Source organism: Lissotriton vulgaris, chromosome 5 (assembly GCF_964263255.1).
Source record: "Lissotriton vulgaris chromosome 5, aLisVul1.2, whole genome shotgun sequence".
NCBI lineage: Eukaryota > Metazoa > Chordata > Amphibia > Caudata > Salamandridae > Lissotriton > Lissotriton vulgaris.
This window is the reverse complement of record NC_141693.1, coordinates 1,574,958,197-1,575,238,545: the sequence shown is the minus strand read 5'-3', so window position 1 is coordinate 1,575,238,545 and position 280,349 is coordinate 1,574,958,197. Positions and strand designations below refer to the sequence as shown.

The 280,349-nt window shown below is 45.8% G+C and overlaps 1 protein-coding gene across 2 annotated transcripts; it reads left to right on the top strand.

Moving 5' to 3' along the window:
* Positions 1-134,698: 134,698 nt before the first annotated feature.
* On the top strand, positions 134,699-267,182 carry HAUS4 (HAUS augmin like complex subunit 4). Of its 2 annotated transcripts, XM_086923663.1 has the most exons (10): positions 134,699-134,869; positions 145,004-145,079; positions 151,116-151,255; positions 154,247-154,396; positions 155,204-155,344; positions 165,882-165,978; positions 166,093-166,238; positions 185,778-185,908; positions 227,707-227,775; positions 265,698-267,182. In XM_086923663.1, the coding sequence occupies exons 2-10, from the start codon at positions 145,037-145,039 to the stop codon at positions 265,879-265,881; spliced, it is 1,101 nt and encodes a 366-aa protein (XP_086779789.1). In that variant the 5' UTR covers positions 134,699-134,869; positions 145,004-145,036; the 3' UTR covers positions 265,882-267,182. The 2 variants fall into 2 exon arrangements, with proteins under 2 accessions (XP_086779789.1, XP_086779790.1); XM_086923664.1 differs by lacking the exon at positions 151,116-151,255 and having other exon boundaries at positions 134,740-134,869.
* The last annotated feature ends 13,167 nt before the right edge of the window (positions 267,183-280,349 follow it).

Sequence of the window (280,349 nt, the reverse complement as noted above, 5' to 3'; positions counted from 1 at the left end):
GCCCATTGTATTTCACGGAATTCTTTGGTGGAACTAGATCAATTTATTGATGAACAGGGGGAGGCGCTAGGGGGCGAACAGCGGGATGGCTGCCTAATACGACAGCTCCGCCGGACGGACCTCATCCCAGCGTTTATTACCGCTTCAGGGACTGCAAGATGCGGTAAAAAGGTTGTGACAGCTGTCGGAATATCGTGTGAGGCCAAAGCTGTGCGAATGCGAGGTGGCGGAGGTCGATATGCCGAGAAATTGACCGTTGAGCATCTGAAAGTGCTGCGGCTGGGGATCACCAAAATGGCCCCCATGTGTTGATATCGGGACGGCTGCGGGATCCAGGTAGGAAAGCGCAGCGGACAAAGTGGCAACGCTCACCCACTATCGGTGTGTCACAGGCCAACAAATGACTTTGGAGAAGGCGAACTGCGGCACTGGGAAGCTGTGGGGAGACAAACTGCCCGCTGGCTAGTGAGGCGCCATAGCGGACTTAAAATGGCGGCCACCATGATCGGTTGCGAGGCAGATCGCGCTTAAGCAGATAGCGGCCCCAGACTTTATAGAGACACCGCCGCAGCATCACCCATCCAGGAGCACAGAGTGGTACTTAATTCAACGGCCGATTACTAAGCTTATAAATGGGTATTGTTTCTCGCGGAGGCGATACTGCAAAAACACATGGCCAGCAGCATCAGCGCACATGAGTGGGGGAGACTGAGAGGTGGTGCAAATGATAGATCGCATTTCTGACAGAAACCCTATAGCGCTTCTAGCACTCATGAACCATAGGCAGAATTGCGCACAACTACAGTAACGTACGCAGATGACTGCAGGGTCGCAATAACAGTGCATATGGTAGCGAGGGCATCGGCCACCACGAAATCTGCCTACATAAACAGCGAATGGCAAATGCGGATAACGGCTGGAAATGGGAAGTGCTTGATTCCGGACACTAATCCGTAACGCAGCTAGTGATTGTGGTACAGAGGAGGCGCGCTCCTATGCACATGGCATTGCGCTTACCACAGCGACTACTGCCCTGATCGACAGCAAATAAATGACAGGCTGATACGCACTCTCCTCCTAAAGAACGTTAAAACTGTGTGCATATGCTGTAGACCCAACACAAATCAATCAACCTGTATTGTAGTCGGGGCACAACTGAAGCTAACAAAAGTGCAGACCTGAGTCACACTACAAGAGAATACTCCCTAACGATGGGGAAACCAGATAAACAACAGCCAAAATTAACATTCGAAGCGCGCAGACCGAATCGCAGTAATAAAGCACACTCTGATACTGAGACAGAGGGTGAAACGGAATCGGCCAGCACCATGGAAACCATTCTGAAAGCGATACAGGCCAATCTGCAAGATATAAATGGTAAACTGGATCATCTCACATGCAGGGTGGACAATATGGCGGCCAATTTAGACAAACAGGAAGAACGCCTGGATGCTTGTGAAGCCCACATATCGGCGGTGGAGGAATAGGCACACACCTCGACTGACAAATGTGCAGGAATGGAAAAAGTGCTGGAGGTGATCAAAGCTAGGGCGGAAGATTTGGAGGCCAGATCACGCCACAACAATGTGCGCATAGCTGGTGTGCCAGAAACAACGAACACAGGACGGATGGAGACCTATGTGGAGGAACTGTGCAAAGCAACATTCGGGGACGAGCACTTCATAGTCGAGCAAGCACATAGATCACTGGCTCCAAGACCTCCACCAGGAGCAACTCCTAGGCCAATAGTGGCTCGTATACTAAATTATCGCAACCGGGACAGTATACTAAGGATAGCACGGGAGAAAAAAACAAATCACATACCAGGGAAATAAACTGGAGTTCTACCCAGACTAAACTATGGCCGTGCAACAGGCGAGAAAAGAGTACACCACTGTCAAGGCGAAATTGAGAAATATGCAGATAGAATATGCCATGTTATATCAAGAATACGCCATGTTATATCCGGCGCGCCTGAAGATAGCATGGGAAGGTAAATCCTCCATCTGTTCCACACCCAAGGCTGCTCATGATTTCCTTAAAAAGATTGGCAGTAAACACAAAGAACAGAAACGCGCTTCACAACAACAAGACTCAGACTTATCTGCTGCGTAACATGGAAGATGACGAATATGCTGAAGAAAGCGCAGTATACGAATTACATGAACTGCACAATATGGATGCCACAAACTGTATAGGTGGTAAGTGTGATATAATAAGGTGACACGTGATACTGTACTTCAGGACCTTACGAACGTTGTTGTCAACTCACAATGCAATACCAGGAACAGTATTGAGTGTATAGCATAGATTGGGGAACAGTTATGTAGGTCTGGCGGGAAGGAGGACGATACCCCCAGGTATGGGGGGTTTCCAAGTTGGGAATTGGTTCAGTTCACAGGACCTGACCACTTGAGATGCATTGCTGACGCCCACTGGCATTGTAATAACACACATGGGACTTCTGCATTGAGATATTGTTGGCTGTCCAGGAGTTGGGCAAAGATACACATGACATTATGGGGCGCAGGCTTAAACCACTGGGGATGGCTAACTCACATGACATGACAGGAAAAACACATCTAAAACTGATAACCTGGAACATAAGGGGATTTGCGAACCCAAAGAAGGTTAGACAGCTGTTTGCCTGCCTAGACAGATGGCAAGTAGACATAGCGCAATTGCAGGAAACTCACATTAATCCCTCTACGAAGTGTACAATAGGCGGACGATGGGCTGAGGCTGGATATCACTCTGCCTACTCTACCTATTTGCGGGGAGTCACGATTTTAATAAAGAAGGGTACTAACTTCACCAGAGAACGGCTGGTGGTAGACACTAAAGGCAGATACCTCATTTTCATAGGGAAATTCAGAGGGCAAAGGGTCACACTTATCAATACATACGGCCCCAACGTTGATGCACCAGAGTTCTTCCAGGAAGTGTGGCAACATCTTCATGAGACACATGATAGCATTTTCCTTTGGGGCGGTGACTTGAACCTCACACTGAATGATCATTTAGACAGAACGGGGCCAACTCAGGAACCGCATAGAAAAACAAGAACAAAAGTATTAGACATCCTCACTGATATGAATTTGCATGATGTATGGAGAACAAATAACCCAACCTCTAAAGAAGCGACACACTCCTCAGCTGCCTATGGCAGCTGGTCCCGTATCGACTACTGGATTGGGTCGGACACAATTTTACACTGGACCGAAGCCATCAAACACATACCTAAGACCCTCTCTGATCATAACCCTATACTGTTAACCCTCCGCATCCCACATTACACACCACCACCTTACAGCGATGATTCAATGCCAAAGCCCTTACTGACCCGGTATATGCAGACACCATAGCCAAGGCAATCATCGACTACTTCCAGCTCAATGCGCCCTCCACACTGGATCCAAGTCTACTTTGGGAGGCCTTTAAAGCCACCTTAAGGGGAGTATGCATCAGCACGAACACTGGGATACTCGGAGACATTTGAGGTCAACGGGCTGCGAAACACAGCTGAAAACACTTGAACAACGCTATGACTGCACACTAAACCAAACTGTCCTGGGGGAATTGAGGCAAGTCTTGTCTGAATACCAATCTTTTGCAAATGACGAGCTCAAATATGTTAATAAATGCTATATAGCTAGGACTTATGGAGAAGGTGGAAGAGCGGGAAGAGTCTTGGCGGCTAAAATCTGTGAGGGTCGAAGTTCCCAAAAAGTGTTGCAAATTCGGAAAGAGAACGGTACTGTATGCTCGGATGCAACAGGTATATTGGAGGGCTTTGTTCAAACACATGGCACACTGTATAAGTCGCAACCCACTGCATCACCGACGGAAGTACTGGGATATCTAGAAGATGTTGCCATAGCGTGGCTCTCTGATACACAAAGGGCATATCTAGCACTACCCATAACAGTAGAAGAAGTCACAGAGGTCATAAAAACATTACCCAATGGCAAAGCCCCAGGCCCCGACAGGTTCTCGGGGAATTCTACAAAACCTATGTAGACCTAATTGCCCCACACCTAGTCGAAATGTATGGTGATGCATTTGAGAAAGCAGAGCTGCCGTCGACACTGAGGGAAGCAGTGGTGATAGCTCTACTGAAACCTGCTAAGGATCCGGAATTCTGCGATTCATACAGACCTTTGTCTTTAATAAACGTTGATTCTAAAATTTTAGCCAAACTATTAGCATGCAGGCTGCAGCCTCTTATGACCAACTTAGCACTTCCGGATCAATCAGGATTCATATCAACTAGAGCCACTACGCATAACACTAGGACACTGTTTGCTCTATCCCACTATCTCATACCAAACACTAAGGCAGTAGCGGTCATGTTAGATGCCACTAAGGCCTTTGACTTTATTGAATGGTCCTATCTACTAACGGTACTTCAGAGAATGGGGTTCCCTCCCATGTTTATCCAGTGGGTGAGATTGCTCTACACTCGACCAACAGCTAAAATCAAAATTAACGGTTATATCTCTGACCGATCAATATAGAACGGGGGACAAGACAAGAGTGCCTGTTGTCTCCTCTACTATTCGCCCTGGTACTTGAGCCCCTAGCGTTCAAAGTGAGAAAAAATCACCATCATTCTGTCCTACAATTCCCTAACGGACCACTGCATATATCACTATATGTGGATGATATGCTGCTATATGTACGAGACTCCGAACAACACCTGGACCACTTCTTCGTGAATGTATTACATTTGGCAGACACTCAGGACTCCAGATCAATTAGTCAAAATCATCTATTCTCCCACTGACAGACACCACACTTCCACATGTCACAGAATTTCCCCTCAAATGGCAAGTAGAACCTATCAAATATTTAAGGCTGTGGTATCATAGGGACCCTGAAATTATTATACGAACGAATTATGGAAGAGCATTATCCTCTCTCGATGACAAAATCAATAGGTGGATGCAATTACCACTTTCACTTGCAGACAGGATAGCTATCGTAAAGATGGTGGTCCTCCCTAAACTCCTCTATCTTTTTAACAATATACCGATACCACCGCCCAGAGAAATATTCAAAAATATAACAACTGCTGTACGGAGGTTAATTTGGGCAGGCAAACAGGCGTGTGTAGAACTGCGTACATTAACTCTACCATATGTAAAAGGCGGAATGGGTGTCCCTGATTTTTATCTCTACTAACTTTGTGCTCAGGCACAATACGCCTCGTACTGGTACCATCCAATACCATACCTGACACACACGGCAGTGGAGGAGGGTGATGCCCTCCCCATCCCATTAACATCAATTATAACACACAACAGACCTCCACTGCACGCTAAAGATATCAACACAATCGACGCCACAAACAAAGCCTGGCAAAAGCTAGGACAATTGGCCGATAAATTGCCGCTGTATGCACTGGCCCTACTGCTGAGTCACCATCCTGAGTTATCCGTTACCAACGAAAAAGTAGGCATGAACCTACTACACCAAGTGGGGATGGACAACATGGGGGATTTATACAAGGATCGAGTGTTCAAGACGACGCAGGATCTGACTTATATTACCAACCAAACGCTGCTGTTTCAATTTACGTATCACAGACTTCAGGGGGCAATGAAGAAAGCATACCCTAGTTTTCCGGATGAACCACTGCAGCTAGACACACCACAACTAATTATATCTTCACCGAATACCAAGCACTTAGTATCCTGACTATACACCACAGCACAGAATGAGTTGAAAATCACGACAGATAGGGCACGGGAAAGGTGGGACAAAGCCCTTGATAATGTTCTCACAGAGGAAGACTGGCGGACCGCCTGCACCCTGACTCCAATGCTCACACCAAATGGGAATCTTCGAATCATTCACTTTAAGTACTTACACCAGACATATTATACACCTGTGAAACTATTTAAGTATGGCTTACGAGCCGATACAGGCTGTAAACGATGTGGAGTTGAGCAGGCAGACTTCATCCACCTTGCGTGGGCTTGTCCGTGAATACAGGCTTACTGGGTGGAAGTCACATCTTTACTGACGGAAATGGTAGGTGCTGATATTGTATGTGATGCCAAAACCTGCTTGCTGGGCATAATAAGAAATGTACGGGCAATGAAACGTAAATTCTGTCTTGTAGCCCTCTTGCTTGCCAAACGTAGAGTCTCTCTGTGTTGGGAGGGCAAAATAGCACCAACCCGAAAACAATGGATTCGAGACATGGCCTACTGCCGAGACACACTGCTTCCTTAGAGGAGGAGTTACCAGCGAGATCCCGCCCCAAAAACTACTGGAACTATCTCACATCTTATTTGAATGTACAATCAACTGATTAAGAATGCTATGAATGTCCTGTGTTCCTATGATATGTTTACTGATCACTGTAATGCACAAGCTCCTAATGTATTGCGTATCATATAATGGGTTGATGAATGCAGTAGTGTAAAGGTCCAAAATGCTTTTCTCCTTTTTTATTCTGTTTTAAATGTCTGAAAATCCAATAAACAGAATTAAAAAATTGTTTTATTGATGAACAGACCATTTCCATGCCATTAGCCTCAGTTTACCATTTCCATGAATGCCTCACTGACAGGGTGGGTCCAGTTGCCAGGGATTACCACATAGGGTAAATGGACAGCCGCACAAGCCTTCCAGCACACCGATGTGTTGGAATTGGCAGCTGTAGCACTACCACTCAGTGTTACAATAGGTACTTCACAACAAAGTAGTGATGGTATGCAAAGAAAACTTGACAACCATGTTCTACATGCTTACTGTTCCTTCACAAATAACACTTAGTTCAAGCTTTAAGGACTAGACCCACAGATCCTAATGAGGTGAATTTGTCTCACTTTATATATAAAGCTGCATTCAAAAGATTGAAAAACACGACAAATAAAGATAATTGGGAGCAATTAGTACATGGAAAAACCGATAGAAAGAGGGTCCAAGGGGAAATTATAAGACCAGACACAGATACGTCCCCCAGAAAAAGACAGTATGAAAAACAATGAGTAACTGCGGGTCTAAACAAACTATCTGTGAAACAATGTCTGACATACAACTCAATCCTAGATGTGATTGTAAATCATGAGAAATGTGATTCAAGCACAAAATACTTCCATGCTATGAAAGTACCCATCAGTTATCGTACGGTGCCGCCCTTGTCATCATCTGGGCCTCCTCACACCAAGGAGAGCATTCTTGCAGCCACTTAGGAACTTTAGAGTGGATGCCCCAGTGTGTTGAGGATCTAGGGAAGGTGACCATGTACTGAGAACTACAAAGCAGTGGTTTGCCGCTATGACAAGTGCTCTGCAATTCAGCCTGAGGAGAACCCTCTTTGCAGGCGGCTCTTTTTAGTACAGCCCTCAACATCTTAATATATATGACATGAAGAATTATGGATTCCTTATCTAGAAGATTGAATAAAGTTGGGTCCACTGTCTCTGGCTATCTGATGGCTTAATCCCGAAGCGAGAAGGAATCAATCTATATTCAAAGATTGTCTTTCTTTTGATAAAGATCTCCGTATGCCCTGGCTTGAATATCTTCATAAAACATTAGCAAGGTTAGGGCGGTCCTCTTTGTTTGATAATTCATCTTTAATCTGTATGAAAGACAAAAAAGTGTATTTACCTACTTTTTATGGAGAACAGGTGCACTTCCAAGGAAAACCAGAATTTAAAAAGGTTACTGTAAAGGCCTTTGCCCATCTAAAAACTTGCATTGGCAATGAATCTTATTTACATTTGACACATGGGAAAGGCTACTGCTGTTTCCATTTAGGGCAGGTACCAACAGATATTTGCTTTGTTTTCCCCTGGGCCATCACGATGAATTATCTGCTCATACAGGTCTGTGTAATGAGGAGTCCAACCTGTCGTTATTGGATTTTATTGTTTCCTGCAGATTTTATGCTATTTATACAAAAATGTTTTTAATTCCACTTTGAAAGACATCTTTTTGTACAATGGGGAGTAGCGCTTAGATTCCTACAGTTATTAAATGATGAGGAAGTGTGTTTCAGGGAGGGGCTTTCTTAAAATCATCAGTTCACTCAAGAAAGACGGGGCATATTATCAAGAAGGGGCGTTACATTATCGCCGCTTTTATCGGCAGGAAACTCCCGATAAAGCGGCGATAATGGGCTTGATAATATGCTCTATGAATTCCAATCGAAGCCCATGTTAGATGTAAAGACATCTAACATGGGCTTCGATTGGAATTCCATAGAGCATATTATCAAGCCCATTATCGCCGCTTTATCGGGAGTTTCCTGCCGATAAAAGCGGCGATAATGTAAGGCCCTTTCTTGATAATATGCCCCCAGGTTCCTTAGGTAATTGCTAATATCTGATCTGTTTATAATGTATTATTATATACTGATGTATTTACTTTTTGTTTAATTAGAAATTTCTAACTTTTATTTGTTCTTTTATGAGTGTCTCTGTCACACGAATAAAGATTGATTTGATTAATTAAGGGAATGGAGTTGTTACCGGACATCCATCCTCAGACAGCGGAGAAGACAATTGTATCATGCATTAAGTTGGTTCCAAGTGCACTTTAAAAAAAAATTCTTCTACAAGAATGTTTGGCAAGTTAATGGTGTCAAGCGGGCTGGCCTGAGAGCATACAGTGGTGTTGTCACCCAGTGTCTACCACCATATTCTTTGGTGGTGGAACTAGATCAATTTATTGATGAAAAGACCATTTCCATGGCCACAGTTTATCATCTCCATGAATGCACTACTAACAGTCAGGCCCACATGCCAGGAACACATCACATAGGATAAATGGACGCCCAATTAAGCCTGCCAGCACTAGCACTTAGTTTTACAATAGGTGCTTTACATCAAAGTAGTGTTGTATGCAAAGAAAACGTGCTAACCATATACTACATTCAGAAGAAAGGAGGCAAGGACCACCTTGTCCAAGATGATGCAACAATTTTGGCATAGACTCACTGTCCTCAGGGATACCTTCGGCCTCAACAACTGCCAGGGGTGGACAACAATGCTGCAGACCTTTTGATCACAAATCCTCAGGAAACCCATGAGTGGGAGATCAACACCAGTGTTCTCCACAAGTAATTTCTATGGTGCAGGACACCAGACGTAGCTATGTTCACAACCAACATAAACAAAAATATCAAAATTACACAAGAGGTAACTCTGTCCTTGTTTCGTAGGCCCGCCATTTTTAAAATGATATCCCTCCCTCGTCTCCTATATCAGCTACAAAATCAACACTATCCTATAAAACCTACATGGTTCCGCCAACTGAATGCAATTCTAGCCCGCTTCCTTTGGGGGGTGATACTGCACAGGTAGCTCTAAGGACCTGTTTTCAGTCTACCTACACAGGCGGCGTGGCCACCCCAGATGTCCAGGCATATTATATGGCCTCCCATTTGCTCGTTCTCAATGATTGGTTGCACTGTGACCGGCGAGACCCGGCATATGCGGTTGAGCGGTGGCTGTTGGGAGACAACGCCCTCCACATGGTCCTCTATTCAGCGACAGTACTTTGTGAACTTCCACCTGCTACATCCACGATTTTTAAGATTTGGAAGGCAGCGCTCCTTCAGATGGGCTGGTGGGGAAAACCTACGAGGGAGAATCCACTATTGAACTGTGTAATAATGGCCAACTACTGCAGCTAACACACTTGTCTGGGTTCCGGGTATGGGAGGCTATTTGGATTGACACAGTGATGACAGTTGTGCGTGGATTCACCCATAAATCCTTTTCTGATCTACAAAAGACTACGACATGCCCCGTACGCAATTTTATAGTTATCTCCAATTTAGACATGCCATTACCCCATACTTGTCCCACTTGACAGATATTCCCGAATTTAACCCCATTGAAGCAAAGGCATGGGTGACCTAGGAGATCACAAGATTACTAAAATATATTGCTCACTTATTAGTAACACCTCAACCACGCTGACTAAAACTAAAGAGACAGGGCAGGCGGATCTGGGTCCCCTAGAGGAAGATGATTGGGTGTAGGCTCCAGAGTCCCCATGCAGTGCAGCCATTGCGACTCGCTTGCGCCTCATTCTGTTCAAATACCTGCATAGAGCCTACTATACCAGACATAGACTATGGCGTGCTGGACTTATCGCATCCCCGCTTTGCCTGCACTGCAAATCCCTAGAGGGTACCTTCCTTCATACTGTGCGGTCATGCCCTGTAGCATCTAAGTTCTGGAGGGGAGTGTTTACATGCATGTCAGAGATCTTAGGTTGGACCATAGCCCCCTCACCGAGACCTGCTCTATTACATATTACGGAAGATGTAGGTGGGAATATGTACAAGCGTCGCCTCTTATTCTTGGGCCTTACGTTAGCCAAACGGGATATTGCCCGGGACTGGAAAGATGAATCCCCACCGACACTTAGGGTAGGGAAGAAAGGTCTGGATTTCTACATGGGCTTGGAGCCCCAGTCTTTGAGGCAAGGGACTGCCCCGTAAACATTAGAAAATCGGGAAAAGATTGGCCGATTACAGAGGCCTATACCTAGAACCTCCTCCCCCCCCTCCACCCCCCCCCCCCCTTCTGATGCTGAAGAACCACCACTGTGATACTCATTGATTGGCGAATATGTTGTATTTGTACTTTCCTTGAATGTGGATGACCGAACCTTTTTCAATATCTGAGGTCATTATGTTTCCTGATAAACTGGCAATGTGGCACGAATGTCCTTTTGTTATTTATTTCTTCTTTTCCCGATATTCCTTTCCTTCTTTCTCCTGTCTTCTCATGTTCTTCCTTTTTGTGGCTACTAATCTTTCATGCGATATATTCTTTTTTAAATCAATCCGCCACTATTGTTCAAAATGTTGCTCCATATCTTTGTTATCACTGCTGTATATACAAAGTGCCCTTTGACACTCCAATGCTGTTTTGGATGTCAACAATAAAATATGTTGTAAACATTTTTTTTACACAAGAGGTAGCTGCAGCTCCCGCTAGTTTGGAATGCTTTGTGAAATAGAATGATCACCATGGTTCTAGTTTTTTTCGGCGATGTCAATACACCGTTTTAAAAGTTATCACATGAGGCAGGCCTGCTTAGCCGAGAAGGGTGACAAATCTTACATTTGACCCACAGTCATCTAGTCTTGCCATGTGGCACCTGGGATCTTAGAATTTGTTTACTTCCAACTTCCTGCAGAAGTTGAGAAAGCTAGACATCAAATGAGCAGAGCATGTTATGCCGCAAATAGAAATGCTTTGCAAACGAGAACTGCTATTTTATATCAACAAGCTGCAAGCATCAGCCCGAGATTTCATTGAGCAACTACTGGCATTAGCAAAAGCGACCTGTGTACATCCATATGTGTGCATTTGGCCACAATTACAGTTAGCTTCCAAAACAAACAACATTTGTCTATGTCTAAAATAGCAGTCATAAAGGCATTGATGGGGGTAATTTACCCAAGACCACTTCCATTACATTTTTTAGATGTAACCATGATACCTAATCATCTAATGGTGGCACCTTTTCAATCACGACATTCATGTACAACTTACCACATGACATGGAAAGTGGTATTCTTAGTGGCAAAATTATTGCGTTGTGAGCTTTGTTAGTGAAAGGACTATGGGGCATATTACCAACAACTAGCGATAGTTATAGCTATGTTGGCTTAGCGGCAATATTTTTATCGCCGAGCTGCGGCGATTTTTATCGCTTAGGAACCTTGCTATTATCAAGGTTTATCTCCTAAGTGATAAAAATCGGCCGAAATGCATGAATATCGCTGAAAAGTCAGCGATATTTATGCATTACCGAGCTAATGCTCTTAGCCATGTTATCCACCTACCATTGGATAACATGGCTAAGAACTGCTCAGGGGCAGGTGTTAGCTTTTGGAGATATTCGCGCTTAGTGCGAATATCTCCAAAAGTTGGCAATAGGAGATAGCGATGTTAGCGACTGTTTCCAGTCGCTAACATCTTGGCACGCCCACTTTGCATGTCATTAGTGATAAATATCACTGACATGCAAAGCGGGGCCCAAGATGGTCGCTATCTCCTACTAGCTGTCGCTAACTGGTGTTAGCGACAGCTAGGTAATAGGGAGATAATTTTATCTCTGCTTTCTTGGCTTTTAAAGCCAAAAAAGCAGAGATAAACCCCCTTGATAATATGCCCCTATATTATTTTCAAGTCCAGCAAGACAGGGTAGTTCTATGTACATACCCATGTTTTCTACCAAGTTTTATATCTATCAGTCCATCGGCCTACCAGCTTTTTTCACAAATGAACAAGGAGTGACAGAAAGGTCCTTGCCTGCACGTCATGTAAGGAGAGCTCTGTGTACTATACTGACCTAAACCTATCAAAGAGTCTTAACAGCTATTTGTTGGATCTGCACAGCCACCTCAGGGTAAAGCGCTTTAAGAAAAATAGGATATACAACAGCAAATTAACACTTCACGGCGTGCCGATTGAAAGTTACAGTTGTAAGAAATGTACCATAATGGTATTCTTTAGGAATATTACGTTAGCTCACGTACGTACGGCCGCTACAAGGTCATCTATCTACAATTTCACACAACAGTACTACGTGGCTCTACAGAGCAGTAGTGTAAGCAAATGCCTCTTTTTGTACGGTCACCCCCAAGTTTTTCGACTGATGCTGCTGGTTTTTCGAATGAGAGTGCAGTGAGGCCTACTAATCAGACCTCATTTCCAGTGCCCTGATGAAAAGTGTATAGCCAATTGGCTGTTCCCCAATTGGAAATGGCTAACTTACTTGTAAGTCCCTAGTATATAGTACCTTGGTACCCAGGGCATGTAAGTTGGAGGGGTGTCCCTGGGCCTACAGCACTGGTTGTGCAACCCTGGAGGGTCCCCAAGTAAAATGAGTCCCCCAGTCTGCCACTGCAGACTGGTAGAGCAGCCGTGCACTGTTAACCCGACTATGCCATTGAAACCAATGGCCCAATCAGCGAGCATGGGATTACATGCTGACCCACAGCTGTGCTAACTCATGAACAGTGCGACGAAAGTTTACACTCCAAGGTATCATAAAACTTGTTACATTAAGCTCGACTTGTATCTCAAGACGAAATTAATGTAACTTGTTGCAGTATGCACCTTTGGCAAAGTTAAAAACTCACTGCCTTTAAAACTTCTGTGCCTTCCTGGCCACACATGGAACCTGCTCCTCGAGACAGTGTTCTGCCCTGGCAATGAGTTCCACGAAGAAGAACAATGTTACCTCCCTCCTACAGGAAGCCACTTAGGTGGTAGCCCTGAGATAGCCACACCTACAAGGTTGGCTAGGGAGGTCTGAACACCTGTAGAGGGGTCTCGCCATCTTGGAGTAGGCACAGTAAGCGGTCACCCGGTGGAAAGAAACTTGGTAGTCCATTGGCTACTAACCGCATCTTGCTCTGAGGGCATCTTCTGAGTATGAGTAGGACACCTGGCACCTAGACTTCAGATCTCAATTGACTTGAAAGAAGGTCCAAAGAATGACTGCCCTGCTGCACCAGAGAACAGCTAAGAGAGGCTGCACCATCGAAGACTGCACCTGGTGGCTAGTGAAGAGATGGACTGTGCCTGCCATGTCCTGCTCCAGAGCCCAAACAATCCACGAGAACTCCAAGGGCCAGCCGGCTGGCCTCCTATTTGCATCACAGGGACACAACAGCTAAAGAAGCCTTCTGGAGAAAGTTGGTAGCCCAAAGTCTTAAAGCCACTACCACCGCCGTCGTCATGCAGCACCAAGAAACAGGGCCTGATGCAGAGAGTTGTACCCAAGTTCGTTGAGCTCGGTGTTCTGTTGGAGAGTTGCTGGGAGCCTAAAAAGGCGAGTTATCAACTCAGGAAGGATTGGTTTGGGACTGCGACATCGGGGGACAGGTAATCCAGTGACAAAAGGACTTCGGCCAGACTGGAGAGGACTTTGTAGCACGTTGACCTTACAACCAGGACCCCCTAACCATCTTCGTGGACCGAAGAACTCCTGCAGGAAGACCCCGCTGACCATGTTGCATTCATAGTATACTTAGAGCATCTTAAGCATCCGTCATCCCTTACATCAGGACCACTCCATAGGAATCCATTGCATAGGATTCCCCCAGGTGGCAAAGAGGATCTCAGCATTTTCCAGGCGCACTGGTAAGTAGCGTTGTGCTCCTCTGCGTAGGCTCCATCCCGCCCCAGAACTGATGCCGGAGCCGCATATAGCCGTGAACTGAGTGCTCACATCAGTTCCTTTCTTTGCATGGTTTCCAACATGGAGCCAGAAGGTGCTCCCTCATTTTCTGTCATTTGCCAGAACCTATTTTTACCAAACTTTTAACTTTCATAGTGTGCAGGATTCAAACCGTGTAAAGACAGCCATAAGTTGATGTTGATGATGGACTTACACCAAGTATGTCTCTGGTATCTAGGCTCCACACATGACTGAAAGTCATGCAAAGACTGCACCAGGATAAACCTGAAGGCCATCCAGGACCAAGAGGCCAAGCTCCACATTGTATTGTATTGTAATAGCATTGATATAGTGCTTACTACCCCTGACGAGGTGTCAGAGCGTTTTTCGGCGAATAGCACCCTACTCTGGCACTCATAAAGGATTAGTGGTGAATTAGTATAGTGAAAATATGAAAGTAATTTGAGCTGTGGATATGTTAGCCAGTTATTTGGATTGAGAAGGATAGTGGAGGAATGGTAGAGGGGAAAAGGTTTGCATTTATATAGCGCTTACTACCCTTGATGAGGTTTTGAAGTGCTTTGTCGTCGAGTAGCACGCTACTACGTAATCCATAAAGGATTAGTGGGGAATTAGAATAGTGAAAATATGAAAGTAATTTGAGTGGTGGATATGTTAGGCAGTTATGTGGATTGAGAAGGATAGTGGAGGGAAAGAAAGAAGTGCAAAAGGTTTGCAACATTACTGAACTTCACCCTAAAGCATGTGCCAGTCTCGCTCGAAGTCAAGGATGCTCTCTCTCGAGCGAGTGGGAGAGATCCTCTTTCCACTCCAAGTCATCAGGTAAGTCAGTGTCTAAGAAAAAGTAAAAGAAGTCGAAATTCGACTCCCCTGCTTCCTGCCAAGAGAAGTCTTTGGGTGTCTCCCAATCTCAGTTTGGTCCCCCTGGGTCCGATATCCTCGCAGTTCCTCCTGCGTTGACCCTGGTGTTGACTGTACTGATGCCAGAGAAAGACCCAGTTGTTCTCCTGGAAGAGAATCCACTATGATCTTAATCTAACTTTTGCCCATTTCAACCTTAGAGACAACCCACATGGCCTCATTTGGACTTGATGCTATACTACCACTACCATCACATTACTCTGATCCAGAACCACACAATAAGGGCAATGAGAGGCAGCGGCGTGGTAGTGTTTCAAAGCTCTTTGAAGTGGAAAATTGTTTTCTAGTTCTACAAGATGCCAGTAGCTAGACATGTCCCTGACATTGGCGTAAGCTCTTCCACAGAGGAATCAGTGTCCTTTGCTATGCTCATTGGGAGGGCTGCCGAAGTCCTCAACCTCCAAATGTCATCTGTGAAGCTGAAAATAAATATCCTTACAGAGGTCTTCCAGTCTGGCAGACCTGTTTAGAGCCGCTCAGCCCATTCAATGAAGCCCTAACAGATTCCTAAATGGGCACTTGGGCAAAACATGGATCTTGCCTGGCTGTGGTCAGGCAAATTGGTAGGTGCACAGGCCGGCTCTGGGTGAAACAACTTTTCTCTTACAGCACCCTATTTCCGGGAGTCTTGTGGTGCAAGCTACGGGGAGCAAGCTGAACCCTAATTCTTTCCTGACCCTCCCGATGGAGAATCTAAACAGATGTAGACTTTTGAGAAAAAAAAATTCTCGTCTGCCTGCCTAGCCTCGGGACAGTCAAATTTAGTTGCATCTTTGGCCACTACTCACACATTATGGGACATGATTAATAAGATCTTGCCAGCTTTCCCAGGTAAGTGTTTTGCCAGTTTGACAAAAATCATACAGAATGGTTAGAACGATCAGGGCTGGACATTACAGATTGCCTGTGTCGGGCAGTCGGTTCCAGTGTGGTGATTCCGCGCCATGCATAGATAAGATCCACAGGCTTTTTGAGTGATGTCCAAACGTCACTGATGGACCTGCCATTTGATGGCACCCACCTCATTGGGGGCAAAGCGGATTTGGCCCTGGATAGTTTCAAAGAAAGTAGAGATACAGCGCACTCCCTTGACCTTTCAGCACCTATGCAGCAGTATCCCCAAATGTATGGTCCACTTCCATGCTTTGGAAGGGGCATCCAGGAAAGGCAGGGCCAAAACGCGCCTCCACAACAGCAGACCTTGCAGTCCTTTCAGGGTAGAAGTCGAGGATCCACCTGACAACGTTCAAGCGCTCTGGAGCAACACACTGCCCAGGCCCCACCCCTTAACTACTGCTTTGAAACCCCTTTAATTTGCCCTCGGCTGCACATTGTTGCCTGGTCGAAGGCAGGAGGAGTTTTTAGTTATACAGGTGGCAAATCATTAAATTGGACAGATGGGTGCTTCAATTTGCCCAGGATGGATACGCCCTACCTTTCCTATCTTCCCTCAGAGGCCAACTACACCACAGCGACTTCCAGTGAACCACTTATCTATTCTATAGAAGAAGGTCCAGACTCTCTTGGACAAGGCAGCCATCAAGAGAGCGTGTCTGCATCAGAAATAGGGACTGGATGCTACTCTGCCCTCTGAAGGTTTTTCTCAAAAGGACAAGTTCAAGATGCTCTGCTGATCCAAATTCTGTCTTCCCTAGTTCCAGGTGACTGGTGATGTTGGATTCGCAGGATGTGTGTTTCCACATTCCCATTCTGCAGTTTGACAGCCGTTACCTGTGGTTGAGTGGGACACAAACAATTTCATTTCTCAGTGCCCCCCTTCTGCCTCATTAGTGCCAGATTGGCTGTTAAAGGCGGACTCGCCTCAGTCATTCGTGGACCAACTTCAGACTACAGAAAACCTCCTGAGAGCTTTGGCATTCTTGATCGATGTGCAGCAGTCACTCCTCCCTCCTTCACAGAGGCTCCCATTTATTGGAGCCATTCTGGATAAAGTGCAGTTTTTAGCCTTCCCCCCACTTCAATGAGTCCACTGCATTTGGGCTGTGATCTCAGTGTTTCAAATGCTGCCCTGGGTCTTTTTGAGAGTGGCTCTGACATTTCTTGGCCTTTTGGTCCCCTCATCCATGTAGGCTCTGCAGTGGGATGTGAGTCTCAGTCGGCTGAGCTCCAGACGAACCTGTTGGATTTCACCCACGTGTCAGAGAAGATTGCAAAAGATCTGCAGTGTTGGTTGCTAGACCACAATTGGATCAGTGGTAGAACTTCTTCCCTACCCCACCCAGAGGTGACAGTTGTGTCTGACCCATCGGTGCGAGGTTGGGAAGGCCACCTGGCAGAGGTGTGGATCAGAGGGCTTGATTGCCACTAAAAGTATTTCTTCTGTCTATTATGGGGGCAAAGGTGGATGTCCTCATGGACAACACTACGCCATGTGGTTCCGAATGAGCACAGCAGGGTGGGGCCGTGCCTCTGGAACTAGCTCAGTCATCAGGGCATTCCCCTGGCCGTACACCACCAATAGTAATCTTTAAATGCCAGGGCAGAAGAACTCAGCCGACATTACCGAGCAGAGCGCGAATGGCATTTACATTCAGAGGCGGCACAAAGTGTCTTCCTGCAATGGATCTTTTTGCCACAGCTTAGAAGACGCAGTGTCGAAGCTCTTGCGTGTTGAAGTTTCCAAATCGCTTCTTCCTTGGACATGCCTTCCACATGGAGTGGAGCTCGGGACTTCTGAATCAAAAGTTGTGATGCTGTTTAACAATAGACAGCCCATCATCTTTTCGGTGTTTGTTGCTCCACCTCATCCATCCCAGAAGGAATAGAGACTATATTGCTTGAATCCCAAAAGAGCCTTAAGGTTTTATGTTACTCATTCTAAAGACCACCAGGTGGATAACCAGCTCTTTTTGGGGCTGGCAGGATCAACAAAGGATAAAGCCGTGCAGAAAAGAACCATCTCTAATGGATAGTTCTCTGCAGAAAGATTTGCTATGCACTGTCTAAGTAACAGCCTGCAAGGGGCTTGAAGGCTCATTCCACCAGGTTCAAGGCTGTCACCATGTCATTGGCCCATAGAGTCCCTGATTCACGAGGTGAGTAATCTGCGGTTAGAGTATTCACCCGAAAAGGTGTTACCGAAATTAAGTAACTTGTTTATCTATACAGTTTTAACAAATGTATTTACTACATCATTTAATACCTTCCACCAGCTCCGCATTAGAGATGGGTATTGATTTAAAGTCTATAACCAACATGTGATCTATAACAGCATATACCGCAAACGAAAAATGTTACATTCCTGTAGCAGTGAGGTTGCAGGGTGTAGTTTTGTACATTCACATGTGGCCCTCCTGTCTCCACAGGCACAGGAAAATAGTAGAAGAATTACTTCCTTTGAAAACAGAACATGCACAAATACAGAGACACATATTCCAAAGCAGGAAAATACATAATCTAAGGTGGAGTCTGTTGTAGGTAGTGTGTGCTCAATGGGGCATATTATCAAGGAAGTGTGTGCTCAATAGGGCATATTATCAAGGAACGGCGTTAAAATTATCGCCGCTTTAGCGGCAGGAAACTGCCGCTAAAGCGGCTATAATGGGCTTGATAATATGCCCTTGAGAATTCCCATAGAAGCCCATGTTCTGGTGTTAACATGGGCTTCTACTGGAATTCTCTACGGCATATTATCAAGCCCATTATCGCAGTTTTAGCCGCAGTCTCCTGCCGCTAAAGCGGCAATAATTTTAACGACGTTCCTTGATAATATGCCCCTCTGTTCCCTTATGTGGCAGAATCGCCTGGCCACTTTTCTACTTGTTCTGGCCCGGCAAATGGGTCGTAGGACTCTGGCTTTTGTTCTCTGGCAGTAAAGCAGATGCGCCTGGTGTCAGGCACATGTACAACACTCCGTTCTAAAGCTCAATACTTAAATGGCCCAAAAAAGCGCAGAGGGCATTCTCTTTTCATTACAACTTACCTAATCCTCTCTTCATTTCTTTGGGCTTCTGGATGCATACTTTTGTTTGCTGCCATGCTGGTGTTTTAACTCTGAATGGGTTTTGTGACTGTGGTGAGATTATATTTACCAATGCAAGATGTCTCCTTCCATTGAGGATTACTAAAACTAGCCAAGCCATCATGGCTGCCTTGCTTCTTTGGTCTAGAGAGACATGAGCATTCTGAACAGAAACAACTTGAACAGCACCAAGGTATTATCTATAGAGCACAAATCTGTGTTTTGAGGTGGATACAGATGCAGTTGAATTATGAATGAGCTGCGATACATGGATAATACAGCATAGAATAATAATCTGGGATATTTCGTGTATGAGTATGTAGCCTATATGGTCCATTTCAGCAGCTCATCACTGGCTTAGCTGATGACATTTGGATCTTATAAATGTGAACTCTTACAAAGAGGATTGAGTAAAAACAAATTTCTCTTTCAGCAGATATTAATTCCTCCCACTCTGAAACTCAAAAATAATAAAACATATTGACATAGCCTTTCATACTGTGAACTGGTACCTGTAAGGATAAATCAGTAGGTGGATACAAAGATGGATTTAGTCAATGAGTGGATGGATGAGTTAGTGTTTGGATGTGAATGGATGGTACCGAAATTGATCAATTAGTGCATGGGAATGCTTACTTAGCTGCCCACTAATTCATCCATCGTGTTACCCATCCCTGCATTCATCCATCTGTCTGCTCATCCAGCCACATGCACCCAGCCAATGCTTTTTTCAACCACTCAGACATCAATAGCCCTATTTCCACAGACTCAACCAGTTATGCACTGACTTCCCCATCCAGTCAACCACACGCACTTAATCAATAAATCGACACTTGCCCTCTGCCCTTCTTCTATGATCTATGTTTAGCGTCTTCCCCAGCCCTGGAGCATGCATATTAATTACGTCAAGGGGAGATGTGGTTAAGCATGACTTTATACACTCACAAACTGCGCATAACATCATACTTCCCATTAACCACACCCTAAAACCTCCCTGCATGTTGCATATTTCCTGTTCAGAGTGCGCCCAGAACCACAAGGGTCTAAGGGCACGATGTAGGTCGGTCGGTAACGGCCGAAAATCGGTATTTTCGGCTGTTACCGATCGGTAAATAGGTGAATGGTATGTAGGGGGCATTATTTTACTGAATCTGTAAAATTACGGATTCGGTAATTTTACCGATTCGGTAAAATAAAAATCGGTAAATTTACCGATTCTGAGCCACCCATATGTAGGTGGGACTCTTCAGAGTCCCAGGAGCCTTAACGAATCGGTATTTTACCATCAAATCCAATTTGATGGTAAAATACCGATTCCGGTGTGCATGCACATGTGTGCATACACACCTATGCCATGTGACAGGCAGACCTGCCCTTAGGGCATGTATGCCTGCCACATGGCACCCGAGCCTGTTTTGGGGGTGCCAGAGGATGTCAAAGTGACACCCCCTGCACCCTTGTGAAAATCGGTATTTACCGATTCAGTAAATACCGAATCGGTAATGCCCATTCATTCCTATGGGCTTCAAAGCCCATAGGAATGAATGGGCATTACCGATTCGGTATTTACCGAATCGGTGAATACTGAAATCATCCGATTCGGTATTCCAGCACATCTGGAATACCTACATGTCGACACCATAGATTTACCGATTTTCAATTACCGAATCGGTAAAATTCGGTAATTTAAAATCGGTAAATCTATTTCACCTACATCTGGCCCCTAGTGCACATACTATCAATATGCTACACTACAGAAGTGGCCCCAGTATAACAGAAGTGGCCCAAGAACTTGGTACAATCCTTCAAATGTGGCCTCCAGATCTGGGGACAATATTTCACTGAGGTCTCCATGACTAGACGCAATGTGGCCGCCATAAGTGTACACAGCACTCTAACTAAGCCATTCAGAAATTGACACTAAAATTAGTAGCAATACATTGGATGAAGTCTAGAGAACTCAACATAATTAAGCATCCAGAATCAAAAATAATGCTTAATATGTGGCCTTCAGTTCAGAACTAGAAAATACGCGGAGGCCAGAGGTGAATGTCAGACCAGGACACAGCAGGATAACAGAGCCCGCTAAAACTATACACAGTAGTTCCAATGAAGCCTCTGGAACTGGGGACAACACATAAGTTGTTTCTCCAAAAAGTAAGACTACCAATGAGTATGCTATACAGTGGCCATACATTTTGTAGCACTTGTATCTTTGCACCATGCTCTCTTCTTGCTTTTCCGTTATATATGTACATGATATTTGTATGGAGGGCTGCCGCAGAGTCAAAAAGTCAAAGGAGAGGTAGCTGGATTCTGGGAATAGAAGTGGACGTGCATTGTGCTGTGGTGTTCTTTGAAGAGGTGCGCCTTTAACTTGCTCCTAGCAGTGCTGCAGCACTCCAGATGCATACAGGGATATTGTTCCAGATCCTGGGTGCATAGATGGAAACGGCTCCCTTTCTTGGTTTTGTCTTGATTACAATTCTTGATCTGATGGTGTTCTGTGGCAAGAACCACCAGTGATGGTGAGTTTGTCTGCAGGGTAAGCAGGGAGGCTGGTCGTGGTGGCTTTGTAACTGGTGCATCTCGGTTTGAAGATGGTGCAGGCCTGTAAGACGAGTTGTCCGTGTGTTCTTGTCATAAATGTCTGCTGGATATGTGTGATTCAATATGGGAATTCAAATATTCTGAAACACACAGGAATGTTGCACTGCTGTCTGCTGCTACATGTGCTTTACACGTTCTGTCTGTGAGGCAATATTGCACTGCTGATTCCCATGCTGTTCCCTACTGTTAGGACTAGTTCCTGACAGTGATGTAAGTGTAGTGTTTGTGAGAGGGCGAGAATGTTACCCTGCTGTCGCCCATACTGTAGTGTTTTGCTCCTGTGTCTGAATCTTGACTTCTGCTACCCCTCTGGTACCAGTCGATGTCTTAATGAAGCTTGAGAAAAATTTTACCATTTGAAAACCAAAACATTGGGCTTTGTCCGTTTTACTTATGTTTAAAAAAAGAATTTGTAGAGGTAATCTGCTCTAGATTTACACACCATGTATTATTGTGCCATCTAGTGGTTGGTTTAGTAGTTGTTTATTGTAAAACAAAAAAGTGACTATTACTCATGATGATGTCCACCATACGTGCGCAATACCCTTTAAGTATTTGTCCTCCATTTTGGGTTTGGGTGTTTATACATGAATTGCAACTGAAAATTATTTTGTAGGATTTTACCGGAGAAGATTACCACTACCTCAAAAGGGAGATTTCTGCAGTGGTCGAACTGCATTAAAAAACAAGCATTGGCATCGCAAATAGGTCTCGCCTTTGGGACCTTATAAGTGTTTATCCATGCAGCACATACTCCCCACTCACAACACATAGCACACTGGGACCAGTAGGGCCAATCTTGTAAGAAGAAAAGTGAACAGATAAGACCTATTCTTGTTGGTTACAAATAACAGAACTGGAAGAAGCAAATCACCAGACATGGGTCAACTTAAAATTTAAGGAGTCTTCAGAATGAGAAAAAACTGTCTAAAACTGTCAACAACCACATACGCTAATTGCCCTGTTGGTGCTAGTGTGGTGCAGTGAGGGGCAAAGATGCTCGAAGTGTGGATAAATAGCCATTGTAGTGTCAATAGATGAAGGTTCTCAGGCTAATCCAGGCTATCATATCCCTACAGAAGCCCTAGCTCTTTTTCAGCTGACTCCATACATGTATGCAGCACAGTATTGCGCTACCCTGGGGGAGATATCATGCACAGCCTCAAAAGACAGCGTGGGTCATTCTGATGAACACACATGGCACTAGTGTGTGGGCGTTAGTTTGGAAATATTTAACATCTCCGGGGTGGGAGCGTGGGCCGTATTGCAGGACTGCTCTTCTCAGTGAAGGAGGAAGTCTCCCTCATGGGAGCTAGTAGGCAGTGGCTCATTAATGGCTGTATTATCCTTCTCGGATTTCAGCATTGGCTCATTATGCGTTATGAACAGTAAAAGTTAATACTCCATGAAATATTAAGTGCCAGTATTTAAAAAAATAAAATAAATGCTACACATGTCTTTTTTACTCCAACATGTGTACGAATCGGAAATATAATAAAAACAGCCCACACAGAGCACAACACAAACAACTGTCTCTTGGTGTCTGATTATTTGGTGGTATTATCAAACTTGGAGGTGCAATGTTGGGATCCTAACATGCAACTTAAAATTATAGGCACCTCTACATTGGGCGTTTAATGAACTGAGCTATAATATTAGCATTCAAGAGAGAATTAAAACTACAAATGTGTATTATTGCTTAGTATTTTATTACCTTTGTGCTGGAAATAACAATCTAGCGATTTAATATCTTGGGGGAAAGGGTGATACAGCGCCATTAAAAAAATACAAATACTCATAAAATGGGTCTCAAAATATATAATATTATAATATATATAATATATATATATAAATATATAAAGAAACCAAAAAAGTTTCATAACTTTTTGTATTGTAGCAGTTTTAAATACGACACCAGCCGATAAAGTTGGCCCCATGGATGCAGCAAAGCAATGTATAGCCGTTTAATGAAGCCCTTAAGTGGTCAAGGAAAGTACCCTGTAGCCATGCCGCTTAAGCAATCTAGAAAAAAGCAGTGCATACGTGTTTTAGAAAACACTACTAGTTTGTTTATGTGTACTTCACTACAGAAATGCCACGAAACTTAGGTCGAGCATTGCTGCATAAAGTCAACTCTATATTGTTATATATAAAAAATAGCAAACATAACTATAGGAAAGCTGCACAAAAACTGGCTGCAAACTATTGTGTGATAAATTCATCATATACCACAATTGAATATCAGACATACTAGTGTATGGTGAGCAAAAATATACCATTGGCAGTCACCGTTTCTCGCAAAGGAGAAGAAGCAGGTACTGCTGTTTGAGGGGATTGTCGGATCTGCCAATCTAAACCACAATGTGACCTTGGTCACTAGTAGTAAGCTAGAGCAATGTATAGATGTTCAATTACATTCCCTCAAAGCACTAGATTGTGCAGGGGGAATAAATCAAGCTAGGGCATGAGGGACCCTAAACAGGCAGGTCGCGCTTCGCAGCTGGACTGTTCATAGCACCTTCACTCTTGTGAAGACGGCAGACTAGGTCACATGCCAAAACCTTCGAGCATTGTAGCGCTACTCAACATTATTTTTCACCCTCCCTCTGGTTTGACTGGTTCTAAAACCGGTCCATAGTCTAGTTCTGTGGCAGCTAGTAATTCATAAACAACATCAGAAGTTTTTTTATATAAGTAGAAGGTAACAAGAAAAAAATTCTTACTCCAAGAGTTTTGGTGGTGGGAGAGGGAGATGATGGGGGCGAGTCAGACTAAGACTTCTGGTTGCGGGTGTACTCTTTGATGCGAGAGTATAAAGATGACATGGTCACTTCAAGAACAGGGGCAACAACAGCGAGCAGGTCATGCCGCGTGGTGTCCTCAAATAGTAGTGTGTGGGTGCCCTGGTGATCTTTATGCAACAGGATCTGACTCACTATTTTAACATTCATTTTCGATCTTCAGGGGTTGGAAGGTGATGTGACTTGGTGCAAGTATGTTCTACCATTTAATCTGCATGGACGGGCTGTGGTAGGTAGAAAGCAGCGTGTAATGAGCGGAATGATTGTTTTGTTTTTTTTAAAACCTTTATTGTAGCATTCAATAAAAATACAAGCATGGGCCTACAACCGCAGGGGCCGGCTGCTAAACAAATTAAGACCGTCTATATCACAGTACGACACAGCTCATCAGCCGACAACCCAGAGGTCCGGTTGCGACTCAGGATAAAACTTGTATTAGAATGCACTAACTGAGACCCAGGATGAGACAGAGGTTCCATTTTATATTATTTAAGAAAGGATCAGGTGCCATACAATCAAACAGAAGAATACGGGGGACAGGGCAAGAGACAGGATATACACATATTAACCACTATAAGGGAACATTGGCGCCAAAGCATATGGATCGGTGCAAACAACAATACAATATAGATTCAATGTTGAGCGCCAGTTCACAGGGCCTGCCCACCCGGGAATCAGGATATCATAGAAGCATAAGCACTAAATATACGTACACGATAAGAATCCGAATGAATCGTCAGCTATACTGATCCTTTAAGGAAGAGAAAGGGAAGGAAGAAAAAGGCCATAGAAATAAAAAAAGGCAAAATAAAAAACCCTTACCAGCCCCCCACCCTGCACCCCTGCAAATGGCTACAGCCTAACCCCATTAGCAGCATGCCATTCGCCCCTGATAACTAAAACCCTAAAAGTCGGAAAAAGAATGGAGGAGGGTTTATCCGTTTGGGCTCCCGGCCCCTTTAGTAACCCCCGCAAGAAACAGACACTCCCTATCATTAAAAGACCAAAGTATGACAATACTTATAGAAGAAGTTAGGGGGCACCGTGATACACCGCCCAGCCTCTTAGATCAAACAGTTGCAGGTCAAACACCCGTAAAAGTCACTCCAACCTGTCCTGACCCGGTTGATCTTAACCTTGGCCCTTCCGAACCAGCACACAAATCCCCCCCAGCGAGACCCAAAGGCACACAAAGGAGTAATAAAGGAGAAGGGAGTCATCAAAAATCAATCTATGGCACTCATAGGCAATGAGTCCACAAAAACTTCAGACGCCGGAGAACTCTTCCGCCTAGATGGACAGTCCCAATGTAACTTGCCCAGGAGTCGTAAAGTCACCAAGAAAGGAGAAGACGACCACAAAATGACTGGAAAGTCACAAACAACAGTTTCCGGGAGGGGAACGCCTTTTGGTACCTCCAAAGTCGATAGTGGTGGAAGGTTCGGCAATAAACTGACAACCTCGGGAACACCGTCCTCCGGGGCACCATCCAATGGTTTCGATACTTGCTTCTTCACGGGGTTCTCGCACGGAGTCAAAATGGCCACGGTTTGAATGGCTGCAGATTGCTGTTCCAACAGTAAGGCTGGGTCCGGTTCCACTAGGAGCATCTCAGATAGGCGCGTGTCCAATTTGCTCAACAAGACATCCACATGTGAATGAAACGCCCACATTTCTGCCAGTATTGACCTCAGCGATGGCTCAAGCACCGTTCGATCTATAGTCTCATGCCCAACACCAATCACAATCACCTACCCGGGTGAATTTGGCATCCTCGGGGGGGGGGTGGTGGCAAACAGGATCCCGAACGTGCAAATGCGGAGGGAGACTAGTCTTTATTCGCAGCCACGGTCAACCCGGTTAAGGCGGCAGGCCAGAGACCCCGACCCACCGAACTCCGTCGGGCCTAGTACCGGGTCCGCGGGACGGGGACCCCCACCCGCAGCCAACAGCAAGCAGAATCACTCCTCCATCGATGCTGAGCAATAGAAACGATCGCCGCCAAATTCGGGCTTAAACAAAGCCTCCACTCCGATTGACCGGGCCCAGCCTGGGTCTCCCGGCCGATGTTGTTGAACTGCAGCCCGGCTGTGAAAGTACTCGAGGCCCCGGCTTCACCGCTGGAGTAGGCCACGATCTTCAACTCGATGGAACTTCGTCAAACCAGCCGATAAAAGTTTCCGGATTTCACCATTGGAGTGCGGAACAGTTCATGCACACAGGGGCTAGGCGTAAAATCAGGATAATGTACAGGATATTGTGGCGGGATACGGAGGTCGTCGGAGCCGGGAGCCTAAGCAGCCATTTTGTTTGCTGTCGTAGCTCCTCCCCCCTGTATGATTTATTTATGCAATGTTTGAACGTGCTCTTGACCTGCAGAATTCGGATGTGTGTAAAGACAGCTGTATGTTTATTTATGTTGCAAACCTCAGAGCGTTTTCCTGATCTGCCAAGGGTGTATGGCGCTGCAGCGCCGTGACTTACTGTATCAATGCGATGTGCTTGCTTTCATTCAGAAAAGGCTGGCGCCCAGGTTGCAGCAAGGAGATTATTACATGTGCTTCATGAATGTAGGTGTGAATGGATGTACACGTTGGCGGTCTGCATATGTGCGGATTGTGCACAAGGTGGCATGCATGCAGCAGTTCCACTCAGTTTATGCTGGTTCTGGGTCAAGAGCCTTGCAGCCTGGAGTGCTGTATGCAAGCACTGCATATCTGTAGGAGACACACTGCACGCATTAAAAATATACAGGGGCTAAACATGTGCGGGCTGTGCACAAGGTAGAGTGGCAGCTTTACTCAGTTTATAGTTGTTGTGGACTGGCCGGGGTGCAGCCTGGAATACTGTTTTTACGCTGCGCGATGCAGACTGGTGCAGTGACTCACTGAACATGCTTTCCATGCTCTGGATCTGCTTCTTGCTGAACTTCTTGAACTCTGTGTATGGGTTGAAGCCCGCAAACTCGGCTGCTGCTGCTCGCCTAACCCCTCTTTCAGGTCGTTCCAACGCTGCAACTTAGCGCTGAGCTCCGATCCAATGTTAGGGGCGGGCACCCTGTACTGTCACTCCGACTCTGGTTCTCTGCCATCCCGAGTCCCGGAGACTCTCCGCCACCTTCCTCCACCTTCGGCCTCCGGTACAGCTCGAAAGCCAGCTCATCAGTAGCCTTGGCTAAATGCCGAGGATTAACACTTGTTGCTGTCGATGACACCTGTAGCTCACGCATTGAGCCAAACACGGAAACAACTGGCAGCCAGCCCGAACTGTAAATAACAGGAAAGGACCGTGTGACGTAAGACGCCACGCGCTGATGTCACTCGCCCAGTCTGCAGTGGTCTGTTGCATTACAAAATATGATTTTAAAGTAAAATAACGACATCGCAGAACTTACAAAAAAAAACGCAAACGGCTTAAGCATTTGCAAAGCCGAATAAAAAAAATAAATACAGCATTTTGGGCATGCACCTTCATTAGTTCGTACGTATCGGCACAAGCCCCGAGCCGCAATAAACTTATGACGATTATTATTAGTTTATCGCCACACAATAGTAAATGCCCAACCCACATTACAGTACATCACAGTAATGCTAATCAAGCCACGCCAGAGAAATGAAAGGCGCGTCAGGCATTCTTTAAGATAAACGCGGTAATATAAGAAAAAAGTACTTAGCGGCTAATTAAGAGACACTGTCTCCCGCGCAAGTAAAAGAGCCAATCCCGGTGGGCGTGGCCAAAAGAGGACATGGTGGCAACCAGGAGGGACTAAAAAACCTCCTGTGCAATTATCACACTATGTTCTGCATAATCCATGACGCTAAATGACACGCACCAATCAAAAATGCAGGCAGAGCGGTGACACGACTTCTGGAACCGTGTTAATTCCAAGAAGCCCTCGCATGGCGAGAGCAGGCATGCACGCTGCTACCGCCAGGCAAGACCTAAAAAGTATGGTAACTGTGTTGCTGTGTACAAAGTGGGCGGGGTGAGTGAGCGTAGGGGTGGGATCAAAGGCCAGGCTGGAAAAACAAACTACTCTGTAACTTTTGTCAGTCTTTCATCTTCAGGTAACTACATATAAAATAATTCAGTTTTTGAGAAATAGCAAATTAAATAAGGCAGCGGAGAAAGGGAGACAACTGCAGTTGTTCTTGGAATTCTTATAGCGATCTATATTTGTAAATGCGATATACAACAATAGTTATGTCAGCACTATCATTAATACATACGGTTGTAACCATTAAAAGGGCGTGCACATACGTGCTTGTGCAAAAAGTGATCGGCGCTAGTGACACGTGGAAAGGTGGAAAATCATCAAAATAAACCAAGCATGAAAGAATTTTCAAAAGAAGATGGTTACAGAAAAATATATTTTAACAAGATGCCTACAAAATATTTACTATAATCTTTTTATGTATGCAACCATCAGAGCACCAAACAATGTGCTGATTGGTCAACGGCGTTTCGACCCATAAGACTTTAGGTCGTCATCAGGACTGGGTTACAATTCGTTTGATGAGTGCTGTGTTTGGTAGGTTGCCACACTTGGGTGGTCAGGAAAGGAGGAGCAGGTGGGGTAATTTGTCCTTGAGATGGGGATGAAGTAGTCGTATATGTGAGGAGAGATGAATCGTGGCATCGTTGAGGCCAAGGGAGAAGAGATCCAGAGAAGGGGAAGTGGTAGCATCGTGGAGGCCTCAGGAGAAGCATTACAGTGCCTGTTGGTTCAGCATCTGATCGTCCAATTCAGTGGGTCTACTGAGCTGTGAGAAAAACAGACCGGAGTTCTGTTTAAGCTGTCGGTCACAGGATGCTGAAATCCAAAGGTTTCAGTTAGCCAGCGTGAGTCTGCCATCAGAAGGGCCCGTGCACGGGTCCCGGCGGTAAAATCAATCGACGGGACCCGTACACTTTGGGCCCATCTGACCACAGACTCACACTGGCTACCTAAACCGCTAGATTTCGGCATCCTTTGACTGACAGCTTAAACAGAGCTCCGGTCTGTTTTTCTTACAGCTCAGTGGACCATTGAATTGAGCGTCGTGATTGGCTTGGACGCTGGGACGCAGGGCCGGACTGGGAACGAAAACCGGCCCTGGCGAAGTGCTCGGCCAGCCGCCCCCCCCGCCCTTCCCCCCCTGGAGGGGGAATGTTGCGGGGTGACCGAGCTCTGTGCCAGGGCCACTTTTCGGCCGATTTTGTTACAGAGCCGATTTTGCAGCTATGCTGCTAAAACGGCCCTGTAACAAAATCGCCCCCCAGGGGCCCCAAACCGGCCCCAACCTTTGCAACGATCCGGGGGATTGCCCGGTGCCTGCAACGGCCAGTCCGGGCCTGCTGGGACGCCGACCACACAGGCGTCTATGAGGAGGCCATTTTTCCATGCAGGCTGCATGCAGCCTACATGGAGAAAACACATGACTAGTTTGGTCGGCCCTGGGTTCGACCAAACAGTCAGTGCCCACAACAGTGGGCACGCTACTCCTCCTCTGCCTTGCAGCAGGACAGCACACCCGCCCGCCCCCAACCAAACCCTTCTACTTTCTCGTAATGCGAGAAGCAGAAACATAAAATGGTCGTTTTACCATTTTATGTCTCTGTTTCTCGCTCTGCGAGAAAGCAGTGGGGCAACGCCCCTCCGCCCACGTGGAGGAGCCTGCCTTGTGACAGCACTTCAGGACATATAATATAAAACACAGACAAAAGCAGATCATTGGTACACGTGTATATAAACTTTTGTAACAGAGAGGTAACTGCGGAAAAGTAACGACAGAGAAAATAGAAAAGGCCCCCAAAGAAGATATAACGGTGCAAAAGATAATAAAAATAAAACAAGGCAACAAGTGAAAACACACTAAATCTGCAACACACTATCAAACGGTGTGAAAAGCAATGAGATGTTAAAATTTTAACAAATATATGAAGAACTCAGCATATCTGTATTTTGGTTCCAAACAATGTAATATTGCAAGCTTACAAAAACGTTTGGTTGTTTTGTCTGATGAGACGCAAAGAATACTGAGGGGAAAAGTGTGGATCACAAAGTTAGATTTCCTGGTTGAGCACACCATACAAGCAGGCCAACTATGTCAAAACGTAGGGAAACAGAATTCACATACACATTTTTTATGACACAACTTCCTGAGAAATTATGGACATTTGTAGCAGTACACTTATATGGTCCAGTGAAGTCAGGCGGCTATTTATGTGTTGTTATTGATGAATATTCTCGGTTCCCTGTTTTGCTAAGCAGTTGTCTTCAATTTCTGCTGCACTGGACCTTCCAGTTTTTTATGACTGAGGGATAACAACAACAATGCACTTAAACAATGGGCCACCATATAATGGTGCTATTTTTGTTCCCTGCTTAGAAATAAGTCATAGGAAGATGTCTCCATTGTGGCTCAGGCAAATGGGATTTTAGAAAGGTTCATTGCCTTAATCAAAAGAACTATTCAGAAAGCTGAGCTATTGCCAGTGACATCACATCAAGCTATCTGTCAAATGTTATGTGGTTACTGAGCAACTCCACATTCCACTGGTGAGAAAGCTCCGTCAGAGCTGATGTTTGCGAGGATAATTAATAGTAAACTGCCCCATATCACAAAAAGTAGTTTATCCGAACATGAAAGCATCTAACAAATGAAATAAAATAAAAAATAAAAACGTTATTGTGTAGTTAGTTAAAACCATTACAATTTTAGCATAAAATGCGAAAAATATGATAGTATACTTATTTACGCTTTAAGTTGCGTGGCTTTAGGTATCTGAGTGCGTGCACTGTGCCATTTGGGATACATCCAGACAGGGGTTTGATGTACAAAGTGTTGAGTGTATTTGTCCTTTTTTCAAAAATACGATGTTAAACATATTACGTTGGAAAAACGAAGATGACGCATTAATTTACAAAATGTGCAGAGTGTTCGCTAGCCTCGTTTACGTTGTTTATACGGTAACTTGTTCAATTTGGACTGCCCCTGGGCAAATATTTAATGTGCAAAAAATGCCTTTTCCCTTTTAAAAGCAACCCTGCTAAAACTAATTTAATTTTCAAGCACGAATCTTAAAATAAAACAACGTGTCTACAATCAGTAGAAAAAACAACTATGTGCAAGTGCATACCAAGAGTCCACTGTCCTCCATTCACATTATTTAGAAGCCGGTACTGTGTAATTTGTGACTGCCGCAAGATTGAAAATGATATGCGGGAGTACAAGGTCGTGTAACAATCATAAAGTTGGGAACAGAACATAATTGCATCTGTCGTGGTGGAGTTGGATCTTTGTTCAAGATGTGCTAGATGTCCGCTGTCCTCTTTTCCAGTAATGATGGGATTGTACTTTGCGAGATGGAGTGGGGCGGCCTCAAGACTTGGGTCTGAAGTCAGTCAAATGAGTTTGATGTGGTCTTTAACAGTTTGATGACTTGTTGCAAGAAGTTTGTTGTCCTGCCTGCAAGCTGTAGCGACTGGCTGTTTAGTAATGCTATTACAGCAGGGCAACATGATCGTATCCAAGAGAACGGAGGGATGGAAGTAAAAGGTGTGGTCTCCATGTACTCACAGCTGGGCAGATGCACAGGAGATGTAAAACGGACTCTTCCGCCTGTTCGCAGAGACGGCACAGACTGGTCGGACATTTTTGTCTCCATATCGGGACTTGAGCATTTGAGGAAAAAGCTCCCAGTTAAATCAAGAGCCGTAAGTGCTGTATTGTTGGTGATATGTGAAGTACAAGGTGCAGCCGCAGCGACTGGACCCCATACGAGGATAAAACCATCTATCCATGTTTCTTCTTTGCAAGCATTGCTTTGTCCAGTTGCCAGGCTTTGTGCTTAGCATCAGTATTTACATTGTTTTTAATACTGGGAAGCTGTTGTTTGTGTCCCATACTTCATGCATGTTTAGGGAGGTTAACACTAGCTCAAGCACGGTGGGCCAGTCTTTCTTGCTTTTGGGCTGGTTCTTTAGTTCTGTCCAGCAGAGACCTAACTAGGATTCTTCTTGGGCTGCTCTCAGCTTCCAGCACAGTATGAGTATTGCTGGTGACCTTACCGGAATTGGTTGAGTAATCCGAATTCCAATCGAACCTGCGCCTGGGATGTGAATTGCGGAATCCGAAAAATGTGTGTGAAGAGGCAAGATTGTTGTAAATTCAAAAGATTTGCGTCTTTGCCTTTGAATAATTCAGAGCCATAAGTAAGCGTAGGAAGAAACGTTTGAGGGGTCACTTTGGACTTCTTTCAGTCTGGTGTCTTGAGGTGAAGATGTTAAATAAGCTAGGGGCTAGCACACGCCCATTTTTGTAAGGCTCTATGCATAGGATTCTTCGCGGTCTCCATTTCCTAACTTTACCTGTACCCAAGTGGCTGATTACAGGTTTATTATGGCTTTTAGTAGGGTTGGCGAGATGACCCATTTGTCCATCTTTGTCATAGGAGCTCTATCGGTATCATGTTGAATGCTGCTTTCGGGTCCACGAAACAACTGTACAATTTGGTGGACTTTTGTTTCACTTTTTCAATAAGAAGGTTCAAGGCAAAGAGGTTGGTCATTGTGCTTGTGCCTGGTCTGAAGCCTGTTTGTGAAATTGAGAGGATCTTGTTGGAAGTGACCCAATCTTCAAGATCTGCGAGAATGTTCAAGGCGTACACTTCTACATCAATGACCGCAATTAATCTGTAGTTTGCCGGGTCTGATCTGCTACCAGTTTTGAATATCGGGTGTAGTATGCTGCCTTTCCTTGATGCTGTTATGCTGTTTGATTGAAACGCCTGGTTAAATAGCGAAGTAAAGAAATCGGCACAAGGGAGTTGGTCAGATTTAAATAGTGCGTTTGGTAAGCCCAGGGCTCCGCTAGACCTGAGTTGGTTTAGGACTTTCTCGACATGGCTTGTTTGAATCAAATTTCCTTCAGACAGGTTTTCTAAAGGTTTGGTTTTCGATTGGTTCAGAGCTTGATGACGTACGTCCGCTGTTGAGTATTTGTTGGTGTTGTTCAAGTGACCTATCCAATCGACCTCAGGAATGTTTGCATTGTGATGATGAAAAGAGCCATTTGAAATACTATTTATTCCTGCTCAAAACTTCTTGTTGTTTGATTTGCTTGTTTGTAACAGCTTTACCCAGATATCTGTTTGGTGTAATTTCTTTTCTGTTCATACTGCCTTTTTATATTGACGCCTTAACTGGTTGAGTTGAAGATTCACGTTTTTGCCGGTTATTAATGCATTTCTCTGAAGTCTTCTTATCTCCCTCTGGAGAATCCTTTTTAGGTTGAGCCTAGAGTAGTAAGGGGTTTTCAGAGTACTACCAAAGGCTTTTGCTGGCCTCCAGCTTGCGTGCTCGCGCGCAGCCGCCATGTGGGTAATTAACTTTCGCGCATGAGTTCGCGCTATATATAACTGAAAGCCCGCAGCCCTCCCTTTACACTCACCATTCACCCCTCCCCTTGCATTTTATTCCTACCCTTCCCTACCCTTCCCTCTCCTTCTTTGTCTTTCTCCCCACACCCCGGATACCCTCCAGGTATTCGAGGGACGGGAAACCAGGCGCCCCTCCGCCCCACCCTACCCCCCTTCTCTCTGCGCGAACAGGCAGCACTGATTTTGCTTTCGTTCCACACAGCACACAGTTGTCACTTGTGCGTGTTTCCTGCCTGTCTTTCAAAACTGCGGTAACTAGCGCAGTATAGTGTAACCTATATGTTTCGTGCATGCGTGCTTGTCCTGTGTTTCTTGTTTCACCCGTGTGCCGCCCTGTATTTGCTGCTCATCTCTGTAGTGTCGCGCATTAGTTGTTGCACGTCACGCCGCGACGTGACGTGCGGGCGGCCATATTTGTGGCTGCGCGCGCATCTCGCTTGAGAGGCGCGAAAGCCGACTGAGAGAGAGATCGGCTCAGCGCTCTTTAGGGCAATAAGTTAAATAAATAGAGTTACGATAACACTCGGCTGCAGAGTCTTTATTGAGCGGAACCACAACGTTACAATGGTGACGAGGACGGGATCCTGAACCCCTGCACCCTGGAAAATAAATATATAACATACACCGAGGGAGACAGCAGTATACCGGTGAACCCACATCCAAAGCGGGATACAGGACAGCAAGGCCAAGCAGCCAAGAGAAGCACGCAGTCGAGGAGGGGCAAACCAGCCACCACTTGAGGTACCTTACCCTAAAGAGCGCGGCAGAGCCCAAACAGAACCCGGAGGGAAGACAACCACGTAGGGGGAAAGAAAGGACCCAGGCGTAGTCAGGAGTGAGTGCGCCGAATCCACACGGCCAACCTAAATAAAGGAATCCGCGCTGGCTACCATAAAAGAGGGCAAGGGGGCTGACACAGATAAGCCCCAGTTACAAGCTGGAAAACAAGAGCCAGATAGCACCCCAGGTAGTCCCAGAAGCCAAGGGAGCACACTGCCCACGGGCAAAGTTGAGAAGATGAGCGCGCAAGCGGGATATACAATGGCGCCAGTTCAATTCCTGCCCAAACCAGGGGAACCACTTATGAAGTGGGAAGATTGGAGGGAATATATAGACAACTTCATAGAAGTCCCAGAAGACGAAAATGAGGAACAATTTAACCCCAAGAGGAAAAAGCGCATCCTACTACTCAACTTAGGCCCGGAAGGACTCAGAATTTACAAGAGTCTAGTACCCAAACCAAGAGGAAGCACAGACGACGATGTGTATGCCCATGCCATTGATGACTTGAACGAACACTACCGGCCGGCAGTGTGTGTATCTGTCGACAGATTTAATTTCCAACAAAGGAAACAACGACCAGGAGAGTCGATAGAGGAGTACGTGGCGGCCCTGAAGAAACTGGCGACTACATGCAAATATGACGCATGGGAAGATGAGTTCATCAACGATCAAATAGTGATGCACACTACTAGCACAAATGTACAGGACAAGCTGTGGGCCAGTGGGGAAACCCCGCTGAAGGAGGTGATGGTCATTGTCAAAAGGGCAGAACTGGCACGCAGGTGCGCTGACGCTACAAAGAAGGAAACAACACCCAGTCCCATGGTGAACAAAGTGGATGATGAGGAGCCTCGCAGAGACTACAAATACAAAAGTTCCTCCTCAAAAGGACCAAATAAATGGCAAGGCAACCCAGGACCACCAGGGAAGCAAGTGGGGAACAACAAGAAAGCGTGCTACAGATGCGGAAGCTGGTCCCACAAAGCACACAACAGGAAATGCCCAGCATTCCGGGCCAAATGTATGTACTGTGGTATAATAGGTCACTACGAGAAGGTGTGCCGGAAAAAATCTTCCAAGAGCATGGTGAAATACATTGACCAGGGTCATGAAGACTAAGAGGGAAGTACAGAGGAAGAAGTAGTCACTGTACTGTGTATATACGACCAGGTGTTGAGTGTGGATGGCAAAAGGACAACCAAGCCAGTATTAGAAATGACGATCGGCGGAATACCAATAAGCGTAGTGGCAGACACCGGCTCTCCCTACACCATCGTCCAGAGAGCGGTGTGGAATGAAATTTTCAGGCCACACTTAGGCCGAGAACTGGAGAAATTGGGCATATGACCAGTCACATGCAATGGAGACCGCATACCGATGGCCGGATTCCGTCCCTTAAAATTCGAGTTCAGAGGCAGATCCGCATTTTGCAAGCTGTACATATCAGAGAAAGGACCGTCAGTATTGGGATGGCTGGATCAAGGCGACCTGGGTATCAAACTGGATCCAGGTGGGAAGGAGCAGATACTTCTCACAGAACCTGAAGCATGGCCAGACCTGGTCAGGTGGAAAGAAGAATACCCCAAAGTATTCGGAGGCACAGTGGGGAGGCTGGAGAAATTCCTTCACAAAATAGTACTGAGGGATGGAGCTGTACCAGTTGCCCACAAAGTAAGAAATGTGCCGCTAGCGGTGAGAGATGCTGTCCAAGAAGAATTACAGGACTTGGAAAAAAAAGGAATTATCGAACCCATCACATGTGCAGAGTGGCTCGCACCATTAGTGGTGGTCATGAAGCCCAGTGGAAAGGTCAGGTTATGTGTTGACCTGAGGGAGTTGAACAAGAATATCGTGGTGGAGAAGTTCCCTTTACCAAGAATCGAAGAAATGTTGGCAAAAACCAGGGGTGTCAAGTGGTACTCCACCATCGACTTGACCTCGGCCTACCATCAAATCGTCTTGCACCCTGACAGCAGGAAATTATCATCATTCATCACCCCATTTGGATGCTATCAGTTCTGCCGCATGCCGTTCGGACTGGCCTCAGCGGCTGCAGTATTTCAGAAACTAATGCACCAGTTGTGTAGGAATATGGACGGCATCCAGTACTTCCAGGACGACATCCTGGTAATGGGGCGAGACAAAATGGATCACAACTCTAAGCTCAACAAGGTGCTGAAGACCCTGGAGGTCAAGGGCCTCACAGCAGAATTTGCCAAGTGCCGACTGGGCATGGAGTCAGTAACCTACCTAGGCCACGAGATAGGGGTGCAAGGGATAACGCCGAAAACAGAAAACGTAAAAGCTATTTATGAGGCACCGCCACCCACCAACAAGGAGGAGGTCAGGTCATTTTTGGGCATGGCGGAATATTACAGTAAATTTGTGATGCACTTCGCCTCAAAGACACACCACATGAGGATGCTAACAAGGGAGAGCACTGCGTTCCAGTGGACAGAAGAGGCTCAGAGCGAATTTGAAACCATCAAGAAGGACGTTGCAGGAGCTGTGCCACTCCAGGGATATGACCCCCAGGGCATAACGGTGCTCACAATTGACGCCAGCGACAAGGGGCTGGGTGCAGTACTCATGCAAGATTGGGGACAAGGGAAAATGGAGACAATCAGCTTTGCATCCCGAACATTGAGCGATACTGAAAAGAAATACAGTGTGATTGAAAAAGAGATGCTGGCCGTCGTGTGGGCAATGACGAGGTTCAGGCAATTCCTATGGGGCACTTGTTTCCAGCTGAAGACAGATCACAAGCCCTTACTGAAGGTGTTAACATCCAGCGGACATGCCAGTGCCACGCTCAGGATCTCGAAGATGACCTTGAAATTGCTTGAATTCAGATACGACGTAGAGTACATTCCAGGAAATCGGAACAGAGTAGCAGACTACCTAAGCAGAGCGGCGGCCATGGAGCCAGGAGATGAAGACCAAGCAGGAAAGGAGGAGATGGTAGCACTCACAGAGGACCAAGAGAGAGTCATCTGCAATCAGGAGTGGAGAGATGCATACGAAGAAGACCACACCATACAGGAAGTGAAGTTATACATTGTCAAGGGTTGGCCGGACAAAAGACAAACAAACGAGAACCTTAAACCATACTATGAAGTCAGGGAAGAGTTGTCGTTAGATGACCGAGGTGTATTCATGTACAGAGGAGACAAAGTCGTCCCCCCAAAAGGCATCATTCCCACACTTCTGGATATATTACATGAAGGCCATCTGGGTATAGGAAAAATGAAATTAAGGACCAAGTAAAATTACTGGTGGCCAGGTATGGACCTACGGGCGGAGAGACATGTCAGAGATTGTCCACAGTGCCAGGGAGCAGACAAGACGCTCAAACCCTTGCGTCCAGCATTGGGGAAATTCGACCCTCCACAGAATCCATGGGAAGAATTGTCGATAGACATTTTGGGCCCGATTCTCGACGGCCAAGGTATCCAAAAGTACGTATGCGTCCTTATAGACAGATACTCAAAATGGCCAGAGGTAAAAGTAGAGGAGACAATGGATGCTGAGAACATTTTAAAGTTTCTGTCGGACACTTTCGTGAGAGAGCGCATCCCCAAGTCCATCCTGAGTGATAATGGCCCCCAATTCACTTCTGATAAATGGAACAGCTTCATGCAGAGGAATGGCATCCTTACCAAACGCACGTTGATCTACCATCCGGCCGGTAATGGCCTGGTGGAACGATTCAATAGAGTAGTGATGGGAGCAGTGCAGGCAGCGATCTCCAGCAACAAGGACTGGGAAAAAGAAATATGGCACATGGTGCGGGCGTACAGAATTACCCCCACTGGAACTGGGTACAGCCCCTTTCAGATACTGAGAGGTCGTGAACCATTCACTCATGACAACCACGTATGGAAGGAAAAAACCATAACGAGTGAGTGGTCCCTGCAGTGGTACAAGCCAACCTGGAAAGGGCACAGACCATATATGCCAACCACTACAACAAACGCAGGAATGTGAAAAGTACAGAACTGGAAAAAGGGGAGTGGGTGCGAGTAAAGTTGGCAACGTTGCAGAGGAAGGGGGACAGCAAGTACAGTAAACCGATACAGGTTAAGGAGGTGTATGACAGAGCGGCCTTGCTGAGTGATGGTAACGTGTGGTCCCAAGACCGCATGGCCAGATGCAACAAAGTCTTACGATGGCATCAAGGGGGAGCAGAATTGGAAGACATGGAGGAACCCAATGAGGAGCAGGGACAACCTGACGCAGAGTTGCAGGAGAGGAGAGGCGAGCAGCACGAGGAGAGAAACCCTGACAGCAACCAAGAAACTGCTATAGAAATGCAAGTAAGGAGAACTGATGGAAGCGCGGTGGCGCTGAGAGAGGGAAGGACAGGCGCAGAGACCCAGGATAGAGGGACGCCGTCCACCCCAGCAAGGGTAACCCGGAGGGGAAGAACCGTGGTGAGACCTGCAAGGTTTCGATACTGTGATATGGACAGCGGACTGTAAGTTATATGTTCTATGTTTGGAAAAAAGGGAGATATGTAGTGTCGCGCACTAGTTGTTGCACGTCAAGGCGCGACGTGACGTGCGGGCGGCCATATTTGTGGCTGCGCGCGCATCTCGCTTGAGAGGCACGAAAGCCGACTGAGAGAGAGATCGGCTCGGCGCTCTTTAGGGCAATAAGTTAAATAAATAGAGTTACGATAACACTGGGCTGCAGAGTCTTTATTGAGTGGAACCACAACGTTACAATCTCTGGGGAAGTGGGTGTGTTGTGGTGGTGTGTGTTTCTCATGTCTACGCCACCCGTGCGTAGGACTACCAGTTGACTTAATGTCATCCTGATATAACTTTCCCAGTTCGGGGATTTACTTTCACTAATCATTGTATTTAGAGGTGGTAGCTCAGCTGAACTGTGTATGTTTGTTGTTTGTTGCGAACTTGAACCAAAGGTATTCTTGAGTACTCCTAGTTCTAACTGCGCGCGCCCCAGTCATTACTTGTGATATGCATAACTACGCCTCCCCCCCATACTATGAGACAGGATAAATAAACTTCAGCAAAGAAATCTCAATAGCATGAAAGGGGCTCGCATTATCCTGACATGCCAGGCCTCGTGTGGAAGGCAAGAGTGATAAAGAAAAGTGAGGGCTGTGTAGTACGCATGCGCACTACTGGAAGGCTCCAGGCGGCGCCCCAGTGTCCCTACCGTTGGGAAAATGTTGGTTAGGTCTGAGTGACACAGCTTGTGCCAATAAATTGTGCTGCGCCACTGGCGTAGACTGTGGAGACGGTGTATATTTAGTCACTCACATTACCGTGTCTTGCATGTGTCTACTGCCGTTGCCCGCCAACACCTCAGGCTAGTAATGACTGGGATGAGGACAATTAGGGCTAGGAGCGATGCAAATTCCAGGAAATAATCGTGGCATACACTCCCTTGTCTTGGTGAGGAGTACCCAAGCTAAAACAACCTTCAACTTTGAGAAAATGAAAAGAACAACACCACTTACTGCAGCACTCAGTGGATTTAGTATAAATAAGAAACATATTCCATGACAGTATTGAAGTGAGAACCCCTGCACCAAAGTTCCTTCCATCATGTTCAAAACCATTCACAGCTAGATTCATGAAGCATTTTTGCGGGCGCAAACGGTGCGAATCGCAGAATTCGGCTGTTTGCGCCCGCAAAAATGGCATATGGAATTCATCAATGGGTCATGAACTCGCAATTTGAAAAATCGCAAAAAATTGTGATTTTTCAAATTGCGATCGCATTTAAGGAATCTCAATTTGAGATTCCTTAAATGCTATTCATGAACCATTAATAAATTGCGATTTCGTTATTTTTAGCCGCTATTTACCGCGAAGTCTGACTTCGTGGTAAATAGTGAAAACTGAGAAAAATGCACTTTTGTGCATTTTTCTCAGTTGTATGTTACACACACACATGTCCTTTGGACATGTGTGTGCTCAACATAAGTCTAAATGCATTCCTATGGGCCTTTAGGCCCATAGGAATTAATGGGGAGTTATTCCTTATTTGCGATTAGCAATTTGCTAATTGCAAATAAGGAATGTGTAGGAATCGCAATTTATTTAGCGATTCCTACATGAATCCCATTTTGCAAGTCCTTAATAGCGATTCCTTAATAATCGCTATTAAAGACTCGCAAAACGGGACTTTGATGAATCTAGGGGTCAGTCTCTAATGACAAACAAAATTGTCTACAGAAGCCCAGGTGGCAACTCTACAAATCAATGCAAGTGACTCCCTGAATCTCTGCCCACGAGTCAGCATCACACACATTAAACAAGTGCTTATGTCATTAAAAAAAAAATATATATATATATATATATATATATATATATTTATATATATATATATATATATTGTCTCTGTGGCAAAGTTGTGCATTGTAATGTACCTAAAAATAACCTGCCTGATACGTACCTGCATTGTAAAGATTACATGATAAAGGTGCCAAGTGGTAAAGACTGCAAGGTAAAGGCACAAGCATTGGCATAGCCAATAGGTCTCGCCTTTGGGACCTTATAAGTGTTTAGCTATCCAGCACAATATCCTTGATGCAACAACATCAACTGTTGCATGGCTAAACACTTATAAAGTCCCAAAGGCGAGACCTATTGGCTATGCCAATGCTTGTTTTCCATGTTAGTGAGTTAGCCGCGCAGATATTTCTTTCTTGGTTCTGTTTTCGTATTGCATTTTGTGTGAGAAGAATTTGGAAATAAGAGTTGTTGTCATGTTTTCTCAAATATGCCATGATACCTGCCGGTTTAAGGCTGGCTCGGTTGCCATCAACTTTTGTATGCAATTTAATAATTTAGGTGTGTTTTGCCTTTCCATGCCAGCCTTTTTAAGTTGAAGGGGGTGGGACTTCCAGCAGATCATTACCTACAGCGGCCCTTGGTGGATGAATGAGGATATCAATGAGCTGAGGACTGTGGTCACTCTCTAATCGGGGGTATTTTGATAACTGATAGTCGTTTGGAATAGCTCCGTATCAACTATTGTATAATCTAAAACGGAGTCAGCGTGCTTTGATATTCTAGTTGGGCTGCTGGTTGATTTTGGGGCAGACGGATGTTTAAAGTGAACATCCCTAAGTTTGATAATAATGAGGCCCAAGATTTACCGTGACGAACAATTCTGCGATGGACAGTTATTGCTGAGGGAATGTTTATCAAATTAGGTTTAAATTGTTGTTTTTCTTGAAATATAATGTAATAAAAACATATTTAAATCACCTGACAGCAAGATGCTGGCGTGCGGGTAAGTAGATTGTAATGATTTTAATAGGGCTATTAGGGACTCAATTTTCTCTGTTTTTTTCCTTTGATGCCAGGTGGATGTACATGTTACAAATGAATAATTAGTCTTTCTTGAATTACGCAATGATTCTCCATTCGGATCTTGAGGTAAGGAGATTTTGATACACTGAATTCAGGTTTCACCTAGCTCAATCGGTTCAGCTTTCCACCGTATATCGGTTGCAAGGTAGATCGATAGCTCACCGGATGCTGTGCCTGATTTTTTTCCCTTGGTGGCTGTTTGATTAAACTCTTTGAAGCCGGTGGTCGATGTTGGTGCAATGGCCCAGGTTTCCTGAAATAACAAGATGTCAAATTTGTCATGGAAGGTTGTGAGGTCGACCTCCTCCATCTTGCTACCGAAGCCATTGAAATTCCAAGAGCAGAGTTTTAGAAAGTTTTTTTCCTGGGGCGTGGGGTTGCTTACTCATGCCTCACTCTTCTGGGTTGCGGCACCGCTAGCTGTCATGATGGAAACTTGTCTTTTTTGGCTGACGGCTCCAGATGCTTCAATCAATCAATCAATCAATCAATCAATCAAGGCATTTATAGAGCGCACTACTTACCCGGAGGGTCTCAAGGCGCTTGGGGGGGTGGGGGGGGGGCGCTACTGCTCGAACAGCCAGGTCTTGAGTTTCTTCCTGAAGGAGAGGTGGTCTTGGGTCAGGCGAAGGTCGGGAGGGAGGGTGTTCCAGGTCTTGGCGGCCAGGTAGGAGAAGGACCTTCCTCCTGTTGTCGCTCTTCGGATGCGGGGGACGGCGGCGAGGGCGTGGTAGGTCGATCGGAGGTGGCGTTTGGGAGCGTAGAAGTTGAGGCGGTTGTTGAGGTAGCTCGGGCCTTGGTCGTGTAGAGCTTTGTGTGCGTGGGTGAGGAGGCGGAAGGTGACTCTCTTGTTGACGGGGAGCCAGTGCAGGTCTCTCAGATGTCCGGAGATGTGGCTGCTTCGGGGGATGTCGAGGATGAGTCTGGCTGAGGCGTTCTGGATCCGCTGGAGTCTCTTCTGGAGCTTGGCGGTGGTTCCGGCGTAGAGGGGTGATGCGTAAGTTGGACAGGCTCTCCAGGGCACTGTCAGCAGGAGTTACCCACTAGCAGTATTCGTTCTGGCATTTGCTGTTGGGCCTAAGGGGCCTGGGTACCGTTCTGTTTCCCCTATTTTGATTTCGATACCCCATCTTAAGAAGAGATCCCTGTGCCGCCAGACTAATTTTTGGGTTGCTTCAGGTTACCACAGTAACTTCTTTTCCTTTGGCTTCTGTGTCCGGTTTGAATTTTACGCTATCAATATGATTTGTATTAAGAAACTTTAATGTTTCGAGGGAGCTAGCTAGTTTTGATATTGACCTACGGTTAAGTATGTCCTTGCGTCCTCTCGAGTTATAATGAGGGATCAGTTCTGTTACCAATGGCCCTCGTTGTGATGTCCATGCTTTGTTTCTTAGATGCCTGTCTGCGCCGTGAAGGTGTGGGCTAGCAGAGTTTCCATTCAGTTTATTTTCTTCTGTGCAAGGTTTTGTTTCAAATGAGTTTTGGGGCGCAGTAATTACTGACCGCTCTGCTATTTTTGCCTGGCTTTCAGTTTGCTCACTGGGTGTTGTACTCGGCGCTGTGTTTGAGTTGACAGATTGTGTTCTTGTGGCCGTACGTCATCCCTGCCTTTTCTATTATGTGGGTTTGACTGTTTTGGAAAATATTGGAATATGGTAGGATGTTCTGTTCGAGGATTGTTTGATGCATTTCCATAATCTGTCTGACCTAATTCTATGGAATGTGCTGTGGTGATTAGAGAGGGGGTATCTTTGAAGCCACTGGCCATGAGGGTTGTTGAGGCTGAATGGACTGAGTACTTTCCATAACGTTCTCTTTGTAATTTGCGTTCGAACATGTTTTTATGGGGGTTCATGGTGGATTTTTTCCCAATGAAAGCATATATGAAATGTATAGTCTTGCAAATCGGAAGATAAAATAATATGCTGATTCCCATTGTAATGCAAGATATGCAGATAAAAGAATATGCTGATTCCCATTGTAATGCAAGATATGCAGATAAAAGAATATGCTGATTCCCATTGTAATGCAAGAAATTCAGATAAAATAATATGCTGATTCCCATTGTAATGCAAGATATGCAGATAAAAGAATATGCTGATTCCCATTGTAATGCAAGATATGCAGATAAAAGAATATGCTGATTCCCATTGTAATGCAAGAAATTCAGATAAAATAATATGCTGATTCCCATTGTAATGCAAGAGATGCACACATCAGACCCGGAGACTGAGTGCTAGTGAAGCAGCCACAATTAAGAAAAACAGATGTCTCTTTCAATAGTTCTCCCTGGCTGCAAGTTACTTAAGTTAAAGGTACAATATCTGCCACAAAGTGAGGAACAATTGTGCCAAGGAATATATCTTGTTTCAAGTGTAAAAAGGAAGTGAGTGACTCACCATAATTGAGCTCCCACAAGTATGAAGATGAAGAGAAAGAACCTGCTGAAAGGAATTGTAAGGTGACTGAGTGTATCCACAGCAATGGGAATGGTCAAAACCTTGTTGGTGATAAGAATGCATTAAGTGCAAAAACACTGACCTACAAGAATTATAACAAAACACAGTCCTCATTTATGAGGTTTTGATATAGGGCAAGAATCTTGCTGCGCTGCCCTACGTCAAAACTAAAGGACAGGAATGCGCCGTATCTGTGTGATATGGCGCATTCCTGTCCTTTTCGCCGGCGCTCAATGGTCTGCCCTGCGCCACTGCCTGCGTTGCCTGCGTTGTGGGGCTGATTGATTTTGTGCAGAAAGGGGCACCTTCCTGCACAAAATCAATCACAAGAGGCTTGTTCCTCTTTCTATGTGTCTGCAGCGGCGGGCCATGGTGATGAGCATCACGTCAGCAGTAGGGAGGAGTGGGAGGCACTTATTACAGTGCATGTTGGTTTAGCCGGCTGTCTTAGGCCAGGCAAACAGACATTCACACTTAGGTTTCTCCAACCCAGCTGTGTTGTACAATCGGGTTGGAGAAAAGCTACAGGGTCCCTGTACCTGAGCGAGCAGTACACCGACCCACTCAGGCCAATCCAGACGCTGCTCTCATGTTAGATATATATTGAGAGCAGCATCTGGATTGGGTGGGGAACCTGTGCAGTAAAGCCCATCCACTTCCGGGACAAGAGTAGCAACGGCGCGGCCCGCGGCGGGAGTGGAGTGGCAGATTAGTCTTTTTATTTTATTTTTAAAGCCTAACCCCAAGCCCTCCCTCCTCTTGCCCTACCACTTTACTGTAACATCATCCACTACTGAAGCTGACTGGTTCTTTCCCACTTGCCTGGTCTCGCGTGCACCAGCCAGTCTACAGATGGTGCAGGAACACACAGGCTGGTCATGCTCAGATGGCAAGGCCCAGCACTGGCCTCACTCTCCAGTGAATGCTGCTCAGTTCATGCTGCGGTTTTGTCTTTGGGTGAAGCAGCACAGGTCACACCACAACTTCTTTTCTGGCACAGCAGCTCAATTCACACCACCAAAGATCACAGTCGGACCAGGTTCTAGCAATTTTTGGTCACATTACACGGTTCCTGTCAGAAACTGCAGGGGGAGAAACTGCTACTCGGCAAAATTGGGGCAATCATATCACACGTCATAGTTTTCTTGCTCTAGTAGACCCCACTACACCAGGGTCACACTTCACCTCACTCCCCCTGGACAATTACTCTTTCTGCAGGAACGACACGCTCCTCCCTCCCCTAGGAGACAGGCAGGCTGGCCTCTAGATTCTTCAGGACAGGTGACCAGCTCTTACAGCAGGGGTGAGGGCTGTCCCTTCCCCTCTGAGAAGCTGCCTGTCAGGCAGACACCAGCTCTAGCGGTACAGTAGTCTTCTACATACTCTGTGCAGCACTCCCTTCCTTACTCATAGAGTTCTTGGAACTGAAACAACATGTGGGCCAGTCTTCTATTGTTTTACTGCAAAAGCAGACGGGGATGTTGATCCACTGTCTGCACTTTCAGAACAAGTTTGAGGTATTTCAGTTGTCCTTCATTGGCAGCTCTACAGACACAGCTTTTGTACCTTTGTGTGGATAGTTGTGTACAGCCTTGAGCACTGACAACAGAGCTACAAAGACGTGTGAGGTTTCTGCACCAGTCTATTATCAGCTAAACTGTAGAGTGTGAATACAAAAGGTTGGGGCTCATCTAAGGAGTCCCCTTGGCGCGTAGCCTAGTCACTAAGATTAGGTGGGGGGCTTCAGATTTTCCAACAATCACGCTGGCACATAATGTTGAAATACATTATAGACAAGCAGGATGCATGAGAAGGCCTTTAATGGCATTTGAAAGGGAGAAGAATACAAATTAGTGAGGGGACTAGGGCAAGGGAGAGATTGTGTGTGTACTTTGTCTGTGTGTATCTAAAGATCCTTGGGGAAATTCAACAGACACCTCCACATATCCGACTGGAAGCACCTGTATCCAAATATTTACCAGAAAATACATTTACTAGTGAAGTGTTACACCCCAAACACAGCCCCATAAACTACGCCCCTGAGTCGCCTTAATCTTGCACATAAGAGTCTGGAACCCCACATTTCACCCCTTCCATCGACAAAACGGCAGTGCTTCAGGAAGATATTCGGAAGCTCCTTGCTCAGCAAAAGGTTTAATGTGTTTTAAAGGAGCTTTTTCTCAGAACTTAATCACACAAGGAGATCCAGTGATCTATCACATGGTTCACCAGAGGAAGCGCCAGTAGCACGTAGTACAACGCGAGGAGGCAGGGCCGCAGGAGCCGCACGAGAGGCGCAGGAGCAGCGGAGCCGCGGGAGCTCCAATCCACCTGAGCGTTTGCCCAGTTTTGTTTTGTTTTTCGGCTCAAGGTACCCTAACGCCACCGGCGGCCATGCACACAGAACCCTAGTTGTGTTCTACCACGAGCCCCTGGCCAGAAGGAGCACATTTGATTTTACCCGCAAGTGCGGCCGCCGCTGAGAGCGTGCCCCAGGTAGTCGTGGAGGTAGCCCGGTAATTTCGGATTGAGGCCTGCGTCTGCCTGTTGAGTCCCATTCCCCCTGGATTACGTTATTGCTGCCGCTGCCACCCCCCTCCTCCACTCCATTCAGCCTGCACCAGCTGCCTTTCCTGGCTAACCTCCATCACCACACTCACGTCCTCCCTCACCACTAGGAAACCTGCCCTCCAGCTCAGGGGGCCCATCCGGACTGATGCCCCACCCAAGGGGCTGAGGGGTCTTGGCAACGCTAAGAGAAAGTTTAAACTAGCGGTTCCAGTGCATAAAGACACGGGACCCAGGACCTGCACCAGGCGCTGCAAGGTCTCAGGAGGTCGAGGTAGGTGACTACAGCGCATAAGACGCCGATCTTGCACCCAGCTGTACTCCGAAAAGGGATGGAGGGCGGCAGCATTAAGATCTACCCCGACACTGGCTTTGTTGCCCCCATTTGACCCTCCTCGCACTGTTATCTCACTTTGCCAGCGCCAGGACTATCCCACTGCTGAATCAATAACGTTGGCAGTCACTATAACTCAGACGGCCCACAATCTAGACGGCCCAGCTGGAAGAACCCAAAGGAGCCTGAGGAAGGGAAAGGAAGTACAAACTCCGTACAAGCTCCATCAGGTAGGAGGTTATTTTATTCAGTCTAGTCACAGCAGCTCCCCGGCAGCAACTGCCGTAGATAGAACACACTCAGTTCCACGCAGGGAACGTTGGAGCGAGGATTCTACAGAAACCGAATCCCAACACACCTCCCTCTCTTCACAAAAGAAAAAAATGATCGGAGAAGCAATAGAAAAGAGAAAGGAATAAAGATGGTGAGAACGAGACAATTGAGAAGAGAAAGAAAGAAAGAAGGTGAGAACGAGAATGAAATGAAATAGAGACAAGAACAAAAAAAAGGAAGATTATAACATCTTATAATCACGAAATTTCACAGGAACAGATTTCAACCTGGAAGATGCACTCCTCAGGGGAGTGTGATCAGAATGAATAACACCTTCCCTCTCGTGAACATTAGAGGGCACAACAACAGGAGGAAAATGTGCACCCAATCTTTTGTTTACCACTACAACAATAGGTTTGGGAATGAAGGAGATGGTATATTTGTTCCAAACTCTTCCGTCCATTAACACCACCACGTGGTCTTCTACAACAGACACTCTTTTAGGAGACGAGAACCGAGACTCTCCCTTGTGAAGAAATCCCGGTTTCTTGATTCTCACCCAATCACCCACCTTAACATACAGAGAATGACGCACGGCAGGCCTGGTATCATATCTCGATTGGACAGCAGCCCTGACATCAATTACGACAGATAGTTTTTTGGTATCAACTACTCTTCTGGACATCCATTCCTTATTCAGTTTAGAGCTAGCCACCCTTCCCCGAAGTAAGGTGAAAGGAGCAACACCAGTACTGACATGAGGAGCGGTTCTCACAGCCCACAACATATTACAGACAGCCCTGCGCCAATGCAACCCATTTACTAAGGCAAGTTGCAGGTGTTCCTTGACAACACGGTTGAACCGCTCAACTAACCCATTGCTGCGGGGGTGATAAAGGGACGTAAAAATGTGTTTAATCTCCGCCTCCTTGAGAAAGTTCTGCATTTCAATTGAAGTTAACTGAGTACCATTGTCCGATACTAACTCCTCTGGAAAACCCTCCCTGAGGAAAATATCTTGAAAAAAATTAATGACAGAAGAGGAGTTGACATTATCTACAAATCTAACTTCAGGCCATTTGGACATGTAATCGACCAGAACGAGAGCATATTTAGGAGAACTACCAATGAGTCCAAACGGACCAGCAATATCAAAAGCCAGTTTAGTCCAGGGTGTATTCTTCACAACAATTGGTTCAATGGGAGAAGGTTGAGTCACTTGAGACTTATCACTTGTGACACACGCACAACAATCCCGTACAAACTTTTCAACATCCTTGTCCAAAGCCGACCACCAAAAATCTTGCCTCGCTCTGCGCTTCATAGCACGGATGCCAGGATGACCTTCATGAGCCAAATTCAAAATTCTACTGCGAATAGAAGAGGGAACCACTAGCAAACATCCTCTACGTAACACACCCTCCACTACGGACAATTAGTCCTTAACTCTTTTGTAAGGCATCAAATCAGAAGGACAATCCTTATCGCTGGGCCACACATTGGTTAAGAAGTAAATGGCCTACATAACAACAACATCCTCAGACGTACTGTCCAACCACTCACGTTCAGAAAGAGCATAACCCACAGTGTCTTCCAAAGAGCATACAGCACAGACAATTTATAAATCATCATGTTCTGAAACAACATTCTCAACTGAGAAACCACAAGAACCCACGAAGATGACAAGAATACCACAAAACGCAGTAACCACGTGAGGAGACAGCAGGGGCAGGGCAGTACCGGACAAGTCAGCTGAAAACAGGATCACCGAACACAGGATACCATGGATGGGGAGGCCGAAGACTGGAGCTAATCGTCGCCAGTGAAAGGAAGTACAAACTCCATACAAGCTCTGTCAGGTAGGAGGGTATTTTATTCAGTCCAGTCACAGCAGCTCCCCGGCAGCAACTGCCATAGATAGAACACACTCTGTTCCACATAGGGAACGTTGGAGCGAGGATTCTACAGAAATCGAATTCCAACAGGAAGGTAGCAGCAGCCTCCAGAAGATAACAACTGCACTTTAGCATGATCCTTTAATAAGGCTAAAACATGGTCAAAAAGAGATGTCCAGCTAGAAGCCCGGCCAAAAAGAGGCTGCTGGACCACAAGAATGGGAGCCTGGCGGCAGCTGAAGGGGGCCTGAAAGTCTCCAACTAGAACATCCAGGTATCAATGAAGCACAGCCACTAATTCAACCTGCGATGGCACCTGGAGCGGAACCCGGACTGGCAGTTGATAGCCCTCAGAGAAAAATCCTATCAAAGGAAGGACCATCCGTTACACTCTTGCTCCTACTGCTCCCGCTCCCTCCCCCACAGGGCAAAATCCAATGCTACTTCCAATGAATCTCACAACCAAAGGACCCCAGACTCAACCTCTGGAAAGGCGCTAAGGCAACTACACCAAGATGCTCTCTCGAGCCCCAATTAGGACAGCTACACTGAGCCCAGAACTGTGTAAGTCCACGAGGGGCAACCTAAGGAGATCAGACTCCCATCTTACACTCCATCAAGATTGTGACCCATACAGATTGGCTGCAAAAAATATCCACATCATAACAACAGTGCAGGTACACACAGGACACTCAGCACGGGGAACTGATACCCAGGCAAACTCTTTAGCCACTCCAGAGACACAATCTCCACAAAGGGATCAAATCCGACGGAGCACATTGGATACTGAACAGGGGCCCTTAACAGAAGAATTCTTATCAGCTCTCGAAGCCCAAATAGACGCACAAATAGAACCATCCCTGACCCAAACAACTCTAATCATGTGAGTTACAAACACTCACTTTCACTCGCTGCTTCAGTTTTATGAAAGTGGCAGCGGTCAAGCTAGCCCGGTAAGCTCAGCAACTTCCAATTAGGAGGATCACTCATTTTATAAACAGGATATAATGGCAAAAGCTCTACTCTGGCAGTCACAAAAAATGGAGCTCCAGATTGACCTTATTCAGTCGATAGCAACCAGCCTTGTGGTCCTAGGAAACAGGCTAACTATGATGGATCACAAAATTGATCAGTCAGAAGTGGGCCAATTATGTTCCTCCACTCAACTAATGGATAAACTGACCTCACCACCAGAAATCCTGTAGGCTTTACTAGACAACGTAAAGAAGTGCTGCTCACCTACGAGCACTCAAAAGGATAACTCAGCCATGGCAACTAGTACCACAGTACCTCATTCGGTAACTCCTTGCCACAGTGAAAGCTTGGCTGAAATCGTCCACGATAATGCAACTGCAAGCCCTCACATAAAACCACAGTTACCAGGGAGCTCCACTCAACAAGCCCCTAATTCTCTCTCCCCTAAAGAACCCCCTCTCTCTAGAATTGCACCAAAAAAAAAGAAACTAAAAAAACTTTCCTAAAAAAAGTGCTTACAAGACAGGCATCTGGGGACAACAGGCCTAGGTTTCCGAACAAAACCATCCAAACAACAAGAAAAGCCAGTCAAACTTTTTCCAATCTTCAACAAGAACCTAAAACCAGGCCACAACCACAATAATAATAACTTTGTGGCACAGGATAGAGGGACCTGCAACCAGAAAATGCAGCAGTTTGTCAAACCAGGAGACAGATAGAGCACCCAAAGTACATCAAACATGAATAAACCAGATCACTTGACCTCACAGATCACAGAACTTACTTGACTTGCCGTTGCCCCCCCCACCCCCCGGAAACAACGGTCACGCTAGGACCTATGGGAGTCAAGCCAATCCCGCACCAGCCCAGTGCAGGAGACATAATAACCAGCCGGAACAAAGACTATCACCCTAGCTGCGACAGTGCACCGCCAAGTCCAACCCATGGCCTCCAGTCATCCCTCTAGTGCAGAAATACCTACCCCATCAAACAGTGCACACACCAGCATCACCCCGCCTTACACTTCCGCCGGCACATCAGCGACGCCTATTCAAGCCAAATTGTCACGGGGAAGCCAAAAGAATAGCATGGTTGAAAGCAAGAGAGATAAAGAACAGGTGCAGGATAATCTGACATAGGAGGGCACAATCATCTGGGATACTACTAGAACCATCTTACAGGGCCCTGCACCCACGAATGAACAAACATCCAGTCCACCCCAACCCAGCAAACCTTCAGCTGAGAAATGGGCCATATGGGAGCACAGTTGTAGCCCCGCACTATAAACACGGGAGGATCAGCTATAATCAAGCTTCCAGGACCTCCGCATGTAGGGACCCTAAGCAAGCAGGTCCAACAGTAAATGCAAGCCCAGTACTCCCATTCCAGCAACCAAGAGAACCTACATATCGCTGCCCCAAAGGTGATGGGCAAAAGATGGCAGAAAACCCCTCGTCCGGCCTAATATTCATCCCCTACCATGCAGCCAGTGGGCCTGCGGATATCTTGAATAGAGGGAACCTTCTAAGATTATTTCAACACATTTCATCTTTGACCCATCTATCCATAGCTCAACTCCAATTGGTAAAATTCACCCATATCCCTGGAACAAGGGTCCCCGAATCCAGTTACCAACTAGGACTCAATATGAATCAGAGATGACATCCTCAAAGAGGCTCCTATTTTTTAAGAATGGGGCATTGAGCTACAGCCCTCGGCCACGGAAATATCCCCACATCCCAATTGATGCTCTCAAAACACCACCCAGAGGAAGCACACTGAAGGGAGCTTGGGGTGCCTCCCACAACTGGCTAGTAAGTTCATCTGTGGCATCTAACCCCCTGATAGTACACGGTGGCAAGAAGGATCAGACCATCAGCTGGCAACCCGCAGCCCTGATCATTAAGGGGGGGGAACGTCGTTTACGACGCAACTTTTAGCACGCAGTGCTATTACAACGCGGTTTTTAAATCGCATTCTATTACAACGCATGACTCTGGGGGGCGCTCAAGGATAGGGAATACTTTTAATTTACTTTCCAACCCCTTCCCTAATGTCAACGGGGACTGGTGTTGGAATAGTAAATTAAAATATTCACTATCCAACACCTCTTTCTGTTATGCGTTGTAAAAGAATGCGTTATAAAAACCGCGTTGTTACAGCATGCGTGCTAAAAGCATGCGTTGTAACAACATACATCCTAAAGGGGGCACCCAAACTCAACTAATAGGTGCAGCAACTTCCACCATGCCATCTAGCACAACAGAATTATTTTCGTTGTTAATTACTCAACCCCCTCAGGCTGGCAAACTGGCATCAACGCTACGCTCTAAACAGGGTCAAGACTTTTTAAATAGGAATTACATCATTTGCCTTTAGGAGACGTGGTCACTAACCCCCACAGCAATATACGGGTTCTATGAAGCCTTTCAACCGGCAACGCAAACAAGCCTATGCAGGCGACCTTCGAGGACCTCTCGATCCTCGTAAAGCAATCAGCCACAGTATCGATCTCCTCACACGCTCATTCTAAAAGCTGCATCCATTGAAGGCCTACAATGCGGCCTTCAATGGATACACTCCTTTTCCCTGCTCCTCATTAACCGCTATTTGAACACCCGCAAAAACAAAAAACACACGCTATGGGGTCCTTCTGCTCCATCATAAAAGCAACCATTGAATCTTATCCTACACATGAAATTGTGTTGGCAGGGGACTTTAATACTAAATACCTGGGTCACTACCAACACAACATGTAAATGAGTCGCAAACAAGACCAATTCAACAACCTACTCACTACATATGGCCTAAAATCAGCAGCCCAGTTTCCGAAGAACATTCTCATAATTGATTACATCTTTATATCAAGCAGTTTAACAAATTGTCTCTAGAGTTTGGACACAGTGACCCGGACAGAAAGCGCCCTAAATCCACTGGTCATAAACCTGCACTTACACCATCAGATAGCTGACACTGGCCAGGAGCTAGGCTACTCTGCAGGAGATTCATTAAAGACCCTGCTAAGGTGAATCAAGTGGCAGCCTTATCACTCACTGAAGGTAGCCAAATGGCTCGATAAAAAGAGACACCAGCTACAGAACCAACCGGGGACATTCTCCTAACTAACTGGGACCTTATGAACAGAAATCTGGCAGCATCACTCTAGGATCACAGGGGTCACCCAGTGCGAAATCAACAGTTACCTAGTCTCCTAAACAAACCTCTCTTGCAACGGAGTATCAACCTCACGCAGAAGAACTTGAGGAAGAAAACCCGCCTGCTCAAACTTTACCCAACATCAGGGAATCTGTTGGCTGTAAAGGAAGTACAGAAAGCCCACAAAACCGTCTGGGCCTTGAAACAAGCACAACAAGAGGAGGAATGGATACAAATCTTTAGTATGCTCAAGGAAGGATCACTAGCCCGATTCTGACAGTATGTGAACACTCTGCAATCCCTTGGGCATCCAAGGACAAATGTAGTCCCAGCATCAGTGTGGGAGAACCACGTGAGGAACCAGTTCTTTGCACACAACCCTATAGTTATCACGGCCTGTGCCACATCGAAAACAGAAGATCCACAAGCACTGATTGCACCTACGGAAAATGCAAAACTAATGAAAACGATGAAGGCAAACGGGGCGCCGGGCCCAAACTGGCACCCTGCCGGGATCTTTCAATCCTCTCCAGAGGGCTGGGCAGTGCTATTAACCCTGCTATTCAACATCACCTATATATTGGGCAAGACATCTGAATCTTGGAGAGGCTCAATATTATGCCCGATCCACAAAAAAGGAGACCTACAAAATCCAAGCAACCAGCGCCTAAAAGCTCTGTTAGATCTGGAAGCAAAGGCATATTCCCGAATCCTACTGGAAAAATTGGAATCTTGGGCTGAAGAAAATGATTTGTTGCCTTTTTTCAAACAGGTTTTCATGGAGGATCTGCTACAACTGACAACATAATGGCCTTTTATGCCCTTTGCCATTGAGCTACCCAGCTGACTCAACCTCCACTCTTCTGCTGCTTCGTCGATCAAACCGCAGCCTTCGATAGAGTTGACAGAACAACCCTCTGGAGGAGACTAGCATATTGGGGCATTCCATCTTTGCTCCTAACTGCAGTAAAATCCCTCTACTCGGAAACCTGGGTATGGGTGAAAACAGGCCCTACTTCTCTCTCAGCCAAAATCAGTACGCCCGAGGGTTTGAAACAAGGTTGCGTGCTCGCCCCCCTACTCTTCAACCTGTATACAGCGGACCTGTGAAAAGCTCTCTCCAACATCTATCTGGCCCCTCCCCGACTAGGCCACCAACCTCTACACATTCTTTAGTACACGGGTGACATTCTCATCATGGATCACACTAAAGTGGGCTCGGAACGTGCCTTGACCAGCCTACACGAGTACAGTACAATTAACCACCTCATCATCAATTCAGACAAAACCAAGATCCTTGTACTTGGATGGCAAAAGCACAAAAAACAAACCCCATGCACCATAGGCTTCAGGACAATCAACGCAATGCAGAAATACAAGTATCTGGAGGTTTGGTTCACAGAATCCGCTCAACCCTCCGTGCACAAAAAAGAACTGCCCAAGAAATTGACGGCCACAATCTATGGTATAATAAAACTTAACAACAAGCTAAAAAGTTCGTCAGCTGAGAGTATTAGAAAAGTCACCGAAGCTTCCCTTCTCCCAGCACTCTCCTACCAGCACTCTCTTATAGGCATCACACGATCCCCGGCGCCTGCTCAGAAATTCTGGAGTGGGCTCAGTGCGTGGGCTACAAAAAATCTTTCAGCTCCCAAAACATCTCTCTACTGCGAGACTCAGGCTGGAGCTCGGACTGGTCAAACAAACACCAACCCTCGAGGCTGACTTCCTAAAATATTACATTCAAATTTTGAAATCCCTGATTCTTTAAAACGGAGCCTCAGAGACACATTTGACATAACTGGCTCCGAGTGGAACACGCAGCTCAAGAAAGCCCTGCTCTTCACTGAAATAAATAAACCAGCACTCGCTCTGCCTTGCATCTCATATGCTACTTGGAAAAATCTCATCAGCAAACAAGTTCAATCAGACTCATTCTCGCAAGACCAGGCAACATTAAATACTTTACATTTCTTGTCTCCACTGAACTCCTCATATTTGGTAATCAAACCACAGCCGTACCTTCTCGCCTCGTTGAACCCAAAATTAGAAGAGAGATCATGAACATGCGCCTGTTAGCACTGCCAATAACGGATTTCAGCCGGGCCTGGGCAAACCAAACTACTGAAGGAGCATGTTGACTCTGTGACTTCAAACAAAAATCATGGCTACACCTTCTGTGCTGTTGTCCGGCCTTAGTAAATGAAAGGAGAATCCTACTTAGGGAACTATACCCAAGAGAAAAAGCAAGCACTTGCCTTGAGGCCTCAGCAATATGTTTCACTCAAAAGGAACCCCACATCTTGGCTCGTTGTGGTAGATTTGTACAATCCATCAGGGACGCTCTCCAGCCCCGCATTGGTCCTAGTCCTCGCCCTTGCAAAATCCAAAAGCTGATCCTGGATTACTTTAAAAAAAAGAAATACCCTGAAAAGGATGCAGGTCCAGCCATAGGTGCAGCAATTGAGACCAGAGACTTCCAACCATTTAACTCAAACAGCGTCTGTGCTGAATTGGCATAAAATCACTTATAGCACAAGCACCTTCCAAGAGAACTAGTACCCATGAGGAGAATGGAACTTAAACAAGATCTGGAAAATCGAAGAACCAGATGGTTGACGCTGCCTCATGGGTCCGGTTGCTGTGAAATAAGTGAGAAAATTGCCCCAAATCATATGCTGGCTCCAACCAATTGCACTTTATCAGAACCTTTAACTTTCACAAACTATGGTTCCTTTTTAATTGTTATTTTATTGTAATACAATGCCTTTAATTAACTTATGCAAATACATTTCAACTTTCAACTTTCTTCCTCCCTCACTTCAGTGTCTGTAAAAATAGCCTCACCTTCATCTTGTGCAGCACGACAGGCTTGGGGTATCCAGAATGGATCCCTCAAGCCTCCATTACTCTGGTTCACTTACTGACACCATGCATCGTCACACTCATAAAACATCCTCACACGCTATTGGGATGTTAGCGCTAGGATCTCGGTAAGTGCATAGAAGCAGAACTTTACACGAGTAAGCCAGGAGGCCTCCAGTCCAGGGACACAGATAAAAGGTTTGGTCACAACTGTGGATTCACAAAATATGATACGCTGCTGTGTCACTCTATATGCTAAACAAATTACAGGGATGATATCCCACGGTCAATTCAAGTAGATCCGTGGTGCTCCTAATACGGCCCGCGGGCCGTCAGCGGCCCAGCAGGACTACCTTTGGAGCTCCATACCTTGCAGGTAATGTACCCATGGCCCCCCAGAGGAGAGATAAAGAGTGGAGAGAGAGAGTGGCGAAAGAGAGAGTGCAGAGAGAGAAAGTGGAGAGAAAGAGAGTGGAGAGAGAGAAAGAGAGTGGGGAGAGAGAGAGTGGAGAGAGAGTGTGGAGATAGAGATATTTGATATTTGATATTTATTGATTTTTATATAGCGCAACTATCGCTCCGGAAGGAGCATCTTGGCGCTGAGCAATCAGAAGAAACCAAATTGATGGAAATGGGAATCATATGGCTGCGAGGACCAAAGAGTCGGGTCGAAGGAAGATCCAAGTCTTCAGAAGTTTTCTGAAAAGGGTTTCTGAAGGGGCGTGCCTGAGGTTGGGGGGAAGGCCGTTCCAAGCCTTAGCCGCCAGGAGTGAAAAGCTTTTTCCACCTTTCGTTTTGAGCTTAAACCTGGGTATGGTAACCAGATTGGCTCCTGATGACCTCAGGCAGCGTGATGGAGTGTACTGAGGGAAGCGCTTGACAAGATAGGAGGGGCCTGTGTTCTTAGTGGTTTTAAAGACAGTAGCGAGAAGTTTAAAAAGGATCCTTTTGTGGAGGGGCAGCCAATGGAGGGTGTTAAGGGCCGCCGAGGCCGAGGACCTTCTCGGGAGTCCGAGAACGAGCCTGGCCGCCGCGTGCTGGACGCTCTGTAGCTTCTTAAGGGTGGACTTTTTTATACCTGCCAGAAGACCATTGCAATAATCGAGTCTGGACAGGATCAAAGCCACGGCCACTGATTTCCTAGCGGAAATAGGGAGAAAGTCGAAGAATTTCTTTAGCTGTCTAATGAGGTTAAAGCAGCACCCTGCAGTAATGCGTGCATGGTCGTCAAAACTGAGGGACGAGTCGAATTGGACACCCAGATTGCGGGCCGATGAGACTGCACTGGGAGGTGCCTCAGAGTGTTGGGGCCACCAATCGTTTGGAGAGAAAATGGTGTCTTTACCTACGGGTATAATCTCAGTTTTGGCGCTGTTACACTTGAGGTGGTTATTATTGAGCCATGCAAAGACTTGGGAAAGGCAATTCTGGAACCTAAGAGCGGCATCGGGGAGTTTTTTGTCTAAGGTGACGACAAGTTGTGTGTCGTCAGCGTAAGATGTTACAAGGATGCCATGAGATTCAATCAGGGTAAGCAGGGGGGCCATGTAAATATTGAAGAAAAGTGGGCTCAGAATGGACCCCTGGGGCACACCTGATAGAATGGTTCTTTCGCTGGAGAGAAAGGGGCCAAGTGAGACTGTTTGTGATCTATTAGACAGAAATGAAGATATCCATTTCAGAGCGGTATCCGACACACCAATTTCGCGCATTCTGTGGATGAGAATTGCATGAGAGATAGTATCAAATGCTGCGGTTAAGTCGAGCAGGATGAGAACTGCGTGTTTCCCCTCATCCTGCAGGAACTTGATGGTGTCGGATAACTCGATCAGAGCAGTTTCAGTAGAATGGCCGGAGCGGAAACCGGATTGCTGAGGATGGAGAATATGGTTGTTTTCCACGAAGGCTTTAAGCTCAGCATGTACTATTTGTTCGGTAATTTTGCCTAATGCTGGCAGTAAGGAGATAGGGCGCATATTAGAAAGGTCTGTCGGGGGTTTATTATGCTTTTTCATTAGAGGCTTTACGATGGCTTTCTTCCATTCAGCCGGAACAGTGCCTGAGCTGAGGGATTGATTGATGATGGAATTAATAAGAGGGTTGACGGCCTCAATGAGAATATGTAGGATAGCCGGGGGACAGGAGTCAGTAGGGGCTCCCGAGCGGCAGGTCATGATGGCCTTCTGGGATTGAAGCAAGGATACTGGTGAAAAACTGCAAAATGAAAGTGAGCTAGTGTTGTGGAGTAAGGGAGGGGTGGCAGGGGGAGGAAAATCCTTGTGGATGTTATTAATTTTGTCAACAAAGAAATCAGCGATTTGGTTACAAAGAGTTTGGGATGGGGGGATTTCCAGAGCCAGGGCTTTGGGGTGGGTGAAGGACTTAACAATATTGAAGATGGTGTGTTGTTTTTGATTGGCTGTTTCTATAGCTGTGGTGAAAAACTCTTTTTTGGCTTTCTTTATGTGTGACAGATATAGTTTCCTCTGCCGAATGTATAGGGTTTTGGAGGTGGGGTCGTATGTTTTCCTCCACTCTCTTTCAAGGACCCTACACGTACGATGGCTATCGGTGAGGGCCTGAGTATACCACGGGGCATTGGGCTTCCTTTTATGGGAGATTGGTTTTTGGTTGGTTGAGTTGGACTTATCCAGAACCAATTTGTTGATCCAGATGTGGAAGTTTTTGGAATCTTGCGATACATCTCCTACAATAGTGGGGGGATGGATAGGGAGCTGAGGATGAGACTTAATGGACTCAGCTACTTTCTTCCAATTTATCGCAAAGGTTGAGGGGGAATTCTTACAGAATGGGTGGGGAGAGGGTTTTGCCTTGATAGTAAAGGGTATAAAGTGATGGTCAGTCCAAATTTGTGGGATTGGGGGGGATACAGTTATAGTGGCCGAATTGGTACAGATGCCATCTAATGTGTGTCCGGCCAAGTGCGTGGGGGGCACGACCAGTTGAGAAAGACCAAAAATATCAAGGGATTGTTGAAAGGTTAAGGTGTGAGGGTCTGCGCGGGATTCCAAATGGAGATTGAAATCACCGAGGAGAGTAAAGCTGGGGTAATGAGTCAGGTGAGATCCAAGGGTGTCATCCAGGGAGTCCAGAAAAGGCGTGGCATTTCCGGGGGGGCGATACACAAGTACACCCGTAAGAGAGGTGGAGGAGTTAATGTGAATCACAAAGCCTAAGCTCTCACAGTCCTTGAGTGAGGTCAGTTCAAATGTATGGAATCTGACATCTTTTCTGATGATAATAGCTAACCCACCTCCCCTGCCGACTGGTCTGTCTCGTCTGAGGATCGTGAAATCAGGGGGAAGGGTAGTAGCCAGATCAGGATTAGACGAGTCATTTAGCCAAGACTCAGTGATAAACAGTGCGTCTAGGTTATGGGAAAGTACGAGGTCATGGATATCTTGTCCATGACAAGCTAAGGATCTGGCGTTGATGAGTCCACAACGAAAGGTAATCGGCTTATGTGGCGGTGGAGGGGAAGGGTGTGGGGTGGTGCCAGTAGGTCCCAAGGATGACCATCTGCAAAAGCGGCATGAAAATGGTCCCCAGAGGTGAGCAATGGGACGGTGATCATTGCAGCTATGGCTTGATGTTGGCGGGCGCATAGCGAGTAGCGTGTTAGAGTCGTACCTGAGAACAGGGTTGCATTGGGCAGCATGGCCCGCGCCCGGCGCCGTCCTGGCGCGGACGGGCGCAGACGGGCTTGGCTTAGGCGCGGCTTCGGCGCGTGTCCGGCGCGCCCGCTGCGCCAGCCCGCTGCGCCGTCTGGTTGCTATGCACATTATATACGGAGATAGGAGGGTGGGAGTAGGGCGCGACTAGAGCGCTCTCCCCGACTCCTCACTCAAGATGGCGCCCACCGCCGCCGAGAATCGGCTGAGGAGCGGTAGGGTGAGTTTAAAAGCAGAGGATAGGTGTTTAGGGTGTCAGAGTACCTGGACAATCAATTCCCCTTAATGTTTGAGCCCCCAGAGTAAAATCCAAGCAATTTTAAAAACGGGTAAAAAGCGCTAAAAATGCGCTAATCACGAAGCTATTAAACAGTAAAATTCCTAATTAGACATTCATATAAAACAACAGATGCTCGCAGCCCCAGTTCCCTCGCTAGGGAGAGCTTCTGTAGGGTGAAGAGCGCTGCACGAGTTCCACTCAAATACACCAGGAGGGCGGGAGTAGGGCGCGACTAGAGCGCTCTCCCCGACTCCTCACTCAAGATGGCGCCCACCGCCGCCGAGAATCGGCTGAGGAGCGGTAGGGTGAGTTTAAAAGCAGAGGATAGGTGTTTAGGGTGTCAGAGTACCTGGACAATCAATTCCCCTTAATGTTTGAGCCCCCAGAGTAAAATCCAAGCAATTTTAAAAACGGGTAAAAAGCGCTAAAAATGCGCTAATCACGAAGCTATTAAACAGTAAAATTCCTAATTAGACATTCATATAAAACAACAGATGCTCGCAGCCCCAGTTCCCTCGCTAGGGAGAGCTTCTGTAGGGCGAAGAGCGCTGCACGAGTTCCACTCAAATACACCAGGAGGGCGGGAGTAGGGCGCGACTAGAGCGCTCTCCCCGACTCCTCACTCAAGATGGCGCCCACCGCCGCCGAGAATCGGCTGAGGAGCGGTAGGGTGAGTTTAAAAGCAGAGGATAGGTGTTTAGGGTGTCAGAGTACCTGGACAATCAATTCCCCTTAATGTTTGAGCCCCCAGAGTAAAATCCAAGCAATTTTAAAAACGGGTAAAAAGCGCTAAAAATGCGCTAATCACGAAGCTATTAAACAGTAAAATTCCTAATTAGACATTCATATAAAACAACAGATGCTCGCAGCCCCAGTTCCCTCGCTAGGGAGAGCTTCTGTAGACAGTGACAGAGAGACAGTGGAGAGAGAGAGTGGGGAGAGAGTAGAGAGAGACTGGCTGACTGAGATACTGACTGACTGAGAGACTGCCTGACTAAGAGACTGACCGAGAGAGAGAGAGACTGACTGAGAGAGAAAGAGACTGACTGAGAGAGAGAGACAGAGAGAGAGAGACTGACAGAGAGAGACTGATTGACAGAAAGAGAGAGACGAAGAGAGAGAGAGAGACTGACTGGCTGACTGAGAGAGAGTGACTGACTGACAGAGCTGACTGACAGAGAGACTGACTGACGGACAGAAAGACTGACTGGCTGACTGAGAGACTGACAGAGAGAGAGAGAGACTGACTGCCTGACAGAGAGACAGACAGACTGACTGACAGAGAGACTGACTGGCTGAATGACAGAGAGAGAGATTGACTGACTGAGGGAGAGAGAGACTGAGAGAGAGAGACTGACTGACTGACAGAGAGACTGGCAGAGAAACTGACTGACTGACAGAGAGACTGACTGGCTGACTTAGAGAGACTGAGAGACTGACTGAGAGAGAGTGAGACTGACTGACTGACTGAATGACAGAGAGCGAGAGACTGACTGACAGAGAGAGAGAGAGACAGGGAGAGAGAGATTGACTGACTGAGATACTGACTGACTGAGAGATTGACTGACTAAAAGAGAGAGAGACTGACAGAGAGAGAGACTGACTGAGAGAGAGACTGACCGAGAGAGAGACTGACTGAGAGAGAGAGAGAGAGAGAGAGAGACTGACTGGCTAAGAGAGAGAGACTGGCAGAGAGAAAGAGACTGGCTGGGAGAGAGAGAGAGAGAGAGAGAGAGAGACTGACAGAGTGGGAGAGAGACTGACTGACAGAAAGAGAGAGACCGAGTGAGAGAGAGACTGACTGACTGACAGAGCTGCCTGAGAGAGACTGACTGAGAGACAGACTGACTAAGAGAGTGACTGAGAGACTGACTGAGAGAGAGACTGACTGACCGACTGAGAGGGTGAAGACTGACTGAGAGAGAGAATGACAGAGAGACAAAGAGAGACTGACTGACTGACTGAGGGAGAGAGAGAGACTGCCAGAGAGAGAGAGAGACTGACTGACTGAGAAAGAATGACTAGGAGAGAGACTGACTGACAGAAAGAGAGAGACTGCCTGAGAGAGAAACTGACTGACCGAGAGAGACGGACTGACCGAGAGAGACTGACTGACTTAGAGAGAGACTGAATGACTGAGACTGACAGGGAGAGACTGACAGAGAGGGAGACTGACAGAGAGAGAGAGACTGACAGAGAGAGAGAGAGAGAGACTGACAGAGAGAGAGAGACTGACAGAGAGAGAGACTGACAAAGAGAGAGAGACTGACAGTGAGAGAAACTGACTGAGAGAGAGGCTGATAGAGAGAGAGAGAGACTGACTGACTGACAGAGGGACTGACTGGCAGAGAGACTGACTGAGAGAGAGGGAGACTGACTGACTGACAGAGAGACTGACTGAATGACAGAGAGAGACTGACTGACTGAGGGAGAGAGAGACTGACTGACTGAGGGAGAGAGAGACTGACTGAGGGAGAGAGAGACTGACTGACTGAGGGAGAGAGAGACTGACTGCCTGAGAGAGAGAGAGACTGACTGACTGAAAGAGTGAGATACTGACTGAGTGAGAGACTGACTGACTAAAGGAGAGATAAACTGAGGGAGAGAGAGACTGACCGAGAGAGAGACTGACTGAGAGAGTCAAGTCAAGTCAAGTCAGAGAATTTATATAGCGCACTACATACCCAGAGGGTCTCAAGGCGCTAAGGAGGGGGGGGGGGGATTACTTGTCAAATATCCACGTTTTAAGTTGCTTTCTGAAAGCTAGGTGGTTCTGGGTAAGGCGAAGGTGAGTGGGGAGTGAGTTCCATGTTTTAGCAGCCAGGTAGGAGAAGGATCTGCCTCCCATGGTGGTCTTGTTGATGCGAGGTATAGTGGCGAGGGCTTGGTTGGAGGAGCGTAGTTGGCGGGAGGGGGTGTAGAAGGACAGTCTTGAATTGAGGCATTCTGGTCCGATGTCGTAGAGTGATTTGTGTGCGTGGGTTAGCAGTCGGAAAGTGATTCTCTTATTGACGGGTAGCCAGTGGAGGTCTTTCAGGTGACCAGAGATGTGTTCGTTGAGTGGGATGTCTAATATGATTCTGGCTGAGGCGTTTTGGATTCGTTGGAGTTTCTTTTGAAGTTTAGCGGTAGTGCCTGCGTAGAGGGTGTTTCCGTAGTCCAGTCGGCTCGTGATCAGAGCATGGGTGACTGTTTTCCTGGTTTCGGTGGGGATCCAGCGAAATGTTTTTTTGAGCATGCGAAGAATGTTGAAGCAGGATGAGGATACGGCGCTGACTTGTCTGTTCATTGAAAGTGAAGAATCCAGGATAACGCCTAGGTTCCGTGCGTGGTCTGTCGGGATGGGTGCTTTTCCAAGGGCTTCCGGCCACCAAGAGTCGTCCCATGCAGAGGGGGATGTACCTAGGATGAGGACTTCTGTTTTATCTGAGTTCAGTTTCAGACGGCTGTGTTTCATCCATTCAGCAACTTCTTTCATTCCTTCGTGTAGGTTAGGTTTGGCGGTGTTGGGGTCTTTGGTGAGAGAAAGGATCAGTTGAGTGTCATCCGCGTAAGAGATGATGTTGAGGTTGTGTTGGCGGGCGATGGTCGCGAGGGGGCTCATGTATACGTTGAAGAGGGTGGGGCTGAGAGAGGATCCTTGTGGTACGCCACAGATGACTTTGGTGGCCTCGGACTTGAATGGTGGAAGGCGGACTCTCTGGGTTCTTCCGGTGAGGAACGAGGTGATCCATTCAAGTGCTTTTCCATGTATTCCGATGTTGCTGAGGCATTGTAAAAGGGTGCTGTGGCAGACTGTGTCGAATGCTGCAGAGAGGTCGAGGAGGATGAGGGCGACTGTGTCTCCATTGTCCAGTAGAGTTCGAATGTCGTCTGTTGCTGCGATGAGGGCGGTTTCAGTGCTGTGTTTTGCTCGGAAGCCAGATTGTGAGGAGTCGAGGGATTTGTTGGCTTCGAGAAAAGCGGCGAGCTGGTTGTTGACCGCTTTCTCGATAACTTTGGCCGGGAATGGAAGGAGCGAGATGGGGCGGTAATTTTTGAGTTCGGTGGGGTCCGCTGTGGGTTTTTTCAGAAGGGCAGTGAGTCCAGCGTGTTTCCAGTTTTCCGGAAAGGTGGCGGAGTTGAAGGAGCAGTTGATGACGTCTCGGAGGTGCGGTGCTATGACGGAGTCTGCTTTGTTGAAGATGTGGTGAGGGCATGGGTCTGTGGGGGATCCTGAGTGGATGGAGTTCATCAGGCGGATGGTGTCCTCAGTGGAGATTGGGTTCCAGTCGTTAAGGGTGTTCGCGGGGGGAGAGTGTTCAGCATGTGGTTGGGTGGGTTGGGCTCCAGGTTGGTTGTCGAAGCTGTTGTGGATGTCTGCAATCTTGTTGTGGAAGAATGAGGCTAGGGAGTCGCAGAGGGCTTGAGAGGGGGTGATGTCGTTGGAGTTGGCCGAGGGATTGGAAAACTCCTTGACGATGTTGAAAAGTTCCTTGCTGTTGTGGGCGTTGTTGTCAAGTCGATCCTTGAATGCTGTTTTCTTGGCCTTTCGGATTAGTTGGTGGTGAGTGCGGGTGGCGGTTTTGAAGGCGTCCTTGGTGCTGGTGGTTGGGTCTTTTTTCCACGCTTTTTCAAGGGTGCGGCAGAGTTTCTTGGACTTCTTAAGATCATCGTTGAACCACGAGGCCTTCTTGTTGCCAGGTTTGCTTTGACGTTTTTTCAGTGGTGCTAAGGTGTCGGCGGTGTTGGATAACCATAGGGTGAAGTTGGCGGCGGCTAGGTTTGGGTCCGAGGAGTGGGCTGGGGTGTTTAGAAGGAGCGATGAGGAGATCTGGTCGGTGGTGATTTTGTTCCAGTTTCTTTGCAGAGTTGGTTGGAGGTGGTTGGTGGGTTTGGGCTTGTTGTAGGTGAAGTGAACGCAGCTGTGGTCAGTCCAGAGCAGATCCGTAGTGTGGCTGAAGGAGACATGATTGCTGGAGGTGAAGATGGGGTCGAGTGTGTGACCTGCGATGTGGGTGGGGGAAGTGACCAGTTGTTTAAGTCCGAGGTTGGCGAGGTTGTCCAGGAGGGTGGTGGTGTTGCGGTCGTTGATCTTTTCAAGGTGAAAGTTGAGGTCTCCCAGAAGGATGTATTCTTTGGAGGGGAGCGCGTGTGGAGTGATGAAGTCCGTGATGTCTTCACTGAATTTTGCGCGGGGTCCAGGTGGTCTGTAGAGGAGGGTGCCTCTGAGTGTGGTTTTGGGGTCGATGTGGATCTGGAAGTGAAGGTGTTCGGAGTTGGCGAGGTTGGCGTCAGAGCTGGTTGAGATGCGGATTGATTTCTTATGGACGATGGCGATTCCTCCTCCTGTGTGGTTGGTACGGTCTTTGCGAGTGATCTTATAGTCTTCAGGGATGGCAATGGTGATGTCTGGTGCGGAGGAAGAATTCATCCATGTTTCCGTTAGGAAGGCGATGTCTGGAGAAGTGGTGTCTAGTAGATTCCATAGGTCAATGGCGTGCCTGTGGACTGATCGGGTGTTGAGAAGGATGCATTGTAGGTGGTTGGGGTCGGGAGTCAGTGGTGTGGTCGTAGCGGAGATGTTGTCGTTGCCGCAGAATTTGCAGGAGTAGCAGGAGAAAGGTCCATGGGTTTGTCCAGGGGCGGCTTGGACGCAGTTGGGGGCGCGACCGGGGTTAAGGGCTAGGAGGGTGGCGGCATCGTAGGTAATGCGGGGGGGCTGGGCAGCGCGAGGGGCAGGGGGTCTGGTGCTGGGCGCGGTCCAGGCGCGGACGGGCGTAGACGGGCTTACCTTTGGCGCACCTTCGGCGTGTACGTAGCGCGTGGACGCTGCGCGTGGGGGCATTGGCCATAAATGGATGGTGGAGGGGGAGGGGCGAGGGCGTCTCAGCTGGGAGGCGGGGCGGGCACACGAGGACAACAACAACAGTCAAGATGGAGGCGGAGGGGGGAGCACAGCGGAGCGCTACAGTTATACGCGCAAAACAATCACCAAACAGTGTAAAACAATGTAAAACAAGCAAAGAGGCAGGCAGCAGGCAAATGTAGCCGGCAGAGGCACAGGCAAAGCAGCGCTACGATATCAGAACCAGCAGGGGACGCTGGGAGCGACCACTCGGCTCGAGGAGAGGAGTGAGTCACAGCGCGCTGAGGTGGAGAAGCGCTCTTTAAGGATAGTGGGAGGGCGTCTCAGCTGGGAGGCGGGGCGGGCACACGAGGACAACAACAACAGTCAAGATGGAGGCGGAGGGGGGAGCACAGCGGAGCGCTACAGTTATACGCGCAAAACAATCACCAAACAGTGTAAAACAATGTAAAACAAGCAAAGAGGCAGGCAGCAGGCAAATGTAGCCGGCAGAGGCACAGGCAAAGCAGCGCTACGATACCAGAACCAGCAGGGGACGCTGGGAGCGACCACTCGGCTCGAGGAGAGGAGTGAGTCACAGCGCGCTGAGGTGGAGAAGCGCTCTTTAAGGATAGTGGGAGGGCGTCTCAGCTGGGAGGCGGGGCGGGCACACGAGGACAACAACAACAGTCAAGATGGAGGCGGAGGGGGGAGCACAGCGGAGCGCTACAGTTATACGCGCAAAACAATCACCAAACAGTGTAAAACAATGTAAAACAAGCAAAGAGGCAGGCAGCAGGCAAATGTAGCCGGCAGAGGCACAGGCAAAGCAGCGCTACGATACCAGAACCAGCAGGGTACGCTGGGAGCGACCACTCGGCTCGAGGAGAGGAGTGAGGGAATAAGGGAAAGAGACTGACTAACTAAGAGAAAGAGGCTGACTGGGAGAGAGAGAGGCTGACAGAGTGGGAGAGAGACTGACTGATAGAAAGAGAGAGACCGAGTGAGAGAGAGACTGACTGTCTGACTGAGAGAGACTGACTGACTGACAGAGCTGCCTGAGAGAGACTGACATACAGAGAGAGACTGACTAAGAGAGAGACTGACTCAGAGAGCGACTGAGAGACTGACTAAGAGAGAGAGAGAGACTGACTGACCGACTGAGAGGGTGAAGACTAGCAGAGAGAGAGAGACTGGCTGTCTGACAGAGAGACTGACTGACTGAATGACAGAGTGAGAGAGAGACTGACTGACTGACAGAGAGACTGACTGACTGAATGACAGAGTGAGGGAGAGAGAGATAGAGACTGCCTGAGAGAGAAACTGACTGACCAAGAGAGACTGACTGACTGACTGAGACTGGCAGAGAGAGACTGACTGACTGAGAGAGACTGACAGAGAGAGAGGGAGACTGACAGAGAGAGAGAGACTGACAGAGAGAAAGACTGACTGAGAGAGAGAGAGAGACTGACTGAGAGAGAGAGAGACTGACTACCAGAGAGAGAGCGACTGACTGAGAGAGAGAGACTGACTGACTAGGAGAGAGACTGCAATGGAATTGGGATCAAAGTGAGTATGAAGCTATGCAATGCCTCTTAAGATTGCTATTGTCTGCTAATAAAAATGTAGAGAGAGACTGACTGAGAGAGACTGACTGACAGAGAGAGAGAGAGAGAGACTGACTGACTGACAGAGAGAGAGAGAGAGTGACTGACTGAGAGAGAGACTGACTGTGACTGACTGAGAGAGAGACTGACTGACAGACAGTGAGAGAGACTGACTAACTTACTGAGAGAGAGAGAGAGAGAGAGAGAGAGAGAGAGAGAGAGAGAGAGAGAGAGAGAGAGAGAGAGAGAGACTGTGATGGAATTGGGGTCAAAGTGTGTATGAAGCTATGCAATGCCTCTTAATACATATTTATTAGCAGGCAATAGCAAAATGTGCTCTTTGTAGTTACATCTGCGTTTCAAATACAGCATTGTCGCATTGTCTAATGTTTTGAAACTGGTTTGATTTTTTTTTACTCTAGCCCCGCCCCCCACCCCCACTGACCGCACCCCTCCCAGTGCGGCCCTCAGCCACAAACCACACTGTAATTTGGCCCGAGAGAAAGTTTGTGAGTACCCATGAATTAGATCATACTTGGTGCATCCCTTCATGTCATAGAACAGAACCAGGACTTCACTCAAGGGACAGGCCTAGACCTCTGCGCACATACCAGATTAGTGTGACGCTAGAGCCAAAATCAAAAACCAGGATACCAGATGCATACAGTTGGACACCACAATTGTACATCATGCTGGGGACATTCCAGTCCCAGCCTCTGAGATCAGACTACCAAGAAACCTGCTCCACCAGTCTGGTCCTCAGCTCCACAGGACCATCTGGAATTTCCATCTGCATTCCTACAATTCATTCCAACTTTATGCTTCACTGTGAAATCCAAACCTTGTATTGATTTAGACCATCTCAGCAACTTGGGATTCTCATCCTTCATTGCCATCAAGCACTTGTATGGTTTGTGATCTGTTTGCAGCAGGACACTTATAATCAAACATTCTCGAAGCCAACACGATGGCAAAGCATTTCTTCTCAATGGCTGCTGAGTTCTGTTCTATGATTAGTAACCTATGACTAAGAAAGGTCACCAGACACCCGTGTTTCCCTGTCACTTGGTTGAGTCAGCACTGTTCCAACTTCCTTGTCTAGGACACTCGTTCGTAGTAGGAAGGGTTGACTATATTCAAGGGCCTTGTTGTAAAATGGAATGAAGACTCTGGATCCAGGTAGGTGGCAGATAGGTAGTTTATTGCAGCAGTAAAGAAAGTAACAGGACCGTCGCCCATCTGGCCAAGCAGTAACTGACACAGATTAGAACCAGAGATAGTGTCACAGGGAGAATCATGTAAACAATCTAGAAGGTTGGTACAAGGACAAGCAGGGAAGGGAACAGGTAAGGAAGAAGCCATGTACAACACATCTCCCCCCCTTGGACAATAAAAGAAAAGAAAGAAAAGCATAAGACAAATGAACAGAGAAAACTTTCAATGGACATAATCATTTAAATAAGCAGGTGGATGACGAGAGCGAGGACTCCTTAAGCTCACACTAGAAGAGGAATGAGCAGGAGTAGAAGCGGGGACAGAAATCCCAACTCCATCGTCACACAAAGAAGAGGAAGCATCGCCACCACCCACCTCCCGCCGTACAGCAGGCAAACAAGGCAAACTGGAATCCTCCTGAGGTGATAACATGTAGCCATTGCAACCTTTATCAGAAAGACTGGAAGAACAATCTGAAGGATTTGTTCCATTTTTCTGGTAAAGCGCAACTCTCCTGTAGTTCCATTTAGCACCATTTTCAAGCAATACAAATTGAGGAAAAGCCTTCTTAACACGAAATGGACCACTAAATTTTGAGAGGCCTTTGGCACAACGACCAGGTTTGACTTTGACAAGATCCCCATTGGAGATAGGTAGAGGAAACGAATTTGATGGGGAGGATTGCTTACCATTTTCTCTTAACCAGGCAGGAGTCAACCTTGAAATAGGGCAACGACCCCGCATTAGCTCAAAGGGAGATTTTTCTCCCTGCTTATGGGGCGTTGAGCGATACGCCCAAACTAACTCTTGCACACGCTCGTCAGAAAAACAACCACTCGCAACCGACATCTGAATCACACCTTTCACCAGTCGGTTGACTCTCTCACATAGACCATTGCTCTCAGGGTTGTAAAGACAAGTGCGGTGATGAGATATGCCACATTCACGCACAAAATTAGCCATTTTGGTAGATGTTAGCTGGGTGCCGTTGTCGGTAATTAGAACGGATGGAAAACCCTCATTCAGAAAAACAGACTTAAGGAAGAGAATAGTGGAATCAGTCGTGATCTCCCTCATGAAACGTACAGTCAACCACTTGGAAAAACAATCAATAACAACTACAGCAATGCGTTGATTTGGAGGTAGCTCACTCATAGGACCAATGAAGTCTAAGCATATTGTATGCCAAGGCAAGCTTTTAAAAGAGATATTTCCAATTGAATGAGAACCAACAATTTTTAGACGTTTCTCTCCTTCTTTGCAAAAGGAACATTTGACTACACAGTCAACAGCATCACTATCGATTGAAGGCCACCAGAAATTCTCTTTCACACGCCGCTGAGTGAGGGTTTGGCCCAAATGACCTTCATGAGCCAAACTGAGAAGTTTACTCCTCAAGGAGCTAGGAGGAATAAAACGGTCACCTCTCATTAACACATTTTTCCCAAGAAGGGACAATTCACTCAAAGCTCTAAGAAAAGGTCTGACAGCAGGTTCCAGAGTACTTTCTCTTCTTGCCCCCTTGAGGACAAGATCAACAACGGCCTTTAACTGTATCCAGTGGGTTCGTTGGGGAACGGATCGCTGTTTTTCTTTAATCCTTCTTTTGCTGCAAACGGAAATGGCCAGATGCTCCCATCAACAAGTCGCCAAAATGTTGTAAAATGGAATGAAGACTCTGGATCCAGGTAGGTGGCAGATAGGTAGTTTATTGCAGCAGTAAAGAAAGTAACAGGACCGTCACCCATCTGGCCAAGCAGTAACTGACACAGATTAGAACCAGAGATAGTGTCACAGGGAGAATCATGTAAACAATCTAGAAGGTTGGTACAAGGACAAGCAGGGAAGGGAACAGGTAAGGAAGAAGCCATGTACAACAGGCCTCAAGTTCAGGTACTTGCACAGTGCTATCTTCAGGTCCTCAAATCTTTAATCCATATCACCTTATGCGCTGCTTCTTAGACGTCAAAGCTGTCCGTGGGATAGCTAAAATACCATATTATACCCCAAAGTTCCTGTTGTCACTGGTGATTTATAGTAAAGCTGTAACTTGTGTTTGAGTGGTGGACAACCTTCCACTTCAATAAAGGCTGAATCTTGGTATCCAGCAAGCGGATCATTCTGTTGCCCTAGGCAGTCTTCAGTGGTCTGACCCACCTGGCACTTGGCTGCCTTGATGGTCAGTTTCGCCCGCTGAATCCTGACCTATGTTCCCTCCAGGGTTGCTTTTAGGCGCGTGCACACTCCACTTCCTCAAAGCATCAAGAGTCTTTCATGGACCACGCAGGCCTTTCAAGAAAGCAATAAAGAGCATTTTGCTGTAAGATGCACATCTTTTAGGAGTAGTGTGTTAAAGAAAGATAAAAGATCACAGGTGGGATGAGATCAGTGCCCTGCCCTGTGATGGGAGCAAGTTGATGGTCTCACTTCACTCCATGAGTGCGTGCAGGCCCCAAGCCTTCAAAATGTTAGATTTAAATGTGGAGCATGCAACAATCATCACATAGAAACATGATAAAGGCTTTTCAAGATTCAAAAAAGTATATTTCTTGTAGCTTCACCTTTAGTTCATCAGAATACTTCACTGCACTCAAAGACATTAAAAGTTATAGGTTTTTTAAATTAACTTAGACGCATTCAGGTTTTGCGCTCTGACAACAAATCAAGATGCAAGTCAGATGTCTTGTGCACCCAGTATGTACCCTAGATTCTAATTATACATGGAGCAAAGTTATAGTCTATTAACAACACATAACATGATTATTGTGTAAAGAGTCAGGCTGTGTAAACAAGTGGTTCAGCCCAGGGCCAGAGAATTCAGAAGCTAGTAGGGAAGGGACTTCTTCAGTAAGGGGAAGAAGTTACAGAGAGATGCCTATCAGCAGGGGCTGCAGCCAATCTGACTTGGGGTGGCAGCGGGAGCAGCGCTGGGAAAGAAATATTAAACAAAATTGCTTAAACACTCACCTTTCGCTATTGGCCAGTGCCCTTCTGCTCCCTTGCCATGCTGTGCCTCGCTGCTCCTGGCACTATTATCCCCAGGAGCCCAGGCTCCCAGGCTCCCTACGCAGTCCCAGCCCTTCTCTCATGCAATCACTCCCAGCATGAGAGAAGTGCTGGGATTGGGAGGAGCAGCCAGTTCAACGTTCCAGCGGGGACTGGAAGCCAGCGCCCCTGAGCACTGATGATATCGCACAGGAACAGCCTGGAGATACCAAAGTGCGCATGTCAGTTTGGCCAGCCATGGACGGCCGGCCAAACCGAAATGCGCACGTTCTGTGACCACTACCAATCCCTCCTGCTGCTCACATGGATACATGGCCCACCCCAGATTCGCAGACTAGATGTGAAAAAAAATGACAATAACATAGCGTTATTGTTTTTTAAAAATTTTCTTCTGTGTGCTGGCATTTCACCAGTGGGGCGACACTCCTCTGCCATGGCGGAGAAGCCACCACTGATGCCTATGCCCATGCTTTATGCTGCACAGTGCTCCGTTGTACCTTGCAATAGGGTAATGCATTTCACAAGACCAGTAGTTATGTTTGAGATACATGAGTCATAGGCCAACCATCCTATGCGGCATAGCTGTGTATGCGACTGACCATTGCCATTTCAGGAGCGCCATCCCATCAAAAATATCCTTACTGGTGTTTAGTCAGGTACACAGTCAAAATATTGAGTTGTAAATATCGACCTACCAAAATATCGTGTTTGAAATTTCGAAGGTATAGAATATCGATGTCAAGAACATCGTTGGACAGAATATCGACCCTAAGGTAAGTAATATCGAAATTATTTATATCGATGTAAGTAATATCGATAGCATATATATCGATGTCACTAATTTCGATGACACTAATATCAATATTTGCATGATTTTTTTGTTTTTTATTAAGTATGTGTTATATGTTTTACTTAAGTATTTAAAATAAAAAATATTATATGTGTATTAATTTTATATATTATTTAAGCAAATTATATGTTTTAGTACCGGAGCGGGTTGTGGGTTTATAGGGGAATAGGGTGGGAAGTAATTTAATTATGTTTAATTAATTATTAATTAGTAGGAATTATAAATTAATTTTAATTAATTGCTAATTAATTTTAATTAATTGGAAATTAATTTTAATTAATTGATTAATTGATAAATATGTTCTGTAGCGGGTTGTGGGTTTATAGAGGAATAGGGTGGGAAGTAATTTCATTATGTTTAATTATTTATTAATTAGTTGGAATTATAAATTAATTTGAATTAATTGGTAATTCATTTTAATTAATTGGTTATTAATTTTAATTATTTGGTAAATAATTTTAATGAATATATAAATAGATAAATGTGTTCTGTTGCGGGTAGTGGGTTTATAGGGGAATATGGTGGGTAGTAATTTAAATGTAATTAAGTAATAATGTTTTTAAATTAATTGTTTTGTTAATAATATAATTGATAATTAATTATTAATTGGTAATTAGATATTATAAAATGGTATTTTTTAATATTTATTTTTGGTTAAATATATTTTGATAATCATGTCTTTAATAATTATGTGTAGGTATTGTGTATGGTTTATATTTATTTAATAGTTTATATTTTTATTACTAAAAAAGCTTTTATTTATAAGTATGTTATTTTAACCCCTACGCTATCCAACACTTTCCCTACTGTTGCAGTCTCTAGAGTTGGAATAGTAATTGTTACCCCTACGCTATCCAACACTTTCCCTACTGTTGCACTCTCTGGAGTTGGAATAGTAATTGTTACCCCTACGCTATCCAACACTTTCCCTACTGGTGCACTCTCTGGAGTGGGAATAGTAATTTTTACTCCTACGCTATCCAACGCTTTCCCTACTGTTGCACTCTCTGGAGTGGGAATAGTAGTTTTTATCCCAACGCTATCCAACGCTTTCCCTACTGTTGCACTCTTTGGAGTGGGAATAGTAATTTTTACCCCTACGCTATCCAAAACTTTCCCTACTGTTGCCTTCTCGGGAGTGGGAATAGTAATTTTTACCTCTACGCTATCCAACGCTTTCCCTACTGTTGCACTTTCTGGAGTGGGAATAGTAATTGTTACCCCTATACTATCCAACGCTTTCACTGCTGTTGCAATCTCTGGAGTGGGAATAGTAATTCTTACCCCTACGCTATCCAACGCTTTCCCTACTGTTGCACTCTCTGGAGTGGGAATAGTAATTTTTACCCCTACACTGTCCAAAGCTATCCCTACTGTTGCACTCTCTGGAGTGGGAATAGTAATTTTTACTCCTACGCTATCCAACGCTTTCCCTACTGTTGCACTCTCTGGAGTGGGAATAGTACTTTTTACCCCTACACTATCCAACGCTTTCCCTACTGTTGCACTCTCTGGAGTGGGAATAGTAATTGTTACCCCTACGCTATCCAACGCTTTCCCTACTGTTGCACTCTCTGGAGTTGGAATAGTAATTGTTACCCCTACGCTATCCAACACTTTCCCTGCTGTTGCACTCTCTGGAGTGGGAATAGTAATTTTTACCCGTACGCTATCCAACGCTTTCCCTACTGTTGCACTCTCTGGAGTGGGAATATTATTTTTTACTCCTACGCTATCCAACGCTTTCCCTACTGTTGCACTCTCTGGAGTGGGAATAGTAATTTTTACGCCTAAGCTATCCAACGCTTTCCCTACTGTTGCACTGTCTGGAGTGGGAATATTAATTTTAACCCCTACGCTATCCAAAGCTTTCCCTACTGTTGCACTCTCTGGAGTGAGAATAGTAATTTTTACCCCTACGCTATCCAATGCTTTCCCTACTGTTGCACTCTGTGGAGTGGGAATAGTAATTTTTACTCCTACGCTATCCAACGCTTTCCCCACTGTTGCACTCTCTGGAGTGGGAATAGTAATTTTCACCCCTACGCTATCCACCGCTTTCCCTACTGTTGTACTCTGTGGAGTTGGAATAGTAATTTATACCCCTACGCTATCCAACGCTTTCCCTACTGTTGCAGTCTCTGGAGTGGGAATAGTAATTTTTACTCCTACGCTATCCAACGCTTTCCCTACTGTTGCACTCTCTGGAGTGGGAATAGTAATTTTTACTCCTACGCTATCCAACGCTTTCCCGACTGTTACACTCTCTGGAGTGGGAATAGTAATTTTTACCCCTACGCTATCCAATGCTTTCCCTACTGTTGCACTCTCTGGAGTGGGAATAGTAATTTATACTCCTACGCTATCCAACACTTTCCCTACTGTTGCACTCTTTGGAGTGGGAATAGTAATTGTTACCCCTACACTATCCAACGCTTTCACTGCTGTTGCAATCTCTGGAGTGGGAATAGTAATTCTTACCCCTACGCTATCCAACGCTTTCCCTACTGTTGCATTCTCTGGAGTGGGAATAGTAATTGTTACCCCTACGCTATCCAACGCTTTCCCTACTGTTGCACTCTCTGGAGTTGGAATAGTAATTGTTACCCCTACGCTATCCAACGCTTTCCCTACTGTTGCACTCTCTGGAGTGGGAATAGTACTTTTTACCCCTACGCTATCCAACGCTTTCCCTACTGTTGCACTCTCTGGAGTGGGAATAGTAATTGTTACCCCTACGCTATCCAACGCTTTCCCTACTGTTGCACTCTCTGGAGTTGGAATAGTAATTGTTACCCCTACGCTATCCAACACTTTCCCTGCTGTTGCACTCTCTGGAGTGGGAATAGTAATTTTTACCCGTACGCTATCCAACGCTTTCCCTACTGTTGCACTCTCTGGAGTGGGAATATTATTTTTTACTCCTACGCTATCCAAAACTTTCCCTACTGTTGCACTCTTTGGAGTGGGAATAGTAATTGTTACCCCTACACTATCCAACGCTTTGAATGCTGTTGCAATCTCTGGAGTGGGAATAGTCATTCTTACCCCTACGCTATCCAACGCTTTCCCTACTGTTGCACTCTCTGGAGTGGGAATAGTAATTTTTACCCCTACACTATCCAAAGCTTTCCCTACTGTTGCACTCTCTGGAGTGGGAATAGTAATTTTTACTCCTACGCTATCCAACGCTTTCCCTACTGTTGCACTCTCTGGAGTGGGAATAGTACTTTTTACCCCTACGCTATCCAACGCTTTCCCAACTGTTGCACTCTCTGGAGTGGGAATAATAATTGTTACCCCTACGCTATCCAACACTTTCCCTACTGTTGCACTCTCTGGAGTTGGAATAGTAATTGTTACCCCTACACTATCCAACACTTTCCCTGCTGTTGCACTCTCTGGCGTGAGAATAGTAATTTTTACCCGTACGCTATCCAACGCTTTCCCTACTGTTGCACTCTCTGGAGTGGGAATAGTAATTTTTACGCCTACGCTATCCAACGCTTTCCCTACTGTTGCACTGTCTGGAGTGGGAATATTAATTTTAACCCCTACGCTATCCAAAGCTTTTCCTACTGTTGCACTCTCTGGAGTGGGAATAGTAATTTTTACCTCTACGCTATCCAACGCATTCCCTACTGTTGCACTCGCTGGAGTGGGAATAGTAATTTTTACCCCTACGCTATCCAATGCTTTCCCTACTGTTGCACTCTGTGGAGTGGGAATAGTAATTTTTACTCCTACGCTATCCAACGCTTTCCCCACTGTTGCACTCTCTGGAGTGGGAATAGTAATGTTCACCCCTATGCTATCCAACGCTTTCCCTACTGTTGTACTCTGTGGAGTTGGAATAGTAATTTTTACCCCTACGCTATCCAACGCTTTCCCTACTGTTGCAGTCTCTGGAGTGGGAATAGTAATTTTTACTCCAAGGCTATCCAACGCTTTCCCTACTGTTGCACTCTCTGGAGTGGGAATAATAATTTTTACTCCTACACTATCCAACGCTTTTCCGACTGTTACACTCTCTGGAGTGGGAATAGTAATTTTTACCCCTACGCTATCCAACGCTTTCCCTACTGTTGCACTCTCTGGAGTGGGAATAGTAATTTATACTCCTACGCTATCCAACACTTTCCCTACTGTTGCACTATTTGGAGTGGGAATAGTAATTGTTACCCCTACACTATCCAACGCTTTCACTGCTGTTGCAATCTCTGGAGTGGGAATAGTAATTCTTACCCCTACGCTATCCAACGCTTTCCCTACTGTTGCACTCTCTGGAGTGGGAATAGTAATTTTTACCCCTACACTATCCAAAGCTTTCCCTACTGTTGCACTCTCTGGAGTGGGAATAGTAATTTTTACTCCTACGCTATCCAACACTTTCCCTGCTGTTGCACTCTCTGGAGTGGGAATAGTAATTTTTACCCGTACGCTATCCAACGCTTTCCCTACTGTTGCACTCTCTGGAGTGGGAATATTATTTTTTACTCCTACGCTATCCAACGCTTGCCCTCCTGTTGCACTCTCTGGAGTGGGAATAGTAATTTTTACGCCTACGCTATCCAACGCTTTCCCTACTGTTGCACTCTGTGGAGTGGGAATAGTAATTTTTACTCCTACGCTATCCAACACTTTCCCTACTGTTGCACTCTTTGGAGTGGGAATAGTAATTGTTACCCCTACACTATCCAACGCTTTCACTGCTGTTGCAATCTCTGGAGGGGGAATAGTCATTCTTACCCCTACGCTATCCAACGCTTTCCCTACTGTTGCACTCTCTGGAGTGGGAATAGTAATTTTTACCCCTACACTAGCCAAAGCTTTCCCTACTGTTGCACTCTCTGGAGTGGGAATAGTAATTTTTACTCCTACGCTATCCAACGCTTTCCCTACTGTTGCACTCTCTGGAGTGGGAATAGTACTTTTTACCCCTACGCTATCCAACGCTTTCCCTACTGTTGCACTCTCTGGAGTGGGAATAGTAATTGTTACCCCTACGCTATCCAACACTTTCCCTACTGTTGCACTCTCTGGAGTTGGAATAGTAATTGTTACCCCTACGCTATCCAACACTTTCCCTGCTGTTGCACTCTCTGGAGTGGGAATAGTAATTTTCACCCCTACGCTATCCACCGCTTTCCCTACTGTTGTACTCTCTGGAGTTGGAATAGTAATTTATACCCCTACGCTATCCAACGCTTTCCCTACTGTTGCAGTCTCTGGAGTGGGAATAGTAATATTTACTCCTACGCTATCCAACGCTTTCCCTACTGTTGCACTCTCTGGAGTGGGAATAGTAATTTTTACTCCTACGCTATCCAACGCTTTCCCGACTGTTACACTCTCTGGAGTGGGAATAGTAATTTTTACCCCTACGCTATCCAATGCTTTCCCTACTGTTGCACTCTCTGGAGTGGGAATAGTAACTTATACTCCTACGCTATCCAACACTTTCCCTACTGTTGCACTCTTTGGAGTGGGAATAGTAATTGTTACCCCTACACTATCCAACGCTTTCACTGCTGTTGCAATCTCTGGAGTGGGAATAGTAATTCTTACCCCTACGCTATCCAATGCTTTCCCTACTGTTGCACTCTCTGGAGTGGGAATAGTAATTTTTACCCCTACACCATCCAAAGCTTTCCCTACTGTTGCACTCTCTGGAGTGGAAATAGTAATTTTTACTCCTACGCTATCCAACGCTTTCCCTACTGTTGCACTCTCTGGAGTGGGAATAGTAATTTTTACCCCTACGCTATCCAACGCTTTCCCTACTGTTGCATTCTCTGGAGTGGGAATAGTAATTGTTACCCCTACGCTATCCAACGCTTTTCCTACTGTTGCACTCTCTGGAGTTGGAATAGTAATTGTTACCCCTACGCTATCCAACGCTTTCCCTACTGTTGCACTCTCTGGAGTGGGAATAGTAATTCTTACCCCTACGCTATCCAACGCTTTCCCTACTGTTGCACTCTCTGGAGTGGGAATAGTAATTTTTACCCCTACACTATCCACAGCTTTCCCTACTGTTGCACTCTCTGGAGTGGGAATAGTAATTTTTACTCCTACGCTATCCAACGCTTTCCCGACTGTTACACTCTCTGGAGTGGGAATAGTAATTTTTACCCCTACGCTATCCAATGCTTTCCCTACTGTTGCACTCTCTGGAGTGGGAATAGTATTTTATACTCCTACGCTATCCAACACTTTCCCTACTGTTGCACTCTTTGGAGTGGGAATAGTAATTGTTACCCCTACACTATCCAACGCTTTCACTGCTATTGCAATCTCTGGAGTGGGAATAGTAATTCTTACCCCTACGCTATCCAACGCTTTCCCTACTGTTGCACTCTCTGGAGTGGGAATAGTAATTTTTACCCCTACACTATCCAAAGCTTTCCCTACTGTTGCACTCTCTGGAGTGGGAATAGTAATTTTTACTCCTACGCTATCCAACGCTTTCCCTACTGTTGCACTCTCTGGAGTGGGAATAGTACTTTTTACCCCTACGCTATCCAACGCTTTCCCTACTGTTGCATTCTCTGGAGTGGGAATAGTAATTGTTACCCCTACGCTATCCAACGCTTTCCCTACTGTTGCACTCTCTGGAGTTGGAATAGTAATTGTTACCCCTACGCTATCCAACGCTTTCCCTACTGTTGCACTCTCTGGAGTGGGAATAGTACTTTTTACCCCTACGCTATCCAACGCTTTCCCTACTGTTGCACTCTCTGGAGTGGGAATAGTAATTGTTACCCCTACGCTATCCAACCCTTTCCCTACTGTTGCACTCTCTGGAGTTGGAATAGTAATTGTTACCCCTACGCTATCCAACACTTTCCCTGCTGTTGCACTCTCTGGAGTGGGAATAGTAATTTTTACCCGTACGCTATCCAACGCTTTCCCTACTATTGCACTCTCTGGAGTGAGAATATTATTTTTTACTCCTACGCTATCCAACACTTTCCCTACTGTTGCACTCTTTGGAGTGGGAATAGTAATTGTTACCCCTACACTATCCAACGCTTTCACTGCTGTTGCAATCTCTGGAGTGGGAATAGTCATTCTTACCCCTACGCTATCCAACGCTTTCCCTACTGTTGCACTCTCTGGAGTGGGAATAGTAATTTTTACCCCTACACTATCCAAAGCTTTCCCTTCTGTTGCACTCTCTGGAGTGGGAATAGTAATTTTTACTCCTACGCTATCCAACGCTTTCCCTACTGTTGCACTCTCTGGAGTGGGAATAGTACTTTTTACCCCTACGCTATCCAACGCTTTCCCTACTGTTGCACTCTCTGGAGTGGGAATAGTAATTGTTACCCCTACGCTATCCAACGCTTTCCCTACTGTTGCACTCTCTGGAGTTGGAATAGTAATTTTTACCCCTACGCTATCCAACACTTTCCCTGCTGTTGCACTCTCTGGAGTGAGAATAGTAATTTTTACCCGTACGCTATCCAACGCTTTCCCTACTGTTGCACTCTCTGGAGTGGGAATAGTAATTTTTACGCCTACGCTATCCAACGCTTTCCCTACTGTTGCACTGTCTGGAGTGGGAATATTAATTTTAACCCCTACGCTATCCAAAGCTTTTCCTACTGTTGCACTCTCTGGAGTGGGAATAGTAATTTTTACCTCTACGCTATCCAACGCTTTCCCTACTGTTGCACTCGCTGGAGTGGGAATAGTAATTTTTACTCCAACGCTATCCAACGCTTTCCCTACTGTTGCACTCTCTGGAGTGGGAATAGTAATTTTTACTCCTACGCTATCCAACGCTTTCCCGACTGTTACACTCTCTGGAGTGGGAATAGTAATTTTTACCCCTACCTATCCAACGCTTTCCCTACTGTTGCACTCTCTGGAGTGGGAATAGTAATTTATACTCCTACGCTATCCAACACTTTCCCTACTGTTGCACTCTTTGGAGTGGGAATAGTAATTGTTACCCCTACACTATCCAACGCTTTCACTGCTGTTGCAATCTCTGGAGTGGGAATAGTAATTCTTACCCCTACGCTATCCAACGCTTTCCCTACTGTTGCACTCTCTGGAGTGGGAATAGTAATTTTTACCCCTACACTATCCAAAGCTTTCCCTACTGTTGCACTCTCTGGAGTGGGAATAGTAATTTTTACTCCTACGCTATCCAACACTTTCCCTGCTGTTGCACTCTCTGGAGTGGGAATAGTAATTTTTACCCGTATGCTATCCAACGCTTTCCCTACTGTTGCACTCTCTGGAGTGGGAATATTATTTTTTACTCCTACGCTATCCAACGCTTGCCCTCCTGTTGCACTCTCTGGAGTGGGAATAGTAATTTTTACGCCTACGCTATCCAACGCTTTCCCTACTGTTGCACTCTGTGGAGTGGGAATAGCAATTTTTACTCCTACGCTATCCAACGCTTTCCCCACTGTTGCACTCTCTGGAGTGGGAATAGTAATTTTCACCCCTACGCTATCCACCGCTTTCCCTACTGTTGTACTCTGTGGAGTTGGAATAGTAATTTTTACCCCTACGCTATCCAACGCTTTCCCTACTGTTGCAGTCTCTGGAGTGGGAATAGTAATTTTTACTCCTACGCTATCCAACGCTTTCCCTACTGTTGCACTCTCTGGAGTGGGATTAGTAATTTTTACTCCTACGCTATCCAACGCTTTCCCGACTGTTACACTCTCTGGAGTGGGAATAGTAATTTTTACCCCTACGCTATCCAATGCTTTCCCTACTGTTGCACTCTCTGGAGTGGGAATAGTAATTTATACTCCTACGCTATCCAACACTTTCCCTACTGTTGCACTCTTTGGAGTGGGAATAGTAATTGTTACCCCTACACTATCCAACGCTTTCACTGCTGTTGCAATCTCTGGAGTGGGAATAGTCATTCTTACCCCTACGCTATCCAACGCTTTCCCTACTGTTGCACTCTCTGGAGTGGGAATAGTAATTTTTACCCCTACACTATCCAAAGCTTTCCCTACTGTTGCACTCTCTGGAGTGGGAATAGTAATTTTTACTCCTACGCTATCTAACGCTTTCCCTACTGTTGCACTCTCTGGAGTGGGAATAGTACTTTTTACCCCTACGCTATCCAACGCTTTCCCTACTGTTGCACTCTCTGGAGTGGGAATAGTAATTGTTACCCCTACGCTATCCAACGCTTTCCCTACTGTTGCACTCTCTGGAGTTGGAATAGTAATTGTTACCCCTACGCTATCCAACACTTTCCCTGCTGTTGCACTCTCTGGAGTGGGAATAGTAATTTTTACCCGTACGCTATCCAACGCTTTCCCTACTGTTGCACTCTCTGGAGTGGGAATAGTAATTTTTACGCCTACGCTATCCAACGCTTTCCCTACTGTTGCACTGCCTGGAGTGGGAATATTAATTTTAACCCCTACGCTATCCAAAGTTTTTCCTACTGTTGCACTCTCTGGAGTGGGAATAGTAATTTTTACCTCTACGCTATCCAACGCTTTCCCTACTGTTGCACTCGCTGGAGTGGGAATAGTAATTTTTACCCCTACGCTATCCAATGCTTTCCCTACTGTTGCACTCTGTGGAGTGGGAATAGTAATTTTTACTCCTACGCTATCCAACGCTTTCCCCACTGTTGCACTCTCTGGAGTGGGAATAGTAATTTTCACCCCTATGCTATCCACCGCTTTCCCTACTGTTGTACTCTGTGGAGTTGGAATAGTAATTTTTACCCCTACGCTATCCAACGCTTTCCCTACTGTTGCAGTCTCTGGAGTGGGAATAGTAATTTTTACTCCAACGCTATCCAAAGCTTTCCCTACTGTTGCACTCTCTGGAGTGGGAATAGTAATTTTTACTCCTACGCTATCCAACGCTTTCCCGACTGTTACACTCTCTGGAGTGGGAATAGTAATTTTTACCCCTACGCTATCCAACGCTTTCCCTACTGTTGCACTCTCTGGAGTGGGAATAGTAATTTATACTCCTACGCTATCCAACACTTTCCCTACTGTTGCACTCTTTGGAGTGGGAATAGTAATCATTACCCTTACGCTATCCAACGTTTTAAATATTTAATGTTATAAATATTAAAAGAATATTTAAACATTTATATTTTTTACATTTTATTTATGTTATTGTTTTATGTTTGTAAATGTATTAGTAAATTAGAATATATTTTATTAATTTATAAATTAGTAAAATAATTATTACTACTTATTGTACAGTACATATATATTATATATTTACTGTATATATTTAATGAATGTATTATTATTAAATATGTATTATTTATTAATTTTAAACATTATTAGATACTTTTAACTATGTACATTTTATTTATTAGTGTTATTTACTTTATTTTACATTTATATTTTAAAAGAAAAAAGAACAATATTTTTAACATCGATATTTTTAACATCTATATTATTTTTTTGATATTTTAGTACTTAGATAGGATGTCGATATTCTTGCCCTCGATATTTTTGACTCAATATTCCTGTAGGTCGATATTTAGTAGGTCGATATTCTGTCAGTGATCCCTTTAGTCAGTATGTTGAAAAAGTTTTACAGTTGTATAGCGAATACCACAAACATGATTTTCTCCTTCTTGATCAATGATAAAGGCTGTTATTGAGCAAGGTGTTGGTACTACTTTCATCAGTGCTGTGATAATGGAATCCTGAATTTGCATATTTGTCTTGAATGTATTTGTATAGCAGCGCATGGTGCCATACTATAGCTTTCAGCGGTACAAAAGGGGGTAGTAATGGACGGAGCATCTGAACCAATCAAACACTGATGTGTGGCAGGGTATGCTCAGACGTGAGTCCCTTGCTCACTTTGCCACTGGATTCAAGCAAACCGGGCTGAAGACGGCTGGAATGCCAGAAACCGGTCCTCGGAAGCTTTTTTCCGGTCCAGGGAAGGCATGGCTTGGCAGTTCGGGCTGGACTGTTCCCATGAGGCACAGGGTCAGACTGATTTGCATATAGCCATGTCTGAACTGGGGTGGCAGAGTGGGCTAAAGAACGGTAATGGATTAAACCCAGATCCTTTGACTGGGTGTGAGTGTTTGATTGGTTCAGATGCTCCGTCCATTACCACCCCCTTTTGTATGCTATAGGTTTCAGGCACTGTAAGGAACAAATACAGATTGTCAGACAATAAACCATTCTACGTTTGGGGTAAAAGAACACAACAGCCATGGATTATTTGTATTTATCAAAGTTTGTTTAGTGTTAACAAGGCCACATCAGTCTTAGGTGTGCTGTGCAATGGATCCAGGTGATGAATCAACATTATTGTTCTGAAAACCACACCATTACCACTGTTTTAAAAGAGCGTTGTGGACATCACTTGACCAGAAATGCACTGTCTGGAAAATGTAAGTTATAGAGTTTTGAGACCAACACACTTATAATGCAGAAAGTCAATGGCAGCTAGAGTCCTTTTTATGACAGGTATTTTATTTTCTGTTTAGACAGTAATTCTTGGGAATGACCTGGGATGCAGCACTGTAAATGAGAATCAGCAGTGATTGTTTTTCGCAGTCAGAAAGTAGAATTTGCCCATGGTCAAACAGTTGGATAAAGAAAGGGAGCACTGTTTGCTCCCTAGAGCAATACTCAATAAGTTAGGGTCCAGTATTCATCATACACTTACTATAAGCCTTTAGTCTGATTCTAAGTGCTTCTAACGACGAAAATGGGAGCAGTAAAACATACAAATAATAATTGGCCAAGAGCACACAATTTACCAAATTGAGGAGGTTAGGATTAAAAGCTATGGCACACATTCAAGCTTGCCCACAAACCCACAGTTGAAATGTGAAATGATATCGTATACTTGGAGGCCAAATATATAATTTCAAAACTACTACACAACCATAATATTGTAGGGCAAAATATCGAGGACTAAAATACTAAAATATTGGGACGATACATGAATATTAGTAACTATAGACCTATTATTCTGAACTCCACTTCTGCATACCCTGAAATAAATATTTATATATGTATATGATGTGTACATTTTGACATGCACCTGCGGCCTTAGGTATGTGGGAAGTACCAAGCTGCTGGTGCATGTCCGAATTCTGCAGCACCTACGAGCCATCGTGAATAATGACACTACTTATCCGGTGGCTCGCTATTTCAAACAGATGCATGACAACAATCTAAACTGTTTGAAATATTTTGTGGTGGCCGCGGTCCCTAAGTTACGAAGAGGTGGTGATAGGGAAAGGAAACTAAGGCAGATGGAGTCGCGAATGATTCTGGAGTTAGATAGTAAGTTCCCTAATGGATTAAATAGTACTGAAGACTTACATTATTTTTTTTATAAGACCACATTCCATTATACAAGATGAGTGTGTTAAAAGATCTGTGTGGCATGGTTCCCAAATGACAGTGAACTGACATTTTTACAATATAGAGATAGGATTATAATAACCAAGAACTTGACAGTTGTTTTTGAAGTAGAGAATCCCAAATTCCAGCTGGGACCGCGCTACATTTGTACATATATATATATATATATATATATATATATATATATATATATATATATATATATTAACTGAAAAAACCATAGATTTCACACCAGTTATAGTTAGGTGGAAATTTTACTCGCATAAAACCGTTGAAATTCCCACGTTATAGTTAGTTGGACTCTCTATAACTTGCGCGTGCAATGCACTGCTGATGACGTCACATATTACATCACTCATGATGACATGGTCAGTGTCATCACTCATGACATCACTGATGACATCTCAAATGACATCACTGATGACAACATCTTTGTGACAAAGTGGCAGACCTCCTATCAGCATAAAATAACCTTTGACACACACATTCAAAAATAGAAACTAACATTTTCTTAAAAAAGGAGAAACCAATACCAATTACAACAACTTATTAGGTAATTCCAACATCTACATACACATTCACTCATTCACCAACAGTTCTATATAGTCACTCATGCATGTACTTACTCATCATATGTACTCATACACCTATACATCCTGTTACACACTAATACTCATCCATATAGTTACTCACACACAAATTCACACATGCAAATAAACTATCAAAAAACCATTTACTTGATTATACTGCTATATACACACCACTACACATACTTCTACAGAAATGGAAACATATTTACTCTCTTAAACAATCAATTATAAAAACACATACTCACTAACTCACCCATACACACAATCATCCACCCATACAGTCTTGCACACATGCTGTCTTCAAAATACATACAAATAGTGAGTCACTCAATCATGCATCTGTGCTCTAAGTAATATCCCCCACCGAACAATACAGACACTGATACTGATACTCAAAAAAACAACTAATAACCCATATACACACTCATGTAGCTACTCACCAACCCATGCAGCCACTTATACACAAAGTGAGACACAGATACAGATATTTAAATATTTAAACATTACTCGCTAATATATGTATTCACTAAGATACATTTAATAAGTCAGTTAACCAATTTTACACAAAAAACATCCCTTTAGACATTTATTTACCCATGTATTCTTTCCATCAACCTTTAGATATATATATATATAAAAAATATTTATTTTTCAGAAAGATACACATTCACTGGATGATGTCATCAGTGATGTCATTTGAGATGTCAATCAGTATTGTCATGAGTGATGTCACTGTCCATGTCATGAGTGATGTAATATGTGACGTCATCAGCAGTGCATTGCACGCGCAAGTTATAGTTAGTCCAACTAACTATAACGTGGGAATTTCAATGGTTTTATGTGAGTAAAATTTCCACCTAACTATAACTGGCGTGAAACCTATGGTTTTTTCAGTGAATTTCATAGGTTTTTTAAATGCTAATTCCTAACTATAACTGGTGTGAAACTTATGGTTTTTTCAGTGAATATATATATATATATATATATATATATATATATATATATATATATATATATATATATATATATATATATATATATATATATATATATATATATATATATATATATAACATTTCTATGGCAAAATAAAACCCCTCATTTTGTTCCTTTTCAAATTAAATGTATTAAGTGTTACCATTTTATTCCATTCAAGATGACTTCAGGTGTGCCATACTTTTGTCATAATTAAGACTGTTAGCGTTCTAGTTGTTCTTTAGAACACTCTGGGACATTCTGTCATTGGACTATAGTTGGGCTACATCTGGCTGATAATTGGGCTTCATTTGGGCTCTTTTGTCTCTGGTGGCCATCTTGGGAGACTGCATATCAGATTTTTTAATGAAATATAAGAGGATTTGAGAAGTCACTCAAAATATGCCCTAATTTTTCTTTCTTCTGCACTAATCATAATTTCTATGGCAAATGAACCCCCTCATTTTGTTCCTTTGCAAATTAAATGTTTTAAGTGTTAACACTTTATTCCAATCAAGATGACTTCAGGTGTGCCATACTTTTGTCATAAGTAAGACTGTTAGCGCTCTAGTTGTTCTTCAGAACACTCTGGGACATTCTGTCATTGGGCTATAGTTGGGCTACATCTGGCTGATATTTGGGCTACATTTGGGATTTTGTCTCTGGTGGCCATCTTTGGGCTACATTGGGCTACATTGGGCTACATTTGGGCTCTAACATATATATAGCCCAATGCAGCCCAATATATATTTTTTCAAAGTTCATTTTCGTAAAAACCACTGGAGCACATATCTTGAGACATAGCAAAGGCACATCGGGCTACCAGTCCCTACAATTTTGCCTAGTTTGGTGGAAATCCATTCAGCCGTTCGGGCTAAAAGTGAGGTCAACCCCCCTATGGAAATTAACATGGGGAAAACACGTTTTGGGACCCCCCTTTTATCTCGGCCCCCGCTTAACGAATCCCCCCAAACTTTCAAAGAAGGACCGGAGCTCCGCGAGGCAAATTTGAGTAAATTTTCAGGCAGATTCGTCAACCGGTGCCAAAGTTATTTTGAGATTTTGCATTGAAAAACATCCTAACTATAACTACCTACTGGTGACCGCCAGTAGGTAATATATATAAATAAATTTTTTAGGTATGGCTTTTATGATGGTATTTTGTATTGAGGATTTAGCACTTGCACTTTAAGTGGCCTATTTGGCCAGATTTAGCAATTTGGCACATCTAGCACTTTACAGTTGTATTGCATACTTTGCACAGCACATAGCACTTTATCAATAGGCAATTTTACACAGGAGGTAACAATTCTCTAATGTACGTCTTAATTTATGATCAAATCTGCGATGCACATTGGCATAATTTGCACAGTTAGAAAAAACATCATGTTTACAAGGAGCAACGAATTGTATACAAATGAGTTGACTATACGAATAAGCATTGGGCAGGAAGAATGGATTTAACCGTATCGCACAGTCAGCAACAATGTTATATTAATTAGGTTTGGGTAGCTGTATTCATATACTTTTAATGTTCTACGGAGCATCATGCAGAAATCAAGGATTATATTATTGCACTAATAATGATTTTTTTATAGATGCATTAAGTTATGTGGGTGAATCAGTGCGTAAAAGCAACGCACAATGAAATATATTTATATATGAATATATTTTGATTTTAAACCACATACAGACTAAGCCAAGGAAATAGGACATTTGTGAACAATTGTTTGTTAAAAAATGATATGTTGCCAATTGAAAAATGGTTGTGCCATCACAATGTGCAAAGTGAGTAAATGCAAGTAATGTGAAAAAATGAAAAAAGAACAAAAAGAAAACAGACCAATTGAGTATACATCAGTGCTAGTATGTCTTTTATGTTCACCTACCACGAGGGGGAAAGCACAGCAGATTTAAACATGGCGAATGGCTTCCTTTGTAACGAGATCAAGGAGCAAATAAATAAAAATACCTTTATGCCAAAGATTCCTGTGGTTCGTGGATTCTCTGCTCGCCCGTCGTTGATGTGGAGGTGCGGAGAAACTGAGTTTGTTCATAGATATATATATATATATATATATATATTGCTATGTTTCTTCTCACCCCATGTACATTGGCTGAAGTCACGGCACAGCAACAGGTAAGTTTGTAAAAGTTTTTACTTTATTCACACACCATGTGCAAAGTTTTAGCATGCATCAAAAAACGGACGGCCTACGCGTTTCGGCTACTCCTAGCCTTCCACTGGACCATAGAGTCCCTGTGGTCTAGACGTTCTTTAAAGTGCTCAGTGTTAGTACCCTCTTCCCTTTCCATAGTCATCTAGACCATCAGCCTTACACAGTATTACTGCCTAGTATAGTCAGCTATTTTCACTTCTTGTTTCACTTTAACATCACAGTAAAGTACTCTAAATGTTCAAAGAAACTGAAAGCAAAGTTAGCGAAAGTCAGAGAAGTGCAGCAGTCATGATGAAATGGCCAAAGCGGGTGAGGCAAAAAATACCATGTATGATAGGTCCCAATCACTCCTCCAGATCAGAAAGGGTTGAGGTGATTCCAGGGCCAGCTTTAGTGCTGATAGTGCCACAATCTTTTTGGTGTCCCCAATAACGGACTTCCTTTGAAGATTCTCTCACCACTACCCTCCAACAGTGCCCCTCATCATCTCTCCCTAGTCGTGAGGGGGTGACACCATGGGGGTCGATTCCGATCCGGTGAAAAGCGCTCCGAATCGTCGTACGGAGCGTTTTTCCTCCGTACGAATCGTACCCGTAAACGTCCCATACGTACGACGAAGTACGATTCGTACGAGGAGCCGTACTCCGTACGAGTCGTACAAGACACCGTACGACTCGTATCCCCGTACGATTCGCCCTCGGAAGCCGCTGTACGCGACTTCTTTACGGTTTGCGGCTGCTCTTTCCGACCGGGCAAGTATGATTCGTGTTGGGTACTCTCTGTACAACCCTTTTTCTACAGGAGCTGAAAACTGCCGTAAAAGCAGAGTTCGCCCCGAAACAGGTACAGAACGCCCCCCCCCCCCCCGGGTGCGGCGCGTTCCCCCCATGATCGCAGGGGTACGGCGCGTACCCCTGCGATCATGGGGGGTACGCGCCGTACACCCAGCGTACATGGGGTACGCACCGTACCCCATGTACGGTGGGTGTATGTGGCGTACCCCATGTTCGCTGGGTGGACGGCGAGTACCCCCCATGATCGCAGGGGTACGCACCGTACCCCTGCGATCATGGGGAGTACGCGCCATACGGTGTGTATGTGATTGTGCGCTTTTCCGTACGAATCGCCCTTACCTGACGTGGACCGTACGACTCGCGTCCTGATACCCTGGTCCGGATCGTACTCGCCGGGTCGTACGGTGTGCGTACGAGTCGTACGGAGACGGCTACGGATGCGATTCGCACGGACGGAAATTTTACCGGATCGGAATTGACCCCCAACCGCACTGGGTGACACCAACCCTAGTGCCGCCACTGCAAAGATCTATCCTTCATTTCACTATGCAGCAAGTCATAAAGCTAATCTGAGTGAATGTGCTTCAGGGCATGCAGTTCCCTTTTCCAAATGGCCATGGCGAATAGGTTAAGGGCAACATGGCCCTCTTGGAGGCTTTCACCCACAGTCAGTATACTCACTATCATGGGTGCTGCTGGTACAAGATCTTTCACCTGACATTCTGTCTTCTAATAGCCTCAACAAATAATCACTTTGGGCTTGGAAGAACCTTCCTGCCCACACGTGAGCCACCCCTACCCCATTACCAAATGGCAGCTCCAGGAAGACTAATCAGCAGCTCCTTGGTAAGCAAAAGGCCTAATTTAATTTTGAAAAGAGCCTTGTCTCTTCTGCTCCCACTTCAGTATCTGAGTCTCATCCCTCCAGCTTCAGGAATATCAACAAATCACTTCCACTGTATAGGAAATTAACTGCACCTTCATCTCGTGCACAAAGTCGGGCTTTTGATATCATGGACTAAGTTAATGTAATCCTGAGACATAGAATCTGGTGGACTGTAAGGAACGTCATGCACACTAAATGGAGGTGGTGCCTTCTGGGTAACAATCTGTCCTGTGAGACATACAGAAGTACTTGTTAATAGACTCCAAACCCTCTTTCACAGTAAGGATGTGGCTTCACGACCAGAGCTGCCAACTTTGGAACTGGTGAACCAGGATTGAATCATGTGATTCTGGGCAAATCACTTTAGCTCCCTGTGCCCAAAAAATAATCTGACCTTGTGTAATGTCCCTACAATGTCCATGGGCTGCGTATGCGCTAAACTGCAAAAAAGAAACCCTGAAATTAGACACTCTCAAAAATATGCAGTAAGGATATATCTTTACAATTGTTAACAGTTACTATCAAGTTGAATAAAAGGAAGATTTGAACACTATCAGTAGTTCAGCATGTCATTGCAAGTGTCTTCCAACCCCTCGCTTATTGTCTCTAGCAAATCTACTTTAGTCCGAAAAATTAGCTAGCAAGAAATATTAGATGACCTCGCACTTGCATATCTTAATGGAACGATGAAGATATTGTTTTACACAATTAGAGTTGTTACCTCTTCCATGGCTCCCTGCAGTTTTAGCAAACGCCGAAATGGATGTTTGGCTTTCTCAGGGCTCAGGAAGACTTTCTCAAAGAAATTGTCCTCAATCTCGAAGAAGACAGCTTCTGCGCCAAACCTCGATCTCTCAAGACTTGCTAATGTATGGTTCTTCAGCAGCAGACAAAGGAATGTTTTCTATCTGCTCGATGGATAGAAGATAGTAAATGCTTCTTTCTTGGAGATCGCTGTTGGTCAAGATGTCAGATCACCCAGGAGAAAGAGAGATGTTTCATTTATGAGCTGCCATGGCACCTTACGCATTTTAAGTATTTGCATTACCCAGTTTAATTGTATTAATGGTCACATTTGGTTCTTCCCGTGTTGTAAAATATTCTAATCTTCTTTTAAAAGACTTTGTGGCAAAAGAAGTGAAGGTGAAAATTGTGTATATGTCTTTGAAAATAGTTTGAAAACCATTGTCAATAACTTCAGAGGTAGTATACATTATTTCGAATGTATGACACAACATAAGCTTTTACAACGCATACCATTACAACGCATTTTTTACAACGCAAGTACCATTACAACGAAAGTTAAAACAACGCATAACATTACAACGCAAAGTAATTTAAATATAAAAGTACCATTACAACGAAAAATAATACAACGCATACCATTACAACGCAATTTATTTATTTAAAAAAAATAATTTTGTAAAATACCTCCTGGGATGGGATGCAGGGAAAATAGGGGTTTTTGGTGGGGAAGTGTATACAAATGTGGTAAGGAACTGAACATATATATTTTTTTTTAAAGTGCACTTTAACAAAATTAATACTCAGGTATTAAAATAAATACTCGAATATTACACATGTAAAAACAGTATTAATAACAAAATAATATAGTAAAAAAAGCTCCTGGGACGGTATGCAGAGGAAATAGGGGGTTTAGGTGGGGAAGTGTACTAAAATGCGGAGATAATCTAAATACATATTATTACAAAAACGAGCATGTTAACAAAATTACTACTCGAGTATTTAAAAAAATACTTGAGTATTACAATTTTAACAAACAATATTAAAAAATATACCAAAACATTTTTCATTATATATTATTTATAAAGCAACATAAATTAATCACATTCAGGGAACTAATCCGAAAAACAATTACTACGACATAAAGGTAGCCGCCATCTTAAAAACAAAGGAAAAATCAAGTCCTACAACAATTTTCATGACCCGAACACCAAGCCACAGAAAACAAAATGGAGGACTAAACGCAATTCAAATAATAAAACACTCACTTTGAAAGATAACATTTAAAATATAAGTCCTCACAGAAAACTAATCAGAAAAATAAACATATTAAAACGGTTCTATTTTCAAAATTTATGGCGACACCCACAAAAACGTATAAATACAGCTCAGACACCATTTTGAAACCAGTAGTTAATTCACTACCAAAGAGAGCAGACGGATTTTCCTGACACTCCTCCGTTTTTCAATCAGCAACAAGTCGACTAAAACAGTACATCAACTCTGATGAAATCAAGTAAGTATAAGTCATAGCTAATAAATAAATAGCATATAAGTGATTGGATAGTGTAGAGGTTAAAATTACTATTCTAGCTCCAGTGGGGATTTAATAGTAGGGTAAGTGTAGGATAGTGTAGGGGTTAAAATTACTATTCTAACTCCAGGGAGGTGTTGAAGGAGGGTAAGTGTTGGATAGTGTTGAGGATAAAATTGCTATTCTAACTCCAGGGAGGTGTAGCAGTAGGGTAAGTGTTGGATAGTGTAGGGGTAAAAAATTACTATTCTAACTCCAGGGAGGTGTAGCAGTAGGGTAAGTGTAGGATAGTGTAGGGGTAAACATTACTATTCTAACTCCAGGGAGGTGTAGCAGTAGGGTAAGTGTTGGATAGAGTAGGGGTACAAATTACTATTTTAACTCCAGGGAGGTGTGGCAGTAGGGTAAGTGTAGGATAGTGTAGGGGTACAAATTACTATTCTAACTCCAGGGAGGTGTAGCAGTAGGGTAAGTGTTGGATAGAGTAGGGGTTAAAATTACTATTCTAACTCAAGGGAGGTGTAGCAGTAGGGTAAGTGTAGGATAGTGTAGGGGTAAAAATTACTATTCTAACTCCAGGGAGGTGTAGCAGTAGGGTAAGTGTTAGATAGTGTTGTGGTCAAAATTACTATTCTAACTTCAGGGGGGTGTAGCAGTAGAGTACGTGTTGGATAGTATAGAGGTTACAATTACTATTCTAACTCCAGTGAGGGTGTAATAGTAGGGTAAGTGTAGGATAGTGTAGGGGTTAAAATTACTATTCTAACTCCAGGGAGGTGTTGAAGGAGGGTAAGTGTTGGATAGAGTAGGGATAACAATTACTATTCTAACTCCAGGGATGTGTAGCAGTAGGGTAAGTGTAGGATAGTGTAGGGGTAAAAATTACTATTCTAACTCCAGGGAGGTGTAGCAGTAGGGTAAGTGTAGAATAGTGTAGGGGTACAAATTACTATTCTAACTCAAAGGAGGTGTTGAAGTAGGGTAAGTGTTAGATAGTGTAGTGGTAAAAATGTCTATTCTAACTCCAGGGGAGCAGTAGGGTAAGTGTTGGATAGTGTAGAGGTTAAAATTACTATTCTAACTCCAGAGAGGTGTAGCAGTAGGGTAAGTGTTGGATAGTGTAGGGGTTAAAATTACTATTCTAACTCCAGGGAGGTGTTGAAGTAGGATAGGTATTGGATAGTGTAGGTGTAAAAATTACTATTCTAACTCCAGGGAGGTGTTGAAGTAAGGTAAGTATTGGATAGTGTAGGGGTTACAATTACTATCCTAACTCCAGTGGGGGTGTAATAGCAGGGTAAGTGTAGGATAGTGTAGGGGATACAATTACTATTCTAACTCCAGGGAGGTGTAGCAGTATGGTAAGTGTTGGAGAGTGTAGGGGTAAACATTACTATTCTAACACCAGGGAGGTGTTGAAATAGGGTAAGTGTTGGATAGTGTTGAGGTTAAAATTACTATTCTAACTCCAGGGATGTGTAGCAGTAGGGTAAGTGTAGGATAGTGTAGGGGTTAAAATTACTATTCTAACTCCAGGGAGGTGTAGCAGTAGGGTAAGTGTTGGATAGAGTAGGGGTTAAAATTACTATTCTAACTCCAGTGAGGTGTAGCAGTAGGGAAAGTGTTGGCTAGTGAAGGGGTTAAAATTACTATTCTAACTCCAGGGAGGTGTAGCAGTAGGGTAAGTGTTGGATAGTGTAGGGGTAAAAATTACTATTCTAACTCCAGGGAGGTGTAGCCGTAGGGAAAGTGTTGGATAGTGAAGGTGTTAAAATTACTATTCTAACTCCAGGGAGGTGTAGCAGTAGGGTAAGTGTTGGATAGTGTAGGGGTAAAAATTACTATTCTAACTCCAGGGAGGTGTAGCCGTAGGGTAAGTGTTGGATAGTGTAGGGGTAAAATTGACTATTCTAACTCCATGGAGGTAAAGCAGTAGGATAAGTGTTGGATGATGTAGGTGTAAAAATTACTATTCTAACTCCAGGGGGTGTTGAAGTAGTGTAAGCGTTGGATGACCGCTGAGCCTGGGGGGTGACCGCTGAGCCTGCTTCAGGCGAGGTCACCCCCCACGCATCACCGCTGTTGCCGCTGCCTGACTTCTGTTCTGCCTGCCACGAGCAACCCAGCCGCCGCTGAGCCGCCCGATCGCCACAGTCTTTTCCCGCCGCTGCCTCCCTGCGGCCCCGCCCCGACAGCCCATTCGCCGCCCGCCACCCAGCTGACCCGCCCTCCCGGTTACCTTCTTAAGGGGACCGCACTGAGCCTGCTGGAGTGACCGCTGAGCCTGCTTCAGGCGAGGTCACCCCCCACGCATCACCGCTGTTGCCGCTGCCTTACTTCTGTTTTGCCTGCCACGAGCGACCCAGCTGCCGCTGAGCTGCCCGATCGCCACAGTCTTTTCCCGCCGCTGCCTCCCTGCGGCCCCGCCCCCGACAGCCCATTCGCCACCCCGCTCCCGCCACCCAGCTGACCCGCCCTCCCGGATACCTTCTTATGACGCCCACGCGCAGCGTTGACGCGCAGGGGGCCCGCCGATTGTGCGCCCAAGGCGCGCCAAAGGTAAGCCCGTCTGCGCCCGTCCGCGCCTGGACCGCGCCGAGTGCCAGGACCCCTGGTCCTCGCCGATGCAAGACAACCCAACAGACCTACTACGCCACCGCCCTCAACGCACTCAATGCTGGCCGGAACCCCGCCTGCTGCCGGGCCACCCCGAAACGCATCCACGGACCCTTCACCTGCAAAACCTGCAAGTTCACCTGCCTCCGAACCTGCACCGCACCCGCCAAGCCAGACACCAGCAGCAACCACCTCAAGTGTATCCTGCTCAACACCCGCTCCGTCCACAGACACGCCGTGGAACTCTGGAACCTCTTCGACACACATCACCAGACATCGCCTTCCTCACGGAAACATGGATGAACGTCTCCTCAGCCACCGACATCGCCATCCCGGACGGGTACAAGATCATCAGGAGGGACCGCATCAACCAGACCGGAGGAGGCATCGCCATCGTCCACAAGAGCACCATCCGCATCTCGACCGATTCCAATGACACCTTCGCCACCGCGGAGCACCTCCACTTCCAATTACACACCGACCCAAAGACAACCCTCAGAGGCACCCTAGTCTACAGACCCCCGGGACCACGCACCCAATTCAGCGAAGACATCACGGACTTCATCAGCCTGCACGCCCTCCCCTCCACCGACTACATCCTCCTAGGGGACCTCAACTTCCACCTGGAGAACAACAAGGACCACAACACTGCCGCCCTGCTAGAAAACCTCGCCAACCTCGGACTCAAGCAACTGGTCAACACCCCCACCCACTACGCCGGCCACACGCTTGATCCCGTCTTCTCTTCCAGCAAGCACATCACCTTCAGCCACGCCACCGGACTCCACTGGACCGACCACAGCTGCGTCCACTTCAGCTTCAGAAGAACCCCGACCCACCACCACCCGCAACAGGTTCCTCACAGGAGCTGGAGCAAGATCACCGCCGACCAGCTCACCACCTCCCTTAGCCAGTCCCCACCCACCAGCACATCGGACCCCAACGAAGCAGCCCGCAACTTCACGCAGTGGCTGACGGCCTGCGCCGACGACCTCGCACCACTGAAGAACCCTCCCAGCAAACCCAGAAGCAAGAAGGCCTCCTGGTTCACCAGCGAACTCAAGGACTCCAAGAAGAACTGCTGCACCCTCGAGAAAGCCTGGCTCCTCGACCAGACCCCAGACAACATGACCGCCCTCAAACAAGCCACCCGCAAGCACCACCAGCTCATCCGCATCACCAAGAAGAAATCACTGAAGGAACGACTGGACAACAACGCCCACGACAGCAAGGAACTCTTCAGCATCATCAAGGAGTTCTCCAACACCTGCACCGGCAACAACGACATCAATCCTTCACAAGATCTCTGCGACTCTCTCGCCTCATTCTTCCACAGCAAGATCGCCGACATCCACAACAGCTTTGGCACACCATCCACGCACCCAACCGCCGAACCAACGCCCCCCACCGCCACCCTCCGCACCTGGACCACAGTGACCACTGAAGACACAGCCCGCACGATGAACACCATCCACTCCGGATCTCCGACCGACCCCTGCCCCCACCACATCTTCAACAAGGCCGACTCCATCATCGCACCCCAACTCCAGAACATCATCAACACCTCCTTCAACACCGCCACCTTCCCGGAGAGCTGGAAGCATGCTGAGCTCAGCGCCCTACTAAAGAAACCAACAGTGGACCCCACCGACCTCAAGAACTTCCGCCCCATCTCGCTCCTTCCTTTTCCTGCGAAAGTCATCGAGAAGATCGTCAACAGACAGCTGACCGCCTTCCTCGAGACGAACGGATTCCTCGACCCCTCGCAATCCGGTTTCAGAGCCAACCACAACACCGAGACCGCACTGATCGCAGCCACCGATGACATCCGAGCCCTGCTCGACAACGGGGAAACAGCGGCACTCATCCTTTGGGACCTCTCCGCAGCGTTCGACACGGTCTGCCACCGCACCCTAATCCAACGCCTCAGCAACATCGGCATCCAAGAGAAGGCACTGGAGTGGATCATCTCGTTCCTCGCCGGAAGAACACAGAGGGTTCGCCTCCCCCCGTTTCGATCCGAGGCCACCGAAGTCATCTGTGGCATACCACAAGGATCATCACTCAGCCCCACCCTCTTCAACGTCTACATGAAACCACTTGCAGCCATCGCATGCCAACACAACCTCAACATCATCTCCTATGCCGACGACACCCAGCTGATCCTCTCCCTCACCAGGGACCCCGACACCGCCAGAACCAGCCTACACGAAGGGATGAAGGACGTCGCCGAGTGGATGAAGAGCAGCCGCCTGAAACTGAACTCGGACAAGACGGAAGTCCTCATCCTGGGACCATCGCCCTCCACCTGGGATGACTCCTGGTGGCCTCCCGCCCTAGGCACCGCTCCCAAACCAACAGACCACGCACGCAACCTGGGCTTCATCCTGGACTCTTCCCTCTCGATGACCAGACAAGTCAACCCCGTCTCCTCATCGTGCTTCAACACCCTACGCATGCTCCGCAAGATCTTCCGATGAATCCCGACCGAAACCAGGAAGACGGTCACCCAGGCACTCATCACCAACCGACTGGACTATGGCAACTCCCTCTACGCCGGAACCACAGCCAAGCTACAGAGGAGACTCCAACGCATCCAGAACGCCTCCGCCCGACTCATCCTGAACATCCCCCGACGCAGCCACATCTCCGGTCACCTGAGGGACCTGCACTGGCTCCCCATCATCAAGAGGATCACGTTCAGGCTCCTCACCCACGCACACAAGGCTCTCCATGACCTGGGCCCCAAGTACCTCAACGACCGACTGACCTTCCACACGCCCACCCGCCAGCTACGACCTACTAGCCTCGCCCTCGCCGCCGTACCACGCATCCGAAGAGCCACCGCCGGAGGCAGATCCTTCTCCTACCTGGCGGCCAAGACATGGAACTCCCTCCCCACCCACCTTCGACTGACCCAGGACCATCTCGCCTTCAGGAGACAACTCAAGACCTGGCTGTTCGAGCAGTAGCGGACCCCAAGCGCCTTGAGACCCTCCCGGGTGAGTAGCGCGCTATACAAGTTTTATGATTGATTGATTGATTGATTGATAGTGTAGGGGTTAACATTACTAATCTATCTACAGGGAGGTGTAGCAGTAGGGTAAGTGTTTGATAGTGTAGGGGTTAAAATTACTATTCTAACTCCAGGAAGGTGTAGCGGTAGGGTAAGTGTTGGATAAATAAAAAACATATTTTGATAATCATTTTTTTTTCCTTTTCAGATAATGTCAGCAGATAATACTGCCAGATACATCAAATCTAACAAAGGAAACAGACTATTAAAACATGCTGGATATATATATTGTAAGGAGAGAATAACTGAACCTAGAAGACATTGGAGGTGCGTGCAATATTACTCAAGCCATTGCAAAGGCAGAGCGGTTACCTTAGGTGACAGAGTTATCAAAACATCAGACCATAACCACTCTACCTCTGCAATGGACATTGAAGTTAGAGAAACAATAAACGAAATGAAGGATATTGCAAGCACCTCCAATGACACTTCTGCTTCAATTTTAAGGGAGGTTGCTCAGCATGTCCCTAGTCATGTAGCTAGCAGTATGCCAATAATACCTAATCTGAGAAGAAGAATTCAAAGAAAAAACAGGCAAGTAACCCACAGAGAACTACTCCACAAACCTATTCCGATATTCACGTTCCTCCTGAACTCTCTGTTTCTTTTTCTAATGAACCTTTCCTCCTGCATGATAACCAAACCCCTCTTAAACGTATACTTATCTTCAGTACACCCCGCAACCTTGTTAAATTAGAGAATAGTGAAATATGGATGATGGATGGGACATTTAAAAGCACGGCCCATCCATTCATTCAAATTTACACTATTCATGCTGAAATTAACAACAATGTAGTCCCCTTAGTGTACAGTTTGCTACCTGACAAACAATCCACAACCTACACTGAACTTTTAACAGTGATTAAAAACAAAACATAAACAAAAGTCCTAGGAAAATAATTATTGATTTTGAATTTGCAATGATAAATTTTATTACCAAAACTTACAGATACCCAAATTCAGGGATGTTTTTTCCATTTTTCCCAGGCATTTTGGCGTAAATTACAAAAAACATCCCTAGTTGTGGATTATTCTTCGGATAGCAAACTGCAATTTGAATTAAAAAAACTAACAGCTCTTTGTTTTGTTCTTCCTGAAAGTGTAGACGAGTACTACACTGCAATTACAGAATCAGAATTTGCACCCTTACTAAATTATTTTGAGGACACATGGATTGGGCATCTAAGCAGGTCGGGTCGCAGGAGGAAACCACGTTTCCATGTGGAGTGGTGGAACTGCTACACAAGCTGCTTAGAAGGAGAAGCAAAGACAAACAATGCCATAGAGGGATGGCATAGCTCCTTCAATCATACAATTGGTAAACCTCACCCAAACTTCTATCATTTTTTGGAAACTTTGAACAACGAGCAAAGTTTCCAAGAAATGAGAATCTCACAAGCATTAACTGGTAGTCTAAATCCACGCATCTCTAAAAAATCAAAAGAAATGTGTGTGGCTTTAGACTACCTAGATAATGTTGCTCACATACTACATTATTAATACAAACATTAACATTACTTTCCTGTTTTGCCCTAAATTCATAAAATATTTCAATTTAATTCCCATTTTTTCAAAAACTTTTTTATCAAAATTTAAAAGTCGGGTCACCTTACCTTAGATGTCTTCTTTCTTCTTCTTTTTTTCTTGATAAATCCCAAACAAATCCATTTTTTGTGGTAATCCATCAACATATCTACTCAAGTGCAAGAAAAAGGAAATCTATTTTTTTTTCTTTTTAAATATTCTTTTCCCAAAATGTCCAAATTCTAAAAAACCATTCAGCAAAGACGGAAATCCACTCAAAGGGGCCCATTAGGCCTGGCGGGTGCAATCCGCCCGACATCCGCAAGTGAATTCCCCCCGCCATATTAGTATGGCGGGGGGACCGTGGCGGACAGTAAGACCGCCCGCCACTTTGGCCTCTCCAGTAGCCTTGCGGCCGGGGCACAAAAGGATTAATATGGTGGCAGTGTCTAATAGACACCGCCAGCCATATTACGATGGGCCAATTCAGATGCCTTTCCGCTGCGGCGATGCCGCCACGGAAAGGCATGCGGCCTTCACTCTGGGGGCCCCCTGCGGCCCCCAGAGTGAAAGAGGGGTGGGGGTGCACACGGGGGTACCCCCAACATTTGCATACATGAAGCAGTAAGCACCGCGCGGTGCCTGCCGCTTCGTGTATGCAAATGAATGCATGCATTTCTGACATTGTGGAGGGCGGTGCAGTGAGCACCGCCCACCACAATGTTAGAAATGATGGAGGCGCCCGCCACATGCTAACGTCATTATACATTAAAGTTATTAAAATCATTTTTTAAATTTAATATATACATATGTAATTATTTGAAAATATTTTTTAAAAATGTACAAAATAAAACTTTATTTTATTGAAAATATAATCAAACATGCTTTACATACTTATATTTATTATTATATGTTTATACACCTTCTAAAATTAATGTTATCTTTTTAATATTAGTATAAAAATATACTTACCTCTCTACTTGTTCTGTTTGCTTCTGATCTGTCCCGCATCGATCTTCAAATGACATTGAAAATTGGTTCCGCGTCCAACATACAACCTGCTATGAAAATAAATAAAGGACAAATCTTTTCATTGAATTCAATGGTAAAGCGTGAGAAAAAACTTTGAGTATGTAATAAATGATTATTAGACAAAACTATTCCTTGTAAAATATTTTTTTTTAAATCTATTAATCTTAAAATTGTTAATTATATTTTTTAAATAATGTTTATAAATATTTTGTAATATATTAAAATTTAGACATTAATTCTATTAATAATAAGTATATAACTATTTTTTTAAGAGAATTAATTTTCAATACTTTTAAAATTATTTTTTTTTTAAATAATAAAAATATTAAAGATACAGTTCAATTTTTTAATCACTTCCCCACCCAAAACCCCAATTTTCCATACATTCCGTCCCAGGATGTATTTTACAAAATAAATTTAAAATTAAAAATATTTCTTGTTTATTAATTTATTAATAAATAAATACTACTACTTTTTATTTTACGAGTTTTTTTATTATTAAATTAAAAATTAATTACTAAAAAAATACTACTGAGTATTTATTTTGAGTTTTTAAAAAAAATATTTTTTAAATTAGTATATTTTATTAGAAACAAACTAAAAGTTTCTTTACAAATTTTAAAATACTTCCCCACCCAAAACCCCTATTTTCACTGCATCCCGTCCCCGTAGGTATTCTACAAAATAAAATAAAAAAATTAAAATATTTCTTGAGTATTAATTAAAAAATAAATAAATACTACTACTATTTTTATAGAGTATTTTATATTACTATTTTTTAAAAATAATTACTAAATAAATACTCCTATTATTTTTTTAAGTGTATTTTTTTAAAATATTTTTTTAATAAGTATATTTTAATATAAACAACTAAACGTTTCTTTTACAATATTATTACACTTCCCCGCCCGAAACCCCTATTTCACAGCATCCCATCCCAGGAGATTTTTTTCATTTTTTAAAAAAAATAATTAAAAATTATTAAATTAAAAAAATATATATATCAATAATTATTAGTAATTTAAAATGTAATAAAAGTATTCATATTATATAAAAAAATAATTAGAAAAAAATACTTAGGTTGTAATGGCATGCGATGTAATAGCACCTGCGTTGTAATGGCACGTGTTGTAATGGCATGCTTTGTAATGGATCCTGCGTTGTAAAAGTTTTGTTGTAATGGTTGTGCGTTGTTATTGTTGCGTTGTGATGGCTGTTCCCCATTATTTCTCTATCAGTTTATCTGATTCTTCCTGCAGCTTCTCTTTCAGAGTATACTTGCTCTTCTTTTATGATAGCATAGATTACGGCAGACACAACTTTTTTGTATTTTTCACAGGGTGTGTTCCCAGAAAAACATCTCACATATCCATATTCTCACTGAGCTAGGACTTGTTGTTTTCCAGCATTCAAACTAGACTGGAATAGGCATCTTTGTCGTAATTTTTTCTGAACTATAAGTAGCTATAATGCATTTTATAGCTAGGATCTTGATTGTTGGCTAACAGACCAACAGATTTAGACAGAAATCTATGTGTTACATTAGTGCCTGTTGGCCATAACAGTGTACCATCTGAACTAAACAATGTTGAATTGTATGTTCCAATCTACATCATATCAGTTACATCACTGTCAGTGACAAGTTCTTTCCATTTCCAACCTGTAAAATATGTCACATTAGATTTCACAATTGATGCTGTTTTTACTTCTCTGTGAGATACAAAGGTCAAGCAAGTGGTATGCTGAACCTTCTTATTTAAAAATATAGTTTCTCCAGGGGACATACATGCTGTGAACAAGGTACCAATTCCCCGAATTCACCAACATTTTGTTCCTCAAAAAGTCCTCTTAATAATATTTTCCTTTCAATATACGTACCATTGTCCTAAAAGTGAATCAATGATCTATGATTAATAGGTAAACCTGTGCTCAGTAATCAAAATATTTTTCAGTTGTTCGGGCTCTTGAAATAAAACCGATAGATCAGCTTTGTCATTGCTGTTAAAATATGAAAACCTTTCTGAAAATGTTTAGGGGCTGGAAATCAAGGCTGTACAAAAATACTCCTACTGAATATAATATATTTCTCTCATGCATCTGTTCAATAAATGTAACGGTGTGTATAATGAAGAAAACAAAACAGCTCTTGATGATTCTCTGCGTTGAAATAGAGATAGATCTTCTTTATCCAGTAAAGCAAATGATTCAAGGTAAGCCATTAGTTGCTTACAAATATTTACTTCCCAAGAACTTGAAAAAGGACCTGGAGTGAGAATATCATCAAAATATATTTTTAGAACTTAAGGAATCTGAATAATTTCTGTCAGACCTAAAATCTGACAATGTACCCTTTTTCAAATGCCACTGCAGGACAAAGGATCTGCAAAGAAGATAAAAACAAGGTCTCGTCTACAGCATTGCTTTAGCAATGCTTGCTTGGCGAGATTATAGTAAGGCTTTCAAAAGTCTACCCAAACTGCGGATTAGGTACAGTGCATGTGAGCCAGGCGCGTGCACATCGCCAGCCACATCGCACATCGCACACCATTTGTCTGAGCCTCGGCATCAGACTTCAAAGGAAGCCGCTCCCCCGCCCTCCACCACGCAATGCCGAGAGCTTGTTTTTAACTACAGCTTGAGGCGCGCGCTGCTTGTGGCAACATGCGCGCGCACGCTTGTTACTAAATTTCCCCCAGTAGCTCAAGAAACCCCCGGGACTCTCTCCGCCGGTCACGCAGTCTGTCCGCTTGTTTACCTCGCTGGGTTCCATTTCTACCCTCTGGCGTACCTCGCTGGGTTCCATTTCTACCCCCCAGCGATTTGATTACTTCCCCGCTGTCTCACAAAGCCTCACCCGGGGTCTAAGCCTGTCTGCCCCCGCCTGCTCTCGGTTTGTTGAACTGGAGGGGAGCTCAGCTCCTCCTAACCCGGGATCACGTGGCTGCTTCCAGCCGACTCTCGCCTGCCAGGCCCGGCTCTCCTTCCCACAGCCTTCCGAACCGCGACTGTGTCTGCTGCACACAGGCCTCTCAGGAAGTCCACGAGAGGTGCAGTCAGTTCAGGCCCTGTGCGATACTTCCACAGCTCCGCTGCTGCACCGGACCTCTCGCGCTTGTTTCTTTTGCGCAGCATCAAACACAATGATATAAAGTAAGGCTCGGTTCCCAAAACTATCTGCTGGCACCTGCCAAACTTAAGGCCCAAACCTCTTAACACATTTCCTAGACGGGGTGACATGCACCCCTCTTCTCCTCATCTGTAAATTCAATTGTTGCTAAGCCTCTGTAAGCTCCCAGAGCGTTGCATGGACAGAAATGTGAGACGGCTGCTATATCAGCCCTGCCACAGACCCGGATCTGGCTCAATCTCAGCATTAGCTTAATAGCTTTGGAATTATTCTTCCACAGGAAAACAATTTCATCCCGCACTTAAACAGAAAAGCCTGTTCCTCTGCCCTTCCTCCCTACCATGAAGATCTGTCACTCACTAGTGTTTCTTCCTCCAGCCTCTCGTGAAGATCTATCCCTCAGGTGTTTCTCCCTCATATACTCTCCTGATGAAGTATTAGCCCACCTCCCTCTCGTTTTCCCCTCACACACCTACTCGTGAGGCACTCTCCATGTTTCCTTCCCACAGCCCCTCGTGTCGCTCCCCCGTGTTTCTCTCTCACAGACTCCTAATGAAGTGTTCCTCACCCCTACCTCTCTGTCCTTACCCTTCTTCCTTTACACAGTCCCTCGTGACTCTGTCTCCCCCGTGTTTCTCTCTCACAGACTCTCCTGATGAAGTATTCCTCCCCCCTCTTGTTACCTTCTCACAGCCCTTCGTGAAGTGCTGCCCCCCATGTTCCTCTCTCACAGACTCTCCTGTGAAGTATTCCTCCTCCATTCGTGTTTCCTTCGCACAGCCCCTCGTGAAGCGCTGCCCCGTGTCGCTCTGCCCCATTGTTTCTCTCTCACAGACTTTCCTGATGATGTATTCCTCACCCCCTCCCTGCCCCTGCCGTGTTTCCTTCCCACAGCCCCTCGTAAAGCACCGCCCCCCTCTAAGCCCAGCGCTGCCTTTGAAGTCAGGTCTGTAGCGCCTGATGCCACCTTTGTTGCCAGTTGGAGACCTTGGCAGCGCAAGGCTCAAGAGTTGTAAAATCCGTCCTCTTTGTTGTTTCTCTTAATCATTTTACAATTCAGCACTAAATTCAATTAATTTCGACGAGCCTGGTCGTTTCCTTTCACCTTGTTTAGCTTGAGAGCAGTGCCAATATTTGGTTTGAACAGGCCAAAAAAGCACTCCTCTCCAGAATATGAGACTGTGCCTGCAGCCATCTCACAGCTAATATAGGTGCGGTCCGAAGTTCGCCTGTCGGAGGCCAACCAATCCGGCATGTGCAGTATGCACGCTATGCTTAAGGCAAGCAAGGATAGATTAAACCCAGATCTGTTGACTGGGTGTTGATTGGTTCAGATGCTCCGTTCATCACCATCCCCTTTTGTACCGCTTTGTTCGCCATGGGTTGGCACGGTATGCTCAGACGTGAGTCCCTTGCTCGCTTAGTCACTGGATTCAAGCAAGCCGGGCTGGGGACGGCTGAAGTGCCAGAAACCGGTCCTCGGAGGCTTGTTTCTGGTCCAGGGAAAGCATGGCTTGGCAGTTCGGGCTGGACTGTTCCCATGAGGCACAGGGTCAGGCTGATTTGCATATGACCATGTCTGAGCTGGGGTGGAAGAGTGGGCTAGAGAACGGTGATGGATTAAACCCAGATCTGTTGACTGGGTGTGAGTGTTTGATTGGTTCAGATGCTCCGTTCATCACCACCCCCTTTTGTACCTCTTCGTTCGCCATGGGTTGGCAGGGTATGCTCCGACATGAGTCTTCTGCTCGCTTTGCCACTGGATTCAAGCAAGCCGGGCTGGGGACGGCTGATTTGCCAGAAACCGGTCCTCGGAGGCTTGTTTCCGGTCCAGGGAAGGCATGGCTTGGCAGTTCGGGCTGGACTGTTCCCATGAGGCACAGGGTCAGGCTGATTTGCATATGGCCATGTTTGAGCTGGGGTGGGAGAGTGGGCTAGAAAATGGTGATGGATTAAACCCGGATCTGTTGACTGGATGTGAGTGTTTGATTGGTTCAGATGCTCTGTTCATCACCACCCCCTTTTGTACCGCTTTGTTCACCATGGGTTGGCAGGGTATGCTCAGACGTGAGTCCCTTGTTCGCTTTGCCACTGGATTCAAGCAAGCCGGGCTGGGGACGGCTGAAGTGCCAGAAACCGGTCCTTGGAGGCTTGTTTCCGGTCCAGGGAAGGCATGGCTTGCCAGTTCGGGTTGGACTGTTCCCATGAGGCACAGGGTCAAACTGATTTCCATATGGCCATGTCTGAGCTGGGGTGGCTCACAATTTATTCCATGTTTATAAATATAAATTACATAAATTTGCATCAGTTAACATTCCTTTGTGAATTCATCAAGTGAGATTTGCAATTTTTACCGCATTAGGACCTCGGTTTATCTGATCTAACAAATCAGTGAATGTTTTTTAATTTGTTTGTGTGGTTATGCCTGTACTGGGACTATGTGTAGGGATCACTTCAGTTGTTTTCTTTAATCTGTTCTTCTGGTCGACGTTATCGGGATGTCTAACAGTTGTTTTCAACAATGTGAAATGTAAATATGGTACTTTACTGTTTGGTGACATTGTTATTTTTTATACATTGTAGACCCCCTGGATACTTGGGTTGTTCTATCGGAAGTGGTCCTGAAGAAGGTGGCCTTGAGCCGCCGAAACGCGCGTGGACCAAGTGCGGGGTCTCACATTGATGTTGGAGACCTGGATTCATGATTTTACTTCCTTGTTTCAAATGTTGCGGGAGTGTGTGTAGTTTGAGTGAGAATGTGGAGACTGTTATGAATGTGTGTAAATTTTAGTACTATTTTTAGGTCGAGCGACCTATCTCAATGCCCATGGGCATTGAGAGGGAGCTCGATATATAGCGTCTTAAACAGACTTTACCTAACTGGGCGATTTGGTGCTGTGCCTGTGGCTTTTAGGTCAATGCGCAAGCGCATTGACCTAAAATGCGCGTGCACAACACCAAATCGCCGTCTGTTCCCTCAGCCGCACTCCTCCCACACCTTTGAAGTGAAGCTTATATATATATATATATATATAGATATATATATATATATATATATATATATATATATATCTATATATATATATATATATATAAATCTATATATATATATATATATATATATATATAGATTTATATATATATATATATATATATAGATATATATATATATATATATAAAAAGAGAGAGACAGCCTAGTAATTGCACGAGACACCGGCATCACAACCTGTTTTTTTCTAAAATAAATGTGTATTTCATGACTTATCACTCTCTGATTGATATCTGACAGCCGTTACTAAAGTGGGTGCACGCCTGGTTGCAGCCGTACATACGTTTATCTTTGCTCCGGAAATACACCAGTAAAGCAAAACATTTAAGAACACATTTTGTCTTATACCGATTTGTTTTTTAAAAACAAAACAATGTATGCTGCATTTTTCGTCATCGTACATTTTTGGTGATATGCTTTCATTTCCATCTATTTTGCCAATTTTTCTATGTTGTTTTTCCCTCCACCTAATCTAATGTAACACATTCATACGCTAGTTCTACAATCCTAAAATTAGACAATTCATGTCTATGTCAAAAAAATTGGTGTCTCATGACATTTGATTGTGATCGCCATAAAACAAGGCCGTTTGGAACTGTTGCTACCATCCTTCTTGCCTTTGCAAAGGCTACAAGTACTATTTAATGTATTCTATCCATGACTTGTATGCAGTCACTCTTGACATTAATTGGGAGAGGTTATTTGTATATGTTTGTTATTGTCTATGGACGTTTCATTATTCCCTGAATTTCCAAATTTGCTCCTATCATTATTGTCATAATGGGCATTGAGAGGGAGCTCGATATATAGCGTCTTAAACAGACTTTACCTAACTGGGCGATTTGGTGCTGTGCCCGTGGCTTTTAGGTCAATGCGCAAGCGCATTGACCTAAAATGCGCGTGCACATCACCAAATCGCCGTCTGTTCCCTCAGCCGCACTCCTCCCACACCTTTGAAGTGAAGCTTAGCTTCACTTCAAAGGCCTCTGCTGCTTTCACACCCTCTCCCCGCTCCGCCCCCTCCCCTGCCCGCCGTGTCGCATTTCTCCTCCCCCTCCCCACAGCAATGCCCTCAAGTGTCCGGGAGCCCCGCGTCTGTCATAGTCTTCTTTTAAAGCAAAGGGGCTATTGTTGGGAGACCGACGTCTGCAGACTGTGAGTTTTGCACTATTGTTTGTGTAAAAGACCTCTTCCTACCTAAAAATCGACACAATAATGCATGTCATACTAAACTATAGCACTAAATGCCAGTTTTGCATATCACATCATTACACACGCCCAGGGACACGCACACAATGGTGCAACGCGCTCGCACAGACACATACAGAGAAACACACTCGCACGCATATAGACACACACACTACACACAATAGCACGCACATTCACATTAACGCAGGCACGTGCGAGCACACATACACACGAACATACATGTCATTTTGCAAAGAGACTCCCACAGATGATAAACACCCGCAGGCAGGCATTCACACGGAAACAGTTGCAAACACACAAACACTTCTAAAACAGATGTCCCTTCAACCATTTTCTAACAAAGACTGACAGACACACAGACCTTCCCAGAATAAATGCACGGGAAAACGGACAGACACGCACCAGGACACACCACACAGACGCACACTGTAGGAGTGTAACAATGTCCTACCACTCACGCCTCCAGGGTCACCAGGTCACGTGCATATTACCCACCTGTGTGCCACTGCTGTTATGTCAATAATGCCTAGCTCTGCTGATACAAGGCTTCTAGACAATATACACAACCACCCCATCCACCACCGCATCCACCATCACCACATCCACCGCATCCACCACCACCGCATCCACCTCCACCGCATCCACCACCACATCCACCATCACCACCACATCCACCATCACATCCACCACCACCACATCCACCACCGCATCCACCACCACCACCACCACCACCACCACACCCACCACATTACATCCAACACCACATCCACTACCACCACCACCCCATCCACCACTACCACCACCACCGCATCCACCACCACATCCACCACCACATCCACCATCACCATCACATCCACCATGATATCCACCGCCACATCCACCACCACATCCACCACCATCACATCCACCACCGCCACATCCACCACCACATCCACCACCACTTCCACCATCACCATCACATCCACCATCACATCCACCACCACCACCACCACATCCACCATCACCTCCACATCCACCATGACATCCACCGCCACATCCACCACCACATCCACCACCATCACATCCACCACCGCCACATCCACCACCACATCCACCACCACTTCCACCACCACCGCATCCACCACCACCACATCCACCACCACCACCACTACATCCACCACCACATCCACCACAACCACCACCACCCCATCTACCACCACCACATCCACCACCACCACCGCATCCACCACCACCACCGCATCCACCATCACCACATCCACCGCATCCACCACCACTGCATCGACCACCACATCCACCATCACCACCACATCCACCACCACCACCACATCCACCATCACCTCCACATCCCCCATGACATCCACCGCCACATCCACCACCACCACATCCAACACCACCGCATCCACCACCACCACCACCACACCCACCACCACTACATCCACCACCACATCACCACAACCACCACCCCATCCACCACCACCACCACATCCACCATCACCTCCACATCCCCCATGACATCCACGCCACATCCACCACCATCACATCCACCACCGCCACATCCACCACCACCACCACATCCACCACCACCACCACATCCACCACCAGTTCCACCACCACCGCATCCACCACAACCACCGCATCCACCACCACCACCACCCCCACCACCACTACCCTCACCACCACTACATCCACCACCACAACCACCACCCCATCCACCACTACATCCACCACCACATCCACCACCCCATCCACCACCGCATCCACCACCACCACCGCATCCACCACCACATCCACCGCATCCACCACCACCGCATCCACCACCACACCCACCATCACCACCACATCCACCATCACATCCACCACCACCACCACATCCACCATCACCCCCACAACCACCACCACCACATCCACCATCACCTCCACATCCACCATGACATCCACCACCACCACATCCACCACATCTGCATCCACCACCACCTAATCCACCACCACACCCACCACCACTACATCCACCACCCCATCCACCACAACCACCACCCCATCCACCACCACCACCGCATCCACCATCACCACATCCACCGCATCCACCACCACCGCATCCACCACCACATCCACCATCACCACCACATCCACCACCACCACATCCACCATCACCTCCACATCCCCCATGACATCCACCGCCACATCCACCACCACCACATCCAACACCACCGCATCCACCACCACCACCGCATCCACCACCACCACACCCACCACCACTACATCCACCACCACATCCACCACAACCACCACCCCATCCACCACCACCACCACATCCACCATCACCTCCACATCCCCCATGACATCCACCGCCACATCCACCACCATCACATCCACCACCGCCACATCCACCACCACCACCACATCCACCACCACTTCCACCACCACCGCATCCACCACAACCACCGCATCCACCACCACCACCACCCCCACCACCACTACCCTCACCACCACTACATCCACCACCACAACCACCACCCCATCCACCACTACATCCACCACCACATCTACCACCCCATCCACCACCGCATCCACCACCACCACCGCATCCACCACCACATCCACCGCATCCACCACCACCGCATCCACCACCACATCCACCATCACCACCACATCCACCATCACATCCACCACCACATCCACCATCACCTCCACAACCACCACCACCACCACCACATCCACCATCACCTCCACATCCACCATGACATCCACCACCACCACATCCACCACATCTGCATCCACCACCACCGCATCCACCACCACCACCACACCCACCACCACTACATCCACCACCCCATCCACCACAACCACCACCCCATCCACCACCACCACCGCATCCACCATCACCATATCCACTGCATCCACCACCACCGCATCCACCACCACATCCACCATCACCACCACATCCACCACCACCACATCCACCACCACATCCACCACCACCACATTCACCATCATCTCCACATCCACCATGACATCCACCACATCCACCACCACCGCATCCACCACCACCACCACCACACCCACCACCACTACATCCACCACCACATCCACTACAACCACCACCCCATCCACCACTACCACCACCCCCGCATCCACCACCGCATCCACCACAGCCACCGCATCCACCACATCCACCACCACATCCACCGCATCCACCACCACATCCACCATCGCCACCACATCCACCATCACCACCACATCCAACATCACATCCACCACCACCACCACATCCACCACCACATCCACCATCACCTCCACATCCACCATGACATCCACCGCCACATCCACCACCATCACATCCACCACCGCCACATCCACCACCACTTCCACCACCACCGCATCCACCACCACCACTTCCACCACCACCGCATCCACCACCACCACATCCACCACCACCACCACTACATCCACCACCCCATCCACCACCTCCCCATCCACCACCACTACCACCACCGCATCCACCACCACCACCGCATCCACCATCACCACATCCACCACCACGCATCCACCACCACATCCACCATCACCACCACATCCACCACCACATCCACCATCACCATCACATCCACCATGACATCCACCACCACATCCACCACATCCAACACCACCGCATACATCACCACCACCGCATCCACCACCACCACCACTCCCACCACCACTACATCCACCACCACATCCACCACAACCACCACCCCATCCACCACCACATCCACCATCACCTCCACATCCACCATGACATCCACCGCCACATCCACCACCACATTCAACATCCACCACCACCACATCCACCACATCACCACCACATCCACCACCTCCACCACCACCGCATCCACCACCACCACCACCACTACATCCACCACCGCATCCACCACCACCACCACTACATCCACCACCACATCCACCACAACCACCACCCCATCCACCACCACCACAGCATCCACCACCACCACCGCATCCACCACCACCACCGCATCCACCACCACATCCACCGCATCCACCACCACCGCATCCACCACCACATCCACCATCACCACCACATCCACCATCACATCCACCACCACCACCACATCCACCATCACCTCCACCACCACCACCACATCCACCATCACCTCCACATCCATCATGACATCCACCACCACCACCACATCCACCACATCCACCACCACCGCATCCACCACCACCGCATCCACCACCACCACCACACCCACCACCACTACATCCACCACCACATCCAATACCACCACCACCCCATCCACCGCATCCACCACCACCTCCGCATCCACCACCACCTCCGCATCCACCACATCCACCGCATCCACCACCAGCACATCCACCGCATCCACCACCACATCCACCACCACATCCACCATCACCACCACATCCACCATCACATCCACCATCACACCACGTGCACCATCACATCCACCACCACATCCACCTCCACATCCACCATCACCTCCACATCCACCATGACATCCACCACCACATCCACCACCACATCCACCACCACCACATCCACCACCGCCACATCCACCACCACCACCACATCCACCACCACCCCATCCACCACCACTTCCACCACCACCTCATCCACCACCACCACCACATCCACCACCACTTCCACCACCACCACATCCACCACCACCACATCCACCGCATCCACCACCACATCCACCACCGCATCCACATCCACCACTTCCACTGCATCCACCACTTCCACCGCATCCACCACTTCCACCACCACCACATCCACCACCTCATCCACCACCGCATCCACCACCACCACATCCACCATACCCACCACCATCACTTCCACCACCACATCCACCATCACCTCCACATCCACCATGACATCTACCGCCACATCCACCACCATCACATCCACCACCGCCACATCCACCACCACTTCCACCACCACCGCATCCACCACCACCACTTCCACCACCACCGCATCCACCACCACCACATCCACCACCACTACATCCACCACCCCGTCAACATATGCTCCTGGACTGCTCATTCGTTGATGATTTCCTGTCTGGGGTCAGCATAACTATATCATAAATCTTACATACTAAATGGCCTCCTGCCCTCCCTTCCACTGTCCTAGGCTATCTCCCTTCTCCCCTGAGGTACTCACATACTAGCACAGAAAATTACATCCTCTTAGATATTCTAGTAATAATAAGTCTTAAGTCCATTTTAGCCAAATGGAAGGGCCTCTCTAAATTATCAACTCATACCTGGTGGGCATGGATTCAATTCACCAGAGGTGCAGACAACTCCCTGAACACCTTCTTGCAATCAAATTCAGCAAAGAAGTGGAAAATCTGGTGGGAGGCGCACTTCTCTGCACTCTACACTAGCCCTGTGACCGGCTACAGTGACCATTTAGATAGGTCTGGGATTCTAGAGTTAGAAGGTCCCTCCTGGATCTCTCCTGCCCAAGACCCCCCGCTCGAGTGTTGACTGCGGGGGGGCCTCGGGCATGGGACACCAGATAGATCATAGAGACACCGAGGCGAGGATGGCCCCGAGAAGTGGTGAGAGTATCTCAGCAAAGGAGGTGGAGACTGCAATCATTAGACAACTCCCTAACAAAGCACCAGGCCTCGATAGGGTACCGGGTGACCTTTTCCGTTCTCAGCCAAAGATCTGGGCTCCGTACCTAACCGTATTGTTTAATGCGGTCCTACTGGGGGCAAAGATACCTGACACCTGGGCGGGGGCCTAGATCGTCCGCATTTTCAAGAAGGGTTGCCCTTTGGAGCCGTCAAATTATAGACCAATCAGTCTCTTGGACACTACCCAGAAACTGATGGGCCGGATACTCCTGGATAGAATACTGGGATGGGCGGAGGAGCATGAAGTAATGACTACCCTTCAGGCCGGCTTTAGATCAGGGATCTCGACCATGGACCAACTCTTTAGGCTGCAGGTCTTTTTTTGGAAGACCGTAAGTGTCGAGGGTGGCAGCCTCTACCTGGTCTTCGTAGACCTGCGGGCCGCTTTCGACCCTGTGCTGAGGGAGAGTTTATGGAGGGTCTTAAAAGATCTTGGCCTTCCTCCCTATCTATTGGAGGCCTTGAAGCGGTTTCATGTGGGAACTATGCTCGGTTGAGGTGCGGGAAGAACGGGGAACTATCTGCACGTTTCCCTGTAACTAGAGGCATACGCCAGGGCTGCGCCCTGGCTCCCACGCTCTTTAGTCTCTATATAAATGGCCTGGTGGGGGAACTAGATAGAGTCAGGGATAGCGATGCCCCTTGGTTGGCGTCAGGACAGGTGCCTGCGCTGATGTTCGCAGATGACACCGTATTGTTGTCGCAAACATCAACAGGCATCCAGCGGGTTCTGGACGGTTTTGTCTCATTCTGCGCCTCGCGGGGACTCGAGATTAATTTAGAGAAAACAAAATTTATGATCTTCGGTCCCTCGAAACGCACTCGCCCTAGCCCTACATTAAACGGCACCCCGCTCGATAGGGTGAGAACGTTTGTATACCTGGGGGTCACTTTGACTGAGGACTTTGGTTGGGGTCCTCAGGTAGCCAAATCTACCCTAAAGCTCTCACAGATTCTAGGGGGCATAGGTAAGTTCCAGCGGACAACGCAATTTAAGCCAGTCTCCCCAGCGCTTGAAATCTACAGTGTTCAAGCTAGACCTGCTGTAACTTACGGTGCAGAACTTTGGGGACATTCGAGTACAGCAAGCCTTCTCAGGGTTGAACGGGCCTTTATGAGGAATCTGATTGGTCTACCCCAAAGCACCCCGCTCATATCCTTGAGATTTGACCTAGGTGTGGAGCCCATGTCTGAACTATTAGCGGCCCGATCCCTCCTGTACTGGAGAAGGCGCTGGACAGTACCTGAGCTTGCGGATTACAAAGCTGAGTTTGCTGCTGTCTGGGGGTCGTTAAAGAGTAAGAAAACACCCTGGCTGCTCCACATTAAAACTATTGCCTATCGAATAGGAATGCCCCAAATATGGGATACCCCGGCGGAGAGTTGTCCAGTGGTGTGGAGAACTGTGCTGCTGGCCTCTCTGAGGCACTACAACCTAAGTCTGCTGCACCGTTCGCCAAGTATGGGCAGGTTGTCTTCGGAATTTTTACAGGTAAAACTCGTGCCCAGGAGGGAGGAATTTCTGGACCAAATAGAACCTCCCCCTGCAAGAAAACAGTATACACAATTAAGGCACGGTTGCCTGCCACTTGGGACACTGACCTGCAAATGGGCAGGTCAAGAGGAGGGAATCTGCCCTGTCTGCAACAATATCAAGGAAGACATTGCCCATGTTTTGTTTTTTTGCCCTGCTTACAGCGCAATCAGGAGAGCTTGGCTGGTACCACTATGTAGAAATCTGGGACTAAAATATTGTGCCCAAGCCGTTAGAATTTTAAAATATGATACATCCCCCCTCATTGTGTTCTCGGTCTCCCGATTTTTGTACAGCATGTGGCGCAGAAGGTCCACTTTGATTAATTGTGACTAATTATAATGATGGCCATTTTCGTTTGATAACTGATTGTATAATAATGTTTTAACCGCTGGTTCTTAATTATTTATGTATTTTATTGTATGTACATACTTTGCCTGTGCTTTTATGGTCGTTGAGGACTCATACATATCCGATTACCTCCCACCATAGAGCTGCTTCACCTTTCAACTCACCATTAAACAACTGTAATCCCCCAATACCTATGCTGCCCTATGTACCTGTCCTTACAAAATACCCACACAAACACTAACTACAGCCCTCCCAGAGGCCCAACCTAACCCTTAACCAAACCTCTCCCGATTCCATTTCGACATCTAGCTAGCCCCTCCCTAACCCTCTCTCCTGATACCCTCCACTGTTTCCCCTTCCACTCTATCTCTTATCACTCCCTCAGTTCAAACTCTGTATCTTCCCTCTAGACACTTTTCATTTTATTTTGGGCTTACACTTGACACACACACAGCAGAACCTCCAATAATATTTTGAATATATGCTATACTCTTTTACTCATTTTACTCAGACCATAACTTTGCAAATTGACCCCGCTACACCAGACAATTCTTTTTGTTTTACTATATTGTTTTATTGTTTCATGAAAACATTATAAAACAGTTCTGACATTTTAAAAAAATGTGTGGCATTTTGGTAACTGTAACAGAGACAACGAGTTCAGTCTCTGAAAATGTTTCCCACCAGCGAGATGCTACAAGCAAGTCAACTCAGGTCTCTGGCACCAGGATACCTTCCCATTATATTATTTTGTCATCAGTTTAACTCTTTGGTTTGTACACTGTTGTTATTTGCAAGAGATGTCTTGCCTTTCTGTATCCAACTCTTACCATGGATTCAGTTCTTTCTTAGAAAGCTCAACCAAGAATCATTGCCAGAGTCACTGGGTCTAGCTCTAACCTGCTAATGCATGCAAACAAAGGTCTGCATAAATGCTGTTTGCTTATGATTGCTTATTAAAAGCCAGATAAGTTTGCTTTCCCACTGCGTGTTACTAATGGAAATGATCCAAGTCTGGGTTCAATATAAATGCTGGATATTGAAAAAAGGATATTGGTTGAACGTAACAGTGGGTAAGGTTGTTAGCATCATACTTTTTTAGGTCGAGCCTAGAGCCAGCATGCATGCGTTGCTCTTCGAGACATGTTGTTGTGGAGTATGGACTAGAAGCCCCGCCCACTCTCCGCCCACATTTGTGTTATTGTCCTTCGTAAATGCTGGATTCTGATTCATAGATAGGCTTGTTAGTCTTGTAAGCACTATTTTCTTTATTGAGTTTCTCTTACTTCAGGCAGCACATGGGCGCCCGCTTTCAATCCTTTTTTTCTACCTGGTTGTTCTTTTTTCTGCACCATCGTATGCCCCCCCCACTCCCTGACATTCAGTGCCCCTCCTATGATTTTGACTTCTCGACTCGCTGAAAAGCTTTCTACTCCAGGAGACATTACTGTGATGTTCCCTTCCACCACCATTTATTGTACTGTTTGTGTTGGACCTCACAGCACTCACTATTCAAACTTGTAATCCAATAACTACTTTGGCACTTTATTAAAAAGTTTAAAAAATAAGTACTAGCAGCCTGAAGGCACAGCAACTCCATCTGAGGGTGCTAAATAAACATAGCATTACAATATATTCAATCACATAGGAATATTACCCAACAACCCCACACACCTCTCTTTAGCTTATAACACACAACCCCACACACACAACCCCCACACACATAACACCACACACACACACAACCCCACACACACACAACCCCACACACACACAACCCAAACACACAACCACACACACACAACCGCACACACACAAGCAACCCCCCCACACAACCCCACAACACACAACCCCCCACACAACACCACAACCCCACACACACGCACAACCACAACCCCACACACACACAACCCCATACACCCCCACACACCCCCACACACACAACCCCCCACACACACAACCGCACACAATCCCACACACACAACTCCCCCACACAGACAACCCCCCACACACAACCCCACAAGCAGACAATCCCACACACACAACCCCACAACCCCACACACACAACCCCACACACAACCCCCCCACACACACACAACCCCACACACACAACCACACAACCCCACACACACAACCCCCCCACACAACCACAACCTCACACACACCACAACCCCTCACACCACACAACCCCCCCTCACACACAACCACAACCCCACACACACAAGCCCACACACACACCCCACACACACACACCCACACACACAACCCCCCCACACACAAACACACAACCACACACACGCAAAACCCCACACCCAACCCCACACACACACACAACCCCAGACACACGCAACCCCACATACACACAACCCCACACATACAACCCCACACACACAACCCCACACACACACAACCCCACACACACAACCACACACACACACAACCACACACACACACAACCACACACATACACACACACACACACACACATAACCACTCACACACAACCACACACACAACCACACACACAACCCCACACACACAACCCCCCACACACAACTCCTCACACACACAACCCCACACACACACACACAACCCCACACACACACTCAACCGCACACACAACCACACACCAGGATAACAAAGCATAGCATAGCAACACAAAACATAGTATAGCATAACAAAACATAGCATAACAAAACACAACAAAACATAGCATAACAAAACAAAACACAACATAACAAAACACAACAAACCATAGCATAACAAAACCCACACACACAACCACACACACAACCACACACACAACCCCACACACACAACCCCACACACAACCCCCCACACACAACCCCCCACACACAACTCCCCACACACAACTCCTCACACATACAACCCCACACACACACTCAACCGCACACACAACCACACACCAGGATAACAAAGCATAGCATAGCAAAACAAAACATAGCATAGCATAACAAAACATAGTATAGTATAACAAAACATAGCATAACAAAACACAACAAAACATAGCATAACAAAACAAAACACAACAAACCATAGCATAACAAAACACAACAGAACATAGCATAGCATAACAAAACATAGCATAACAAAACAAAGCATAGCATAACAAAACATAGCATAGCATAACAAAACACAACAAAACATAACATAGCATAACAATACATAGAATAGCATAACAAAACATAGCATAGCATATCATAGCATAGCATAACATAACATAGCATAGCATAACAAACAAAGCATAGCATATCATAACAAAACATAGCATAACAAAGCGTAACAAAACAAAACATAGCATAACAAAGCATAGCTTAACAAAACACAACACAACAGCATAGCATTAAAAAACACAACAAAACATAGCACAACAAAACATAGCATAGCATAACATAGTCTAGCAAAACAAAGCGTAGCAAAACATAGAATAGCATAACAAAACATAGCATAGTATAACAAAACAGCATAGCATAGCATAACAAAACACATCGAAACATAGCATAACAAAACATAGAATAGCAAATTAAAACACAGCATAGCATAACAAACTAAGCATAGCTTAGCATAACAAAACATAGCATAACATAGCATAACCAAAAGGAACCAACTGTGTGTGCCTGTCTCACTTGAAACATAGCATGACAAAACAAAACATATCATAACAAAGCATAGATTAACAAAACACAACACAACAGCATAGCATAATCAAACACAACAAAACATAGCACAACAAAACATATCATAGCATAACATAGCCTAGCAAAACAAAGCATAGCAAAACAAAGAATAGCATAACAAAACATAGCATAGTATAACAAAACATAGCATAGCATAACAAAATAAAGCAAAGCATAGCATAACACAACAAAACATAGCATAGCATAACAAATCATAGCATAGCAGAACGAAACATAGCACAACAAAACATAGAATAGCAAAACAAAACATAGCATAGCATAACAAAGCATAGCATAACAAAACACAAGAAAACATAGCATAACAAAACATAGCATGGCATAACAAAACAAAGCATAGCATGGCATATCATAACAAAACACAACAAAACATAGCATAACAACTATCACATTCACACTATCTATTGCCATCCCTCTATCTATCTATCTATCTATCTATCTATCTATCTATCTATCTATCTATCTATCTATCTATCTATCTATCTATCGCCCTCCCTCTATCTATCGCCCTCCCTCTATCTATGGCCCTCACTCTATCTATCGCCCTCCCTCACTCTATCTATCGCCCTCCCTCTATCTATCTATGGCCCTCCCTCTATCTATCTATCGCCCTCCCTCTATCTATCTATCGCCCTCCCTCTATCTATCACCCTCACTCTATCTATCCATCGCACTCACTCTATCTATCTATCGCATCACCACAGCATCACTCAGCACCACCACAGCATCACTCAGGGGCACCACAACATAACTATGCGCTACAACAGCATCACTGAACGCCACAGCATCACTCGTCGCCACCACAACATCACTCAGCGCCACCACAGCATCAATCTGTGCAACCATTCAACAACAACTGGTTCAAATATGTTCTCTCAATGTTTCAAGCTTTATTACAAATGTCACAAAAAGATGTTAATATTTCACTTCTGTTCTTGGATTTTCGTCACAATAAAATACACTGAACATAATCTTCACAAAAGTTATTTACAAAAGTGTAAGCTATTGCCATTATAAATTACAATAACTTTTATTTAAATATTCATTATTTAAAAAAATTAAAAGCCATTGTTATTTGTAATATCAATACATCTAAGTCACGTAAATACAACACATATTGCATTACAAATGCTAAAGGTGGCATATTTGCGAAAGTTATAACTATTGGCATTGTAAATGACAAAGCTATTAATTTTGCTTTTTTCAAAACCAACACATAAATAAAAAATGTGTCATTTACAATACCAATAGCTCAATCTTTCCTTATGCGAGACCTATTGCATTGCAAATGCTTGTTTCCATAGGTACCATTTACTAGGGGTGCTAAAGTCCTTTCAATTGTGTAACAATTAGACATTTAACTGTTTCCCAGGGCCCGGGTTCTAAAAAAGGTCCCTAAGAGCTGCAGCATTCATTATGTCACCCAAAGGGACCCATACAATAAAAAGCATGCAGCATGCAATTGCAGGATGCGTGAAATGGTGCAAACCTTTTTGAAAACACAACAAGACACACTCTCTGTGTATTATGTCAATGCGCACTACATATACTATATGTAAGTCACCCCGACAGCAGGCCTTAGAGCCCTAAGGCAGGGTCAATTCTATTATATGTGAGGACATATCTGTATGAGCAGATATGCCCCTGTGATGTATGGTTCCATTGCAATGACATTGCAGGTGATCAGGAGCCATCTTAAGCACATGTACTGGGCACTGGTCATTATGAGTTTACCCAGCTACATAATGGCTTAACTGAAAGAAAATAGTGGTGTCAAACTCCTCATCTTAATACATCCACACTGATGCCAGTGTTGGATTTATTAGGACATGCACCCAGAGGGCACCTTAGAGGTTCTCCCTGAAACCTACCAGACATTTAGGGTGCTGGAGGATCGGACTCTTCCAGCCTGCAACCACAGGTGAGTTTCTGACCCCCTGCCTGGGAGAGCACTCTCTCTGAGGTCAGAAACAATGCTTGCCTTGGCAAGAAGTGTTTACACCTCGTTCAGCAGGATGACTAGTGATTTAGCATATCAAGACCAGAGGCTTCATAGCCTCTGCTGTCTTTGATATGCAACCCCGGCTTCCTCCAGACCTGGAGAATGGCAGCCCCTGACCTTGGGCCCATTTGGCACAGGAGCGGGTGAGAAAATTAGCTAGTTAGTAGGTGTGTTGCACTATCAAGCTAGGCACACCCCTAAGGTGGGCCTCCTAAAGTCTACACTGAAAAAGGGTTTTGCCATCTTGTTTTTGGTGAAACTAGGAACTCTGGGTCAGGTTTATGCCCACTCTCCGTAGGAAATGGTAATGAAGGGGCTGTAGTTCCCCAGGGGTAAGTGGCCCATTGGCTGCTACCTTACACTCCCCTTAGCATCCCTAAATCTAGCATTTAGGTAGCCCCTGACACCAGGAACTCAGATTCATCTGCTGGGAACCAAAGGAAGTACAAAGAAGAGCAGTCACTGCGAGAACTGAAGACTTTACCACTACTTGGCGCTAAACCTTGCCTTGCTACTGGAACCTTGACAATTGCACCAACACGACTTGTCCAGAAGCTGTGTATCCACCCAAAGCTGTGGAGTACCATCCAGCAACCACATCAATGTCAACCACCAGGCAGTATCTCTCTTGGGGTGGAGGAGCCACCCCCCCCCCCCCTGCATCTGCAGGCACAGAAAGCATCTACCCAGTACCTCGTTTTGTTGCCATCAGTCCCCGAATTTCTAGGACATCAGCCCTGTCTCTCTGCTGAGTTTTGAGATACAAAACCCTCCAGGAGTCCTGCTGCACCAGTACCCTGACTACCAGGGCACTTTCGCCCACCAAGGCTTGTTTGTGTTCAAAGCGAACACCACCACTGCAAAAACGTACCTGCACATCGAGGTACTTCAGGAGAGATGAGCTCCATACTGAGAGTGGCCCTGCTGTGTTTCTTTTCCCTCCTCTGTAGGTACCCCAAGAACCAGGAAAGCCTTCAACGCTAAGTGGCCTTCCAACCAGCACCTCCACACCCGAGCCCCACAGCCCGAGTACACGACTTCTGCCTGCGTCCCCTTGGCCTAGGAGTCCACACAAGCTGAGGCCCATGTTGGGTTCTGCCGGGCTTGTCCCCAAGTCCCCTTTTGCATACTCTGTTGTTTTGACAGGTCCCTTTAAACTTTACCGCATAGCGCTACCAACACTACCAGCCCCTCTGCACGCGGACACCCCAGAGCTGTGCGACCCAAACTGCTGGTGGTTTCTTAGACCCTGAGCCCTAAGCCCCATAAACCCCAAAGGATACCTTTGACAACCGTTTGCAAGCATACCTATGTAGTACATGTCTTTTCCTCCCATAGGATAACATTACCACTTTCGAGGCTCATGACTCAAATCTGACAGCTGTGATTTTCTACTGTTTTACCTGTAAAAATCTTTAACTTCTGAAGTGCTTACCTGATTCCGAAGAGCTTGGCGTTTAAAATTATATAAAACCCTGTGTTCTTTGTCTAAATTGGTCTCTAGTGTCTTTGTGAGTGTGTGTCCCATTTGTTGACTCTCTGTGCACAACAAATGCTTAACACTACCCTCTGATAAGCCTAAACTGCTTAAACACACTACCACAAATAGAGCAATTGGGATTATTAATTTAAGCCCGGTAAACCAATAAGGCTTGTCTTTTTGCATGATGTGCCTTTACATTGCCACTACCTCATAGAAAGCTAGCTTCCTACACCTCACTAGTATCAATTTACAATTACTCCACTTTGAATTTGGGAACAAAATGTACAGTATGTCTGTGAAAATGTTTCAATTTAAATTGACTACAGACTCATGTTGTGTACAAAGCAAAGAATCAGATGCTGATTGTGTTCAATGAGCATGGAGTTGCCCTCAGATATGTAAATATTGCAGTGGGATATTCAGCCGAATCTCAGAGATGACAGAAATAGTTATTTACCCATCACCTGCGCTTGCGCTACTTGAATGCACTGTACACATACCATGACATGCGCACCTTTTTTATTCATTGCTCTACTACAGCATAGAGAAGGGTTGTCTGAGTTTAGGGGAGGAGCAAATCCCTCACCATTTCAGCATGGCTATCTGATATGTTGTACTGCAACCAGCAACTTGAGAACAATTATTCAACCCCCCCAAACAAGCACACCCAAAGATATCTAGAGCTGCAGCAATCATACCTGAGCAATACTACATTGACTCAAAGACAATACGAATATCGAAGTTTACCATGTTGGATATCGCTTAGAAACTGATGACCCTAACCTCAGCAATGGATCTAACCCCTGGGTCCATACACAATGTCTAAGGAAATTATTTTCTGTAATGGCTAAGGACCTGTGATTAGAGTGCCCCCAGAGTTCAACCCCAAATAAGGCAGTACTCCTTGCCTGACTTTTATAGATCTCCATAACCGGACTAACTGGCTTGTGGAAAGTCTTTCTAAAAAACTTAGCCAGGCCGCCTGTGGTTTGTGTCAATTTGAGGTTGGATTTCTTGATCAGAGCCCCCCATGTCATATTTTCTGTAAGAGTTAAGCCCAAATAGTCAAATACAGAGACCTGGTCCAAAGGAATTCCATTCATATGTGGGTTTGGGCGTGTAGATTTAATGTATTACATTGATGCACATTCCGTTTTTTTCGGCATGGCAGTGCTTATTGTAAGGTTTTCGTGAAAATAAAACGCCTTATTTTAGTTGTTTACATAAGGCACATCTGCCTGTTGCACAAGGGATGTGTACACCGTGCACATTCTAGTACTGTGAAACATGTGTAAGTTTGAAATACGCACAATTTATATTGAGTTTAAACTGTTATATCAATGTTCTTGTTTTCAAAGGCTGGAGATGAGACCCAAACATATATAACTGAATTTTAAGCCAACTCCACCTGCATATTGGCCCTGGGAAGCCTATGCCTTAAAAAGGGAAACTAAATCTACGTGCCCCAGAATACAAATTATTGCCAAAAAATGTCAGGACTCCAGCCAAATTAACAACATATAGTTTGCATTGGTTATACAGACATGCAAATCTTGTTTCAAAGCTTGTTCCATGGAGAGAACTGTTAACGGACTCGCATCATATTTTTTCGGTAGGTGGTCCTTCTGAACCTATGGGTGCCCATTTCAAGGAGATTTTTGGTAATGCTTACTACTTTTTAGGTCTTGTGGCGTTGAACCGCGCGAAGCACGGTCTCGCCAGAGACCTATTGTTAGGGATTCTTCTTTCCAGGAGAGAGGACAGGAGCTTGCCGCGTGCTCGATATTGAGCGGGCCACGCGAACGCGCTCGCTGTGCCCAGCTCCTGTCTCCTCTCCTGGAAAGCTGTACCACACAGCCACACCTCCCCTGTACGCATGCGCACACACAGAGACACACACACAAGCACACCTACACACACACACGCATGCACACACACATACAGAGACCCCTGCCCCCCTACCCCCTGCCGCCGCCGCCTCACACATACATACACACACACACACACACACACACACACACACGCACACACACACGCGCACCCCCCCTACAACTAAGCCCCACTTACCGCCATTGTACAGTTCTGCAGCCTCTGCGGGGCTCTCCCTCGGGCATGGGAGCCCTGCGTCACCAGCACTGCTTGTTTGGCCATGCACTCCGTGGGCGCTTGCGCGGGCTTCCGAAGACCGAAGTCCCGCCCCACGGAAGGTTTCAGTTTCGCTCACGTCTTGTTCTTCAGGTCGTTGAAGGAATCGCTGGGGGCGTGTGGTGAGTACCCTTCATTTTAGACACCTAAAATTACAACCATTGTTGCATAGCTGCCAAGGTCTGAGATTGCCTAGTATTAGTTTAGCCGGGTGTCTGGTGAGTAGCCACAATGCCTGCTCAGTCGATGTCCTGCAGTTCATTTTAGGTGGGAGAAAAATCAGAGATGTCTTCTGAAGTGATCGTGCTTCACTGTAGTCCCTGCCAGAGGGTTTGTCCAGGTAGTGACTTTAGCGTAGTAATATTCAACAGTACTTAACACTGAGGTTTGACTCAGTGTCATCGTCGAACAGTCGGCTGTTGCCGCCGTGTTTGCAGGAGAGGGCTGTGTCGGCACCCTGCAACCTCCAACCCACTTAAGCTCCCGGGTCGCAGGATGCAGTCTTCTCAACCTGGGTCTCACTCTGTCTCTCCACCACCCTCCAGAGCTGTGTAATCCTCCTTTCTTGATGGATCAAGCATAGTGCAGGCACGTCACTGCGCAGGAGCAGGACAAGCCAAGAGAGACCTCCCTGCGGACCACTGCCTCAGATCCCCTGTGATTTCTTGCTCCGAGTAACTTCGGGTCCCTGCAATAGCTCGCTTCTGTAATGCCCATCAGCTACCTCTCATTATAGTCCTCTTCAGCGCAAATTGCATAATATTTTGCTGATATTTTATCGCCAACCGGCATAGCGGCCATCTTGCAGTGGGCAGTCTAGCACCCCAGAGAGAGAAAGAGAGAGAGACCTGTACCCACAAGTAGCCCCCCTCATACCTCTCACACTCCGGTGCAAAGGGCATAGTGCTAAGGAGTCCATGGACTGTCTCCCTGATTGTTTGTATTGCAATATAGAGAGTTGTCTGGCCACTGTCCAGCATTTGTGGAAGACCTGGGATTGTTGGACATAAATAAATCAGAGTTGTTTCACACCTTGGTAAAGAATTAAATTGTTTGCCAAAGTAAAAGTTGTTAAGAACATTACAGATTAGTGGCATTTATCATCTCATTGTGCTAGATCTCTTTTCTGTTCATGAATCTTTGAGCCGGACCCTCTTGCTGAACCATCAGTCCCTAAATGCCCAGATGAGTTGGCTTTGCGTTTTTGTTGATTTCTTGTGGCTGCGATTAGAGCGCAAACCTTTCCTTCTTATTCTCATTAGCAAATGCTTTATTTGCCTCTTTCGAGTTTCAAGGGAGGCTCAGAAATACAGGCACTTTCAGGAGGCGTCAGCCCCGTGCGTGAGGTGCATCATCAGAGCTGTGTAAATAATAACTGCGCCAGCCCCGTGCGTGAGGTGCATCATCAGAACTGTGTAAATAATAACTGCGTCAGCCCCGTGTGTGAGATGCATCATCAGAGCTGTGTGAATAATAACTGCGTCAGCCCCGAACGTGAGGTGCATCATCAGAGCTGTGTGAATAATAACAGCTGTGAGCCCGTGCGTGAGGTGCATCATCAGAGCTGTGTGAATAATAACTGCGTCAGCCCCGTGCGTGAGGTGCATCATCAGAGCTGTGTGAATAATAACTGCGTCAGCCCCGTACGTGAGGTGCATCATCAGAGCTGTGTGAATAATAACTGCGTCACCCCCGTACGTGAGGTGCATCCTCAGAGCTGTGTGAATAATAACAGCTGTGAGCCCGTGCGTGAGGTGCATCATCAGAGCTGTGTGAATAATAACAGCATCAGCCCCGTGCGTGAGGTGCATCATCAGAGCTGTGTGAATAATAACTGCATCAGCCCCGTACGTGAGGTGCATCATCAGAGCTGTGTGAATAATAACAGCTGTGAGCCTGTGCCTGAGGTGCATCATCAGAGCTGTGTGAATAATAACTGCGTCAGCCCCGTACGCGAGGTGCATCATCAGAGCTGTGTGAATAATAACTGCGTCAGCCCCGTACGTGAGGTGCATCATCAGAGCCGTGTGAATAATAACTGTGTCTGCCCCGTGCGTGAGGTGCATCATCAGAACTGTGTAAATAATAACTGTGTCAGCCCCGTGCGTGAGGTGCATCATCAGAGCTGTGTGAATAATAACAGCTGTGAGCCTGTGCGTGAGGTGCATCATCAGAGCTGTGTGAATAATAACTGCGTCAGCCCCATGCGTACGGTGCATCACCAGAGCTGTGTGAATAATAACAGCTGTGAGCCCATGCGTGAGGTGCATCACTTATTTGCCTCTCTTTCGAGTTTCAAGGGAGGCTCAGAAATACAGGCACTTTCAGGAGGCGTCTGCCCCGTGCGTGAAGTGCATCATCAGAGCTGTGTGAATAATAACTGCGTCAGCCCTGTGAGTGAGTTGCATCATCAGAGCTGTGTGAATAATAACAGCTGTGTGGCCGTGCGTGAGGTGCATCATCAGAGCTTTGTGAATAATAACAGTTGTGAGCCCCTGCGTGACGTGCATCATCAGAGCTGTGTGAATAATAACAGCTGTGAGCTCCGTGCCTGAGGTGAATCATCAGAGCTGTGTGAATAATAAACGCTGTGAGCCCCGTGCCTGAGGTGCATCATCAGAGCTGTGTGAATAATAACTGTCAGCAGCGTGCCTGAGGTGAATAATAACTGCGTCAGCCCCGTGCGTGAGTTGCATCATCAGAGCTGTGTGAATAATAACAGCTGTGAGCCCGAGCCTGAGCTGCATCATCAGAGCTGTGTGAATAATAACAGCTGTGAGCCCGTGCCTGAGGTGCATCATCAGAGCTTTCCATATCACACTGGTATGCAATTAAACACATTTTGTCGAGTTACACTCACTCTTGTAATCTCACCGCATCCACATTGCTCACGTCACCCAAATTCCTGCACTCTCTACCACACTGCTTTCAAGAACAGCATACTCTTGCACACACTGTCACTGCTCACCAATTCAAAGTTCGCTAAAAAATGTATGCAACGCATTGTCATACACAATGCCAATAACTCAAATTTTAATGCTGCGAGACCTATTGCATTGTAAATGCTTGTTTTGTTAGCTGGGGGGAGATGGTATTATGTTTGAGAGATTTGATGACAATATCCATTTATTAAAAGGTAGATCAGTACTTGGAGCCCTTTTTGCAAAATAAATTGTCACAAGACCTGATTCATGCGGGAGACTCACGATTTGTAAGCCAAAAATGACATTCCCCTAATTGTTTTTTCAAACTCTTCTACTTTTGTATACATAATCTAGAGGTAACAAGATAGTATCAATGCAGGGCCACTCTGCCTTTCATCTGTCTGAGGGCAAGAGAAAATTGTTTGTGGAAAGATGTTGTCATAAAAAAATTGATGGCTAAGACCTCCAGGCTCATTTAATAATGTACTGTGTTCTGTTTCCATACATGTCAATAGACCATATTTGGGGGCGAGACTCTCAATTTATTAACCAAAAAATGGCTTTATTTCAGCTGTATCCTGGATAACATGTCCTCTGTTTCGATATATCAATGGGGAAAAACATTTCCCTAATGTAATTTTCAAAGTCTCTTACATGCCTACTCTAAAATGTTGTACACATGTGGGATAAACCCAACCCTCGTATCGATTGGATGCGTATCCCAAATTTACACTGAGATCAAACAATGAATTACTTATGTGTGATCGTTTTTTATTTTCCTTTATCTTTATGAAAGCTCCCCAAAAATTTGATCAAATCATGAAAAGGAACACAATGTAGTCATAGCACATTTTCTATACGACAATGCAAAATGGTTATTCAAACCATATCCAATTACTTACACATAACAATAACAATACGACATTTCAAAAGACGATTCAAATCGAAGAACAAACAAGACAGCAAACTTCCTGTTTGTGAGTGTTTTGCCACCCTGAGAAGTTTACCACTTCTGAGAAGGGTGGTAAACTATGAGTGCTTTGCAACCGCAATTGCGGTCGCAAAACACTCTTACATAGCTTGAGGAGTCGCTAATTAGGAAAGGACGCCCTTGGAACGCCCCTTTCTAATAGCGAGTCGCTAATCCTATTTTGCGAGTTGCAAATTGATTTCTGACTCACAATATAGGATTAGTACATGGCAACAGGTTTTTTGCGGGCGCAAACGGGTCTAAACCCCATTTGAATCCGCAAAAAACCTTTGTACATCTGGCCCTTTGTCCTGAATTCTTGGAGGGGGGATATCAGCATGAGACAGTCCCCAACATTTTAATTTTTGCAGTTTTACATAGTGCAAACAAATGCAGAGTTTAGAACTCATGTTTTCGTTTGCACTGTGTTATTAAGCTGCTAAAAATGAAATGCTGATTGCCTATCACCATACATACCAATAGACCTGATTCAAGCACATTGCCTCTGCTTCTATTTAAGTCAGTGGGGAAAATACATTCTCACAACTATTTTTTTTTTATTCTATGTCAGGAAGCAGAGGCGAGGATTATGCATATCCTTTCTCCATTTATTAGACAGCAAGTTAAAAGGTAACAAGAAAAAACAGCCATGAACTACATAGCCCATTAGGCTCAGCGGTAGTCATGGAAACCAGTCCTCCAATCACAGTCCAGGCAAGGGCATATAGGAGATCCCACAACGTAGTCCTTCCTCTTTCTCTATTGCTCCCCCCTCAGTGCATTACAGGGCCCTTCAGAGCTTGAAGGCTTTTCACCTCCGCAGAGGGTTAACTTACTCAGAGTTGATCTCCCTCTCCCTGGAAGCCAGGTCGGAACTCCTTTGGTGGATAGACCACATGGAGGATTCGAATGGGAGAGCGATTTTCGGCTCCCGTCCAGATCTGGTAATCGAGTCGGATGCCAGTCGCCTGGGTTGGGGGGCCAGATGCGGCTCTCTCTCTGTGGGGGGCAGGTGGACGGAGGAGGAGTTGCATCTCCACATCAATTGCCTCGAACTCCTGGCGGGTTCTTTCGCCATTCGTTCATTCACGACAACAAGAGTCTCCTGCTGTGTCCTACTCGGGATGGACAATACGACGGCGGTTCAATACATCAAACGCCTGGGCGGTACTCACTCCAAGATTCTGGCAGACCTTGCCAAGGATTTTTGGAATTATTGCCTTCGACGTCAGATTTCGGTGACGGCGGAGTATCTCCCAGGAGTTCAGAACTGCGTGGCAGATTGGAACTCCAGGCATTTCCAGGATGCCAGCGATTGGAGGCTGGCCTGCGATCTTCTGTCAGGTTGTCGACCTGTGGGGTCTCCCCCTTGTGGGTCTGTTTGCTTCCAGATGGAATTCCCAACTCCCGCGATTCTTCAGTTGGAAGCTGGATCTGGGAGCGGAGGCTGTGGACGCCTTCCATCAGGATTTGTCGGGGTTTCCAGCTTATGCTTTTCCCCATTCCTGTTCATTCAGAGAGTCGCGGCTCAAGTCCGCAGGCAGAAAGCCTCTCTGATCTTGATTACTCCAATCTGGAGAGCTCAGATTTGGTTCCCGTCCCTTCTGGAATTGTCTTGGGACAGGCCTCTTTGGTTGCCGTAGGCTGCACCTATTTCGGGATATGCCCAGGAAGTTTTCTGAAAGTTTTCTCCTGTTCAGATTTTCTCATGCCACTGTGTTCTCTGGATGGGTTACAATAAGTATATATGGTTTTCTCTAGTATATTGATTTCATTTGTGTCTATATACTATGCCCTTATGAGCAATTCCTGGGCATATCCCAAAATAGGTGCAGCCTACTGCAACGGTTTGCAACCATAATTATTGGTGAGTAATTTTGTCACAACCATGGAGCCAAAAAAAACTTCGCAAACATCTGCTCACTTTGGTTAATGTGAAAATTCTTTCTGCATTTTTTGTCTATAAGGAAACTCCACACCAAAGTACAAAACGGTGGCTCCCTCGCACAGTGTATAAGGCCTGTCATCTTAAGAAAAAAGGTACATCAAATCTCCTTTCTTACTAATTAGTGAAAAGAGAAATTACATAGAACAAAGATGAATAAATACATTTTTGTTTCTCCTAAATAGATAATCTTTCTGATATTCCATTGACTCGTGGCCAAACAGATCGTATAAGACTGGGGCAATACTTCCCACTTACATTTATAAGAGTGGATGTTAAGAATGAATTTTAAGGTAAGACATCTTACCCGGGGTCAGTAAAATTAAGTTGTTCTTTCCCAAAAAAAACCCCGAATATAAATTGAAATGGAGGAATGGTAGTCACGTCCCCCAAACACCAGTCTATATATCCACAGAAGAGTGGTAGGGACAGCTTAGTCCCATTTCCAGATGTCCAATTACGAATTTAGTCAATAGAGACCATTCGTTGAAAGCGTGATAGGGTGAGGGGCTTTAGTATGGTTTTGAATCACCAAGTAGCGACACTATATAACATGGGAGTCTCTCATCATACACAGTCGGTATAAATACGGTTGAAAGCGGCATGACCTGTAGAAAATTTGCTGTTTGATTAACAATTAATCCTGCCTTTCATCAAAATGATGTTTTCAATGCTTTTTTATTAAAACTATAGAACTGTACAAGTGCAGGGTGCTAAACAGCCATATGTATAGTAACAATAATGTAGCTTTTTAACTGTAGAACATGTACAAATTAATAAACAGTGGGTAATTATATGTTTTTTAAAATAACCTTTTAGAATCGGTCCTGAAGAAGGTGTCACATAAAGAAAACCGAAACGCCGCGTCGACCTAAATCTTCGATTCTTGATGTTATGTACCCAATTTGTTTTTATTTATATGTATAATATTGTGTGTATTGATATTCATGTTTTTTACCATTGTTTTTAATACCACAACATGTTTTATTTGCATTGAAAGAATAAATTTGTATTTTTTCTACCAGAACGCAATTTGTTTTCACATTAATTTTATTAGAGTCACCCTGTAGTACAAGCATCCTATGTCTTTTTAATTTGTCTTTTGAATATGTTTCCAAAGGGTTTAAGATTGTCTATTTACAAACAAGCATATTAAACAGCAACCGTATATTATTGCCAAATCCAGACTAGACCACCCCAGACCCTCTCACACGCAGATTTGTCCTATTGGACAAATAGGATCTGTGGATCCACAAGCGTGGGACATCCTATATTTTCTATACTTAAATCTTCTGAGGACATGGCTTTGGAAGTTCGACCTCCTGGTGAACGGCAACTTCTTATTGCCCTTAAGAAACCCTTTCGGGTGGTTTCCTCTCCTACCATTGCTAGATGGGTCAAGTGGATTATGTCTGAATCCGAGGTTGATGTCAGAAATTTTGGAGCTCATTCTACAAGAGGAGCTATGGCCTCCAAGGCTGTCCAAGTACTTGGCAGATTGGAGGACATTATGAATGCGGCTGATTGGTCTTCGGAATCAACTTTTAAAAAGTTTGATTTCAAGCCAATTTATGATGCCGCTGCGCTTGTGGTAAGTAAGCTTTGAACTTGCATAATCCTCGATCTGCTTCCTGACATAGAAATGTCCTAGTTATCACATCGAAAGTTTCAATTCTATTAAGGACGCGGAGGCGAGGATTATCCCTCCCTGGCTTCATCTAGCCTCCCGCCCTGGGATTATCTGTATATCGATTGTCTTTTTACGTATCAGGAAAGTATTGTTCTTGTGATTTATTGTGTTTCTGCATCAGATATGTTCTGTTTCGATTAGAGTTTTATTTTGCAGCTTGTGCTTTAAGTACTTTACTGCATTTGTATTTGCTTGACTGGTTGCTTTATTCTTCTGTAATGTTCTCATATAGGAGTTCCTTCTGGATAGGAGATTATTATGTTCTCTTTTATCCTATATTCAGATCAGAAGACGGATTAGACGGTGGTCAACTTAACTTCCTGCAGCATCGAAAGAGGAAGGACTACGTCGTGGGATCTCCTATATGCCCTTGCCTGGACTGTGATTGGTGGACTGGTTTGCATGACTACAGCTGAGCCTCATGGGCTATGTAGTTCATGGCTGTTTTTTCTTGTTACCTTTTAACTTGCTGTCTAATGAATAGAGAAAGGATATGCATAATCCTCGCCTCCGCGTCCTTAATAGAATTGAAACTTTCCTTTGTGATAACTAGGAAATTTCTCCATCTCCCACTTGCATGATCTAAAATGTTGGCATGTATGTAAACCGTTGTTTGCAAGTCCTAAATGTAGCAGAAACAAGCTAAAAATATTTTTTAAATGCCATTTTTCAAATAAAGAATGTGTAGGATTGGGGAGGGTTGAAGGGAAGTGATAAGCCCATTGCAAAACTTCCCAACAGCCCTTAACTTGTCTTACTTATATCTTCCGCCAGTCCGAACTTTATAGCCAATGCCACATTGCATTTTGGATTTTTTGTGTGGCTATTTTACTGTGAGGTCTATTTCTAATATTTATCTCATTACATGGACATAACTGCTTTGTTATGCTCAAAATATGTCGTTCAATGTGTCACTTTTAAGACATTGAAATGTTACAACTAAGCACACCAAAAACATGGAAATGGAAATGTCAAACTCAAAACTTGACAGTAGAGAGAGAGAGAGAGAGAGAGAGAGAGAGAGAGAGAGAGAGAGAGAGAGAGAGAGAGAGAGAGAGAGAGAGAGAGAGAGAGAGAGAGAGAGAGAGAGAGAGAGAGAGAGAGAGAGAGAGAGAGAGAGAGAGAGAGAGAGAGGGTTTTCACGCCCGATGCTGGTGCTGCAAACCAGGGTTCGAGCCTGAAATACGGTGCTCATGTAAAGCGCTCCAATACCTTCGTGTCGAGTTCGCGCTATATAAAATATGCAACATAAAATATATCTATATATATGGATGTCATTCAGGATTGCGATTCAAACTGCGAGTGAGAAGCTCAGTGTCAGCAATAGACAACTCTTATGTAAAGCTATTATACGAATAATGGGATTTGGAAGTGGCGTGCCCGACAGTTTGTCAAAGATTTCGCATTTCCACTCTAAGATGGCCCCCTGTTTGGCCATCTTTCTACGTAGGACTTGCCTCGGGCCCCTTTTCTATTTCCACAATTCACAATTGGCCTATGTGCGCCTAGTACTTTGCCTTCCGCGGCAAATTCGGACCTCTGGAGCTGTTGTGCAGAATCCTCTGAGGCTGTGGAGCAGCGTTACTTTGCAGTGGTTTATGGCCAGCGGAGTGCTGTAAGCGGACCTCGGCGGTATCATACAGTGAACCGGAGGACAGACGCGAGAGGAAGGAGGTGTGGTTAATAGTATAAACAGTTGATGCGTTGGAGCATGCTGTCAGTCAGGAAACAACTTTAGTAACGATAGCTTCGAGATTGGAACCAATCCACAGGGCTATGGAACGATTGACCCCTTGCATTACATACTGTCCTTTGACGTACATGCCAATATAGCCGATTCAAGCGGGCGGCTACCGATTTTTTTTAATGCCAATATGGCTATTTTATTTTAGGTGGCTCCGCCTAAAATTGCCTCTGCTTCAATATACGTCAATGGGAAAAATGCATTCCCCTCATTATAAAAGGAAATTATGTGTAATGCCACTGCCATAACGTATTTGTAGATGCCGCAGGATGACAATGGCGATATGCAAATCAGCTCTGACCCTGTGCCCCATGGGAACAGTCCAGTCCGAACTACAAAAGCCATGTCCTTCCCAGAACGGAATCAAGCATCCGAGGACCGGACCGGTTTCGAGGTAACACCTCTCATCAGCCCGGCTAGCTTGACTCCAGTGGTTCTGGGAAGGACATGGCTTTTGTAGTTCAGACTGGACTGTTCCCATGGGGCACAGGGTCAGAGCTGATTTGCATATCGCCATTGTCTAACCCAGGGTGGTGTGGAGTGCAAAAAAACGATGGATATGGGCCCAGATCCTTGGACTGGGGTGAATGTGTGACATTGATCCACATTCTGTCTATCACCTGTTTTGTTTGCAAATTCCGCCATAAGTGCGCTGGGGATGCTCAGACGTGGGTCCCAGGCACTCCACACCACTGGAGTCAAGCTAGCCGGGCTGATGAGAGGTGTTACCTCGAAACCGGTCTGGTCCTCGGATGCTTGATTCCGTTCTGGGAAGGACATGGATTTTGTAGTTCGGATTGGACTGTTCCCATGGGGCACAGGGTCAGAGCTGATTTGCATATCGCCATTGTCTAACCCAGGGTGGTGTGGAGTGCAAAAAAACGATGGATTTGGGCCCAGATCTTTGGACTGGGGTGAATGTGTGACATTGATCCACATTCGGTCCATCACCTGTTTTGTTTGCAAATTCCGCCATAAGTGCGCTGGGGATGCTCAGACGTGGGTCCCAGGCACTCCACACCACTGGAGTCAAGCTAGCCGGGCTGATGAGAGGTGTTACCTCGAAACCGGTCCGGTCCTCGGATGCTTGATTCCGTTCTGGGAAGGACATGGCTTTTGTAGTTTGGACTGGACTGTTCCCATGGGGCACAGGGTCAGAGCTGATTTGCATATCGCCATTGTCTAACCCAGGGTGGTGTGGAGTGCAAAAAAACGATGGATATGGGCCCAGATCCTTGGACTGGGGTGAATGTGTGACATTGATCCACATTCTGTCCATCACCTGTTTTGTTTGTTTACTCTGAGGGGAACGCATGTACGATATAGTCATTATTGCGTTCATTCGTCAAAACAGATCAATTTCTGTGATCTGGAACTCTCTCGCTGCCTCTAACTATGCCACTGGCTTGCCTTGCTGTGGCAACAGAACAGTTGCAGGAGGGCTTAACACCTCCGTGAATGACGTTATACAGATTAACAAAACAAAGAGGTCTCGGAGATCTCACAGTGGTTGCTAGGTCTAGGCCATTTTCTGTAAATCCATCAGATGTGCACTTAGGCTGCAATCAAACTTTTATATTTAGCATCTCTTGCAACTGTACACATCACGCTGTGCCACTCTAGGGTGGTTAATTGGCGATTTATGCTTGACAATGGGCCCGCTGTAGAGTGAAAATACACGTTTCAAATGCTGCATCAGCCTCAGGCTGTATGATATTCGTGCGATCTCTCAGGGAGGCTAGTGCCTCAGATATAGGCCCATGCTTCGTGCATGCCTTTCCTATCCTATTCCTATCCTGGGTAACAGGCATTGGAGGGCTGGATTGGCTGAAGGGGGCGAAGTTTCCGTGACACTGCCATGATCTGCTAAATAACTAACTCTAGAATTTTGGTGTGGTGTATCGACAAATGTGAATAGGCAAATTGGGTTAGCTTCAGACTTTCTGTGCTCAGCGCCATGAAGATACAGCAAATATTCAGGTAGCCTGATCAAATAGTGTGAGAAGTTAGCCTGGCATATGATGTCACTAATTCTAGTGGCACCTTGCACCAGTCTAAATCGACCATTATTGATGGTGGTTGTAAAGTCAACCTTATAGACAAGCTATCCTAGTGGTAGAATGGACCAGCAGTCCTAGGCTAAGACTCCAAAGAGCACGTGAAGCAAGCTGTTTTACCAATTATAATCCCTTGAATACCAAATAAAAGGACACCACACAAGGTATATATCATATATATATGTATTTATTTCTAACACAACCCCTCTGCACTCTTTATGAGGTCAGAGATCGAAGTACATCACAAGTTACTCAATTAGCATATGATAAGTTGCACAAATACAGTTATGCCCTAGGGGCCTCACAAGCCATATACTAAGTAAGTGGTATAAGAACCACTTCAGAAATAGTGAGTAGGCCTAGGGAATCGCTGGGGCCAGTGACCAGGACGGAACCAGGAAGCAACCAGGAAGGAACCAGGCGATGTCGTTATGATCTCAGGTGAAGAGGTGAAGCTTGTCTCTGCAGCCACGAGGACGAGGAGGCGTCGACGACGACCAGGAGCTGGATTCGAGCTGTCCCACGAAGTATCTAGTTGACTGCGGTGTCGGTATCCGGACTGGACCCAACAAGCCTTGGCAAACGCAATCCACGCAGGAAGTGAAGATTGGCTTAAAGTCAGACCAGCAAGGTCTGGGGAGGTTCTCCTTTGCACGGAAGCTGGAGCAAGCCTGGAGCAACCAGGAAAGCAGTTTAGTTTCAAAAGAAAGTCTTCGGAAGGCTAACTAGCCAGCGGGCTAGCAACCGGGAAGACGCCTCGAGCTGAAATGCAAGAGCAGGCCCCGCGCGGCACTCGTGGAGTGTGGAGGGCTGAGCTTCGGTGCAAATGGTGCTCGGTTCTGGGGCTTCTCATACCCCAAATCACAACTGCGAGGGTACCTCGGGAGTCGAGCAGTTAGCAAAATGCATGATTCCAGGGTGTCCGGTCCCACGTCTCTAGTGTCCGCCTCGGGTCTCAGCTTTGCTGTGGGTGTGGGTCGGAGTCGGAGAAGTCTGAGAGTCCAGTACCTGTGTCGCTGAGTCTTCGGGTTCCGGTGGGACCGTCGACAAAGCAGACCGGCAAGTTACTGGTGGTGCCTGTTTACACAGGGTGGTCGCTCCTTGACCACAAGGAAGATGTCTTCCGTCTTCTAGTCGGTATAGAACGTCAAAGGTCCAAGAGTTCTGTTTCAAAGTTTCATTCCAGGATAGTATAATGTCTGTAGACACAGCTCCTATCTTTATACTGATTTTAGGGGCTGGATTACCTGCTAGGTCCCTCCTATCGGTGGACCTGGGAAGGGGGTGGTTACACCCCTTTCCCTTTGTCCAGTTTCGCGCCAGATCGGGGCTGGAGTGCCCCAGCAACTGGTTTGACCCGGGCTATGCATGGAGCACCTTGTGTGCCCCAGGCAGTGTCTGGAAAAGCATCTTTCCATTCAATCCACCCTGCCCCAATACACTACAGGCTGTCTGGGGAGGTACTACAGGAAACCTATTGTTCAGGCCTCCCTTGCTGGAGTTTCCCCCAGCAGCAGGAGGTCAGACTCGTGTCTGTGGCAGCTGCATCCATTTTGTGATGCTGGGGCTCTGTTTAACTTTAACCGTGTAAAGCAGGAACATACATGTCTTTTCCCTCTAGAAGGGTGGAATGCTACCCCGCCGCCAGAATTGGCAGGGGGGGGGGTAGTATTCCAAAGTGTTTGACACCTTACACAACATGTTTTGATAAAGCCAAACCAAAGTTAGCATTAACCGCGAGGATTATAATGCACTTAAGAGTATATGGTATGGCTATATCATAGAACAGCTATAAGGAGATGGTTCCGAAATCTGCAGAGGCGCTCAGCTCATGCTAGGGCACTCTCTCACATGAAACCAAGCACTCTGCCTCCAGGATTGTCGAGGCCTACCATAGGAGTGACTTATAGGTGCATATGTGTCTATATATAAGGTAGATATAATATATCTAAGTAAGGGGTGATTACACCACCTTACCCAAGCTGAGATATCAGCCTGTGGTGTCAGTTTGGATGGCCAGCCAGGGGTGGCATAATACATGCTGCAGCCCCTGGTGTAACCAACGGAGCCGGCGTACGGGGCAGCGAAGAGGGACTCTCCTGATAGACTCGCAGCAAGGAAGTACGATTATCCCCTACGTTCTCACGGACTCATGGAGTAACAAACTTTGAAAACAGTCAGCTAAATAGCGGTTGTTCTGTAGGTACATTGATATACCTGTTCTTATAGATTTCACTTTTTTAGAATTCAAAAAAGCAGAAATAGAACAAGCACTGGCGTTGCCAATAGGTCTCGCAGTAGGAAAGTTGGAGCTATTACAATTGCAAATAACAATGCCTTTTATTTTTGTTTTCATTTTAAAAACATAAAGGGCTTTGTCATTTACAAAACCAATAGCTCCAACTTTCCTACTGCGAGACCTATTGTGCACTGCACAGTGTAGGTGAAAGTGGCACTGCGTGTGTGTGAGTGGCTTTGAGTGAGTTGCCTTGCGTGGGTGAGTGGCGTTGCGTGGGTGAGTGGCGTTGCGTGGGTGAGTGGCGTTGCGTGTGTGAGTGGCGTTGCGTGTGTGAGTGGGGTTGCGTGGATGAGTGGGGTTGCGTGGGTGAGTGGGGTTGCGTGGGTGAGTGGGGTTGCGTGGGTGAGTTGTGTTGCGTGTGTGAGTGGCGTTGCTTGGGTGAGTGTGGCGTTGCTTGGGTGAGTGTGGCATTGCGTGGGTGATAGTGGGCTTGCGTGGGTGTGAGTGGCGTTACGTGTCTGAAAGTGGTGCTGTGTGGGTGTGAGTGGCTTTGCGTGAGTGAGTAGCGTTGCGTGGGTGAGTGGCGTTGCATGTGTGAGTGGTGTTGCGTGGGTGAGTGGCGTTGCATGTGTGAGTGGCGTTGCATGTGTGAGTGGCGTTGCGTGGATGGGTGGGGTTGCGTGGATGAGTGGGGTTGCGTGGATGAGTGGGGTTGCGTGGATGAGTGGGGTTGCGTGGATTAGTGGGGTTGCGTGTGTGAGTAGTGTTGCTTGGGTGAGTGGCGTTGCGTGGGTGAGTGTGGTGTTGCGTGGATGATAGTGGGCTTGCGTGGGTGTGAGTGGCGTTGCGTGTCTGTAAGTGTTGCTGTGTGGGTGAAAGTGGCACAGAGCCTTTGATGTGGCCTGGCGCAGGAGAAATGCTGCTGCTGCTAATTAAATATAAAAAGTGTTTAGGGACTCACAGCTGCCGAGAGTAACAAGGCAGTGCTGGGGGGGGGGGGGGCTGCGCACCAACTGAAGTGCTCTGGTTGCACGGCCTGCGGCCGGCCGTGTGAAGTGATAAGCCTTTGAAGTACACAGGCATGCTGTGACGGAGGTGTGAGAGGTCTGGCAGGGAACAGATGGCTTGGCTGTGAAGCAGGGGGCGGGGCAGCGCTGGGGAAGCCTGTGGGAGGGTGATTGATGCCTTTGATGTGGGGAGGGAGGAGAGCCTTTTGCGAGCCTGCAGGAGAAATGCTGCCGATGCGCGTGCATGTTTAATCACGTGATTCACGTGAACTTAAAGAAAACCGCGGCTGAAAGCCCGTGGTTTGAAGAGGATTTTGGCCACTTGAATTCTCGTTCCCTCAATGCGCTTGCGCGCATTGTAGGTCACGAGACCTAAAAACGTGAGTAAGGTGGGGATTTGTGTACCCCAGTCCTGAAGAAGATGTTTTTACATCGAAACATGTTGACACACACATAGGAGGTGGCGCACATAAATAGCGCCAACTCCTCTAACTCCTTTTAACAGTACCAGCCCGGGGGCCAATTAAAGTTTTATCTCTACCCCACGAGCCAGGCACTTTTTAATCTCACTCACTATTTAAACCCCACCACTACATTCACTTACACTCTCCCTCACTAACACCACACATAGTCATATCAGTGCTCCCACGTAATCGTCGGTCGCAGCACGCCGCATCCCGTAGAGGGATGCGAGGACCCCGATGATGAAGCATGACACCAAGGGGCCTGTTGGTGTGTGAGAGGTATCCAAAAACAACAAGTGTGTTCCCAACCATAGTAGGGACACCTTTTTCCCACTTCCCTATGAATTCCTCTTGTTCAAAATGTATAACTTAGGGAGAACGAATCCATTGCTAAGGAATTCTCTCTCTCTCCCTCCTTTTGTTGATATTAAGCAGCCCCTGGTAGGCCTTGGATGCAACTATGCCCTGGGTACCTATGGTACACTATACAGGGGCTCACAAAGGTGACCTAATACCCAATCAGGTATGTACCTAAAGTACAGGGAGTCAATTTTATAGGGAGAACAGATAGCCTGGGGCCCTGAATAGCAGGACCCCAGGCCAACTAAGTCGAAAACCAGCAAAACACTAGGCAAAAAGTTGGGGTAACCATATAGTCAGATATCCACCTTCCTACAAATAGTAGTGTACTTATTTACTTCTTTCTGTTATGTTATACATATGGATAGAGTGCACAATCATCACATGGGTATCCTGGCGCTGAGTCGAGCCAGATCAAGGGCCTAGTGGAACTACTTGTAAAGCCAGATCTTCAGCTTCTTGTCGAATTCAAGAAGTCAGAAGGAAGCTCTTATGTGTAGCAGCCGGTCGGTCCACGCTCTAGGAATGATGTAGGAGATGGCTCAACTGCTGGATCTGGTTTTCTGTATGTGTGGAATGTGTGCAAGTAGGAGTCTGGAAGGTTTGTGAAAGCAGATAACATTTTTGGGGTGTTCTGGGCCAGTGTTGTATAGGTCCTTGACATTTTGGGTTAAGAGTTTGATTTGTGTTTGTTGGTCTAGTGGTGCTCCTTCAGGTGTGGTGTTGTGTCAGTGGGGTTTGGGAAGTTGAGATTGAATCTGGCTGCCGAGTTCTGATTATTCTACAGCCTTCTGGTGAGTTTTTTGTTGGTCCCAGCACAAAGGTTGTTCTTGAAGTCCAGCTTGCTTGTGAAGAGTGTCTGCATGATGGTTTTCTGGGTGCTGATTGGGATCCTTCTGAAAAATTTCCACTGCATTTTCAGGGTATGGAAGCATCAGGCAGTGACAGTGTTGACTTGGGGGGTAATGTCAAGTTTGCTGTCGATGACGATCCCAAGTTTCTTGGTGTGGTTGGATATCAGTCCTAGCTCTGTTGGCCACCAGGTAAAGTCCCATGGTGAAGTGCTGTTCCTGAAAATCACAATTGTGGTCATGTCGGTTTCCAGCTTTAGACGGTTGGTCTTCATCATGTGGACGATATCTATTATGCAGGCATTGAACTTGATCTGGGTACTGGACGTCTTGTCTTTGAGATAGTGAATGAGTTGTATGTTGTTGGCGTAGGAGAGGATGTTAATGTGAGAGTAGATGATGCTGCAGAGGGGGATCATGTATGCATTGAAGAGGTTCGTGCTTGGTAAGGATCCGTGCGGAATTCCGCAGATTAGGTCGAAGGTGTCGAAAGTGTATGGTTCCAAGCTGACTGACTGGGTCCTTCCAGTCATTATGGATCAAATCCATCGGAGTGCATAACTTTGGATTCCAATGTTGTGTAGGCGGTGGATGAAGATAGGTGGGAGACCATGTTAAAAGCTGCAGAGAAGCCCAGGAGGATGAGGGTCACTGTGTCTTCTCCATCCAGAGTCATTCGGATGTCATCCATGGCAGCAATAAGGGTAGTTTACGTGCTGCGGTTGGGCCTGAAACCCAGACTGAGTGGTTTTGAGAAGTTGGTGATCTTTGAGGTATTCAGTGAAGAGTCTGTTGATTATTTTCTCGAAGACTTTGACAATGAATGATTTGTAGTTGGCAAGCGTTGAAGGATCAGCAGCGGGTTTCTTCAGCAATGAGAGGGCATTTGCGTTTTCCATGTTTGGAAATGTTACGGAAGAGGCGGAGGCATTCAGAATGGATGGGAGCATGGCGCTGATGGGTTGCACTCCACTGGAGTAGGCATGGTGGGAGGAGTGGCCCGATTGGGCCCCTGAGTGGATGGACTTCATGGTGGTGGCAATTTCTTGTGTGATATGACAGGCATGTCGTTAGCATAGGTTCTTTGGATAAGATCGGGATGCATTTGGCATGGTCTGTCAGGTTCGGTTGAGCTTCTGTCTGGATTGTCTCTCTAGATCTCATTCTCCATTTAAACTCCTGTTATTTGCAGTTGCGTTTCATCAGTCTGACTTTCTCTGTGTACCAACTGGGCTGGGTTCTAGATCTTGTTGTATTGCTGGATTTGAGGGGGCTAGGGAGCCGATGCAGAAGGTGATCAAATTGTTACAGTTCTTGATGGCTTTGAGGAGCCTGCTTCTGTGTTCGTGGATGTTGAGAGTAGTGTTGTAGTCCTTGGCAGTGATGCTGTTCCAGTTTCGGCCGGCTGTTCTGGCAGTGGTGCATATGCGTTAAACTAAGAGGGGGATGCTGACCTTGGCAAGGGAGAAGTCTGCCCAGGAGACTGGTTTAGACTAGTTGACTTCGATGTTTTTGAAGGTGGTGAATAAAAGGGTCCTTGAGGTGTACGGCGCTGTGGATAGCCCTTTATTAGTTTGGTGAGGTCCAGGCTTCCAAGGTCTTCAATGAGTGCTTTTGCGTCCGGGTCAACGTGAGCTTCCAGGTGGAAGTTAAGGTCACAGAGTAGAAAGGAGTTGCGATCATCGAAGGTGTGTGGTGATGGCCAGTTCTGGGGTGGTATCTGTGAAGTTGGTGCCGGAAGTCTGTAGATGAGAGTGCCGCTTATGGCAAAGTTGGCTGTGACATGGAGCTTGAACAACAGGTGTTCCATGTTGGAAAATGAGTTGTCTGTGGAGGAGGTTAGCTGTTGACACTCATGTGAATGATACTGAGTCTTCCTCCGGGCTTGGGGAATCTGTCTTGCCTAATGATCTTAGAGCCAGGGAGCTATGGCTGTGGCAAAGGCAGGTTCTGATGCAGGGTTCAGCCAAGTTTCCATGAGGAAAAGTAGGGCCAGGACATTGTTGTGCAGCAGGTTCGTATCTCGGTGGTGTATTTGGTGAGTGAGCAGGTGTTGAAGACTATGCAAGTGAGTATGGAGTATTGTGTGGGTGATTGCAGGACTGTATTAGAAAGTTGGGTGTCGGCTTCTGTTGGTACGGAGAGTATTGGGTTTGGGTATGTGCAAACTTGCTGGAAGCGCAGAAGAACAAGCAACTTAACATAATTAAACATTTTTTTTCGCCAAGAAATGTGTGTTTCAGAAACTGGTTAATTTGGCATCTTCTCCAGGACTAATGTTTCCTCAGCCCTTATTTTCAATACAATCTATGTCTCTACAAGACATGGTAGATGTAATAAACTACAATAGACCTTCAATATCTGTTATTGTGCAGTGCCTAGTATCTGTGCTGCCTTCTCAGCTAATGAAAATTTGGGCCTCGATTGAGAGGTCTTCATTAAATTGCGATCACTGTGCAAAGTGTTTGCGCAGGGATCATAATTACGAGTTGTATGAGATGTGTCATACCTTCTCAGTACTGGGTGGAGTACATGCTGCACCCTGAGGTTTCCAACCTCAATGAATTTCAATAGGTCAGGCATCTTGGAGTCTAGCAGGGGAATAGGCCCCAGCGTGTTTACATCCAGTCCCTTGGAGTTTGTTCTTTAACAAGCATGATAAATGGTATATATTATAAGTTATGCCTTTCAGAATGGGACATAACATATAAAAGATGGTGCTGTGCTTACCAAAATGTTAATGTCCTGATGTTTACCAGATCGTTTCCCCTGATAAATTCCAGCAGTTTGACCTGCCAAAAAATATGAGGGAAAATCAGAGAATGTAGTCTTTATTGTACACCATGTCCTCCAGGGGCCTTTTCAGTGCTTTCTCTTGTGTCCCCACATGTCAATACATCCTTTAGATTGTAGATTGAGAGGTTTGGAGCTCCAGTTGTTGGAACCATGTTGGAGAATAATGGAGGATGGGATTTAGGTGCAAATTTAAGGCCCTAGAAGAGGGCCAGCATCGGGGAAGGATGCCCGCTAGTTGTCTGTTTAATTTATTTCTCTGTTTTTACTTTCCTTTACCTATTCTACCCTAGATAAAGGCTTTTTGGTACTGAACAGGAGGCAACATGACATCTGCATCTGGGGAGTACTCCAAGATCCTGCAAGAAGGTAAGTACTACAGAACAGTGGGCCTACAGCAAAATGTTAAGCACTGAACAGCATGATTATAGGGCAGTCCATTGTACCTCGAAGTGGATGGCATGGTTTGTAGCCCTCCGTCTGCTGTCCAAAAAATCGGTTTGTTTAGGTATTAATTTTTTCTTTTGACGTTCTTTGTCTCTGTATCTCACTGTCTTTGTCTCTCTCTCGCCCCCTACTGTGCTGATTGCTCATTTGGTGTTCTTTCACTCCCCACCGCTTCTACCCCCTACTATGGGTAACCTAGTTTGCTGTATTTGCTTATCTACCATGGGTTTGGTTGCTTCAGGGTTTGGGTCTCTTTTTCTCTTTCACTGTCATGTACTTTACATTTATTGCCTCATATGGAGAGTCCTTGAATATATCTCAAATTCTACTGGCTTGATCTCTCCTACCCCTAAGAATGATTTACACCAGCGTTTCCCAAACTGGTCCGCGGACCCCAGGGGTCCGTGAGACATTCCCAGGGGGTCCACAGGACTCGAGTGCCTGTCGTCGCAATGAAAAATGAAACGTCCATGCGTCCTCACAGTACACAAGAGCTGTGAATGTTGGCGCAGGGGCGGCGAGACCACAACAATACAATCGGGAGGCGGGGGCAGCGAATGGGCAGTGGGCATTCAGGGGGGTGTTGCCGCAGGGGCACAGCGGCTGAGGAAACTAGTGGAACAGAGGGCAGAAAGGCACATAAAACGAGTGGAACAGAGGGCGGAAGGGCACAAAAAATGAGGGAAAACGAGTGGAACAGAGTGCAGAAAGGCACAAAAAATGAGTGGACCAGAGGGCAGAAGGGCACAAACCACGAGGGAAAAACGAGTTGAACAGAGGGCAGAAAGGCACAAAAAAGAGTGGAACAGAGGGCAGAAAGGCACAAAAAACGAGTGGAACAGAGGGCAGAAAGGCACAAAAAAGAGTGGAACAGAGGGCAGAAAGGCACAAAAAACGAGTGGAACAGAGGGCTGAAGGGCACAAAAAACGAGGGGAAAAAACGAGTGAAATAGAGGGCAGAAAGGCACAAAAAACGAGTGGAACAGAAGGCAAAAGGGGCACAAAAACGAGGGAGAAACAAGTGGCACAAAGGGCAGACGGGCACAAAAATGAGTGGAACAGAGGGCAGAAAAGCACAAAAAATGAGGGAAACGAGTGGAACAAAAGGCAAAAGGGGCACAAAAACGAAGGAAAAACGAGTGGCACAGAGGGAGACGGCACAAAAAGCGAGGGAAAAACAAGTGGACCAGAGGGCAGAAAGGCACAAAAAATGAGTGGACCAGAGGGCAGAAGGGCACAAAAAACGAGTGGAACAGAGGGCAGAAGGGCACAAAAACAAGGGAAAAACGAGTGGAACAGAGGGCAGAAAGGCACAAAAAACGAGTGGAACAGAGGGCAAAAGGGGCACAAAAACGAGGGAGAAACGAGTGGCACAGAGGGCAGACAGGCACAAAAAACGAGTGGAACAGAGGGCAGAAGGGCACAAAAAACGAGTGGAACAGGGCAGAAAAGCACAAAAAATGAGGGAAACGAGTGGAACAACGCAAAAGGGGCACAAAAACGAAGGAAAAAAGAGTGGCACAGAGGGCAGACAGGCACAAAAAACGAGTGGCACAGAGGCAAATTGCAGAATACAAAAATATAGGGGCAGCTAAGAACAGAAGGCAGAACGGGCAGAGAGGCACAGGGGCAGTGAGGGGAACAGAAGGGAAAACCAGGCAGAGACACGGGGCAGCGAGGGGTACAGAAGGAAAGACTGGGCAGAGGGAGCACAGGGACAGCGAGGGGAACAGAGGGAAGAAAACGGGCCATGGACCACGTACAGGCAGCGGGGGGAAACGGACAACAGCAGTCACAGACACAACAATGAAAATACAGGCAATACAATAAAAGCAATAAGGCGTTGAAAGGCACATGTGTATAGGTTACCGTTACTTGGCAGGCAGGTAAAAATAGATGCAGCCTGGATCAGCAGTAGGATATTCGTGCTGCTGTCTGATTTCTCACTTTCCACAAGCCCTTGGGTGAATTGTGTGTGCTGTCAAGCTTTGATATTCAGACATATCAAGATCTTATTCTGTGTAGCGTTTGCAGTTTGTTGTTGGCAAGGTACGGGGCAGTGGGCATCCTAACAGGAGAGTGTCATGTCAGGTGCCACGCGAGGCCTCTCTGAAATATGCCTTAACTGCACTGCTCACCCCTTGGTGGTAAAATGTTGTTCTGCTGTCTGTGACTAAAGATTATGTCTAACAGGGGTTTCTGGTAATTGGCATAGCATTGTTCCATTGAAACAATATGCCTCCTGTGCAGATACCGTCCTGCCATCCCTTGCACTTCCATGATGAACTCCTAATATAGACCTTGAATTTGCTCTGTACACTGGACTCATCGCTTTGTGCACTATCTTGTTAGAATGTTCACAATATTTATTGCTCCTTGGGGCATGTCTTGATTATATAATGCTTCATAATTGTAAAATATTTTAGACCTTCTTAAACTGTGATTAGGTAAAAATGCTAATAATTCACAATCATTCAACCTGTTGCTGTAAGGAGGGGTCACCACTCCAAGGCTCTGGAATGAGAATGTAGAGGTGCTGCTATGGCTGAGAACAGGAGACTTGTACCACTAAATAATACACTGCTGTATGCATACATGTCCATGCCAATAGACCCAATTCAGGCTGTCTCCCTCTTGAAATTGCCTCTGCTTCAAAAGCAGTTTTTAAAAAGAAATTTAAATTGTCCAAATTGCTTGGGGGCCCACAGCTTCCAGTAGTGATTCAGTGGGGGTCCTCAGGAGTCAAAAGTTTGGGAACCACTGATTTAAACAACAGTACTCTCTCTTGCCTTAAAATTTTTAAAGGGCAATCTGTTGCAAAACCACGCTTATACATGGCCTTTTCCATTAGTACTTTTTTGGTCTTCCTTTCCTCCTTCTCCTTCTCCCAGACCTCCTTTTGCACTTGCATGGTTTTCTCCCCTTCTTTAAGATGTTCTAGCTAACACGTCTAGAATTTTCATTGCTATTAATGTCTCTGAGGCGAAGATTATGCTTCCCTTTCTTCGCTGTTTATCTGCAAACATATTAAACAAAAAAACTAGATTTCCCAGTTTATTTTAAATTGTATTGAAGCCTCCACGGGAACCAGACTCCATTCATTTCAACAACCCATCCATTTTTGCCAAGGTGACGAATATAATTTACAGCTTGACCGGAACCATTACTATTTAATGAAGGACTCCATTTGTTGCAATAGTCCTGGCAAGAGCCAGCGACTCCTGAAATTCGCCAAGCCATGAGGCACAGCTGTCCCCGAGATATCAATGAATATTGAAACCCCTGTGGGTCAAACAGTAAGTCTAGAAATAGAGGAAGTTCAACTGGAGAGACGCAAGACATCCAGTTTGTGCTTTCCAGATGGATTCACGAGGATCAACTCTGCACGTTGATTCAAAACCTGAGCTGATACTCGGGGGAATCATAACAAACTGGGGAAACGCATATTGCATGGGACTATGCTAATCCTGGAGAAAGGTGCTCCGTGGCCAGAGCCATTGGATCTGGTCTCCAACTGAAAAGTTTCTATATTTGCATGTTCAGACACGAGGCAAAGAGATCCTTATTGCTCGGACTCCAACAATCTTGTAGGGTCTGGATTGTTGGGTTCAACTTCCAATCGCTGTAAGTCTAAAGGTACCTCATGTTCCAATCAGCCACTACATTGTTGAGAAGTGGAAGGTTTAGTGCTCTCGCCAAACTTTTTTGTCGCTATCTCCACTAGTACTCTGGGTTTGGTGACTCCTATGTACTGGACTGCTGACACGTTGCCCATTTGGAGAATGATGCAGCAGTTCAATTTACGAGGAGACCATGTCTCCCGGCAGCGGTTTCAGATACTTTATGTGGACTCAATTTGTCTGTTGAACAACAGCTACCTGTAGATGCCTCTCCGCAGCTGGCTCCCCAAACCCAGTGGCTGGCGTCCATCTGGGAGAAAAAATATAGATCTGCCGTTCCAGGGTGACGTGGTATAGCCACCACTTCACCTATGCTGTGGTTTCTGGAGTCAAATGAATTTGTTCGGAGTATTAGACTCCCCTTCGTAGGTGTCGGATATTGAGTCTCTGAAGGGCTCTTCAGTGCCGAGGCCCCGGGAATATGGCTTGACTGGAGGAGGCTAGCAGTCTCACAGTTTTGGCTAAGACTCTCAGGGACACTTTGTCTTTGCTTCGGGTTGCTTTCAATTCTTCCTGCACTGTCTTCATTTTCTGAGCTGAAAGTGAGAATTGTGCTGACACTGAATTGATCTGGAGCCCCTGGCATTCTATACACTGTGTCGAGGTCAACAACAATTTCTTCTCCTTCACTAAGAAACAGAGTTTCTGAAGGATATAGAAAGTCTAATTCAGATGGGTTGTCAGAAGGACTTGGACCTTGTCCATCAAAAGAATGCTGTTTAGATAAACGATCAGTCTCACTCCTGTGACCTTCTCTACTACAGGCCTCATCACCTTGGTGAAACACCAAGGAGCGGAAGATAGGCCGTATGGCAGAACTTTGAACTCTTACAAATGCCCGTTCCAAGAGAATTGTTAATATGTTCTGTGGGGCTGAAAAATCGGGATCATGAAATGCGCGTCTTTGAAATAGAGATGGACCATCTAGTCGTTCTTTCAGGGAAGATCCCTAAGCAGATAGATCCCTTCCATTTTGAAGTGGCTTTAAAGGATTCACCCATTTAATTCTCTCAAATTGATCACTGGGCGGGAGCCCCAGCCTTTCTTGGTTGTTGCGAAAATGTTGCTGCAAAAACCCGCATGGTGTAGTAGAGGCTTGCAAGTTGGTCTTTCAATAGAAGTTGATTGATTTCTGTCTCTATAAAGTTCCGTTCTTGGCGGGGAAATTGAGTGGTTGAGGGCGCTCAGCCGAGGAATGGGAGGCTGAGCATGTTGTCCGCACAGGCTGTACTGCAACCTGGATGGAGAACATGCAAAGTACATGACAGTTCGGCCGACCCAAGAGGGTCAGCCAGTCTGCCATTGGGCACTTATTGTGCACACCACTCCTCCCTCATTCTCTGAGAGCAGAGCAGCCCACCCTGCAAAGACACCCACAGCAGGAACAAATAAAATGATAACTCGATATTATCATTTTTATTTTTCCTTTATTTCCACTGCTGAAAGCAGTGGGGCGACTCTCCTCCGCCTTAGCGGAGGAGCCACCACTGCTCCATGCCCAATATAATTGAGCTGCCCTCCAGGCTCTGTTTTCACTACTGGCTGCGAGACAAAGGACTACGCACCTTGGCCGTTTGTGAGGCCGAGTGCGTACACCTTCCCTCGTCTTCACAGCCCCCTCTGGGTGCAGGAAATTGGACAGAAGGGAACAATTATTGAAATAAATGTATCTCTAGATGCAGCAGGAACAAATGAGACATTAATATGATGTTGAGGATATTTATGGCACTAGGTTCATGGTGATTGGTGTGTGGAATATGACGTCCTATAAAGGTCATTGGAAATGTAGTTTTCTATTGATTAACTATGCTCTATTTTGTTATCAATCTTTTATATCGGCATTTCCTCAGTTGATACATTCACTATGATGAGGTATTCTTTCCTAAATATGCACTGGTATTCATATAGCATTTACTGCCATAGATGTTGAGGTTCCCTTAATAGATGACATTCTTTTTATTAATTGAATATTTTCCATATTAATGACGTGTGCCTTTTGTTGGTACAGGTAATGCCTGTATCCACTAAGCATCTCTTTTGCCAGTGTCCCTGAGCTATTTATTAAGTACTTCAGTGAAAAACTATTTTGTCTATTGAAGTACTTTTCTATTGCTAACAAAATCCCCTGATTTCTGTTGATATATTGCTCTGTTGACTTTTTAGCATTCCCTCTCTTTATTGGCTAAGCATGCCTACTCTCCAATTGATGCGTATTTTCTCTCACATTCCATCTGTTGATGATGCATTTTCTCGAATGACTCTGTCCTATTTTCACCAGTGTGCAGCCGGATTCCTCTGTGCCATCTAATAGAAGATGACCTGACCCAGTACCCAGAGTTCACCAATCTGCTGCTGGAGGTTTCTCAGCAGTTTGATGAAAGTGGGCTCAGCCTTGACCTCAAGAAGGAGCTGGATTTGGTAAGATGAGTGTTTCAACAAGTGGGGATGGTTAAAGGAAAGTTGAGGAGAGGTAAGGAGAGCATGGAGGGTCAGATCCAGCGATACTGTAAGCTTAGTCAGAGATCTTTATTTTACTTTGCATGAGCCATTTGAGTATTTTCTATTATAGGACCATTATTAATATCCAAAACCCTTAAAGGTCCCTGCTATATGCAGAATGCTAGCACACATTTTTATGGCATATTTGTTCCGGAAAAGGCATTTAAACCGATGCTTAACCAAAGGCAATATTTTGTGTTTTATTTGTCATAAGTCAATACTGATCCCTGCCTGTGAGTATCCTGCAGGTAGCAAGGCGATAAACTGCTTTTTTGAGTTAATTCACAACTTTGTTCAACATGTATCCCTCATATGTCATTTTGTACACTCAGCAACGTTGCTATAATGCACTGGGTGCATGCCCTTACCCTTTTGTAACCTGTTGGTGTGGATTGGAACTTAGCTCTCTGTTAAATAGACGCTCATTGGGACTGCTTACCGATATTTTCTTACATTTTTAGCAATTGTTTCCTCTCTTACTGTTCATCTTAAGTAGCGTTTGCCTCGCATCTGGTTTCATGCAAAAGCAGTTTGCAGCAGCTCACCCACATACCAGTTGCATACCCTGTCTGGGGCAAACGCCATCCAGTGCCTCCCTGCTCTCTCCGTTTGCAACTATCAGATGAAACATCTCTTGAACATTTTGACAATTATGAAGAGTACATCTTGACCCTTCCACTGGGAGATAGTGGGGTAGTTTCTCTCAGGGAAGTCTTAGGTGAGTGCAGTTGCTTGGAAACTTGGTGCAATACTGATCACCTTTTCTGTCAAGTTAGGCACCCTCACCCCCTTTCCAGGAATCCTTGCTCTTCCCTGTGATGGTCTGCTTGCATTGGCGGAAAATGCAGGGTTCGTAGTCACCAGTAAGAACATAAATCTTTCTCTCTACTACACAATGAGTTGTTCGTTTGGATCCATGGGTTGTATATTTCCAGATTGCCTATGGAATATTTCCTCTCTGCACTGGTGATTGAACAATCGCTTCCACAGTTGCTTTGCCTATTTTAGACATTGGCAGCGTTTGGCTATAATTCACTTATTCAACCTGAAGGAAGTGACCCGATTAGGCCACTCTGGTCACTTACGACAACCTCTCAGCCTTTTATACAAATGAAGAGTCTGTCAGACAGTAGAGAATACAAACCAAGTATATTTCATCAGGTACACTCGAGCGGAGTCCAGTCTGACTAGCCTCCTGGGATTGCTGCAGAGAGACTGACTTTAGCAAACATAGAGATACATTATCTACGTTTCTGAACCAAGAATGTCCCGTCCATAATGGACATCTACTAGCAGGTGCAGCTAAAACAAAGAAGTACAGAAAGATGAGTATGGACTCTGAGGCCGGGCACACTTTATAAGACAGATTATCTTTATAAGACAGAAGTGAAAATGCACACAATTTCATCGCCATTTCACAATTTTTTTATCATACTTAGTTGTTTAAGCGTGCAGCCCTGATACGCGGTCCGCCCTCGACCACGTGGGTAAGAATCCATCGCAAAATTTCAGGAGGGTAACTGCATTCCCCAACCGTACGCACAGGTTGGCGCTACATTGCAATAAAGGTACTGCTATTTAGTCTGTTTCATCATTTTTATTCTAGGTATTCCAATGTTCCATTAATTCATTCCATTTTTCTCTGTCACATAAAAGCCAGTATATGTATAACATTTCTGATATTGCAGATATGTCCATCCGGACCTTTTTCTGGAGCAGGAAATATACATAAATCATCCTCTGTAGTATAATTTTCCTAATGCATTTCGGGCACACATCTTCACCCTTCGTCAGGGGTTCAATACGAATGTTAAAGAGTAACGTTAGATTCTGTATCCAGCTACACAGTGTGACACATGTTTAAACAATATGTTACTCAATTCATATTAGACCTTTAGTGCCATGATTGACGTTTTCCCTCTATTTATATAATCAAATTCTGGAGTTGATATTCATTAGGTGGTCTCAGTGATTTTCCACTCTTAGGATTTGATTTGAATAGCCTGATAACGCATGCTATACTGGAGGTGTAAGCGTATTATTTATTTCTTCAACACCTGGTGCGTGAACCTGGTTAATGCTATATTGTATTATTATCCATTGAAAATGTGCATGAAATATAGATGCTTTTATGCAATATTTTTTTTTTAAAATGCTCTGTTAAATGCATTTTTTGTGAGTCATTTTTGTAAACTATTTCTTGAGGGAAGAGAACATAAACCAGTCTCTCTTCACCAGGCTGAAATCTCCACACCGGTAGGTTTAGCATCTGGGAATTGTAGTACTTAAATTAATATTGTCAGGTATATTTTTTGTGACTTGGTCGGCTTTTGTTCAGTCATTCACCCCTGGCTCCACTTTGGTCTGCCCTAAAGATGTTACTGGTGTGCAATTCAAGAAGTGTGTTCAATTGGACATTTTTTGAGAGAGGAGAGAGCGCATGGATTTCGTACAGGTAGTAAACTGTCAATTTAATTCAAGCACCCTGGTTTTGATTGCGAGGAAAGAGGTTGCAGTTGTTTATATAGCAATCCTTAATGTACTGATTTCGCATTCCTTCGCTCCCCTTCTGTCTATGGTCACCTGGTGAACTTTACTGTGAAGGCAGGAGTGTGAAATCTGGAACTGAAAGGACCCCTGACCATAGAGCATGATCCTCCCCTCACCATTTCACTCCTTTGCTATATGTTTGCAAGTGAACACAAATATTGACAGGGTATGAAATGACATGCATCTCTTTATAACCCCTCCCCAACCTTCAGCCACTCTTCTTTCACAAGAACTGTGACCTCAACCCTCAGTCTCTAGCACTCTCCACCCCACCTCCATAAGCACCCTCTGAACACATCATTCCATGATTTATTACTCTTCTCTATAAACACGGTTTCTTTCTTTCTTGCTTCTCTTAAGGCTCAGAATGAACTGATGGTGCAGAAAAAGGCCTGGCTGCAGTATGAGGTGGTGCACCGCTTGCTGCAGGAGATTCTTCAGGAATATTACTCGAAGAAAGAGGAGAAGCATGAGGGTAAATATACCCCCCTCAAGGAAGAGAAGACGCAGGTATGGATAAAGGAAGGGCAGGGGGGCTTCAGAAAGGTGGCATCAGTAGGCTGCATAATGGGTAGCAAGGAGACCTGCAGGATGATGATAAACGAGCTGGAATCTGAAGATTACTAAGAAGGGAGTGTTGCAGTCTGCAGGGTAGCTGGGAAGCAGGACGTCAGCGTACTTTATTATAAGGAAGTTGGTCTTGGTAGGAACATCGGTTCAAGTAAGTAAGGAATAAGGGCTGGTGCAGTAGGATAAATGTTTAGGAGGGAGGAATATATGAACAGGAAGACCTGGATAAAACTACTGCGGAACAGCTAAGTAAGATGGGAAAAATGTATTGGAAAGAGCAACCAAGTGATGTTGCATTTCTACAGGTAGTAAACAGATGAATGACTGCAGCACAATGAGGTTTACAGGTAAAGATGGATTTGGTGTGGAGGGTGGGCTGCATGAAGTTAAAAAGAGGTGGTTGCTGGAAATGAATGAGGGGAGGATGCATGATAAGTTAACGAGATAGAGCAGATGGGCAGTGTAGAGACGACAATGCAACTTGGTGAGACGGAGAGACTGAAGTAACTTGGAGATTGAGGTTGCAGGGAAGGAAGCTAATGCGGGCTACAGGAGAGAAAGGTGAGGCGAGAGGGCTGCAGGACAGTAAAAACAGGAGCTTAGGAGCATTGTGAGGTTTTGAGGAAAGAGGAGGATACTGGGGGCTCCATCCTACTAGAATTTCCTATGTCATTGGGTTTGTTATTGTTCTGTCTCGCCAGTATTTGGATGCCACACTAAGTTGATCACCTTTTGTGCTCCCTTCAGTTCTATGAGACCCTCTCCCAGGTCCTTCTAGTGATGGAATGCACACAAATCCTGGACCCCAGCACAGATCCAAAACAGGTTATGTCTCCTCTACTGGACCTTGAAAAGAAGGATCTCTTGGAATTTCTTCCCCCACAACGAGTAAGCCCTGCCATGCTATTCGTCTCATGAGCACCAAATCTACCACAAAAACACATACACAGACACAGACACACACACACACACACACACACAATGGCAAATCTTAATACTTCCAATGCCCCTCCAACATTTATGAGTTATTTCAGAATTTTGTGGGAAGGCATTCCAAAATTGTATGCATCAATGTATTCTTTGCCTATAATTGTAATGTGTGTAAACTGTTGGAGCTGTGTGTATTTTACTTACTGAGGCAATGTGAATGTAAGCATGTAGGCAAGATCTGCAATTTCAAGGATAACTGCACTTTCTAAAGCTTGAGCCTGAAAAATATTGGTCAGTATTGGCAGAGTAAGTGCTATTTACTTAAGACACTGCTTGACAGCTCTCAATCCTATGGTACCTGAGGATTGTTGGTATCTGTAAGCATCCATTATCACTCATGACAATCTGACACACTGAACAGAACTTTGATTAGCAACAACCCGGAACACTTGAATAGTGCTTTCATAAGAGGGACCACACCCTATAATTTTTGAGCAACACCGTGGTATATAATTATTTCTCTAGAAATGTGATTTTAAATGGGGAAGATAATGTATTTCCACTCGGGCACACCGTATGAGAAACCCATGTTCAAGATCCTAGCACACCAATATACAGATTTTAACAAGTTAAGTGACTTAAAATATTCAACATGAGCATTGATATCATATGTGCTTTTTAATATCTTTTGCTTGTTCAGGCTCCAGCCGACACGTGTTTTGTCGTTCGGGACAAGACACCCGCGACTTCCTCAGGACTGGAAAACATTTACAGATAATACAATGTAAGCCCAAGTTACAGCGGGCAATCATGTTATAATACAAGTAATTTTACATTTGACCCATGCAAGTAGCATATGAGGTCCCTGCCAATGACTATGCAGCGGACCCATGAGAGTAATGATAGTAGATTTAAAAGCATCAATATGAATCCCTAAGTCCAAATTGTTAACACGAAAAAATCGAGCTAATCATTGATGGTCCTGTTCGTGAGAAAGAATAGAGATGAGCGGTTTGTGCATTATGATGTCGTGCGGGTAGGGAGTGGGCGATGTGGTATTCAGAATCGAATAATAAGTACTATGACACCCCCATGTGATTGTGTCCAGCATGTGATGCAAGAACTGAAGCAAGCCCCAGGCCTACCTTATAAGTATCCACAAAGTATATTGCGCCTAAAGTCAATGACAGTACACATATGTAATCAAATCCATAGAAATTGTATCAACTATTGACAAGATAAAACAGCACCCAAAGGTAAGAGACATACCTTCTGGCTGGTTATATTTCCGTCCCAGCCTAAATATGGCCGGGAAAATTTTGATAGTAGTTTGTGATCGAGTCTTCTAGACTTAATATTCTCTGCAAGAATATATTAAATCAAGATTAATAAGCACGGCCCATCTGGGTCCCCTACGTCTGTTTATGTCTGAATCCATGAATCATATATTGATCAAGTATCAGTTCCGGGTATCTATGGTTAAATCATTGTCATTGTCAGTATTAGCAAAACAAAATGGTTCACCAATAGCCAGCCTGTATAAATATCCAGTAATTTCAATCTCCAATCTAGCAATGGAATAGTTGATTCTAATCATTTGATAGTCAAGACCAAGTAAGTTAAAACATCATCGCATCATCGTCTAGGTCTATCAGTAAGGTTCCCAATATTTACAGATACACTCACGCTCCTCTCATAGATTAATATGCTCATCGATCCTACTCACTTAAAATGCAGGGTCCGGGACGTGTTTGCTGTTCCCGACATGACTGTATCGTATCTGCCAGTCGCGCTATGGAGACGAGAACTAAACACGGGGATTCTATCAATATTACGCCAGACTATATCTGGCAAAGCAACTACTGGACGAGGAGCTAAACTAAAAAATATACCTATATCTAGCTGCAACTCTCCGCCATGGAATCTGTTGGCATCTCCGTGTAGCTATCATGTGCAAACTGAGACACTGAAGTGGCCCATGAGTAAAAACTCCTGGAACACTAGAGCAGACATCTGGGCATCGCGTATGGCGGTATTCGTCGCCATGTAGCGTGTCCCAAAGTGTGTGCAGAGTCGGATTGTAAATATCAGACTCCACGTATTTCTTAAGATTTACTGAGGTCTATTATTCATATTTTGCAAGAATTTGGGTACTTGATCAGATTGCCGTGCCGATTCTGTTACAACACAACCTCGTTGAGCTCTAATTCCACATCTTTGGAGACTATACCCAGCGAGAGTGACACTGATGGGGTGTTTGTTCGCAGTAACCATGATATTGTTTTTTTAAGAGAGGTGAAAAGAATCAAACTGGGAAACCGGGAGCTACCAAGACAAAAGTAAAATATGGCAAGAAAACAAGGAGGGGAAAGAGAGGAAGGGGGGGGAAGGAGCAGGGCAAACAAGGGGTGCGATTGAGATCATGGAAGAAAGCGAATTGGAATTAATTGAGATCAAGAGGGTAGAGGTCATCAACCTTAGTGACCAGATTTTGACCATGGATTTGATTTCTGTTCTGGAGAAAGGAATGGGCTTTTGCCCCAAGGAAAAGGGAGATATGTATAATTCCACGATTGATTTGTTTAAATTTACCAGAAATGTAAAGTTAAATTTTTTTTTTAATGCAATCCCAAACCAAATAAATGCATGAATACTGCCACTAGTGATATGTCTCATGATGTTGTTACCATACAAGACATTAGAGATACAGAATTACTTTTATCAATTGAGGTTGATGATCAAGACCGCATGACAGTTGATGAATTACTGTGGGAACATGATATAGTCACCGACACTAACATCACTAGTGGGCTAAGAAACAAATCCAGATGGACTCCCATCTTACCCAGTGGAAACAGTGTGGACGTGTTCCACAAATTAGTGACTAAGGACATGTACAAATATCTACAACATGAGAACAAACCCCATCATAGACTGTCTGATAATTTAACCGCCAATTAACGCAAGGCCTTAAAAGACTTGAGCACACTTCACAACATTAACATCAGCGAGGCTGACAAGGGTGGGAATATTGTAGTCATGAACACCAGGGACTATAATATGGAAATCCTCTCACAACTGGGTGATCAAACACAGTATGAGAGATTGCAAGATAACCCAATAGGACCACTGACCATACTAATAAACACACATCTCAGGGAGTGGCTTAATAGTGGACTGATAAATCCTAAAAATAGATAGACCCAGATTCCCTTGCATTTGTGCTCTGCCAAAGATCCATAAGAATCAGCAAGCACTACCAGGCAGACCAATAATATCGAGTATAGGGGGCCCAACCGGGAAAGTGTCTCAATATGTGGACACCTTTCTACAACCTCTCGTACAGAACCTACCTTTGTAAATTAAAGGCACAAAGCATATTCTTAGTATCCTATCAAATGTGACATGAGAGGAGGGCATGGTACTAGCAAAACTTGATGACACCTCCCTTTACACCAATATCAGAACCGATCTGGGTATCAAAGCTGTGAGAAGATTTTTGAATAAAAGACCAGCCAGTCAATGGGCGCATGCCGAAATGATCACCAAATGATAGAACTAATTCTTGAGAACAATGTATTTCTATTTTACTCCAAGTGGTACAAACAAAAACAGGGCGTGGCCATAGGCTCCAGGTTCCCTCCTTATGCCAATCTCTTTATGGGGGGGTTTGAGGAGGAGTGGATCTGGGGTTCTAAGGGCACCCCATGTAATGAATCCATTATATTTTGGGGGCGCTATATAGAAGATTGCATCATAATCTGGTCTGGGAGTATGGCAAATCTGACCCAATTTTGTGAACAGCTGAACTGCAATGATATGGGTATCCACTTCACACACAATCTGAGCATCACACAAATAGAATTTCTGGATCTGACCCTCTTCATTGAGGACAACAAAATACAGAGCAGTCTGTTTCGCAAACCAACCTCATGTAACGCTATACTGCATGCCAGCAGCTCACACCCTAGACACCAAATCGATTCCATACCATATGGAGAATTAACTAGGGCGAGGAGAAACTGTAGCAAGGACAATGATTTTATTGCCTGCAAAGACAATATGAAACGAAGGTTCCAAGCAAGAGGATACAAAGCACACCTAATCAGAGAAGCGGAACGTAAGGTGGATAGAATTGTAAGAAGCGATATTCTTAAAGATAAAGCGCGCAAACAAGAAAAACAGGCACAGCTCAGACTTGTAACAAACTATAATAAGGCAGCCATCACACTCAGGAAAAGCATGAAAACTCACTGGAAAATACTAACCAGTGACAAATCTCTGAATAAATACATACTCGAAACAGCCCTTAATCACATAGAGGTGAAGCAAAAACATAAAAACGTTGATCAGTCCCAGCTATCTAAAACAGAGTGCGAGATCACCTAACTGGCTTGCACAAAGATGTATGGGATTCCACTGCTGTGGATGCTGCAAAATATGCCCTGTAGCTATGAATGACACCAGAACATTTTGTAGCCACCTGGGAAGGAATATGAGATCAAGCAAATGATAACCTGCAATAGTCACTACGTGATTTGCATTTGATCATGTAGATGCGGTAGCTTCTATATAGGCAGCACAATCAGGACACTAAAAGAGAGAATATATGAACACCTGAGGGCTATCAAACATAAGGACACACAATATGTAACTGCATCACACATTAATGAATGCCAAGCGCAAGCAGGTAACAAAACAATTGCATTCTGTGGTATTGAGCTGGTGAACTTAGACCAAAGAGGTGGCAACCGTGAGTTGCACCTTAGACGTAGAGAGGCACTCTGGATAATGAAGATTCAAGCAGTTGACTACGGAATGAATTCTGATCATGAACTTCATTAGTTCCTTGGGGACTGAGTGACTGGTGTACCACTAAAATTTTAAATTGATACTTGTATAGCGCACTATTCACCCGCAAGGGTCTCAAGGCGCTTGTACGAATACCGCTGTGGAACCCATCCTGGCTTTCCCTATGAGGCGTCCACTCCTGGGCACCCCCAAGGTGGATGCCAGGCATCCTTAGCGTTGTGGGGGCCGTTGTGGAGATTAAGCAAGCTATTGCCCAGAGTTGCAGAGTGGGACTCCATGATTGGAATAGGCACTGAGGCGAGAATTATCAGGTCCATGGAATTTTTGAGCCCAAGACCCGCCAAGGCGGGGAATTGAACCCTGGTCCCGGGCTAGACCTCTGCATCAGGGTCTGCCGCTCTAACCATTGAGCCACACTTCTCCACTGTTATCTGATTGGAATATACACACAAACACACAGATGGGCATGATATTGGGATATTATGAAACAAACGAAAGGAAGGTTCCTAGATATGTGATGAGATACAAATGCCACCTGATGTATTTATAATATGATTCTATGATAAACTGTTATTTATATAAATGCTTATGAAACATGCCATAGAATGTATCAGTATGTTAACCTCTCTGTATTGAAATTAGGTGGAATCCCATAAATCATGATATTAAGACCGATTGATTAATGATGGTTTCACGATAGACACAATTGATTGCATAGATCATATATAAGCACCCTTCCCACTCCTAGTCTGACTTGGTGACTATCCACCAACAGATTACTTTCCTTAGTCATCATACTATATATATTATTGAGATACACTGATGACTATATACTCACCATCAAATTACTATTACACTCACTACGTGCCAATTTCAGTGATTTATGACCTTCTAGATTGAACCAGGTCCACTCCAAGATGGAACCAAGCATTTCCAACTTTGAGTTGGTAGCGACACCAGTACGATTGTCTTTAAAAACGCAAATACTTATATGATTTGCAGAACGGCCCGAAATATAATATTTTTATAATGAATATTTGGAGAATGAGATCTATATCTCTATTTTTTCACGGGATCTGATTTTCTGGTTCGCCGTTTAATTGATTGATAACAGAATCGGCACGGCAATCTGATCAAGTACCCAAGTTCTTGAGAAATATGCATAATAGACGTCAGTAAATCTTAAGAAATTTGTGCTGTCTGATATTTACAATCCGACTCCGCACACACTTTGGGACACGCAACATGCCGACGGATACCGCCATAAGCGATACCCGGATGTCTGCTCTAGTGTTCCAGGAGTTTTTACTTATGGGCCACTTCCGTGTCTCAGTTTGCACACGATAGCTACACGGAGACACTGACAGATTCCATGGCGGAGAGTTGCAGCTAGATACAGGAATGTTTTTTAGTTTAGCTCCTCGCCCAGTAGTTGCTTTGCCCGATATAGTCTGGCGTAATATTGATAAAATCCCCTTGTTTGCTTCTCGTTTCCATAGACCGACTGGCAGATACGATACAGTCACGTCCGGAACATCAAACACGTCCCGGACCCTGCATTTTAAGTGAGTAGGACCGATGAGCATATTAATCTATGAGAGGAGCGTGAATGTATCTGTAAATATTGGGAACCTTACTGATAGACCTAGACGATGATGTGATGATGTTTTAACTCATTGGTCTTGAATATCAAATGATTGGAATCAACTATTCCATGCTAGATTGGAGATTGAAATTACTGGAGGCTAGATTTATACAGGCTGGCTATAGGTGAACCATTTTGTTTTGCTAATGCTGACAATGACGATGATTTAACCATAGATACCCGGAACTTATACTTGATCAATATATGATTCATGGATTCAGACATAAACAGACGTAGGGGACCCAGGTGGGCCGCCCTTATTAATCTTGATTTAATATATTCTTGCAGAAAATATTAACTCTAGAAGACTCGATCACAAACTACTATCAAAATTTTCCCAGCCATATTTAGGCTGGGATGGAAATATAACCAGCCAGAAGGTATGTCTCCTACCTTTGGGTGATGTTTTATCTTGTCAATAGTTGATACAATTTCTCTGGATTTGATTACATATGTGTACTGTCATTGACTTTAGGCGCAATATACTTTGTGGATACTTATAAGGTAGGCCCGGGGCTTGCCTCAGTTCTTGCATCACATGCTGGACACAATCACATGGGGGTGTCACAGTACTTATTGTTTGATTCTGAATATCACATCGCCCACTCCCTACCCCCACAACATCATAATGCACAAACCGCTCATCTCTATTCTTTCTCACGAACACGACCATCATTGATTAGCTCGTTTTTTTTGTGTTAACAATTTGGACTTAGGGATTCATATTGATGCTTTTAATCTACTATTATTTACCTCACTCTCATGGGTCCGCTACATAGTCATTTGCAGGGACCTCCTATGCTACTTGCATGGGTGAAATGTAAAATTACCTGTATTATAACATGATTGCCCGTTGTAACTTGGGCTTACACTGCATTATCTGTATATGTTTTCCAGCCCTGAGGAAGTCGCTGGTGTCTTGTCCCGAACGACAAAACACGTGTCGGCTGGTGCCTGAACAAGCAAAAAATAGATAATAAAAAGCACATATGACATCCATGCTCATGTTGAATATTTTAAGTCACTTAACTTGTTAAAATCTATATATTGGTGTGCTAGGATCTTGAACAAAGTTATATGATTGGCTGATCTGATTGTTGAGGTGTTGGATGATTGCCTCCACCCTGAGCACCCATAAGTGAGAATTACTCGAACACCTAATACTGACCGCCATCAAGGGCCAGGGTAAAATCATCCCAAATCATTTACCTGGGAGAAAACCACTCCTGCTTTTCAGGCAAAAACAATTGCCTGCTGTGCATCCATTTTCTATACATCAGAGCACAATCTTTTTAGAGACTTATCTTTGTTTTTGTGGAGCAAAATGTTGATCCAGTGGCTTGAAGCAAAAAACTGATTATTTCTTTAGCTCGTTTTTATTTTATTTAAGAAGTGTTGTAAACGTTTGACTTTTCAGGAGATACATTTAGAACACTCTCCTCTACATAGCACCTTTATCCGCATATTCTGCAGAGCAGTTTTAAGTAAATTGCTCCCCTCTCCTCCCCACACACTACCAACCCTCTGGTTTCTATAGTATTGTCATCATTTACTGCAATTGCTTCATACAATATGTGGTTGGTATATCCATTGTTTATGGACTTTCTAGGTTTACAAGTTCTTACACTGACATTTTCTCCTCATCCCTACTTAATCTTAAAAAAAGCTCACTTCAACTTAACCCTCTTCTTTGTTCTCTGTGCCAGAGAAACTTGCACAGCGTGTGTGTGTAAAAAGTCCTACACTTACTAACAAGCTAGAAGCTGGGGATATTCTGCACCACCATAGAATGCCTCTAAGTTGGAACCTCTAGACAATAAGTGCAAGTAGTGGGAGTGCAGGCCTGCTGCGGCAGCAAATTCCTCCACTCTGCTAGATGAGGACGAGGCCATGAGTGGTGCAACATAAATGAGTACAGGATACATGTAGCATCCGTGTTGTGGGAGGGAGAGAAAAATATGAATGTTGATCATAAAAATATAGGTGTTGTTTTGCTTTAGCTTTATAGGATTGCATTACATATTGCTGTATATTCAAATACGGCGTGAGGCAGTGGACCAAGCTGAAGACCAATGGGCAGACTGCATGGAAGGTGAAAATACATGGGAATAATTCAAAGAAGGGGTGGGTGCTGAGGCCTTATTTTAACAGAGGCTGTTTAGACTACCTTAAAGCAATGCAGTGTCCTTCTTTGATCACCTTTAAAGTCTTAAATGTAATCTAGAGCAGGCTCTGTATGTATAGCCAGCTACAGAACCTGGCAACTGAAGAAACATAACTTGCTGTATTCAGTCCCAGCTACAACACCTGTACAATGCAGGAATGTTCAGCAGCACAATATTATAAGACTACAGAAGCAACACGTTATTTTCCTCCAACACCTGCTAAAACACTTTGCCACTGAACTAGTATTTGCTGCCCCAAATGCATCACCTATGCACTGCGAGAAAATGCACTGCCTTGAGTTGCTGTGTAGCATTTACGCTTTACACAAGCATGCCCTGCCTTTTTTCGCAGCTGTAGTTCCTGTGCATTGCAGGATAATTCCCTGCATTCAGCTCCAGCTGAAACACATATGTGCTTCACGGGCTTGCTCTGCAGCACCGGTGCATTTCATGGACATGCCCGGAGAGTTTTCACTCTCAGAAACTGCAGCACTCACTTTTATCCAAACTGCAACACTACATGTGCTACTGTAAGAGATGCATTGCCCTCCTTCCCCAGCTACAGCACTTGTGTGTGCAGTGCAGGAGGAGAATTTCACTCATTTAACCACGAATGCTAGAAGTCCTTGGGGTCACCATGTCAGTTATAACCATAGATCTTCTCCATGAGAAACCTGATTGCGCCTGCTCCAGGATGTGCATGCTGAGAAGGGAAAGGATAAGATGTTGAGAACTGATGTGAGAAGAATCATCATACTTTCTAAAGCCAGTCACTGCATTCCCCACTCAGTTTTACCCTCTGTTTGTCTACCACTTTCTACTGAAGTCTCACCCCACTCGTTTCTCCTTTAGACTCTCTCCCCTCAAGTTTGCCATTTTCTTTTCTTTTTTCTCAAGACTAGTTACTAACTTACCTTGTCACTCCCAGGCACTTCTAGACACTGAATTTTGCATCATATATGAATGTATGCAGATTCATTAACCTGCTGTTGTTAATGTTGGTGGAAACTATTCTATGATGGTAGTTGAAACTCCTGATTCAAATTCCTCTCCTATGAATCAAGGCCATGCATCAACTTAAACATCTTTGTTGGTAAATGCTTATAGGAAGGCCTCTGATTTAGTAGGACATACAAAAATATGAACTGGTGAGGCCTCAGTAGGTAAGGATCTGCAGTTTTAAAGTTACCTTAAAATAGCTATCCATGAAAAGCCAAGACAGCTATTGGCACTTTTATGTTTTGGAAGTGGATACCCAGAAAAATATTCTGACATTCCTCCATTCCTGCAGTATTGTGTTAACTCGGTGAAGTAGTCCATGATAGAGAACTAGGATTGTTTTTTCTCCATTTTAGATCACAGCATGAGGGATTATTTTCTAGGATCTTTCAGCTTAGCTGCATTGTTACAAATACACCCGTGAATGAGTTATCGAATGAAAACCTGACTGTAATGCTGTGTCCACCAGGGCACAAAATAAGATCAACTGGTTAAAGTTTTGCTACTGGGCTATGGTAAAGAGCATCACATCTCTTTTTTTGGAGCTTGAATCGTCTTCCTGCTTTTATTCCTCAGCTAGCTAGGTGAGGATTTGTTAAGTCTAGCTGTGATAGTTGCCTCCACGGACGGTATGTTTCTCTGCATATTGCTTTTGAGCCGCCCTCTATACCTTTCTGTCTCCCTTCATTTATTTTTTCACTTTGCTTATCCCTTTATTGTATCTGCAATCCCACTCACTCTTTTTTCCCCACCGTCCATGGGTTGGTTTTTATTTTGTTCTAGATCCCAATATTGTACTGTGATGCTTCAACTTCAGTCAGCCACAAATCTAATGCAATACTGTGTGTTCCCTTTGCTTTTTATCTCCCCACAGGATGTACAGCAAATGAGGGAGAAACTTCAGAAGGAACTGGAGGCTAGACTTGAGGAAAAGTGCATATCTCTGCTGACCTTCCATAAACCAGAGACAGGTGAGTGCTTGTTATGAAGGAGTCTGCAGGCAAGGATAGCAATAATGCTACTCCACCTTTCATGCTGAAGCCCAGGCTTGGCTACAGTCTGAACACTTTCACTCTCTCCATAAGATAAAAACTGTGATCTGCTGAAGTCCATGAAATCCCTACAGTTGGTGGTGAACCTGCAAGACGAGAAAAGAAGGCTGCAGAGCGAGTCTGAGAAGTGCAAAGAGAATGCAGTAACCCTTGAAAAGCAGAAGATGGCTTTTCCTCCGGTAAGGGGGTGGGCCTCCTTGTTCAGGATAATCAAAATAGATTTTATCAGTACCTGATTTGTGTGAGACAGGGACATCAGAGGTCATCTCTAGGAGTTTATTTCTTTGACCTCCCAATCCTACTTCTTACTGGAAGCAGTACCATTTGCATTGATAAACCTATTCTTCCAGCCCTTTTGTGTTATTTCCAATGTAAAGGTCACTCAGGGGGATGAGGAGAGTCATACTGGATATATTCCACGGATTTTATTCCCTGTTGCCTTTTAGAGGTAAGTGGGTTGCTTTTGTAGTGTAACTTAATGAGGGCTAGTGAAGAGTGTCTTGGCTTCTATACAGATCTTAAGCCCTATCTCCTTCAGAAAATGGAGAAATGTGATTGTGTATACTTTACAAGCCCAAAACGTTAATCTTTGTATATTCATGATGCATGGTTTATAAAAATGATGAGGAGAGTTGCTGACTTGAATCCACTCTTGGGTTGTCGCAACAGTATACCCGGGCTACTTGCGTTATCTTATTGTGCGGCCGCTGTGATTTTCACATAATTATATATTTGCTGCACCTGTCACGTAATCCATTATAGGCCACATAATTTGCATATTTTAACAACAACAAAATTTGTTTCTAGCTCAAATGGTTCAAAAGTAAGTAAAAATGCAGCGGCACGTGTTGCCACACAGTAGCCTTTGGAAAGGTTGACTGATCAACTTTTTGTTGCTTATTCCCATATTTCGGTGCTAAACTGGTCCTAATGAGGTGGAACCAATGCACAGACTGTATAAACGAGTGTTATAGTGACAAAATAATGAAGTGATACGATCACAAAATGTGTTTTTTATTATGCAGCATAATTTGCCTCTTCATGCTGCATAATTTACTCAACCCTGCTGCATAATTGGGCCCTCCCCTGCAGCATAATTTCAGTGGCCCTGTCGTATATCCATGTTATCATGGTTAGCTGTTCTTTTTCAGTGTGGTAGCAAGAAAGAATACTGGTACATCCTGTTCACCTTATCTATTTTTTTTTCCATCATGGCTTCAGACCAGATGTCTAGCATCTGTTACACAGCAAATTTTGAACTAGATTGCATCTTTTGGAGTTACTAACTGCAGGAGAGTATTTTATATGTGGTGAGCTGAGGCCTGCATATGGGTTTGTGTTCCATTGTTTTGTCCCGAGGTTTAGAGTCTGCACTGGTTTGACTTTCCTCCAATCTGGGAGGGTATATGTTGGGGCAGGAATATCCTATGCTTGGTTTACAGACGTGTCCTCTGTCCTGCTTACTCAACTAAGAGTTACTGGTATCCTAGTTTTTTGATTGGTAGCCTCAGGCTAATCCTGTGTTTATACAATGGCTTAGGCCTGCTTTGTGACAACTAATAGTGGCCAAAGACTACTGCCCATGTCCCAGGTTTGTGTGTGTCACATGGTGGTGGCAGCATCCTGTAATTTGTGAAGATTTTAGCATGATCAGTCTTGTGTTGCAGGAGTGGGAGCCTACTGGCCAGCTTGTGTACATTTCCACCTCTAACAATGAACCTGGAATCCTAGTGTGAGACCCTGAGTGCATGGATGCTTGTGTATGGTGTGCGAATGGTGAGCTACATGTTGCTATGAGTGAACCACATTCGCACAGGCCTGTCCGTTCCATTTTGAATACCTTGGCCTGTCCTTGCGCACAAGACTAAGTGAGGTTATTTTCCTGGGCATCTGACATTTCTGAGACTGGAGATGGGGAATTAAGGCACAGAAGCATGGAGAGATGAGACTGGCTTCCTCTTGGACTATCAATTAAATCAGTTGATGCAGAAAGGCGGCTGCTGATTAGTCTTCCTGGAGACTGCTATTTGCTGGATGGTATGATGTAAAGGTGGACTGTAGTTCCTTTTGTCTTGATCTTAAGGTATTTTGAGCCTTTTGTGTTTTTTCCTAATCACTGTCTAGTGTGGCTGTGATAGTCTCGTGCAGAATGTTCACACCTCTTTGTACCTCTGTTTGGGGTTTGCAACCCGGAGATTGCTCTGCTGTGATGAGCATCATTGAATACTAAGGCTGAGTCTGGAAGGCCGCCTGAGAAGGACGCTAGTAGAGCCAACTAGGCTGAAACAGGTCTTGGGTTGCTTGTGTTCAGTTTCTGTGAGGACCTGGAATGGCAGTTCAGGCTTGACTGTTCCTATGTAAAGACTGGTATTCATATGAATGGGGCTAATCTGAGGTGGCTCAGTGGCCAGAAAAAACAGTGGCCTGGAATGCTACCCAAGCCGATTGCCAGCTGTTAGACTATTGCAAGCATTCTGCCACTCACCATTTGTATGTTTGATCCCTCGTAAAATAACCAAATGTAAATTATTCTACAAGTACAGGGGAAGTGTGGGGAGTTGTGGATGAATAAAAGGACTACAAGAAAATCATTTAACAAGTGCACATTCAGTAGTGCCCGATACTACATGTTTGATATTGTTTCAAAAGGTAGCTTAGATGGTCTATTTAGCATTGAAAACTGGCCGCAGAAAGACACTGCACCTATAATTAGTTAGATCAGTTGGTGCAAGAGGGCCATGGGATGGTAACAAGTAACAGTGATGAAAAAAGAGGTGGCCAAGTAGCTGCAATTTGTAAATTGTAAGAAGCACCTCAGCATTATTAACCCATATACTGTACATCTTCCGAGTATGGCTCCCAAATATTCGGAAGGGCAATATTTAGACCTTATTTTATATGGGATCCTGAGGATGGAAATAGGTGAAATCTGTCCTATATAATGGTGTCCTCATTTATTGTTCTTTATCTAAGTTCATGTAACTGGAGACTGTCATTTTAAAAATAAAACTTATGCAGACCTATATGAATATAGTCAAAGAAAAACTGCTTGTAGCTTTAAACATGGAAGCTGAGTTGCTATTAGCTAACGTGGAACTAAGTAGAACTTTAGTAACACAAAACTCTCCATCGATACATTCTATGGCACAGTGTCAGAAATCTGCAACAACATGGCACAATTGAAAACAAATTGATCAGCCCCTCAATTGTTTACTTCCTTGCCAGTAGATTAAAGTTAAGTCAAGGAAAAGTAAGCTTGTAAGCGATCACCTTGAGCTAAAGAACAAAAAAAGAATTATCAATAACTGTTAAGGATCATCCCCTCGACCATGTTTGGACAGTGAATCTTTCATTAACACAATTAACAGTCCTACCTTGAATTTGGATGACCATTTTCTCATTAAATCTTATTTGGAAGGGATGCAATACAACCATAAATCCAGTTTAAAAAAATATTTACATAACTGGTCTTGAGTGAACATGGAGAGTTTTCGTACCACTCTTCTGGCTTCAATGCCTACTTCTGTCCTTTTAATGGAGAATTCATTTATCCTTTGGTTATGCCACATGCCTCTCTGCGTAATTCTGACACCTTCAGCTGTTCCAAGTCTGCCTTGTGGTTCACAAAGGATATGAAACTCACTAAGTTAAAACTCTGCCAACTAGAACAGAAATGGTGCATAGATTATGCCCCGACAAGATCCTCATTAAAAAGAGCTTGAAGCATTATAAATCCCTACTACTGCAAACAAAGACTCTTGGTTTTTTTCTCCACAAATAAAATATTGCGCTCTGCTAATCTGAGGACATTTAAAATAGTTTCAGAACGTTCTAAACCGAATTGTCTATCGATTACTCCTTCCATGGAATTTTGCAATGTGTTGAACACATATTTTATTGAAAAAATAAACACAATTAAGGATACAATCCCAAAAGGGATTAACGAGTAACCAACATGTCCACAGGACAGGGACCCAATTACTCTAACTTCTCGGACATTAGCTCGATAGAGAATTGGGAGGCCTCGACCTCCCAGACATTAGGCTTCAACACTTGGCATGGCTTCTGCAATACACCGCCCAGTGGTGTGTGGAAGGCCGTAATATGGAGAAGGAACTGCTGGCAAATCAAAGCAATGGAATAGAACTCCCAAGGTACCTGTTGTGAATGAAAGAAAGTCCGGTCCAAGTGGTATCTTCAAGTAGTTTATTCAAGTCGGATGTAAGATGATAAGAATGAAGGAAGTAACAAACCCCAACAGGAGCAGCTTCCTTGCTGCTCAGCCCAACACTCAACTGACACTCACCCACGCATCCAACACTCTGACATCATCACTCATGCTAACATTCTACACACATCAACTGGCTGAACAACGAGCTAGAAGCAGACACCACACATCTTCCCACTTTAATAACAACAGGAAGGAAGAAACAAGGAGTGAGCATTACAATGGAAGATACAAGGAGTAAGCATGTAAATAACATTAGGTATCTCAAATAAAAGCATACCATAATAATGGGCAGACATGCAAAGAGAACATAAAGCACCGAATATGGAAGATGAAGACCATGCATACATTGACAAAGAAAAACAGGAATAACCCACACCCTTCTTCCCCCTTTAATAGAAACATCACATATGCAAATTAAAATGTAAATCATGTGGAAGAGCAAGAGAAGAAGAAAATTAGGAGATACTAACACAGGAAGAAGGTATTAAAACAAGGTAAAGAAAGACAACAATAGCACAGCAATAGTAATGCAACACACAGAGAATTTTGACGCTCCAATTCACCACCAAAACACACCAGTTGGCCTGACCAATGTGGAGATGGCAAGCAGAAACAGCAATTGAAAAAACAGATAGTACAAGATAAAGACAAGAAAAACACTCAAAATGTAAAAGAGAAGTGTAAGGAAAACTCATTTGAATTAAGAAAATACACATGACACATGGCAGCAATAAAATGTAAAATCAACGTACAGATACCATGTAAGATGAAAATACAGATTTTCATAGATCCCATGAACAGGATATATGACAATAAAGTACTACGGTTTAACGTAAAGTACTGTAATAAAAATTGTAAGAAACAGAACAAAGACAACTCTCCAGCAGGAGCTTGGAAAGAAAGTACTATTACATTTCTGTAACTGTAAAGTAATAAGCACTGTAATGAAAATTGTACAGCTAGTACGCGTTGTAACATATGCCCTACAGGAAGGCACTGTAAAGTAATGTAAAGTAAATGTAAATAAGCACTGTAAAGAATTGTAATGTATAGCAGTGTAAGTGACCTGAAAAGTCACGTAAAATGGGAGCAATGTCGCTTGTAAATCTTAATGAGAAATTCCATGTGGAATTTGTAATTAAAGTAACATTGCAACAAATACTACAATAGGAACATTGAACATTCTACTACAAGAGGTTGCGAAGGAAGCACTGTAATGTGAAATATACAGCCAGTAGGCTACTGTAACAGATGCTTTAAGCATTGTAAATTCTGACATTTTAATGTATTGACATCGTGAAAAGTCACGAAGCATACAAGCAATATGGCTCATTAATCATTATCAAAACTTCTAGCACTGTGAGGTAAAGTAACATATGTAAATTGACGTAATATAAAATAAGTTTAGTAATGCAAATTGCCTAGTAAACAAAATAAGCTTGTACCAAATGCTGCATGGGTAGTGCCTTGAAAAATTCTCTAACTAGAGCTTGCAGAGCAGGCACTGTAACGTAACACATCGTAAAGTAACATAAATGAGCACTAATAATAGGTGACAAATTAATATCGGCGAAAAATGCATGAACCCAAGGAAGAGCAAGAAGGCAATATATTTCGCATAAAAAATGATAGACATTTTAAACTTTGAGCAAGGTTCCAAAAAAATAAGATAAAACAAATACAGTGGTCACTGTAGTCATGGTAGTATGCAGCTGATGAGTTAAAGCGAAATGAAACAGTACCTTGCGAGGTGACGGATGACTGCAGAAAAGTTCATGCAAGCTAAAACACTGGAGGAAGTTTATTTAAAGTGTCTAAAACTTTATTTTCTTGTAAGCGTGGAGTCGTGGTGGATGACCGCTAGGTGACACTGTTACTTAGTCAATAGAACTGCAAAAGTTGTACTCAGGGTCTTCGTGCTTTGAGGACAAAAATTATATATCACTAATCGATTGACCGATAATTGAAATGGCGAAGGAAAACTTCAAAAAACGTGGTTGGCATGTTTGGCGGATGCGTGTTGATAGGAGAGGAGTTGGATCAGTGCAGAGTTCCGGTGGAAGCGCAAAATGACGGCACGCAAAATAACGGCACATCAAATGACCTAAGGAAGGGTGGCTCAAGTAGAAGGAAGCTCCAAGGATTGCCGAGCAGCTGCAGTGACGCTGAAGAGAATCGTTACAGAGACATGAAGGCAGGAGTCGCGAGGTAGCAGGAATGACAGACAGTAAGAGCGCGAGCGGACTTTGTGTGTGCTCGAGCGACTATTTGAAAGTGTAAGAGGCAGTTAAACTGCCATAGTGAGGCACACCCCAAGCAATGTCAGAAAAAATTATTAAATAAGTAAATAAATAACTCACCGCCAATATATAGAACCACGGAAAAAAGTGCTTGATAAATGCAAAAAGCAGAAGAATTGTTAAACATAAGTCTTACTGACTCTCTTGATTAAGCAAACGGGCGGCAGGTTATAGCATGCACCAACGTAGGGGTCTGTACCATGAAGACCGGAGCAGAGCGAATGAAATTCTGGTGCAGTGGGTAGCGGGAGTTTGAAGCACTGGATACTCAAAGTGTAGACGATGTCCAAAGACAGCAAGGCAGAAGTTACAGGTTCCATGCACGCAAACAGGTGGAGCACTCCCAGGCAGATTACAGCAGGCAGATAAGACGAAGTGAAGCAGAGACTGAGAGGCAGCAAAGCAAGTAGGCAGGTAAGCTGCAAAATGGAGTAGTGGGCGAATACAGCAGGAACTGGCACGTAGGTGTTGTAGGCGACTGATGGGAGGTCACTGTTGATGTTCACAGGGTGCCAGTAAACTTAAAATCCTTAATTTGTAGTTAGAAGAATCGTACCTTGGAGTCGTTTTAAAACTTCAGTAATCCTTAAGAAACGCATGTAGGTTCTTTCTTGATTGTTGCCAGTGTTGTGAATGAAAAAGTCTGGTCCAAGTGGTATCTTTAAGTAGTTTATTCAAGTAGGATGTAAAATGATAAGAATGAAGGAAGCAACAAACCCCAACAGGAGCAGCCTCCTTGCTGCTCAGCCCAATACTCAACTGACACTCACCCACGCATCCAACACTCTGACATCTTCACACATCCACTGGCTGAGCAGCAAGCTAGAAGCAAACACCACAGTACCTCATGATGGGTTCCCGGACCCCTGAGGACTGCCCCCATGTAGTTTGACAGGGAGCAGGCAGTCACCCTGGTCATTCGGAGGGCCCCATACCGCAAGGATCCCCCTGCAGTAGTTACAGGGCTTCTGTCAAATTCAAACAGTAATGGATATTACGAAGTGGTACGCCTGGCGGCCGGAGACGTAAGTGAGAATAGAGGGTTTTTTTTACGTTTGATGAAGCAAAAGATTGGTGCCAGTTCTTTCAGTATGCGAAAATAACACGCACAGCTTGTGATGTGTGGACTTTGTTTCCATACGAACCAGTAGAATCTCACACATTGACCTTGCTACTCTACCTGGGCTCCAATAGGGGGTTAATTTCACTTATATATAAAACCCTAAAAGCGGACCATACTATTGAGCTATGTCCAACCAGAGACGGGTCGGAAACTGACCTACATGCCCTGCTTAAAGAGGATGAGTGGACAAGAGCGTTTGTGCAGATGCACGAGGTAGCCACGAATGCTATATTCAAACGTACTCAATTTTACTGTCTACACCGAGCGTATCTGTCACCCCAGCGAATGGCCTGTTTTAATCCTGGGAGATCTGTGGCCTGTCCCAGATGTGGCATGTATCCGACCACATTCCACCACTTGACTTGGAGCTGTGCCCGCCTTCATGTATACTGGCAGCAGGTGAGACGGTGTCTTGTGTATTGGTTTCACCTTTGCACTGTGTTAAGTTGGCATGTGCTAGTTAGAATTTTAAACGCTTTTTTTCCTTTCCTGCTGCCTCTGCACACGACACATTTTGTTATTAATGCTTTTCGCCTAGTTAGGTATTTTGCTTTACACAAGAATAACATGTTTGCTTATAATATCAGTCTTGCTTGGTAAGCTATGTCTGTACAGTGAGTGCCGATGCCTACAAGGTTCTTTCAACACAGCGCTTATTGTTTGGATTGATCAGCGCACAGAATAGACATAATATGGATGCAGCTGTGGGCAAATTTGGGTTTCGCACGAATTATACTGCACTGCGCAAGGCAGGAGAGACGCACTTGATGAATATCCGTATGCAGAGTGTTGGTGTAGGCGATGATGTGATCCATTCCTGCTGAACCCAAAGGTATGGGCCCGCCCTTCTAAACCCAAACAGACCTTCTGTAGATATAATATAATATACTAGCTAGGGAGGGTAAACTGAGGTTCTATTTAGACCGGTTTCCTTTAGCATTTTAACATGCTTTCACCCTTTGTATTTTATGGAATAGTAACTATGCTGTTGACCTTGATCTTTATAATATGTTTGCTTGTATTAGCTAAGATACTGCGTTTGAGAACCCTGCATTAGAAATAAATATTTCAAACTCTCACGTATCCTCATTGACTCCTCGTTCTGGATTGATATGTTAGTATAACGAAAGAGTGTTCATGTGTTCCACGTTTCCTGAGGTGTTCCAAGTCCATGTTCTGGGTTGTCTAAATCATTGGGGTTTTGTAAGTACCAATGAGACACCGATTGCTAGTCTAGTAGGGGATTATGGATACTAAGGTGAGTTTTGGCACACCCTAATTCACTGAGGTTCTAAGTCTCTATGCACAGTTCTGTATAGGAGCAGAAATCCCTGCTACATGGCGCCCGATCGTTGGTGGTCTTATTACATGACACTTGAGTAGTACCTATATCGGTCCTTAACAGCCTTCGCTATTGTTTCCGGAAAACAGAGGTGTCGGACAAACCTACATATAATTATATGGGTCTTTTAAAGCTTGATTCTTTCAAAAACGGTTTCCTTGAATTACTACCCAGTTGTGCTACGTACTTTTTCTTGTACCTTTATCTTTCTGTGTCATTATGGCCGCGGTGGACATTACGCAAAATAGTCTCATTGCGGTGCGCAATCACTTGCAGAATTACCATGTCCCCGGGATGGCATGGCCGTGAATATGGTGGTGAGTGCAGAGGTGGCTTATCCTTATGAGATTTTTTACTGGTGAGTGACCTTCCCGGCTGTGAACGCTAATACCAATGTGTTCGACACGTACACTCCCACTGCTGTGCCGCAGGAATATGCTCCATATAGGACACAGGAAGTTCCTATTGATGCTTGGCAGCACCGAGTTTGGTTTAATGGCGCCCTACCCCACTCCTTGACGGCACCGAGGTTAGGTCCTTTGTCCATTCCAGGCACTGCATGGCCTGTTTTTGGCTGGATTTACACCGCAACCTCGACATGGAGCGGTTGCCGTTGCTGATTTGCGGCTGTTACATACTGTCGCGATTAATGTAATTAGGTCGTTAGTGCAATACATTACCCGCAATCTCCCGGCGGGACCCCAGGAGGTGCAGCGCTTCCTGCTGGACAGAGCGGAATAAAACTTAGTCCTGTTATGGTCAACGCTGTGATGGGCAAGCGCCCCCAGGATAAGGATGAATTTCATTTCTGGCTTGCCGAGAAGTTTGACCAGCTGGAAGCAGTATTTCCTAACACGACTCCTGGTAAAAAACACAGGATTCTGACAATTAGCATGCCTAAGGACTTGACCTCAGAAATTGGTGACTGTGAGCCGTGGGGAAAGATCTTTGCAGCAGTTTATGCAAGGTGCTTTGGCACTCCGTTCATGACTGTCCTTCCGACGGTCATTAAGCGTGTTCAGGATGAGCACGGACCTGAGACAGTGGTTGAATTGGGTATTGTCCTATGCGGTTCCTTTGACGTAGTTTCCGATCTCATTCTTGCAAATGTCAAGGGGGATGTGGTGAGCTTTCAGGTGTCCAATGCATTGCAGGCGGTTCCCGATGCCGACAAACCCCAACAGTTACAGAGTATTATTGTGGCGGCTTCTAAAACCGTGGGCCGCAATTGGTGGGAGTCAAGCCATTCTCCACTAAGGAGAAAAAGCAACCCCAAGGGCCGAAGTCAGAAAATGACGAACAGCCCAAGACCAAGAAACAAAATTGGCCGAAAAAATAAAAACAGGGTAAACCACAACAAAAGCAGAAACAGGAGTCTCGTCCTGCATCACCAGTGCCTGCACCTACAGATCGTATTTATGACTTGCGCGATCGCGCGACGATAACATTTCCTGATCGTTTTCAGATTTCTGAACAACGCTCTCCTCGTTCTTTTCTAGACTTATCGGCCTCATCGACCGGTGGTGGATGTGGCGGCAGAGGTCGGGGTGGCCAGCAGGGACGCGACCAGCCCCGCCCCAAAGACGGTAAAGGCAAGCAGGACGATTCAACACAGAATAGACCCCAGTTTCAGAAAAAGAAAGTTGCTGCTTTAACAGCGAGATATGCCACAGATAGTGAGAACGCAGCTTCGGAATCCGACATGGGCTCTGACCTTGCTGGATAGCGCGGCGGAGATTACCATAGTGCGAGAGGCCCTGCGTCCGCTACTGAAGGTGACAGCGACTGATCAATATGTTGTTGTGGAGACAGCTGATACTAGAGTAGCTCCCCCTGATAGACTTTATGAAATAGTCCTTTTAATTGAAGGTGACATACATCGGACATTAGAGAAGCATGCTGAGTTTAGCTAATGACAAAAGTGCAGTCCTGCTCTCTGAACAACCCTTGTCGTACCTAAAGTGATTTTCTCTGCATCTCAAGACCAATTTTGTCCTATCTCAAGTAAGTGTACCAGTACCATTCAAAGAAGCAGCTGTAATTCCCTTACATAAAAAACACAAGTTGACGATCCCATACTTTTGAAAAACTGTTGACCAGTTTCCTTGCTGACAATTTTCCTGCTAAATTTTTAGACGCCTATGCAGCGCAGCCTCTTTGCTCACATTTCGAAGGGCCGCAATTTTTAAATATGAGTCAGTTATATTGTCAGTAGTGGATGATATTGATAGGAGTATGATTAAGTCTTGACTTATGCATTGGTTCTGTTGGACCTATCAGCAGCCTTCAACACGGTCAACCATAATTTATTGGACCTAGTGGAGACTGCTTGGCTTCGAAGCTCAGCTCTTGATTTGCTAAAATCTTTCTTGGAGAACCGAACCCAGTCGGTTTTCGTAGGCCCTTACAAGGCATGTGCGGTCCATTTGGATTGCGGTTTTGGTAAGGCTCCTCCTTATCTCCGCATCTGTTTAACCTCTATATTGGATCCCTTATCCAGGCCCTAGATAGTATGAACTGTAAAATTTACAGTCATGCGGATGACTGTTACTCTTTAGATTAGATGGTTCCTTTGCCTCTCGGAGAAACTTCAAAACACCATTCATTTAATGTGGGATTGGATGAGTATACATTTTCTAGAACTCAACCCGGAAAAAACTGATATTGTCATTCTGAGAAAAAAAATGATATTTGTAAACACTCTTATTGGCCTATTGAAAGGAGGAATCCTCCTACCCTCAAACTTCGCAAAACATCTCTGGGTCATTCTTGACAATGTGCTGTAGCTAAAATATCAGATTGGCTTTGTGATTTTATCCTGCTTCTTGAACCTTCAAAGAATGAAAAAGATCTCTAGGTGGCACATCCTTGTGTCTTAAATTTTGGCGGATGTGGCATTAGTAACCTCCAGACTTGATGATGTCAATTCTTTAAATATTGGCCTCCCTAAAAACCAACTACGTTGACTACAAATTGTTCAAAACCAAGCATCCAGACTTCTCTTTAAACAGCCTAAGAGTTGCCACATGACCCCCATTTATGAGAGATCGTCATTGGATCTTGCTAGGACAAATTATTGTTTTTAAAATCTGCTGCATCACTTTCAAAATCCTATCAGATGATGGACCTCAATCCATTAAAACCTGATTCAAGAAATACATGCTTGCGCGCAAACTCCGCTCTTCCCCTTCTAATGTATTGCCATCCCTGAATTTGAAAAGAAAAGAACGGGGGGCTTTAGATTTTCTGATCAAGCCTCCATAATTTGGGATTTACTTCCCTAGACAAAACACCTGTTGACTGAATATTTAAAGGTGGGTGAAAATAAAGAGGGGTGGGGCAAAAAGTGGCAGACCTATTAGCCTAAATAATTTAGATTTTTGTGCACAGATTGGCCGTGCGACTTATGCTATTTCTCATTACCAAGGAACCTTATAGTTTACGTGCACTCTACAAATGATGTTTAGGAAAACAAAAAGGCGAAAATCTGAGGTTACCCTCGGAAAACGCGGATTTCCTACAATTGCGCACCCAAAAAAGTTCACATTTTGGAAAGCTATCTGACTGAAGTTTACTTTCAAATGATTGGCTTGTTGTTCTTTTGCCTAACTCATTTTATCGCCCCACCATTTATGGAGACAAGCAGCAAGGATGGGTTTTGAGGAACAAAATCATTTGCAAAGCTAGAAAGGGCCTTGCTGTTCTGGCTAGATTTTTTCCATTGGAGCAGAACCAAAAATGATTAGCATATGATCGGTCTCTGTCTAGAGTGGCATGGTGGATGGAAAAACAATGGATTGGGATGTGATCCCAAACAGTTGCCAGTGGTTGAGAATGTTTCAAGCATTCTACCCATCACTTTGTTCTTTTTGCGGTAGGTGGCCTTTGCGTTAATGTAACATGTAACCAGATTACCTGCACATAAATCAAAGTATGGAGGACAAGGGGATGTCCTATTCTTTCTGATTCTTAGAGAGATTGGACAACTCAGTCTTTGAATTATTTGATGGTTACACAGTCCTGTAATTGCAATTTAGCCTAAGGAATACCTCTGCTGTCTAAGGTCCCACTGTCAAATCTGTGTAGGCTGACCGATAGCTGCTGTGAGACCTGAAGCACGAAAGGGATGACTCGTCAAATGGATAGCTCTACAGTCCAAATCCACAGCCTGTGGTACCGTGTGGCCTGTGTGATAGTTTAGATCCGTAAGACGTCATGAAGGTGTGTGGTAGAGCTCAAGTATGAGATGGAAGTGTCGGGGTGGTGCCTCCCCCATTGTTCCATGCAAGGGACCCCCAAAGGTTTTGTTACACCACTAGTATAGACCAAACCAAATATACCTATGTGAGTTAAACTAGGATACACCACTTTTTGTCCCCACCACGCCATAATTTCACCCACCCTTGACAAATCTACAAAAAAAACTGGCGCCAATTCCAAACTGAATAAATTTTTTACTTTAAAGGTTTTGTTGAGATTTGTCAAATAGAAACAACATTATTAGCAAAATAAAAAAATAGCATTTTTGTTGGAAACTGAGACTGTACTTTAACTACACAATGACCTCTGTGTTAAATATTTGTATATAAATGTAGGTGTATATGTGTATTTTTCTGTAAACAAAAAAAAAAAATTAAGTAGAAAGGAAGTTAGGATTAACAAATGTCAATAGTGGTTTCGTTGTAAAAACAAGTTATGAAATGTGTGCTATCTTCACTTCTTGTCATAGCACTACCGTACCAAGTCTAATCTAAACCCTCCCTAGGCTACAGTATTTGTAGTGTCAGACATTAAAATAAAAACTAACACACTAAACAATGCAAAACCTCATTAACTACATTATGCTCCAACCATCATTTTATGACCACACACTCCCTATCAGCCACATAGCCATGTTAATATGCCAAAACGTTTCTATATACCCACACCAAATGCCAATGCAGCCATCATCCTATACCCACGCTTATAATTTTACTTCCAAACACCCAGCATCATTTATGCAGGTATCATTCACTATCGTATACAAAAACACACCATCATGCACCTACACAACCACTATTTAGCCTGCAGTGTCTTCAGGAAGTTAGTCATGCCTTCATACATCTTTGACAAACTTAAACATGACCACTGATTCTCTCAAGCACATTTTATTTTAAGCTTTTCCCAGTAATAGCAAGGGTGGGAGCTAACACTGACATGCTACTGCAAGGTTATGACACCAGATGAAGGTAGCAACTTAATGTTTCCTGGCTTTTTTTGCAGCCTTTCTAAGCCCCATCTTCTCCTTGTAGCCGAGCTATGTGCTCCCTCAACCTTCTCTTTATATACTCCCTGTACCTGCAGCTTCTGTGTCCTTCTGCCCCTCTCATCAGCCACTGTTTACTGTCCTACACCCCTCTCTGCACCTCCAGCTTTGGCAAAGGTACTAGGCCTGGTTTGTAAGTAAGCCAGAGACCAAGGATAGGTGACAAGATTTCTTTAACTCCCCTCCAATCTCCGTACTTCAAATTGTAAAACTCTAATTTACAAACCTTTAATCCCCTACCTTTCAAACCTGAGGATTAAAGTGGGGGTAGGAGGGGTCGGGTTTGAACCATCCGCAAAGGCTGTGAGGGCCTTAGGTTTGACCAATTGAGGGACTAGGCTCTGGATGTGTTACAGAGGGGATTGACGTGTCCGAAAAGTTGGGGAAGATAAATGATTGGGCCCAGCTTCAAATAGACATATCCAGCCATGTGTGTGTGTGTGTGGCGGGGGGTATTCTGGTAATTGCGTTACGTTTTCATCATTTTTGTGATAAGTATGATTAGTGAAAGAGAAAAAAGCGAGATGTTAATGTTGTTGCTACAATTGTCATGGAAATATGCTGCATTATATAGTACCACTTTGTTCGCCATAAGTTGGCAGGGTATGCTCAGATGTGAGTCCCTTGCTCACTTTGCCACTGGATTCAAGCAAGCCGGGCTGAAGACGGCTGAAATGCCAGAAAACGGTCCTCGGAGGCTTGTTTCCGGTCCAGGGAAGGCATGGCTTGGCAGTTCGGCCTGGACTGTTCCCATGAGGCACAGGGTCAGACAGAGTTGCATATGGCCATGTCTGAACTGGGGTGGCAGAGTGGGCTAAAGAACGGTGATGGATTAAACCCAGATCTGTTGACTGGGTACGAGTGTTTGATTGGTTCAGATGCTCCATCCATAACCATCCCCTTTTGTACCACTTTGTTCGCCGTAAGTTGGCAGGGTATGCTCAGACGTGAGTCCCTTGTTCACTTTGCCACTGGATTCAAGCAAGCTGGGCTGAAGACGGCTGAAATGCCAGAAACCGGTCCTCGGAAGCTTGTTTCCGGTCCAGGGAAGGCATGGCTTGGCGGTTCGGGCTGGACCGTTCCCATGAGGCACAGGGTCCTACTAATTTGCATATGGCCATGTCTGAACTGGGGTGGCAGAGTGGGCTAAAGAACGGTGATGGATTAAACCCAGATCTGTTGACTGGGTGTAAGTGTTTGATTGGTTCAGATGCTCCGTCCATCACCACCCCCTTTTGTACCGCATTATATTATGACGTCTCAATAAAAAAACATTTGGGGAAAAAAACGAAAAGAAAAGCAGGTCAGCTGCCACCTGTTCCGCCACCATCCTTCCATTTTGGACCAGGGCGCCTGGCCCACATCACTGGAGTCAAGCTATCCAGGCTGAAGAAGGCTGATAGCCAGAAACCGGTCCTTGGATGCTTGATTCTGGTCTAGGAAAGACATGGCTTGGTAGTTCGGGCTGGACTGTTCCCATGAGGCACAGGGTCAAGGCTGATTTGCATATAGCCAGTGTCTGACCTAGGGTGGTGTGAAGTGCAAAAAAACGATGGATTTAGGCCCAGATCTTTGTACTGGGGTGAATGTTAAGACATTGTTCTGCATTCTGTCCATCAACTGTGTTTTTTGCAATTTTCACCCCGAGTGGGCTGGGTATGCTCAGACGTGAGTCCCAGGCTCTCCACATCACTGGAGTCAAGCTGTCCAGGCTGAAGAAGGCTGATAGCCAGAAACCAGTCCTTGGATGCTTGATTCCGGTCTAGGAAAGACATGGCTTGGTAGTTCGGGCTGGACTGTTCCCATGAGGCACAGGGTCAAGGCTGATTTGCATATAGCCAGTGTCTGACCTAGGGTGGTGTGGAGTGCAAAAAAACGATGGATTTAGGCCCAGATATTTGTACTGGGGTGAATGTAAGACATTGTTCTGCATTCTGTCCATCAACTGTGTTTTTTGCTACTTGCACACACTCCTGTAACTTGTTTTTCTAGTTGTAAACCCTTTACTCCCACGCTTGCGGAATGCAGGGGGGGCTTCCACCCTTGGAAAAAGGCTTGGGGACTAGACCAACTGGACTGGCCTGTGGGCTCTCGGAGGGTTCAATGATTCCCAATTCCAGCATCTTGCTTACTTCAGCTTTTGTGCTCTCTTTGACTTGGTCAGACTGCCTGTATATTTTATGCTTGACTGGGAAGCTGTCCCCAATGTGCACATCATGTATACACCAATTTTTCTGACCAGGAGTCAAAAAAGGAGCTCAGTATAATGATGCAGGACTTGCCTGCAGTCAACCTGCTGTTGGGCAGAGAGTGTGTCTGAAAAGACAACTCACTCTGCTGACCCATCTTTAGGGTTGTTAGAAAAGAGGTCAGGGAGAAGTTCCCTCTTTTATTCCTGATCCTCTTCTGTGACCATCAGCCTTCCTACATCAGCCCTGTAATGGTAGGATTTAAGGAGGTTTACATGGATGCCCCTTTTGGGGTCCCTGCAAGTGCCAGGATCCACCAGATTAGGTGACCTCCCCTTTTCTTTCAGGGACCTTCTGCCCTGGTTGAAAATCCATCAGTACAGCCTTTTGGTCATACCACAGCACCTGCAGCTCCTGGCTGGCCTCAATATTTTTAGATGTTTTATTTTCCAAGTATTCAGCCATCCTGCAATGTAGGCCAAGTACTTTGTCCACTATGTCTTGTTTAGGCTCTTTGAGAGGTCTCTCCAACCTTCCTTCGCTAGAAACAATGGTCCCTTTACAGGATGGCCAAACATAAGATCCAAGGGAGAAAAACCTACTTCCTTCTGTGGTACTGCTCTGTAGGCCACGAACAGGCACAGCAATAAGACATCCCATCTCCTTCTGAGTTGTTCAGAGTCCATTGATCATACCTTTCATGGCTTTGTTGAATCTCTCAACTAAATCATTTGTTTGTGGGTGATAGGGGGCGGTGAACTTATAGGTCACTAATGATAGTGATAACCTACACTCATAAAAAGTATACACTTTGTCTCAAATATTTGCAGTGCGTAGTGTTAAACAATGTGCAGTCCTCAGAGCCTGACTAGCCCCTGTCAGGTATCAAATACAACAAATAACAACCAGAAACTGCTTGCATGTGAGGACTCACTTTTCACATGCCCTTACGGTGCTGTATTGCTTATATACATTACTAGTGCAAAATCAGTACAAAATTAAACTGAAAAAAGATAATCTCAAAATAATCTCCTGCAATCTCGGTTGTTCAGTCCCGATAAAATTCCTTATCCAGATGCATGGTTACAAATTCACACCATGTTCTCAATATAAACGAAACATTTTGAAATGTAGACAAAAAACAATTTTTGAAAATTCAAATGAGTCATGGGTGGTGCTTATACGCGGCTTCCAGGGTGGTACAGAACCAGCACAGAGACTCACAGCGCCACCTAGCGGCGCAATAGAGCATGCTGGTAAACGTTTCCAGATGTAGTCTGGCACCTGGGGGTTTTCTAAGGTGAAGAATCTGAGGTTAAAAGTAGCTCTCAGAAATTGATAAATGTAACCTGACAATTAAATCACTGTCTCTTCATGGATTTGCTACATTCAATTAGTGTTCCACAGCTACGTTGTTCAATTAATCCCTGAAAAGTTAGTCCTTCAACATATTGTAACAAATTGCAAATGCAGACTACATCCGTCGCTAACTTCAGATAAAGATTCAAATGTTGCGGTACTGTGGGTGCTCCTTTACCTCTTTTTCTCTGTATTTGTCTCTCTATTACCACCATCGATGAGTTCAGTTCCCATCTTTCATCCACATTTTTATGTGGTGGTTGATAGTGTTTTGTAACCTATACAGAGTTGTTAAAGAAGTTTGTTAGGTGTGTTCAGGAGTGTATTCTAATGAAGTCAAGCTGCTTGTTTTGTCTAAATATGAATTGCTATCCATGCATAAAGTAGCATATTGAGCGATTGGGGATTTCCTCTCCCCACCTTGCAGGCATTCCAACCTATTTGAATGGATTTGGAAGGTAGGGAGGAGGTCAATTGTCAGATGTTGTTTTGTACGAGAGCTTCCCATCCCCATTTTTAATATTTGGATCTAGCACTATCTCCTAAAAGGTGATAGGTCAACAGGTCCAGGTATGGTGGGAATTGATGTATGGGCCTTTATGGTATCTAAGGACTTTTCCATTGATTGCCCCCATACACACATCAGATTAGCAGTTAGAGACCCAATAGTTATTTCCATCATCCTCCTTGTGCTCGGTCTGCCCTTTACCTCAGCCAGTGATATCAGTGAATAGCAGGGCTTTTCACGGATCGGATACACCATGGATAAAACGTTTTTTGTAAGGTCCTTATTTAATTATTTAGGTGAAATCATAATATTACCTTTGAAATTTAAACATTTCACACAAAATGTTCAACTGGCCCTATATTGACCATTGTAAGGGGTATTTGTAAACTTTCTACTTGTAAAGGCGAACGTTTTCTTGTACAAAAAAATCCAATTAATTTGTTACTCGATGGTTGTTTTCCAGGCAGCATAGCTTCAAACGCAACTAGCACCAGATGCATATCTATTGCATATTATTTTTTGGGTGAACTTTGTTGCTTTGCGTCTACCAGTCACACCTTTGAGCATAGATAAAACTGCATCAGTGGCTTTTCGGAGGCACATTTAAATCTCTAAAATATATAGGACACCTTGTCGGCTATCCTCTTGCTTTGCAGGCATTACCCTCAGGACGTTTCTTCCAGTAGTTATGCCTCCATTGGCAAGAAGATAGTGCATCATCGTATTGCTGAAATCTGGCTCAGCTTATTCAGTTATATTCAACTAATATGATAAGTCTATGAAATCTATTCCGGCCCTGTTGAAAAGGGGTGAGAGCTGCCAGAAAATAAATAAACGATAATAAAAAATCTTGTTATATTAGTTCTCGCATACCTTCCCTCATTGGTTTAATGCTGACAATTATTTAGGGGAGGCTGTTTTTGGTTCTTGAAGTACATTCAAGCTTGACAGACTTCAGAAGCAATATTGTTTTGCTCTACATACTGTGCTGTGTGTATATAATGTATCTCGCTGTTGGAACATAGCAATATTTCATAGCAAATTTTTTGCATGGAAAATTTGGTTATTTAATGTTGGATACAGACTTCTAGAAGAAGCAGCTGAGCAGTGAGGACATTTTACTCCTCTCGGTGCATGTATGCTGTTCTGTGTAATCTTCAAGTGACAAGAATAAAGAATTGTTCATACACTGGGCCGCATACTGACGTCTCTAAGCCATGATGTGTGTTTTATTAGTAATTGTAATAGCTTTGTTTTCTGCAGAGAAGCTATAATCGGTTTCAATTCATAACGGTGGTTCAGGAGCGGATGAATCCCATGCATGGATTTTGACCCCATATTTCGTCCATTATCTTGCTCAGGTTCTGCTTCGATGCCTGTCCTTGCTGCAGACGATGGCAACAAAGTTTCGACTCTCAGCCCAAGCTGACTTCAACCGCTTTAACGTTGATTATTGGAATAAGAAATGTGATGCTTTTACCATGAAGATCCGGTAAGTTGGTCTGGCTTTTTAGTAAGGCAGTTTAACCACTCAGAAATGAGATGCTAAGCTGGTAGAAGCAGTGTAAACTGGGCTGTATCGGTTTCTCCAACTGTGAAGTGTAACACTTTTTATTATTTGTCTGTAGTTATTACACTTTACCAAATGCCGTAAACTAACAGCAGCAGGTCATACCAGTTTTCCTCACATACAGATTTCTCAGAAATCTGTGAGTAGTGAACTAAGACTAACTCTTGTGATGACCGCCAGACGCTTGTGGCAGTCTGACAGCTTGACAGCTTTCAGGAGTGTTCAGTGAATCAATCGGTTTAAAAGCGTTTCACGCCACAGATTGCTAGAATACACCCTGCACATACTGCCCTTATACTGTGAATAGAATGACCCAACACAAAGAGCATAATGAATAGAGCTGTACACTTCTTTAGTGGGTCTACGTAAAGTACTCTTGGAACTGTGCACACATATAGTTTGTGTTGACTGCTACACACCTCCTATATGCAAAGGTCTACCTACCTGCTCATTAACTCTCAAGCTCAAAACATTCTCAGTCACTTATGTGCCAACACTTACTAAAACTGCCACCACTTTGCACAACATCTGAGTGCCACTGTTGATCTTAACTGCTTTCTCATTGTCCGCTAAACAATCCTCAATGACTCCATCCCTCATAAACAATTTATCCAAAGCCATCAAGATATTGACCAAGTACTCCACCCATGTGGACTTGTCAGATTTTTCTTTCTAGTTCGCACACATTCCTTCTAAATTCCTATGTCGGAGACATTCACTTTTTCACCAAACTCGAGCTATTGAGCTTTACATAGTAACCTTATCAAAACTCTTATCTGCAGCGTTTTGCTTACTGCCATGAGCCAAATAAATATCATCTGTCCTTCATACAACATCATATTCATACAGGACCACCAACCCCTTTTTTACATCTGACCAGGTATGTCGTCGGGCTTGACACTGCACTCCTGCAGACCAACCCTCCCCCATCAGTGCAAACAGTGGCGCAACTGTAGTGAATGAGGAGTATGATAGGTTTTTTTTTATTCAGCTTTTTGGTAATCCAGACAACCTCAAGCTATTCCACCAACTGTTGATTTAGTGAAGTTCTACAGTGATTGATCTCACAGCGTGTTAGTAACCGATTCAGTGGTTTCCAATGGGTGTTAACTCTGAGCATTTGGTTTGAGCCTAAAATTACTCCGGATCTGCTGTACAGTTTTCGGTTTCGCCTGCAAAATGCTTGTGCTGTAATTGTGAAACCTCTTGTAAAGAAAAAAAAATCTTTAAAGGGTCTTAGAACCTGCCCATTACTTACCTTTACTTACCATTGACTGGCTCCGAAGTCACTCTCGTTTCCTTGCTTACTATTGGTCAGCGTCTCCTGCTGGCATTAGGCTCCTCCTGTGCTTCAGATTTTTGTCCCTGCCGTGAGCATTGACCAGGTACACAGGTACAGATTCCTGGGGCCAGTGGAAGTTAGTGTCCTTTCTCTGGCCCCAGGCATCTGCAGGTACTACAGTATTACTTTTGTTTTTACCTTTCGTTGAATCCCATGTTTTCTCTTCCTTTGCTCTGCAAGCTACCTTCAGAAGGGTAGTGAAAATACCGACTGATGGCATTGTTGTTTCTCATCACCTCTCTCTCTCAATCTTTAAGAAGGTTTTAGCTGAGATTCGTAGAATATTTTTGTAATTGTAAAAATATACATTATTAGCCTGCTATACACCTATGGCGCTGCACCTTTTAGCCAGCAAAGAAGACCAGATGTGGCCAATCTGTGTGTTCGTGGGAATTGTCTTCTATTTTCCTGTTAATGCCGGTAATCAGCTAGTCCTGTCCGTGGCATTCTGACGATATTTACTTGATCATTAGAACGGGCAAATTGATGCTAAACAATTGAGTGCTTATCCAAATCCCCTTAAACGCCCTTCTACTTAAGAAAATTCTTAAGCAGGGCAGTCTCATCTTTGAAACATGCAGTGGTCTTCCTGAATTTCGGCTGTCTCTCTACTATGGAGAGAGGATGTGGCTTTAGTCCAGAGCAGCCCACTTAGGAACATGGGAAAACAGGTTCCAGTCTCGGCGTTGCCGCAACATCCTGTGATTCTGGGCAAATCACTTAATCTCCCTGTGCCTAGAAAATGAAGTGAATGTGAACGTATGTAATGTAACTGGTGCTCGAGTCAAGCGCTCTAATATATTTATGTCAAGTTTGGCATTGCTTGAAGCCTTTTCTATAGGGAAAGTCAATATGCCACTATAGCGGGTTTGAAATGCCTATCATTTGAAAGTTGAAGTGTGCAGATGTGTTCCAGGCACACTTAAGTAAGTCATGGGAAGGTTTAATAAGTGCCACAACATCGAAGTTGCGGCAGACTGAACACTATGACAAGGAGCTTCGCTCCTCAGAGCTGAAGAGCTCATAAGCCCAAAAGCAGCCACCCCTCCTAACCCTGCCTCCACTTTTTCACTACAAGAGAAGTAACCTGTAACCTGATCAATGCACCATTCACTCTGCCATCTGTCACTAAAGGAAAGCCCTTCCCTTTGACTCCCAATATGCCTTGACCTGCTTATCGACCATGCTAGTTGGAGGAAAGATGCAAACATTTCTTCAAGCAGGGAGGAGAATAGCAGATTGTTGGGTGCTAGACAAATGATTTATGTCCATAAAATAGTTTGCATCATTGTCATCAGTAACTCCTATGGACAAAGAATGGCATTAGTATTTAGAAGCCTTAAAACAGGAAATAAATTATAGCTAAAAGACGAAATAGAACCAGTGCGCCCAAAAAAAGAAACCTGAGGGTTCTACTACCGATTTTTGCTCCTCCTCCAGAAAAAGAACATGGACAGGAGTTTCATTCTTTATCTAAGGGAACTAAACAATGCTGCAATCTATAAACAATGAAGCCTTCATGGCATCAATAGATTTAGAGAATGCATATTTTCATCTACTTATCCATCCCAAACACCAGAAGTATGAGGGATTTGTGGTGGACATTGAACACTACCAATACAAAGCCCACTCGTTTGGCCTCAAGTGAACATCCAGGTAGTTTATTAAATTAAAAAAATATATATATGTTTAGTATTAGTAGCCTCCTGCCAGGGACAAGGACATATCCATATCTCAACGACTTGCTCACCAAACTTCGTCAAATCAAACATTTGAAGCAATCAATCAAACAATTAATCTTCTGCAACAATTCAGCCTACCTTCCAATTAAAACAAAACCTACAATTCTTGAGTGCAAACATTAGTTCCGACTGCTTAAATGCTTCTCCTTTGAAAGAAAGAGGACTGAAGTTCAGTCTCTTACTACAAGCGAACCTCAAAAAATTGGAGACCAAAAATGCAAAGTCCTTTAGGGCATCCTATCATCCTGTATTTCTCTCATACCGCATTGCCGTCTAAGAATGACACGTCTTTAAGATGAACTAGACAAACAGTTGAGACAGGTGAATGGCAACTGGGACAATTATGCTCAAGCCACAAAGGGTGAAACGTCATGCTTTGGTAGGAAGACACAATCTTTTCTATTTAGATCATGTTCTTTACAAAGTCAAACCTTGTCTTCATTTGACAAGAGCGACCAGAGTGAATGGTTAGGGAGTGATCTTGAATAACCTCTCGACATGTAGATTATGCTCTGTTCTTGGCAAAAGCTAAACATGAACTTTCCTAGCCCCTTTCAGCAAAAAGATGTCCAGGTAGAATGGACGGCATGACTGCATTGTATTAAAAGTCAAAAACAAGAAGAAACAAAATTCAAACAGTTGTCCAAGGAAGCACTGAAAGTGTGGCATTGGGTCCTGCGAAACCACATCAACTTTCCGATAGAGCATGTCACAGGCTTGCAGAATGCGACAGTGAATGCCCTTACGAGATACCTAGACTGCCATGATTGGGAGTTAAATTCAAATCTGTTAGATCTCATATTCATGCTGGCGCAAACCCCCATTGGGTCTGTTTGCTGCACCAACCAACTCCAAATGCTAAATCTTTAAGCAGTTTCTGGTACCCCAACTCGAATCCCTAAGTGTTTTCAGTTTTCTGATTAGGGAAATTTGTTAACATTTTTCACCCCAATACCTCCCATCCCAAGGGTCCTGTGAAAAATAAAGGAAACAGAACGATCTTGGCAGCCCTTGCTTGGGTGAGCTCACAGCAGGTACAGACATCTGTTCAGTTCAAAGTTAATCTTTCTCTGTTGTCCAAGTACTTGGATCCTGCGCCACCACCCACTGTCTAAACACATGCGTGCCTGGCTGTGTCTGGCTCGAGTGTGGGCCTTTGAAAATATCACTTTCTTAAAGAAAGATTCTTCAACCAGACAGAGATACTTTCACTATCACAACTTCCTAAAAAGAAAGAGATTTTGCATTTGTGCTACAAGGAATATTATAGAACCTCTCGCCATGCATCTGCATAGTGGGCTTAATCTGGGATTGTGTTCATCCATCATGGTTCAATTGGCAGCTATTTCAAGATACTTGAGAACTCCAATGAATGTAGGAAGGGGGAGGCTCTAGTTGGCGTAGTGTAGCACTAGCGACAAGCAGGGACTCTCTCTTCCTCGTCAGGGCTGAGGGTTACCTTCCAGACAACCTCTGCTTACCCTCTAGGTAGTGTGGCTTAAGCAGTCTTAGGCTAATCTTTGGGGCACATAGGGTTAAACATTTGCAATATTACACCATCACAACCAACCCACCACACAATGACACCAAACTGTATTTGTAAAAATATATATCTTTATATAAATTTCAAGCAGGCTTGTAAATACAGTTGTCAAACTTTCAATAGCGGTTCCAGGTTACTTAAGTTCAGGTTGCCACAGTTCTCTTTTAGCAATAAGCAATCTTTCGGGCCTTCTGCCCAGGTTCGACAAGGTTCAGTGTCTCGTAGCGCCTCAATGCGCTCTCTGCGTGGGCCTCGAGGGCCAGGAGCTGTGCGAGCCTCGGTTTCAGAGGCGGCTCGCGTTGGGAGCAGATAGCGCGGTGCGAGCTCGAGTTGCAGGTCGCTCGCACCGTGAGGATACACCACAGTACCTTTCAAATTCTTGTGGAGCGGGCGGCTTCCAGGGGAGCTGTCCCACGTCGCGTTGCTTTTCCGGGGTCGCTGTTCGTTGCGGCTCTCAGCCGGGCAGGTCACGAGTCATCCGGGGCGGCGGTGCTCTGTGGCGGCAGGGTCCTTTCCTCGTCGTTCGCTCCGACCCTGGAGGCGGCGGCTGTGTGGTGGCGGCAAGTGGCAGTACGGTCCCCAAGTGCAGGACGTACCCAGCCAAAGTACCGGTTGCAGCTGTGCGCTCACAGCTAAGCTGTCGGGCAGGCTACCGACCAGAGGGGAGTTATCACAGGGCGGCTGTCCGTCTTCGCAGGTGGATTGACGGCTCGAAGCGCAGTCATTTCGTGAGCTTGGACCGGACGGGTCCTCCTTCACTTTGCTCTCGGGCTCCCGGTGCAGTTGCGGTCACGGTGCTCGGGCCAGCGGCGGCTGGACCTCACGTTGCTCTCGCTGTTGCTTTGGGCCCCGGTCACAGTGCTCAGGGGGATGTCGATGCCTTGGTTACGAGGAGCGTGGCAGGCTTGCCCAGCGCTCCCAGACCCCTCTGTCAGTACTGCAGCGATAAGCAGCACACTCAGTCGCTTTCTTCAGGATGTAGCGCCCACTGGTCCTGGGGCGCTGGTCAGGGGGCAAGTTCAACAGCAAGCCCTTGGAGATCTTTCAGCAGAGTTTGGCACAAAGTTTCTCAAAGCAAAAGTCTTCTTGTAGTCTTTCCTTTTCCTCTCCTTCTGCAGCAAGGCACCATACACAGGCAAGAGTCAGCACTCTTCCTTGTCCTTCCAGGTCCTTCTCGTCGGGCAGAGTTCCTTCTGTAGCACAAACAGGATCTAATTTACAAGGAGCAAGGCTCCTTCTTTTATACTGCATTTCTTTTGTTCTCGCAGGCCAGGGGGGCCTTTGCATAGCCACTTTCAGTCCTTGAGTACTCTGGTGGGTGTAATCCGGCTTCTGCTTTCAGTGTGAGGGGCAGGCGCATCAGACGCCCCACAGGAGGTGGAGCCAGCATTGTGCGGACAGGGGCAGCCAGAGTACCTTGTTGATGGGGCTTCGCCCTTCCTGGGCCAGGTGTCGGCTGAGTCATCAGTCGCTCCCCAGGAGGGTGGAGCCAGCATTGTGGTGGCAGAGCACAGCAAGATTCAGAGTCAAGAGCCACTCCTACCTCCCACTAAGGTGTAATCTGCGCATTCACCACCTGTCATCCCTCAGCCCTGTCACTCACACATCCCAGACAGTCAGATACACATACCAGCAGAGGCGGGCTGAAATGGTTAGGCAAGCAAATGCTAACTTTCTAAAAGTAGCATTTGCAAACCCAGGATACTAAAATAAACTTGACTACAAGAAATATCTTATCATCCTGAGTTCAGGCATACTAAACATGACTCTCTACCATGCTCCCTGAGCCTGCTGGGATTATAGAGTGTAATAATTCCAGCAGCCCATTCTGGCCTAACGGGCGCAGGTAGCCTTCAATAGTGAAATACGAATTTAGTTGTAATTCACTACTAGGACATGCCACCCACATCAGGGCTTGTCCTACCTTACACCTACAATGCACCCTGCCCGCAGGCCTACCATAGGGGTGACTAATATGAAGTTAAGGGAAGGTTTAGGGGCTGGCAAGTGGGTGCACTTGCCCAGCCGGCATGACAGTACGAGACTGCACGCGGGTTCTGCAGTGGCAGTCCCCAGACACATCTTACGGCTGCTTCTGTGGGTGGCGCAACCAGCGCTGCAAGCCCACTAGCAGTATTGGCATTCACAAGCCCTGGCACTCCTAGTGCACTTTACTAGGGACTAACAGTAAATCCAATGCACCAATCATGGACATCAATCACATGTACAATTTTCAGTAGGGAGAGCATATGCACTTTAACACTGGTCAGCAGTGGTAAAGTGCCCAGAGTCATTAAACCAAACAAAATAGGTCAGAGAGAGTATTGGAGGAAGGCAAAAAGTTTAGGGATGACCCTGCCAAGAGGCCCAGGTCCAACAATACCGTCTTTAGTTTCCACTAGAGTGGCAAAGGAATTCATGTGAGGTCTATTCTGCACGTATCCATCTCTAGCCAAAAGTCCACCATTATGGGAATTAAAAGCAGTTTTAGGCAAACTCATCTGCAAACTATTTGAATCAATACCTAAAGCATCCCTGCAAATGTTATCAAGGAACACAAATTGGAGAAATTTCACCCTTTTCAATGAAACCACCATACATTGAATTTAATAAAAGATAATAACCTTGTCTACAAATCCAAAGTTTATCCTGAGAGTACTCACATCTTTTCACATCAGCGAACTAATTTATTTCACCAACGCTTTTCCCACAGTCATCTACAGCAGCTGACGAGTCTTGCATTTTCTTGGTGTTAAGTTTGAAATTTGAAAGGGTTCACAAAACGGGCTAGTTGTTTGGCTCCCATGGAAATGAAAATAAAGCATGTCCTTTGTTGAAGTAAAGCATATCCCGATGGATTACCTCTGGTTCATCTTACTGTTGTGTCAAAGCCGGCTGGCCTTTGAAATGTAAAGTTGGAGGGCTGTCTATGAAGGGCATGCCAGCAAAAGCTGCACTGCTTGTTGGAGTGCCCTTATTAGGGTTATATGACTAAACAACTACTGCCTAAACCTTATTAGACATCTGCAGATGGGAGTCTATAAAAGACCCAGTGCTGCAGAAGCGATTTGTGAGGCCATTAGTTGTTGTTACAAACTGTGAAGACCTGTTGATTAAAGCCTTTGAGGAGAGTTTGAGCCTGGATGGGCTTCAGGTCACATAATGAAATGGGTGAACTGTTGTCATTTGTTTTCAGTGTCAGTTGCTGTATTGAAAAACTGTTATGTATAACTCTCATAGAGAGCCTCTATCGTTTATTACCATGTCTGAATCTCATAATCCACTGTTAATGCATGGCAATAGTTGATAACTAAACTGGTTACTCACTATTGTAATGTCATAAAGGCCTTCCTGAGAGCGTGTCAGAGCAGCGCTGCTTGTCCGCTTCAACTAAAAACAGGAAGCACAGCTGCAAGAGGAAGGTAGGGTAGGGGGGTTGGGCAAGATGGCAGGTACGTTTAATTGTTTTTTTTTTTTAAATCCTTTGGGACAAGGATACATAATGGAAGCCATGTTATGTAGCCTCCTCCATGACTCCTCTGCTACTGCGTAGCAGTTGAAAGCAGGAGCAAAGGATTTTGGGGCCATGCATAACCGAAAATTATAGTTGGATAAAAAGCGAATTAAGGGGCAGTTTTTCACCTTATAGACAACTTGAGATTCGCTCTTGTCTATTTGACCTCACCCAGCTCCCCTCAGTGAAAAATATCCCCGTAATTCACTGTTACCATCTTTAATTGTTCATTTTTAACATGGACTCTAGGGGGTTCCAAGCCTGAAGTCAGGCGATGATTCAAGCATGTGGATCTTTGAAAAATACCAATGCAGCACCACTGTAGTTACAGGCAAGTGCCTTTTTCATCTTGTTTATAGAAATGTAATTTTTCTAATAGGGCTGTCTTTTATAAACTTGCATTTCGGCTTAAAGGAAATTTACCTCATAAAACATACTAAGTTTTCATTGTGCAGTGTCGTGGTGTGAGGTAACTAGGGAGAGGGAGATGATACTCATTACTTCCAGAAAATGACAATCTTGTTCAAAATATCAACTTATGGTGCTTAGAAGGTGCCTTATGTTACTCCAGCTGAAGCACAGAATAAGACTTCCCAGAGTTGTAGATTTACGCTGCATTGACTGTGCATAGACTGTTTTAATTCTGTTTATACAAGAGTTTAAAACAAGGCATTTGGAAACTTTCATAGGATTCAGAACTAAGTGGCTACTGGTTAAAGCTAAAAATGTTATCACATAACTGCACAACTGAAAAAATCCTAGCAGAGTACTCCTTTTTGACATGGTCACCCCCCAAAGCCCCCCCCCCCCCCCATTTTGCCAGGTACATGAAGTGATTTCGACCGGAAAAGCATTGGGCTCCTGCTAACCAGATCCCCAGTGCCAGGTCTCTCCCCTAAAACTGTACAATTGTTCTCCAAATTGGCAATGCCTTTAGCACCCTCTTTAAGTCCCTAGTAAATGATACCCTCTGGTATCTAGGGCCTTATGTACTAAAGAGGGTCCCCCAAAGGCTACAGCACGAATTGTACCACCTTAAGGGGCCCCTCACCAATCACGTGCAGGGCTGCTACCGCAGGCTGCGTGTTTTGGTGCAAATAAGAGTGAAAACATGACCTGACACACATCCCTCTTTGCCAGGGCCCCCAACACTGCATGCAGTACTTGTAAGTGCCCCCTACAGCAGGCCTTACAGCCATAAAGCAGGGTGCTTAGTATTACATGTGAGAGCATACCTGCATGAGCAGATGTGCCTTTGTGCTGGTCAGTTCCATTGCTGCTTGTACTAGTGACCAGGGAACCCATTTTAGAACGCGCTTAACACTGGTGAAAACGAGTTTCCCAGCTACGTGATTGCTTCACTACAAATGGGAAGGTTGGTATCAAACCTCTCGAATTGATAAACCCACATTGTTTCCAGTGTTGGACTGACCCACAGTTGAACAGCTTTAGGGAAAGAACACTGGTACTGGGGACCTGGTTAGCAGGAACCCAGTACACTTTATTCAAAGTTGCATCAAATACACGGCAAAAGTGGGGTGTACTGCAACAAAACCCAAGTTTCCAACACTGTTATTATATACTGCCTTTTTGTTTTATAACGCTTCCTTTGTTCTCTCCATGTGTTGAAAGATCGCATCTGTGCAGTGCCAGTTCAGTACATATTGCAAAGCTGCAGGCTTCTGCGTAATATGAACCCCATTAGGTAGCTTATTTTGTCCCCCGTACATGTGGATGGACCAAAAATCGTATTTTTCCCATGTTGTGTCGGTCCTGAGAACTTGGCTTGGCGTCCACTACCGAAGTGGTGTATTTAGCCAACAGGCGGGTTCAGATCCATTGATATCCCTCAGGACCGTAGAATGCTATTTTTTAATCTGCCTTTGGATGGCTTACCTGATCTTTATGCTTCCCATCTAATTTTCTCCACAATGCGCTGTCATTTTATGCAGACTCTTGTTTAGTATGTTTAAATGCTTGATATTGTTGGCTGTGTATAAGTCTAGTTGAGAGTAAGGCTTGACTGTTTCCTATTTTAGTCCTTGAGAGGGACTGCTGGGGAAGTTGGACCTCCCTAGTCCAGAAAGCCTGAAGAAAATAATGAATTCTTTACTGAAGCAACAGCCAAAGGTGCCAATGTCACTGTCGCAGCCACATACTTACCTGTATCCAGGCAAAACCAAATCCTGGGATCCTAACAGTAAGCCTGTAAAGAATGGACCAATTGGGACATTTAAATCCTGGATTTCATAGCAGTGTGCTTTAGGACATCTTTATGGAGAGATGCATTTATATTTCAAAGATAATTTGAAAAACAAGCCTTGAATCCCCACTATGTATCATGTTATTTTCATGTTTAAAGTGCTACAAAATAAGGTATGATTTCTTGGTGAAGATTGTATCATTAGTAAGGCAGTTGAAGTTATTTGTAAAATGTTTTTTTAATTTTAACCGTTCGGTTAAAGGTGCGGTAGGACTCTGAGATCAAAATATAGTTCGAGACCTGGACTGCCAATTCTCAGTCCCCGCCACTACCCTTTATCACTTGTGGATCAGTTAAGAGAAGGTATCTGGCATAACAGATGCTTTTCGGGACAAATGTAACAAAGTAGTTTAATATGGAAGAAAGGATTCCACCTCATAGATTCAATTAGGCAAGCAGATCTTAAAATTAGTCCTTTGGCAAATCTGAAACTACAGTTGACTTTAGATAGCTGCAGTAATGTTCTGCTGCGTTAAAAGACAAACTGCAGAGGTTTTCTTTTTTTCTTTACATAAAGCATCATGTGAAACATAATTTGCGCAATCCAACTGGGTAAAGCAACAATGCAATCATTTGATGTGGTACAGCCAGACAGTGAAGTATCGCTATAGATATTTTAGAGGACACCGCCTTAGGTGTATCAGTTGTCACTACAGTATTCTGCCCAGAACAAACTGGTTTAACTGAAGTATGTAAGGCATGCTTTGTAAAAAAAATTAAAAAAAAGTTTGGGGCTTGAACAAGCTGCATAAACTTGACTGTGGAGTAACCATATGCTTTTGTTGTAACGCGTTTGTTGTTAGTCTCCTAGTTTGGACTCTATAGCTCCATAGCCTGTGTATTAATGATAGCTGAAGACATGACTAGTTTTCCTTGTAATTCCCATGTCATAGAAAAATACTTTCTGAAGATGTCCTTGCATCTTTGACCGCGCAGGATAAGTTGCTTCTCCTTTACTATTTCTCTACTGTCTCCTGGGTGCATGGACTGGCATCACTGGGCTTTTACGTCTGTTCATCTGCCCCATTACAGTCTAAGGTGTCACTAAGCCTGTACCTAGTGATTTTCTGTATTTGCTGTTTATTGCTGATACAGATTCCTTAAAGTCTGCCTCATCTCTAACAGTCTAATTCAATACTTCCCAAACATTTAGAGCCACAACCCAATTTTCTAGAATGGTAAACTTTCGTGACCCACCTGCCTGTAATAGATAAGAGGTAATGTAATACCAGCAATTGTTTCTAAATGTCACGACTGTGTCCCCGCTCTTCGATATCTGGCTGTTGCCAGGATATTGATCTGCCCATGAAAGTGACAAATGGTGAACTGTACTGAAGTCCAGAACTAGCTGGAACACTTTTCAGAGTGAGGTGCTCGCCTGCGACATCTGTATCCTAAAATCACAGAGCTTCTGAAGTTATCCCAGCAAATTTTAGTAAGTTTGAGAAACCCCTTCTGCAGCCGTATCGGGTAGCGGCATATCTCCATTTTTGTGTAAACCGAGGCCCAGTGTTGCATTTTGGACTGTCTGTTTTGTGTAGCACGAACTTGAGCTTAGGGCATTGAAGCATTTTACATGAGCACCAGAGTACACTACACAAGGCCAGATTCATTTTATTATAAGCACTGAAGTTTAAGTGATTTGTCTAGAATCAAAGGATGTTGCGCCAATACCAGGATTCGAACCTGGTTCCACAGATCCAAAGTTGGCAGCTCTGGCTGAAAGGCCACATCCATATTTCTCAATTTGTGGGAAAATCATACATACACAAGTGGCATGGTTGTGTATAATCACGTATACTGAGAACATTCTCTGTTGAAATAGCTTTACAGATTAAAAAACAGCCACAACAAATACTGCAGAGTTCACCTAGGGTCGCAGGGGTTCCGGCTGCAATGCCACCAACCGATTTTTGGGAAACTGATGGTTGTTTATTCAGGGCATGTCCTTCCACTAGGAGAATGTTTACTTCTGCCTTTGTGAAAAATCTTCTTATTTGTAGGTTGTGGTGTGATCTGAGCTGTATTATTGGTATTCCTTCCGATGAGAGAGTGCGTCCTTTGTGAGGCAGCTGTGTTAACAGCCAGATGGAAATTCACCTTCAAGTTTTCTTTTGTTTGTGACCGTGTTCTTATTGCTTTTCCCTTCAAACCCAGGAAACGTCTGTGAGGATGCAGGAAATTAATTCACACTTGTTTTTTTTACTTGGATATGTCCAAGGAGAACCTCTGTTTAGGATGTGTACGCTACATTATACTTCCTCAAACATATACGTTAGCCATCTATGAACTTTCATTTGCTGTTGGGCCTGTCAAAAACCATAAATACTCCACCCAGGAAGTAAACAGTATAACTGTGACCATTGGCTGCTGCTCCTCCTATCACTTTTTCAGTTAAGGAGATGTACTCTGTTGTAATTGGCTGTCAAAATGGAAGTTGATGTTGCACACTTAGTGAATGAACCTGGCTTTCCACCATTGATTTCAGTTTTCTTTGTATGTTGACCCTCCAGAATCTGCATTTTTTTTATTATTCTGAACTTTGAAAAAATACCTAAAGCACCATGGCCTGAAACGTGGGAGTTCTTTTTTTTATTTTTTTTTTTAGCTTGCGAGTGTTAGACCAAGCCAAAGACTTGGAAGAGGTGCTGCCGGACTATCCAGTAGACTAAATGATGGAGCTACCCTAATTTGGAGTACCAGTATAGGAGCCGACTAATGAACATCATTTTGGAAGGCCATTCTAGTAAGCGAGCCTACCTAATAGCCACGAGGACCTGCAGTCCATCTGTTTTTGCTCAAGGTCAGAGCTGTCTGCAGCATCTGACAAAGGATTTTTTACGTAACCAACGAAGAATTATCTGTTTTGCCTCTTGTCCAGACGGATTATTTACTGTTTCTTAAGGCTAAGGTGTTCTCAAAGTTGTACTAATTCACCCTAAGTCTGTGGAGTATGTCACGTGGGGTGAGTCTGGTTGCCCTAACTATAGATGGATCAGACATTTCCATTAATGTTGTTTTGTTCCAGAGATTTTGTTCAAATGTGTGGTAGATCCCTGTCTTGTAGGAAGCACGGGATGCCCTTGCCTCTGTGGATGAGTCCACTGTAAAGAGACCTCTTTATGGGAGTCTCTTTGGTGCCAGGTCTACTTCTGGCTTCAGCAGCTCTCCCACTGACTTTTGATAGGTACTTCTAAAGGCATATTCCTCACCTTGTGAATACCCACAAGCACCAATCGGGATCAGGAAATTTATCTCCGCATTGCTCCTGCTCACCTGCGGGTGAAATGCGACTTTTCGCCGAGTTAGACCCGCCCTTGAACTGACGACAGAGCCACATATAAGCTCTACCCCTGCATGCTAATGTCAGTCCCTTTTTTCCACGCCCTCTTATCCAGAGCTAGCTCCTTTTCCTCATCAGTTGACCAGTTTATTTTCTTCAAACTTTTTCTGGTGTGCAAGGTAAATGCCGCCTCCTAAAAACACAGGCTTTACACCCTGTTGGGATTATCACAAACTAATGTCTGTGATGGATTCCCCACAAGATGTTCTTCTCGTGTCTAGGGTCGGGACATGACAGATTCGTGCAGGTAGAGTTCTCTGATGAATCTGAAGGCAATCAATCAATCAATCAATCAATTTGAAGGCAATCTGGGACAATGAAGCCAAGCTGATTGCTGCCAAACATAATCTGAAATCACTTAAAGTCCACTGTTGCAGCACAAATCTTTTCTGGATTCACATGCTATGGATTATTCCACTATCTAGTATTTGGGTCCAGATGCGTTTTAAGGCGTGGGCTCTGGCCCAGGCCCCCCAGCATTTTATGGGGCCCTCTGACGTTGGTAGCTCTGTTCTGCAGAGTCTTGCCCTGTTGACCCTAAATTTTCCTTGAATTTATTTTTAATGCGGGTGATGTGCGAGTCTAAGACAGTGAAATGTATTTGTTTTATGCAACAGCCATAAAAAAAGTTTCTTTTAGATCAAAACAGGACCTCACATTTGCGGAATGGGAGGGTGTCACAGAAATTATTTGCACTAATATTATTGAGCTGCTGCTGTGTTACGGTATTGAAAACACACGTCACTATCCCTGAATATTAGAAACAAACACATTTGGAATTTGGGCCTGTGTGCTTTTGCACTGTCAGTTACCTGGCTAAAGAGGGCATGAAAGAGCTGAAATCGGATCATAAATTCAAAGCTGTTCAGATACCTTTGGCCAGGGCCCCCAAAATCCTTAAGATGTCCCTGTTTGGGTCAGGAATTTTCTCCAGTGTACTATTAGTCCTTCTTCTCTTAAAGCTATTACGTACTTACATATGTGACCCACTACCCTACTGTGATAACAGGACATCTTTGAGGGTGTATATTTAATGTGTATTTCTAGATGCTGCCTTATAGAGATAATTATGTACTCTGATTGACCATCCCTTCAGGCCCCTCTGTACAGACGGACCGACTACGAAGACAACAAGCACTTTAGCCTTTGTGTAATGAAAGCACTTTAAAGGCTGAGCGCAGCACTTCTATGCCTGAGAAGTGAACCGTATTCTATGAATATCATCTACTGAACCTGACTAGGAGGATGTAGTAGGAAATCTCAGCGAGGGGTCAGCGAATCCAGACGGAAATCCTGTCTTTTCAAATCGCTCCAGGACCGGTATCCATGAATCTATGCATGCATGTATAGGATGTATATATGCACGTCCAACAACAGAGCCATAGAGCACTGCTGCTTGGGTTTATCACCTTACACGAGGATGAGGCGTCACTGGAAGAGTCTTTGCTCAACAACAGAACAAAGGATCTTGTACCTCAGACCCTCCAGTCGTCCTTCACTCGGGACGTGCACCTCTTTCCACTCTGAGTAGCTGTGCACTCTGTAAAGCATTACATGACTGATTATTCTTTCTAGTATTCACTATTTATTTTGGGGGAAAAGGTTTTGTTCTGTATCTACACTCGTCTCCGATGTGTTAAACTAGAAGATCTTGCGTCTGTTTCTCTCGTAAGTATCTTCAGTTTGCCACCAGGTGGCAGTAATGTACTTTCAGAGAACATCATAATATACGACTTAAAACCACTACCAGAGCAGCAACATCAACAGCACCGAAGACCTGAGATTGCGAGGAAGAGGAGTAATAGTAGAAGCCATGCTTTGAATGGGCAGGTAGTGGCCGGTTCTCAGTACCTGCACATCTTTCATTTTTAACATGCAGAAAATTCACATAATGCTTTCCCAGGCTCGTTTACTGGCCTTCCTCTTCTCTACACGAAGAACTGCAGAATAGGTAAATTAGGGTAAACATCGTTTACCGCGAACACTTTTCCCCACAGGGAATTACAACGCGGTTGTTATAACGACCGCGTTGTAACCACGCATACCATTACTCCACAAGACGGAACAACGACTTGCAGAGGGGGCAGAAGGTGTTGGATTTCCTACTGTCTGCACAGACTGGACTAGGAATAGTAAATGATACTATTCAAACATCCACCGCCTCTCCAACGCAAGTCCTTGTTACAACTTGCAGGGTAATGGTATGTGTGGTTACAACGCGGTTGTTGTAACGACCGTGCTGTAATTACCTGTGGGGAAAAATCTTGTGTTAAAAAGCGGTATATTCGTAAATTAGGGGTGCCTGAAGTTATTTTGCTCTTTTCGGGCATTGACTATCCCATCATTTGGTGTTTAATCCAGCCTCTCCTAATTTCATACTCCCAGGGAGCTTCCATACGTTGTCGCCATCTTCAGATTCTTTATTTCCACTGTTGGGTCTGGAAGCTTAGCCGAAGGCTCTCCAATTCTTGAAAAGAAGACGTTTCGGACGGTATTTCGTTGACAAAACACTGAGGAATATCATCGGAAATAGGTACTGAATAAGAATTAATTGAATTTATATGTATAGGGCGAACCGGAGTATGCCCCCGGACAGGGGGCTTCCTGTTCTGCGTGATATCCAAGATGCCCAGTGGTCTTGCACCTGGGCACCTGCCGAGGATCCAGTTCAGCAGCTGATTCAGATGTACCCCAAGATTCCCGGTCTGTCAATGCCGCTACAACAAATTGAGGCATTTAAGGATGCCATGCTTCACACCTTCAGCAGCTTACTGGTTCCCTCTGCGCACCTTTGGGCCCCACGGGGTTGCAGAGGCCTCCAGTCTGGCTAACACCTCCTGGTCTGCTCTTGGTACCTGCTTCGGCATCTGCTCTGATCCTGGAGCTCATTCCACATCTTAGCGCTCCAATCCAGACCAGTTCCTGTCATGTCGACTCTAGCCCAGCCACCACCGATGTCAGAGGAGGACTTTGAGCCCATAGATCTGAAAGAAACACGTTAGTGTTAGATTCCTTACCTTAGAATATCCCAGGCGTCAGTCTGGATCCGGAAACTTTTGCGTAGCAGTACCCCTGCGCGTCGGTAGGCGTCGTCTGCAGGCATCCCCTGCGGCTCCGCGTCCGTCGTTGGCGCCGTGCGCCGTGATGACGTCGCTGGAGTATATAGACGCCGCCTCCGCGCGCTGACGTCAGTTCTTCTTTTTTCCGCGCCAGTGGACGCAGATCTGAAGAGCAGTACTCCGGTCTTTGACCAAGTTTTTCGACTTATTATCACTTTGTGCCTGTTGGGATGCCTGGGTTCAAGCACTGTGATGACTGTGAGCGCACGATGTCAGTCACAGACCATCACCGCCTCTGTCTCCGGTGTCTGGGCCCCGACCACGACGTGGACTCCTGCGTCGACTGCCGGGCCCTCACCAGCAAAGCTAGACGGGAGCGGTCCCGCAAGCTACTGGAGCTCCGGGTGTCGGCCCCACGTCGGGACCGGGAGCGGTCCCGGTCCGGCCGGAGGTCGAGAGAGCGTTCGAGGGAGCGGTCGCGGGGCCGCGCCGAGCGTTCCGGAAGTCGACACCACTCGTCATCCTCGTCAGGTAAGAAACACAAGAAGTCAGGGCGTCGTCATCGTACCCCCGACTCCCCCCGACGCTCGCGCGATGCGGCCGGGGGTTCGGGTGACCCCAACCCCGCGGCTCCGCGAGAGTCGCCGGCGCGGCCTGCCCCATACCCTCAGGTCCCTGGGCACGGTGCGACGCCTGAGGAGATAGAGGCGTTCCTCATGGCCATGAGGGCCCTGTCTCCTCCGGCGGGTTCCACGGCGCCTGCGGGCCCAGTGAACCCGTCCGGGGGCCCTAGCGGTTCTGCTGGCCCTACCTCGACGCCGTCGGATGCTCCGATTCCGGCGCCGCCGGCGGCGCCGATCCCGGCGCCGCTAGGGCCTTCGGGGTCGACGCCGGATGGACGCCCATCCAACCCGGCGCCGATTCCATCGTGGTTGCACACGGCTCCGCCTCCGCGCGACGCCGGTTCCTCGGTGCCGGCTTCGGGCGGCACTGGGGCTCCGGCGCCGGCTCCGGGCGGCGCCGTCCCCTTACCTTCACCGACGCCGGACGCGGGGCCGGACGGGCGTCGCTCGACGCCGGTACCGGCGCCGATGGGGCCCATGAACCCCGAGGAGCCGGTCTACATCGTTGACTCCGAATACGGAGAAGATGAAGAGTTCGGTGAAGGTTGGGAGGGGTCCGAGGACCCTCTGTCACGCGAGTGCCAGTATGACCCGGACTGGACAGGTGACTTGGGGGATGCCAGTGGTCTGGACGACTCTCCTAACCCTGGTCTGATCTCTCCTCCTTCCGTGGCATCGGTGGAGGGAGCTGCATATTCTGTGGTGCTGATGAGGGCTGCCAAGGCCTTACACCTTGAGCTCCCCGTCGCGGCCGTGAGGCCTAACATCCTCACCGAGGTCTTCAAACCGCAGTCATGCCCACAGGAGCCACTGCTGCCGTTTAATGAAGCCTTGTCGGACGTTCTGTTGGGCACGTGGTCCAGGCCCGCTTCAGGTGCGCCTGTCGATCGGAATGTGGCCAGGCGCCACCGTCCTTGTCCGGACGACCCCAAGTTCCTGTCTACCCACCCCACTCCTGAGAGTCTGGTGATCCAGGCCTCGACCTCCCAGTCCGCATTCCCGTCGGCCCCACCTGACCGGGAATCCAAGAGGTATGACCAATTTGGCAAGAAGGTCTTCTCGTCCATTAGTTTGGGCCTGCGGTCTTGCAACACCGCCTGCCTCTTGGGCCGCTACACCCACTCTGTGTGGGATACGGTCGCGGAACTGCTGCCAGAATGCCCCATGGAGGTGCGGGCAAAACTCGGTCAGGCTGTGGCTGAGGGCCGAGATGCAGCGAAATATTCGATACGGTGTGGTCTTGATACGACCGACTCGCTAGGCAGAGCTATGTCAACGACGGTGGCGATTCGTCGCCACGCCTGGCTGAGATCCGCCAATTTTTCGGCTGATGTCCAGAGTACATTGATGGACATGCCGTTTGATGGCTGTCACCTGTTCGGTGACAAGGCGGACCACGCGCTGGAACGCTTCAAGGACTCCAGGGTCACGGCCAAGTCCTTGGGTCTCTCGACCCAGCGTCAGCAACCGGGTTCGTTTCGCCCCTTTCGTGGCCAAGGAAGGGGCGCCCCCACACGTGCTGCCAGCCACGCGCCGCAACAATCCTTTCAACGCGGTGGCGGCCGTGGAAACCGCCGTGGTGGCGGTCGGGGACAACGGCGGGGTCAGACCACACCCTCCCCCGCAGCATCTACCCCAAAATCCTCCTAGTCCGTGCTTTCGGCCCCATGTGACGCCAGTGGGTGGCAGGGTTTGCCATCACCACGCTCACTGGCGTACGATCACTTCGGACAGGTGGGTGCTGCAAATTGTCCGAAGGGGCTACTCCCTCCCCTTCGAGACTTCTCCTCCAGCCATGCCACCGCAGAACCACCGTGTGTCGGGGGACCACTTGACACTTCTGCAGGAGGAAGTTACGACCCTCTTGGCCAAGGGGGCCATCGAGCGCGTTCCTGGGCCAGAAGTAGGGCGTGGTTGTTATTCCCACTACTTTCTGGTGCCCAAGAAGGACAAGGGGGGCCTACGTCCTATCTTGGATCTAAGGAACGTCAACGGCTTCCTCCGGAAGGAGAAGTTCAAGATGTTGACGTTAGCTCAGGTCTTGGCTGCTCTAGACCCACAAGACTGGATGGTAGCGTTGGACTTGCAGGACGCCTATTTTCACATCCCCGTCCTGCCGGCCCACCGGCGTTACCTGCGGTTCACGGTAGGCATGGAGCACTTTCAGTTTATCGTGCTTCCCTTCGGCCTTACCAGCGCCCCACGGGTGTTCACAAAGGTGATGGCGGTGGTCGCAGCCCATCTGCGCAGGTTAGGGGTTTCAGTCTTCCCCTACCTAGACGACTGGTTGTTGAAGGCGGGCTCGCCCCAGACAGTCGTCCACCACCTTCAGATGACGGCAGACCTCTTGCACGACCTGGGGTTCTCCATCAATGTGCCGAAATCACACCTGTGTCCCTCTCAAAAGCTCCTTTTCATCGGAGCGGTTCTGGACTCGGCGCAGTTTCGGGTTTATCCTCCGGAACGGCGGGTTCGGGATATTCAGGCTTTGATTCCCATCTTTCAGCCGCTATCCCGAGTTTCGGTCAGGTTGACGCTGCGGCTGCTGGGACTGATGGCTTCCTGCATCCTTCTGGTGCATCACGCCCGGTGGCGGATGCGGGCTCTGCAGTGGGACCTGAAGTTTCAGTGGGCCCAGCATCAGGGCAACTTGTCCGACCACGTCTTGATCTCGGAGGGCACTGCGAGACAACTGCAGTGGTGGCTTACGGACCGCGATTGGGTCAGGGGCAAGTCCCTCTCCCTTCCCCAACCGGAGCACGTTGTCGTGACGGACGCGTCCCTCCAGGGCTGGGGTGGCCACTTGGGAGAGGCAGAGATCAGAGGCATCTGGTCTCCGGCGGAGTCCCGGCTCCATATCAACCTGTTGGAGCTGCGGGCGATTCGTCTGGCACTGAAGGCATTCCTCCCCTTTGTCAACGGGAGTGTAGTGCAGGTGTTCACCGACAACACCACTGCCATGTGGTACTGCAACAAACAGGGCGGAGTGGGGTCGTGGACCCTTTGCCAGGAGGCTCTGCGCCTCTGGCAATGGCTGGAACGTCAGGGCGTGACTCTGACGGTTCAACACCTGGCAGGTTCTCTGAACGCCAGGGCGGACGAACTCAGCCGTCGGTGCTCGATGGATCACGAATGGCGTCTGAACTCGGACGTGGCGCAAGGCATCTTACGGCAATGGGGAGAGCCTTGGTTAGATCTATTCGCCACAGAAGAGAACGCGCAATGTCATCAGTTCTGCGCGTTGGAGTTTCCAAGACGGCACTCGCACGGCGACGCCTTTCGGCGCGAGTGGAGTTGCGGTCTGTTATACGCCTTTCCGCCTATACCACTTCTGCCCAGAGTGCTGAAGAAGATCAGGCGCGACCGGGCCCAAGTTATCCTTGTGGCTCCGGACTGGGCTCGAAGGTATTGGTATCCCGAGCTACTCAGCATGTCAGTCGGTCCCCCGATCCGCCTGCCCCTTCAGGAGGACCTTCTGTCGCAGCAGCAGGGGACGGTCCTCCACCCGAACCTGTCCAGTCTCCACCTCCATGCTTGGAGATTGAGCGGCGGCAGTTGAGGCCATTTGACTTGCCTCCTGAAGTCTGTGATGTTATTCTGGCAGCCAGGCGTCCCTCCACTAAGTCGGTATACGCCTGTCGGTGGAACAGATTTGTGGCATGGTGCACAGCAAAGGCTGTGGATCCTCTTTCTGCCCCTCTTTCCGAGGTTCTTCTGTTTCTTCTTTCTCTTGCCCAGCAGGGCTCTGCTCTGGGCACTATCAAGGGCTACCTTTCGGCCCTTTCAGCCTTTTTGAGGCTTCCTGATCAGCCTTCTTTGTTCAAATCCCCGATTGTAACTCGATTCTTGAAAGGCATCACTCACATGTTCCCACCTGTTCCGTTTGTGATGCCTCAGTGGGATTCGAACCTGGTTCTAACTTTTCTGATGTGTGCTCCCTTTGAGCCCCTTCATTCTTGCCCTCTTCGTCTCCTGACTTTAAAGACGGCTTTCCTGGTTGCCATCACCTCTGCCAGGAGAGTGAGTGAGCTCCAGGCTCTTTCTGTCCAACCTCCTTTCCTGTCCATTCATCCTGACAAGGTGGTTCTGAGGACTAGACCTTCTTTCCTGCCCAAGGTTGTTTCGGCCTTTCACATCGGGCAGTCCATCACCCTCCCTTCCTTCTTCCCGCCTCCGCATCCTTCAAAGGATGAAGAGCGGCTCCATCGTCTGGACCCAAAACGTGCGCTTTCATTTTACATGGATCGCACACGCCAGTTCCGGGTGGATGACCAACTGTTTGTTGGCTACGTGGGTGCGAAGAAGGGACGGGCGGTCTGTAAACGAACCATCTCTCGATGGGTCGTCCTCTGCATCAAAGCGTGCTACTCTTTGGCTCGGAAGGAGCCTCCTGTTGGGCTGAGGGCCCATTCCACTCGGGCCACGGCGGCTACCACTGCCCTGGGCCAGGGAGTCCCCTTGCAGGACATTTGCCAAGCGGCTACGTGGGCCTCGCTGCACACCTTTGCGAGGCACTACTGCCTGGACAGTCAAGTCCGGAGGGATGGCTTCTTTGGCCGTTCTGTCCTCCAGGACTTTCTGGTGAGTATTGTATTGGTTCGCAGACCCACCACCGGGGTTGGTATTGCTGGGGTATGTATTCTAAGGTAAGGAATCTAACACTAACGTGTTTCTTTCAGATGAACAAGTTACTTACCTTCGGTAACGATATATCTGTAAGAAACATTAGTTAGTGTTAGATTCCTTACCGAACCCACCCATCCTCCCCGTTCTGCGAACTGATACCTAGGGTTAAGGACATCCCTTTCAGGGCCCTAGTTTTTACATGGCACCAGTGTTGGTTCTCTCATGGCTCTGCGTCTCCTGGCGCGGAAAAGCTGTGTACAAAGAACTGACGTCAGCGCGCGGAGGCGGCGTCTATATACTCCAGCGACGTCATCACGGCGCACGACGCCAACGACGGACGCGGAGCCGCAGGGGACGCCTGCAGACGACGCCTACCGACGCGCAGGGGTACTGCTACGCAAAAGTTTCCGGATCCAGACTGACGCCTGGGGATATTCTAAGGTAAGGAATCTAACACTAACTAATGTTTCTTACAGATATATCGTTACCGAAGGTAAGTAACTTGTTCTTCTGTCCTACTCCGAACCAAATCCATCCTGACCTTTAACTAAGCTGCACATGAGGTAAGTTCCTACGCACCTGGCCCAAATTCCTTCCAACTCAGATTAGACCTTGCCTTTGCCTAGAGTTAACCCTCCAGTACTACAAATCATTAGAGCTAACCCATTTTTGGCAGGTATGATTTTTCCCCACCAAAATGTTGGCAACTTCTTCATGAACATGCAAGAGGCCAGTGGGCTTGACTCGTCTCCTAACACAGGGCAGGATTCCCATCTTATTCTTCTACAGAAGAGTCTACGTCCTTTGTCATGGTAAGTATAAAGGCAGCCAAAAGTAAAGACTAATGTGCTCAGAGTCCTAGAGCCTGGACATTTCAGAACCTTTTGTTAACATTTAATGAGGCACTTACATTACTTACATCCTCATGGACACTTGGGAAAACCTTGTTCTCGCCCTTCAGTGAATAGATAAGTGGCTTGTTTCCAGAGGCCAACTCCTGGTGATCCTGCAATACTTAAGTAGTACTCTACTCCAGCCTGGCAGTACTGGCCTCTGCCAACAGAGTAAATCCCAATTTCCTTCCTACGGCCTTGCAAATAGGGATTTGAAAAGGCATGAGTAATTCGGCAAGAGGATGGTTTCTTCAGCCAACCACGTGATTACTGGGAGGCTACTCCCATGCATTGTGGGATTCTGGTTTAAATTGACCATTTAAGATCATCAGGATAAACCAAGTACACCATCCAATCTGGGCAGGACACCACTGACTGGGAAGTGCAGTCCATACCAGTGTGATGCTTTGGCACCACGCGTGGATGAGCTCTACGAGCTACTCCGGATGGGTTCAGATGCCCTTAATTGACATGCCATTTGGCGAAACCAGTCTCTTTGGAAATGATGCACACTCGGCCATTGAATGCCTCAAGGAAAGCAGGGCCACAGTATTCTGCCTCTGCCATTCTGAACTCGTGTGGCAGTATCTCCGGCAGTAGTTTTTCCCCTTTCCAAGGCTTCTAATGTGGCGTGACTCAAAGATCATGCCATGGCCCACCTCCATAGCATCGGACCCTCCTTTCAAGGCTGGAGTCGGGCATCCAACCGACAACGTCAGTCCCTTCGTTTCTCCCTCCACCAAACTGATTTAGCTTGCCTTTGGTGGCACATGGCCATCCCATTGGGGGCAGGATTAAGTATTACCTCCATCGGTGGCAGAGCATAGCAAGGAAATACCTATGGTATCTTGTTTGCAGTGTTTATTTTTGTAAATTCCAGTGGTTATTTTCAGGTGTTTTCCTAAGTTCTTAAAAACCGGGGCTATAAGTGTTTATAGAATAAATATGCAAACAATTGCCAAATCTGTATTTTCCAGTGCTTACAAAATCCACTCGCACGTAACATTGTTTTTGTTGAAGGACCACCTCTAAAGTGAGGCGTACATAGTAGTTTTTATTTGTTTTATTTTGTAAAAATGTACTTGGAGACTCGCATGCAATCGCAAAAACATCTTTCCCATTCTGTTATATGTATGATAGCCTAGTGAGAGAGGCTACTCGCCAACTCCAGCAACTCGAAGGAACTTTTCAGCATCATCCAGGAATTCACTAAGCTCCCCAGCGAAACCACGGACATCATCCCTTCCCACGACATCTGCAACATGCTTGGATCCTACTTCCATCTGAAAGTCAAGCTGTGCTCCTGGACAGATATTTAGAGGCACGCTGTGTACAAAAAATCACTTACTTGCATACATCTAGGAACTGGTTTCTCTGCCTCCTGACCCCTGAACCGGCACTGCAGCCAATCGCGGTGTGTGGAGGGCGGGGCAGAGACGGGCCATACGGAGAGTCGAGCGGTTAGCGCTCTAGACCTCCGCATTTGCAAGGCTATTTAGGCAGCGAGGAGGCAAGCCCATTTGGCGTAAGTAGTTGGTGGCAGCTACTCTCACCCCGCTTGGCGCCGACCTCGCACAGCCACGCTGGGCTAACTTATAAATTTATCGCGGGAGCTCGAGATCGTTTTTAAATATTTTGCACCTTGTAATAATTGTCCCAATTCCTGAATACTGATTTTTTAAAGCTAAAATGTGCTCCTGGACAGATATTTAGAGGCACGCTGTGTACAAAAAATCACTTACTTGCATACATCTAGGAACTGGTTTCTCTGCCTCCTGATCCCTGAACCGGCACTGCAGCCAATCGCGGTGTGTTGAGGGCGGGGCAGAGACGGGCCACACGGAGAGTCGAGCTGTTAGCGCTCTAGACCTCCGCATTTGCAAGGCTATTTAGGCAGCGAGGAGGCAAGCGATTTGCGGTAAGGAGTTGGTGGCAGCTACTCTCACCCCGCTTGGCGCCGACCTCGCACAGCCACGCTGGGCTAACTTAGAAATTTATCGAGGGAGCTTGAGATCGTTTTTAAATATTTTGCACCTTGTAATAATTGTCACAATTCCTGAATACTGATTTTTTTAAAGCTAAAATGTGCTCCTGGACAGATATTTAGAGGCACGCTGTGTACAAAAAATCACTTACTTGCATACATCTAGGAACTGGTTTCTCTGCCTCCTGACCCCTGAACCGGCACTGCAGCCAATCGTGGTGTGTGGAGGGCGGGGCAGAGACGGGCCACACGGAGAGTCGAGCGGTTAGCGCTCTAGACCTCCGCATTTGCAAGGCTATTTAGGCAGCGAGGAGGCAAGCGCATTTGCGGTAAGGAGTTGGTGGCAGCTACTCTCACCCCGCTTGGCACCGCCCTCGCACAGCCACGCTGGGCTAACTTAGAAATTTATCGAGGGAGCTCGAGATCGTTTTTAAATATTTTGCACCTTGTAATAATTGTCACAATTCCTGAATACTGATTTTTTTAAAGCTAAAATGTGCTCCTGGACAGATATTTAGAGGCACGCTGTGAACAAAAAATCACTTACTTGCATACATCTAGGAACTGGTTTCTCTGCCTCCTGACCCCTGAACCCGCACTGCAGCCAATCGCGGTGTGTGGAGGGCGGGGCAGAGACGGGCCACACGGAGAGCCGAGCGGTTAGCGCTCTAGACCTCCGCATTTGCAAGGCTATTTAGGCCCTCGTCAGCCCCAGCGCGCAGCGTTGGCGCGCAGGGTGGCGCCTACTCCTGCGCCTAAGAGGAGCCAAAGACCAGCCCGTCTGCGCCCGTCCGTGACTGAACGGGGCCAGGGGCAGGAAACTATGGCAATATCCCCTACCAACACGAGGAATCCCTGTAATAGGCGCCTAACCTACACCTCACAGGTATTATTAGGGTTAAGAAACCAATCATCAAAGGCATGCGATGTTACCTTACAATTCAATCTGGAAGGACCTTTTACATGCTACACTTGCAGTACACAGTTCGGCCTTGAGGTAGTGGCCAATAGCCATCAGAGGGATCTAGCCCAAGGTGATGTAAAACACACAACACTGTCCCAGCTAAGACCACAGAGGACACTCCCCCTTTGGGGAGCAAAAATCTGCTTTGTAACGCGCGCTCGCTGGTGAAGCATGCCATACAGGTATGGGACCTGATATCCACAGAGAAGCCTGACGTTGTTTCTTAACAGAGACCTGGCTCAAGCCTCACTCAGTTCCAGCCATCACACTAGGTATCCGATGGGATATAAGATAACCAGAATGGACCGCCCTAATAAACTAGGAGGGGGAGTAGCCATTGTATATAAGGAGGAGCTAAACATCACAATCTTGGAGGAAATTAGTACCTCGCGGATGGAATTACTGATCTTTAAACTTACCTCCGCATCTAGGGAAAATAGAAGGGGTGCAGTATTGTATCGACCCCCAGGTTCGAGTGGAAATTTTTCCATCTCCCTTATGGAGGCTCTAGCACCATTTATAGAAGAAAATCGGAACTTCCCACTAGTAGGGGACTTTAATATGCATAGCGACTCAGAGAAATGCATGAAGGCTAAAACCCTCTTAATGGACATGGACTATTTAGGTCTTAAAAAGATTAACCAGGGACCTACACATGAGGCCGGCCATACTTTGGACTTGGTGTTTTCCAACTCACCTTTAACCACGTGTATATCCCCCACACAGGTAGAATGGACTGATCATTTTATTTTAAAATTCTATACTGATGCTATGGATAAGCCACGCATACAGTCCTCCTTGCCCACTAAAAGAAGACCCTGGCACAAATTATCGGTGGACACTTTTCGAGAAGCCTACCAAGCTCCCCTGATTAATGATTATACGGGAACAATGTCAATTGAACTTAAGCGGTTTGAAAAGGCAGTTAGCGAAGCGATTAATGACACCATCCCGCTGAAAATATATAAACCCCGTCCGGCAGTTAAGCAAGAAATCTGGTATTCCGAGGATCTGAGACTGATGAAACAAAAAACTAGAAAGGTAGAAAAAGTATGGAGACAGTCTCGGAGGCCGGAGGATAAGCAACATCATATAACCTCACTTAGGTCATATCACAAGGCCATAAGGACAGCTCATAAAAGCCACATTGCGATGCAACTCACCGAGGCAGGGAAAGACTCTAAAGTTTTATTTAAAATCTTACAAACTTTCACTAAGCCTGCGGCATGCAAGACTGGATCTCACAATTCTTCATGAAGAAGATAGATGCAATCTACGGAAAGATAATGACCTCTAAGACAACTGAGGTGGTTGATCCTAACAGCCTTTCCCATAACAACACACATCAGAAGTCACAAGCTAAGTGCTTAAGAAGCTTTCCCCCTATCTCCTTATAGGAAGTTACTGCTCTAGTGACCGAGATTAAGAGTGGTAGCCCTGAGGACCTCATCCCTGCTCGCATCATGCCCATGCTGGCGGAAGTCCTGGGCCCAGAAATCCAGCAGCTAATTAATCTGTCACTAAGCACGGGAGAGGTCCCGAAGGATTGGAAAAGGGCGCTTGTGAGACCGTTGAGAAAGAACACCACCGTTCCCTGGACGGAACTTACCAACCTGAGACCTTTTTCTCTCCTTCCCTTCATGGGTAAAGTGATAGAGAAATTTGTTAATAGGCATTTGTCTAGATACATTGAGGAGACAAATGGACAGGATCCATCCCAGTCGGGTTTCAGGCCGAGACATAGCACCGAGACCACCTTGCTGTCAGTCGCAGACGATCTACACATGTTCCAGGATAAAGGTCATTCTGTTATCCTGGTTCTGTTGGATCTGTCTGCGGCGTTTGACACCGTGTCACATGACATCATGACCACCAGGCTCATTAACATTGGCCTGGAAGGTGGGGCTCTAGCGTGGTTGAGGAGTTTCCTGACAGATCGCACCCAAACAGTCACCTTGGGTGCCTATCGGTCAGAGGAGTTGGGGATCTCGAAGTGGGTGCCACAGGGCTCTTGTTTGAGCCCCACTCTTTTTAATATCTACATGGCCCCCCTAGCGAACATCATGAAATCCCATGGGTTTATCCCTGTGTCATATGCGGATGACACCCAACTCACAATTTCCCTTTAAATATTTTACGGATGAGGTCAGGAACTCCTTTTCCCAGGGGATGAAGGCAGTGGCCCACTGGATGGCATCTAACTTCCTGCAATGTAATGTTGCAAAAACGGAGGCGATGCTGTTCGGTGAGGCCAAACTCCTGTGGTCCCCCGACTGGTGGCCGCAAGATCTTGGCCCAGTCCCAGAGCCCAAGCAGGTGGTTAAAAATCTCGGTGTGCGTCTGGACCAGGAGCTGTCCCTGAAGCAACATAGCAACCAAGTGGTGGGGTCCTGCTTCCATGTCATCGGAATGCTGAGGAAAGTTTTTCCCTTGCTCCCTGACTCAACCAGGAGGACGTTAGTGCAGGCCTTAGTGTTGAGTCGTTTAGACTATTGCAATGGGTTGCTTCTATCATCAAATGAGGGAGTAACTGCCAGATTGCAGGTAGTCTAAAATACCGCAGCCAGTCTTGTTCTAAACCAGCCCCCTCCAAACCCCTCTTGAACACCCTGCATTGGCTTCCCGTCAAGCAAAGGGTGAAGTACAAGACTTGTTGCATTATACACAAGTGTCTCCAGAAGAAAGGCCCTGTGTATCTGTCTAACATATTTTTCCCCTATAAACCTTTGAGATCCTTGAGATCTAGTGAGCAAGCTCTGCTGCAGGTCCCGAGAGCAAAAAAGGCTAGACAGGGTGGTAGAGCCCTCTCAATTGCTGGCCCAACGCTGTGGAATAGCCTCCCACTTTCCTTGAGACTTTGCAAGGAGTATCTCCCGCTTAGAAAACAGCTAAAAACCTTTTTATTCCAAAACTAGTGTATATTGTGTATACCCACTGTTTATGTGCTGGAAGGTTGCCAAAGGCGCGGAGATACTCCTTTGGGAGGGGATCCTAGCGCGTTATAAACCCGCAAATAAATAAAATAAATAAAAGGGCCTCTATGACCATTTCAATGACAAGACGCCTGACCCTGAAACTACATCCTCCTCCAGCAATGGCAGCCATGCCACCATTTCCTCCTGGACCCCAGTCACCACCGAAGACACCACCAAAGAGACAATCTCAACCTTGAAGGGCATCCACTCGGGCACTCCCATGGACCCCTGCTCACTGCACATTTTTCCACTGAGCCTCCACCGCCATTGCTCCAGAACTACGATGGACAATCAGCGCCACCTTCAAGAGCGGCATCTACCCCGACGACTAGAAATGCGCAGAAGTCGGACCCCTGCTCAAGAAGCCCTCAGCAGATCCCATTGACCTCAAGAACTACCAACCTATCTCCTTCCTCCCATTCGCGGCCAAAGTCACTGAGAAGACCGTCAATGCCCAGTTTTTTTTTTTTAAAGAAATATTGATTTTAATAATATCGAAGTTAGTAATATCGATAGTCAAATTATCTTTGTTAATAATATTACATTTTTTTTTATACTTATTTGTATTTTGAAATCCTTACATAGTGAGACAGGTCCAGATTTAGCACATCGAAACATTAATGGACATCAATTAATCCTTTCAGAGCACAATCGATCACCAGCATTTTACATAGATCAACACATTTTTATACAGAGTGACGACAGAGTAGTCAGAAACATCAGTTCAGTGACATGTTTGAGCTATCCCGAGGCTACAATCCATACATAATCATCAGCACATTATCTCTACCCATTATTATACTAGGTTCCTTCTCCTCCAATGGCCAATTACTTAAACAATTCTTCTATTGATCATGTGTCAGGGAGGTCATAGTAGGCGTGTCTTCGGAGCCCTGCGAAAGGAGGTATCCTTGTAGCGGTGTCTATGGGGGCCGCTACAAGCTAGAAGCTTGTGGCAGCAGTTAGGCATATGTGGAAGTCTGTTCTTGGCAATACATTAGGTCTGCTATCCATTCCTTAAATTTCGGGGCGCTGCCTCTCCCCTATCTGCATGCCACCCTCCGTTTTGCCAACAAAAGCGCTATAGCTATGTTTCCTGTGCGTTTTAGGTATCCGTGCTGTGTACCCAAGAAGCGCTAGCATTGGGTCTCTCTCCAGTTCACTATCAACCATCTGTTCCAGCGCCACAAACACCTGTTCCCAGTACTCCTGTATTCTCATGCACTCCCAAGACAAGTGCAGGAAACCCGCCCTTGGCTGTTTACAACGCTCACATCTGTCATTGCCAGTCAACTTGAATATAAGTTTCTTTATCGGAGTATAATATAGGCGATGTAGATACTTGTAATGTATCACTTTCAGCCTGCAACTAGCCGAGATCTGAGCCGTCTGCATGCAGCAATATTGCCACTGGTCATCAGTGATGTCTCGCCCCAAATCCTCCCCCCAGTGTAGCCTAGCTGGGCTAGTTCTTTCCACTCTGTGCATACGTATAGCACTGTATAGGCGTGACTCTAGGTGTTTTCCACCAGTGGATCCCAATAGCAGGTGCAATGGCATCAGGCATTCCAGCTCCCATGGGAAGTCAGGAAGAATCGATCGCATTCCTTGCCGTAGCTGTACATATAGGAATACATCCAGGGGTGTGCGCCGTACACCATGCATTAATTGCTCCAGTGCGCAAAATGACACTTCGTGAAAAAGGTCTCCCCATGTGCTGATATGAGCCTGTTTACATAAGTCTAGGAATCCCTTTTCCTGTAATAGGGATAGACTAGGATGATATGATAGTGGCAGCCTAGGGGAATAGAGAAGGGGCAAGTCCAGGAGTGATGTTATCCGGTTTCACGCATCGACCGTGCCAGTAGTAGGTGGTGTCGCGCGAATGCGTGCAGGGCCGTATATCAGTCCATTTAGCGGTATTAGATCTGCGAGCCAGTCCTCCACCACCACTTGCGGCATATAGCAAGCAGGATGCAACCAGTAGTAGGCATAATGCGCCTGAGCAGTCAAAAAATAGACCTTATGGTCAGGAACATCTAAGTCCCCCTGGTCGTATGGTCTGGTTAGTATTGACCATTTAAGTCTCTGTTGTTTTCCTCCCCGGAGCAATCTAATGAGTTCTGAGCGTAATGTGGTGAAGAACAAGCGCCCAGGATGATAGGGAACATTAAGAAAGAAATAAAGAAATTGCTGGAGTATTATCATTTTAATGAGCGATGTCCGCCCTGCCAGCGAGAGGGGCAACGATATCCAGCGCGTAATGTTGGTAGTTAATTGGGTAATGGCCGTGCCATAATTCGTTCTTATGGTCTCTTCTCTGTCTCTGGTAATGTGTATGCCGAGATATCGTAAGTCTGTGTTACACCATTCTAGGGGGAAGTCAAGTTGGAAGTGAGTCACTGCTGGTGTGAGCGGAAAGACTTGGGATTTCCCCCAATTAATGTTAACGCCAGATAGTCTACCAAATCTTATAAACTACCGCAATAGAGGGTTAATGTTGTATCATCTGCATGAAGTGATATTAATATTTGGCGTAGACAGCAGCGGAATGCTTTATTTTGATGAACTTGACGCAGTCTAGAGGCTAAGGGTTCTACAGCGATAGCAAACAAGAGTGGGAAAACGGGCACCACTGACGGGGACCTCTGCAGATTGTAAGCTGGCGGGACAGATGACCATTAATCAATATCCTGACTGTGGGTTGCTGATACAGTAATTTGAACCATGATAAATATAAGAGCGGGAAGCCCATCCTCTGCAATTCTCCGAACAGGTAGTCCCATTCCACCGAATCAAACGCCTTGGTGGCATCTAGGAACACCGCAGCGAGTGGAAATTCAGGCGCTACTGTCTGGATCAGGGAGAGCAAGGTTCTGAGGTTGTGTGACGTTGCCCTACCCGGCACATCCCGATTGGTCCGGAAGTATGAGTTTGTCCATTAGTAGGGACAGCCGATTAGCCAATACTTTTGCTAATATCTTTGTGTCACAATTCATCAGTGACAATGGCCGATAGGAGTCGCAAGATGTAGGGGGTTTCTCCAGTTTTAATAGAGATGTGACTATGGCCTCTCTCCTCGAGGGGGGAAGTATCCCTACCTCCAGGGATTTCTCGTATACCTCTTTTAATACTGGTGCCATAATATCAATGTAGTTCAGGAAGACAGGGGTCCCCCGTAAAGCGAACCAGGGGTTGCAATGTATTTAAAGAAAACAATGGTTCAAAGGTGGCCTTCATAGGTCCTGAAAAAACGAGCGGAATCACTTAGATTTGATATTGAATCAGTCAGGGAGCAAACAATATAGGGCAGCATTCGAAATTTTTAATCATTTCATATGTATATATACGTTCATATATGTTCAGGTGCCCACATTAGTGGTGGGGTGCGTTTCGTGACAAAAGTGAAACAGTGACATAAACAGAATATCTCGAATACAACAAGGGGTGAACCATAGAATTATGTACAGTGCGGGAGGGTTTTCCTTGGGGGGGAGGGGGTCATAATATCAATGTAGCTTTTATAAAATTCAGCCGGTAGGCCGTCTGAACCAGGCGCTTTCCCATTCCTTAGCTGCATGATTGGTTCCCTGATTTCATCCAGCTTGAACGGGAAGCAAAGGAACTCTCGTTGCATATCACTGAGCCATCCAAGCGCAACCTCGCCCATGAAGTCCTCCAGATCAGGTGAGCCATGTTTCTAAGAAGTATATAACGTGTTGTAATGCGTAACAAACGTGTCCAATATGTCTAATGAGTCCAATTGTAGTATGTCCCTGGGCCCCTGTATCTCCAATATGTGAGTATTGAAGCGTGGGCGTCTTGCCACTGCCGCTAATGCCTTGCCCGGTCTTTCCCCCTCCCCGTATCTGCGTGCAACCCAGTAGCGTCCCCTAAACTTCGACTCCCTCTGTGCAGCTTCCTCGTATTCCGATCATTTTTCTCGGAAGTTGCTTTGCACTTTTCCCTTCTCTCTGCTGCTCATTTGTCTCTCCAATCCCTGTAATTCCTGCTCAAGGTTTTGTAGTGTGCGCTGTATATCTTTTAGTACCTCGAAGCTCTTTGATATGCAGAATCCCCTTATTGTGACTTTGAAAGCTTCCCATATCAATTCAACCCCTGCCAACCGACCCCTTATTTCGAACAAAGAAGTCCTGGATTTACTCTCCTAACTTAGTCTGGAAAACTGTATCTAGCAAAGCCATTGGTTGCAACCTCCAGCTTGGCCTAGAACTATCATATCCTGGTGGAACAAGCGATACCTTCACCGGGCAGTGATCCGAGAATGTCCTTGCTAGGTGCATCTCATTGCATACACTGGACCCCAATGCCCTTGATAGCAAACAATAATCTATCCTTGCCCCTGTCCCCCTGTGCGACGTGTAGTGTGTGCCCTCCTGTGTTTGTGGGTGCATGTGTCTCCAACTATCGATCAGTCCACCCTCCTCAATGATACCCTTCAGCGCCTCCTGTGCGTTGGTATAGTGGTGTGGGGCCGTATTAGATCTGTCTTGGTGTGAAATACACCCCCCCCCCATATTATGTGAGTGGACCCAACTGTCAAAATTTGCTATCCGTGTTAGGGCCGTAACAGCAGGCAATCGTGACTGAGTCTCTACCCAGTCTCCGCGACACAACAACATATCTGCCTTGTGGATCTTCTATCACCCCAGCCATCTCAAAGCGGATTTGTTTCTTGAAGAGTATGGCTGTCCCACGAGCATAAGATGAGTAGGAAGAAAAGAGCCAACACCCCTCCCATTTACTGGCAAAGTGATTCTTGGCCCTCGGGTCGAGATGTCTCTTGCAATAGTGCCACGTGTACTTGTTGTCGGTCTAGGTAAGCTAAAACTTGCCTCCGTTTCCTCGAGTCCCCCAGGCCCCTGACGTTCCAAGACATCACTCTTAGTGTAGTGTTATCCTCCTGTGTCATCATATCTGCCTAGTCTTAAGTGGTCTGTGCTCTGTAAGCGTGTACGCTTCAAAATGTGCATGTCCCAAAAACCATCATACGCAAAACATACTGTAAATTTGGCTCAGTGTAATGTTGAAACTCCCCATTTACCCGCGATGACCGCGAAACCTTGTCGCACTTCCAGCTATATTGATTTCAGGTCTTCCCCTGGTGTAGACTGTTCCTGCTGCGAGGATTCTGCTCCAAGGTCCGCTTCCGGAATTTTTGGTGTCAATTGTTAGCTTCGGTTGGCGAGTATCTGGCTCGGTTGTATGACGATCCATCGTAAACAATCTCATCGCGGGAGTTCTCATTGCAGCAATTACATCGCAACTTCCGTCACATGGTCAATTTCCCCATCGCACGCTGTTACTACGCAAATGCGGCCATTTAATTACATAGCGTTTCACATCGGTGACTTAACATCGCGCGACATGACAACGCGATGTTTGAGGCCACACGTTGAAAATCAGCCGTCTCCAACTCTAGGAAGCATTAAAAACATGTCTCTTTCCATCACCACAACTACAATATCTAGAATATGATGTGCGCATATAGATGGTTCTGCACGACTGGCACTACACTCACTGTCCACAACTCTACATACTTAAGTGATGCGAGACTCACTGCAGCGGTTCTGGAGCACGCCTTTGAATGTCACACACCCCAATCAACATTTCCTACACAGGACATTCTAAACACAGCACAATTCCAACCACAATACAATAGCCAGTTAAACTGGGTTAGTAATTATTTTTCCCCATCACTACTTCCTAGTTTTGCGCCGTGTGTTTTTGGAAGGTTTGTGTTGTGAAATTTTTAGACGTACTTTTGCAGAAGTTTTGTATGCATTGCTTCAATATTACTTAATAAGGAAACTTAAATATGACTATAGAACAGTTTATATATATTCTTTTTAATGGATGAGCCTTATTACTTTACATTATTGTAGCTAACCTTAGTAAAGGTTCCCTTCAATTTTATTTTACCTTTCATTTAATCATTTTATCCTCTCCTTCGAGGGAAGTAGCCAAATTTGATGGTGTACTCTCCTCGTAACTTGATCAGTGAAAGGATTTAAAATTCATTCACATGGTTTATTGTATGAGAACTGGGCTGCATGTATCTTCTCTGAACATGTATGTCTCCACCGTTCAGAATCGTTAGAAAATACGTTTAGAACAAATGAAAATTAACGGTACCCAGTCATATGACATACATGAAGGACCCAATTGAACAAACTCAGTGCCCGATTTAGAGGTGGCACATAGAGTACAAAATAACTCTAAAACAACCATCCCATAATGACGTGCATTTGGAAAACATGGTAAATAAACATAAAACATGGTGTTCATCAATTAAATTCCAACATTAAACACTCCAAAATAAAAGCACAAACAGTATAATAACAAGAAAAAGAACAACACATCAAAATCTGTCCTGATAGAACATAATGCACACAATTACAACAGAGATGTGGAACAGTACAAATAGAATGTAATTAAATAACATTTCAGGTAATTTTGGAAGTAACCTAGAAGCAGGATTGCATTTAATGTGCACATCACAAAGGAAAAGTGTTGGGGCGTGGCCAGGCGCAGCAAGGTGGCAGCCGTGAGCTTGTGAGGCTCCAGAGCAGAAGGCCCATAAACCCTTCATCATTGTGGGGCCCCCACAATAGTCCCGTGCCATTGGTGAGAAAGAGGGGACCTCACAATGTTGGTGCATCCATCCATACAGCCATCCATTAATACATGTTGCATCCATTCATCTTTCCACCCACTCACCACACACACATCCTTCCACCCATCCTTAATTCATACATCCATCCACCCAGTAGTGACAGTAGTGATAATAACATATGTACCCTGTGAATACATAAGTGTGGCGACTCACCCATCCATGCATCCATACAGCCATCCATTCATCCATCCACCATCCATTCATCCATCCGCCTATCCATGCATCCATCCAGCCATACACCCATCCATGCATCCATCCGTACAGCCATCCCATCCATGCATCCGCCATCCACCCAGCACCTATCCATTCATCCACCCAGTAGTGACAGTAGTGATAATAACATATGTAGCCTGTGAATACATAAAAGTGTGGCGACTTGATAGGAGGCTCGAACCCTGGTTGCCAACACCAAAGTCGGCAGAGCTATCAGCCAGCCACATCCTCGCACTGTCATTGATGCGGTAAGTCTAAGATATCAGTTAGCCCGTTTCCGTTTTAATTATAAAATATATGTTAGCCCGTTTCCCTTTTAATGCTAAAATAAATAAATGTTAGCCCGCATGGAGCTCTTAGCACTGCCTTATACCCTCTTATGCAGCCACTCCTTTTGTTGTGCCTCTGTGTAGCTCTGCATTTGTCATCACCCCATAACTGGCAGGTCTCATTGGAGATCTCAGAAGCATTCCAGCCCGGTTTTAATTCTAAAATAAATAAATGTTCTTCTGCTTTCTTGTATTACAACGCTTCTGAAATAGCTGGAGCCCGTTGCCGTTTCTTTTTTTAGAAAAGGCACATTTCCTACAATTGTGTTCTGCTTTCTTGTATTACAACGCTGTTGCGTTGTAATGGCATCTTAACATCGCATGCGTTGTAATTGCATGCAATGTTAATGCCATCGCGCCGTTCTTGCATGCGCACTAAAAGGCTGCGATGTCAACGACCATGCGATGTAAAAGTCGCGGTGCGATAGCCCCGCGATGTATTTACATCGATGTAATGGGTGTTTTTCCATCTGGCTCCCCCATCTTTGTTCTGTCTTCCCTGGCGCGTTATGGTATTAGGCTAGGCCTGGATCTCGTGACTGCGCAGTGTTGGATCTTTATCGGGTTTCACTATAGTTATCAACACCAATTTAGATTGTTTACAGCTGCTTTTCCGTCATTCTACAGGGCTTTCCGCTGTGTCGCTACCCCTATTTTTGGAGGCGCTATTCACTCGGTCTTTCAGAGGTAGAGATTGTTATCTGTAAATGGCTCCCCGCAGCTCTTACTCTTCACGGGTGCCTTATTTTGCAGTTTTCTCTGGGAGTGAGTCTTACTGCCAGCGGCCCTCAGGTCGCGATCCTGTCTGCGCACGTCCCTCCGCTGACCAGTGCCACCGGCGAGTGCAACCGTCTCCTGTGTGGCGTGACACCCCACAATGCATAATTGAAATTGAGCTGGCTCTATCGTCTCCTGTCTTTTCCCAGTATGGCTATTCCTCTTTCCATTGGGGCCCTCCCTGCGCCGCCATCTTAGTGTTTGGGAGTCAACTGTCCCTTAGTGCGTGCACTGTGTCTGTTATTTTCACCTCCAGCCTATTAAAGGGAATAAGTTTGGCCTGTCAGCTTCTTTGTGGCCCGTTATATCACCTGCAGTCGTGTCACCAGAGCCGCTCCTGCCGTTCACGCTGTTAACAGGCACACCATGTCTTGTATCAAAAGGCCCACCTCAGTACACCATCAAGGCGGGCCGGCTTCTCTCCGTATTCATTCTCAATATGGCCGCCTTCGCTGGCCGCTGCTGTGCCTCAGCTATTCTTCCCCGCAGCGTCCTCCCCCGCCACTTCTCTCGCATAGCGTTCTCCGCCTACCTCCGTCTCTCGTGTTGACGGGTATTTCCCAGTGATCTCCAAGAGCTGGCGGCTCCATAGGGCACACAGGCAGTGCGATGTTAACCCCGCCGTTACTTTTTTGCAGGTTTGCCTCCTCCGTGGGGACCACAGCGCTTTCGTGACCTGTGACGCTGCACTGCAGTTCCAGGCGTGTCTGCTACTGTCCCTGGTCTGTGAACTCAGCTGCTGCTTTCCGACACCAAACGCTGCAAACTCCTCACGTTTTCACACCGCCGAGTCTCTGGTTATGTAGGGACATTTCTCCACTCCATTTCAGGCATTGTACCTCCGGTGGAACAGGATAAATCATAGATTTTGATGCCAGCCTGCGGGAGCCTCATGCAAGGGCGGCCATTCCGCTCATGCGCCACCTAGCGCCCCCACCCAGCTGAAAAGTTTCATCATAGAACACTCCATCCTCTACCCCTCCCAATCCGGATTCCGCAGCAACCACAGCACCGAGACCACTCTACTAGCCGCCACAGACGACATCCTCACCCTCCTCGACCAAGGACACACCGCGACCCTGCACTCTGCAGCATTCAACACTGTCTCCCAATGCACACTCACTGCCAGAGTCTGCAATGTTGGAATACAGGGTACAGCCCTTGACTGGATCCGCTCCTTCCTCATCGGCAGAACCCAAGGAGTCAGACTGCCACCCTTCCTCTCCAAACCAACGGAAATCAACTGTGGAGTACCCCAAGGATCGTCACTCAGCCCCACGCTCTTCAACATCTGCATGACACTCCCTCGTCGCCATCGTCAGACAGCACGGACTCCGCATAGTATCCTATGCCAACGACAACCAGCTCATCCTCTCCCTCACCAAGGACCCCATCATCACCAGGCTCAACTTCCAGGAAGGAATGAAGGACATTGCATCCTGGCTGAGCAGCAGCTGCCTGAAGCTCAACTCGGAGAAGACAGATGTCCTCGTGCTCGGACCATCCTCCTCTGCATGGAACATTACCTGGTGGCCCACTACCCTCGGAAGCCCTCCCACCCCCTGGACCACGCCCATAACCTCGGCATCATACTCAACTCCTCCCTCTCCATGGCCACAAGAGGTCAACGCCATCGCCCTCAACTGCTTAAACCCCCCCTGCACCCTCCGAAAGACCTTCAAATGGACCCTCCCCCAGAATCAAGGAAGACCGTCACCCACACACTCATAAACAGCAGACTGGACTACAGAAATGCCTTCTACGCCGGGATCAACAAGTCTCTGCTCCGCGAACTCCAGACCATTCAGAACACCACACCCAAACTCGTCCTCTGCATCCCTCGACACGAGTGCATCACCCAACACCTGCGGACCCTCCACTGGCTCCCTATAGAAAAGAGAATCACCTTCAAGGTACTGACCCACGCCTACAAATGCCTTCACAACACCAGACCCCAATACCTCCATGAGAGAATCTCCTTCCACGCACCCAAGAGAAAACTCCGATCCGCCGCCCTCGCCGGAATCCTGCGGATCCGCAGACCCAGAACAGGGGTAAAAGCTTTCTCCTACATCACGGCCAAGACCTGGAACAAGCTCCCGATCGACATCAGAGGCGGCCCCTCCCTAAACATCTTCAAGAAGACACTCAAGACCTGGCTCTTCGACTGAACGTAGCTGCTTCCTGCTGCAGGACTGGAGACTGGAAGAAGAGGACGTAGGAGAGGCAGTGGCTGTCTGTTTTCAGGTAAGTGTTTTTTTTTCTTCTGTTTTTGCCCCCACACCCCCTCCCATCCCCCCACCTGGGTCCAGTAGCAGACGCTACTGCAATGCAAAGCTGTCCTTTGTGTCTACGGACTCTCAAAACAGTCTTTCTCATAGCAAGAATTGCTGCTTGTCACTTGAGTGAGCTACAAGCCCTGTCTGTTCATCAATCATACACCACTTTTTTTCCCCAGAAAAACTGGGGTTGCAGATTAGGGCGGCATTCTTGCCGAAGGTTGTGACACCTTTTCATGTTGGACAATCCGCCATCCTTCTAGTGTTCTTTCCTCCGCCTCACCCCTCGAAACAGGAGGGTAGGTTCCATCCCTTGGACCCCAAATGAGTTTTGATCTTTTACATTGATCCTTTCAACTCTTGTGAGGTTCTCCAGGGCTAAGAAGGGTAAAACAGTGCAGAAAAGGATCATATTTAGATGGATTCTCTGTATTAAGATCTGCTACGCATTGGCCAAGAAATCACCTCTGAAAGGTCTGTGGGCCCATTTAAACAGAACCAAGGTTGGTACCACTGCATTGGCATGGGGAGTGCCTGTTCTGGCCATCTGTCAGGCTGTGATGTGATGTCAATCCACATGATAAAGAAACACTGCTGCCTTGAAAGCCATGTCTGGCGGAAGGAGCACGTTACAGGATTTTTTGGTCTGCGCCATTCGATAGACTCACTACCTTTGGAGATTCTATATTTGGTACCTGTTCACATAGAGATTCATCTTGAAAACAATGTAGTTACCTTCAGTAAAACTCTTTCTAGAGGGCTCACTAACTGCAGATTCTTCACTGCCTTGCCACCTCCTTGTAACTTGTGTTTTTTAATTGGCAGTTTTGTGCATAGCTGGTCTCCCCTGAACGGTATCTGGTGCCTAAACAAACTTGAAGACCCCATTCATTGGAATTATTTTTTTTAATTGGCCAAACAGACTAATGTTTTGTGTGTGTTGAGAATCCAGTGAGTAGTGGAGTATTTGGGTCTCCAGGTTTATTTATTGTGACTCGCTCCTCAGCGTTCTACTTGCCGTGAATCTACTGATTGAGTAGCCCTCTAAACTCCTCTGATGAGAGGAAATACAATTTCTTCTCCAACTGAAGATCAAATCCTGGGGCATGATAGACCACTGTGGTCTGGAGCAACTTTATATTAAAGAGGCCATGGTATCAGTAGTTTATTTTGCAGTATGCTGTTCAGCAGCCTCAGATTTCAAGGGGCCATAGAAGATGGATTTAGAGTGTGAGTGTGTTGTCCATGGCTCCTGCACAGTGATATGGGTTGTTCTACACAGTGCCCGGTAGGTATAATACGGCAAAAGAATATTGGAAGAAAATGTGTCCCCTTTGGCCAGAGCACAGGTATGATTTACTCTTACTTGTGGAACGTGGTTAGAGTACTGCTTTGCAGGATTTGTCTGGGCCAAGCTCTTTGGAACAGCTTGTTTTGGGCGCAGGGCACATCAACACCATTCTCAGTCTTAAGCATTGACTACATGTCAAGATGTTTCCTACTACGTGTGCTGCCGTAGTAGGCTACATTGCTGGTGCACTAAGCCCCTTCCTGTACAGAAGTAAAAGCTGTGCTGGGTCGGGGATCTGAAAAGAATTGTTTTACTTGCATGCTGTTTTCTTACAGTAGAGTCCCCGAACTCCAAGGAAGCGTGACTACCAAAGTCATCCTGCCAGCAAAGATTAATTTTCAATGCCCTTTTCAAAAATAATTTTAACTAAGTATGTGTGTGTCTGTGTGTGATGGTGTTGTGAGTTGTAAGTGGTGTCTTCCAGGGGGAAAAGTTAATTCAGTGCACCTAAGGTCAAGTATCCAGGCGACATGAGCCACAAAATAATTCCAAAAGTAGGAGATGAAAAGTGCATGTCCGCACCCCAGTGCAGTGCACCACAAGTATTGGCCCTCTGAACTAAGAGGCTCTTGGGGAGTATGAGCACGTTGAGCGGGTGCTGAGTACGAGGCTTGGGCATGTCCACACGTAGTAATGTGGAAGATTTAGGACATAGGTGTATATAGATTAATTTATGATCTTCTCAAGTACCCTACAAGAATGGTTGAGGAGTTACTATTTATACAAGCTTTCATATGAACTAAAAATTCCACAGAAGCAGAGTATTTTTCCAACCTACAGCCGTTAATATAAGGATGGCCAGAGAATGAAAAATACTCACGTACAAATATTCAGCAGCCATCACTAGGCTGGAGAAGAATTTATTTTAAAAGAAAAAGCATACAGCTCCATGAACAATGCCGGTGCTGGAGAACGAATACCGAAGACAAATGATTCTTCTTTGGTGAAAACCTTTAATGCTTTTACTGAGTCTTTTTGTGAAATGTTCTCCTCTACACAGGTCAATCGCGGGAAGATTTTATTCCCTTGTTGATGTCATTTTCTCTTCAGTTTAAGTAGCAATTGCGTTTGGCTAGACATGAGTGCAATTTTCTTGATAAGGTATTCAACAGTCGCAATTTAAAATTCTGATTATGGATGTAAGATGTGGAGAACTTGTCATCACTCTTAGTTCACCAGCATTGACATCCATTCTTTTCTTAGGTACGAGAAGTTGCAGCTCTTGATTGACACATATACACCAGAGAAGTTGGAGGTCCACAGAATTATACGGTAAGGCCTATGTGCGAAGGTTATTGTTTGAGCTTCCTTTTTGTGCCTCTTCCTGTCCATCTGCATGCCTTTATGTGTATGCCCCTAGGCTAGCGGTCCAAGAATGATCATGCTTGTACAATTCTCACCTTGTGACTTCATGTCTGTGCCTTATCTTAAAGTTTATCCAAGCATGGACCAGCATACTTATGCATTCCTTTCTCTTCTGCACTTGTATTTCAAGGTCTTGTTCACTCTGTATGACTGCTACTACTGGTGTTTGATCCCTACTCATGGGACATCAAATAACATTTTCAACTACTCTAGTGCTTTAAGTTAAAGGAGACCAGAACATAGACAAGGTTGACCCAGCCATATTCCGATCACCCATTCGTATTCATCACTAACCTGAAGCCCACAAAGCACTGACACAAACTTCACCTCCAGTTATTGTCTTCCCATGTATGATCTGGCAGTCCTCAGGAGTACTGCAAAGAATACTTAGGAGACTTTCATCAAAGAGTAAAGAAAACCTTCATCTGGACATTACCACTCAGTGTAACAAAAATAGTCACCTCTTGATTCTATGTGTCAGATGCTTATGGTTCCTGTTGTTACAAGAATGACTTTGCAGTGGGGATGGGATGGTAGTTCGGAAATATGAGAAACACCCCATGCCCAGGTGCATCACCCCTTATTGCAAGAAACCTTTGCAAACTTTGTTTGCTCAGTGACCATGACGACTTAGTGCTGCACATTTCAGAAATGTATAAACTGTTACATTGTGGTATCAACTGCTCTGTGCCAGTTGTGGCTTTGAATTCGCAGACGGTTTCCTACAAGACCTGTAGAATCTTTGAGAACGAATGAAAACAAGAAAGGTGTCAGAATGTTTTGGAGCTATATACCTTAAATGATCTAGATGAAGTATATATCGACCATTCCTTATCAGGAGTACAGAAAAAGGTCTGGTTGAATGCTGCATTACATCAAGGGATGTCCAAGAAAGTCAGCAAGGCATACATTACTTCAGCCTAAACGGCGCCAACAGTAAGTCAAAAATGAAAGTCCTATTGACCCATTCAGCCTCTCGACAATTGCATTCTTCAGGTGAATTGGTCTTCAAAAACTTTAATAAAGAACCTTTGCCCAATGAAGGACCCCCAGGGAGAACATGCACTTCTCCTGAGAAAAATACCTTTTTATTGAAGACCCTTGAAGTCAATAGTCTATATTTTTTGTTTGCTTTAAAACCTCAAAGACTATTGGCCTCAAACCAGACACCAGTTTTGTAGGAGAGAATTTAATGAGTTTCATTAATCTGAAGACTAGACTTGGCCCAAGGTTCCGAGCACACTCCGCATTGACCCATAAATAAAGCATGTTTCAGTTGGCCAGAATTCTCTTACCACAAAGCAGAAACTACTTCTACAAACTAATTGTTTAAGAGACTTTCTCACAGGAGTTTGAGGCATTTTCTATTACAAGTAGAAGGAGGCTTTAAATGATGTTCCCACTGCACCAACGGCACGCTCACAAACTAGTGACAATAAAGATTCATAGGGAACAAACCCATTTCAGAGACCAAGTGGCCACAGTTTTTGCCCAATTGTGGACACACCTTAGGCTTTTGATTGGCCATTTTCAGTGGCATGACCCATACAGCAGGTGTACTGGGAACAGGCTGAATGCAGATATTATTCCCTATGAAGAGCAGTTAACTTCCTACCCCATGAGGGCAGCCCCACCAGATGGCACTTTAGCATATAATGCAGTTATTCAGAGAATGGCACACCCTCGTGTAGGGGTATTGGAAATTAATGAGAAAGCATAGGTTTTCCTTGGTGTGACAGTGCTAAAAATGAGTGAATACTTTCCCATATTAAAGACTGCTGGGAAGCAAGGAAGTAATTTCTAACACTTGCTGAAGACAAGGTTGGGCCTACTGCAAATTTAATGCTAATATAAAGCAGTCCCTCTGGAACATTTTCTTTCTTTATCGGATGGCAAGCGGAATATCCATGTTGGTCATAGAGCCTGCAAACAGATAATAAATCCAAAGAAAAGCATCTGGGGTCACGGGTAGAACGGTGGCCTTTGGGGAAGGCTTCAGTTAGTAAATAGCAAGTTCTCAATTCTGAAGAGCTGCTGTGACTGGATTTAATGGAAAGAGACATGGTGGCGTTAATTCAACACCTACCTGAAGGCCACCATAGAAGGCTGAATAAACTGTGCCCACAGGACTAGCTTAAGGAGATCCTTTGAATTTGGAGTTACTCCTTGCCATCAGATCACAGCTAGCTTACTTGCGATATCATCTAACATTCCAGCAGTGCAAGGAAAGTATTGCTGTTTGCCCAGTAAGACATTTGGTGTCCGTTTGACACTTTCACATTTAATTTTAATGTGTGCTGCTGTTTTTAGATGCTGCTTTGAAAGACAATAATAGTCCAGCCTGCATGTGAAAGGATCCTGTCATTTCTCAACATGAAGAGGATGTCCTCTTTTCCAGACACCAGTCTCTAATGATGAAGATGGGAACCTTCCAAATGGGTACGATGCTATCATGCATTGCACTAATTCCTAACACAAGGTTTCATGAGACTGCTCCACAAGTGACAAGCAATACTGTGTTCTCAGGTGACAGGTCCCGAAGGGATCTAGTGATAATAATACCGAAGATTAAAGTTCGGAACTCCCACAGTCTTGTGGTGAAGGGCTGCCCCTTTGCAAACATGCTACTTGTGACCATTAGTACAGATGCATTTCAGGCAGTACGATGCTCGCACACGAATAGCTTCACGATGGAGGGCATGTGGACTTTTAAAGGGGCACACTAGTCGTTTATTTGTTTGAACTGAAATAATTCGTCTTGGCACTAGCAGCATTCCTGAATCACCATAACAATATGATTTTAATTAAAATAGACCGCATACTATGAATGAAATATTTGGCTAAACGGAAGAGAAAGGACACATTCACATCAGTTGTCCGGAATGGTACAAGATATGGCCTTGGGCACTGGTTGAGATGCGTGAATCTCCTGTCAGAACACATACTAGGCGTTGAGAAGGAGCCACCAAACAGTGTGAGCAGAGATCTCCATCCGTCACGAGAGTGAAAGTTGAATCTCACAATTTACAAATGTCCTTTCAAGAATAGAAAACCCTAGAAGTAGATCTTTTTTGTGACTAAGAAAAATACATAACTTTCTTACCTTTGCCTCCTGCAACCAAGTCTTAGGGGAATGTATCTGCTGTCGATTAGCCTGGGATATTTGAGTATGCATTTCACTTATTTACAGCTTCTTAGTATACAGTGAGCGAAATGCACCATGCGCCAATGAAGATACTTTGTTTAACTTCCCACGGGCACATCAGCCATGCTTTTGCCATCTGGTAGAAATATCTGTACAAACGTCTGTGCCAGCAATGATGGAGAGTGTTGTGCTGTATTGCTTAGTCACTGAATAGCTCCGGTCAATTTGGTTATTTAACTGCATTTTCAAAATGCATAAGAATCTTCAAGGAGGTGCACAGGCCAATGACTTGTGCTTGTAAGTGGGAATGTTTTGCTCGAGCCATCATAACCATTTAAATGCAGTAACTCAAGACATAAAGTAATTTTTAATACTCAAGATGCAGCTTTTTTGCACAATAGGTAAACCATGTCTGTGTTTGGGATGCACATAATGAAGGCATATATGGAACATTTGAAGAGTCTGATCCCATCATGTGCTTATCAATTCTAACATGGGATTTAAATGTCCGCACAAAACTAATATGGCTCCTCGTTTGAACCCAGGCACTATTGTGGTGTAATCAAGAGAGTCCTAGAATTTAGTCTTTCTATAGGATACTTCTAATCGCAGTTTCATCACCTTTTGAATATTCCTCATGCATCAGGCTGGATCTGGAAAATCTTCCAATAGTATCTCTGCGTGCTGGTGGCTGAAGTTGTACAGCTCTGCTCCTCTGTCATTCTGCTCTAAATAGATAGTGAGGTGCTACCACCCTGCTCCGGATGACCCAGCTAGCTCCCACCTCTACCTCCATCCCCCATTACTCCAGCCATTCAAGATGGCAGAACTGCAGGAACATTTCCTTGGCTAGATAGTACATATTGCCTTGGTCGGACAATTGGCACCAGTGTGACACTGGAGACGTGCCTGGATGAGCTCTAGGAGCCTCTCCGGGGATGTCCAATCTTCCCTGATGGACAGGCCCTCCGATTGGTTTTTCCTCTATGGTGAGAAGGTGTTTCAGCCCTCGAGGACTTAGACAGCAGGGCCACAGCGTGCTCCTTGGATTTGTCTGCTCCAATGTGTCAATAGGGCTTTTGATTCCGCCAGCACCCTTGCATGCATCCAGGCCAGTTGACTCTACGCGCCTCCCACAAACCATGTGGGCAACAGGGGCAGCAAGCAGCCCACTCCCAGCTTCTCCCATAAGCTACAGCCGCAAAACCTCTTTAGTGTGCTCTTCCATACACACAGGCACCTTGTCGGAGAGAGGATCCTTCATTTTCTCCCAGGGTGGGGTGGCAAGCAATCACTTCACACTAGTGGATCCTGCAAATTGTCTGTCAGGCTAATGCTCTCCCATGTATTTCCACCCCACCTTCCACTACTACCAGTATGACAGCAAACAGAGGACCATCTGTCTATCATACAGCAACAAGTGCAGGCCCTTCTGGCCAAAGGAGCAATAGAGAGGGCGTTGGCATCAGCATTTGGAACTGGCTATTAATCCTTCAGCTTTCTAGTGCCGAAGGACGAGAGGCCTTTGTTTCATACTAGACCATCTTCCTCTCAGTTCTTTTCTGCGGTGGGACAAGGTCACCCTGACCCAGGGCTTGTCTGGCTCACCCCTGGAGATTAGATGGTAGTGTTGAACCTGCAAGGCGCTCATTTTAATTTCCTCGTCCTGCAGGCGTTACCCGTGGTTGACAGTGTGGCAGGAGCATTTTCAGTTTCCTGTGCTCCTCTTTGGCCTCACCAGTGTACCCGTCTGGTTTTCACGAAATGCAGAGCATCTTCAGAGGTCAGAGCTTCCAGTCTTTCCCTACTTAGACAGCTTACTGCTGAAGGTGGGCTTGCTACAGGCAGTCGTCACCCACCTCCATACTATGGCAAACCTCCTTACATCATTGGGGTTCACTGTCCTGGTGCTGAAGTCACGCCTGACTCCTTTGCAGGTGCTCCTATGCATCAGAGCTATTCTGCATAAGGTGCAGTTTTGTGCTGATTCCTCCTCCCATAGCAGAGATTAAAGGACATTTGTGACATGATCCTGATGTTTTAGCCTCTCTCCTGACTCTGTGTGACTGACTCTGAGACTGTTTGGGTTCCTGGCTTCCTGGCTTGCTGCATCCCACAGGTAAGGCTCTACAGTGGCATCGGAAATCCAAATGAGCAGAGTCTCAGGGGGTCTTCCCAACTATGTCACGATTTAGGAGGAAGCTATAAAAGATCTACAGTTGTGGTTGCTGGACCGCGATTGGGTCCGCGACAGATCCCTTACCCTGCCCAGAGTGAGCAATGGCAACTGAGGCATCACTTTTGAATTGGGGAGCCATCTGGGAGCAGCGGGGATCAGACATTTTGTCTCAGGTGGATACCTGTCTCCACATCAACCTTCTGGAGTTGTGGGCCATCTGCTTTGCGTTGACTCTTCTTGCCATCCACCAGAGGAGGGCTGCTACAGGTAGTCATGGACAACACCGCCTCCATGTGGTACTGCAATAGCAGGGTCGGTGTGGTTGTGAACCCTGTGTCAGGAGACACTACTCCTCTTGGAATGGCTGGAACACTAGCAGATTTTCCCGATGGCACACCACCTGGCGGATTGTGGGAGCCAGGTCCGGCACCTTTACACCGTTACCTCTCGCTACTCAGTGTTCTGAAAAGGGATCAGGAGCGACTGAGCGCAGCAATCTCCCAATGCCCATTCCCATCAGACGCCTTTTCCCTTGGGTGAGGTGGGATTGTGAACCCTGTGTCAGAAGGCACCACACCTCTGGAAATGACGAGAACACTAGGGGAAAGGTCTTCTGTCGCAGCAGCCGGGCAGGTCCTGAAACTGGCACTACGCTTGGAGATTAAGTGGCAGTATTTGACTTCATTTCACTTCCTTCCAAAGTAGTTGATGTCATTCTGGCAGTCAAGTGTCTTTCCACGAAATCAGTATACTCTTGTCTTTGAGACAACTTGGTGGCTTGGTGTGATACTCAGTAGATTGACCAAATTTAAGCCAAAGTCTCCGGAGTGTTGTGTTCTCTTTGTGTTCTCTCTGGCCCGGCAATGACTTACTTTGTGGACTGTTAAATGGGCCATTTTGTCCGCTTTTGTGGTTTCCTGCAGTTCCAGGACTAGCCTTTTTATTTAAATCACCTATTGTGATACGTGTTTGAATGGGCTGCAATATTCGTATCCTCCCACACCACCCTTCTTCGTGCACCAATGTGACCTGAATCTAGTTCTCGTTTTCACATTCCTAATGTACTCTCTTTCAACCACTACACAGATGTCCATTGCAGCTTCCATTGCAGCTTCTTACTCTAGTGAGTCTAGCACCATAACTTTGGCGAGGTGTGTGAGTGAACTACAAGTCATCTCTGTCAACCCACAATGCGCAACATTCTTTGCAGGCAAGCTGGTGTTGAGGCCCTGGAGGTAACTCTTTTTTTATGTCCGGCAAAACATCACCCTCCAAGTGTACTTCACTCCACTTCACCCCTTTAAAGAGTAGGAGATTCCATCTCCTGGATCGTAGCTTCTACTTTGATTGTATCTGGGAACTTCATGTGAACCATTAGCTCTTTGTTGGATTCGCTGAAACTTAGACAGAGCAGTGCAGAAACGAACCATTCGTCCCTAGCTTGTTCTTTTTATTTACAAAATGCTCTGCGTTGGCTCAGCAGCCCCTAGAATGCTTGTGGGCTCGCTCCACTGGACCCAAGGCTGTGCTAATACATTGGCACGTGTAGTGGTTGTTCTGGATATTTGCAAGGCTGCAACGTGGGCGTCGCTGCTCACGTTCACAAAGCACTATTGGCTGAACTACCAGGTCTGACGAGAAAGGCATTTGGACTACTCAGTGATGCAGCACTTTCTGTTTTGAGACAGTTCACAGACAAGCCTTTGGGGAGGTATTGTTTTGGTAACGATTCAAAAGGAGAGCAACCTGCAGTTGGATGGCGAGAAGGCATGGAAGCAGTCGCCAAATGGATGAAAAACAGCTGCCTACAACTAAACACCAGCAAAACAGAAGTACTCATCATGGGCCCAAACCCCGATGCCTGGAGCGACACCTGGTGGCCCACCGCCCTCGGAAACCCGACCAACCCCCACAGACCACGCACGCAACCTGGGAATCATCCTGGACTCCGAGCTCAAAATGGACCGCCAGATCAACTCTGTCTCATCTTCCTGCTTCCACACCCTCCGCCTCCTTCGTAAGACCTTCAATTGGATCCCCCTCGAACACCGAAAGACAGTCACTCACGCCCTGGTCACCAGCAGACTCAACTACGGCAACGCACTCTACGCCGGAATGAACAAAAACCTCATCCGCAAGCTACAGAACATCCAGAACGCCGCCGCAAGACTGGTCCTCAACCTGCCAAAACACTGCCACATCTCTCAGCACCTGCGCACACTCCACTGGCTCCCCGTCGAGGCGAGAATCACCTTTAAGATGCTCACCCACGCACACAAGGCCCTCCACGGCACCGGACCAGCATACCTGAACAGCCGACTCAAATTCCACGCACCCCAAAGGACCCTACGATCAGCCCAGCTTTCCTACGCCGTGGTCCCTCGCACCAGAAAGACCAGATCGGGAGGCCGCTCCTTCTCCTTCCTCGCAGCCAAAGCATGGAACGCCCTTCCGCTCCATCTCAGACAGACAACATCGCTCCCCATCTTCGCAAGAAACCTCAAAACCTGGCTCTTCGACAGACCCCCTCCTTGATGGACTGGAAACTGCACCCCACCTCCCCCCACACCCCTAGCGCCTTGAGACCCTCACGGGTGAGTAGTCGTGCTTTAACAAACTCCTGATTGATTGATTGATGTATCCATTGGTAGAACAAGTTACTTACCTTCAGCAATGCTCTTTGTGGTGGAACTCTAACTGCAGCTTGCTCACTGACCCTCCCACCTCCACATTCTGTGTACTGGGTTCTTTTCCAGTGAAAAAGGTCCCAAGTCTAAAAATCTTAACATTGATGAGGACTAGTCTATTGTTGATCTTTGTGCCTTGGGACACAGAGTAGAAAGCCACTGACGTCAGTACACATGGATGGCGCAATGTACAACTCCACAAGTTATGTGCAGAGTGGAACGAGGTCAGTACGGAACCATACAATGCCACCTACCAGAGTGTACGGTTACTGCTGAAGATTTTCTTGATCCAGTCTTATGCCTGGAGAATATTCAAAAGGTGAGGAATCTGCAGTTAGAGGAAGCACCAGAAAGAGCTCTGCTAAAGGTAAGTACCTTGTTCTGGTGGCCATCATGTTTTTGCGAAACTCAGTGAATTGCAGACAGTGGCCAGTGATGAGCTATAATTGAAGATAAGTTCTTATGTGAGCTTTCTCCCAATCTGGTATCACCTTTTTGTCTGTCAAATGATTAAATTACCTTCTTTGTTAGCTAGTATGCTGCCACACTTCAAGTCTAAGTAGAGCCAGTGTGTACTATTTTAACTGACTAAGCCTTTTTTGTATGACAAATAAATGAGTTCACATTTGTGTAGCTGGATTAGCTGGCCTCTAAATCAGGACTGACTCAGTGGATAGTGTGTTATGTTAGACCTGCTATGCATGTGCTAATTGTCAACTTATGACAACCCCTAGTTGACGTAATACACATAAGATGCTGCCGTGACTTTCTTAGGGAACATACCCCTTACTGACTAATGTAAGACACTACATGGTCTCGCCAGCAATTGAGCTTTCCTAATCTTGCTTTATAGAATCATTTGGTGTCCTCAGGTTCGGAAGCTTGGTAGTTTTACACAAAATAGAAGGCTTTATGTACATGCCAAAAGACAGGTGTGTGTTCATAGCACATTAATTTAATTTAAAACTGCTCAAACTGCAGGCCTTTAGTTGAGTTGAACTGAGCACGCCAATCCACCTTCAGGCCACCATAGCTCTGATTCCCAAGCATCCCATCTGAGCTCTGCTCTCCTACTTTTATCTTTTTTTCCAGCTGAGTCCGCTCTTTCTTCATATTTTTCCCTAGATCAACTTGTGGCTAGAAACATCTTTGCATATAATCTTCACAAAAAAACCTTTTTGCTTCCATCCTCTCTACCAGTTCAACGGCTGCAAAAATTGTTGTACTTTTTCTTCAATTGCGCTAAAAGATTGAGGTCAAGGATTACATTTGAGGGAAGCCTCCACCAAAGCCATCCCCTCATATGGCTAAGAATCGGTGAGGGTTGTTCTCCTCTGTGCTTAATTTGTGCTAGTGGTTTCTGGTGCTCGGCACCGGTACTTAATTGTCAATACCACACATAAACCAGTCTGCCACATGGTGGCACTGATCATCTAATTTAGAGAGGAGCAGAACAACGGTTGTTTATGAATCAATATACACAGAAAATTACTAATCCCTGCCTCCCCATCCATTCCTTTAGTTTTAGGAATCTGGAATAATCTTAACTGTCTCACTTGCAAGTGAGAGAGATGGTTAGTAATTGTTTTGGTACCGTCTTTGGTAGTGAATGTGGGTGGTTCAAGCTGCAGTGGCTGCCTGGTCAGGGCCCTGGCAATTATTATTTTACAAATTAAGCACTTCGTCTCCTGCACTCACAAAAAGGCACATATCTGGTGTCTTGATGGTGAATTTTCGAACAATGCTGTGCTAGGAAAGACCAGCATCTTCAGACGAACCGATCTCCTTCCAAAGGTTTTGGACTTTTTGGCTGCCTTGTGCGGTACTTCCCAAATTGGTCAATTAAAAGACAGGCTGAATTGCTGCCTGAATCTTTTTTGCCATCTTGCTGACATCCAAAATAAAGTATTCATTAAATTAAGACCTTGTTGAAGTCCTGGTCAGTTATGAGCCGGTTGACACTCTTCGAAGCATCCGCTACTTGCTTGGGACCTTTTGAGTATTCTATTACATAATTTTTAGATCAAGCCTGGGCAGTGCATGTGCTGCTCTGCGAGGCATGCTGTATCCGGGTATGGCCTTGAAGCTCCACCCACTCTCTGCCCATATTTTTCATTGGCTTGTGTCACTGTTCTTTGTAATGTTGGCTTCTGATTAGTTAATAAGCTTTTTAGTCCCCCTCCCTAGTACTGCCTTGTCTTCATTTGTAACCTAAATAACACCACAGAGAAGAGAGGATCTAAGGGATATTTAGAGACCAGCCCAGGTTTTCATCCCCTAAAGACTAATGCTAATAACAAAACAAAACCGGGGGTCTAAAGAAAAGCCAAAAATATTGGGCTCAAAAAAGTCTACGGCTCCTTACCAAGTGAGCCAGGACTCAAGTTCCTCTCTGGCCTTAATACAGGACGGAACAACAGTATACACAAACAGAGACACTAGTGATTGTTGGTGAGACTCATAAATAAACAATGGATTCCCATCAAAGTATAGTAATGATCAATTATCTCATTTGGTCATCCAAGAAATGAGATGGTATGTCTCTTGTTCATTGAGACTCATTTCCATACTCATTATATTGATATAAAATGGGTCAAGCCCACAATCACTTTACTGACCTTGAGAATTGAAATAGTATGGGAATATGTGCAGTGCAAAACACAAAGAAAGAGTGGTGAGTAAAATAGAGTGAGGAGGCAAAAGAGTAAGACTTTTATTAGATATTGTCTCTTCCTCTACTTAAAACCAAGAACAGTGCAAAAGAGCAGTGTCAACAAATAACTACAAATGGGCCGACATGTTTCAGCCGTCAGGGAAAGAGATCCCACGGCTTTCTTCAGGGCCTCTGTTCTAAAACATTTTTGCTACTGCATACAGTGATAACAGTAAAAATTGTATATCAATGAATGTATAAGTGAGAAAAGGATATAGGTGAACGAATCACTCCAAGTTCCTATTCCTCCGTATCAAATATTGTGTCTCACATCTATAAAACAAACATAGTGACTACGAGTTAGTATATAACTGCGTTATAATCCTTAGTACATTTATACAAATTGATAAACTACATTTGACTCACCCAGTTTGACCGGGGACTAGACCTCACCTCACCTGGGCCGAGCTCAGGAATTATGAGGCCCCGCTCTGTGAAGGCAAGGAGTGGGATACGCAGAGTGAAAAGCAAGATTACAAAGCAACTCATGTACTCACAAACTTATGTAAACCCAACTTATTTCCTACTTTCACAGGTAAGCACTGATCACGTGTACAAGCAGTTAAGGCTCCCTTAAGGGCTAATCGATCGCATTCTAAAATGCTCAATAAGTTTAAAACTGGAGCATCATTGATATATTCATGCACCTGGACGGAACAACATTATCTCAAAATGCCCGATTGTCTCACAAATATTGGTAGCTGGGACTGCTGTAAAAACTAATGGCCTAAGGTCCTCAAATAAAAGGGGTTTTGTTTTGTTATTCATTTGTAACCTCCCATGAGCTCAGGCCCTTTAACTTCTGGTGTTACACAATGTCTTATTTAGTCTCTAAGCACTACTTTCTTTAATGAGGTCCTACTACTGCAGGCACAACATGCAACATTCAGCACACCATGCGTGCGCAGCCCGGGACAATGGTGGACGCTTCTCTGAAATGAAATAGGTCTTGCATTTACAGGAGCTTGAGCTATTGGCATTGTAAGTGACAATGCCTTTTATTTATGTGTTAATTATCACAACAGATAAATATAAAGCCATTGTCTTTTACAATGCCAATAGCTTAATCTCTCACAAATGCAAGACCTATTGCATTGCAACTGATCATTCTTGCTAATGTCCTCGTTGACATCTGTGAACCAAAATCTGCCCAGTTGAAAGTTGTCATGTCCGCAATGTACCAGTCCACACCGATTCTTCAACCGACTCGGTTCTCAGTCAACTATGGTACAGCCTACCTCTGCATGACTGATGATAGTGGAATTGTTTGTGTTGTCATCAAACACAAAACCATTGATAACCCCTATCAAAAAAAATAATGAAAAAAGGGTTGGGAGGAGGAGGAGTTTGAAGAAGTTGATGCTAACTCCTGCTACAGTTCCAGGGCAATGATCCATAAAACTACGGATAATGCTCGATCCATCCCGAGATGCTATCCAAAGGCTGAATCTGTCACTTCAATGGTAGCTCAATGTCTTTAAAGAAATCACAGTTCCTTGGTCATGTACTGGCCAGGACACATTTGGCAAAAGTAAGCGCTACGACTGCAGCCTGCAATAAAGCAACTAGCAAATTAAGAAGACTGAAGCAAGGACTATTCTCAGCTTTTATGAAAGCCACCCCTGCCGGTGGAGCAGCCACTTTAGGACATCAATGTTGTTTCAGAAGTGCCTCCTTTACACCAGAGGTGCAATAAGGTTCTTTACTTATCACTTGATGACAAATCCATAAATGTCAAGCCTGTCTATGATGCGCTGCATCTCCTAAAGGTAGGCAGGCACGATTGTTACAAACTGCAGTTTCTCAAGGCATAGCCCTTTCATGGTGCTAATGCACATAGCAAGGAGACACTTGGAGAACGATATAACAATTTCAATAGCAGCAGCAGTACCAAATGTATCCATACCCATAGTAGGGGATACTCCAGTTATTGGCCTGATGTTGAGGTGGCCTGCAGACCTGACCACCAAAGGGCCAGACATCACAGTGCAATGGGAGCTCTTGTCTGGCACTTTTTAGCTATCTGGGCCTCATCCTTAACCAGGAAAAAAGTGTCTCTCTTTCTAGTCAATTGTATTTCTTTGGGGGCTATCCTCCATACAACCCTAGACAGGGTATTTCAACATCATGAGAAGGTTTACAAATCAGTGAACCCATCAAAGACGTCATGAGATGGTGCACACGTTCAAGTCCCTTCTGAGGCACCTCAGCTCCCTCTAACCTCATTTTGCTATTTGTGCATATATTTAGTTCAAGCAAGATTGGGCATTCTCTGGATAGGGGCCACTGGAACATGAGATCACATGGTCTGTATTCCATCACACCTGGAATAAGATACCTCAGTGTAATTCAGAGAGCCACCCCTGAGGTTTGTCATGACCATTTGGATGTATTAGAGGAGTAGGGGTCGAAAGACAGTGGACTGGTTGCCAGCTGACAAGCAATTACACGCTGATGTCTTGGAATTGTTAGTGATACTCCTGGGTTTCAGGCCATCTCTGAATAAGCGACTCCTCTGTTCTCATTAGAATGAATAACAGCACTTTATTTATTACAAGAAAAAACAGAGGGCCCAAGATCACAGTCCTGTGGAAGGAGGCTAAGACCCTCTATCCTGGGCCATTGCCCACAGGATATATTCATGCACCTGGACGGAACAACATTATCTCAAAATGCCCGATTGTCTCACAAATATTGGTAGGCATATTCCCTCAGCAGAACAAGCGGCAACTGCGTGAGTGGGAGTTTCATCCAAATAAGACCTTCGGAGTCTTCAAACAGTGGGGAAATCCTGCAATTTTACCTCTTTGTAACCTAGATAAAATGTGCATTTGTAACACCTGGCATTGAAAACTAGGGACAAGTGGAGACCCATTTTGATGAGCTCATACTGGATATTTAGACATACTTTTCCCCTCGTCCACAGAGTGTTTCACAAACTCTAGAGTGAACCCTGCACAATACTCCTCATACCACCTGCATGACTTATAGTTTTAGTTCACACATCTCCACTACCTGTCTAACGGCTAGAATCTCTCGTTTGACAGGAATCCTCTCAAGGCAATGGGGGTCATGTGCTCCCCCACAATAGTGTGTTTCGCTACTTGACTGCATGGCATCTGAGCACGTGAAATTTACAAGCTTCAACATACTGCAAAACTGGAGAGATGTTTTGGCAATGCACATGCTCCAGGTACAATTAAAATGAAATGGAAGACATTTTAATTCTGTTGCTTTCAGCAAGGTTTGCGTCTGTTGTCCATGTAGCCTGACGAGCTATTGCTGTGCAGTCAGTCCTAAAATAAAATTGTGTGAGTTCACTGCTACGATCTCACAATTCAGAATATGTTGGGCACTTCTTCATTTTTTCCCCCTGCTAATCCTCTTGGAAATCAGATCTGTGACTGGGGGTGAATTTCTGAAAAGTTTCAGCGCTCTGTCCATCATCTCCTTGTGTTTGATTTGTTCATCCTCAGTTGGCAGGTTATGCCCAGATGTGGGTCCCTTGCTTACTTTGCCACTGGATTCAAGCTAGCCTGGCTGATGAGGGGTGAAACCAGTTCCGATATGCTTGTTTCCTGTCCAGGAAAGACATGGCTTGGCAGTTTGGGCTGGGCTGTTCCCGAGAGGCGCAGGGTCAAGACTGATTTGCATATAGCTATGTCTGAACTAGGGTGGCAAAGTGAGCTAAAGAACAATGATGGATTCAACCCAGATCTGTGACTTGGGGGCGAGTATCAGAAAAGATTCAGCTCTCAGTCCGTCATCTCCTTGTGTTTGGTCATGTGCTCCCCCGATCGTGTGTTTCGCAACTTGACTGCAGGGCGCCTGAGCAAGTGTAATTTACAAGCTTCATCATACTGCAAAACTGGAGAGATGTTTTGGCAACACCCATGCTTTAGGTACAATTAAAATGAAATAGAAGACATTATGATTCTCTTGCTTTCAGCAAGGTTTGCGTATGTTGTCCATGTAGCCAGAGGAGCTATTGCTGTGCACAGTCAGTCCTAAAATTACATTGTGTGAGTTCACTTTTCTACGATCTCACAATTCAGAATATGTTGGGCACTTCTTAACTTTTTTCCTGCTAATCCTCTTGGAATTTATGTGAAGCTGAACTCTGACAAGATGGAGGTCCTCATCCTCGGTTACAACCCTTCAGCCTGGGACGACTCCTGGTGGCCGACGGCACTGGGGGTAGCCCAGACACCCACAGACGGCGAACACAACCTGGGAATCATTCTCGACTCCACACTCTCAATGACCAAGCAAGTCAATGCCGTATCCTCCTCCTGCTTTAACACCCTCCGCATGAGCCGCAAAATCTACAGATGGATCCCGACAGATACAAGAAAGACAGTCACCCAGGCCCTCGTCAGCAGCAGACTCAACTACGGAAACGCCCTCTACGCAGGAGCCCCAACCAAGCTCATCAAACTACAATGCATCCAAAACGCCTCGGCACGACTGATCCTCGTCGTACCACGCCACGCCACATCACCCCCCACCTGAGATACCTGCAGTGGCTCCCTGTCAACAAGAGGATATCCTTCAAGCTCCTCACCCACGCACACAAGGCACTCCACAAGACTGGCCCAGCCTACCTCAACAGACGACTCGCCACCGTCCCGCGCATGCAAAGCACAACCACCGGTGGGAGATCCTTCTCCCACTTCGCCGCCAAGACATGGAACACCCTCCCACTGAGCCTACGACAGACCCAAGACCTGATGACCTTCAGGAGGATACTCAAGACCTGGCTGGGTATGTAGTGCGCTTTACAAATGATTGATTGATTCAGTAATTGCCCTTGAATACACCGACTACCATTAGCATGGGGGCTCAACACTATACTGTCCTACCTGATAAAGCCGCTCTTCAAACCTATTCATTGGGTTAACATCAGATTTTGTCTTACGCATTCTTTATCCTCGTGCCACTGACATACAGTGAATCCAACTTCTACATTTCCACCTGAGGTAGAAGTCGAGCTCTTGGTTATGTGTGAAATGGCCTGAAGTGAAGTTCAGGACCAGAACAGAGGTCATACATCGTGCAAAGAGGCTGTGGAACTGACATTTTTGTCACTTCTAAAAGATCAACTCTTCAGCCATTTAGAAACTTTTGAAAATTGAAGCCACTTTAATGAAAGTCATTGAACTCAAACCATAGAGTCCTGCTTAAACACATCACCCCCCTTCACTTCTCACACTAAAGCTATCATAGAATACGGTCTATCTACAGTTGGGCATGAAAAGCATGAGGATAATGTAAGCCTGGTGCTAAGGAAACCTGTTTAATTTTAAGGCAAACTTAACAAATAAGCTGTACTGGAGTAAGTAAGGAACACGACTAATCTAGCACTGACCATGCTGTATCATCAAGTGCCAAGAAAACCAGTAAACTGGGGGGAAATTGAGCTGGGGCTCTCAAATAACGTAGATTTCCATTGGGGCACACAACAGTGCTGCAAAGCCATTCTAATGGTAAGTAGTGCTCTGCAAATATGTTGCAATATAACACTGTCCTGCTGACCAGCCAACAGAGGTCAGAAGAATGTGACAGGAGAGGATGCAGGAATGAATCCATATTCAAGAAGTACACTGTGGCACTCACTGCAGATACTATTGGAGAAGGTAGTGGCATAGTGATAACATCTTCTCCACTAGACTCGTGTGTAGGCAGGTGCCGTTTTTGACATGGTCACCCCCACTTTTTGACTGATATTCAATGCAATTTTGACTGGAAATGCACTGGGATCCTGCTAACTGGGTCCCCAGTGCCCGATCTCTTTCCCAAAATTGTACAGTTGTTTCCCCAATTGGCAATACTTTTAGTCCCTAGTAAGTGGTACCTCTGAGACCTTGCGCAAGGAGGGTTAAGAGGGTCTCTAAGGGCTGCAGCATGTATTGTGCCTTTCTAAGGGACCCCTCACCAAACACATACAGACTTCCACTGGTGCAGACAAAAGTAAAAACACCACATGGCACACTGCCCTGTGTGCCATACCAGCAGACACTGCATGTCGTATAGGTAAATCACCCCCACGGCAGACAATATCGCCCTAAGGCAGGGTGCACTATATTACATGTGTGGGCATATCTGCACAAGAAGTTATGTCCCAGTCAGTTCAATTGCTGCCAGTGCAGGTGATTAGGGGAGCCATTTCAAGTACATGTGATGGGTACTGATCCAAAACGAGTTCCACAGCTACATGATGGCTTCACTGACACCAAAGATGATGTATTAGTACATGCATTAAGAGGGCACCTTGGAGGTGGCCCCTGAAAACCTACCAACTTATGGTCTGCTAACTGACCGGTTTAAGCCAGCCTGCCACCACAGCGTATTTTCTGACCCTCAGGGGTGAGGGCCTTTGCTCTCAAGAAGTCCGGAACAAAACCTGCTAGGGCAGAGGATGTTTACTACACCTCCCACAGGATGACCTGCAAATTTGCATTCCAAGGCATGGAGCTTCAAAGAGCCAACTACATTTGTTATGCAAATGTGGCTTCCCTTACAGGAGAGAATGTCGACCCTGCCCCCCCTCTCAGTCTAGGGCCCATTTGTTAACTGGGCAGGCAGGAAAGTTAGTAGTCAGAGAGGCGTGTTCACCTTCAAGCTAGTTTCACCCCTAAGGTGGGATACCTGAAGTGAAGACGAAATTTCATAGTCTACCATCTTTGTGATGGCAAACTTAGCAACCATGGGGCAGGGTCTGCCCACTACCCACATAAAGTGTTCATATAGGGGGCGTAGTGACCGCAGGTTGTAAGTAGCCCATTGGCTGCAATCCTACACTCCTGTAACCCCCCTAAATCTGTATTTAGGGGAGAACCAGGAAATCCGATTCTGCTGACCTGAAAGAAGATGTGCATGAAGAGTCACAAGAAACAAGAGCAGAGAAACAGCAACTGATTTGGCGCCAACTTGCCGGCCTGTCTGCTGACTTTGACAGTGGAGCTAAAGACAACGGGTCCTACAGCTGCTGTGTCTCCCAAGCCTGGGAGACCTGCCAGTACATAATCCACAAACCAGGAATTCCTGCGGAGCAGCAGAGCTGCTTCCCTGCTCTCTGCAGGCACCCCAAGAGACCTGCGGGACTCAGGCACGCCAAAAGCCGACACCTGTAAGCACCACTGCACCCGAGCCCCCTTGTCCAAACTGAAGTGGGCTAACGATTCCAGCATGGTCCCATGACCCTCCAGAGCCAAAGGCATCCTCGGACTAGCCCACTGTAGACATTCTGATGCCGCTTGCATCCTCTGTTATACCCCCCCTCAACCGCGAGTGTCTTCAGTGACAACAATCTGACCACTTGAAGTACCTATGCACCCATGGCCCCTAGCCCATGGAGAAGGGAGCCAAAGGTGTCGCCTAACATGGTGAGACCTGAACTCTGCCTGTGGTTCAGACCGACTAGCTTCCAAGTCCAAACCTGCAGCCTTTTTGTGACCGGACCGATCCCCATTGACTAAAATAGTGCACCCAACACTGTATTGCACCCAGCCGCCCTAGGGCCGCTGCAGGTAACCTGCTGGTGCTGCCTTGGACCCTGTCCTGTACTCGCCTTAAGCCATAATGATTAGTCCTGTACGTTGCTGCAACCAACTTTTATGCCGTATTTGTTTTTCCTTCCATGGGATAACATTTCAGCCTCTGAAAATTGCACTAAATGAAAAGTATTTCTATCTCAAAATGTACTTACCTGATTGTATTGATTCTGGTGCCTATATATATACACATGGTATTCTATATAGCGAACCAGTTTCCTCCACTGGGTACATTGCACCAGTGATAATATAAGAGGTGAATTACAGTCACTAAAATACCAGGCTTAATAAAACTCTTAACCTTTTCCTAGTAAATGAATAATCAGAAGTTTCTGGAGCTATTATCATTATGCAGAAAGTACTCAGAACGTTTGTGCACATTCGACAGGACACCTAGAGAGCCTTGGGAGACTGTGCACTACAGCCACACTATCCACTTACAATCTTGACTGCGCTACTCCAAATTTCCAGGTATGCAGAAAAGAGTGAAGTTATTTTTCACTTTCCTCAGACAAGTGTGCGCACTTATTGCAGATACTGGAAGTTTGTCTTAGAAGTGCCAACAAATGCTTCATCCAAATGCCTATACTAATTCAGCCTGGATTGGCTCACATAACAGGCAGAATTATATTCAAAGTGTGCAGGTCTGCACATAGTGCAGTAGTTATCTGGAAACAAAATCAATAATTGGTGTGGGGTAGATGAGTCATACCATTACCCCTGTGCCTTCTGCACTAATGCCCTAATGTAAAAAGATGCACTGCACTTGAGGAATGGCACTCCTTTCCCAAATGTTCTCATTCTAAAATAAAAAAAATACTTGGGTATTGTTTATTCGGCTAGATACTTCTAACTGCAGATTCCTCACCTTGTGAATACCCCTCAGGCGCCAGATTGGATCCTGAGATTTTTCAGAGTATTACTCCCATGCACAAGCAGGTAGCGTCACACGGCTCCTCGTCTGCCTCTTCCTGTTTCGGAATTGGCATCGGAGAAGCATTCAAGTGCCACCTCTGCACCTTGATTTCTGCTTCTTTTTTTCCATGCCTTCAGATGCAGATTTCGAAGCTTGCTCCCAAACATTTTTCCTCATCTTTAACAAACTTACTTCAAATTCTTTTCACAGTATGAAAGGGAACATGCCCCTACCTAAGCCTAGTAGGGACTGTCACAAACGGATGTCTGATTCAGATCCTCATGAGATGTGTCTTAGGTGTCCACGGTCTTCGCGCAACTTTAAGTCTTACAAAGACTGTGCCCTGATGAACGCCAAGGCGATGAGGGATCACTGGGGCTAACTCTGCTGCAGAACACCAATGAAAGTCTTGTAAGCCCTGCTCCCGGTCCAAGTTAAATGCATGGACCCACTCCCTTGGCCGTTCCCTCAAAAGATCTACTTTACATTTGAAATTCTCTGGTAAGCAATAAAAAAGGAAAACAAGAAAATGAAGCAAGATTTCTCCCTGTTTCACCACACCTGTGAATGATGCATTATATGTTGACACTTGCCCTATTATCTAACAGAACGATGTGATGCGACGCTCATGTGTTCTGTTTGTGTGCACTTCTCTAAGGCCATTGATATGGTCGGCCGATTGCTGCTCTGAAGTCTGGTGGATGTCCAAGTGACTCTGTCTCCTACTGTGGAGTCGATTCCCCAATTTATACTGATGAACCCTGAATTCCCAGGTCTATCGGTGATAATGCAGTAGATAGAGGCTTTCAAAGAAGCCATGTTGCGAATATCCAGCACCCTTCTTGATCCCTCTGGTGTGCCTTCGGGCCCATCTGATCGGAGGAGGCCTCCAATCGGATTATCATTGGCAAAACCATCCTGCACCGCTTAACCTCATGGCAGGGTACACCCTGACTCCAAATACCAACCTGACTTTGATTCTGGCGAAAAAATCCACACTGGTTTCTGCCATGTCCACTCCAGCCCAGACGTCCTAGGAGGACCCAATTGTTTTGACAAATTCTGAAACCAATCTAATACGACAGCAATCAGTGTCACGTCCTGCGCAGCTTCTGACAAGACTTTGCCCTTACTTAGGAGCCTCTCACAAGCACTCCACAATGACAATGGTGGTGATTAGGATGATGCATCCAGCTATTATTTTCATAACCTACTGATTTGGGCACTTCCTTTGTCACTGTGCTGCGTTCCTCTAGTCCCTCGACAGAAGAATCTGCATCATCTGCTGTAGTTATCAGGTGTGCCGCTGAAGGTTTATACTTGCAACTTCCATTGAATAGGTAAAAACTGTGTAGACAGAGGTTCCACAGCCTGCTTAGCCTTCAACTTAGCCACTTTTACCTTTTAAATGAGGCCCTCACGCAGCCATTATTGAGCACTTGGGCCAATCCTTGCTCTTCCCCAACTGTAAACAGGCAGGTGGCCAGATATCACAGACCTGCCCCTGGTGCCTTTGCTTTCCTCACTCAGAATTCCACGCCTGAACCTAGTGGTCAAGACGCCTACAAGTAGGTGTTCCCTTTGACTCCACCTCGTAAAAGCATTGGAAAAACATGTTTTCTTCACCCAGCCTTGCCATTCACTGTGTCACTGTCTGCTTGGACGATTCTCACATGCATTATAAGACATGGTCAGCAATATCTTGCCTACAGTCCCAGATGAATTCCACTCTAAAGTAACACAACTCATTGAGGATGGCTAAGATGCAGTGAAATAAGACACCCATTCAGGACTAGACACTACTGGCTGTTCAGGCAGAGTGGTTGGATCCATTGTGATTGTTTGGCCCGACACTTGGATGATTTCCACAGGTTTTCCGAGTGATGTCCAGACAGTGTCTTCCTGATCCGCTTCTGAGGCCAGTGGTATCTACGTTGGAGCGTTACTCCCCTCATTGATTATTTTGTGCAAATCGAATGTCCTATAGAAACGTTTAATAATTTGTATTATTCATGTGCTTTTAAACATTTTCGCATTTTAATTGTGTGCACATTCTCTGATGATATTTTAAATTTAGTATTCCTGACATTCTGATATCGTTCTTGAGGGGTCACTGGGGGTTCTATTTACCTGAAGCAGCCTGTGCTCGTCTTTTCAGCCTGCCCGCCCCGGTCCGACTCGGTAACCAGTACCGTAGAGCGGAGGGCGGGACAGGCAGAGTCAGGGACCTCTCCGCGCACGAGCGGTTAGCGCTCTAGCTCTTTGCCTGACAGGGCTATTTAGCCCTCCCATCGTACCGAGCGTGCAGCGGTCGCTCGCAGGGGAGCGCCAAAGGACACGCCAAAGACAAGCCATAGAGTAGCCCGTCTGCGCCTGTCCGTGACAGGCCGGGGCCAGGGGCCATGGCACTAACATCCTCAAGGGGAAGTGGTGCCCCAAAGGAAAGGGTGAGTTATTCCTCCCAAGTTTTGATGCACATAATGGGAGTTCCACAGACTACATGTTGGACAGAAGAACGAAACCCTCCAGAGGGGCCGTTTTCATGTAGGCGCTGTCACTTTCAGGCACTAGGCGACCCAATTCCATGTAACACAGAACACCCCCAAGATACGACTGTAGGTATCGCCGTCGAAACAACACAGGGAGGGAGGAATCTGTTGTGCAATGTAAGATCTCTGGCCAAACACTACACTGAGGTCTGGGATCTCATTTCTACTTATGAACCCGACCTCTGTTTCCTCACTGAGACATGGCTTAAGCCTCACTCGGTCCCTGTTATCACCCTTGGGATTCCGGAAGGGTATAAGATCAACAGATTGGATCGGCCTATTAAAGCAGGAGGGGGCATAGCGATTGTTCATAAATGTAGCATAGTCGTTTCCATTCTAGACCAATGTTGCAATTCTGATTTTGAAATGATGATTTTTAAAATTGGTACTTCTGCCAAGTATTGCAGGAAGGGAGCATTAGTGTATCGCCCTCCAGGCCCTACAAAAAAAGTCTCCAGCTCCCTGGTGGAAGTATTGGCTCCGTATGTCATTATGGACAAAGATTTCCTATTGCTCTGAGACTTTAACATCCACAGCGAGCTAAAGGATAACATTGAGGCCCAGTCTTTCTTGAATGACCTTTCCCTGCTAGGTCTAAAACAGTGTAACATCGGGCCCACCCATCAGGCGGGGCACACCTTAGATCTGATCCTCTCTAATTCTCCTGCTATTAAGTGTTATGTACCTATACAGGCTAATTGGACAGATCATTTTATTTTGGAATTTTCCATGCCCAAAATTGATGCACCTCCCAGCCACTCTCTGCAGATTCCGGTACGACGAAGACAATGGCACAAAATATCCCATGAAGCTTTCAAGGAGATATACATTGAGCCGATTTTTCAGTCCACGGAAAATATTGATTCTGCTTTATCTAAATATGAACTTGCTACACATACAGCGGTAGAACGTATTGCCCCATTTAAATTATTTAAAAACCGACCTGCCAAAAAACAGGCAGTCTGGTTTTCTGAAGAGTTGCGGGTTCTTAAACGAACCGCCAGGAAACTTGAGAAAGCCTGGAGAAAGTCGCACCTGGAGGCGGATAAATCCAGTTACCAGACGGCTGTGAGTACTTATCACAAAGCCATCCGAGTTGCACGTAAGAATCACATAACCTTGCAACTTGAGGCGGCAGGCAAAGCTCCTAAAGTTTTATATCAGATTTTAAACACCTTCTTAAAACCGGTGGCGTGTGAAGTACGGATATGTCGTCGCAACAACTATGCGACTATATTTCAGACTGTTTCACTGATAAGATTGACATTATCTATGGAAAAATTAGGGCGTCCATCCTACCCACAAGTAGGCATACAGTTCACACGCAGGTGAGAGTAGGTGCAAATCCAGACACACTTCTCAAATTTCCTAATATCATCCTGTTGGAAGTGGAGAGGCTGATTGACAATATCAAGAGCGGGAGTCCATCAGATCAGATACCAGCAAGAATTATGGGAGTTGTGGGCAGGGCACTTGGTCCTGAAATCCAGAACCTTGTCAACCTCTCGCTTAGCATGGGCTGTGTCCCACGAGATTGGAAAAAGGCTATAGTAAGACGTATCGGAAGAACACCTCCGTCCCATGGATCAATCTGTCCAACCTTAGACCGACCTCCTTGCTCCCTTTCTTGGGTAAACTCATCGAAAAGCACGTTAATAAACATCTGTCTAACTTCCTGTAACAATCTGGAAGCCTGGATTCCTCTCAGTCCGGTTTTAGGCCGAATATAGTACAGAATCAGCCCTGCTGTCGGTTACAGATGATCTCCGTATGTACCAGGACATGGGTATCTCAGCTGTCCTGGTACTGTTGGATTTATCAGCAGCGTTCGATACTATATCACACAAAATCTTGATCGAACAACTGGCTGAGAGCAGACTGGAGGGCATGGCACTGGCTTGGCTAAAGAGCTTTCTCTCCGACCGCACTCAATGTGTCACCATGGGTGAGTTCCGGTCAGATGAGGTTAAGATCACCCAGGAGGTGCCACAGGGCTCCTATTTGAGCCCGACCCTTTTTAACATCTATGTGGCCCCCCTGGCAAATATTATGAGAGCCTTTGGTTTCTGTCCAGTGTCATATGCTGATGACACCCAGCTGCTTTTCCCATTTAAATCTCTGACCTCGGAGGTTAAGCGATCTTTCTCCAAAGGGATGAAAGCGGTATCCCAGTGGATGTCTTCCAACTTTCTTCAGTGTAATGTTGGTAAGACTGAGGTTATGCTTTTCGGTGAGGCCAAGATACTATGGTCCCCTGACTGGTGGCCACTAGATCTGGGACCAGTTCCTGAACCAAAGCAAGTAATCAAGAACTTGGGGGTCCGCCTTGAACAGGAGTTGTCCTTGAAACAACATGGAAATTAGACAGTGGGGTCCTGTTTTCATATGATAGGACTCCTTCGTAAGGTATTTCCGCTCCTCCCTGACTCCACTAGAAAGACTCAGGTCCAGGCCTTAGTGCTCAGTCGGCTCGATTATTGCAATGGCCTTCTGGCATCTGCAAATGAAGAGGTACTGGACCGACTTCAAGTGATACAGAACACTGCGGCCAGGTTGGTCCTCAATGCTCCTCCCAGATCCCCTTCTAAACCTCTGCTAGAAAAACTCCATTAGTTATTTGTCCACCAAAGAGTGAATTTCAAGATATGTTGTATAGTACATAAGGGACTACATGACTTAGGACCCTCTTATCTGGCAGAGAAGTTTGTTCCATATGCTCCCACACGTGCCCTAAGGTCAAGTAATCAGCTTCTTTTGAGGGTGCCCATGATTAAAAGGTCCAGACAGGGAGGTAAAGCACGGTCAGTTGTGGGCCCAACATTATGGAACAAACTTCCTCTTCTGTTGAGACAGTGCTCGGACCACTTTGCCTTTAGAAAAAAACTGAAAACTTTCTTGTTTCAGGCCTAATCAGCTAGGCCTAGATTTAATCCTATATGAATCTCTGTTCAGGATTAACTGCCCCCTTTTTTTTTGCCACTGTTGCTTCTGGAGCGTGGAGATCAATGTTCCCTCTAATTTTTTTCCTCTGTGTGCGGCAGTGGAGGGTCTCTGTGCGCTGCAACCATGGCTATGTGCGCCAGGAACCGAACCTCGCGTGTCTGCGGCGCCAAATGCCACTCATTTTTGGTGCCCTCCTGCCCTCTGCCCCACTCGCTTTTGGTGCCCTTCAGTGACAGGAGGGCACAAGATTACAAACAAGTGGTACAAAAGCCACAAGCCCAGTTTCAGATCACAATTACATCGTGCAGTAAAATACACAAGCACTAAAATCAGTGTCAGATCACGAACCGTTGCTACATTTCATCGTACATTCCCTAGAGATGGGCGAGCCAGCAAATTAAGGTTATTATTATAAGTGAGAGTTTTTAAACATGCACTCAGAAACATTCATGCCCTCAACACAGTGGCCCTGTCAATAATGAACTAAGAGGCAAGTCAGTTGTTGTGTGTGCCTACCCCCCCACACACACGTGGCCTAGATTCTTATAGCGTATTGTAAGCCTAGGATAACACAATTTGTTCAAGCAGCGAAGGTAAGATTTATCTCAGATATTCCAGTTTCACGCTATGCAAACAACCACTCAATGGCTATCTCTTAATGACATCAAAGCTTTCTGTGTTGTCTTAAGTTGCTGGAGGATGACATTGGGGCCTGAGTGACAAGAAGAAACCACATTTTATTTTTGGCATTTTACACAGAGCAAACCGTGCATAAGAAACTAGGAGCGCCTCACAAGTTAATTTTTTTTCAGCCCCTTGTGGTGCAGTCAGTTAACAAGCTTTCCTAACAAAAGCGTAGGCAGTTTCCAAACACAGCGTGTGTTTGGAAACTGTCTACTCTTTTGTTAGGAAAGCGCGGGGAAGACTCTGGCCTTTTGTTTAAGTATTACTGTTAATCGAAGCCCGTGAAGTCAAGTCAAGTCAAGTCAAAGAATTTATATAGCGCACTACATACCCAGGGGGTCTCAAGGCGCTTAGGGATGGGAAGTGGATTACTTGTCAAATATCCACGTTTTAAGTTGCTTTCTGAATGCTAGGTGGTTCTGGGTGAGGCGAAGGTAAGTGGGGAGTGAGTTCCATGTTTTAGCAGCCAGGTATGAGAAGGATCTGCCTCCCATGGTTGTCTTGTTGATGCGAGGTACAGTGGCGAGGGCTTGGCTGGAAGAACGTAGTTGGCGGGAGGGGGTGTAGAAGGACAGTCGTGAGTTGAGGCAATCTGGTCCTATGTCGTAGAGTGATTTGTGTGCGTGGGTTAGCAGTCGGAAAGTGATCCTCTTATTGACGGGTAGCCAATGGAGGTCTTTCAGGTGACCAGAGATGTGTTCGTTACGCGGGATGTCTAATATGATCCTGGCTGAGGCGTTTTGGATTCGTTGGAGTTTCTTCTGGAGTTTAGCGGTAGTTCCTGCGTAGAGGGTGTTTCCGTAGTCCAGTCGGCTCGTGACTAGAGCATGGGTGACTGTTTTTCTGGTTTCGGTGGGGATCCAGCGAAATGTTTTTTTGAGCATGCGAAGAATGTTGAAGCAGGATGAGGATACGGCGTTGACTTGTCTGTTCATTGAAAGAGAAGAATCCAGGATAACGCCTAGGTTCCGTGCGTGGTCTGTCGGGATGGGAGCTTTTCCAAGGGCTTCCGGCCACCAAGAGTCGTCCCATGCAGAAGGTGATGTGCCTAAGATGAGGACTTCAGTTTTATCTGAATTCAGTTTCAGACGGCTGTGTTTCATCCATTCGGCAACTTCTTTCATTCCTTCGTGTAGGTTAGTTTTGGCGGTGTTGAGGTCATTGGTGAGAGAGAGGACCAGTTGAGTGTCATCCGCGTAAGAGATGATGTTGAGGTTGTGTTGGCGTGCGATGGCCGCGAGGGGGCTCATGTATACGTTGAATAGGGTGGGACTGAGTGAGGATCCTTGTGGTACGCCACAGATGACTTCAGAGGCCTCGGACTTGAATGGTGGAAGGCGGACTCTCTGGGTTCTTCCGGTGAGGAACGAGGTGATCCATTCAAGTGCTTTTCCTTGTATTCCGATGTTTCTGAGGCGTTGTAAAAGGGTGCTGTGGCAGACTGTGTCGAAGGCTGCGGAGAGGTCGAGGAGGATGAGGGCGACTGTGTCTCCATTGTCCAGTAGAGTTCGAATGTCGTCTGTTGCTGCGATGAGGGCGGTCTCAGTGCTGTGTTTTGCTCGGAATCCAGATTGTGAGGAGTCGAGGGATTTGTTGGCTTCGAGGAAAGCGGCGAGCTGGTTGTTGACGGCTTTCTCGATGACTTTGGCCGGGAAAGGAAGGAGTGATATTGGGCGGTAATTTTTGAGTTCGGTGGGGTCCGCTGTGGGTTTTTTCAGAAGGGCGGTGAGTTCAGCGTGTTTCCAGCTTTCCGGGAAGGTGGCGGAGTTGAAGGAGCAGTTGATGACGTCTCGGAGGTGCGGTGCTATGACGGAGTCTGCTTTGTTGAAGATGTGATGAGGACATGGGTCTGTGGGGGATCCTGAGTGAATGGAGTTCATCAGGCGAATGGTGTCCTCGGTGGAGATTGGGTTTCAGTCGTTAAGGGTGTTCAAGGGGGGAGAATGTTCATCATATGGTTGGGTGGGTTGGTCACCGGGTTGGTTGTCGAAGCTGTTGTGGATGTCTGCAATTTTGTTGTGGAAGAATGTGGCTAGGGAGTCGCAGAGGGCTTGAGAGGGGGTGATGTCGTTGGAGTTGGCCGAGGGATTGGTAAATTCCTTGACGATGTTGAAAAGTTCCTTGCTGTTGTGGGCGTTGTTGTCTAGTCGATCCCTGAATGCAGTTTTCTTGGCCTTTCGGATTAGTTGGTGGTGTATGCGGGTGGCGTTTTTGAAGGCGTCCTTGGTGCTGGTGGTTGGATCTTTTTTCCAGGCCTTTTCAAGGGAGCGGCAGAGTTTCTTGGACTTCTTGAGATCATCGTTGAACCATGAGGCCTTCTTGCTGCCAGGTTTGCTTTGACGTTTTTTCAGTGGTGCTAAGGTGTCGGCGGTGCTGGATAACCATAGTGTGAAGTTGGCGGCGGCTTGGTCTGGGTTAGAGGAGTGGGCTGGGGTGTTTAGAAGGAGCGATGAGGAGATCTGGTCGATGGTGATTTTGTTCCAGTTTCTTTGAAGAGTTGGTTGGGGGTGGTTGATGGGTTTCGGCTTGTTGTAGGTGAAGTGAACGCAGCTGTGGTCAGTCCAGAGGAGATCCGTAGTATGGCTGAAGGAGACATGATTGCTGGAGGTGAAGATGGGGTCGAGTGTGTGACCTGCGATGTGGGTGGGGGAGGTGACCAGTTGTTTAAGTCCGAGGTTGGCGAGGTTGTCCAAGAGGGTGGTGGTGTTGCGGTCGTTGTTCTTTTCAAGGTGAAAGTTGAGGTCTCCTAGAAGGATGTAATCTTTGGAGGGGAGCGCGTGTGGAGTGATGAAGTCCGCGATGTCTTCACTGAATTTTGCGCGGGGTCCTGGTGGTCTGTAGAGGAGGGTGCCTCTGAGTGTGGTCTTGGGGTCGGTGTGGATCTGGAAGTGAAGGTGTTCAGAGTTGGCGAGGTTGACGTCAGAGCTGGTAGAGATGCGGATGGATTTTTTATGGACGATAGCGATTCCTCCTCCTGTTTGGCCGGTACGGTCTTTGCGTGTGATCTTATAATCTTCAGGGATGGCAATGGTGATGTCTGGGGCGGAGGAAGCGTTCATCCATGTTTCTGTTAGGAAGGCGACGTCTGGAGAGATGGTGTCTAGTAGATTCCATAGGTCAATGGCGTGCCTGTGGACCGAGCGGGTGTTGAGAAGGATGCATTGTAGGTGATTGGGGTCGGGAATCTGTGGTGTGGTCGTAGCGGGGATGTTGTCGGTGCCGATGAATTTGCAGGAGTTGCAAGAGAAAGGTCCATGAGTGTGTCCAGGAGCGGCTTGGACGCAGTTCGGGGCGCGACCGGGGTTAAGGGCTTGGAGGGTGGCGGCATCGTAGGTAATGCGGGAGGGTTGGGGAGCGCAAGGGGCAGGGGGTCTGGCGCTGGGCGCGGTCCAGGCTCGGACGGGCGTAGACGGGCTTACCTTTGGCGCACCTTCGGCACGGGTTGGGCGCGGTCGCTGCGCGTGGACGCTGCGCGCAGGAGCAACTGTCATATAAGGATAGTGGAGGGGGAGGGGCGAGGGCGGTTCAGCTGGGAGGCGGGGCGGGCTAAGGAGGAGGACAATAACAACAAGATGGAGGCGCAGGGGTCAGACCGGCAAGAGGGCTTGGGGGAAAACGCTATTTCTGCAACAGAGTCACGCTATCAAGTTAAAATGCAAATGAGCAAAGCGGCGAAATGATCACAAAATCTGCTACAAAGTCACGCTGGCAATATCACAGTGCAAATGGGCAAATCGGCAAATTAACTATGCAAATGGGCAGCGCGGCGAATAAAGCACGCAGCGGCAATCAGAGCACACAGCAGGCAGTAGTTAATAATCAGGATCCAGAATAGATCATATGCGCTTGTCAACGATACCGCAACAGCAGGGGAGCGACCACTCAGCTTGGAAGCCAGCAGCAATACTTAAACAAAAGGCCAGAGTCTACCCCGCCCTCCCTCATAGCCTCTAGCGCCACAAGCCCTCCCCCACCTCCTTACCTGCACGCCTCACGACCGCTCCGCCGCATTCGCGCTTCTCGCTTCTTTCAAAGCGGCCGGCGGCGCGACTTCCTGACTGTGTGTGCGCTCCACACTAGGTGGTGCGCGGTGAGGTCAGGAGCGGTGCGCGCGCGCGCGCCTTAGAGGGAACGTAGGTGGAGATACTCCTTCGGGAGTTTATTCAAGCGCGTTATAAACCCGCAAATAAATAAATAAATAAATCCTTAATGAAACATGGTATTTGATGGTATGGCATTCTGTATGGACACAAAGCAGACTCTGCACTAGAATGTTTCAAAGAAAGCGGGCACAGCACGTTTCCTCTGCTTTTCTGCACCCTTGTGACTGTATCCCCAACAACTTCACTCCTTTCACAGCTTCACAATATGCATGGTATACAGAAAATGTACAGGAGAATCACCTCAGCAGCGCGCCCTCCAGTCCTTTTGAAGCCAGGGTCTGAGATTCAGCTAACAATGTCCAGGCCAGTAGCGCCAAAATTCTACCCAGTGTCCCACCTCTCCTGCTTCCAAGCCACTTAAGTAGGGAGGATAAATGATTACATCAAAGCTAGGAAGAGGATTACACCAGACATGTGGGTCCTACAAATAGTGCGGTCAGAGGACAGAGTTAACCAGCGACACCTAAAAGATCACAAATAGTAGCTACACCTGAGGTGGTACAGGGCATCTTCAGCACTGTAGAGAACCCTGGCTTGTTCTTTTTGACACCTCAAAAAACGTCAGTACTTTTAGCACTCTGGAGTTCCTCAAAAAGATTCTCTCAGAGATGCATTCCAGCTAGAGTGGACCACCGGACGTCTATATGCCTTCCTGCTTTTGCCCCTTTCCTAGAGTTCTGAAGATCAGGAAAACCAGGCCCAAGTCATCTTAGTGGTATCGGGTTGTACCAGGAGAGTGTGTTACCCAAAACATCTGCCCATGAGCATCTGACTTTCAATTCGGCTGTCACTTCAGGAGGACCTTCATCACCACCCACCATCATCCTCAAGAACAATATGATTTAAACCCTGCGAGGATTGTCACAAACAGATGTCGATGACGGTACACCATGAGGTCTGTCTCTAGGCTCTTGGCTTAACTCTAAATCATGCAATCACTGAGCTCAGACGAACCTGAAGGCCATCCAAGACCGGAAGGCCTACTTTTGTTGCAGAACACTGCAGAAAAAAGTCAATGTCAAGGTCAAATTCGAGGTCACTGACAAGTTCTTGCTCCTGAGACAGTTCTTGTGTAAGGTTGTCACCTAATTTCAAATCCTCAGGCAAGTTAAACTCAAAAAAGAAACCTAAATAGTCAAAGCGTTATTTCTTTCTCCGACCACAATCGTCAAGAGAAGTAACTCGGACTTTAGGGTACGCCATGGTCTTGCTCCCAGTCTCCTACTGCAGGAACCTATTCCTAGTCCTGTCTGAATTCCCAGGGCTGTCTGTCACACTGCAACAGATACAGGCCTTTATAAAGGCTATGTTGCACATTGTTTACACCTCTTCAGATGCCTCTTCCATACCTCTGGGCCCCAAGGAACCAATGAGGTCATTAGCTCCACTAAGGGCCTCACTGAACACTGCGGCTAGACTGGTTACAGGCACCAAACAAAATAAGCACGTATCCCCGGTCCTAAAATCTCTCAAACGGCTACCCTACGAAGCACGAATTCAGCTAAAGATTGCGGTTCTGGCACACAAAGCTCTTCACTTTAATACTCCCAGGTACCTGGTGCAAAAACTTGAACTATCTTGAGGGGAGAGATCATCAAGAAGTGCCACAACTTTCCTCTTGAAACCACCCATCTTTAATAAAAAGAGAACTTCTCACCGAGCCTCCTCCGGTGCTGCCCTAAAGATATGGAATTCTCTTCCGCTGGAAGTACGCAGACTCTCCGCGACGACTGCGTTCAAATTGGAAGCTAAAAGATTTCTAATGAGCAAATTCTTACCTTAAGAGGGCCCACTTGCTCGGTGTCATTGTTCCTGCTTCCATGGGACCTCCATGTGATATGGCTTCTCTTTACTGCTTATTATTATTATCCCCTTTGTTGCCCGCTTACACCTGTTTATTGTATTACTTTCCTTTCCCCACTCTATGTTCGATATTGCATTTATGTCCTCCCTTCCATCCTATTGTAAAGCGCTCTGATATCCTTCGGGATCATGTTTGCGCTATATAAAACTTTATAAATAAATAAAGTAGCCAGATTAGCACACGTTACCAAAGACTGATCTGTCTCCGATCATGACTGTGCCTCCTGATCCAGTACCTGTGTCCAGCTGACACCCACTTCTTCAGGTGCCAAGATCTGCGCTGACTTCCTGAGAATTGACGTTGGCACCGATGCCACCAAAGGAACGACTCTGAAGCAAAATCTCTGTGACCTCGGCTGATGACCCACCCATCTCAACCCAGTCAGACTCTGAAGACACGCTTCTGTTTGCACAATGTTTTCTAAACACTAAACCACTCAAGGATGTCCATGGAGATGATTAGAGCTTATCTTTGAACCTCCAGTAGGCCATTTGCTTTGATACAATCCCTGATACTGGTCTCCACTCTCCCCCTGACCCATTCTTGAGGAATTGGCATCCTTTGCCATAGTGAACAATAGAGCGACAGATATCCTCCAACTCCAGCTACCTAAATAGAGATAAAAACAAAATGTCCTCACAGAGTGGGCAGACCTCATCAGAGCCTCTACTCCCCTTTAACAAGGACCTCACAGAGACCTTGGGCAAAACCGGGGTCTTACACCCACCCCTTCTGCCCACGCCCCCTACCCATCAACAGGCAGATTAAGAGTCATAGACTGGCTCTGGGGAACCCATCTTTCCTCTTCCAGCATCCACACCAGAAACTTTTGTGATACAAGCTTACTCTAGCATATTGAACCATAATTCTTTCCCAATTACACCTGCAGGCAGAGTCCAGACGGTTGGAAACCTTTTAGAAAAGGATTTTCTCCTCCGCCAGCCTCTTCCTCAGATCCGTGAACTCAAGTTGCCCCTTGGGCGTTAGTAACACTTGTTGTGGGACATGTTGAGTGTCATCTGGCCCCCGAACACTAATTACTTCCGAGCCAATCTGCAGCAGGTAGTATATGATGGCCAAGACCCTGCAAAGTTCATGATTAGGTCTGGCCTGAACCCTTCCGACTGTTTGAGTAGGGTAGTTATCACCAACGTGGTGCTTCGAGCCTTGCGTAGATTGGTCGTCACTGGAAAAGCCAGTGGAACTAAGCATAACTTATGGATATGCCATTTCATGGCAACAGTCTTTAGAAACCAGGCAGACTCTGCCCTGGAGAGCTTAAAAGAGAATTTGGTTACAGTGCTCTCCCACGTCCTTTCAGTGCCTGTGCAGCAGTTTCCCCAACAATAGCAACTTTTTCAAGACTTAGGAAGTGGCATCCAGCAAAGGCAATGCCAATAGCTGCCTCATCAACATATCTCCCAACCCTTTTGTGTTAGAAGTTGTGATCCGGCTGATAACATCCAAGACCACATGAGCGACGCGCTACTAAGTCCCCTGCAAAATCCCTTTGGATTGCCCTCAGCGGTACATTGTCACCCAGTTAGAGGGAGGATGAGTTATTTCCTCCATGGGGGGCAAAGCATCAAATTGGACAGATGGGTGTATCATATCATCCAGGATGGCTACGCCCTACTCTGCCTATCCACCCCTCCAACCATGCTAACTACATCACAATGACTTTCAGAGGACCACTTGTGCATTCTAATGAAGACGTTCAGGCTCTCTTGGACAAAGAAGCCATAAAAAGGGTGCCAGCATTAGAAATCGGAACTGCTTGCTATTCCTGGCACTTTGTGGTGCTGAAAAGACAGAAGACCACAGCATATTTTAGATCTCCGCCCATTGAATGTCTTCCTCAAAAATGACACTTTCAAGATGCTCACTCTGGCACAATTTCTGGCTGCCATGCATCCAGGCAAATTGGTTGGTCCCGTTGGATTTGCAGGACGACGTTTTTCAAGTCCCCGTTCGGCAGTCCCACAGGTGTTACCTGTGGTTTCAAGGAGGTCACGAGCACTTCCAGTTTTCGGTGCTCCCCTTTGGTATCACCAGCGCCTTGTTGGTGCTCAAGAAAATGATGGTGGTGGAACCCGCACATCTTTGGAGGTTGGAAATACCAACCATCCCATACCTAGACGACTGATTGCTGAAGACAAGCTTGCCTCAATCAGTCATGAACCACCTCCAAACCACTGCCAGCCTCTTAACATCCTTATATTTCTCCATCAATGTGCTCAAGTCACATCTGACTCCTTCAGAGGCTCCAGTTCATTGGAGCCATCCCGAATATGGTGCTATTCCGGGCCTTCCCTTCGCCTTGAGTCAACGACATCTTGTCTATGATCTAGATGTTTCAATCTTTTACCTGAGTCTCAGTTAGAGCAGCTCTGAAACTTCTTGGGCTCTTTGTCTCCTGCATTCTGCTGCTGGAACAAGCCAGGTGGCACATGCAGGCTCTGCAGTGGTATCCGTAGTCTCAGATGGCTTCGCACCAGGGAAACCTGTCAGAATCCATCTGGGTGTCAGAGAGACTACGAACGACTTGCAGTGGTGGCTACTGGACCCTAATTAGACTGTGGCAGGCCCTCTCTACCTGTCCCAGAGCTCAGGGGCATGCATCGGTCATGACCGATCTATTGTTGCTGGGTTGGGAAGGTCATCTGGGAGAGGAGGAAATCGGAGGACTCTGGTCTCCAGCAGAAACCTGTCTCCACTTCTAACTGTTAGAGTTGTGGGCGAGAGCGATTCTTTTGGCAATAAAAGCCTTCCTTCTTACCATCAGGGGGAACGGGTGCAGATCCTCAAGGACCACACCCCTGAAATGTGGTACTGTAACAATCAGGACAGGATGGGGTCATGGGTCATGTGCCAGGAGGCTATATGCCTCTAGAACTGGCCAAGTTATCAAGGCATTTCCCTGATCGTTCAGCACCTGGCAGGATCTTTAAACGCCACAGAGAACCAACTCAGCCGGCATTGCCAAGCGGATCATGAATGATGGGTGACTCTCTTTCACAACTGTGTGACTACAGGTGACTCAGTTATTTCCTCCATGGGTGATTTATATCTAAATACAGGGAGTTCCTTATGAGAAGTTTATCAACTACAACTAATACTACATGCATTATACATTAGTGAGTGTGACTGCATAGTATGAGTGAAAGTTGACTGCCAGTAGGGATCACGGTCCTGAAGAAAGATGTGGAGTCCTTTTTGGGGGGGTGAGGGGGTGGTTTAGAATTGGCTGAAACATATTGATATGGAAACAGTAATTATCCCAGTTATCCCGGCCTGTTGTTTTTAAATATCCCTCTAGAAACTCATAATAAACTCCCATTTTATTCTCAAAAATATCTTGGTAGATAAGGTGCCGTAGATTTAAAATATTTACATGTAAATTGATTTCTTCATTTCCATTCTGTCTGTCCTTTTAAAAACTTTCTGTAAAAGTAAGTAGTTCTTTTTGCCTCACTCGAAAACTACAGTACGGAACTATGGTTAGTCCAGTAATGTTGAATATTTTTAAAGGCTCAGAGGTGGCATCCTGCCCCACGGCGCAGCGCAGCTTTATGCCTTACACGTTAAGGCACAGAACCACACAGTTTTATGATCTCAGTTTTACAGACTAGGATAGTGGGAGAAACCTTTGTGTTACAAGTAATTTAATACCTACTTTACACAGATTTAAGGCAGGGGTTATCTACAGAGTGTCTGCCCTTTTTCCGGTCACCTCTCATCTAAAATTACTTCGGCAATGTTATAGGATGGCCTGTGTGTACGACTAAAGGACTACTGTTCTTACATTGCAAGTAGCTTTCCTTTCAACTATCTTCATATGTGCTTAATCGAAGTGTAATATTGCATAAGTGACCTAATGTGTGTGCCCCAGGGTATCTTGTCTGGGGTATACTCATCTCCCTCCTCTATCCTTGTGTGTGTCTGCATCCCTGCTTCCGCTCCATGTCTTTAAGGGAGATTTTGCTTGAACTGACCCGGCACCAATCTGTCTGTTGCCTGCACCGCTGCGTTTTCATCAACCTCTAACTCATTCCATAGATGTGTGTTATTTGAAGCTTAATACAAAGTTCAGTTTTGCCATGGTCCCGGCACTCTGTTTCTCTCTTTCCATGACTTTGATTAGTGTGCCTGTAGGAAGGTAGGAACCTACTCCCACTTTTTGCCTGGTGCTAAGCTGATTGTGACTAGTCTGACTGGGATCCTGCTAATCAGGGCCTTAGTCTCTCTGCGTTCTCCCTTAAATTGTTATGTTCAGTACTTGGGTACATCCCAGATTGGGTAATGGGGTACCCTTATCAATCCCTAGTATATGGTACTAAGGTACCCAGGGCATAGGTTCCCCAGAAGTCACCCATGGGCGGAAGCATGTATAATGCCACCTATGGGAGACAATTCAAACTGTAATTACAGGCCTGCCATTGCAGCCTGTGTAGGCTGGTGCTAGCACCACTTACTAAAGATATAGGTTTCTTATATCGAGGATCACTGCACTTAAAACCTATTAGTCACCCTTCTAGCAGGCCTTTGCAATCCTGAAGGCAGGGTGCTTGGTTCTAAGTGTGCAAAAACAACAATTGATGGACAGAATGCAGAACAATGTCATACATTCACCCCAGTACAGAGATCTGGGCCTAAATCCATCGTTTTTTTGCACTCCGCACTACCCCAGTTCAGACATGGTCATATGCAAATCAGCCTTGACCCTGTGCCTCATGGGAACAGTCCAGCCCGAACTGCCAAGGCATGTCTTTCCTGGACCGGAATCAAGCATCCTAGGACCGGTTTCTGGCTATCAGCCATCTTCAGCCAGGATAGCTTGACTCCAGTAGTGTGGAGAGCATGGGACTCAAATCTGAGCATACCCATCCCACTTCGGGTGACCAATGCAAAAACAATAATTGATGGACAGAATGCAGAACAATGTCATACATTCACCCCAGTACAGAGATCTGGGCCTAAATCCATCTTTTTTTTTTGCACTCCACACCACCCCAGTTCAGACATGGCCATATGCAAATCAGCCTTGACCCTGTGCCTCATGGGAACAGTCCAGCCCGAACTGCCAAGCCATCTCCAACCTTCTGTCTTCCACACGGTTTCTTCAGGGTCCACTAGGAAGGGTCCTTAATGTTTAAAAATCCAACCATGACTTACACGTTTACTTGTACAGAGAACGCAGTTGTGTTCCCACACTGCACACCATCTCCGTGGGGTTCCTTGTTATGCACCTTGGGTGGTTACTTGGGGGCCCTGCACTTCCACGTCTCCTAGACCTTGTCTTGACCCGAGTTGTGGTTCTTATACCACTTTTAGTATATGGTTTGGTCCGTTCCCCCCCCCCCCACCGGGTCCACTGTGTATTTCGGGCTATTTACTTGATTTATTTGCAAAGTATTGCGTGCATTGTGCATATCTCTGGGTAAGAGATATCTGAATGTGTTAGAGAGTATTATATAATAAAAACATCTTTTTATAAATACCTTTTGTTGTTCTTTTTCACTTAATCACAAAACACAATTAAAAAAGCTACGAGCCTGAAATCCCTGATCATGGACAAAGCTCTCCTTGTGAAACGTAGCCATGCTTGGGCAGTAATCAACTGCTATAAACGACTATCCCCGGCAAATTACCTTTCAATAACATTCTCCTATCACCTAAAGCGATGCCTGATCGCCCTAAGACTGGGAGACTGGCTCTTCCTTCAAAATCTCCCTGTACGGCGTCAAAAAAGGGTTGATCAAACGTGCAGAGGGTGTGGGTCAGCAAACGAAACTTTTTTGCACGTGCTTTGTATATGCCCTTGCTTTATTCTCCAACGCAGACGCCTACTCAGGCCGGAATGGAACAGGCTGGGAGTTGGGACTTGCAGACACGCCATTATTGCTGCTCTGTCCTCAGAGAACACTGTTTTAAACATAAAATTGGGCAAATTCGTTCAGCATGCTTATAGTCTTCTAGAAAAATTGGACCACTCTGCAGAATAATATGTATTTAACTCCATCTGCATTGTCGGGAGTGCTAATTTCTAAATTGACACGTTGCTGTAAGCACTGTTAAGCAGGCCACATTTTATTTTGGTTTATTTTTTTCATTTTCTTAAATCTCTTTTAAGCTGTAAGATTGTATTAATGTGCTGGAAGAATCTTTTAAAGAAATGTTTTATATATCTAAATAAAGTATGTTTACACACTTAATCTTTACATATAAGATTGTGTTCTGGTAAAACAAGCTGCTTTACACACCATCTGCACTAAGGCTGCTCTCCACAGCTACCACTTAGAGAGCTGTCTATGGTTGTCTAAGACCTCACAATAAGGGTTGTCTGGACTGATGCTGGGTGTCTACTTAAGTGTACATCATATACCATGCCATCTTCTCACAGTGCCCCTCTCATTTCACTTTTGTGTTTCAGGTCTAGTCTGGAGAAGGCAATCCTTATCCAAGACCAAGAGGTGATGACTTCTCGCATGCTGCTGCAGCCCTATGAGAGCCTGGGCCCTGAGTTTGAGTTGGTAGTGAAGGAGTACGCGCAACTTAAGGAGGAGATTACCAAGAGCAAGTCGGCCCTTGAGATGCTTTGCCGGTCTAGTCAATGAGGAAATTAGCATAGTGATATGGACCACCTTCTAAGGAACAAAGATCTAGAGAAGGTCCCTCTCTCCCTACTGCGCTGGGCAGCGATGAGGATCCAGACACATGGGAACTTAAAGAGGTGGACCTCATGGACTCGAGAGCCTCGGCTATCTTTATGCCTTTTGAATGTGCAAACTGCTAATTTACATGGGTATGAGGAGGCCTTCAAACTGCAAATGAGTGGCAAACCTCTGCAAGTGCACACAGCGAGAAAATGGACAATGCGTTGCTTTTTTGTAGTACTAGTTCTTCAGTGGCAGTTGACTTCAGTCCAAATGTGCATTTTAGAAAAAAACAATATTAATATTGTGTAAGATCCATTATATGTTGTCAATTCTATCATGCATTACGTTTTTTTATTTGTCACCAGATGTACTGATTTTCAAATCCTAATATTGAAGTTCATGTTGTTCCCATTATGGTTGCTAAACATAAATATTCCAAAATACAGTTGTCATGCCTTTTGCAGCCGCTACAGAGCTTTCTCAAGCCTTTTATCGTTGACCAGGTCAGCAATACTATGGAAGGAAGCACAAATAAGTAATCTGTTATTTGTTGTGTGGATATTTAGGGAGAGTATACAATAATAGTGAGGCAGGTGACTATACAACAGGATGTTGATGAGCAGGTAATTAAAAGCTGTGTCTTAAAATGTACTCTTAATCTGTATGGCATGACTTAAATTAAATTTACATTCATGTAACTTCTTGTCTGGTCACAAATTTCTCTTGGATTCTTTAGCTCTGTACTATTTACACTTAACTACTTAGTCTCTGGGCCATTACTACATGAACATGTGTGTCCCCATTTTCCACACTGTAACTCTAGTTTTTTGCATTAAACACTATCCGTTTTATATTGCGCCATAAATTACTTGGTACTTTAGTGTTTCAGGAGTCCAAATGAACATTAAAGGTGCTTTTTTTGTTTACATGCAGGTGCGTCTTTTTATAACCATACATGGTTCAACTTCCCTACTTCAATGCCGTGTACAAGCATTTTGTTTTTGCACATACTCATCACAACTTTATGGAATGTTCATCTGACTTATTTACCCTATATGCTCCCTTCAGTATTGAGCGCTAAATTAGAACCCGTCCTATAGTTTTGCTTGTTTTCACTTTTTCTTTCTTCACCCGTCACTGGTAACTGCCTTAAAGAAGCATAGTAGCATTCTGCCTAGAGCGTGTCTGCTGTACCTCAGAATATTTGTACTGAGAAAATGCAATGAAATCAGAAATAAAAGGCCATACATGAGAACGCATAATTTGTTGTCAAATCTGGTTATAATCTGAAAAACAATACATCCAAGAAGGGATTTACAACATAAACATTGGATATACGTATTGCAAAAACATTTTCTTAACGGATTGCATTGATGGCATGGAATAATTTGCATTGCAAAATAAGACCATATATGATACTGAAAAATGTAACCGTATATTTTTTCAAAATAAAGACCTGCCTTTAAATTTTATTATTGCATGCTATTGCAGGAAATCTACTTTTCCTTTTAGGGGAAAGAACAACTCCTGTAAAGTATTCCACCTTTGAGCACTCTAATTCTTGACGAACAGAAATTACCCAATTACCAAAATCTCTCAAAGGCTGACTGGCACAAACTATACGGGATGAAGTTGTCTTGCTGTTAACAAATCTAAGAGCACACCTGAAGGTGTCTTACGCATGACTTATCAATGGTTGGAAAGTTGACATTAACTGGATTGAGAAAAGGAATCCACAAATAATTGATTCTTCACCTGAAATGTAATTTTAAAATGGTTGCTCTTAACTTGATCAGGAAAAGGGAGTTGTTACAGATAATGTGGACATTGTGAGAAGGAATGGTTTCTGAAACATCCAGCGTTGAAAAGTAGTTTTAACAACTGGATAAAAGACCAGTCTGCTTTTTATAGGTTTGGAAGGAAACCTTACTGGTTAGCACCACATCATGCTTTCTTTTTTGGAAGCAGCGATGGAAATATTACGCTACAGGGGCAGCATAAGACACCAAACACAAAATTAAGACGTTGAAGCCCCCTAACCTTAAATTAGGACCTTTTCCTCAGTATCCCATCCAAGCAGATTGTAGGGAAATTTCCAGTGCAGAGTGACAAATCCGTATATGTTCTTAATACGGAGACATGGGCTTGAACAAAAAGAAGAGTTAGTTGAATTTTTACATTACATACAAGGATGTGTATGTGTCTTGTGAATAGTTTCGTGCTAGCACTAGCTTTCCTCGCCACAGGCACCTCTAGTTGGTAACAGGGCAGTGTTGGGATGTCTCTAGATGCATGGCCAGTGGTGTGCGGTGGACTTCCTATGTACTTGAATTGTGAGTTGTTGTCTCTCATTCTTCATTCCTTCCTTCTGTTTGTGTTCTCAACCTATGACCATTCAGTGGTCTCCGAAGCTTGTGTGAACAGTCGAGGGACATGACAGCCAGGTTCCTGTTCTCAGCGGTATTGCATATTGTACCTGATTTGCACAACTCCTGTACTTGACGGCAATCCAGATCAGAGGGGGCAAAAGTATTCAGGACTGTTTGAGAAGGGTTTTCCCTTGTCACTGGCATTCTGTCATAGTAAGTAAGGATTGCTATGAGGAATATGATGGCGGCAATGCCTCCCTTACTGATATTCCCATGGCATGTTAAATCCACCCTACGTCCAGATGTGGACTCATAACGTTATCTTCTTGGAGCTTAGATATTCTACAGAGAAGTTGTGGCGAGATGAATACTCCGCTCACTTTGAGTTGTGTGAATAGTCTGGTGCTTGTCAGAGGGGTTCAGATTCTGTGTGCTAAGTTAGGACTGGGGCAAGGAATGTAGGTGTTTGTTACAAAGAACAGTACTCGAACATGTGTAACTTTGTTGTCAACAAATTATTTCCCGGAACATGTATATAGAAATCACATGCTTAAATTGTAACTTCTCGCTGTTGAGTTGCAGTGGTATTGTGAAACTGACTGATATACACATGTGTTTTCTCTTGAATTTATACCGGAGCCTGTCCCTTTGCAACTTTTGCACATAATAGGATCTTTGCAGTGCTGCATAGCACAGTAATCTTTTTGTCTGGGGTGTAAAAGCAGCATAGGGGTGACACTGACAGTCTAGCCAAACTTCCTATACTACTCCTTTCTCCTCCCTCAGACAGTATCAAAGAGATGAGCTAGCGAGCAGTCTGCCCCTCGTAGTTAGCACCACTAAACTGACCTTGCAAGGATAAATTCCCACCTCATCCTCAAATATGTGTACCAACCAACACACCCATCAATATTCAAAATGATCTGTTCCAATTCCAAATCAAGATGAACTCTGCGCAATTCAAGTAGCAGCACTACTACACAATAACATTGACAGATGTGTTAGAAATGCTATTGACTTACGTTTATACGCACCTATACTGAGTTTCTTGTCAGACTTGCCCATTCATATAAAATACTGACCATTATCACATTAGCAATGGCTTGCTTTTACATAAAACTTCCTGCATCTGTGCTTAGGCTGGATAATCTAGATAAAAGTGAAGAGGTATGTGCTCATTGCAATTATGTATTAAAGGGGCATGCAAGGCTGGGCAAGACAACACAAGCCACGCAAACGAACAGGAAACTCTGGAAGAAGGGTTTAATTAATAGTAGATCACTTCCAGGTCTTTAAACAGACATCAGTTTACTGTTAGAAGAGGAACATCTGGATGTCATGTTTCTTACAGCAACCTGGCTCAATGAGAGTTCTGCCCCTGATATACTCCTGGATTCCAAATATGCAGACTGGATCAAATAGGCAAAATATGGGGTGGTAGCGCCATTATACTAAAAGACGAGTTTAGATATGTTGCCACTCCCCTCCCAATATCAGATTCTCGGCTGGCTCCTCCGTATAGGCTGTGTAGCGACACACCACTGCTCTAGGAGCAGTGGAAAAGTGAAGAATACAAAGATAATAACAAGGTTATTGTATTTTTCGTTTCTGATGGGTTGGGTTAGGGTGGGGCTGTGCTGGTGGCTAAGGAAGGAGGAGTGGGCTGTGCATACTAAGGGCCCAATTAGGATGACGGGCGGATCGCCCCTGCTGGGCCGGCGGCAGCCACCGCCAGCCCGGCGGGGGTGATCTGCCCGCCATATTACAATGGCTGGGGGTTCCGCGGCGGAAGAAAAGACTTTCCACCGCTTTTCCACTTGCTCGATAAGTCGAACGGGCGGAAAAGGGTTTAATATGGTGGCGGTGTCTGTTAGACACCGCCAGCCATATTAGGATGTATGCTGGGACATGCCTTTATAAAAGGCATGCAGAATCTGCCTGCGGGGGCCGTTGTGGGGGGGATGCACATGGTGGTAGGCAGTTCTATGCACAACATGGCAGGCACAGCGGGGTGCCTGCCATGTTGTGTATGGAAGTGCACGACATACCTTCCTGGCATTGTGGCGGGGGGTGCTGAGTGCACCGCCCGCCACAATGTCAGGAATGCAGGATTCGCCCGCCACTGAGGCGGGCGCATCCTAATGGCCCTCACGGGACCCTCGCCCTTATGGCAGACAGTCCCATTTCACAATAGGATGGCGGGCGGACAAAGTGTGCCTGCCATCCTAATGGACCCCTTAGTGTGCAGGACTTATTGGCTGGCCAAACAGTCCTGCGCACTTTGCATGTTTCCTACCAGGCTACAGTCTGGGTGGGGAACATGCTCAGACTACCTGTCCCAATCTGAGCGCCGAAGCACGGCCCTCAGACAATCACAACGCTGCATTGCAGCATTGTGATTGTCTCAGGGAAGCCTGTGTGCTTCCTGACTCTTAAGCAACGAGGGAGAAGAGACGCAGACGGAGACGGCTAATAGGCGCGAGGAGGTAGGTGTTTGGTTTTTGTTTTGAAATATTTTGTCCCCTTGACCCTGCAATTTGTTATAACATTTTACCCAATGTGCACTTTTTAGGGAGCCCTACTCTACAGTCTCCAGGCTTGAGTATGAAATTCACTGATGTCATCCCAGACATTTTAGCTAGTCTAGTTGTGAGGAAAGGTCGCATTCCTATCCTAGGTAATTTAGATATACACCGCTAGACGAAGTGAATAACACTTCCGCTAAGATACTGTCACAGGGCTTGAGGCCATGCAGCTAATCCAACAAGTAGGTGCACCCATTCATGAGAAAGGACACATCCTTGACCCAATTTTTTCTAATTACCCAAAGATTCAGGTCAACCCACGATCCTTGTACCATGGTCAAATCAACATTTTATACCATTCATGTTGACAAAGCCATCAACACGAATGCAATCTAATTTCTCCACTAGCCCTGCGCGGAGCTGGTCTAAACTTGTACCCAAAGCTTGGGTTAAGACCTTCGAGGCTTCCATTCCAAATTTAAAGGGTAATTTGGCAGTGGCTTATACTCAATTGGAACAATGGATTGCACATACGTTAGATAAATGTATCCCAAAGTCCAGAATAAAGCCTAAATTTAATACTAAAAGAGCCCCCTGGTTTAATACCCAGTAGTCGCTCTGAGGTAAAATTGTAATAAACTCGAGTGGAAATGGAGGAAGTCCTATGATCCATTACTAAAAATGTAACATAAAACGACTATCAGACTTTATCATGATGAAATTAAAAAAGCCCAGGCTAAGTACTATGAGAAGATCATCCATGCTTCTAATTCCCCTAAGGGACTATTTAAGGTTGTTAAAGCACTTACAATAGTAAAAAAAAAACAAGCATTTACAATGCAATGGTCTCGGCAATATTATTAGTAGAGCTATTGGTATTGCTCATTATTTTTATTTTTTTTGTATCCCTAAATAAATGGCATTGTTATTTCTATTGGCATGAATTTTTTTTTTGCATATGTGATTCCTATTGCATTAGCAGAGAGAGAGTGAGGTAGTGAGATAGAGAAAGAGTGAGGTATTGAAATAGAGAGAGAGTGAGGTAGTGAGAGAGAAAGTGAGGTAGATAGAGAGTGAAGTAGTGAGATAGAGAGAGTGAGGTAGTGAAAGTGTGAGGTAGTGAGGGTGTCGCCCCTTCATGAGACCCCCCCACCCCCATGATGTTTTCAGACCGGATATTACCTAGACCTAAAAAAGAGCGCTACGCACCACGCCGGCAACATTAAAACGGAAAAAAGGCGCTATGTCTGTCGCTGTTTAGGAAGGCCTTGTTTGCAGGTTCCGCTGAAGCCACACACGCCAGCACTAGCGAGACTAGCGCAAGGCTGCCTGTGGGAAGAGAAATGAGCAAGGATGCCTCGAGAACAGGCACAGATGGGCGATGCTGTGTGCCAGGAGAGAAGGGTGGGATAGAAGGAAGGCTTGGAAGACAAGGGGCGAAGGAGAGATACAAGGCAGGAGGGAAGAAACGTGAAACAAGGCGGGAGAGAAAAGGAGGCAGAAAAGAAGAGTATGGAGAATGAGAAAAGGGTTTAATCAATGAAGGTATGGAGGGAAAGAGGAATTTGAAGAAGGGTGGAACAGAGTGATGGAGGCAAAGGGGATGAAAGGTTAGACTCAAGGGAGACAGGAAGGAGGAAATGATAGGAAGGATGGGGAAGAGAAAAGAGAGAAGGGTGAACGAAAACTTCTGGTTTGGAGAAGTGGGTGAATGACTTTTATTGAAAGGTGGCCTTTTTTATGCACACGGTTGCAGCACGGTTTCTCTCTTCTGGGTAAATTATCTTGCAACTTCACCTGGGCACTTAGCAGCCATCCCGTGACGTGGAAGAAAACAAGCCCACGTTGACAAGCGTGACAGTCGTTTTTTTGTCGGGTACCTCCTATCACTTACAATTTAAAAAATACATCTGAGCCAGAACTGTAGCGAGGAGGGGCGCACTGCAAGTCCCCAACAGTGGTTATGGCATCCACGGCCCAGACTTCTCGTGCACATATGGATGCAACGAAGGACGCAAACTTCGAGCACAGTTGATCCGAACACGAAGCACCAGAGGACGTAAATGGCACAGGTTGATCGAGACACGAAGCACCGGCTGATCCAAGCTCGAACTGCTGGTTGATGCAAGTTATTTGCACCAGTCGACATCGAGCCGATGCACCAGTCGACATCGAGCCGATGCATCAGTCTGCACACGCTCGAGCCTCCGGCGGATACAAGTTACATGCAGAAGTTGAAACAAGCTCCATACGCCTGTTGATATGAGTTATATATATCAGTTGACAAGCTCCTTGCACCAGTTGATATAAGCTCGATTCACGAGTCGGCACAAGCCTCCCGGTAATGCAAGTTATATGCATCAGAGGCATTAGCTCTATGTGTCAGTTGCCATAAGCCTGGCGCAGTACTTCTGTTCAACATGCGCAGGGGGCTTTAAAGTGTGCACTAAAAAGAAGTCACTCTTGGAAATAAATGACCTTTAGACAGTTTGCCGGCTGTTGTTGCTGTTGCAATAAATCAAGGGAAGAGGCAGCAGCCCCCGTCTGTAACTGCCCTTGTTTCAGCCTCCAAATGCACCGGAGGCAGAGAACTGCCCCGTGCTCCCTGGGTCGGTATAGCTGCACACTCTCCCCTACACCCGGTTAATGTAAACATCTCGCACACGCAGTTTATAAACTCCCCCATCCACTCACAGAGGAGATAAACCGAGGTAACCCGGGACAGACACGTGTACAGATGCGATCTGTCTGCAGGCACCGGGCTCAAGCGCGCGACTGTCTGGAGGACACGCGCGTCCTCCCACCCCGAGCTGAGGGCGGCCACACACCAGGGAATAGAGCACACAGCTGAAGGCGCCCCGTGCAGACGCCGTCCGTGAGGCTGCACCCCGCCGTGGGAGAGGTGCCCTCGGAGGTGGTCTGTGAAGTGGATCTGAAACCACTTTAATGACCATTACACACAGGGCTGCGCTCAGCTCCCATTTTTAAGTTGGGGAACAAAAGGTTTATTTTAGGACCGAGATGCTTGGCTCGCACAACTCCACAGCCCCCGATATTCCCATGTACAAATGAGGGAAGATGAAAAGAGCAGCGCTGCTTGCGCTCTGTCTTCCACGGTACCTGGTTCATTATAGCCGCTCTGGCATCCTGCGCATCAACGAGCACCCGCCTGATGAGATCAGCCTGTGCATATAAATCATTTAACCAGCAACTACGCCCTGTCTTACACAAGCAGGTCTTTTAACCAACCTTTGAACAATTTTTAAAACAAACACCCAGAAACCGAAATATGTTCTCTTTCAGCATTCCATTCTGCAACTTCACACCAGCAGCAGTTTTTGGGGGAGCGGAATTCCGCGCGAGCCTGTAGGTGCTCGGAGAGACAGCTGCAAAATGGCAGCTGCAAGCTTCTGATTTTTTTCGGAATTGGGGGCGTGGTTTTGCTGTCCTGAGTGACGGACGACGTCACTGTCTAAAGAACAGCAAAACGTACGCCCCCAAATCCGAAAAAGACGGAGCCTAATTGGAGGGACGGCTCTCTCCTCCAACGGCTGGCCTCCGTTTAGGAAGCCAGCCAATGGGAGAGAGGCAAAAACCGAGGCGGGACAAATAGTCCACACTAACAACATTAAATCTCGGACTTCCGGTCTGCCTTTGGCCGACCGGATATTACCTCGACCTAAAAAGGATTAGCTACTCAAAATAGCACTAAGAGAGGGGGATAAACTTTAAAAGGTTTATTTCTAAAACCCAAGTCTAGTGCATAAGATTTGAATGCTAACCATACATGTTGAGAAAATAAATGTAGCAATGCATGACCTGGCCAGCGAAAACAATATGAACATTCCTAATATGGTTAGCAAGTTCCTAGTATCCTAACATTCAATTGCTACTTTTAGGTACGATGCAAAAATTTTGCAGAAGTAGGAATAGCAAGCCTATAAATTGAGATTCTTAAAATGGACTGCACAGCATACCTTATCTCAGTAAAAATAATTGCTGTTTAGATATTCTCTATCACAGCCCTTGCCTGTATGATCAGCAGGGCCGTCCTGGAGGTCACTTCTCTGCAACACTTTTGCAGCCCCTGAGCATCCCCGACTGGGACTGGTTTGTTCCAGCAAACTTTTGTAACCTCTCTTGATAGTCCAGTCACAACGCCTCTTCCTCTAATGTTCAGCCAGTTGAGTTTTTATAGTATCTGATCTTCTGATATAGACGTCTAGCAGGAGATTACTCACCATTAGAATATTTCCCACTGATGCTGCTCTGTTCCAGAACTTATGTGCGGAGACAATATAGGTGCCACTCCCACACTCAGACTTCGGTTCCTTTCCAGTAGTCGCTTTAGCATCTCACAAGGCCAGTCTTCGTTGTGACCCAAATGGTCCAGTAAGTCCAAAACATAAGAAATCTAAGTGGGGGGAGGGGCAGAGCTAGCCAGCGCCGATGGCGGACGCTTGAGCGCAGAGCTCAGCACCACCACCCACATAATCCGGCATTAATCCTTTATATAAGGGAGCCAGTGAACCCTCATTGACGGGGCACGGCCCCTGGGAACAGCTGATACCATCGGAGACGGGAGCGGGAGAGATCCGACAGCCAGAGGCGGAGCGGCGTGAAGACTGCATACTCGGCCGCATAGGCTGCAAATCCCCGGACTAGCGTGGTGAGCTACCCGGCTTACATCGCCCGACGTGAGGCGAGAGTCGCGAAACTTGACCCGGGAACACCGCGACTCGGCGGGCGCACTGAGACCCCAGCCGTTCGGAACCCCGGAGATTACAGCGGCAGGGCGCGACACCCCCGAGGACTGTGGACACCGGCGGGGGAACCCTACCTGATGCCCTTGCGACCCAGTGCAGGGAGAGGCGCTGACCGCTGAGTTGGTGTGCGGAGCCCCGGAATCTTTGGCGGGCACTGAGAGCTGCCAGGAGCGACCCTTAAAACTCAGACCCGGAGCAGAGGTAACAGACGTGGAGGTGCTGGAGCGCCGGTGAAGACACAAAGGGGGCTGATAGGCTCTGGGTAAAGTTAGCGCTCTTCGGAGACCTCGGAGCGCCCTGGTGCGTTGCTTGGGCCTGGGTGCTCTCCCCCTGGCACGGGGACACAGCCGGGTGGGGCCTACCACTGGCGGAAAGTTGAGAAGCGTCGCAGCCACTGCAGTGAACGCTCCTGCGGCTAGGGCACACTACTGCCCGGGGGAGCTTGGGGTGGCAAGTTTGAACTAGACTACTACCCACCTTCATTCTTCAGGCACAGTTCTAAAGCGGCGGCTGTACGGGGCCAAGCGCAGCAGAGGAAAGCATTGAGGAGGCTCTCTACCTGGTTTGCCTGACAATCGCCCTGGTAAGCTTTGCGGGGCACCTGTTGAAGAGGGTTGGCCTGACATTCCCGTACTTCAGTAGTGGGCCCCCTGACCTAGGCCCTTATTGGGGAAAGCACGCCTGACAGCCCCCTACTCTCTCCCTTTGACGACGAAGCGAAGAATCGAACCCTAGCTGATGGTGTGGAAGCCCCGCTGGGCTGCCGGACACATCGTACCACCTTCCATACCGGCCTGGCTGATCCGTCCCCGCTTGCAGACAGAGGGGAGTCCTTGGTAGATCGGCCGGGGAGACCGGGTGTAACTTGGGTGGCGGTATCACTGCGACGAGCTGAGCTCCCTGCAACGCACCGAGGGGAGTGGGGCATCTGTGGCTCACCCCAGCACCATGGGCAAAGGAGACAAGACGCAAACCAAACTCCCATTTGAACAGCGCCGAGCGAAGGCCCCAGATCCGCAGGAGCCAGAAAAGGCGCAACAAAACAGGAGTCAGGATAACTCGATATACTCTGACATCAAGGAGCTGCTGGTCACTATGGAGAAGGGTCTGCAAGACAGTATGGCATCTATAGGAACAAAGATCGACGCCCTTACCTACCGCATGGACAGGATGTCAGAAAGGGTGGACAAGCATGCGGAGCGGCTGGATATGTCGGAAAGACGCCTGACGGAAGTAGAAGAAGGGCAAATGGAGCTGGACAAAGACCGTAAACAAATTGGCAAGATCCTCCAGGTTATACAGGATAGGTCGGAGGACTTGGAAGCCCGCTCTAGGTGCTCTAACATACGCATCACAGGAGTTTCGGAGACTACACACACAGGCAAAATGGAACTATTTGTAGAGAAACTGCTGACCACCTTACTGGGAGACATTGTCTTCTTGCCCATGTTCATAGTGGAGAGGGCGCATCGCACGTTGGGTCCCCGCCCGCGCCCGGGGGCCCCCCAGAGGCCGATTATCGCTAAACTCCTAAACTACAGGGACAGAGACACTGCGTTGCGAGTGGCCAGAGAGAAGGGTCAGCTGCAGTTTGAGGGGGCGGCCATCTCACTATACTCAGACTTCACAGCGAAGGTGCAGGAGGAGCGGCGGCACTTCGCTCCGTACAAACAACAACTCCGAGATCTAGGCCTGGACTACGCCATGCTGTACCCAGCGAAGCTAAGAATTAACTGACAGGGGCACTCTCACTTCTTCACCGACCCAAAAGACCTCCAAAAGGCCCTAAAGGCATGGACCAAGGAGCAAAGGAACAGCCCCAGAAGTCACAGATGAGCAGGAACCCACCAGCCGCTTGGATGAGCAAGAATAATAGTACGGTCCCATGTTTGTAACCTTGACGCGGAACGAGCTGAGGATAAGTCGGAGCGGAATATGAGAATTGAGCCTCGACTAACTGAACTCTCGGTTTGATAGACAGTGAGGAGCGGAGTGGACCCATGGTATCTGTGTGAGCTCAGGCGTTCCGGGAAGTGGTGAGACTGTTCCATGTTATGTTTGCCTATTTCAACATTGGGGACTGATCTTAGTAAGCTTTGGGTGGGCACATGCTTCCCTTTATACACTGCTGGAGCGTGTAGTGCCTGATTGAAAGCTGGGGGGAATGGAGACGCTGTGGTGAGAGACCACTAAACGCTACATGAAGGTACACTGACATAGGCTTCCGTTGAAGGACACGAACGGGGTGATGGTGCTAAGAGCGGGATGGAGAGAGCTGTTACCCTGCAATTGGTACCTGTTCTTATTCTGGCGACCTCTGCTCCAGCGCTGTATGCACTACTGGTTCCTACGGGGACCAGCATGGTTCAATGGGGAAGCTTTGGGGGGGGGGGGAGAGTATTTTCATGCTAGGCCAAGTTGGGGATGGTCTGCTGTGGGAGGGGGGGAGGTGAATCTAAGGGAAACGAGATTGGCCCCAAAGATTTGCACGCTAGTCTTAATCTACTCTTGAGACATTGCGCACCACACGCTAAGAGAACCACAACACGATGTCTAGTGCAGCGAGAGAGCAGGAAAAAGCACAGCCAGCCACTATCCGTGCCCTCACGTGGAACGTCATGGGATTGAACGATTTTAGAAAGTTAAGGAAAGTGCTAGGTTACCTGAGGAGACATAACATAGACATAGTGTTACTACAGGAAACACACTTGCCACCCACCAGCAGGATGTTACGCAGCAGAGGTCTGGAGGGGAACATAGCAGCAGCTGGGTTCACGACTCATGCTAGGTGGGTCATTACTTGGGTAAACCCGGGATCGCAAATCCTGTTACATACACTGAGTGCTGACCCAGAGGGCAGATATGTCATAGCGTCCTGTAAGGGCATGGGAATGGACTAGACGGTTGTAAATGCTTATGGCCACAATTATGACGACCCAGGATTCTATGAATCGCTAGCTGAGAAAATCAGCACTTACGACTCACCCCACATAATCTGGGGTGGAGACTTTAACCTGACACTTAACCCGGACTTGGACAGGTCTACTGGCCCGCCTCGCAAGCCTTCGGCAGCGGCTCAGGTGCTTGCATCCAAACTCCTTGTGTTAGACATGGTGGATGTATGGAGGAGTAGAAATGCGAATTTGGGAGGATAAACACACTACTCGGCCTACCATGGAGTGCACACTAGGATAGATTACTGGTTTGCCACGTCGGATTCACACCGCAACACTAGACAATGCAAGGTGCTGCCGCGCACGCTGTCAGACCACTCCCCCATAATGCTAGTGCTGGAAACCCTGGTTAGGAAAATCCCTGCCCTACACATGGCGCTTCCCACCATACTCGCTTTTGGACCCAATCATTCGCGGGGAACTGGCAGAGTCGATTGATCTATACTTTGAAAAGAATGTGGGATCGGTGGAAGACTTCCAAACAGTGTGGAGGCGTTCAAGGTTTATATACGGGGCATTGCGATATCGAAACACTCTAGTGTCCTGAAGTCGATAACATGTCGTCTGACGGAGCTTGAAGGACAGTTACGAACCCTGGAGACACAGCAGCTGTGCCGATCAGATGATGGAACGGAGGAGAGGATTAAACAACTTGTGGAATATCAAAACGAGGCAGACAGAGAGGTAAAACACCTAGGCAAATATGCCACTGCCCGCACATATGGAGAGGGTGAAAGGCCGGGGTCGGTGCTGGCAAATGTCATCAAAGGCAGGAGAGGTAAACCGCTGGTTTCTGAAATGAAGAATGCTGATGGGCACACCGCCACCGAGGAGGCGGATATTGCTGCCATCTTCAGAGAGTATTACTCGTAGCAATACTCCTCGAAGAGTTGGGAGATGTCGGCCGAAATTCAGGATTACCTAGAGCACATAAAACTGCCGTTCCTCTCTGACTCGGACAAGGAATTCCTCATGTATCCTATACAACATGATGAGATCAAGGAAGCCCTGGCCTCCATGCGATCGGGCAGTGTGCCCTGCATCGATGGCCTAACAGTAGACTTTTACAAAACATTTCAGGAACAACTGCTCCCGCACATTTCTACACTGATGAGCAACATCTGTATCCAGGGTAGTATGCCAAGCTCCATGAGAAAGGCAATAATAGTCACTATTCTTAAACCGGATAAGCCACAGGATGAGTGCGGGTCGTACCAACCGCTGTCGTTACTAAACGTAGACACTAAGTTATATGCAAAAGTACTAGCGACCAGATTAGCACTATTGGCACCCGAATTAGTAGCTCCAGAACAGGCAGGGTTTATCCCTAGCAGAAATCTGACGTACAATATAAGAACCGTATTAGGCACTATTCAACATGTTAGGCAGGATGTAACGGCAGTGGCAATATTCCTAGACATGGAAAAGGCATTTGACTCTGTGGAATGGCCGTTTCTACTCCAGTTACTGAGATGGATGGGACTTGGGGAGCCCTTTCTGCAAATGGTTGGCGCACTTTACGAAGGGCCACTGGCAAGAGTGCTTGTTGGTAATGGAGTCTCACAACCAATTAATATCGGTAGGGGGACGCGACAGGGGTGCCCTTTATCCCCACTGCTATATGCTCTGGCTGCAGAACCCCTAGCCTGCGCACTGAGAGAATACCACGGTCATGAGGGCGTACGATTCCCGACCTACAAAATAGTAGTGTCAATGTATGCTGACGACACGCTACTTTATGTGCATGACCCCGCGACGAACCTTTCCCCGCTGCTAAGGGAGGTGGTCCACTTTGGCACGCTCTCCAGCCTT

What these genes read in the sequence shown, in the direction of transcription:
- HAUS4 (XM_086923663.1), top strand. Translation starts at nt 145,037, where the DNA reads ATGACATCTGCATCTGGGGAGTACTCCAAGATCCTGCAAGAAG. An exon ending in GCTTTTACCATGAAGATCCG is followed by an intron (nt 185,909 to 227,706) that starts GTAAGTTGGTCT and finishes TTCTTTTCTTAG; the next exon opens with GTACGAGAAGTTGCAGCTCT. An exon ending in GAGGTCCACAGAATTATACG is followed by an intron (nt 227,776 to 265,697) that starts GTAAGGCCTATG and finishes TTTGTGTTTCAG; the next exon opens with GTCTAGTCTGGAGAAGGCAA.